The 288,358-nt window shown below is 41.9% G+C and overlaps 2 protein-coding genes across 12 annotated transcripts; one reads left to right on the top strand and one right to left on the bottom strand.

Moving 5' to 3' along the window:
* MCPH1 (microcephalin 1) lies at window positions 63,165-282,950 on the bottom strand. Of its 10 annotated transcripts, XM_021075801.1 has the most exons (16): window positions 282,504-282,913; window positions 280,884-280,975; window positions 276,953-277,071; window positions 260,978-261,028; window positions 260,422-260,513; window positions 255,696-255,783; window positions 254,156-254,270; window positions 252,088-252,231; window positions 250,574-250,663; window positions 247,307-248,422; window positions 239,952-240,061; window positions 218,604-218,641; window positions 216,173-216,335; window positions 195,825-195,902; window positions 85,319-85,556; window positions 66,540-67,020 (listed from the first exon to the last, which is right to left on the bottom strand). In XM_021075801.1, exons 6-16 carry the CDS (start codon window positions 255,759-255,761, stop codon window positions 66,968-66,970), a joined length of 2,211 nt encoding a protein of 736 aa, XP_020931460.1. In that variant the 5' UTR covers window positions 255,762-255,783; window positions 260,422-260,513; window positions 260,978-261,028; window positions 276,953-277,071; window positions 280,884-280,975; window positions 282,504-282,913; the 3' UTR covers window positions 66,540-66,967. The 10 variants fall into 10 exon arrangements, with proteins under 10 accessions (XP_020931458.1, XP_020931460.1, XP_020931463.1 ...); XM_021075804.1 differs by lacking the exon at window positions 280,884-280,975 and having other exon boundaries at window positions 282,504-282,589; XM_021075799.1 differs by lacking the exons at window positions 260,422-260,513; window positions 260,978-261,028 and having other exon boundaries at window positions 63,165-67,020; window positions 282,504-282,950.
* Window positions 137,211-193,959, top strand: ANGPT2 (angiopoietin 2). Of its 2 annotated transcripts, none has more exons than XM_005671650.3 (9): window positions 137,211-144,533; window positions 172,184-172,339; window positions 175,408-175,529; window positions 177,847-178,079; window positions 180,021-180,148; window positions 184,825-184,926; window positions 185,490-185,656; window positions 189,434-189,564; window positions 192,785-193,959. In XM_005671650.3, the coding sequence occupies exons 1-9, from the start codon at window positions 144,246-144,248 to the stop codon at window positions 192,943-192,945; spliced, it is 1,488 nt and encodes a 495-aa protein (XP_005671707.1). In that variant the 5' UTR covers window positions 137,211-144,245; the 3' UTR covers window positions 192,946-193,959.

Genomic DNA, 288,358 nt, shown 5'->3' with positions numbered 1-288,358 from the left:
GGATGGACCATGGGATCCTACTGTGTAGCACAGGGAAATGTGTGTGATTGTGTCAACTTGTTGTACAACAGAACTTGATGAAACATTGTAAATCAACTATAATAATAATATATTTAAAGTGTTGAAAGATAGCTATCAACTCAGAATTATATGTGTATCAGAAACATTGGAAATATAAACTATATCTTCAAATGAAAAAAGGTAAGAGAATTTGACACCATCACTTCTGCTCTAAAACAATTACCAGAGGAAATCCTCCAGGCTAAGGGAAACTTAAAACTTAAGGACTGAAGAAAAAAAACCAATTGTGATACAGCCATACAATAGAATTCAGTAATAAAATGAAGGAATTACTCAAATTTCCTGGTGGCTTAGTGGGTTGAGGGTTCTGCATTGTCAGTGCTGTGGCTGAGGTGGCTGTTGTGGTGCAGGTTTGATTCCTGGCCTGGGAACTTCTGCATGCCATGAATGCAGCCCCCACCACACTGCAAAAAAGAAGGAATTACTGATATGTAACAACTTGGAATAATCTGAGATGAATGATACCAAATGAAAGAATCCAGACTGAAAAGACTACATACTGCATGATTCCGTTTACATGATATTATAGAAGAGGAAAACAAGAGGGATGATGAAAAGATTGTCAGGGGTTAAGTTTTAGTGGAGAGATTGGGTACAAAGACTAGGGAATTTTGGTGGAGATGTGTGATACTTTTATGCATCTTGATTTAGGTAATGGTTACATGAATCTATGTATTTGTAAAACTTATACAGAACCATAAGAAGAATTGATATTCTTACATAAATTTAAAATTAAAAGAATCACAGTTTGCGGTAGGAACATATGATAGGAAACTTTGCTCATTGATATTTACCCTACATTTCCTAGTGCATTGTTCTATCAATAAATGTTTATTCAACTATTGTGTTGCTTTAGGGCTATTTTGTTTGCAAAATTCTGCTTAGCTATCTCAAGAGAAAAATGTGCTTATGAGGTCTATGGGATTGGTCCTGGGGCCTCACACAAACTAAGAACAAGAGCCAGTCACATCTCAGCAGAAGCCAGCAAGGATCTAGATGACACCCCTAGGATGACCATCTCTCCATTACTATGATGAGATAAGATGTCTTGGGAAGGAGGGGAAGTGGAGGGCAACCCCTTGAGAGGGAAGAAATATACCTGAGATCAAATTTGAATGTTGAATTGACTAGATCCTTTTCTGAAAACATTATTTAAAATCAAAAGTGGGGCACATCAAATTTTAGAGGACTATCATTACATATCTCATGGGAATTACAAGAATAATGAAGTGATGCAATGAAAAACTCTATGCTCACAAAGTTGATGTCTTATATGAAGTAGACTTATTCCTTGAGACAATCTACCCAAACTCACACAAGAAGAAGTAAGTCTATATCTATTAAAGAAATTGAATCTATGCTTAACAACCTTCCAGAATAACACCAGGCCTAGATGGGTTCACTGGTGAATTCTACCAAACAGTTAAGGAAGAAATTTTATGCCAGTTCTCTGTAGTTTCTTTCAGAGAATAGAAATGGAGGATACCTATTTACTAACTCATTCTCTGAAGCTAGCATTACTCTAATGCCAAAATCAGACAAAGACATTACAAGAACAAAACTACAGACCAATATCTTCAATGAACATAGATGCAAAAAACCTCAACAAAACATTAGAAAATCAATTTCAAGGAAGTATAAATAGAATTATATACTATGATCAAGAAAGATTTATACCAGCTGTGCAAGGCTGATTCAACAACATTAAAAAATCAGTGCAATCTATCACATTAATAGGCTAAAATAGAGAAGTCACATAACCATAGCATTATGTAGAAAAAACATTTGACAAAACCCAACACCAACTCATGGTAAAAACTCTAAGTAAACTCAGAAGGGAGACTTCCTAAGTTTGAGAAAGACTACCTACAAAGTGCCTAAGCTAGCATCACACCTAATGGTGAAAAATTCAAATCTTCCTCACTAAGAGCAGGAGCAAGGCAAGGTATCCCCTTTCACCACTCCTTTGCAATGTCACACTGGAAGTCCTTGCTAATGCAATATGGTAAGAAAAAAAATATTGGGAAGACAGACTTTGTTCACAGGTAATCATATACATAGAAAATCCAAAAATGTCCACAGCAACAACTTCCTAGAACTAATAAGCAATTATAGCATGGCTGAAGGACACAAGGTTAATATATAAAAATTGATTATTCCATAAACCAACAATGAAGAGGTGAAATTTGAGATTAAAAAACTGTTTGCATGAGCACCTCCCAAAATAAGATATTTAGGTGTAAATCTGACAAAATATAAGATCTACATGAGGAAAACTATAAAACTCTTAAAAAAAAGTAGTAAACAAATGAGATATTCCATGTTCATGAACACAGAATAAGGATACTCAATATTGTCAAGATGGTGGTTCTTCTCAGCTTGATCTATCGTTTCAATGCAATTCCCTTCATGGATATCAGCAAAGTGATTCTAAAGTTTATATGGAGATGCAAAAGACCCAGAAGAGCCAGTACAATACTGAACAAAGTTGGAGGTCTAATGCTACTCAACTTCAAAACTTGCTGTAGAGCTACAGTAATTGAGATAGTGTGGTGTAGTTCCCATTGTGGCTCAGTAGGTTAAGAACCCAACAAGCACCCATGAGGATGTGGGTTCAATCCCTGGCCTCACTTAGTGGGTTAAGGATACAGCATTGCTGTGAGCTGTGGTGAAGGTTGCAGACGCAACTTGGATCTGGGATCTGGCATTGCTGTGGCTGTGGCATAGGCTGGAAGCTGCAGCTCTGATTCAACCCCTAGCCTGGGAACTTCCATATGCTGCAGGAGCAGCCCTAAAAAGAAAAAAAAAGAAAGAAAAAAATATATAGTGTCTGTGTTGGCAAACAGATCGATAGAACACAGTAGGTAACCTGGAAACACACCTCCATTAATATAGTCAACTGATCTTTGACAACGGAGCAAACACAATACGATGGGACAAAGATAGTCTTTTCATCAAATGGTGAATATATACATATATATTACTACATTGTACACCTTAAATTTATACAATGTTATTCATCAATTATTTTGCAATAATACTGGAGAAAAAATGGTGCTGGAAAAACTAGACTTCCATTTACAATAATATAAACCCAGACCCAGAAATTACACCTGTCATAAAAATTAACTCAAAATGGATCACAGAACTAAATGTAAAACTATGAAAACTTCTAGAAGATAACAGGAGAAAACTTACATGATCTTGGCTATGGTGATACCTTTTTTTAAATTATTTTTGCTTTTTAGGGCCGCACCTGTGGCATATAGAGGTTCTCAGGCTAGGGGTCAAATTGGAGCTACAGATGTCAGCCTACACCACAGCTCACAGCTGCGCCACGATGGGAACTCCTGGTGATACCTTTTTAGATAGAACATCAAAGACACACTCTACGTGAAACATGAATAAACTGTGCTTCATTAAAATTTAAAACTTCTGCCTTGTGAGAGACAGTTATCAAGAGAACTAAGGACTAGCAACTGACTGAAAGAAAATATTTTCGAAAGACATATGATAAAGAACTGTTATCCACGATATGCAAGGAATTCTCAAAACTCAACAGGAAGAAAACCACACAACCCATTTTCAAAAAATGGAGCAAAGAGGGAGTCCCCCTTGTGGCTCATTGGTTAAGAACCTGACTAGTAACCATGAGGATGTGGGTTCAATCCCTGGCCTTGATCAGTGGGTTAAGGATCCAGCCCTGCCTTGAGCTGTGGTGTAGGTCACAGACTTGCCCCAGATCACACATTGCTATGGCTGGGGTGTAGGCTGGCAGCTGTAACTCCAATTTGACCCCTAGCCTGGGAAGTTCTATATGCCTCATGTGCCCCCTCTCCCCAAGAAAGACCAAAGTAACAGCACCTGACCAAAGAAGATGTACAGATGATAAATAAGACAAGATGCATCACAACATGTTATCAGCGAAATGAAAACTGAAACAAGGAGATACCACTACACACCTACTGGGACACCTCAAATCTTGGAACACTGACACCACCAAATGCTGGTGAGGATGTGGAGCAAGAAGAAAACTCATTCATTGCTGGTGGGACTGCAAAATGAAATAGTCACTTGGGAAGACAGTGGGAAGTTTCTCACTATACTGAACATACTCTTACCACATGACCCAGCAATTATGTTCCTCAATATTTACACAAAGGAGTTAAAATTTATGTTCATCCCAAAACCTGCACATGGATATTTACAGCAGTTTTACCTCATAACTACCAAAACTTGGAAGAAGCCAAAATGTACTTCAGTAGGTAAAAGGATAAACGAACAATGCTATGTCCAGGCAATGGAATATTATTCAGTTATAAAACGAAATGAGCTATCATGTCACAAAAAGACATGAGAGAACCTAACAGATATTGCAAAGTAAAAGAAACCAATCTGAAAAAGTTACATACTGTGTGATTCTAACTACATGACATCCTGGAAAATGCAAAACTATAGAGATGGTAAAAAAGTTTGGTGCTTGCCCAGGTTGGAGGGAGAAGGGCTGAATACATAGAGCACAGAGAATTTTAAGACAGCAGACTATTATTCTGAGTGATATTATACTGCTGGATACATGTCATTATGTCTATATGACTATATGGATATATGTCATTATGCATGTGTCCAAACCTAGAGGATGTATGAAAAGTGAACTCTAATGTGGCCTATGGACTTTAGTGCTCACATTGGCTCATCAGTTGTAGCAAAAGTACAACACTAATGCAGATGTTTAAAAATAGGGAAAAAATGGGAAGCACAGAGGGTCCAAACAAGCTGAACCCAAATAGACCCACACCAAGACATATTTTAATAAAAATGGCAAAATTTAATGATAAAGAGAGGATCCTAAAGGCAGCAAGAGAAAAGCAAAGTGTCAATTATAAGGGAACCCTCATAAGGCTATCAGCTGATTTCTCTACAGAAACTCTACAGGCCAGGAGGGAATGGTAAGAGATGTTTAAAGCACTGAAAGGAAAAAAAATATGCAAGCTAGAATACTCTATCCAGCAGGAGTATCACTTAAACTAGAAGGGGAAATAAAAATCTTTTCCAACAAAGATGAGCTAAAAGAATACAGCAATACAAAACCCATTCTAAAAGAAATATTGAAAGGGCTTCTCTAAATCAAAAAAAAAAAAAAAAAAAGAGGAAGAACTAGGAAGGAGAAAACCACAATCAGAGAGCAGTCACTCAAATAAGCCAGCGTACAGATCTAATCATGAAGATGTTTAAAACAAAATAAAATTAAAAAGCAAAAAAGAGACATCAAAATCATAAAATGTGGGCAAGGGAAGTAAGGAAATAGATTCTTTTTAAAAATTTTATTATTGTAATGAAGTGTTTGAACCTACAGGACCATCAGGTTAAAACACACAATTATAGGAAGGGCTTAACATACTTAAAAATCAGGGCAAGCACAAATCAAAACAAAACATTACATTCACAAAAAATGAAAAATACTCAAGCAGAAAATAACTGGAGACCATCCAACCAAAAAAAGGAAGAATGGAGAACCATAGAATTAACTGGAAAATGAGGTTTAAAATAGAAATAAATAATCATCTATCAATTATCACCTTAAACGTCAATGGACTACATGCTCCAATCAAAAGACAGAGTGGCTGAGTGGATAAAAAAGCTAAAACCTTCAATCTGCTGCCTACAAGAAACTCACCTTAGGACAAAGGACACATATAGATTGAAAGCGAAGGGGTGGGAAAAAATATTTTATGCCAATGGACATTACAGGAAAGCAGGAGTTGCAATACTCATATCAGACAAAATAGACTTTAAAACAACAGCCATAAAGAAGGACAAAGGACACTATTCAATGATTAAGGGATCCATTCAAGAAGAAGATATTACTGTCATCAACACATATGCCCCAAATATAGGAGCACCCAGATACATACAACAAATATTAACAGACTATAAAGGGAGAAATTGATGGGAATACAATCATAGTAGGAGACTTTAACACCCCACTCACATCAATGGACAGACCCTCTAGACAGAAAACCAATAAAGCAACAGAGATCCTAAAGGAAACAATAGAAAAGTTAGACTTAATTGACATCTTCAGGACACTACATCCAAAAAAAATCAGAACACACCTTCTTCTCAAGTGCGCATGGAACATTCTCAAGAATCGACCACATATTGGGACACAAAGCTAACCTCAACAAATTTAGGAGCATAGAAATTATTTCAAGTATCTTCTCTGATCACAATGGTATGAAACTAGAACTCAACCACAGGAAGAGAAATGAGAAAAAATCTACTACATGGAGACTAAACAACATGCTACTAAAAAAGCAATGGGTCAATGAGGAAATCAAGAAGGAAATTAAAAAAATATCTCAAAACAAACGATAATGAAGGCACATCCTCTCAAAATCTATGGAATGCCACAAAAGCAGTGCTCAGAGAGAAATTCATAGCAATACAGGCCTTCCTCAAAAAAGAAGAAAAATCTCAAATTGACAATTTAACCCACCACCTAAATGAATTAGAAAAAGAAGAACAAACAAAACCTAAAGTCAGCAGAAGGAAGGAAATCATAAAGATCAAAGAGGAAATCAATAAAATAGAGATTCAAAAAACAATAGAGAAAATTAATAAAACCAAGAGCTGATTCTTTGAAAAGGTAAACAAAATTGATATACCTCTGGCTAGAGGAGAGAAAGAATCCAAATAAACAAAATTAGAAATGGAAAAGGAGAAATCACAATGGATACTGCAGAAATACAAAAAACCATAAGAGAATACAATGAACAATTATATGGCAACAAATTTGACAATCTGGAAGAAATGGACAACTTTCTAGAATCTTACAGCCTGCCAAAACTGAATCAGAAAGAAATAGACCAACCGAACAGAATGATCACTAGAAATGAAATTGAATACGTCATAAAAACATTCCCTACAAATAAAGGCCCAGGACCAAATGGCTTCACAGGTGAATTCTACCAAACATACAAAGAGGATCTGGTGCCCATCCTCCTCAAAATTTTTCAAAAGATTGAGAAAGAAGGAACACTCCCAGAGATATTCTATGATTGCCACCATCACCTTAATTCCAAAACCAGACAAAGATACCACCAAAAAAGAAAACTATCAGCCAATATCTTTGATGAATATAGACACAAAAATTATCAACAAAATCTTAGCCAACTGAATCCAACAACATATCAAAAAAATCATACACTGTGACCAGGTAGGGTTCATCCCAGGTTCACAAGGATGGTTCAACATATGCAAATCAATCAACGTCACACACCACCTTAACAAAAGAAAAGTCAAAAACCATATGATCATCTCAATAGATGCAGAAAAAGCATTTTACAAAGTCCAACATCCATTTATGATCAAAACTCTTGCCAAAGTGGGTATAGAGGGAACATACCTTAACATAATAAAAGCCATTTATGACAAACTCGCAGCAAATATAATACTTATTGGAAAAAAATTGAAAGCCTTCCCACTAGAATCTGGAATAAGGCAGGGATGCCCACTCTCACCACTGCTCTTCAACATAGTTTTGGAAGTCCTAGCCACAGCAATTAGACAAACAAAAGAAATAAAAGGCATCCAAATAGGAAGAGAAGACATAAAACTGTCACTGTATGCAGACAACATGATACTATACATAGAACCCTAAGGACTCAACCCAAGAACTACTTGGACTGATCAACAAATTCAGCAAAGTAGCAGGATATAAGATTAACATTCAGAATTCCGTCGCATTTTTGTATACTAACAATGAAATATTAGAAAAGGAATACAAAAATACAATACCTTTTAAAATTGCACCTCAAAAAATCAAATACCTGGGAATACACCTGATCAAGGAGGTAAAGGTCTTATATGCTGAGAACTATAAAACATTAATCAAGGAAATTAAAGAGGATTCAAAGAAATGGAAAGATATTCCATGCTCCTGGATTGGAAAAATTAATATTGTAAAAATGGCCATACTACCCAAAGCAATCTACAGATTCAATGCAATCCCTATCAAATTACCCATGACATTTTTCACAGAACTAGAACAAACAATCCAAGAATGTATATGGAACCACAAAAGACCCAGAATTGCCAAAGCAATCCTGAGAAACAAAAACCAAGCAGGAGGCATAACTATTCCAGACTTCAGGAAATATTACAAAGCCACAGTCATCAAAACAGTGTGGTAATGATACCAAAACAGACATACAGACCAATGGAACAGAATAGAAAACCCAGAAATAAATCCTGACACCTATGGTAAATTAATCTTTGACAAAGGAGGCAAGAACATAAAATGGGAAAAAGAAAGTCTATTCAGCAAGAATTGCTGGGGAACTTGGAGAGCTGCATACAAATCAATGAAACTAGAACACATCCTCACACCAGGCACAAAAATAAACTCAAAATGGCTGAAAGACTTAAATAGAAGACACATTCAAACTCCTGGAAGAGAACATAGGCAAAACATTCTCTGACATCAACCTCATGAATATTTTCTCAGGTCATTCTCCTAAAGCAACAAAAATAAGAGCAAAAATAAACCAATGGGACCTCATCAAACTGACAAGCATTTGCACAACAAAGGAAACCAAAAGAAAACAAAAAGACAACTTACAAAATGGGAGAAAATAGTTTCAAATGATGCAATGGCCAAGAGCTTAATCTCTAGAATATACAAGCAACTTACACAACTCAACAGCAAAAAAGCCAACCACCCAATAGAAAAATGGGCAAAAGGCCTGAAGAGACATATCTCCAAGGAAGATATACAGAAGGCCAACAAGCACATGAAAAAATGCTCAATATCCCTGATTACTGGAGAAATTCAAATCAAAACTACCATGAGATACAACCTCACACCAGTCAGAATGGCCATCATTAATAATTCCACAAATAAGTGCTGGAGGGGTTGTGGAGAAAGAGAACCCTCCTGCACTGTTGGTGGGAATGTAAGCTGGTACAGCCACTATGGAGAACAGTATGGAGGTACCTTAGAAATCTATACATAGAACTTCCATATGACTCCGCAATCCCACTCTTGGGCATATATCTGGACAAAACTTTCCTTAAAAAAGACACATGCACCTGCATGTTCATTGCAGCACTATTCACAATAGCCAGGACATGGAAACAACCCAAATGTCCATCCACAGATGATTGGATTCAGAAGATGTGGTATATATACACAATGGAATACTACTCAGCCATAAAAAAGAACAAAATAATGCCAGAAACATGGATGGAATCAGAGACTCTTATCCTGAGTGAAGAAAGTCAGAAAGAGAAAGAAAAATACCATATGATATCGCTTATATCTGGAATCTAATATACGGTACAAATGAACATTTCCACAGAAAAGAAAATCAAGGACTTGGAGAATAGACTTGTGGCTTTCCAGGGGGAGAGGGAGGGAGTGGGAGGGATTGGGAGCTTGGGGTTAACAGATACAAACTATTGCTCTTGGAATGGATTTACAATGAGATCCTGCTCTGTAGCATTGAGAACTATGTCTAGATACTTATATAGCAACACAACAATGGGAGGAAAAATTACATATACATGTATGTGTAACTTGGTCCACATGCTGTACAGTGGAAAAAAATAAATAAAATAAAAACTACAAATAGGGGAAAATGGGTCGTGTGTGAGGGAGTATATGGGAACTTTGTACTTTTTGCTCAACAGTTTTTGTAAATTTAAAGCCCAAAATTGTCTATTCATTTTTATAAATCTCCAATTTATAGTTTTTTATAGCCTCTCATTTCCCTTCCCCCTTTTTTTCTTACCAAAATATAAAACAGAAACATCAGTTTTCCTAATAGTAGCTGGTTTTTTTTGTTTGTTTGTTTTGTTTTTGGTTTGTTTGTTTTTTATTGCTGTTCTTTCTTTAATTTCCCAGCCACTTAGAAGACTGGTGATTATTGCTTTCTCCCTAGTCAAAACTAACCACCAGCAGAGGTTGCTAGAACCCAGGCATCCCTCTCAGGAGTGATGAAACGCTGACCTGATTTTGCTCTGAGGGCCGCAGGCATGCACCATGGGAAAGCACTTAATGGCAGAGATTTTTCAAAGAATGTATAATCTCTGAGTGTGTGCTGCAGGGTGTCTTATAAATATTCTTGAAGCAAGAAGACAAATAGTCTGGACACCTGAATGGCTGAAATGAACTCGCATCTTTTTTTCTGGATGTGTAAAGAAAATTGAAAAAAAAAAATTATTTTTTTTTTTTCATTTTGCAGCCTCCACAGTTCCCAATCCAGCTAAGTTCTCAAGAGAGCTAGAATAAATTTCGCTGAAGTTAAATAGCAGCTGCAAGTGTGAGGGCTCCAGGTGTTGGCTTAATTTTTTTTTTTTTAAAGGAAATTCCCAGTAACAAGAACAAACAGATGAGGATGTTAAAAGCTTATTTTAAAAATACATTTCTCAGGACGATTTAATTAATTTATAGAATCATTTTATTTTCAGTTCTTTCAGTATCTGAGGAATGTTTCGAATTGCTAATAGGTTCATTAAGAATTGTGTTTAACTCTGTCAATAAAACTCTGAATGTGATTTTGCTTTATTCCCAGAGGTTATCCAAGAAAGGAAGTGGAGAATGTTCTTTTAGAAAGCATGAAGTGGGAAAATGTTTAAAACTATTTATAGCAGCACTTAGCTGTGGAAATCCCAGACTTTACCATCTATTTATAGTTATTCTTTGGGTTAAAAGGGTGAAGCCAGAAATCTTGAAAATGCTGCATGCTTTTATCTAGCAGTTAAAGCTAATAAGCTGTCTTTTTGTGGTTATGATAACCAGATACTTAGAAGAGTAATACTTGAAATGACAATAAATACATCTTGACTGGGGCAGGGGACTGTTTAAATCTAAAAGAGCAATGTTTTTCCTGATTAAGTAACTCTTACTTGGTTTTCTAGTTTACTGCAAATTAGATTCTGTCTGTAGTACGTGGGCTTATGTAATGAAACAGGAGAGTGGGTTTATGAAACTTTGCAGATGGGCTAATGAAGGAACTTTTAACACTGGTTATTAATCTAAAGAAAAAGAAGGCCAGGTAAAATTACCAAGCTTTGAACAGCAGATTTTAAATATTCCTCTGAGGAATCCCAGTTTCTGGAATTCCACCCGAGTGTAACAGCAAATTCTCCTCTGGCCTTTAATATGTGACACAGGCTTTGCACATATGTGGTGTGAACTGTATATTCTATTGACCCTTAGGAACTTGGCTGTTGTTTTCCTAATATGTGTTTCTGGAAGAGGAAGACCAGTTAGGAAGGTGTTGCAGTGGGATGCTCAGAGCTCGTGGGAGTGTGGCGGAGGGCGGAGGCCAGGGGCCTACAGGGAAGGGCCAGCTGTGGGTCTTTAGAGTCCTTGGCTTCACTGAGGTGTTAAAATGTTAAGAATGAACTTCCAACCAAAGGGAAAATTGGGCCTCAGAAAGAAGGCTGTGTGTAAAAACTTTAGAGATGATTTAGAAGGAATCAGGGCAGGGCTGGGTGACCCGTTTCTGACTTTCTTTGCACATGCTTTGTACAACATCCCACCTGGCTGGGCGTTACTCATCATCACTAAGCACACCTGTAAGCTGAATTTGTAGAACCCAACATGCTTTCGTGTTCATGGGTTTGGACAGAAAGTGCAGGTTTCCACACTGCAATCGTGTATGCACAATGCACAGAGGCACCAATCTCCTCTTCCTGAGTTTTACTAAGTGCTTTTCTGCTGCCTGGGGGCATGTACCGCTGTCACCTGTGAGTCTGATCTATACCTGTGAGCCAGCTGTGCTCATGCCTTTTAATCTAGAGGATAAACTTATCCAGTAACTCCTTTTCCATCCACCCACATCATTGATCTCATCTTGTCAATTCCCAAAGCAGTAGTTGCCAAAATCGTCCTTTTGTCACTTGACCCTGTGTTGTCACCTCTGGCTCTACTGTCCTTTCTGTCCCTGTTGAAGCTCCACTTAAACACCTATGGTTCCTGTGGCTGCTGCCACTCCTCACTGTCCTCCCCCTGCTCCTGAACACCAGCCTCGTTACCTCCTCCTGAGGGCTCGACTGATCTCCTTGGAAACCAGATGTACTGTTGTTACCAGAGGAAAACTGGGGGACAAGTCAGGGCCTTGGGGTCCTCACCTTATTTCTGCCATAAAATTCCAAGTGATTCTGGACAATCACTTTGCCTCTCTAAGTCTCTGTTTCCTCTGGTTTGAAATGAAAGATTGGGCCAGATAATCTCTAAAGTCACTCTGGCTCTCAAGGGCTTTGTTTCCTCCCCTCTTGGCAGGATTAAACTCTGAGGACCAGTCCATCACCTGACATCACTTCCCACAAGTCCTGTAGGAATATCAACAGTCCAACCTCAGCCCCAAACCTAAGTACCATAAGGGGGTCCAAGCAGGTTAATGAATCAGGATGGTCTTACCTCGAAGCTGTGGGGCCCTGAAGGGCCTGAGGCAGCAGCTCCCACAGTGGCACTGGCCTCCCTGTGCACAGAACCTAAGTCCTATTTCCATGTTTGGTTGAGAGATGGCTGCTTGGCCCAGAAGGGTCACAGAGCAGGCCCTTAGTAAATGGAGCTGTGATAATGACAATGTGGATGGCATGTGTCTGCCTTTCTGTGCCTTGTCTCTCAATCTTGGCCACTCACATCTGCTTGACTTTGCCGTATCCTGTGAGGACAGACAGGATGCCCATCTGCAGGGCTAGTCTTGTGCGGTTTTCCGTAATGGTGGGGTCTGAGTCCAGGTTGCTAATGGGTGGGATCAGTGCAGTGTGGAGGAGGCAGGAGGGGCAGTCAGGGCTGGATCTGGGGTCCTGGGAGCTGAGGTCAGAGGTCAACTTCCCTTTCCCCCTGGATCCCAGCCGTGCCCACTGGTGATGGCATGGGAGTCACAGTCCCTGCCATAAGGATTGGCCAGCCAAGTTCCCCAGGTGATCATTCTTTATTCATAGTGAGAGAACCTTGGGGAAAGAGAGGTAGAGACTTGGGGACCAAATGGACCTCTTGATGACAGTCAACCTCTCAGCACTCTCACACCCTCCCCCTAATCCACTATGGTGACTGCCTGGTCCCTTTGCCCAAGGTCAGGAGTGTACCTCCCAACTCTCCAATTTCAGGCCACCTGGTATTTTTGAGTAGATTTGGTAGTATCTTTTTGGTGGGGAGAGGGAGGGCAGGCTAATGTGCTTAAGTCATAGGAACTAAGGCCCAATCCCAATTCTAGATGCATAAATTTCCAGGGCAGTCTTGAGGCATATGACTTTGCTCTTAGAAGCATGTCCACAGCAGGCTCCCCACTCCCCCCAATCTGGACGTGCTCTGAGTGTCACATGTTTGCTGAGGGAAGGCACATTTTTGGTCATTTTCAATTTCTTCTGCAATGTCATCAGTTTTCATGTGTCATGAATCAAAGACACTGCAAGAAGGAATCATTTAAAAGTACACATGGGGGGCCCTTCTGAATCTCTGGGACTGGAGCCCAAGCAGGGAATTTTGGGGGGTGAAAAATAATCTCAGGTGACCCTAATCCATAGCCAGAGGTGAAATTCATAACACTAGAATTATGAAAAGAAGACAAATGATTCAGTACTCCATCCTCTGTCCTTGGCCTCATTCGTGTTTAATCTCCCAACAAATCTTGTTTCATGCTGGATTGATTTTTCATGTGTTCTATCCTGGTGGCTGCTTTGGCAAGATCTTTGATGGAATCACATTGTGGACCACATCTTAGATCAAAGTGATTTAATAGTCCAACCAAAGCAATAAGAAAAATACCCTGATTTAATATGGGAAATTCGATTATACATGGTGCTTAAATATTTGTGACACAAATTCTTTTGTGTGCTCTGATAAGAAAGCAGCTTTTTTTTTTTTTTTTGAGCCAACAAGCAGCTTAATACCGCTACATTGTCATTGGTAGTGTTGGGAGAAGACTGGTTTAGCATTGGAATTGAACACTGAGCTCAGATAGCAGAATGGTTTGCACAATGCATGGAATCTTTTTCTATTTAGGCATGTGACATACAGAGGAACACAGTCAGAGGCTCTGCAGCTGGAGGTCTTGAACTGGCTGGGGAGCTGCACATGGCCAGCATATAAGAATAGAGAAAGAATAAGTAAAATAAGATAACCTATCCACCATATTTTTTCATAGTATCGGAAAGGATTCTTTGCTGAGGAGTCAACATGTTTGAGCCTCTACCAGCAGATCAGTTGGAGCCAGCAGGGTAGTTTCTTTCTGGGGTTCTGGGGTTATTTATATTTCACCAATTCTGTCTACACTCCGCTGGAGTGAACTTAGAGGTTCAGCAGAGCCCTGGGGAAACTAAGGCTCAAATTAAAAACACAGCACAGCACCCATCTCTGGACTTCTCAGTTGGTCTTGGTGAATGGGCTTTGTGGTCTTTTAGTGTCTGTTTGCAGTGTTTAATGCTGAGTATTTGTGCCGTTGTTTGTGGTCCAGTCATGGAATTGCATGGATTAAGGTGCTCTTTGGAGGAATTCAATCATGTGAGGATACATCCAACTGGTCCTTAGGGATTTTCATCTGGAAATCCTACAGCCTCCTCAGATCTACCTAGTGTTTTATCTATATTTACAAATTCATATTTTTTCTTCTAAGCCTCGTTATCCTTCCATCCTCCCTATTTCATGGAAGTAAACTACCCTTCTATCCACTTAGAATCCCTATAATCTAAATCAGACAATTAGCAGGTAATATGGATCCTCCTTTAAAAAGACTCACTAGTCTTTCCCTTTGCCCCTGTTCTCCCCATCATGCCCTAGCTCAGAGGAGGTCCTCTCTCAACAGTTTCCTGCAGTCCTCTCTCAGGTAACTCCGGTCCAGCCCCACCCAAGCTGTCCAATATGCTGTCAAAATGACCTCCCTCAAACATAAAGTTGATCACACCATTCTTTTCCTGCTTTCAAATTCCTGGTAGCTTTCCAGTGCTTACTAAATTACAAATGGTTAGCATGAAATACCCAGGTTTTCACCAATTCTGTCTACTCTCCACTTCTGGCATCCTGATCATCCGCTCTGCATCTCAAACCGTACACTCTAGTCTATGAAGATGGCTAAATGGCTACTTCCTCTAAGTGCCTTAGAATTCCATCTACATGCCTGTATCAACACTGCTTCCTTCTCCTGGAATGGCCTCTACACCATCTTCCTTCTGTGCAGAAATCCCACTCAAGTTTTCCAAAGTTAATTCAAGTGCCATCTTCTTTGTCACTTTTCCTCCTCCTTCCTTCTGCATCCTGCGGCCAGTTTAATTCCTACTTTCACTGTCCTGGAAATACAACTCTATGTGATGGACTTCATTCTAGCTATTTATTTATCCTTGTTTATGAACTTCTCTGATTTAAGGATTTTATCTATTTTTAAAACTCCATGTCAAATAGGGGCTGAGTGTGTATTTGCTCAGATTGGGAAACTAGAGGAGCCCTTCATTCGCTGAGAAGTTTCGACTAAGTGCAACTTCAAATAGACCCCTGGGCTTACTTCCTCCTTTTGTCACTTGGAAGAGTTTATTCACAACTCATTGAATTCCTACCAGACACTTAGCAAACAAGCAACAAGCTGTTCTCCAGGGTTGTTACAAATCCAGCCCAATCTCAGACTTTCCACAGACACAGCATGGTGCAGTAATTCTGAGATTCTGGAATAAAGAATCTCTGGTGAGTACATTGCATTGCCTTTACTAGGACAAGAAAACAGAGAAAAAAAATTGAAAGATTTTCTGAAGGAAGGATTGAACTCAAAAAGGGCCTGCGGTTAACCATTTTAACCAGGGAATTCAGAGAACTATGACATTCCTGTCTCCAAATATCACTGTGAACTGAAGATTTATTAGATTTGAAAGCAGTAAATAATGGGACATTATTTCTAGCAGGCTGTAGAGTTACAACTGTGACTTACATGAGATTCTAAACTCCATTTCCTCCACCAAATCTCCAAGCATAGTTTGACTACTATCATAATTTAATTTAGATAGAGTCTTTAATTCTTAACGTGATTTTAACTTATCTATGGTTTGTTTTGTTTTGTTTTCCTGGCCTCTACTCATGATTTTGAGAATCTCATTTCATGAGAAGTATACAGCCATGATACTTAACTCATTCGTTGTCTGGTTGATTTATTTTTTTTAAGCCTCAAGGAATAATTTATTTGGCAAGGGTAGCATTATCATATTAGTTAATCCTAGATCACCTCAAAATTAGAATTTGGGTTTGAGAACATTCACATGGCAACAGCTAAATGTAACTGAATTGATTTTGAATTCTTCCACTGTCCCGCCTCCTTCAGAAGCATTGTTAGCCAGTAGGGTTTAATCGGCGCCCACAGGCAAAGCCATCACATGTAGGTCCTCCAAGAAGGAACTTGAATACCAGCCCTGCAGCAGCAACCACGTAGGTCCTGCACATTCATGATCTGCCAGTGTGATTTTCTTGCACCAACCCACATTTCCTCCCCCAGCAAGTCCTCTGGGACAGAGATCTCCCTGGGGTGCACGAGATTCCAATGTGGCTGCCACATGAGTCCCGTACACTGATTTCATGAGGAGGGAAAACAGGAGGCAAAACGCTGTGAACCTGAAGTAACTGGGACATGGGCAAACTTTTCTTCCCTTCAGAGAGTGTTCTTGATCATACGTGGTCTTTTGTTAATTGATTTGACAAGAACATAGGTTTGGGAATCGGGCTGGTGATCTCCCTTCTGCCACTGGGGAGTGAGCAACCAAGGCAAGTTAGCCTCAGCCTCAAGAACAGGCATTCCTTCACAACGTGGGTCCCTTTCACCTGGGATCTCTGTCTTTGAAGAAGCGGTTGGCTTTCCCCCCTCATTGTGAATTTTTTCACTCAGATCACTGATGAAGATGCAAGCGCTGATTTGGGAGTGGAAATATGGGCATTGAGGGCTGATCCAAGCAGGGTGGTAATTTCAGGCCTTACCAGGCTGCTCAGGAATGGTGGCAGTAGGGGGCGCCCAAAGAGGACCAGGCTGCAGAGGAAAAGGGATCCTGAGACTGCAGCTTTGGTTTGGGTTCAATAAATGCTGAAAATCTACAATCCCCATTCAGTCTGCTTTCCCCTCTCCAGATTGTTCTAGTCTTCTTGGTCTAAAGCTCCCCTCCAATGAAGGGAGGTAAGGAAAGAGAACCATGTCTTTCCTCAGGTCTTCAATATGCCTCCTCCCATCTCTCTGCATGCTGCTCTCCAGGGGACATAGGCACAGAGGACTTCCTGTCTCTCTAACATGTGCAGGCATGAAGCTGGGATCCAGGACCAAAAGCACCATGTGTGAAAAACATAGATGCTCACACGATAACCTTCTCTCATCATCTTACACCTTGAAAAGAAAAGACAACAGAGGCTTCACTGAGCTGAGGTGGAGCCTCTCAGCCCTTTAGACCTGATAGGCAATGACAGATGGGATGAAAATATCTGAACAGATCTGCTTTTATGCTTAGACCCTATACACAAAGAAATATGCAGAGAATAGCACCAAGGCCCAAACCATGATATTCAGAGCCCCCTCCCAGCTCTGTGACTGTAGGACTGACAGACCCCTCATACCTTTCTAGGCCTCTAGTAGCTGGAGACTCCTTTTCATTCTCTGATTCCCCCACCCACCTGGAGTGGGAACCCCTGGCAGTTCTAAAGCCCCTTTCCCAAATGGCAACTCAATAGTTGGGACAGGTACATGAGTTGAAGTTCTTGAAGTCAAGTTGACTGGTGGTGTCCCATGTGTGGTGGTTGCCCCAGAATTGGGGATTCCTAGAGGCCCTGGACCAGACAGTACCTCACTTCCCTTCCCAGGCCCATCACTGGTACCCCTCAGGGAACCATCTGTTGGCCTCAGATGCCCTGCTATTGGGAGTGGGTAGGGGAAGGCCCTGGCTGAGGCGGTCCTGCCATCTTGGCTGCCCTGGAAGTTGTGGAGCTTCTTGCTCACACTGCCCCCACTCCTCCTTCACAGCTACTCTGTTCCTTGGAACCCCCAGCCCAGGCACAATTCAAATGCAGATGAGTCTCATTTTGCCACTGCCAAGGTTGGAGAGGAGCAGGAAGAGAGTCTGGGTTACCCACAGTCCAGCCTGACAACCCTGTGAAGCTGTCCATCCTCACAAGTGTAGAGCTGACCTGCATCCCAAGGCCCCCACCTCTGCCCAGCTGACCATGCCTCCTCACCCATGGCCTCCTCGCTTCTTCCAAGGCACTGACTCTGAAAGGCTTTCCTTCCTGTGTGCCTTTCCTCTGCCCTCCCCTCTCCCCACAGCCACCAGGCCTGTTTCTTAATCCCCTCAAGCTGTGTCACCCCAGGGGTGCCCCAAACAGGAGTCTCCCTAACATATGATGTGTTTCAGCTAAAACTGAGCACTGTGGGAGGAGTCTGAACCCCGGAGGATGAGTGGTGAAGTGTTGGGTGGCTCCCAGTCTTGAGCTCCTTGGAGGTTCTGTGGGTGGTCCTGTGGGAATTGACATTCCTTCTTCCTGCTCCAGGAAGGGAGGGCCCTGGCCCCTGACAGCCGTCTTTGTCTGCCCACTGGCTGGCCGCCCAGCAGGCCACTGGGGCTCCCTTGCCTTTTCGTCTTCCTTTTCCACCCCCTTTAAAGGATGGGGGAGCACTCCATAGATAAGTGCCCCCTTCCTTGGGTGGAGACCATGGACCTTCCCCCCTGCTGTGAACAGGGCTCACCCCTTTTAGAGCAGGTCCTTCAGTTCCCACACCCCTTGGACCAGTGGTCAATTGAGACAGAATCAAAATTGCCTGGCCAAAAAAAAAAAAAAAAAAAAAAAAAAAAAAATGGAGGAGACAGCTTAAGACTATGATAATTGTCCAGTGTCCTATGAGCCGTGTCTGTATGGTAAGAGGTTTAAGAAAAAATGGATGCCCTACAGCATTATCTTCCATTTTAAATATGTAATACCTCAGTGATGCTACGGATAACTGTATAATGGTCAGACCAGGAAGCAAGTACCAACTAAGATGGTGTTTCTATAGAATTCTGAACATCTGACTCTCATACTCATCTAATGCATGGTGACTGTTGGTGTTTTGTTAACTAGTAAGATACAAATGCTAGTGATTTCTTCCAAATCACTTCTAGAAGGCATCTGGAGGCACTGTAAACAATGATAGTATCCAGCTGGTCCATATGATTTGAAGACTTATAACCACATTTTGTGGTTTTTCTCTAGAACTGATGAAATACGAACCTTGTGATAAAACTAGATGGTCCAGTAATTAAAAACAAACTGTCTTCCAAAATTACCATGAAAAACTGAAAAAGACAACAGATGATACAGTTTAAGTTTTGAAAAAAGATACAAAAGAACCAGCTTGATGAATGGGGAGAAAATAGTTAAGGAACGTTTTCATTGGAAGAGCTAATTGTGAGGGGGAGCCCCATGCTACCAGCAGAAGGCAGAGTTTTTGTGGCATCAGCTCCATTCAATTCCAATCACAAAACACATTTTCTCACTGTTAAAAGATGTGAGTCATCTCCCTGCAGCATCTGAGTGAGTGCCAGCGCCAGGCCATAGCAGCACCCTGTTCTCCAGCACAGGGAGGGACACCATCCATCATCCACAGCCATCAGGTCCTCCCCTGAGCATTGTTCAGACAGTTGGTGGGGAGGGCCAGGTGGTGTTGAGGGGAGGGAAGGGTGTAACCATCCAAAGTACATTTTCCCTGGAGTTCCCGGACCTCAGTGGTTATCGAATCTGACTAGGAACCATGAAGTTGCGGGTTCGATCCCTGGCCTTGCTCAGTGGGTTAAGGATCCGGCGTTGCTGTGAGCTGTGGTGTAGGTTGCAGGCAAGGCTCGGATCCCATGTTGCTGTGGCTGTGGCGTAGGCCAGCCGCTACAGCTCTGATTAGAAGCTCCTAGCCTGGGAACCTCCATATGCCACGGGAGCAGCCCAAGAAATAGAAAAAAGACAAAAACAAAACAAAACAAAGTACATTTTCCCTGCTAGAGATTTTAAACTGGGTGCAGATTTAAAAATTAACCTATTTGTTCAAAAAGAACATGCACCCCTATGTTCATTGTAGTGCTATTCACGATAGCCAGGACATGGAAAAAACCCAAATGTCCACTGACAGATGAATGGATTAAGAAGACGTGGTACGGGAGTTCCCGTCGTGGTGCAGTGGTTAACAAATTCGACTAAGAACCATGAGGTTGTGGGTTCGGTCCCTGGCCTTGCTCAGTGGGTTAAAGGATCCAGCGTTGCTGTGAGCTGTGGTGTAGGTTATAGACGCGGCTTGGATCCCCCGTTGCTGTGGCTCTGGTGTAGGCTGGTGGCTACAGCTCCGACTGGACCCCTAGCCTGGGAACCTCCATATGCCGCAGGAGTGGCCCAAGAAATGGCAAAAAGACAAAAAAAAAAAAGAAGATGTGGTACATACACACAATGGAATACTACTCAGTCATAAAAAAGAACCAAATAATGCCATTTGCAGCAACATTCATGGAACTAGAGATTCTCATACTAGGTGAGGTAAGTCAGACAGAGAAAGACAAGTACCAAATCACATTACTTATGTGTGGAATCTAAAATATGGCACAAATGATCCTATCTACAAAATAGGTCATGGACATGGAGAGCAGACCTTGTGTTTGCCACGCGGGGAGTGGGGAGAGAAAGGAATGGACAGAGAGTTTGGGGTTGGTAGATGCAAACTATTACATTTAGAACAGGTGGGTAGCAGGGTCCTACTGTACATCACAGGAACTGTGTATAGTCTCTCCGGTTAGGACATGATGAAAGATAGTATGAAAAAAGAAAAGAGAATGTGTGTGTGTGTGTGTATATACACACACACATATATATGCATGGCTAGGTCACTTCACTGTACAGCAGAAATTGAAGGAACACTGTAAATCAACTATACTTTAATAAAAATTTTTAAAAAGCACTGGAAGAGAGAACCAAGTCAAGAAAATAATTTTTAAAGTAATAAAAAATTCCAAGTTAAAGTAATAAAAATTAACCTAAAATAAAGAGAGAATGTGTCAAATGCTCACAAATGATAGCTCCAAGTAGGAAAGCATAAAGGATCATTCCTTTCTCTTTTTACCTGGGCCCATCAAAATGGCAGCCACATGCTTGTCCTGAATAATTTAATACTATCCTTGCCTCCTGTGGAAAATCTCAGGAATTGTTTATTCACTAACTCTAAACTCTCTGTCCTCAAAGCGATTTTCAGATTTAGCTGTTCATCTGCTTTTGCATTCTGTTTATTTCTCTTCACATATTTAGAGATGGATGTGCATTTCTATTCTAGTGGCTACCTTGGTAACATTTTATACATACTTAGCTGTCTGAAGCTGATGACTTTTACCATCTTCCAGAGTAATACAAGGATCTGAGGATGCTTTTGCTTCATTGACCTTATACTTTACACTCTATGGGGATAGCATATTTTGAATGTGAACATATTTGTTTTTAACCTGCCTGATTATGTTACTATTGTTATTAACTTAATGTGTGTTTAAGCTCATCCATAGGTTTATCATTTTGCTTACTTACCAGATATTTCACTTTAGACTTTCTTTCTGGGATTGCCTCATTCTTCCTGAAGGTACATCCTTTAGATGTTCTTTCACTGAGTTTTTGGGTGGTAAACATTCTCAGTTTCTGTCTGAGATTATCTTTATGTCACCTCATTTGTGGAAGTTCATTTCATTGGATTATAATTTTAGACCTATAATGACTTTCTGGTGCATTAAAAATATTCCACTTCCTTCTGGCTTTGATCGTGGCTATTAAGAAAACTGTTCTCAGGAGTTCCCGTTGTGGCTCAGTGGTTAATGAATCTGACTAGGAACCATGAGTTTGCAGGTTTGATCCCTGGCTTTACTCAGTGGGTTAAGGATCCAGCGTTGCCATGAGCTGTGGTGTAGGTTGCAGACACAGCTCAGATCCTGCGTTGCTATGGCTCTGGTGTAGGCTGGAGGCTACAGCTCCGATTAGACCCATAGCTTGGGAACCTCCATATACCTCGGGAGTGGCCCAAGAAATGGCAAAAAAGACAAAAAACAAACTGTCCTCAGCCTAACTGATATTCTTCTGTAGATAATTTATTTGGCTGCTTTTGTAATCTTGTGTTTGTCTTTAATGGTATATAGCATGACTAAGATGTGTATACATGAATTTATTTTTGTTTTGCTTTTATTTTTATAGCATGTCCTCAATTCTGGAAAGTACATAGCCATTATTTATAAGTAATATGTTAAATATTCTTTAAATATCTCTCCTCCCATCACTTTACCACTTTGTTTTGAAACTTGGAATGGACATATATTGGACTATCTCATTTTGTTTTTTCTTAACTTCATATTTTCTACACGTCCTTCTGTGATGCATTCTAACAGCCAACAGGTACATGAAAAGGTGCACAACATCACTAGTCATCAGGGAAGTGCAAATTAAAACCACAATGAAATCTCACTCCTGTCAGAATGGCTGTTGTGAAAAAGATAAGAAATAACAAGTATTGGTAAGGATATTGATAAGAATGTAAATTAGTGCAGCCACTGTGGAAGACAGCATGGAGACGCCTCAAAAAATTAAAAATAGAACTATCATATCTAGAAATTTGACTTCTGGGTATATACCCCCCAAAAAAGGAAATGTTATTTTGAAAAGATATATGCACCCCCTTGTTCATCGCGGCATTATTTACACCAGCCAAGATATGGGAATAACTTGTGTCCATCAGTGGATAAAAGGATAAAAAAGGTATGATGCATCCTGAGCAATTTCTTTGGTCATATTTTCCAGTTTGTTAATTCTTTCATGAACTATGTTTAACTTGTAGACCACGCTTCCTTTAATTATTTTTTCTTATCCTTGACAATTTAATTTTTTTCAATGTATCTTTTAAGTCTTTTAAAATATCTGTACGTTCATCGGCTATCCCCTTTTACTCCTCTATAATTTATCCACTTTCTTTTGAAGAACCCAATCACTAGAACTATACAGCTTCCCACCATGTGGATTTTGGTGACAGCAGACTCATGGTGCAATTCAGCATATTCCTCTATTCTCTGAATTTTGTGGATATTGGTAGCAGAAATCACTGACTGGATCTCTCAGGCGCGATGCTTTTGTTAAGTCAACTGGAAGAATAAAATACCTTGTTGTGTTTTGTTCATAATCCACTGAGCCACAATGGGAACTCCTTTTCTGTCATTTTTTTATGATGATAATACAGCTTATCCCAATTTATTTATTTATTTATCTTTTGTCTTTTTAGGGCCACATTAGTGGCATATGGAGGTTCCCAGGCTAGGGGTCATATTGGAGCTGTAGCTGCTGGCCTACACCACAGCCATAGAAATGAGGGATTTGAGCCACATCTATGACCTACACCACAGCTCACAGCAATGCCAGATCCTTAACCCACTGAGCAAGGCCAGGGATCAAACCCGTGTCATCATGGATGCTAGTTAGGTTTGTTAACCACTGAGCCATGACAGGAACTCCCTTTTCTCTCATTTTAAATATCATTAAGAATTCATGGATTTAGGAGTTTCCATTGTGGCTCAGAGGGTTAAGAATCTGAGTAGTATCCATGAGTATGTAGGTTTGATCCCTGACCTCACTCAATGGGTTAAGGATCTGGCATTTGCCATGAGCTGTGGCATAGGTTGCAGATATCACAGGTGAAGCTCAGATCTGGCATTGCTGTGTCTGTGGCACAGGCTGGCAGCTGCAGCTCTGATTTGATCTCCAACCTGGGAACTTCCATGTGCTACAGGTGCAGCCCTGAAAAAGATTAAAATATAATAATTCATGGATTTAAACACCCTTGAATGGTGTTAATCCATTGCGACTGTTATTATTAAAGCTCAAATTGTCACACTTCGTCCAATGGGAGCCTCTTCCAGTTGTCTTCTAGGTCATTTTGACATCACCTTAGTAGTCTTGGGTGGCTTCCTTGCAATTTGGCATGACAAGTTGTCCCACACTTATCTCATACTTTTCTTTTTTCAGACATGTAATCAGCCATTCGTCCAAGACTTGATTTCTTTCAGTGAGAAGTGATATTTCCAGACCACAGTTTTGTCCCTACAGGATGTTTGGTGAACAGAGATAGGAAGCATATACATATACTAAAAGCAAAATACTCCATGGGTCCAAATCAAACCAGAGTCTATAGAACTCAACCTCTTTCTCAATTATATCTGTCTCTTCTTTCATAGGAGAAAGACATAGGAGATGATAGGATAGCCCATAAACTCATTGGTTTTATGCCATATTATATACATAGTATACTCAGAATAATAATTCCAATACTATTATCAATATGATTCCAGAAAACATTTTTTTTTGGCATGTGTTCTCCCATTCTCCTTTCATTTTTTTCTCCCTCCTCCATTTTTGAAATGCTTGTACTATATCTACATTGTCAGAGCTTATAGTCATTAATACTATCTATTAACCTTCATTTGCTTGTGTGTGTGTATATAGTATATACACAAGTACTTAAGTCAGTATCTCTTTAGTCATTCTGGTTGTCTGAAACTTGATTTCTAATAGATTCCTCAAGAAATCTTCACAAATAAAAATTTCTGAGTTCTGGCATATTACTGATAACAGCCAGCCTTTTATACTTAAAAGTCAGTTTTGCTGGGTATAAAATTCTTATAGTCTTCCTTAAACTTATTTTCTTTTCAGAGAGCAAATCTGTCAAAAATTTTATCTAATTTTTTTCTTAATATTTACGTGCTTTTTTTTTTTGAGGGCCAGCAGATCTTTTCCTTTTTCGTTAAACTTTAGTACTTTACCATTTTAGGTCAATACTTTTTCAATATATGTCTTCAAATCTTGTTTTCTAATTTAGGAAATGTTCTTTAACTGTAGTTTTTAGTACTATTTCAGATTTTTTCTTTTTTTTTTCTTCAAGAGCTCCTGTGTCCAATCTTCTTTACCTATCTTTTAATATTTGTCACATTCTCTGACATCTTTTTAAAATATTTTCTTTATTTCTCCTTTTTCATTTTTAAATTTTTCTCATTTTAACTTTCTTATTATATGTTGTATTTGTCATTGTGTTCATTTTAGTTTAGCCTTTGCTTGTAAAATTATTTTTTTAATTTATAATTATCTCCTAAATTCTGTTGCCTTGTTGGTGAGTTTTTCTAATTCTCATTTAGGTGTTATTTTGAATATATATAAAGTCATAATAGTTTTTAATCTGTTTTGTTGTCATGTCTTTGTTCATGCTTTTATTGTATATGCAGGATTATTCTATTCCTTCTTTTTTTCTTATAATAACTTTGTATAGAGTTTGATAATTTCCTGATGGTTATTTTTTTGTGAGATTAGTTTGCCTGAACTTTTAGGATGAATCCTTGCTTAGGATGGGTTTCTAACTTCACCCTCTTCTACTATTTTTTGGTAGTCTTCCAAAATAAGGTGGCTTACTTTCTGAGCTTTTTTTTTTCTTTTAAATGTATTTAATTTTTGAGATATAATTGACATGTAACATTGTGCAAGTTTAAGATATACACATGTTGACTTGGTAAACTTATATGTTTCAACATAATTATCACTGTGTGTTAGCTAACACCCCAATCAAGTTACCTTGTTATCATTTCTTTTTGTGGTGAGAAAAATTAATATCCAGTTTTTTATGGCTTTGAAGTATATAATACAGTATTGTTCACTGTAATCACTATGCTTTTCCATAGATCTCTAGAATTAATTTATCTACAAGTTGCTAAGTTGGGCCCTTAAGCAGCATCTCCCCAATCCTCCATCTGATGTCTCCTGGTAACTATCATTTTACCTCTCTGCTTTTACAAGTTTGGCTTTTTTAGATTCCACATGTAAGTGACATCATACAGTATTTCTTTCTCTGACTTATTTCACTTAGCATAACACCCTCAAAGTCCATCAATGTTGTCACAAAAGGTAGGATTTCCTTCTTTCTTACAGCTTAATAATATTCCATTGTATACGTATACCACGTTTTTACCCATTCATTCATTGAGGGACATTTAGGCTGTTTCTGTATCTTGGCTGATGGTATGATAGGTCAATTTTTATTTTTATTTATTTTTTGCTCTTTGTTTTAAGGCCGCACTTGCAGCATATGGAGGTTCCCAGGCTAGGGGTCAAATCAGAGCCATAGCTGCTGGCCTACACCACAGTTTACAGCAATGCCGGATCCTTTACCCACTGAGTGAGGCCAGGGATAGAACCCACAACCTCATGGTTCCTAGTCAGATTTGTTTCTTCTGTGCCACAAGGGGAACCCCAATTTTTAATTTTTTGAGGAACTTCCATACTGTTTTTCCTAGTGGCTGCACCATTTTGCATTTCACAGTCTTACCTTTTCACCATGTCTTTGCCAATATTTTTAATCTTTTTCTTCTTTGATAAAAGCCTCTATCAGGTACGAGGGGCTATATCATTGTGGGTGTTTTGTTTTGTTTTTTTCTTCTTTTTAGGGCCGTACCTGTGGCATATGGAAGTTCCTAGGCTAGGGATCTAATTGAAGCTACAGCTTCCAGCCTACACCACAGCTGCAGCAATGCAAGATCTGGCATCTGCAGCCTACACCCCAGCTCGTGGCAATGCCTGATCCTAAACCCACTGAGAAAGGCCAGGGATTGAACTCACATCCTTCTGGATACTAGTCAGATACTTAACCCACTGAGCCACAATGGGAACTCCCCTCACTGTGGTTTTGATTTGCATTTTCTGATGACTAGTGATGTTGAACATCTGAACTTTCTTGCATCTTTTCCTCTACACTACATCAATTGATACTAGGGCTTAGAAAACTGAATCCTGCTCACCACCAGATTTTCTATGTCCTGTGACATGAGAAAGTTTTTCACACTTTTAAATGGTTGAAACAGGAGTTCTCATCATAGCACAGGGGTAATGAATGCAAATGGTATCCATTAGGGTGAGGGTTCAATCCCTGGCCTTGCTCAGTGGGTTAAGGATCCAGCATTGCCGTGAGCTGTAGAGTAGATCACAGACGTGGCTCATACCTGGCATTGCTGTGGCTGTGGTGGAGGCCAGCAGCTACAACTCTGATTCGACCCCTAGCCTGGGAACTTCCATATGCCACAAAAAAGAAAAAAGAAGTTGAAACAACAGTAATAACATGAAAACAAAACTAACATTTCAGGGAAGCTGTGTAAAATGTACATGAAATTCAGTGTAGTATTTTTTACAAGTTTTTTCTATGTCTAGAGTTATGTTAAAATAAAAAGTTAGAAAAAACAAACAAAAATCCTCCCCAAACAGGAGTTTCCTCGTGGCTCACCAGGTTAAGGATCTGGCATTGTCATTGCTTTGGCTCTGGTTTTAGCTGTGGCATGGGTTCAATCCCTGGCTGAGGAACTTCCACAGGTCGTGGATACAGCAAAAAAATTAAAAATTAAAAAACCCACAAAAACAAAAGAATGTTTTTGAGACATGCACATTATAGGAAGTGTGTATTTCTATGCCTGTAAATAGTTTTATTAGGACACAGCTACATCTCCTCATTTATATATCTTCTGTGGCTACTTTGGCCCTTATAACTGCAGAGCTGAATAGTTGAATCAGAGACTGTCTGGTCCACAAAGTCTAAAATAATTACTCTCTGGTCCTTAACAGGAGAAATTTGTGGAGTTCCTGTTGTGGCTAAGGAGGTTAAGGAACCAACATTGTCTATATGAGGGCACAGTTTGATCCCTGTCCCTGCTCAGTGGGTTAAGCATTGCCATGAGCTGTGGTATAGGCTGACAGCTGCAACTCCAATTCAACCCCTAGCCTGGGAACTTCCATATGCTGCAGGTGCAGCCCTAAAAAGAAAAAAAAACATTTTGTGGATCCCTGATCTTGACCTCTTTCTTTCGTCTCCATTGCGCCTCTCTTGATCAATTTTGATTCCATTCCCAGCAATTTCTCCTCAGTGTAGGACCCTAGCCTAGAAGGCCATGCAGACAGGTCAGTTTTGAGAGTTCATAGGGTATATACTGCTCCAGGACCCTTCAATCCTTCCTACTGTGGGCCCCTTGGGTTCACATGCTATTGAATTGGGCAAAAACCGGGTGCTGGTCTCAAACTGGCCCTGCTATGCTTTCTGGTAATAACTTAGCTATTTAGGGGTTCTTCTCAGATCATCAGCCACTTGTAGCCTCTTTCTTTTTCCTTCTATGTAGACACAGGTACCACACAGATCTTGTAACCAAGGGTGGTTTGCCTCCAAATGTTTGGGTATTAGAGTTCATGAAAATACCTTAGTTTAGTTTTGCTATCCAGGACATCTGTTTTTATGTGGAGATTCAGAAAGATTTAAACACTGTTAAATTTTTTTAAAAATTATCTTAAGTTGCTTTTTTTTCTTTCTTTTTTGGCTGCCCCAAAGCATATGGAATTTCTGGGCCAGGGATCAGATCCAAGCCACAGTTGCAACCTATGTTGTAGCTGCGGCAACAGTGCATCCTTAACCCACTGTGCCAGGCCAAGGATTGAACCTGCCTACGAGCATTCCTGAGATGCCACCAATACTGTTGTGCCACAGCAGGAACTCTGAAAAATTCTGTAAGTTCTATTTGGTTCTTTTTCAACTCTATCTTACCATTCTGTGGCATTTCTATCTCCTTACTCTTGATTTTATGTCCTTCCTTTTCTTTTCACATGTTGAACATCCTTATTTTATATTTTATGCCTGATGGTTCAGTATCTGAAATGTTGGTTGATCTGGTCCAACTGTTTGCTTTTCCCTACAAGACAGTTGTGATGGGTTTTTTTGAAGTGTGAGTACATTCAGATTTATGGTCACTTTTTTTTTTTTTTTTTTTTTTTTTTGTCTTTTTGCCATTTCTTGAGCCGCTCCCATGGCACATGGAGGTTCCCAGAATAGGGGTCAAATTGGAGCTATAGCCAACAGCCTACACCAGAGCCACAGCAATGCAGGATCTGAGCCACGTCTGCAACCTACACCACAGCTCACAGCAACACCAGATCTTTAACCATGGAGCAAGGCCAGGAATCAAACCCGCAACCTCATGGTTCCTAGTCGGATTCGTTAACCACTGAGCCATGATGGGAACTCCCAGATTTATGGTCACTTAAACTGTATTATCAGAAGCCCAGGTTAACGGACACTCTTCCTGGAAGGTACGTGTTGCTTCTTCCAGGTGTTGATGTTGCTGATGCAGACAAGACTCATTGTTGTTTACCTTTGTAGAGAAGTCATCTTCACTCTGCTTGGCACTTTTTCAGGAGCATAACACCCTTCCTGAGTACCTGCTTTATCAGAGGTATTGGCCATTCCAGTTTCCCCTTGCATACACACACACACACACACACACACACACACACACACACACACACACACTCCCCGTTCTGGATCAGTAGGGTCTTCCCAGTTTCAATGTTGACCTGCCTTTTCTCCTTTATTTACAGCCCTAGGGTTTGTGGGTTTATCCATCATTCAAAAGGAAATTCTCTATATTTCCTTTTACCATTTTGGTATCCATTGTAATGTTCATTGTCTTGCTGAAAATGGAAGTCACTCATTTACTTTTTTGGATGAAACAAATGGCTAGTTTAAGAAAACTGACAACTGCTTTTTGAATATCTAACAAGCTTAAGATAGAGTTCTGAAATAGACTTTTGCCTTTAATCTCCCCTCCCACATCTTTCTTTTTTCTTTTTTTTACTTAATGAATTTTATTACATTTATAGGTGTACAACAATCATCACAACAAATTTGACTGCATGTCTATCCCAAACCCTCAGTACATTCCCCCGCCCCCCAACCTGTCTCATTTGGAAACCATACGTTTTTCAAAGTCTGTGAGTTAGTATTTGTTCTGCAAAGAAGTTCATTGTGTCCTTTTTTTAGATTCCACATGTAAGTGGAATTTGATGTTGGTATCTCATTGTCTGACTGACTTCATTTAGCATGATAATTTCTAGGTCCATCAATGTTACTAAAAATGCTAGTATTTTGTTCCTTTTATTGGCTGAATAATAGTCCATTGTGTATATGTACCACATCTTTCTGACAAATGTCTTCACCTTCAAGAACTTGGTCTCCTTATTTCCATTTGACTGCATGCTCCATTTCTGGCTAAAGCACTCCAAGCCTTTTTTTTTTTTTTTTTTTCCATTAGCTGATAGAAACAATTCCACTTAAAATGGAGAACTTCCTGAGAGTTCTAACACTATGGATGCCTGAATAAAAAAACACTCATCCTCTTTCTTTTTTTTTTTTCCTGGGCTATTTTTATTTATTTATTTATTTATTTTGATGATTTTTTTTATTACTCAAATGAATTTATCACATCTGTAGTTAAATAATGATCATAATAATCTGATTTCACAGGATTTCCATCCCACAGCCCAAGCACATCCCCCCAACCCCCACACTGTCTCCTCCAGAGACCATAAGTTTTTCAATGTCTATGAGTCAGCATCTGTTCTGCAAAGAAGTTCCATCTGTCCTTTTCTCAGATTCCACATGTCAGTGAAAGCATTTGATGTTGGTGTCTCATTGTATGGCTGACTTCACTTAGCATGATAATTTCGAGGTCCATCCATGTTGCTAAAAATGCCGGTAGTTCGTTCCTTTTAATCGCTGAGTAATATTCCATTGTGTATATGTACCACATCTTCTGGATCCACTCCTCTGTCGATGGACATTTAGGTTGTTTCCATGTCTTGGCTATTGCAAAGAGTGCTGCAATGAACGTCGGAGTACATGTGTCTTTGCGAGTCGTGGTTTTCTCTGGATAGATGCCCAGGAGTGGGATTGCTGGATCAAATGGGAGTTCTATGTTTAGTTTTCTGAGGCATCTCCATCCTGCTTTCCACAGTGGTTGCACCCACTTACAATCCCACCAACAATGTACAAGGGTTCCTTTTTCTCCACACCCTCTCCAGCACTTCTTGTTTGTAGACTTTTGGATGATGGCCATTCTGGCCGGTGTAAGGTGGTACCTCATAGTGGTTTTGATTTGCATCTCTCTAACAATGAGTGATGTTGAACATCTTTTCATGTGTTTCTCAGCCATCTGTATGTCTTCTTTGGAGAACTGTCTGTTTAGATCTTCTGCCCATTTTTGGATGGGGTTGTTTGTCTTTTTGGTATGGAGCTGCAGAAGGTGTTTATAAATGTTGGAGATGAATCCCTTGTCAGTTGATTCACTTGCAAAGATGTTCTCCCATTCTGTGGGCTGTCTTTTCGTGTTGTTTAGGGTTGTCTTTGCTGTGCAGAAACTTTGAAGTTTGATTAGGTCCCATGTGTTTATTTTTGTTTTTATTGTCAATACTCTTAAGAGGTGGATCTGAGAAGATGTTGCTGTCGTTTATGTCCGAGAGTGTTTGGCCTATGGTTTCCTCTGAGAGTTTGATAGTGTCTGGTCTTCTATCTAGGTCTTGAATCCATTTGGAGTTTATGTTTGTGTATGGTGTTAGGGAGTGTTCTAATTTCATTCTTTTCCATGTGGCTGTCTAGTATTTCCCAGCACCACTTATTGAACGAGCTGTCCTTTCTCTATTGTATATTCTTGCCTCCTTTGTCATAGATGAGTTAGTTGTAGGTGCGTGGGTTGAATTCCGGGCTTTCTATCCTGTTCCACTGATCTATATTTCTGTCTTTGTGCCATTACCATACAGTTTTGATGATTGTTGCTTTGTAGTATAGTCTGAAGTCCGGGAGCCTGATTCCTCCAGCTCCATTTTTCTTTTTCAGCCAAATGTCTTTGGCTATTCTGGGTCTTTTGTGCTTCCAAACCGACTTTAAAATATTTTGTTTGAGTTCTGTGAAAAATGTCCTTGGTAATTTGATAGGGATTTCACTGAATCTGTATATTGCCTTAGGTATTATAGTCATTTTGATAGTATTAACTCTTCTAATCCACGAGCATGGTATATCTTTCCATCTATTTGTGTCATCTTTGATTTATTCATCAGCAGACACTGATCCTCATTCAACTCTGTCTTCTTATGCTGCATGGCAACTCAATCAGCAATTTCTGTTCATTCCATTTCCTGAATGGCTCTGTAGTCCATCTGGCCCCTTTTTATCTCCATGAGTGTTTAGTCCAGCACCCCATCCCCATCCTCTCTTGCCTGGAGAAGTACAGGAGCCTCTCACAAGCAGTGGGTGCTCACATCTGGCCAGTGGTCATCTGTCTATGGCCTTTCCTTTTTTTAAATTTTTTTTAATTACTCAAATGAATTTATCACATCTGTAGTTGTATAATGATCATAACATCTAATTTCACAGGATTTCCATCCTACAGTCTATGGCCTTTCCTGTCTCCCTTTCCACTCAACGCTCCAGAGCTCCTGAAACCCAGCAGGCTCCCCTTCACCGCCACACCTTCTTCTCTTCTGTGTCTTCTTGTCAGCAAGCACCTCAGCTGCCTTCAAAACCTATCTTGGATTTGGTTTCTCCTGGAAGCATTTTCTAAATGCTTCTTTTTTCTCCAAGTCTAATCACCTCTTTCTCAGCTTTGTCTCTTACTGTGGCCTCTGGTGAGCTTATCACACTACAGCACAGTTTGCTTTCCATACTGACACCCCACCCCCACACCCCTCCAAGTGTGTCGGCTCCGAGGGCGCCTGCTTTGTCACTGACTTCTGGTCACTAGAGCTGGGTGTACATCTATACCTGAGGTAGAACAGGTGCTCATAAAATATCTTGTGAATATGGGCTATTTTGGTTGGGCATGAATAACCTTTCCTCAAAGGTAAACATTGGCAGGTACCAAGAGCCCCGCCTGTGAATCCAAGGTGGCAGGAGCAGGTAAGCCTAGCCTTCGAGACACTGCAAAATTCCTGCCTGAACAACAATGTGGAAAAGATTCTCACGTCTTAAAACTATGATCCCTTTGCCTCTGGTGGTGTGTCCATCAAAGCCATGTCTCACTGGATCATTTTACCCCATTCGTGTGCCCCTTTGGTACAAGAAGGGAACTCTCAAGCCCTCGAGCATGAATATGTTTTGTGTTAAAGTCTAATGTGGTCTCAAAGGATATTACAAGGTGGGCCCTGAATCCAATAAATCATAAAATGGGGGGGTGGGGGTGGGAATTGCTCAAGCGAAGCAAAATGCTAAGGAGTTCAAAATAACCAAATTCCTATCTCCAGCCACCTTGGAGGGCTGCCTCCATTATGTTTTCTGGGATATGCAGCCACAAAGATGGGGTGACAGTCTTTCATCACCTCCTCTGCAATGATGTCTGTCTTAAGCCTCTGACCTCCTGCCATGCCCTTGGCCCCATCCCCACATACTGTCCCCAGTTCTGTTTTGGGAACAAACCCCAATGGCATTGTGAGTCACATCCCCCCTCCTGCCCTCTGCTGTCCACAGCTCTGCACACAGGGGACAGGCAACCTTTCTCTGACCGATCCCCCCAAACCTAATGATTGGGTTTCATATCACTGGGTGAGGACGTTAACTGGCTGATAGCTGGCTCTTTATGCTGAGCTTTGGGTCTGGCAGTGGCTTCCTCTCCCTCCCTCTCTGGGTCCCTGTGGTAGCTGAGAGCTGGTGGAACAGCCACTAATATGCCCCATTCCTGAGCTCATGCTGACAGACAGATGGATGGAAGGCGGGCCATCCCCAGCAAGGGCTCCTCTTAACAGTTCCTCTCTCCATAGGTTTGGCTGGGATTTCATCTGCCAATTTGCAAGAAGAGATATTAAGCTCTTTGAGTAAATCTTCCCTCCGAGGTAGTAAGGCAAGCAAACCATTTGTTCCCACAGATAAGCTGTGAATCCAAGCCTGTAAAAAATTGAAAACAGATTAATAACGGAGTGACAGGGGCCGGTCTCCTGGAGTTCTAGGTGGAGCTTAGGCTTTGGAAGGTCCCAAGGCTTTGGGAAAACATCAACGCCTAAACTGGGAACACATCCCAAACAAAATACTAGTGTAGCCTGAAGGATCTTTGTATGTGCTTGTTTAGTTTCAGTTCAATAATTTTAATTATTGTCTCAGTTAACAGAGCAAATATTGGAGGGATAAAAGTATACTGTTTTCCTGGCACAGAACATAGGCTTCAAAGTTTTAAAGTAAAAGATGAAGCAAAATTGACAACAGGGAACATAAAACTTTAATTACAACCACAGGTCACTTTTTGGGAGTTCCCTGGTACCCTAGTGGTTAAAGGATCTGGTGTTGTCACTGCTGTGGCTCAGATTGGATCCATGGCCCAGGAACTTCCACATGCCTCAGGTATGGCCAAAAGAAAAAGATACATTTCCATCTTACAGCATGATCAGGTGAGTTAAATAATTGCTAAACACACATAGTGGTTGTAAGCAAAGACATTTTCTGTTCTTTCTTCAACATTTCAGTTTGGAGGGATGCCTGTTTGCCAAGCATTTCTCAATCCATGCTGGGAATTCCTGTCCATCGTTGGTTTGACACAGGTGCTAAGGAAGGGCATAAGTCCCTGAATAAAGCAAACTGAGCTGCCTCTGCGCCCAGGCTGTTTCAGAAGCATTCGCTCTCTCCTGATGTTCTTCCTGGGCTCTGAGTTACCAAACAGGAGTTATTGTGATTGTTGACAAAAATTTTTTGCTTGGTCAAACTTCAGTCCATCTCCTGAACCTCCTCTAGGCCCATCTGTCACTTTATAAAATCCAGCTTTAGAAGAACCCTGCTAAGTCAGTTCAGTCAGAACCTCCACTCTTGATATCTGATATCCAGTCAGGTTCCTCATCTCCCAGGTGATTGACTGCCTGGTCTGCCTCAAGCAAGGATCCTGTGGGCTGATCTCCTTGGAACTCCCCACCCCATCACTGGCCCCATTCAGGTCCTTTGCTACCTCCACGTGCCCAGGATGCCTTTGGGGTTAAGCCCCATCTCTCTGACCCACTGCAAGACCCCACTCAGTGGTCCTCTCCCCCATCACGTGGCTCCCTGGAGTGAAGCCTGCCTGCCTGTGCTTTAGCAAGTGGTATAACTACTGCCAGTTGGAGGAACTGCAGCTTGGAGAAGACATGCCTTGGTCTGAGGTCCAGGGCTGAGTGCCACTGAGACGGGTGACTAGTAAGTATGTCATAGATTTAGTCTGAGGAACAAAAGGCAGTTTGTGAGGAGAAGAGTGGCCCCTGGCCCATGACCACATGACCTTACATGGCCAGTGGGACTAAAGTTGCAAATGGAGAGGTTGCCAATCAGCTGACTTTAAGTGGAGATTATAGATTATCCTGGATCTTCTAGGTGCACACAAGGTCGTGAATGTCCTCACAGGATCCTGAATCAGGGAAGAGGAGGCAGAATAGTCAGTGTCAGAGTGTCACTGCTGCCTTGCAGTGGAGGATGCATCCACCAGCCAAGGAAAGCAGGCACATCTGGGAGCTAGAAAAGGCAAGAACAGAAACGCCCCCTGGAGCCTCCAGAAAGGGCTGCAGCCTTGCCCATACCTTGATTTGCAGCCCAGGAAATCCATCAAGGACTTGCTGTATAGACCAGAAACTACCCAGTATTCCGTGATGGTCTGTATAGGAAAGGATTCTGCCAAAGAAGGGATGTATTTACATGTACAACTGAATCACTTTGTTGTATAGCAGAAAGACATTGTATCACAATGTATCGCAACATTGTAAATCAAATCTACTTCAATAAAACTTTTAAAAATGAAAAAAAAAATTCCTCTTCACTTCCGTAAAGGAAGGAAAAGACAAGGAGGTGGAAGAGGGGTAAACAAAATGGATTGAATGTAGAAAAGAAAACTGAAAACCAAAGAAGTGAAGCAGAAGAAGATGTGAGAGGTTGGTTGGGTCTTGATCTTTGGTTTGCAAAGAGGTTTATCATCTGAGAGACTTGACTCCCTTAAAGGGTTCTGGGCAGGTGTTAATACCCTCATTTTAGAGACAAGGAAATGCAGGCCCTGGTTGTTCAAGTAACTCAACCAAGGAAACTTGGGTGACAAGTACTCAAAGGAACAGGAGATGGTCAGAATCCACCGTGCAGCACCTATGTGCATAAGACTTGGAGAGCAGTTGCTTTCAAGTAGATAGGTGCCGGAATTTTTCTTCTCAAAATTATTAGTAACATTACTGAACATAGGAAAAGAAGAATCAAATAAAAATAACAATCCAGCTACCCCACTAGAATCCTGTTACTTTCTTATATTTTTATTACATGTACATAATTTTGCCAGGTTCTGATTGCAGTATAAAAATAATTTTGTATTTTTCACTTCTTCATAAACATTTTCTATATTGTATCAGCCTTCCTAATTATAATTTATAATGGCTACCTGACATTTCATCAGACTGATATATACTAACTTAATCATTTTCATATTGGACATTTGATCAGTTTCTTTTCAGTATAAATTATGCTGTAATGAGCATCTTTAGGTACCTATTATTTTCCTTTTTTGGAACATTTTCTTAAGATTAATAATGGAACTGAGAATATGGGTGAGATGGTTCCATGTTTACTGAAAAATTGGTTTTAAAAACCACTGTGTTAATTTATACTATACGGGCAGGAGTTTACTTTTTTCCCATTACACTTTTTTTGGAAGTTGTTGTTTGTCTTGGGAATCTCAGATTAGCCAGTATCCACTACTGATGAGCAAAGGGGTCAAAGACTCCACTCCCTGAGCTTTTATATTTAATTTGTTGTATTGTGTAATCTGTCTTCATTTGCATTTCAGAACAAGGGGTGATAATGAAAAACAATTCCATCCAAATCACCTATTAGCCTTAGAAACCACAGAGCAAAGAGGGTCCAACGACTCACTTTATCCCAGTTTAATAAGCTCTAACTATGGAGAGGGCCTGCCCATGAAATCACGTAGGAGAAAAATTAAAGACTAACTAACTCCAAGGACAGCCTTGGAGCGAACAAGTTCTTGGCTCAGCCCCATGTGGAGTTGTTTTCTAGGCTGCTCCATGAATCGTGAGGTGCCTGACATCTTTGCACTGTTCTCCTAGTGAGATGCACTCATGTCCTCCTTTGCCAGAGAGGCTGGGATGAGGACATCATTGCAATGCCTTTCACTCTCGCCTTACTATGCTGCCAAGTTTTTTAATTGACATAATTGACAAATAATAGTTTCAAGAATACAATCTAATGATTCAATGTTTGTACATACTGTGAAATGATCACCACCATAAAACTCATGAACATCCATCACCACAAATAGTTAAATTTTTCTTCTTATGATGAGAAATTTTAAGATCTACTCTCTCAGCAACTTTCAAATATGCAAAATGGTATTGTTAACTATAGTCACCATGCTGTAGGTTATATACCATGACTTTTTTTTTTTAAACTGTCAGTTTATACTTTTTGACTCATTTTGCTTCCTCCAACTTCCACTTGTAGCAACCTCCAACCCAATCCATCCTCTATATCTTTGAATTCAATTTGTTTTGTTTTTGGCCATGCCCATGGCATGTAGAAATTCCCAGGCCAGGGATCAAACACTGAGTCAATATGGCAGAATTTCCTTATGTTTTCAGGCCAAGTAATCCTCCATTGTATACATACACCACATTTTCTTTTTTTTTTTTTTTTTTTTTGTCTTTTGTCTTTTGTTGTTGTTGTTGCTATTTCTTGGGCCACTCCCACGGCATATGGAGGTTCCCAGGCTAGGGGTTGAATCGGAGCTGTAGCCACTGGCCTACGCCAGAGCCACAGCAACACGTGATCCGAGCCGCGTCTGCAACCTACACCACAGCTCACGGCAACGCCGGATCGTTAACCCACTGAGCAAGGGTAGGGACCGAACCCGCAACCTCATGGTTCCTAGTCGGATTCGTTAACCACTGCACCACGACGGGAACTCCACATTTTCTTTATCTATTCCTTCACTTATGAACTTATGATGTTGCTTCCATGTCTTGAAATTGTATATCACTCTGCAGTAAATATGGGGATGCATGTATCTCTTCAAGTTAGTGTTTTCATTTCCTTTGGGTAAACACCCAGAAGTGGTATTGCTGGATCAGAGGGTAGTTTTACTTATAATTTTTTGATAAACCTCTGTACTGTTTTCCATAGTGGCTATGCCAATTTACATTCCCACCAACACTTGTTATTTCTTGTCATTTTGATAAAAGCCCTCCTGACAGGCATGATGTGGTATCACATTGTTTTGAGTTGCATTTCCCTGATGATTAATGATGCATCTTTTCATGGACTTCTTGGTAATCTGTAGGCTCTTGTTACAAAAAAAGTTTATTCTGATCCTCCACCCATTTTTAAATCCAACCATTTGTTTTCTATTGAGTGATATAAGTTCATCACATATTTTAGATATTAATCTTTTAATCCTTTAACATAAACAAACATTTATGATTTATAAATATTTTCTTCCATTTGATAGGTTGCATTTTCATTGTTTCCCTTGTGAAGAAGCTTTTATTTTATATACTTGCTTTTTATTGAAGTATAGTTGATTTACAATGTTCTGCCAATTTCTGCTGAACAGGAAAAGAAGTTGTTTTTATTTTGATCTAGTCTCATTTGTTTATTTTTGCTTTTGTTGAAATTTCTTTTGGCATCAAATCCAAGAAAAAATCATCACCAAGACTGATGTCAAGTCAAAAAACAGAGCCCCTATGTTTTCCTCCAGGAGTTTATACTTTCAGGTCTTACAATAAAGTCTTTAGTCCATTTTGAGTTAATTTTTGTTTGTGGGGTAAGATATTGGTGCAGTTTCATTCTTTAATGAAAATTGCTGTCCGGTTTTCCCAGCACTATTTATTGAAAACGTTGTCCTTTCCCCATTGTATATTCTTGGCTCCTTTGTCACAAATTAATTGACCATATGTGTGTGGGTTTATTTCTGGGCTCTCTGTTCTGTTTCATTGATCTATGTGTCTGTTTTTATTCTAATACCATATTGTTTTGATTACTACTGCACTGTAACATAGTTTGAAACCAGGGAATGCGATGCCTCCTGCTTTGTTCTTCTTTCTCAAAATTTCTTTGGCTCTTCAGGGCCTTTTATGATTTATATAAATTTTAGAATTGTTTGTTCTATTTCTGAGAAATACAATTAAAATGTTGATAAGGATAGCATTGCTTTGGATAGTATGGACATGTTAACAATATTCTTCCAATCCACGAGCACGGAATATCTTTCCATTTATTTGTCTTTGGTTTCTTTCATCATTGTCTTACTGCTTTCAGTATAAAGGTCTTTCACCTCAATTAAATTTATTCCTAGACATTTTATTCTTTTTGATGCAACCAGATGGGATTGTTTTCTTATTTTATCTTTCTACAAGTTTGTTATTAGTGAATAGAAACACAACAGATTTCTGAATATAAATTTTGTATCCTGAAACTTTACTGACGTCATGTATTAATTCCAACACTTTTTGGTAGTGTCTTTTAAGTTTTTCTGAATATAATATCATGTCATCTGCAAAAAGTGACAATTTTAGTTTTTCCTTTCCAATTGGATGCCTACTATTCTTCCGGCCTTATTGCTGAGGCAAGGACTGCCAATATTATAATGAATAAGAGTGATGAGATGATGAGAGAGAGTTCCTAGTGGACTAGTGGCTAGGATTTGGCACTTTCACTGCTATGGCCTGGGTTCAGTCTGGTCTGGGAACTGAGGTCCCACATTAAGCTGTTGCATGAAGTGGCCAAAAAAAAAAGGGGGGGAGGGCAATGAGAGTAAGCATTCTTTATTTTTCTTGATCTTAGAGGAAGGGCTTTCAGATTGTCACTGTTGAGTATGACAGTTTGGTCTTAATTTTGTGATGGTACCTTCCCTCTATACCCACTTTGTTAGAGTTTTTATCATAAATGAATCTTGAAATTTGTCAAATGTTTTACTTCTGCATCTTTTGAGATGATCATGTGATTTTATCCTTAATTTTGTAATGTGGTGTATCATGTATTGATCTGCAGATGTTGAACTAGCTTCCTGGAATAAACCCTATTTGATCTATGTATGATTTTTTTTTTTTTTTGTCTTTTGTCTTTTTAGGGCCGCACTCGCAGCATATGGAGGTTCCCAGGTTAGGGGTCTAATTGGAGCTGTTGCTGCTGGGCCTACGCCAGAGCCACAGCAACACCACAGTCACAGCAATACCACATCCAAGCTGTGTCTGCAACCTATACCACAGCTCACAGCAACACCGGATCCTTAACCCACTGAGTGAGGCCAGGGATTGAACCCATCACCTCATGGTTCCTAGTTGGATTCATTTCTGCTGCACCAAGATGGGAACTACTGATCTGTGTATGATTTTTAAAATGTGATTTTAAATTTTGGTTTGTTAATTTTTTTCTTGAGGTCTCTGCATCTGTGTTTATCAGGGATATTGACCTGTAATTTTCTTTTCCTTTCATTTCTTTTTTGGCTTTTTGCCTTTTCTAGGGCAGCTCCTGTGGCACATGGAGTTTCCCAGGCTAGGGGTTGAATCAGAGCTGTAGCCACTGGCCTACACCAGAGCCACAGCAACAAGGCATCCGAGCCAAGTCTGTGACCTACACCACAGCTGACGGCAACGCCAGATCTTTAACCCACTGAGTGAGGCCAGGGATTGAACCCATCACCTCATGGTTCCTAGTCAGATTCGTTAACCACTGCGCCACGACGGGGACTTCAGCCTATAATTTTCTTATTCTTTTTCTGTGTGTGCTATCAGAGCAATGCTGACCCTGTAAAATTCGTTTGGAAGTATTCCTTCCTCTTCTATTACTTGGAAGAGTTTGAGAATTAATTCTTAAATATTTTGTAGAATTCATCATTAAAACCATCTGGTCCAGTGTTTATCTTTGTTGGGAGGTTGTTGATTACTGGTCCAGTCCCCTTACTGATAATAAATCTGTTCAGATTTTCTATTTCTTCAGGATTCAGTCTTGATAGATTGTATGCTTCTAGAAATTTAGCCAGTCTGCCTGGGTTGTCTAATTTATTGGCATGTCTTTTACAATCCTTCTATTTCTGTGGTATCAGTTGTAATGTGTCCTCTTTCATTTATGGTTTTCTTTGAACCCTCTTTTTGATTCTTGCTAAAACTTTGTGAGTTTTGCTTATCTTTTCAAATAACCAGCTTTTTGTTTCATTGATCATTTCTATAATTTTTTTCCTTATTTCTCTTCTACTCTTTGTTGTTTCCTTCCTTCTACTAACTTCGGGCTTAGTTTGCTGGTTTTTTTTTTGTTTTGTTTTGTTTTGTTTTTTCCCAGTTCCTTGTGGTTATTTTTTTGAGATCTTTCTTCTTTCTGAAAGCAGAATTTTATCACTGTAAACTGGCCTCTTAGGACTGTTTTTGCAGCATCCCATAAATCGTTATTTTTTCATTTTCCTTTGTCTTGTGTTATTTTTTAAAAAAATGGTTTTTGAGAAGCATGTTGTTTAATCTTTATGTATTTGTGAATTTTTCAGGTTTCTTTTTGTTATTGATCTGTTTTTATGCCATTGTGACCAGAAAAGATGCTTGATATGATTTCAGTTCTTAAATTTATTAAGACTTGTTTTGTGGCCTAATGCATATTCTATCCTGGATAATATTCCATATGCATTTGAGAAAATGTACATTGTGTTGCTTTTGGATGGAATGTTGTGTATGTCTATAAGTACATCTGGTATAATCTGCTATTTAAGGGCAATGTTTTTAATTGATTTTCTGTCCAAATGATCTGTCCATTGATGAAAATGGGGTTTTGAAGTTTCTTCCTGTAGGTCTTTTTTATTTGCTTAATGTATTCCACTGAATCTGTGTTGAGTGCTGAAATATTTACAAATATTATTTCTTCTTGTTGGGTTGACCCCTTAATCATGTAATGAATGCCTTTTTCCCTTATAAGCCTGTCTTAAGGTCTATTTTGTCTAAAATAATTATAGCCATTTCAGCTTTCTTTTGGTTTCCGTTTTCATGACATATATTTTTCTATCCCTTCTCTCTCAGTCTGTGTGTATTTTTACATCAGAGGTGAGTTGCTTATAGGCAGCACATTGATAGGTCTTTTTTAAAAACCCATTTAGCCAATCAATTTTTTTTTCTCATTATAGTTGCTTTGATTTGTTTCTGGTTACCACGAGGTAGTATTGACATTTTAATTTTTTTTTTAAACTCATGAACACCAGATATGTTTCCATTTATTCTTATCTTTTTCTGCTTCTTTTATCAGTGCCTCATTGTTTTCAGAGACATTTTACTGCTCTTTTAAGTTTATTCCTAAGTATTTTTTGTTATTCTACTGTAAATGGGATTATTTTCTTTATTTCTTTTTCGGGTAATTTTTGTTAATATATAGAAATGATACTTTTCTGGTTAATTCTATTTCCTATAATTTTATTGAATTTGTTAATTAAATACAACATTTTTTTTGGTGGCAGCTTTACAATTTACCTATATATAAAATCATGTCAACAACAGATAGACAGTTTTACTTCTTTCTTTCCAATTGTGATGCCTTTATTTCTTTTTTGCCTGATTGTTCTGGCAAGGACTATCAGTACTATTTTGAGTAGGAGTGGTGAGAGTGGGCATCCTTGTCTGGTTCTTTCAAGTTTTGCCAACATTTTACTATCGGGTATGATATATGCTGTAGGCTTATCATATATGCTTACTAGTATGTTAAGGGCATTCTTTCTACACATAATTAGTTGAATTTTTACCATGAACAGATGTTGAATTTTCTCAAATGCTTTTTCTGCATCTATTAAGATGATCATATGATTTTTAAAAGTCTAATAATGTGATGTATCACCTTGATAGATTTGTGTTACGTTGAATCATTCTTGCATCCCAGGTAGAATTACCATTTGATCATGGTGAATGATCCTTTTAATATGCTGATGAATTCAGTTTACTAGTATTTTATTGAGAATTTTTGCATCTATATTCATCAGGGATATTGGTCTGTAGTTTTCTGGTAGGTCTTTTTCTGGTTTTGGCATCAGGGTGATATTAGACATATAAAATGAATTTGAAAATGTTCACTCATCTTTGATTTGGGGAGTTTGAGAAGTATTGGCATTGATATTTCTATTAATATTGGTAAATTTTACCAGTGAAGCCATCTGTCCTGAGCTTTTCTATATTGAGAGACTAATTACCGATTCAATCTCCTTAGTAGTAACAGGTCTATTCAGACTTCCTCTTTCTTCCTAAATCAGTCTTGGTAGTTTGTATGTTTCTAAAACATATTTCAAATTTTAATAAGTTGTCCAGTTTGTTGGCTTTAGTTGTTCATTGTACCCTTTTGTGGTCCTCTGCATTTCTGTGATATTTTAATTTATAATTTTGTGGATTTTGATTCCCATTTTTCCCTTGGTTTGTCTAGTTAAATATTTGTCAATTTTGTTTGTCTTTTCAAAAAAAAAAAAACCAGTAGTTTGGTTAATCTTTTCTATCATTTTCCTATTGTTGATTTTATTTATTTCTGTTCTAATCTTTAATTTTTCCTTTATTCTGCTAACTTTGGTCTCAGTTTTTTCTTTTTCTAGTTCCTTAAGTCATAGAGTTATATTTTTTATTTGAGATTTTTAAACTTCTCAATGTAGGAGTTTATTTCTATAAACTTCCCTCTTTGAACTGGTTTTACTGCATCCCATAGGTTTTGGTATGTTGTGTTTCCTTTTCCATTTGTCTCAAGATACTTTCTAATTTCCCATTTAATTTCTTCTTTGATCCACTGGTTGTTCTGGGGAGTGTTGCTTAATTTCAATGTGTTTGTGAGTTTTTCTCTTATTACTGACTTCTAGTTTCAAACCAGTGTCAAAAAGATACTTGGTATGATTTCATTATTCTTGAATTTGCTAAGATTTGTTTTGTGACCTAACATATGGTCTAGCCTAGAAAATGTTTCATGTGCACTTGAGGAATGTGCATTCTGCTGTTGTTTGTTAGGATGTTTTGTATATATTTGTTTTTCATGTTGTTTAGAGAGTTGTTTAAATCCATGGTTTTCTTATTGATTACTTATCTGATCTCATACATTGTTGAGAGTGGGATATTAAATTCCCAACTATTATTGTATTGCTGTTTATTTCTCCTGTCAGCTCTGTTAGTTTTGTCTTATGTGTTTAGGCATTTTAATGGTGGCTGCATAAATATTTACAATGACTATATCTTTTCAATGTATTAATCCCTATACCATTACATAATGACCTTCATTGTGTCTTTCTCCATTTATATTTTAAAGAATTATCTGTCTGAGACACAAATATAGTTATCCCTGCTTATTACTGTTTACCGTTTGCTTCAAATATATTTTTCCATCCCTTCCCTCTCAGTTTGTGTGTCTTTAAGACCAACTTGAGTAGGCAGCATAGTTTTGGACTTGTTTTTCTGTCTTTTGATAATAGAATCTCTTTGTATTTAAATTAATTATTAATAAGTAAGGACTTTGGCCATTTTATTTTGTTACAGTTGTTTTGTAGCTCTGTTTTTCCTTGTTTCTTATCCTGCTATCTTTGTGTGTTTTAGTTTTTTATGGTATTGGTATGCTTTGACTTATTGACTTACCATGCTATTTTATGTAATTACCTCAGCATTTCACTTGTGATGACTGAAGCTTACATAAAATATCTTAAGATTATACCACCCTACTTTAAAGAAATAATAATTGAACTTCTATAGATTCCTAAGCTTACACTTTTATGTCTCCTTTTCCCCACATTTGGGTTATTGGTACTATAAGTTATAATGTGTTAAGTAATAGATTATCATAGTTGTTATTTTTGCTTCCCTTGTTTAACTTCCAGAGTTATAAGTGTATTATGCACCACCATTACCATATTACAGAATTTAACTTTGACTATATATTTACAATTGCCAGTATTTTTCCCACTACTTTCTTATGTTATTTATCATCCTTTCATATCTTCTTAAAGAATTTCCTTTAGCATTATTTGTAAGGTAGGTCTAATGGTGATGAATTCCTCAGTTTTTTTTTTTTTTTTTTTTGGTAAATCTTTATCCTTCTTCATTATTGAAAGGCAGATTTGCTGGGTATAGTACTCTTGGTTGACAGCTTTTTTCTTAAAAAATTTAAATATGTCATCCCATTCTCTTCTAACCATAAAGGTTTCTGTTGAGAAATTCTCTGATAGTCTTATATAGGTTCCTTTTTGTATAACTTCTCTTATTTCTCTTGATGCCTTTACAATTTGTCTTTGACTTTTCACAAATTAATTATAATGTGTCTCAATGTACCCTTTCAGGTTCAATCTACTTGGAGTCCTTTGGGCCTCTTGGACGTGGACATTAATTTCTCTCTTTGAAAATTTGGGACGTTTTCAGCCATTATTGTTTTAAATATATTTTCACTTTCTCATCTCCTTCTAGAATTTCCATAAAACAAATATGGCTTTGTTTTCATTATGTCCCATGAATTCTGAAGGACTTCTGTACTGTTTTTTCATTCTTTCTTTTTGCTTCTATGAATGGATAATTCTGAATGTTTTTCAGGTCACTGATTCTTTTTCCTCCTTGGTCAGTTCTCTTTTCAAGCTCTCTGTTAAATTCTTCAGTTCCATTATTGCATTTTTTTTTAGCCCTAGAATTTCTGGTATTTAAAATGTTTTCTATTTCTTTTTTTTTCATTCGTCTGATTTTTTTTTTTTCTTTTGCTTTTTTAGGGCTGCACCCACAGCATGTGGAGGTTCCCAGGCTAGGGGTCAAATCAGAGCTGCAGCTGCTGGTCTATACCATAGCCACAGCAAGATATGAGCTGCCTCTGTGACCTACTACAGCTCATGGCAATGCCGGATCCTTAACCCACTGAGTGAGGCCAGGGATCCAACCTGCATCCTCATGGATGCTACTCAGATTCATTAACCACTGAGCCACTATGGGAACTCCTGTTTTCTATTTCTTCTCATTTTGAGGAAATAGAACTTCTCATTTTGTTCATGCATTGTTCTCCCAATTTCATTTAGTGGTTTATGTGTTCTTGTAGTTCACTAAACTTCTTTAAAAAGATTGTTCTGAATTCTTCAACAGTTCATAGATCTCCATTCTTTTGGTTCATTTATTAGATCTCTGTTTCCTTTGGTGGTAATATATGTACCTGATTTTTAATGATCTTTAATTCCTTTCATTGGTATCTACACATTTAAGCAGGTGGTCTTCCCTGTCAGACTTTGTGAATTTGCTTTGGCAGAGGCACTTCTTCACAATTCAGCATACTCTGGGTTTCTGGACATGTCTGCTGGTAATGTCCTTGGGTGTGGGGCCTACCACTAAGATACTTAGGAGTGAGATCAAGGGTGGTCAGGTGTGCCCCTGGCTAAGAACATCTGGATAGGACTGCTTGCTTTGTTCCCTGCCCAAGTGAGGCTGTGATGGGCAATATGTGTACCTGATTTTATTTTTATAATTTCAATTCCTTTTCCCTAGAGATGGCCTGATGCCAGGCCTCTGGTTTTCATTACAGGGTGACCAGATGGCTGACAAGCTATTTCCCTGGGGTGAGTAGCAGAATGCTACTTGCATGCTAACAAGTTGTTTTCACTTGCTTCTTTTAAGATTTTCTATGTCTTTAATTTTTGACCATTTAATTAAAATGTCTTGGTGGAAGTCTCTTTAGATACATCTATTTGCAATTCTCTAGGCTTCCTGCATTTGAATGTTTTTCTTTCCCAGTTCAGAGAAGTTTTCAGCCACAGTCCCCCCAATCCTGAGGGAGCATCCTTGTGTAGGAAATGAATCTTACTATTCAATCCTACCTTAACATTTGGTTGTAACACAAAATTTTGTGATTTCTCAAGAAGCCTACTTCATTTTTAGTGGCTCCCAGAAGTCGAGTGTGTGTCAAGACCTGTCAGTATCCCTACTGAGGGTAGGATCTCAGTCAGCCCCAAGATTCTTGATGATTAGGAAGTCAGATCCTTAGGAAACAGTTTTTAAAGTGTGTGTGTGTATATGCATGTATGTGTTTATATATGTATACAGATATATATGTGTGTGTCTATATATATGTTGCATGTATATGTATATGTGCATGTGTATATATATATGTATAAGTGAATGTTCATATATGTGTGTATATATGTGTTTATGTATGTATGTGTATAGATGTGTATATGTGTGTATGGGTATGTGTGTATGTGTATGATGTGTATATATACATATGTATGTACATGTGTATGTGTAAATGTGTGTGTATCTGTGTGTATATGTGTACATGTATATGTTTGTGTATATGTGTATATACATATCTCTTCAAAGGGAAGACTGGGACATGGGTATCTCTCTCTGCTCCCTTTGCACTGAGCCCTGGGGTCATAGTTAATTAAGACCTGTTTCTTTGCTGCAGTCTCATTGCACCTGTGAATGTCACCTTACTGGCCACCAGAGCCAGGCTATCAAGGAATGTGTCCTTGGGGAACAGTCACAATAAATGGGCCACCAGAAGTACAACATCTGTTCTAGGCAACAGCAGCAGCCTGAAGTGAGGTAGAGGGACAGCAAACAGCAGGATGGTGCCCACTGGCCTCTGGTCTCTGGAGAAAGTTATGGTCGACTCTTCGATGTGTTTTTTATTAGAAGCCTTCCCCTGAAGCCACAGCTATAAATATAAGCTAATAGGCCTCTTCCATGGAATGACTGAGTGGCTTTCTGTCTGCTTATATTTACCCTGGGCCCTGGGGATGATGGTTGGTATAGAACTCTTTCTCCATTTGTTACAGTCCTATGCAACGAGAGAGTATAAGGCTCACTGTCCACCAGAGTCATATGATCAAGAGGTATCTCCTGGGTGGCCACAAAACTGGGGCACCAGACATGAAAACTGAGTGCTAGATGTATGTACCTTTACTTTGAGAGGAGCCAGTGACCTTGAACAAGGCAGAGGGTGGCACAAATGTAGCACCTGCCATCTCCAGATCTGAAGAGGTTGACAGCCTGCTCTAAAAGGGGTTTTTAGTTGGAAGCCTGCCCCTCCAGCCCCAGTTTGGGAGATAAGCTAAGAAAGGCTCATTTTCAGCCTGCTGCCACTCAGCAGTACCCTGGGCACAGCACCTTAGGAACTGTTCCTGCATCTGGAAACTGTGAATGTTGGCCTGCTGGCCACAGAGACAGGAGATCAAGGGCAACCCTGGGGCTGCAGCCGTAAAAACAGAGGCTCCTGATGGTGGCACAAGCTTCCTTCTGGAAGGTACCAGCCACCCAGAGTGAGGCTGAGGGAGGTCAGACATATGGTGCCTGAACCTCCATCCTGGTGGAATATTTCAGTATGACTCTAGGTGCATGTGAAATGAGAGGTCTTTCCTGCTGGCCAAAGCATCGTATAAACAGGTAGGCTTTTTCATAGGAGGACTGGACATTTTCTAGTTGCTGTCACTGCACTGGTTCCAGGGGTGGGTAAGACTTCTTGCATGAGCCTTTTTTATTTTTTAAAAAATTTTATTTTTTATTACAGTTGATTTACAATGTTCTGTCAAATTTTGCTGAACAGCAAGGTGACCCAGTCATATTCATATATGCGTGTGTATGTGTGTGTATATATATATATATATATGTTTGTGTGTGTATGTGTATATGTATATATGTGTGTGTGTGTATGTGTATATACAGTCTTTTTCTCACATTATCCTCCATCAGGTTCCATCACAAGTGACTAGATAGAGTTCCCTGTGTTTTACAGAGGATGTTATTGCTTATCCACTCCAAATGCAATAATTTGTATCTACTAACCCCAAACTCCCAGTCCCTCCCCCTTGGCAACCATAAGTCTGTTCTCCATGTTCATGAGTTTCTTTCATGTAGATAGATTAATTTGTGTCATATATAAGATTCCATAAGTAAATGATACCATATGGTATTTGTTTCTCTCTCTGATTTACTTCACTTAGTATGAGAGTCTCTAGTTCCATCCAAGGGCTTAATCTCTAAAATATACAAACAACTTATACAACTCAATAGCAAAAAACCCAACAACCCAATTGAAAAGTGAGCAGAAGAACTGAATAGACATTTCTCCAAAGAAGATATACAGATGGCCAAGAGACCCATGAAAAAAATGCTTGATATCATTAATTATTAGAGAAACGCAAATCAAAACACAATGAGGTTTCACCTCATACTGGTCAGAATGGTCACCATTAACAACGCAACAGATAAAAAATGCTGGAGAGGGTGTGTAGGAAAGGGAATTCTCCTGCACTGTTGGTAGGAATGTAAACTGGTACAACCACTATGGAAAACAGTATAGAGGTACCTCAGAAAACTAAATATAGAACAACCACATGACTTAGCAATCCCACTCCTGGGTATATATCCTGACAAAACTTTCATTGAAAAAAGATGCATACACCACTATGTTCACTATAGCACTATTCACAATAGCCATTGAAACAATCTAATTGTCCATCAACAGATGAAAGAATTAAGATGTGGTACATATACACAATGGAATACTACTCAGCCATAAAAAAGAACAAAATAATGCCATTTGAAGCAACGTGGATGGAACTAGAGACTCTCATACTAAGTGAAGCATAAGCCTTCTAAGAAGTATTTCTCAGACTTTAATAGCCCTGTGGTTCTCATGACAAAAGCCCCACTGGCTTTTAAAGCTGGGTGTTTTGTCTTTCAGGCTTAGGTGTTCAAAGTGGGGTTCTGACATGGGGTTCAAAGCTTTCATTCCTCAGGGAGAAAGGTTGTGAAGTCCCTCCAATTGTGCATCACTGCACAGGAGTAGGGTTTATGGGGGGACTGCATCTCAGCCTGTCCTCCTGATTCAATGTGGGTTGTTTTCTCACTCATCTGATGGGTAGCAGTCATTCAAGTAGCTTTGGGGTTCCTTTCAGTTGAAACTGTTTTGTGTGCCACAGTAGATTTGGTGTGTCTGTGGGAGGAAGTGCATTCTAGATCCTTCTATGTTATCTTAAACTGAAAATTTTACTATTTTTTAGGGGACTTTGGAATTCACTGCAAAATGGCAAGGAAGGTACAGAGATTTCCCATAAGTCTCTGTCCCCTGATGTACATACCCTCCCCCACTATCAACATTCCCCTTAAGAGTGGTACACTGGGGGAGTTCCCATTGCGGCGCAGTGGTTAACGAATCCGACTAGCCATGAGGTTGCGGGTTCGGTCCCTGCCCTTGCTCAGTGGGTTAATGATCCGGTGTTGCCGTGAGCTGTGGTGCAGGTTGCAGACACGGCTCGAATCCCACGTTGCTGTTGCTCTGGCATAGGCCAGTAGCTACAGCTCGATTAGACCCCTAGCCTGGGAACCTCCCATATGCCGCGGGAGTGGCCCAAGAAATGGCAAAAGGACAAAAAAAAAAAAAAAAGAGTGGTACATTGGTTATAAATGATTACCTATATTGACACATAATCACACAAAGGTGACTGTTTCCATTAGCTTTACTCTTGGTGTTTTATATTCTATAAGTTTGAACAAATGTATAGCAAAAAATACATTCATCAATATAGTATCATACAGGAGTTCCTGCTGTGGTGCAGTGGGATCAGTGGCATCTTGGGAGCTCTGGGACACAGGTTCAATCCTTGGCTTGGTGCAGTGGGTTAGGGATTTGGCATTGCTACTCACAGCTGCAGCTTAGGTTGCAAACATGGCTCATATCTGATCCCTGGCCTGGGAACTCCATGTGCCTCAGGGTAGTCAAAAAAGAAAAAAAACATGGTATCATACAGAGTAATTGCTCTAAAAATTCTCTGTGCCTCACCTATGAACACTTCCCTCCCCTCAACTCCTGGCAACCAATAATCTTTTTTTTAACCTTTTTAAAAATGTATATATTTTGGGGACCACTAATATTTTTACTTCCTCCAAGTTTTCCCTTTCCTAGAAGGTCATATACAGCTGACCCTTGAATGATGTGAGGCTTAGGGGCAACGGCCATTTATGCTGTTACAAAATCATGTATATCTTCATAGTTGGCTTTCTGTGTCCACAATTTCACACCTGCAGACTGTGTAGGACTGTCGTCTTGTATTTAGTCAAAAAAGATTTGTGTCTAAGTGGATGCCTGAAGCACAAACCCATGTTGTGCCAGGGTCTGCTGTATTGGAGTCATATAGAAGGTAGCCTTTCACTTAGTAACATGCATTTAATGTTCCCTCCATGTCTCATGTCTTTCCATGGTTTGATAGCTCATTTCTTTTCTTTCCTTCTTTTTTTGGTCTTTTTAGGGCCACACCCACAGCATATGGAGGTTCCCAGGCTAGGGGTTGAATCGGAGTTACAGCTGCCAGCCTACACCACAGCCATAGCAGGGTGGGATCTGAGCCGCATCTGCAAACTACATCACAGTTCACAGCAATGCTGGATCCTTAACCCACTGAGCAAGGCCTGGGATCAAACCTGCGTCCTCATGGATACTAGTTTGATTCATTTCCACTGAGCCACAATGGGAACTCTGCTCATTTCTTTTTAGTATTGAATAATATCGCATTGGCAGGATTCCCCATAGTTTATTTAGTCATTCACATAGTGAAGGCTATTCTAGTTGTTTCCATATTTTGGCAAATATGAATAAAGTTGCTATAAACATCTTTGTGCGGGTTTTTATGTGGACATACATTTTCAATTCCTTTAATTGCTGAGGCTGGTTCATGTCATAAGAATATGTGCAATTTTATGAGAAACTGCCAAATTGTTTTCCAAAGTGGCTATACTGGTTTGTGTTCCCACCAGCAGAGATGTTTGATGACTGAACCTGTCCTATTTTGCTCCTTAACTGTGTTGTCTTTCCTCCCTTAAAAGGGTTTTTCACCCCCCAAGTTGTAGGGAAATAAAGTGTATATCTGAGATGAAAATTGTGTGAATAACCAATGTACTGTTTTTTACTTTATCTTACTGATAGAGGTTAGTGTTGGATACACTTCTACTCTATTCTCCACTGTTATCGTACCTTTGATTCTGATTTTTTTTCTTTTCTGTCTTTTTAGGGCTGTACCCAAGGCATATGGAGATTCCCATACTAGGGGTCAAATTGGATCTGTAGGCACTGGCCTACACCACAGCCACAGCAACATCAGATCTGAGCCTCATCTACATTCTACACCATATCTCACAGCAATATCGCATCTTTAACCCGCTGAGTGAGGCCAGGGATTGAACCTGCATCCTCATGGTTACTAGACATTCATTTCTGCTGAGCCATGATGGCAACTCCTGATTCTGATTTTTGATGTCAGCCTGTTTCTGCTGAGTTATGTCTACTTATTTCTTTCTTCTTTCTTCCTTTTTTTTTTTTTTTTTTTTTTTTTTTTTTTTGCTTTTTTAGGGCCATACCTGCAGCGTATGGAAGTTCCCAGGCTAGGAATTGGAGCTACAACATCTGGCCTATGCCACAACCACAGCAATGCAGGATCTGAGCTGCATCTACAACCTGCTCCACATCTCACAGCAATGCAGGATCCCCAATTCACCGAGTGAGGCCAGGGATCGAACCAGCATTCTCATAGATACTAGTCGGGTTCATTAACTGCTGAGCCATGAAGGGAACTTCCTGTCTACTTATTTCTAATATCAAATCAACTTTCTTTGACTTTTCATCAGTTTATTATGAATTTCATATAAGTTTTTTTGTTTGTTTTGCTTTTAAGGGCTGCACTTGCATCATATGGAAGTTCCCAGGCCAGGGGTCGAATTGGAATTGCAGTTGCTGACCTATACCACAGCCACAGCAATGCCAGATCTGAGCCACATCTGTGACCTACATCACAGCTCAGGGCAATGCTGCATCCTTAACCAACCGAGTGAGGCCAGGGATCAAACCTCCATCCTCATGGATACCAGTTGGGTTCCTTACAGTTGAGCTATGACGGGACTCTTCATATAAGTTTTTAGAATACTTCAAAATTGAAAAAGTAGAGTTACGAATATGTAGTTATGTTTCCCTTTTCAAGTCTACTATTATTTTTGTTATTTTCTCTTTTTCCTTCTTGATTAAGCTTTCAGGAAATTACTTGTTTTAACAGCATTCTCAAAGATCATCTTTTGATGACTACACTGTTTCATTTCTTTAATTTTTTCCAGTTTTTTTGAGATATTGATATCATTATTGTAGAAATTTGATTTATAGCATAATGGTTTTACATATATATAGGTTGTGAAATGGTTACGGCAATGATTTAGCATCCATTATTTCTTTCAATATAATAGTGAAAAAAATTTGCTTGTGATGAGAAGTCTTAGGATTTACTCTGAACTTTCCTATATAACATATAGCAGTATTAATTATAGTCATAATATTATAGGTTATATTTGTAATCCTTATTTATCTCATAACTGAAAACTTACACCTTTTGACCACCTTCTTCTGGTCTCCTCCCCCAACCTCTAGTAACCACAAATTAGATCTTTTTCTATGTGTTTTACATGTGGAATCCAAAAAAAAAAAAAAAAAAAGGGACCATACAGTACCCATCTTCATCTGCCTGACTTATTCCACATAGAATAATGTTCTCAGGTTCCATCCATACTGTCACAAATGGAAGGATAGGAGTTCCCACTGTGGTCCAGTGTTAAGAATCTGACTGCAGCAGCTCAGGTTGCTGTGGAGGTGTGGGTTCAATCCCTGGGTCACTGCAGTGGGTTAAAGGATCCAGTGTTGCCACAGCTGTGGCTTGGATTCAATCCCTGGCCTGGGAACTTCCATATCTACTGGTATGGCCATAAAACTTTTTAAAAATTGGAAGGGTATACTAGTTTTTCACAGCTGAATAATATAGTCTGTTGTATATGCATGTATCATGTATTTTTTATCCATATATCAATCAAAGGACATTTAGGTTCTTTCCATATCTTGGCTCTGGATATATACCCAGAAGTGGGATTACTGGACCATTTAGAAATTTTATTTTTAATTTTTTGAGGATCATCCATGCAGTTGTCCACAGTGCTTGTACCAGTTTACAATCCCACCAACAAAGCAAAAGTGTTTGCTTCTCTCCATATCCTCATCTACATTTGTTTTGTCTTTATGGCAACCATTGTAACAGACATGAAGCGACATCCCATTGTGGTTTTGATTTGCATTTCCCTAATGACTAATGATGTTGAGCATCATTAGTTTCATATATACCTATCGACCATTTATATATCTTCTTTGTAAAAATGTCTATTCAAGTCATTGGCCCATTTTTAAACTGGGTTATTTGTCTTTTTGCTATTGAGCTGTATAAGTTCTTTATATACTTTTGATATTATCTTATCAAATATGTGGTGTGTAAGCATTTTTTCCCATTCTATAAATTATCTTTTCACCTTGTTGATTGTTTTTCATGCAGAAGCTTTTTAGTTCAATGTAATCCTATTTGCTTTTTATTTTGTGCTTGTGCTTTAGGTGTCATGTCTGAGAAATCATTGCCAAGACTCATATCAAAGAATTTTTTTCCTGTGTTTTTTCCAAGGAGTTTCATAGTTTCAAGTTTTATATGCATCTTTAATCCATTTAGAGTTAATTTTTGAATGGTGTGAGACAGAGGTTGAATTTCATTGTTTTACACGTGCATATACAATCATCCCAGTGTCATTTATTGGAGAAACTGTCTTTTCTTCATTGAGTATTCTTGGCTCTTTATCAAATACGAGTCGACCATATATATATGCTTGGGTTTATTTCTGGGCTCCTGATTGTTTCATTGACCTGTTTGTGTTTATACCAGTACCATACTCTTGATTACTGTAATTGTACAGCATAGCTTGAAATCAGAAAGTATGATGCCTCCCACTTTGTTCTTCTTTCACATGATTTGGCTATTTGGGGTCTTTTATGGTTTCATACAGCCTTTAGGATTGTTTTACTGCTTCTGTAAAAAATGCCATTGACATCTTGATAGAGATTGCATTGAATATATGGATGATTTTTAGCAGTACTGACATTTTAATAATATTCTTCCAATACATGAACCTTTCCACTTATTTGTCTTTTTTTTAAATCAATGGCTTGTAGTTTTCAGAGTAGAAATCTTTCAACTTCTTGGTTAAGTTTATTCTTAAGACTTTTGTTGTTTCGATGCCATTGTAAATGGGATCATTTTCTTGATTTTTTTCCCTAGATAATTCTTTGTTAGTGTATGGAAATACTGCTGATTTTTGCATGTTAATTTTGTATTCTCTAATTGTACTGAATTCGTTGATTAGATATAACAGGTTTTGGGTGGGGTCCTCAGGATTTTCCATATATAAAATTGTATCATCTGTAAATAGAGACTATTTTATCCTTCCTTTCCAATTCTGATGCCTTAATTTCTTTTCTTGCCTGATTGATCTGGTGAGGACTTCCAGAACTGCGAGAAATAAGAGTGGTGAGAGTGGGCACCTTGTCTTGTTTAGAGGAAAATCTTTCATCCTTTCACCATTGAGTGATATTAACTGTGGGTTTGTCATAAATGTTGTTTATTATGTTGAGGTATGTCCCTTCTGTACCTAATGGTTGGAGGGTTTTTTTTTTTTTAACATAAGCTGATGTTGATTTTGTCAAATGTTTTTTCCTGTCAATTGTGATGATCTTTTGTTGGAAACTATAATCTGCTTATATTTAAAATAACTATCAATACATAAGGACTTATTGCTGCCATTTTGTTAATTGTTTTCTGCTTGTTTTGTAGATCCATAACTCCTTGATTCCTATCCTGCTCTCTTTTGTCGTGTGGTATCAGTATGCTTACTCTTCTTTATTACATTCTTTTTGTAGTTACTATAGGTTTTCCCCTTATATTAACCATGAGGTTTACATAAAATACCTTAAAAAAATGGTAACACCCTATTTTACGCTAATAAGTTAACCTCAATAGAATTCTTATGCTTTACATTTTTAACTTCTTTCCACCTCATATTTTAGCTTATTGGTGGTAAAAGTTACATATTTTTTGTATTGTGAAACTAATAGCAGATTATTGTAGTTATGGTTATTTTTGCTATATTTTAAAATCTAAAATGGAGTTTTAAGCGAATTACACACCACCATTATCATATTACAGAATCTACCTTTGATTGTATAATATTACCAGTAAGGTTCACACTGCCGTCTTATGTTTTTATGATGTTAATTAGCTTAATTAGGCTTTTGGAAATTTACCTATTTTATCAGTGGTTTTCAAAGAATCATTTTTTGGTTAATGAATTCTTTCACTTTATTTTGTTAATTTACATTAGCTTTATTATTTCCTTCCTATCACTTTTAAAATTTACTTTATAGTTCTTTCCCAAATTCTGTTGTTGGATATTTACACAATTAGTTTCTTTACTGATATAAGCAATTAGAGCTATAGATTTTCCTCTAAATCTTGCTTTAGCTAAAGCCAGGAGGTTTTTCTTCAGTTCTAAATATTAGCTTATTTCCATTATGGTTTCTTTTATGTATCAATTGTTTTTAGGTATGTTTTCAAACTTAAAATAGCTTTTTTTTCTCCTTGATTGGAACTCCAAACCAGATGGTCTAGCTTCTTTGTCAACCAGTATAGAAGGTTTTCCTAGTCTCCTTCACCCAATATGTGCCTGTACAGAATTTTGGTTTTGTCTGGAGGGCCTCAGCTCCAGTACACTCACTTTTCACAGGCCCATGACTTCATCTACTGGCCCTTTTTGCCACTAAATACAAGCCCCTGGTTCCGAGAGCTCAGTTTCCCCAATTCCTGGGCAGCAGCATTCAGCCATAAGGCCTAGGTGGTTCTCAGGTTCTGGCTCTCTCTTACTTCTCTCCCCAGAGATTTCCTTTCTTTATTAGGAGCTCTGTAATTTATCAAGTTTTTAGTATTTTCTTTAGTTTTCTAGCTATGTTGCAGCAGAAGTGTTTTTAAGTTATTAAGCCTACTCTATTTCTTCCCCAATGTTTTGGAAGACAAAAACTTGACCATTATCTGTTTTCTTTGCATTCTTCCTAAATAAAGCCTATTCTCCTCAGTACTATTCCCTCTAAGTAACTAAAGGAAAGGTGATGTGTCAGGAAGTAATGACAAGAACACAGAAATATTTAGGATCAGTTTGTCACTGTGTTTGCAACTAAATCATTACTTATTATGTGAAATAAAATAGCAAATTGGGAGTTCCCGTCGTGGCGCAGTGGTTAACGAATCCGACTAGGAACCATGAGGTTGCGGGTTCGGTCCCTGCCCTTGCTCAGTGGGTTAACGATCCGGCGTTGCCGTGAGCTGTGGTGTAGGTTGCAGACGCGGCTCGGATCCCGAGTTGCTGTGGCTCTGGCGTAGGCCGGTGGCTACAGCTCCGATTCAACCCCTGGCCTGGGAACCTCCATATGCCGCGGGAGCGGCCCAAGAAATAGCAACAACAACAACAAAAAGACAAAAAAAAAAAGACAAAAAATAAAATAAAATAAAATAGAGTAAGTTAAGTTGTTTAAAAAAAAAAAAAAAAAAAAAAAAAAAAAAAAAATAGCAAATTGTTAATGGCTTTTAATATAAACAGAGGAGAAATAAGTGTGCTATTTATTTTTATATGTAGTTATCAATCTTCATTGATATTCTACACAATATAGAATGATACACTCTGTAAAATAGGGCTATTTCATGGAGAAGCACATATTAACACATTTTGCTTTCGCTTCATGCTTTGGATCTATTTTTTTTTTTTTTTTTTTTCTTTTTAGGACCATACCTGAGCATGTGGAGGTTCCCAGGCTAGGGGTCAGATCGGAGCTGCAGCTACTGGCCTACACCACAGCCACAGCAATGCCAGATCCAACCTAGGCTGCAATTGCAGCAATGCTGGATTCTTAAACCTCTGAGTGAGGCCAGAGCTCAAACCTGCATCCTCATGGATACTAGTCAGGTTCTTAACCCACTGAGCCACAGCAGGAACTCCTGCACGCCCTTTAAAGAGTATAGCTGATAGATTTCAAACTTTAAACAAGCCACTCCTCCAAGGGGTCCTGAGCTAGTCCTTCAGAGGTGGGCTTAGGAAAGGGCACTTCAGGCAATCCTGAGGGTCCCCGTCAATGCTCTGAGAAACTCTGCCAGTGGCTCAGACACCTCATCATTTTGTTCTGATTTTTGTTTCCTGATGATGAATGCAAACCAGCTCCTGCACTTGTTAGAACAAGAATAATAAATCATAGCTTACACTTTTTACAGTGCCTGATGGTTTATAAAGACCTTTGAGAAGTTCCTGTCGGGGCTCAGTAGTTAATGAATCTGACTAGAGTCCATGAGGATGTGGGTTTGATCCCAGGCCTTGCTCAGTGGGTTAAATGATCCAGAATTGCCATGATCTGTGATGAAGGTTGCAGACATGGCTCAGGTCTGGCAATGCTGTGGCTGTGGTGTAGGCTGATGGCTATAGCTCCCATTTGACCCCTAGCCTGGGAACTTCCATATGCTGCGGGTACAGACCTAAAAGGACAAAAAAAAAAAAAAAAAGAGCTTTGACACCTTCCTTTGATCCTTGTATTATTATAAGATCCTTGTATTATTATAAGTTGTGCAGTAAGTGCAGAAACATCAGTGTTTTCTCCATAAGAATCCTGGGAGTCGGAACGTGAAGTCAATCTGCCCTGGTTCTACCAAGTTGTAGCTAAACACCAGGACCCAGTTCTACCGAGAGGCTCCACCATCCTCTATGGAGTCTCTTTGGTCTGCTGAATCCTGTGCCTGATAGCTTCACCCAGGTTGAAGCATGGGTCTCAATGTTCATCCTGCTCCAGGAACCATTCCAGGTGGAGGGAGATGACAGACTGGGCTCTGCTCCCCCACCTGCCCCATCAATGTTTGACCTACCTGCCACGCTGCTCAACTCCAAAATCATCCATCACAATATGCCTCCATGTTTCCTTCCTTTAAAGACTTGAAGGGCTTGTCAGTCCCTCACAGATTCAAATCCAGATTCAGTAAGTATTTAATACCTACTTTATGCCACACACTGAGTGTATCAGTCAAGGTTCTCTAGAGAAACAGAATCAATAGGATTCTCTTATTGTAAGGAGTTGGCTCATGTGCTGTTGGAGGCTGGGCAGACTTGAGATCACAGTGGGCAGGCCGGAGGCCCAGGGGAGCTGATGGTGCAAGTTTGTTTGAGAGCTGACAGGCTTGAGATCTGAGACGAGATGATGTTTCAGTTGGAGTCCAAAGGCAGGAAAAGATGGATGTCTCAGTTGAAGGCAGTCAGGTAGGACTTAGTAAGGAGGTTCAGGACTTTTTGGTCTAGTCAGGCTTTCAACTGATTGGATGGGGCCCACCCACAGTGGGGAGGGCAACCTGCTTACTCAGCCCACCCATTCAAATGTTCCTCTCACCCAGAGACATCCTTACAGACACAACCAGGATAATGCTGGCCCAGATATCTGGCCATCACTTGACCGAGTCAGGTTAATACATGATCATCATACTAGGTTAGTGAATTTCACATGCATTTTTACCCTCTTCAAGGGATGAATAGTTAAACTTGGGACCTCCATGCCATGGAGCACTGCTCAACAATATAAAGGAACCAACTATTGATACACACAACATTGAAGAGTGATCAGAGAATTGCACTGAGTGATAAAAGCCAATGCCAAAAGTTAATATATTGTGTGATTCTTGAAAGGACAAAGTTATAGAAATGGAAAACAGATTAATGGCTCCAGGAGTTAAGGAAGTAGGGTAACCAGGTCTGGGTATGAAGGGGGATGTGGTCCTGAGGGATCATCGTGATAGAGATGTTCTCTTTTCTCTGGGGTCATTGGTACACAAATCCCTCTTGTGATAAAACTGTATAGAACTAAATGGACAACCCCCCACCCCTGCAACTATATGGGTGCCTAGACTAGTTAAGTGAGAATCCCTGGGGAACAGGCTGGTGTTTGTATTTTTTTTTTTTTTCGGGCCACACCTGCAACATGTGGAAGTTCCTGGTCTAGGGACTGAATTGGAGTTGCAGCTACAGCCTGTACCCAGCCACAGCAACACAAGATCTGAGCTGCATCTGCAAACTACACTGCAGCTCACAGCGATGCTGGATCCTTAATCAACTGAGCAGGGACAGGGATCAAACACGCATCCTCATGGTTACAAATTGGGTTTGTTACCCCTGATCCACAACAGGAACTTCTGTTGTTTGTATCTTTTTAAACCCCTTGGGTGATTCTAATGTCCTAACAGGGTTGAGTCACTACGCTAGGCCTTTTTAAAGAAATACCTTGACAGGAACTTTACAACATATTTATAACATATTGCTAGAAATAGTCATTTGGTTTAAAATATATTAAAATCTCCAAATCATTAATTCCTGCACAGAATTAAATAGTATGAAAATTTATAATAGCTAGGTATTCCAAATTTATAGTTTTCACAAATGCAGCATTTCAGGTCCTCCCCAGATCTACTGAATCAGGATCTACTTTTTAACAATATCCTCAGATGATTCAAATTCATGCTAAAAGTCCTGGTGTAAAACCTTCCTTAAATTCTCATGGTCAGAATTTTATCATACACTTTTCAGACATAATTATAAGATGGTATAATTGTAAATAACTGTTTAGAAATGAATCCTTTAAGTCCCTAAATGGCATTTCTAAAAACTTGAGATGATAATTGTATGTATATATGTATGTATTTATTTATTATCTTTTTAGGGCCACATTTGCAGCATATGGAATTTCCCAGACTAGGGGTTGAATTGGGGTTGCATCTGCCAGCCTATACCACAGCCACAGCAGCACAGGATCTGAGCAGTGTCTGTGAGCTACACCACAGCTCACAGCAACACCAGGTCCCCAACTCTCTGAGCAAGGCCAGGGATTGAACCTGCATCCTGAAGGATGCTAGTCAGATTCATTTCCACTGAGTCACAATGGGAACTCTAAATGTAACACACAGTGAAAAACGTTCTATTGAAAAATATGGCACTGGGGCTGGAGGGGTTGTGGAGAAAAGGGAACCCTCCTGCACTATTGGTGGGAATATAAACTGGTACAGCCACTATGGAGAACAGTTTGGAGATACCTTAGAAATCTATACATAGAACTTCCATATGACCCCACAATCCCACTCTTGGGCATATATCCGGACAAAACTCTACTTAAAAGAGACACATGCACCTGCATGTTCATTGCAGCCCTATTCACAATAGCCAGGACATGGAAACAACCCAAATGTCCATCGACAGATGATTGGATTCAGAAGAGGTGGTATATATACACAATGGAATACTACTCAGCCATAAAAAAGAATGCCATAATGCCATTTGCAGCAACATGGATGGAACTAGAGAATCTCATGCTGAGTGAAATGAGTCAGAATGACAAAGACAAATACCATATGATATCACTTATAACTGGAATCTAATATCCAGCACAAATGAACATCTCCTCAGAAAAGAAAATCATGGACTTGGAAAATAGACTTGAAGCTGCCTGATGGGAGAGAGAGGGAGTGGGAGGGATCAGGAGCTTGGGCTTATCAGACACAACTTAGAATAGATTTACAAGGAGATCCTGCTGAATAGCATTGAGAACTATGTCTAGATACTCATATTGCAACAGAACAAAGAGTGGGGGAAAAAATGTATACGTGTAAGGATAACTTGATCCCCTTGCTGTACAGTGGGGAAAAAAAAGAAAAATATGGCACTGGGTGTACAAAATATTGGGAGTTGCTTGCGTAACATGAAGCAGCTTTAATTGACGAAATCAATTGAAGTATCATTTGTGATTTGTCTTTTCAGTGTGTTGTGTTTGCCTTTCAAAGCAGTTTCTGAGCTTGATCAAAGGTATTATGCTGAGACAATTTTAGTTTGAGCCATCTTTGGTGCAAAGAGAGACCCCATTATGGGTGAGGAGTTCTGATTTTAGATTATTTTCACAGACTTACTGCTTATTAGTTGAGTGATGAAGGTGTCAGCTTGTCAGTGAAGTGGAAGATTGGGCCAGTTGAGTGGCTCTGAAACTAGCCCTGCATATCCACAGAGGCATCCAGCAGATGCCCTGTGGGAAGAAGGAAAGGGTATTGAAGCAGGACCTGGAGCACCCTCTCCCTCCCCAATCTTTAATCAGGGCATTTCTGCTGTCATCTGTTTTACCTGTTGCAACTTTGATACAACCTCACTTAAACAGAGGATTTTGCTATTTAACAAAGGCTGAAAACAACCATTAGTTAAGATTTCTTGGAAATACTTTGATTCTGAGTTTAAGGACCATGTGCTTATAGGAGGGTAGTGATCTGCATGCAGGTGGTGGGCACTCGGTAAACATTTAGAAAATAGTTATTTCCAGAACATGGGACCTTCTCAGAGCTGCACTGCTGAGCCTGATGAGCTTGCAGTGCCAAGTGGGGGCTGCATGAGTTCAAACCCCAGTTCTTCCATCAACAGATGTACTGACTCTGTATGAGCTACTTAATCTCCAAAAAGCGGTGTATCCACAGCTAAGAACACAAGCCCCATGGTCCCTAATCCAAAAGCACCAAAGTAGAGGTTTTTGTATATGAATTAGAGGTGAAACTTGACCTGAATATAAAGAAGAGTGGATAGTTTTACGAGCTCCATCATTGTGACACGTGCCATGGAAGAGACTTTAGGCTTCAGGTGCTGCCCCAGGTTGCTGGGGGTTGTGTGCTGTGCATGTCACTGTACCTGCTGCTGGTGGGTCCTGTGAGTAGGTGACACTGATGGGAGTTAAGAGAGAGCAGAGGTTTGTTGTGGGTAATAAGTGGGGAGAAACAGCAGCAGCACAGAGCCTTGGACACACCGCAGATGGGAACAGGAACTCTGGAGTCACAGCACCTGCTAGGGACGTCCTGCAGGAGCAGAATTGCCTGGTCCCTGATCCCTGCTGGCCTGGTCCTGGCCTGTGGTCTGACTGCCCAGGAAGAGCATGGCCTTGGCTTGGAAGCTGAGGTGGATCTTTAAGGCACTAACCGTTGGAGGCTGTCACCTAACTGGGTTCATTCCAGCTGATCAAAAAATTTTTTCGGAGTTCCTGTGTGTTGCAGTGGAAACGAATCTGACTAGGAACCAAGAGGTTGCAGGTTCGATCCCTGGCCTCGCTCAGTGGGTTAAGGATCCAGCATTGCTGTGGCTGTGGTGTAGGCCAGCAGCTATATCTCCAATTGGACTCCTAGCCTGAGAACCTCCATATGCCGCGGGTTCAACCCTAAAAAGCAAAAAAAAAATTTTTTTTTCTTAAAATGGGATCTGAGAGGTACAGCTCCAATGTTGCCACATAGCTTTTTTTTTTAAGCAGCTTTATTGATACATAATTTATGCACAAAATTTACTGTTCAATGATTTTAGTAAATGAATACAGTGGTACAACCAAAATCACAATTGAGTATTAGAATGATCCCATCATCCCAAAATGTTTGCTGTGTATTCCCACTCCTATCCCCAGTGACAGGAAACCATTGATGTATTTTCTGCCTTTATAGTTTTTGTCTTCTGTACAAATTTTTCATGAAATCATACAATATGTAGCCTTTTAGGTCTGGCTTCTTTGACTTATATGTCCTTGAGGATGATCACGTTTTTGCCTGTATCAGCAGTTTGCTTTTCTATCACCGAGTAGCAATCTGTGGTATGGATATAGCACATTTTGTTTATTTATCAGTTAATGGATTGCTTCTAGTTTTTGGCTGGTGTGAAAGATGTTGCTATGAACATTTATGTGCAAGTACCTGAGCAGATAGACACATGTTCATTTCTCTTGGGTATACAGGTAAGAGTGAAGTTGCTGGGTCACATGGTAAGTGTATGTTCAATTTTTAAACGAAACCTCAAAATAATACAGCCACACCAGCAATGCATGAGGGTTCTAAAGACAACATGCTGGTCAGTTCTTATTGTCAGAATTGTTGGTTATGGCCATTCCTGAGGGCACACAGGCATCTCATTGTGCTTTTACTTTGCGTTTTTCTAATGATTGATAATGTTAAGCATTGTTTCATGTGCTTATTAATCATTTCTATATGTTCTTGTGTAAAATATCTTTTGCCCATTCTTTGTTTATTATCCTGCTAATGAATAGAAGTTCTTTACAATACTGGACACAATTCCTTCCATATGTTTGGTTTACAAATATTTTTCCTAGTTTGTGGCTTTTCATTTTCTTAATGGTTTCTTTGGAACAGCAAAACTTTTTAAAACTTCCAAGTTCAACTTACTCTTTTATGAATTGTGCCTTTAATATCATATCTAAGAAATCTTTGCCTAAACTTTCAGAAGGATTTCCTGTTTTCTTCTAGATTTAGTTCTTATATTAGGTCATTGGTTCTCACCTGGGAACAGTTTTGCTCCCAGAGGACATCAGGGAATATGTGAAGACAGTCTGGATTGTCAAAACTGGGTGGGGTGTGCTAATGGGATCTAGTGGCTAAAGGCCAGTGATGGTGCTAAACATACCACAGTGCACAGGACAGCCCCCACAGCACAGAATTATTTGGTCCAAAATGCCAACAGTGCTGAGGTTGAGAAACTATGAGTTAGGTTTCTGGTCCATTTTGATTTTTGTGTATGGTGTAAGGTAGGAATCTACACATTTTTTTTTTCTTTTTGCAATGTGAAGTAGGGATATAAGTGCATTTAATTTTTTTTTCCCCGAGTGTATTAAAGAACATCCTGCTGCACTGAATTGCCTTGGCATCTTTGTTGAAACCCACTGACCATAAATGTGAGGCTTTCTATCTAGAGTCTCTATTTTCTTCCCTTGATCTACATTCTACCTTTAAGCCAGTTAAGTTTTCAAGTAAGGTAGTGTAAATCTCCAAACTTTGCTCTTTTTCTAAAAAACTGATTTTCCTACTAGAATTTCTTTGCATTTTCATATAAATTTTAGCATCAGTTTTTTTCAAATTCCCATTGTGGAGGAGTTCCCATTGTGGCTCAGCAGTAATGAACCTGGACTAGTTATCCATGAGGATGTGGGTTCGATCCTTGGCCTCGCTCAGTGGGTTAAAAGATCCAGCATCGCTGTGAGCTGTGATGTATGTTGCAGACTCTGCTCAGATCCCGTGTTGCTGTGGCTGTGGTGTTGGCCAGCAGCTGCAGTTCTGATTCGACCCCTAGCCTGGGAACTTCCATATGCCACAGGTGCAGTCCTAAAAATCAAGAAACAAACAAACCCATCTGGCATTTTGATGATTACAGTGAATCTCTAGATTAATTTGAGGAAAACAGCCGTCTTACCAATATTGAGTCTTCTTATCCATGAATTTGGTATATTTCTCCATTTATTTAGATCTTTAATCTCTCAGCAATGATTGGTAGATTTTAGTATACAGATCTTATAATTCTTTTGTTACATTTATTCCTATTTAATTTTTAGAGAATACTGTAAAAGAAACTGTTAATTCCATTTTGAATTTTTGTTCATAGTATATAAAAATAAAATCTAGTTAGATTTGTATATAGAATTTGTATTTTGTAATCTTGCTAAACATGCTTAATCTGTATTTTCTTTGATTCCCCATAATTTTCTACATATAGTACCATGTGATCTGAGACTAGTTTTACTTCTTCATTTCCATCTGTATACCTTTAATTCCTTTTCTGGCCTTTTCTTGGTAGAATCTCTAACACAATGTCAAATAGAAGTCATGAGAGCAACATACGTTTCAAAGTTAAAAGGAAAATCAGAATTCTGAGACACTTATGGCCCCTATGTGTTTTGGTAAGGGCTTGTAAACCTATAGTATCTAATTTACAATTATTGGGAGGGTAAATGAGGTACCATACAGAAAATGCTTAGTGTAAAGCCTGGCACAAATCCTTGTAAAATATTAGCTTTTAGAAAGAGAATCCTGACTGGCAGGCCAGCATCAGGAGTAAGGACTTGGCTCTGAGGATGCAGGCCTGGGGGCACACAGGGCCTAGGTGGCACTCTGTGGCCCATGTGGTCAGGCGATGGAAGTTCTTTGTGGCTTGTCCCCAGTGGGAGTCCACACAATTTATGTCAGCTGCCTTGGGAATTTTTGGTGTTAGGGAAGCTCTGCCAAAGTACCTGATCTTCAAAGTAGCCAAGCCCAGGAAGTAGCAAATATAAACAAGGTTCATAAGGTGGAAGGAATGACTCAGGCCTGGCGAGCTGTGCTGAGGCTCAACCACTATCAGGTATGAGTATTATGAGGGACTTTCTGGGGGATTCGCTACACTAACACAAAGGGAAAACCCTTCACTGTTTCCATGTGTGTTGTTACTGCTTTCCTAGAAGGTTTACTCCAAAAGTTGATCCCTTGTATTTGTGGAGGGACTTGTAATTTATTTGAGGTAGAAACAGCAGCTGTGTTGAGTAACAAAAAACAACACAAGAGGGGACAGTGTCACGAGAAAGTCTTAATGGCACCTTCAACCTTGCTGGAATTAGCATTTTTTGCCTCTGGAAGGTGATGAGCCAGTGTGTGTATGATTTGGCCCAAATGTCATTTCCTCCAGGGCATGGTGAACCCCAAGGTGGCCAACGGAGGCCCCAGTCACCTAGTGATGCTCTCCTCGCCAGAAACTAAGCTTGGAGAAGCAGGGCTACTTCAGTAGCACCGTCATCACTAACTGTGACTCCTCACCCTTGTCCCCATCAATTACTTTTAGAAGAATCTCAAGTACATAAAGAGTAACCCTGATAACTGTCCAATATCCTTCATATTTAATAGATGTTATAGCAATAAAGTTCTTATGGTCTAACAAAGAAATTTAGGGGGTTCTTTGTTCTCAGTAAAACAATATAATTTCTTTATTTAACAGTATGGCACTCCAATGACAAAGGTTCTAGGACCTCTTAATTACGATCATCACTAAGACACACAGACTGGCATAATACAGAAAAGGCCCAAAGGGGCTGGTCGGTGCCTCTCTGAGACACACAGTTGGGCATCAGAAAGCCACACAAAGGAGCATCTTCATATAAAAACCACAGCACACAAGGCAAACTTGACGACAGAAAAGGCATCCTTTCTGTGCCCACCTCTCTCCTCACAGCTGCCTTTCTTGCTGGACTGTCCAGGGACCGCTGGGCAGACTGTGTGCAGCAGCTGTGGTTGAGTGTTGACTCCATCACGCCAGCACGTAGTTCTCAGAGGCACAGACCTTGTGCTGAGTGACTGAATCTAGAGGAGGAGAGCAGCATTAGCACTGATAATGACCAGCACACAACCACCTTTTCACACGTGCACAGAATCGCATTTAAAATCTTAAATGATCCAGAGCTGCATTGGCCATAGGCCCACATGTCCATATAGCACACATGGCTACTTAAAGTGAAATAAAATAAAGAATTCAGTCTCTCAGTCATACCTGCCACATTTTAAATGCTCAACAGCCTATTAGATTAAGAGCGTGCCCCTCATGGTAGAATGTTCTAGAAAAGTGGAAAGTCAGCCAATCCATAACATGGGAGATCTGAATTCTAATTTCGGTTAACTTCAGTAGGTACTCTGGTATGAGGCATGGTACCAATAAACACATAAATAGGTTTCAGCTACGACACTATGCGTCCCAGCCGTGCCGCGCCATCTACCTGGCTATATTCTGTAAACGGAGTGGAGGGTTAGTGGGCACACTTCTTAAAACTTGGCTCTTCATATATCAGTTGAAGAAGATGGACTAACAAGCTTTAAAGTCCCGTCAGATTGAAACTCTATTATTTTATGAAAATCACAAGAAGTCATATGGTCCAGGATAAGCCACAGGTGCAGGGGAAGAGGCCAACCCAGGTGTGCACCACAGCTGGCTCAAGGCAGTCCCTTTATTCTTCATACTGCGCAGTTTACTGATCCCAACACTTCTTCTGCTATTAGAATGAAAGAGGAATGCAATGGATTGCCAGTGCTGATTGAATGAAAATTAAACTTGTTGATTACTATTACTATCCAGAGGATGAGCAACAATATCTGAAGGACCTTAAGAAGTCAGGGTGATGAACAACAGAACACAGAAGGCTGTGATGGTGTTGAGATATAAAGAAGAAAAAATAGGTTTATTCTATGAATAAAAGGAAGAAAAATTGGCTCATCTTTAGTTGTAGCTCAAGATAGAGTCCCAGAATTTAATAACAGCCTTTCCAATACAAAAGCACTTCAACACAGGAGTCTGGGCTAGGGAGGTGAATCTCAGGAGGAACATTAATGTTTGTTATATACATTATATAATTATAATTAATATATATATAATAGTTATTATTGATACCAATTCTACAACACAGTGTTGTTTTGATTCATATTTTAAGATTAGTCCTTTATTGGGAGTTCCTATTGTGGCTCAGCTGATTAAGAACCCAACTGTACCCATGAGGATTCAGGTTTGATATCTGGCCTCATTCAGTGGGTTAAGGATCTTGTGCTGCTGCAAGTTGCAGTGTATGTTACAGATGCAGCTCAGATCCTGTGTTGCTATGGCTGTAGTGTAGGCCTGCAGCTGAAGCTCTGATTCAACCCCTAGCCTGGGAACCTCCATATGCTGCAAGTGGGATCCTAAAAAGAAAAAAAAAATTACTCCTTTATTCACAATATGAATTGAATATATTTTCTCTCTGTTGCTTGCCTTTTCAAAAAAAAACATTGTTTATATATGTTGGTATACACATGCAAGAGTTTATTTAGGGTATATATGTAGGAGTTATAATTGCTGGTAACACACAAAATTTCTTCAATTTTACCAGACAATGAAAACCTAGTTCATAAATTGGTTGTCTTGATGTACAATACCATTAGCACATGGCTTCACATCAGCACTTGCCATTGCAACACTTTCATTGCTGCCAAATCAGTTGTATGTGAAATATCATCTCTCATTGTGTTTTTGTTTTTGTCTTTTTTTTTTTTTTTTTTTTTGCTATTTCTTTGGGCCGCTCCCACGGCATATGGAGGTTCCCAGGCTAGGGGTCCAATCGGAGCTGTAGCCGCCAGCCTACACCAGAGCCACAGCAACGCGGGATCTGAGCCGCGTCTGCGACCTACACCACAGCTCACGCTGGATCATTAACCCACTGAGCAAGGGCAGGGACCGAACCCGCAACCTCATGGTTCCTAGTCAGATTCGCTAACCACTGCGCCACGACGGGAACTCCTCTCATTGTGTTTTTAATTTACACAAACCCAAGGCCCTCATAAGATATGAAATCTAATGGGAGGATTTCTCCCCTGAGTGAAAACCCCACACTGAGATATCTTTTTTGCCTATTGCATTGTATAGTAAGTTACACAAATGGCTAGGTTAGACATTCTTGCTTTGGTGTGATGCAGCTGTGGCTTTTTTGTTTGGTTGGTTTGACTTGGTTTTTCTTAGATGCCTTTATCAGCTTGCAGTGGTTTCCTAGTATTCCTAAATTGAGCTGAATTTTTTATTATGAATGAGTGTCAGAATTTGTCAAATTCTTGCTTTGTATTTTTTGAAAGAATCATGTGATTTTTGTCCTTTAATGTATTAACACAGTCTGTTCTGTTAATTTTTACATATTAAAACAATCTTGCATTCCTGGGATTAATCCCAGTGTTTAATTCGTTTTATTTGTTAGTAGGTTTGACTTGCTAACATTTTGTTAAGGGTAATTACATCTATGTTCATAAAGCATATTGGCATTGGTTTAGAGTTTTTATTCTGTTTTTTCCTGTATTGTCTTCTGTTTTGTTACTAGTGCATGACTAGCCTCATAGAATGAGGTGAGAAATGTTCTCCTCCTCTACTTTGGGAGTGAGTCTGTAAAGGAATGGTGTTATTTCTTCAGGTATTTCCTAGAATTCACCACCGATGTCAAGTGGGACTAGGCTTTCTTTGTGGGAAAAACTGAAATTTCAATTTTTTAAGTCCATTCATATTTTCCATTTTTCTTGAGTCAGTTTCAACAATTTGCTTCTTTCTAGGAATTTTTCCATTTTATCTGAGATGTCTAATTTGTTGGCTTAAAATTGTTCATAATGTTCCCTTGTGATCCTTTTAATTTCAGCAGAGGGTGGTAGTAATGTTCCTTCTTTCATCTTTAATTTGGTATTTGTGGCTTCTTTTTTTGTTAGATGATTAATATGACCTACACCACAGCTCATGGCAACACTAGATCCTTAACCCACTGAGCAAGGCTGGGGATCAAACCCGCAGCCTCATGGATGCTAGTCGTGTTCATTAACTGCTGAGCCACGACAGGAACTCCCCTTTCATTTATTTCTTCTCTAATCATTACTCTTTCCTCCTTGGATTTTGTTATATTTTTAAGTTTCATTGGACTACAGTTGACTTACAGTGTCTATTAGTTTCACCAAAGTGAATCAGTTATATTCATTTTTTTTTCCCCCAGAGAGGTTATCTGAGTGGATTTCCCTGTGCTATCAGTAGGTCCTTGTTGGTTATCTATTTTATATACAGTTGTGTGTATATGTTAAACACATCCTCCTTATTTACCCTCCCCCCACAGTTTCCCCTCAGGTAATCATAAGTTTGGTTTTGAAATCTGTTTGTTTTATAAACAAGTTCTTTTGTATCACTTTTTAAATTAGACTGCACATATTTGTGTTTCTGTGTCTGACCTACTTCACTTAGTATGATAATTTTTAGGTCCATCCGCATTGCTGCAAATGGCATTATCCTTTTTTATGGCTGAGTAATATTCCATTGTATATACATACCACATCTTTATTCATTCCTCTGTTGATGGACATTTAGGTTGCTTCCATGCCTTGGTAAATTGTAAATGGTGCTGCAATGAATACTGGGGTGCATGTACCTTTTTGAATTACAGTTTTCTCTGGACTTATGCCCAGGAGTGGGAATGCTGGATCATATGGTAGTTCTATATTTAGTTTTTTAAGGAACCTTCATACTGTTTTCCATAATTGGTGGCTGCACCAATTTACATTCCTAAACAGTGTAGGAGTGTTCCCTTTTCTCCAAACCCTCTCTAGCATTTATTGTTTCTAGACTTTTTGATGATGGTCCTTTTTTTTTTTTTTAATGTTTAGAAGAGCTTTATTTATAATGCCAAAACTAGAAGCAACCAAGATGTCTCTTAATAGGTAAGTGAATAAACAAACAGTGGTAAACTATACAATGGAATATTATTCCAGGAACAATCAGAAAATCTCCCAATATACAAAAAGATACAGAAGAACTTCAAATACATATTGCTAAGTGAAATAAGTCAATCTGAAATGTAAAAACTATACAAATATGAAAATGATCAGTGGTTGCTAGGGGTTCAAGAAAATGGAGGGTGGAGGAAAGGGTGAATAAGTAAAGCACAGGAAACCTTTACATGCTGTTTATTTTTATTTATTGTTTTGGTTTTTTTAGTGCTGCACCCATGGAGGTTCCCAGGCTAGGGGTCAAATTTGAGCTGCAGTCACTGGCCTACGCCACAGCCTCAGCAACACAAGATCCAAGCTGCATCGTGACCTATGTTGCAGCTCATGGCAACACTGGATACTTAACCCACTGATTGAGGCCAGGGATCAAACCCGCATCCTCATGGACACTAGTTGGGTTCTTAACCAACTAGGCCACAACAGGAATGCCTACATGCTGTTTATAATGCTGAAATTATTTTGTATAATCCTGTGATGGTGGATATATAACGTGATGCATTTGCCAGAATCCAAAGAATAATCTAACACTAAGAGTGAGCTCTAATGTAAACAGTGGACTTCAGTTGCTAGTAGTGTATCAATGTTGTGCGTTGGAAGTTGTGGCGAAGCGAAACGAATCTGACTAGTATTCATGAGGATGTGGGTTCAATCCCTGGCCTCGCTCAGGGTTGGGGATCTGGCAGTGCCATGAGCTGTGGTATAAATTGCAGACAGGGCTCAGATCCTGTGTTGCTGTGGCTATGCCTTAGGCCAGCAGCTGCAGCTCTGATCTGACCCCCTAGCCTGGGAACTTCTATATGCTGAGGGTGTGGCCCTAAAAAAAAAAAAAAGTATCAATGTTAGTTCACAAGTTCAAAGATGTTAGTGAAGGGGAAACTGAACAGGGAGCAGGGATATGTGGGAACTCACTGTACTATCTGCTCAACTTTTCTGTAAACTTAAAAACTCCTCTGAAAAACCATCTGGTTTTTGTTTTTGTTTTTTGCTTTTTAGGGCCACACCCTCAGCATATAGAAGTTCACACCACAGCCATGGCAATGCAGAATCTGAGCTGAGTCTGCGACCTACACCACAGCTCATGGCAACGTCAGATCTTAACCCACTGAGCGAGGCCAGGGATCAAACCTGTATCCTCATGGATACCAGTTGGATTCATTTCCACTGTGCCACAATGGGGACTACTTATTAATTTTTTTAAGAGAAGATATAGTATACTTGTTATCCTCAGAAGACTTACAGTCTGGTTGAGAAAAATATCAGAGATCAGGAATGGCCATTCTGACTGGCATGAGGTGGTAACTTGTAGTTTTGATTTGCATTTCTCTAATAATTAATGATACTGAACATCTTTTCATGAACTTTTTGACCATCTGCCTGTCTTTGGAGAAATGTCTGTTTAGATCTTCTGACCATTTTTTGATTGGGATGTTTGTTTTTTTGATATAAAGCTCCATGAGATGTTTGTGTATTTTGGAGATTAATCCCTTGTTGGTCACTTCGTTTGCAAAGATTTTCTCCCATTCTGTGGTTTGTCTTTTCTTTTGTTTATGGTTTCCTTTGCTGTGCAAAAGCCTTTAGGTTTATTAAGGTCCCATTTGTTTATTTTTGTTCACATTTTCATTACTCTAGGAGGTGGATCAATAAAGATAGTGCTGCAATTGATTTATGTCAAAGAATGTGCTGCCCATGTTTTCTTCAAGAGTTTTATAGTATCCGACCTTACATTTATGTCTTTAATCCATTTTGAGTTTATTTTTGTGTATGGTGTTAGAATGTTCTAATTTCATTCTTTTACATGAAGCTGTCCAGTTTTCCCAGCATTGCTTATGAAGAGTCTGCTTTTTCTCTATTGTATATTCTTACCTCCTTTGTCATAGATTAATTGACTATAAGTATGTGGGTTTATCTCTGGGCTCTCTATCCTGTTCTACTGATCTATGTTTGTTTTTTGTGACAATACCATACTGCTTTTTTTGTTTTTTGGTTTTTTTTTTTTTTTTTGCTTTTTAGGGCCATACCCACAGCATATGGAGGTTTCTAAGCTAGGGGTCAAATCAGAGCTACAGCTCCTGGCCTATGCCACAGCAAAGCCAGATCTGAGCCACATCTGTGACCTACACCACAGCTCACGGAACCACCAGATCTTAACCCACTGAGTGAGTCCAGGGATCAAACCCGCAACCTCATGGTTCCTAATCAGATTCGTTTCAGCTACCCCCTGATGGGAACTCCATCATAATATTTTGATGACCGCTTTGTAGTATAGTCGGAAATCAGGAACCCTGATTCCTCCAGCTCTTTTGGCTTTTTGGGGTCTTTGCAGCAATATGGATGGACCTGGAGATTCTCATACTAAGTGAAGTAAGTCAGAGAAAGACAAATACTGTATAATATCACTTATATGTGGAATCTGAAAAAAGACACAAATGAACTAATTTACAAAATAGCAACAGACTCACAGACTTTGAAGACAAACTTACTGTTCAAAGGGGAAATGGTGGGGTGGGGGGATAAACTGGGATTGGGGGATTGATATATACACTGTATATAGGATAACCAACAGGGACCTACTGTATAGCTCAGGAAACTACTTAGTATGCTGAATAACCTATATGGGAAAATAATATGAAAGAAAATGCATACACGTATAACTGAATCATTTTGCTGTATACCCCAAACTAACACAATATTGTAAATCAACTATAACATAAACATAAAACACACAAAAAACTGACATGCTTATTCTGAAGTTAGTATGAAGGGGGAAAACACATGGGAAGACACTTGAAAAAAGGAACAATGAGAGAGAATTGAACATACTAGATACCAAAATGCACTATAAATTTATGGGTAACACAGTATATAATTAGCACAGAATCAATAAAAAGATCCATGGAAGAGAATAAACTTCAGAAACCCACCCATGCACATGTGGGCAGATAAGAGATGATTCCAGGGGGGCATTTAAAATAAGTGGAACATAGATAAGCTGTTAAAGAGATGGCATGATCCCTCATAATCCACAATAATATATTACAGATGGATTAATGCTCTTAACATCAAAAAACTGAAAATACTGAGAGATAGGAGAGTAGTTTTAAAGCTCAGGGGGTAGGGAAACCTTTGTAAGTGAAACTTCATTTTAGTGCTATGGAGGAACAGAGGTATTTATTTCCACCAGGTGTAATAATTAAAAATTAATACCCACAAAAAAACACAATAGGATTTTATATTTATCACAAAATATTAGACTCCATATTATACAAGTATTTCTGTAAAACAATGTGGAAAAGAGGAAAAGCCCAATGTAAAAACAGGTGAGGGATAAGAATGCACAGTTGATGAACTATAATATAGATCCCCTCTTGCATATGAGCAGCTCAGTAATTGGAGATCTACTTGTTTTAATTCATCAAATAACCAAATACTGAAAATATGGGTAACAGCTAGCAGTGGTGAGGGTGCAGAGAAATGGGAATATCCAGGTACTGTTAGTGAGTGTAAGCTGGTGCAGACGTGAGGATCAAGGTTTAAAGTCCACATGCCCTAGGGTTCTGTTATTCCCCTTCTGCCACTCTATTTTACAGAGATACACCTCCCTGCAATGGGGCTCAAGACAGTCTCTTAAAATTTGAATTAAAATCATTCCAATTAGAACACACACCCATTCTAACAGCAGAAATGGTGGAGATAACTTCAAATGTCTAATCATAAGAAGTATATAAATTAATCACAGCAACTCCAATGGTTAAAAAGAATGAAATAGCTATTTAAGCGTCAAAATGGAAGGACTTTCTAGAGACAGAGTTGGATTAAAAACTCATGAACAATATATGATCCTCCAATTATAGAAAAAATATCTTCAAGGTATATGTTTATATACATTTATTTCTATATAAATGTGTTAAAAAGTCTGAAACACAGTTCTATCTTTACTTGGTTACTTTAAGGAAGAGTAGTAAGATTTTGGGACTATGTATGTGTGTATTGTTTGAAATCTTTGACCATGACATCAAGCATCACTCTACATATCCATCTGTCTGTCCATCCATCCCTCGAGATGGGAAAAATGTTGACTGGAGAAGGATCCAGTCTTCATTTCAGATAAAACAGAAGCCACAACAAAGCCTGTGTGTGGCTGGTCTTTCACCTTCTATGATGTTGCTGTCTGAGGACTCAAGTACTGGGCCTCCGAGAAATGGACCAAGGTGCATAGTAGGTTGTGACCCTGCGTGGAGTTAGCAGGAGAGCCCCTGAATGATGAGTACTGGCTCAGAGCCAGGAAGGCAGTGTCCTGGGAGCCCCTCACAGCTTCAAGTTCCCAAATGTAAACACACACATGGAGAAGGATTTTTGTCCAAGTTCATTTGGCATCTGAAGATAGCCACAGCCCCAAATTCCAATGTCACGTCAGATGAGCGATTCTCAGACACCCCATAAAACGTGACCACAAGACAGATGTTAGAGCAATGCCAGTCCCAGACAGGGGAAAAGGGAAAAACAGTGCACGAGCAGCTCCCATGAAATTTAAATTGAAAAGAAAAAGAACAACAAACCCAGGGTTTTTTGTTTTTTTGTTTTTTCTAAAGTTATTCAGTAGATCTTGGCATACATTGTTATCTGCATGTGCTACCTGCACACGTTAATGTTCACTGGCCCTGCTTCTGTGTGGTCGGATGGTTGGGATGTGTTATCAACATGCTGCCAAGGCTTTTTTTTTTTAAGTAGTGGGATGGGCAAGTCACTTTATTGAACTAAGGCTCTAACTGCCAACATCCAGATGTGGCTAATGGTCCCAGTCCCTCGTGCAGAGTTCAGGGACCACAGGCCCTCCTGGGAGTTTTATCTTGGCTTATCAAAACGAGCTAAGAATTTGAGGGCTGGGAAACCTCGGTGGCCATGTAGCCAAATACCCATTCAACGATGGGGTGGTCTCTACAGTCCTGCAGAGAGCCGGGCCCCCAGGTGGCTTCACGTGGTCGCCAAGTCCTTTCTGATGCAGGGCCCGTACTTCTTTGGAACCACAAGGAGCAAGTCTTTCTTTCTCTTTTGCAGGTTTATTCCTCTTCTGAATCAACCAGTCCGTTCACAGCTTCTGCACAGACCTGATTTCCAGCATTTTCCTTTCCTCCCGGGTACTTGGAAGGAACACAAGTCTAGGTGCTTGTCCTTGACCCTTCTCTTTCCTAACACCGCACAACTCCAATCTGTCAGCAAGTGCCATCAGCTCCAGAATTTTCATTTAAAGTCTGACACTGTCACACCACCTCCATCCATACCACCCTGGTCCCTACCATCATTGTTTATCACCTGAACCGGCAAAAGAGCCAGAAATTTCTCTCTGCTTCCATTTAAAAACATGTCTCAGCTCATTCTTGTGACTTCCACATATTCCAAGAGCAGAACCCACACCTCTGACCACTGTCCCTGAGGCCTTGTGTCCAGGCTCCACTGCTTCCTCCCATCACTCTGTCCTCACTCCCTGGGTTTCAGCCACTCATGACCTGCTGCCTTTCCCCCTTGACTCTGATGGTTTCCTTAGCTCCATTCAGGCTCACCCTTCTGGTCACTGTTTGGAGCTCAGCTTTTAGGTAAAGGGATCTTATAGAGACCAATCTTGCTGAATTGGTTATAGCCATTTCTTGATTTGCTTAGATTTTTCTATGTGCACAACTATATGCAAATAAAATGATTTGTCCCTTCCGTTATAATTCTGATCCTCGGTTTGTATTTTTTTTTTTCTTTTTGGCTTTCTTCTTCTTCTTCTTCTTCTTTTTTTTTGCTTTTTAGGGTTGCATCTGAAGCATATGGAAGTTCCCAGGCTAGGGGTCGAATTGGAGCTGCAGCTGCTGGCCTACACCACAGCAACTGCAATACCAGATCCAAAGTGCGTTCAGCAATGCTGGATCCTTAACCCACTGAGGGAGGCCAGGGATCGAACCTACATCCTAATGAATACTAGTCGGATTAGCTTCCACTGAGCCACAGTGGGAACTGCCAGTTTGTGTTTCTCATTTCACCCCGGCTCCCAACTAGGAACTCTAGAACACTGTTGAAATAGAAGAGTAATAGCTGCCATGTATTTTGTTCCTGAGTTAAACCTTAAACTAAGATTTTCACTGTTGAATACATGCCGTAGGTTTTAATTTTTAAATTAAAAACATTTTAAAAAGTTTTATCAAAGTATAGTTGATTTACAGTGTTGCGATAATTTCTGCTGTACAGCAAAGTGATTCTGTTATACATGAACACATATCTATTTTCTCTCAGTATCTTTTCCCACATAAATTATCACAGAATATTATGTGGAGTTCCCTGTAGGTTTTCAAAAAACTGAAGTATAGTTGATTTACAATATTGGTAGTTTCTGGTGTACAGCAAAATGATTCAGATATATATATATTCTTTCATATCATTTCCCATTATGGTTTATTACAGGATATTGAATAGTTTCCTGTACTATACAGTACAACCTTGTTGCTTATCTATTTTATATACAGTAGTTTGTATCTGCTAACTCCAAACTCCTAATTTATCCCTCCCCTACCCCCTTGTCCCTTTGGTTCCCACAGATTTGTTGTCCATGTCTGTGGTCAGTTTCTGTTTTGTAAATAAGCTCATTCATCATATTTTAGATTCCACATATAAGTGATATCACATGATATTTGTTCTTCTCTTCCTGACTTACTTCACTTAGTATGAGAATCTCTAAGTCCATCCATGTTGCTACAAATGGCATTATTTCATTCTTGTTGTGGCTGTGTAGTATTCCATTGTATACATCTACCACATCTTCTGTATTCACTCCTCTGTTCGTGAACAGTGAGGTTGTTTCCCTGTCTTGGCTTCTGTACACATTGCTGTCGTGAACACTGGGGTGTATATACCTTTTCAAATTATAGTTTCATCTGGAGAGATGCCCAGGAGTAGGATTGCTGGATCATATGGTAGTTCTATTTTTAGTTTTTTTAAGGAATCTCCATACTGTTTTCTATAGTGGCTGCACCAATTCACATTCCCACCAACAGTATAGGAGTGTTTCCTTTATTCTGGTGCTGTAGGTGTTTTACAGATAGCTTTTATCATGTTATTAAGAAAGTTGCCTTATTCCCAGTTTATAATTTCTAAACATCCTCTGAGAAAAATCAGTGGATTAGAAAAAAAGATTTAAGGGAGTTCCCATCGTGGCTCAGTGGTAACAAACCCGACTAGTAACCATGAGGACTCGGGTTTGAGCCCTGACCTCACTCAGTGGGTTAAGGATTCGGTGTTGCCGTGAGCTGTGGTGTAGGTCACAGATGCGGCTCGGATCTGGTGTTGCTGTGGCTGTGGTGTAGGTTAGCAGCTAAAGCTCTGATTCGACCGCCAGCATGGGAACTTCCATATGCCGTGTGGGTGTGACCGTAAAAAAAAAAAGAAAAAAGATTTAATAATACTTATTTCTACATTCTTCAGTTAAACCCTACCTCATTATGTTTCTTAACACACTGTTAAATTTAAATTGCAAATATTTCATTTTTGGATTTCTATATCCATATTCACAAATGAGATCCTTGACTTCCATATGCTGTGGGTGAGGCCAAAAAAAAATAAATAAAATCATCTGCCTTTGTCACACTCTTCCCTGTTTAAAAAGAAAAAATTAAACAGAGAAAAATGTCTTTGCTTTTCTCTGCAGTAATGTGTAATATTTGGTAAAACTTATTGCTGAGACTATCTGGGGGAGGTGGGGGGTGTCTTTTTTTTTTTTTTTTTTTTTTTTAGGGCCACACCCGTGGCATATGGAGGTTTCCAGCCTAGGGGTCAAATTGGAGCTATGCCACAGCCACATGGAATCCAAGCCGTGTCTGTGACCTACACCACAGCTCATGGCAAAGCCGGGTCCTTAACCCACTGAGCGATGCCAGGGATCAAACCTGTGTAATCATAGATGCTAGTTGGGTTCACTAACTGCTGAGCCACAATGGGAACTCCCTGGAGGGGTGTCTTAAAAACAATTTTTTTGTGGTATGACAAATAAGCTACAGTTGACCATTTAAACCATTTGAAGTACACGATTCAATGGCATTAAGTATGATTACAATGCTGTAAACTGTTACCACTACACATTTCCTGACCTTTCTCATGTTCCCAAGCACAATCTCTGTACCCATTGAACATTAATTCTCCACTCCCATTCCCCTTCTTCCCAGATGCTGTTTACTTAGAATTCCTGTCTCTGTGAGGTTGGTCTACAGTATCTGTCCTTTTGCAACTGGCTTATTTCACCTAATGTGATGTTTTCAAGGTGCATTCTTATTGTGGCAGGTTTCAGAATAGCCTTCCTTTTCAGGGATGAATGATATTTTACTGTATGTAGAGATCACATTTTGTTATCCATTCATTTGACGATGATACTTGGTTGCTTCTAGTGCCTGTTGTGAGAAATGCTGCGGTGAACGTGGGTGTACAGATATTTGAGTCCCTGCTTTCAAATATTTTGGATATGTACCAGACTTGGAATTGCTAGATCACATGGTAGTTGTACTTTCTTATTTTTTGAGGAACTGCCATACTGTTTTGCACAGTGGTCGTACCATTTTACATTCCACCAGCTGTGTACAGGGTTCCAGCCTCTCCATGTCCTTTCCAACACCTGCTGTTTGTTTTGATAATAGCCATTACAATGGGTTTAAGTTGGTATCATTGTGTTTTTGATATGCATTTCTCTAATGATTAGTGATGATGAACATCTTTCCATATGCTTATATGTTGTCACTGGAGAAATGTCTAAGATCTTTTGCCTATTTTTTTTTTTTTTTTTGCTTTCTTTTTGGGGGGCCACACCCACAGCATATGGAAGTTCCAGGCCTAGGGGTCAAATTGGAGCTGCAGCTGCCGGCCTATGCCACAGCAACACAGACAGGATCCCCAACCCAATGACTGAGGCCATGGATTGAACCTACATCCTCATGGATACTAGTTGGATTCATTTCTGCTGCACCACAATGGGCATTCCCCTTTGCCTATTTTTTAATTATTTTTTAAAAAATTGTTGAGTTGTATGAGTTCTTTATATTTTTTGGATATTAACTGCTATTATTTGCAAGTATTTTTTTTTCCATTTCATAGGCTGCCTTTTCACTTGGTTGATTATATATCCTTTGATGAATGAAAGTTTTAAATTCTGCTGTAGTCCAATTAATCTATTTTTACTTTTGTTGCCTACCTTGTAGCTTTTAAGAGCAGTATGCACCTTTTTTCCCCTGGTAGATTTCATCATTTGGACAAGAACTCAAAACAAAAAAAATTCATCTTGTGGTCTGAAATTGCATTCTGCAGTCACTTTCTGAGCAGTTGCCAAGCTCTGGGTCTCCGAGGAGAGGAGTAGGCTGGAGGCAGACCTGCCTCCACTCTTCCCATCTTTTCTTTCTGTCCCCTCCTCTCTGGGACTGGTCCCTTACCTGCATGGTGGAAATGTGGCCCCAGAGATGACCCCAGGAGCCCTGCCATTATCTGCGTGGTCAGGAAACCCTAGTGTCCAAGGCCCCCAGGTGACCTCGCCATAACAAAATGCTGTGTACAGAGCATGCATTTTTCAGCCCTCAGCAGAAACAGCGACCCTAGCCAACATGTACCCGGCCCACACGCTATCAGTGATCTTTTTCCTGAAAACAGTGACAGGGGAGGCATTCAAATCAAAAGCTTTTTTTTAGAACAAGTTATAAGGATATCATGCCGAGGCTAGACTTTTTTTTTTTGGCAAGGCTGTTGAGACTGTTATATTATGTTCCCACAATAGCATAAAATATATGTTTTATCACTTGAATGTAACCCAGACAATAAAGGGGCACCTGAGACTGGGAATAAGTCTTATGAGAAAGTCCAAACCAACCTTTAGTGATAACACCAATAGGGGATAAAAAGAATGAAGAATGGTTCCAGCTCCAGTTGCGGACCCGAGTGAGTCACGCCATGGGCCTGGGGCTCCCACCCCACTCACAACCTCCAATGCCAGCAGGTTACTCAGACCCCGTTTTGCATATCTTAGTTTCTTGATATGCAAAATGGGAATTGTAGTCTGAGAGCATGCCGGGGAACAAAACTACTGGAAAATGCTTCAAAATACAATATGTATTATTAATATCAAGTAAAGGACCAATATCAAGTAAAGGTAGAATTTTGCTTCTTGGTGCCGGGAACTTGATGTTTGTTTTCCTGTTTATTTTCATACCTAGTCAAGTGCCCAGAAGTGTGTTCTCTCTCAAAAATCCCCATTCCTCCTTCTGGTTGAATGATTCATCAAGAATCTTGGCCTATTCTGCTGCTGTTTCAGGGAACATGGACTCTGGGGAATGGACTGGGAACAGCCGTGACCGCCCCAGTGGCCTCGGGGTAAGGCAGCTCTGCCTGTGTGAGCCTCTCCTCAGAGCACGTGGGTGAGTTGTGGCTTGAATTTCCCATGCGCAGCCTGGGGTAGGGGTTTTGTAGGTCCACACAGTTCTACATCAGCAATATCAGGCAGCAGCCAGGAGGCCAGATGGGTGAATGCTCAACAGTCACTCTCAAGAAAGGGCTTGGGGATTGGAGGAAATTCCTACAACTAGAGTGAGCATTGCACTGTTTTTTAAAAAATATTCTGAAACATTGGTTCATTGTTTTTAAGATAAAGTGACAGGATAAAGGGCTTATGTGACGAATTACAGTCCGAGGATGTTAGAGGTCCTGGGGAGAGTGTCTACCTTTCCCCAGCCAAGGGGGCTTTTCTTCCTTCCTTTTTTCTTTCCTTCCTTCCTGCCTCCCTTCCCCCCACCCCCCCCCTTCCTTCCTTTTTTTCTTTCTTTCTGCCATGGTGCACAGAGGCTTGATGTGGGATCTTGGTTTGTGGACCAGGGGTTGAACCTGGGTGAAAATAATTCAACAGTGAAAGTGCTGAGTCCTAACCACTAGACCACCAGGGAGTTCCCCAGGGGCAGTTTCTAATGGCCAAAAAATCTCCTGCTTGTACATCCTCCTGGGATGCTATAAGGTCTGCAGAAACAGAGACCCCATAAAATACAGGAATAAATATGAAGGGACTAAAAAAATCCCAGAACTTTTATCTTGGAAGGTAATTTACAGATCTGAAAGTAGGCCAACCAAGCTACTTTTAAGATTTTAAAAGTCATTTGTATAAAACAGTCAAGTCTAGGGGATTCTGCCTCACTTAGCAGCTGATAGTCCAACTGGGGCATGTTAGGTTGGTAAATTGAGTGCTGCTTTTCATGTTGATCACAAAATAACTTCTTCTATTAAACTGTTTTAATGTGGTTTTAATTTAAAAGTGGTTTTGTTGCTAATTTTAATTTCACAACATTTTGAGAATATTCTCTGAAAGTGTTTATGTTGGAAGTTGATGGGAAAGAGAAAAGTCTTCAAAAGAGAAAATGTTGCTTTGCTGAAGGGTCAGGAATGGCTTTTGTATGGGCTGGGGGTCCTTCCTGCTGCCCAGGCACCTTGGATGCCACCCGCTGCAGGAGATAGAGTTGTGCTCCCGCCTCCTCTGATCACCCTGTAGGGTAAGCGGGGCTACTGCTCTGTCCTGCACATGAAGTAAGTACCTCAGGTCCAGAAAGAACCAGGTGATTTGTGTGGGCAGGGAATAAGCTCGTGGCAGAAACACAACTCAGGAGATGGTCTGTTTGGTAGGTCCGTGCACAAGTGCAAGGCCATGAAAGTGAAATCTCCTTTGTCTGCACAAGGCTGGAGCTCCTGTATTGTAACTCAATTCAGAAGGGGATGCACATAAACTGATAGCCCAAGTATTTAACACTCACAGGCCGAGGCTGGGGAGGACAGGCTGGGGAGGACTCGGTGCTGACGGGGCCGTGGGTCTGATATTATGGGTGAGGATTTCACCACGCCAAAAGCCAAGGATTCCAGAACACACAATACCCGGATGTTGCCAAGGGCACACGCAGATGGTGTAATCAATGACAAATCAGAAACAGGACATGAATTATGGGAGAGGAAAGAAACAGAAAACTGAGTCCACAGTTCCAGCTCTGAAACTCAAAAGAATTCCAAAGGGTCCTGTGAAAATTAAACCCTGGGGTTCAAGCAGATAGACATTCACCTCCTGAAAAACCCACCAACAGGGGGGCTGAGTACAACACTCCCAGGGGAAGCAGGCAGGCAGCTGACTTATGAATGGTCTGTGCACAGAAGCACAGGAGCGCCACAAAAGGGCCGGCCGGGTTCCCCAACCTGGAAATAACAGGAGTGCAGAACCAGGCTGGGGCCCTCTGCACAGTCCATGATCTGCAGTCTTTGGAGAAGTTGGCTGTTGATGGGAACTGTTGCTATCAATCATGTGCATAGTTCCGTTAGTGGAATGAGACTCTTTTTAATGAACAGTTCTCGCCTCTAGTTGGTGTCATTTTGATACATGTACTTTTCTAAAAAACAAAACAAGAACCTCTGTTTGAGAACATAGGATGTTTTGAAGATGATATTCTTGGCATTTAGAAAAGAGTAAACAGCTTCTCTTGGCTTCTGGATGGTAGCTTCCACCATAGGAATTTCGAAATTTGTTTTTAGGCCAAAGATAAATTACTCTAAATGACAGGGTAAAAAATTACTTTTGATTGTCATACTTAAAAAATCTATCAAAGGATGACGATCAGTCATTTAAAAGGTATTCATAAAATGTCTGTGGTTATTACATATGAACATAACCTGGACAAACACTGTATCTGCTGATATCTGTTAAAGGATAATGTCTAGGAAGAGGTGAGAAAAGACAGATGTTTGGGATTTAGAGACAAGGGCAGACAAACGGGAGGAAGTAAGAGAAAGAAACCCAGGTAGGGAGGCAGACGAAGAGAACATACTTGAGAATAAACACAAGGATCTTGGCCAAAGGTACTGAAACAGGTCATTCATCGTTGTGGATTGAACTGTGTCCCCCAAAGTCCACAGGTTGAAGCCCCAACTCCCAGGACCTCCGAGTGGGGCTGTGTGTAGAAACAGGGCCTTTACAAAGGTAATTTAATTAGAGTGAGGTCATGAGGGTATGTCCTAATCCAATGACTGGTATCCTTAGAAGAGGAGATGGGGACAGGGGGAGAAGAGGACACTCCGCAGGCAGGGGAGGGGGGGCCTCTGAGAAACCAGCCCCGCCCATACTTTCAGTTCAGAAGTCCAGACTTCAGGACTGCAAATTCCCTCTGTCCAAGACCCCTGGTCTGGGGTACTTTGTTACAGCAGCCTAAAACAACCCATACATTTATCCAAACTCAGCAGAGGAAGAAGGCAGGTTTAACCCAAAGTGGAGCCTGGGTTAAACAAGTGCATCCCACCACATTTGGCTGTATCACCAATGCCGCCCCTCTCCACCTCCTCTGCATCCGCCCCCACGGAGCCCCCAGAGCTGGGGAAACAGATGAACCCCTTACCCCCCTGTTTTTCTTTTTTGGCTGCCCCCCAGGCATATTAGAGTTTCTAGGCTAGGGATCAGATCCGAACTTGCCACCTAAGCCGCAGCTGCCACCTAAGCCACAGCTGCCAAAATGCCAGATCCTTAAACCACTATGCTGGCTGGGGATCAAACTTGTATTCCAGGGCTCCAGAGATGCTGCTGATCTTTTTGGGCCACAAAAGAAACTCTAGACAAAGCCCCCTTGTCACCAGTGTCAGCCTCTAGCCTCCCAGTAATAAAACTCATCTTGCACCACTCCTCCCCTCCAGAACCAAGGGAGGCGTTTGGCACCACGTAAGCTGAACTGATGCTGAACACACACACCACCTTCACATCTTCTGCACTGAGTACCACTTTGAGCATGTGGACAGACACGTACAGGAGAGGTGCCCCCCAGAGGGAGGGACAAGGGTGGGTCCTGGCAGCTGGGCACTGGCCCTGACCCTGGGGGTGGGGTGGGGCGTAGACCCTGGGACCTGAGGGTGGACAGACCAGTGCTGCAGCCTCGTAGCTGGGTAGGTAGCCTGGGGTCCAATGGGTCTTTCACACAAGCTGGGACATGAAGGGACGAAAGTCTACTAGGACTTCCTTTGTCCCCGAGAACTACTCTTGGGCTGACAGTAAAAAGCAGGACTGTCTAGGTGGGTTTGCACCAGATGATAATCCCAGGACTCTGTTAAGGCAGATGGATGGATGCTGAGAGGTCCACTACAGCCCCCAGGCTGGTGGAAGGGGTGTGGGTATGATTCCCTCCGCCCCCAAGACACCTGTTCCAGTCACCAGGACCACAGAGGCCCTGAAAGGGATGCACAGCAGCTACTGCAATCACAAGGTGTCTCCCTATCCCCCCTGCCTCCCACTCCCAGACCCAGGGTCATCCTGGGTGTGAATTCCTACCTAAGATCCAGGTTTCTGACAGGTACTTGACTGTTGCCTTCTTCTTTCCTGAGGAGGGTCCGATGAAGATGCTTGCCTGGTGAGGGACTCGCGTGACCTGGCCCCCACATAGCAGGACCAGCTCCCACAGCTTGGTTCTGGGTGGGTTGCTGGCTGGGCTGATGAACATGGTCGGCTGCTCGGCAAACAGAGTTCCCTGGTACTGCCCAGTGGACGAGAGGCGCTCCTGGCGGCAGAGCTGTCGGGCAGAGACAGGAGGGTTACCAAGGCAGCGAACCACCTCCTTGCTCAGAAAAGGCTGACTGCAGGGTCTGTCCTTTTACAGAAAAAGGACTGAAGGTAAGGTTGCAGTTCTTCATGAACTCTGAGGGTTAGGGGAGATGACAGATAACAAGCTGATAACATTTTTTTTTTGGCTGTGCCCATAGCATATGGAAGTTCTCAGGCCAGGGATGGAACTAGTGCCACAGGGAGACCCAAACCGCTGCAGTGACAATGCCAGATCTTTAACCTGCTGTGCCACAGCAAACTCCCAGCTGACAACTTTTTTTGAGGTGATCTATAAGCAAAACTCTAAGCAAACAAACTTATAGGCCAAAAAAAAGAAAAAAAAGAAGAAGAAGAAGTAGTTTAGGCCTTTGAATTATTACAAATTCAAAACCAAATTATTGAAAAGTAATCAACTGTTCAACTGAGCAGAAGGGCCTCTGCATCCCGCAAAACTGACCGACCGAGTGATCCTAGGTGAATGTGGACGTGGAGGCAGAAGCCTTGCCAGACACATGCACCCACTGCCCGGGATGGGACGATGGTCTTGGTCCTGGGGATCTGGGCTTCTGGCAGCAAGTGACGTCGCAGGCTGAAATGCTCTAACCCAGCCCCTTGGGGTACATGGTGTACATGGTATACAGGTGAAGCACAAAGCAGAAGGTGAGTGGGGGAGGGGCGAGTCCTGATGGAATTGGCTGAGAGTGCAGACCCTGGAGACTGTGCAGAAACGGGCTTTCAACTGCCTTCCTCTCTGCTCTGATAAAGGCACGGCCCTCCGCCTGGTCTGAGAGACCATTCTAAAACACATTTCACCAACTACAAGCTAATGAAGACTGGATAGTGCAAATGCCCTCTGGGAGATGCTGCGGGTTATCTGTGGTCCACATTTTGAGTATTTCCCTGAGGACAGATCTGAACAGTTGAGGTCAGCGGCTCAGGGAAATTAAGTGTTTTGACGGGAGGTCTGTGGGAAAAGAGATGGAAGGGTGCTTCTCATGGGAGGGAGATGGGTGGGACGGGTGGAGGCAGGGTACCCATCCCCAGAGGATATTATTGTGAAAAAAGCCCCAACTTCAATGGAACTGACACAATAAACTTAGACAAGGCTGTTACCCCAGCTTTGAAATTTGCCATAAGCTTTAATGTAAATCATTACATTTCAGAGCTTCCCTTTGACTTGGGTACTAACAGGACAAATGACAGTTCTATCTGTGTGCTACCTTTGTTCATATGTCAGTTACTTGCAGCATCCCTGAGAAGCAGAGAATGCAAAGGGCTAGTCCTTTAATTTTGCAGATGCAGACAATGAGGCAGAGGAGATCTGCTTTGGTTAAATGTGAGCCTAGCTGGAAGAGAGAACTTAGGAGCCACAAACTCAGTGAATCACTGGGCCATGCTGCCCTGAAACAGGATCAAGAATCTTGCTAAAGTTATTCGATTTTTTGGGATGCAATTTTTTGTTCTTTCTCATTCATTACCCTTTATTATCTTATGCCTTTTTCTTTTCTTTTTTTATAATTTTTTTTAAAATTTTCCCACTGTACAGCAAGGGGGTCAGGTTATCTTTACATGTATACATTACAATTACATTTTTTCCCCCACCCTTTCTTCTGTTGCAACATGAGTATCTAGACAAAGTTCTCAATGCTATTCAGCAGGATCTCCTTGTAAATCTAAGTTGTGTCTGATAAGCCCAAGCTCCCGATCCCTCCCACTCCCTCCCCCTCCCATCAGGCAGCCACAAGTCTCTTCTCCAAGTCCATGATTTTCTTTTCTGAGGAGATGTTCATTTGTGCTGGATATTAGATTCCAGTTATAAGTGATATCATATGGTATATATCTTTGTCTTTCTGGCTCATTTCACTCAGTATGAGATTCTCTAGTTCCATCCATGTTGCTGCAAATGGCATTATGGCATTCTTTTTTATGGCTGAGTAGTATTCCATTGTGTATATATACCACCTCTTCCTAATCCAATCATCTGTCGATGGACATTTGGGTTGTTTCCATGTCCTGGCTATTGTGAATAGTGCTGCAATGAACATGCGGGTGCACGTGTCTCTTTTAAGTAGGGTTTTGTCCGGATAGATGCCCAAGAGTGGGATTGTGGGGTCATATGGAAGTTCTATGTATAGATTTCTAAGGTATCTCCAAACTGTTCTCCATAGTGGCTGTACCAGTTTACATTCCCACCAACAGTGCAGGAGGGTTCGCTTTTCTCCACAGCCCCTCCAGCACTTGTTATTTGTGGATTTATTAATGATGGCCATTCTGACTGGTGTGAGGTGATATCTCATGGTAGTTTTGATTTGCATTTCTCTTATAATCAGCGATGTTGAGCATTTTTTCATGTGTTTGTTGGCCATCTGGGATGCAATTTTAAAAGGTATTGTATTTTTGTATTCTTTTTCAAATATTTCATTGTTAGTATACAGAAATGAGACTGATTTCTGAATGTTAATCTTATATCCTGCTACTTTGCTGAATTTACTGATCAGTTCAAGTAGGTTTTAGGTTGAGTCCTTAGGGTTTTCTATAAATAGTATCATGTCATCTGCATACAGTGACAGTTTTACCTTTTCTCTTCCTATTTGGATGCCTTTTCTTTTGTCTGATTGCTATGGCTAGGACTTTCAGTACTATGTAGAATAACAGTGGTGAGAGTGGGCTTCCTTGTCTTGTTCCAGATTTTAGTGGGAAGGCTTTCAGCTTTTCTCCATTGAGTATTATATTTGCTGCAAGTTTGTTATAAATGGCTTTTATTATGTTAAGGTATGTTCCCTCTATACCCACTTTGGTAAGAGTTTTTATCATGAACGGATGTTGGACTGAATACACCTGATCAAGGAGGTAAAAAACTTATATGCCAAGAACCATAAAATATTAATCAAGGAAATTAAAGAAGACATAAAGAAATGGAAAGATATTCCATGCTCCTGGATTGGAAAAATTAATATTGTAAAAATGGCTGTACTACCCAAAGCAATCTACAGATGCAATGCAATTCCCATCAAATCACCCATGACATTTTTTGCAGAACTAGAACAAATAATCCAAAAATTTATATGGAACCACAAAAGACCCAGAATTGCCAAAGCAATCCTGAGAAACAAAAACCAAGCAGAAGGCATAACTCTCCTAGACTTCAATATCTGTGTAATATTACAAAGCCACAATAATCAAGACAGTGTGGTACTGGTACCAAAACAGACATACAGACCAATGGAACTGAATACAGAACCCAGAAATAAACCCTGACACCTATGGTCAATTAATCCTTGACAAAGGAGGCAAGAACATAAAATGGGAAAAAGATAGTCTTTTTAGCAAGTATTGCTGGGAAACCTGGACAGCTGCATGTAAATCAATGAAACTAGAACACACCCTCACACCATGCACAAAAATAAACTCAAATGACTTAAAGACTTAAATATAAGACAAGACACAATCAAACTCCTGGAAAAGAACATAGGCAAAACATTCTCTGACATCAACCTTACAAATGTTTTCTCACGTCAGTCTCCCAAAGCAGCAGAAATAAAAGCAACAATAAACCAATGAGACTTAATCAAACTGACAAGCTTTTGCACAGCAAAGGAAATCAAAAAGAAAACAAAAAGACGACTTATAGAATAGGAGAAAATAATTTCAAATGATGCAACTGACGAGGGCTTAATCTCTAAAATATACAAACAACTTATACAACTCAATAGCAAAAAACCCAACAACCCAATGGAAAAATGGGCAAAAGGCCTGAATAGACTGTTCTCCAAGGAAGATATACAGATGGCCAACAAGCACATGAAAAAATGCTCAACATCCCTGATTATTAGAAAAATGCAAATCAAAACTACCATGAGATACCACCTCACACCAGTCAGAATGGCCATCATTAATAAGTCCACAAATAACAAATGCTGGAGGGGGTGTGGAGAAAAGGGAACCCTCCTGCACTGTTGGTGGGAATGTAAGCTGCTACAGCCACTATGGAGAACAGTATGGAGGTACCTTAGAAATCTATACATAGAACTTCCATATGACCCCACAATCCCACTCTTGGGCATATATCTGGACAAAACTTTCCTTAAAAAAGACGCATGCACCCACATGTTCACTGCAGCACTATTCACAATAGCCAAGACATGGAAACAACACAAAAGTCCATTGACAGATGACTGGATTCGGAAGAGGTGGTATATATACACAATGGAATACTACTCAGCCATAAAAAAGAACAAAATAATGCCAGAAACATGGATGGAATCAGAGACTCTCATCCTGAGTGAAGAAAGTCAGAAAGAGAAAGAAAAATACCATATGATATCGCTTATATCTGGAATCTAATATATGGTACAAATGAACATTTCCACAGAAAAGAAAATCAAGGACTTGGAGAATAGACTTGTGTTGTGGTTGCCAAGGCAGAAGGGGAGGGAGTGGGATGGACTGGGAACTTGAGGTTAATAGAGGCAACCTATTGCTTTTGGAATGGATTTACAATGATATGCTGCTGTATAGTACTGGGAACTATGTCTAGTCAGTTATGATGGAGCATGATAATGTGAGAAAAAAGAACGTATACATGTATGTGCAACTGGGTCACCATGCTGTACAGGAGAAAAAAAAAACTGTATTGGGGAAATAACAATAAAAAAATTAAAAAAAGAATCTTGCTAAAGTTGGGTGTTGTAACACATTTAAAAGTAGTTATAGAAGAAGCTTACAACTGAAACAACACAGAAGGGCATTGAAGTGAAGTGAGTTTTCTTAGGTTAGAGACCACTGTTTATTACTAAAATTGCCTTCTGTCTTTTCCTTAACAGCAAAGCACAGTTGTTTTTCAGGTGCTAACCTCTGCAGGGCTGCATATTCAGGATGGGGGACCCCTTCCCAGCCTAAGGGGGAAGACTCGGGTTTGGTCCAAGCGAACTGCAGGGACCTCATTTCCCTTATGAAGGACTGGGTCAAGCAGAGACTGGACCTGATCCTGGCCAGTGGGACCTAAGAGGATGCTGGAGGCCGTTTTCCACACCAACTCATATGAGCTGATGTGTAAGCAGCTCTGTCTCATCAACACAGGACACATGCAATTCCTGAAGCCATCTGAAGGCCACAAGACTCTCTGAGAATGGCCATGTGGGAAGATGGAAATGTCTGGATCCTGGGTAACATTTCAAAGTCACTGAACCAACAGTTCAGTCCTCTTGTCCTTCTAAAGTCTGGAAAAAAAACCCTTAGTTTTGAAGCTATTTTTATTAAGATTTTTGTTTCCAGAAGGCCAAACTTTTGAATGCTGCAGTTCGCAAAACTCTGCCACTTAATAGAGGTAACCTCTGTTAAGAGTTTGCTGTGTATTTTTTTGAATTCAGTATACACACGCACACACACATATACAGAAGATATGGTTTTTCTTAAACTGTATCAAGGATCAAGGATATATCTTGGTATATGGATAAGTAGAAACAAGCCTATTCCTAATCCTGTAGAAAGGACATATGTGAGGTTGTCTCACATTTAGAATGTTACTTCAGATGCTAATTTGATTCTTCACTCTTCTCCTGATGACATTTTTTTTTTTAGGGCCTCAACTGGAGCATATACAATCTCCCAGGCTAGGGGTTGAAATGGAGCTGCAGCTGCTGGCCTAAACCACAGCCACAGCAATGCGGGATCCAAGCCACGTCTGTGACCTACACTACAGCTCACGGCAACAGTGGATCCCCGACCAACTGAGCAGGGCCAGGGATCAAACTCGTGTCCTCATGGATACTAGTCAGGTTTGTTACTGCTGAACCACAACAGGAACTCCCTCCCACATTTATTGAATGCTTGCTGTCTATCAGGCATGTGCAAGGTGCCAGGAAGCAAAGTTAATTAAGACACAGTTCCTGACCTCAGTTTAAAGCATGTAATGCAAAAATCAATAAGTGAAAATGTTTCCCTTTATTTATTTATTCAGCTTGAAATCAGAGGAAGCAAATAATTACAAGGATCTGATTCTTCACTCAAAATAAATGTGGCTGTGTGCATGCTGACTTTCCAATCCTAAGTAAAATAATTCCTGGGGAAGTTTAATCAAGATTTAGGTTACTTGAGATTAAAAATTAATTTGGGAATTTATCCTCCAGATATACTCCCTGATGTCCATAAGAATATGCATGTATAGTTCATTGCCATAGAGACGGAGATGATTGGCAAGTTTTATTTCTATTATAAATACAATAGGACACGTGATTCTGTTTATTGCTGAGCTCCAGTTAAACTCATTTCAGTAGGCGGAAGGTTTCAAGAATGTGCTACTTCCCCAGCAGTCCCATTGTTATTCCTCTGGGCCCCCAGCTCTCACTTCATGGGTTCTCAGGACTGGTGGGCCTAAGATGCACTCATGCAGCCTCACCTGGAGCCCACAGGTCATGAAACTGCTCTGCCACTGCCTGTGACATTGCCTTAAGGGCTCTGACTGAGGCAGTCAACTGTGTCTCCATGGGTACACTATAAACCAGGAGTTGAGCACTGTGAGGCTGCCAGCAGCACGGGAGATTAACAGAGCAGCTTAGAAGCTGTGCATGCCCTGACTGCGCCACCACCGGGCCTTACCTGGTAGGGTCTGCTTCTGCTTCAAGACATCCCTATGTTGGGGAGGTGACGATGCTGCAGACAGTATGGAGGGGTTTAGAGCAAAGACCTCAAGGAAAGGACTGCAGTAATTTCAGCAAGAAATGGAGTAGGGCAGACACGAGGAGTGGATTCAGGATGGAATGAGGGTGCAGTGTCACGCGTGTCCTATCCTGTCCTGTTCTGTACTCCCTGTTCTAAGGCAGGTTAATGGGGCCATGCATGGCCTTGTACGAAAGTGCCCAGGCCAGAGGCACCGAGTTTGCCTTGACTCCTCACACCTCCCACCTATCAGGAAAGCTTCAAATACATGCAGGCAGGACATTCTCAAGCTGTGCTCCCTGCTCTGAGTCAGGCCCACATCCCCTCACCTGGATTAACACTGTGGAACTGGTCTCCCTGCTTCTTTTTTTTTTTTTTTTTTTTTTTTATTTTCCCACTGTACAGCAAGGGGGTCAGGTCATCCTTAGATGTATACATTGCAGTTACAGTTTTTTCCCCCACCCTTTCTTCTGTTGCGACATGAGTATCTAGACATAGTTCTCAATGCTATTCAGCAGGATCTCCTTATAAATCTATTCTAGGTTGTGTCTGATAAGCCCAAGCTCTAATCAGACTCACTTATAGACTCTTCTCAACAGGTGAGAATTTTAAAAACACAGACCATGTCACTTATCTGCTCAAGACGCTGGCACCTCGTTTCACTCAGAATAAAAGCCCAAGCCCTTGGGATGGGCAAAAAGACAAATGCTTACCTGTTCCTCTTAGCATGTTTCTCCTAGCTCACTCTGTTCGCTGGTCTCCTTGCAGTTCCTGGACCCTACAGAAGTACTTCTGCCTTGGGGCCTTTGCACTAACTGTCCTTTCTGCCTGGATATTCTTCCTTCCAGCATCCACGTGGCTAATTCTCTCACCTCCTCCAAGACTTTACTCAGCCGTTACCATTTCAGTGAGGTTGACTGTTTGACTCTTAGCAATCCCTGCCCCTTCATCTAGTCTATTTTTCCTCTCACCACACATTTTATCATCTTTTAACAAAACATGTGATTTATTCTTTATCATTCATGTTTCTCATGTCAGGATCCAAGGGCAGGAATCATTTTTGTTCAATGATACATTCCTGGTACCCAGGACAGTACCTGGCACATTGTAGGTGACCCACTATATGTGTTGATCAGTGGATTTACCAAGTGATTAAAGAGTATTGTGCTTAGGAGCCTGAAAAGATGACAGAGTTTGATTTCAGCAAAGCATCTAGTCCAGTTAGGGAAGCCAGACTTACAGAGCAGCAGGGACAAGACAAGGATTCCAGAAAAAGGGCAGAGAGGAGGGTGGGTGGAGCCTGGGAGCAAGTCCCTGAGGGCAGCAGGCCTTGAGCCAGTCCTGAGGAGCAGGAAAGCACCGAGAGGAGACCGAGCATCTCAGGTCAGGGGAGGGGACCCAGTGGGAGCAGAGGCAAGACACTAGGACAGAGAGCAGGGGCTGCAGATTCTCACTCAGGGGTGGGGGAGAGTCTGGGAATCCAAAGTGGAAGTTGCAGAGGATGCGTCTGAAGGGAAAGTTCTGCTGCTGGACATGTGGGAGGGTGAGGGTGGGAGGAGGGAATATCTGAAAGCTGGACAAGCAGATCACAGAGGGAGTGGAGGAGGCAGTAACTCTGAAATAGGGAAGAACAAATCTGACTCCATATTAGATGTTCCTTTAACCTTTGTCCTCTGTCACTTGTGCTTAGTCATTCTGCCTCTGCACCTTTTGTAAAAGGATACTGCTATAGCCTGGAATATATAGGACAGCCTATTCTCAAGGCTATGACCCGTGTCCCCTTTCTTTTTTTGCTTTTTAGGGTTTACACCACAGCCACAGAAACGCAGGATCTGAGCTGCACCTGCGATCTATACCATAGCTTACAGCAACGCCGGATCCTTAACCCACTGAGGGGGGTCAGGGATGAAACCTACTGTCCTCATGGATACCAGTTGGTTTCATTACCACTGAGCCACAGCAAGACTCCCAGTGATTTTTTAAGAGTGCAGAACAGAGGATAACATGTATCTTGTTAGAGATTTACGAAACATCATGACCTGATCTGAGTGAACAGCTGCACGAACAAAGAATATATTTTTGCAACAAAGAGATTGCAGAAATATACAACCTCTCCCTGTCCCCTTTCTTGTATGAAAGAAGCTTGCATTTTGACTGAGGGGCAATGGATTTTGAGACTCTAGTCTGCCATCCTCTCAGTCTGCTGGTTTTTCGCCATTCCTACCCCAGCAACTCATCTCGTGATTTATTGGCTGATCACATGGTAACAGAATGATCTTGGACCTGGTAACAACTCAAAGGTAGATCTTAGGAGACAAGAACTCTGGATCCACAGCACGTAGAGGATGAGGAAAGGGAAGCTTCAGAATAATTCTCTAGTCGGGGGGCCTTAAGGATAGTGATTCCACTGGGAGATTCTGCTGGGTGGGGGGTGGGTTGCAGGTGCCGTTCCAGGCAAGTGGAATCTGATGGGGCAGCCTGCCACCATCAGGCAGTGTGGGGTTCTGGAGGGTGGGCTCATGGCTGGAGGCCAGGCCCAGGAGCCACCTGCAGCTAGGTGACAGCTAAAGCCACAAGGAGGAGGATTTGTTTCCTACTTTAGTCCAAAGTTCCAGGTTTGGACACTGTAATCTGAAACACTGCTACTGAAACGCTTTTTGAAGGAGCTAGAAAGGGGATCTTGTAAGAAAACCCCTGTCTCCTGTTCTTAGTTTTGGGGAAATGGGCTACGAGATACCTTAAATGACCTCAGGAATGTAAGAAATGGGTTCATCAACCCTGACCTGGGAGGCCCATGGGCTGTGGTGAAGCTGAGTGACAGTAAACTACAAAAATCCTTCTTGGAAGGCTGTGCTTTCTAGGCAAATGATATTACAGATTTTCATTGTGAGGAAAGAAGAAAGTCTTGAGCCAGGGAGCTATAAAGAAAGAAGGTAGAAGCTTTCCTTCCTCTGGGAATTCTGACATCACTGAGAGAAAGCTGACTTGACAAAGATGAATTATGGCTTTGACCAAAGGCTGTACTAGACTGTGAATCTTGACTGTGGACTCTGGGAGTGTTGGAACACAGAAGCAAAATTGATGGTAGGGGGTAAAAGGGTATTCTAGCCAGCAATGGAGAACATGGTCTGAAAGGGTTAAGAAAAAGTCCAAAATCATGAATAAAGACACACCAATTGTTCTGAACACTTTCTCTGTGGCTTGTGTTCCCCATGACCTCTCAGGGGCTCCGACAGCAGACCCCAAGGCAGCCCGTCAGAGTAAATTTCCTCTAAGGTCTCATATATCGCTATTCCACCCTGTCATATATCTGCCTGTTTTACCATTAATATGTTTTAAGTTACTTCTCAATAAGTAAACATAACAAACATGGGAACAGTGGGGCACACAGCTCGGTGTAGGAAGCACAGCTGTAGTCACACTGAAAAGTAGTCTTTTTAAAAAAGCTGCTCACGTTTATAATGAAATACTTCAGCACAACAAGGATGAGCCAAGCCTAGCTTTTGCATTTTACTGCTAAGCAGAGCAAGGTCTAGGAAGTTAGATACCCAAGGCCACACTCAAGTAAGACAAAGGGAATGGGACCCTGCATTCCCCAGTGCCTAGTGGGGTCAACGCTGGATGGATGGAGGAGGATGACGGTGATAAAACAAGGATGCTCCCTTGGTCACATCCTTCTCTGCCACTGTGGTGGAAGTGTTTGTGCTGATTGGGAGATTCCAGACTGGCTGGTGGGGGTGGGTGGTGGGTGGGATGGAGGCACCGGGCGGTGTACTTTGGGTGCTCAGAACAGTGTCTGGCAGAAGACTCTCACCCTGGCTGAATTCTCAGCAGCTAATGACACTGTTAACGATGTCCCCTCCCCTCTTTGAACATCATGTCCCCTTGGCCCTGGGACTTGTCATCTCTGATTCTTGCCTTCAACCCCTCTCTTCTGGGTTTGTCCTCCCTACAGGGCCACTAGACCCCAATGCTATCTCCCAGCCCTCTGTCCTCACGTGTGAGCTCACACCCCAGGCCCTTGGAGCCCTCCCAGCAACAGATGACCAACGAGTCACCTGTCTTTAGTGACTCCCCGAGCTCTGGGGCCACCCTACTAGCTGCCCATCCACCTGCCTCTCTTTTTGGATGCCTTACACTCAACATGTCTAAAACTTAGCTCTTCATTCCCAAGCCTGGTCCCACTGGGTAAGAGCTAACAGTTACCCAGAACCCACTGAGCATAGCCCTTCTAAGCACTGGATGGGAACGAACTAGTTGAATCCTTGCAACGACCATACAGAAGATACACTGTCACAATTTGGAGTTCACAGATAGAAATAAGGCAGAGAGGGTACAAGGCCACATAACTAGGAAGTGATAGCTCCTTAGATTCTAACCTAAGTAGGCAATGCTCTTGATAATTACATCATGCTGCTTTCAGAACCTCAGAACAGGAACCAGCCACCAATAAGGGACCATCCCCAACTTTGCATCCTTTCACCTTCGGCCTCCAGTTCATCACCGAGTCTTGTGGGTTCAGATGCCTCCCGAATACCATTCCCGGTCCATCAACTCGTCTTCAGTGCCACCAGCACATCCTGCCAAGCTGCAGTCATTTCTTTCCTGGGTGACTGAATGCCTCACCAAATGAGTTGGCCACACACCCTGTGTCGTCCTCATACTCACATTTTCCTTTTTTTAATTCGAAGTATTAAATGCATAAGTGCATAAAGTACATCTTATGTCACAGCCTGAGACTTTACACATGCATCCACCTGGGTAACCCCACCATCAAGGTGGTGCAAGTCTCCAGGACTCAGGAGGGCTTCCCCAAATGCCTGCCTCCAATATTACCCTGCTCTGAGCTGTCATCACTACTGCCTCCCGTTGGGTGACTCGACCACAACAACAGAGGCATGTGGCAAGACTCTTGTTTCTGGTTGCTTCTGCACACACATACTCTTAAAACCCTCCAACAGCTTCCCCTTACTGAGCAAAACCCCAAACTCCTAAGTACTTGACAAGACCTTCCATGGACAGGCACCTACTTTTACCTGCGGCCAAATCTGCATCCCCCCTCCCCCTCTGTGTTCTCCCACATCAGTCACACGCCAGCTGCCTCCTGCCACAGAGCCTTTCAACACCCTCGCTCCACTGAACGGTGAGTCAGCTCCTTCCCAGTCAGGACAACTTCTCCTTGTCGTCCAGATTTTGGCTCAGCTGTCCAGACTTCAAGGAAGCTCTCCTGTCCCCCAGCTCAGTCACACCCGCATCAGTTAGTAAGTACTGAGCGCCTGCCAGGTGCCAACCTCTGCTCTAAATGTTTTATAAATATTAACTTTAAGTCCCCCTAAAACTAGGAAGCAGGCCTATTATTATTCCTCCTTTTTTGATATGGGAAACTGAAGACATGGAGAGGAGGTAAGTTGCCTGAGGTCACGAAGCCAAGGGGTGCCTGGTTGGAGCATCCCCGTCCCTATCTGGGTTCACTGCCTCCCACCTGCTCCCACAAGACACTTGGACCAGCCACCAGGGGTGGCTCCAGGCTCAGAGGAAGCTCTTGTTAAACAGCTGCATGAATGGTGTCAGCTCTTATTTTTAGATGACACATCCCAAGTACCTTATAACTACATAGTGGCTATGCACATGTTTGTGCATATATACATGTGTAGGTATGTGTCTACATATTTGTTATGTTGCAAGGGTAATTTTTTTTTTTTTTTGTCACTTGGAAGCTGAATCTATAAAACTGGCCATGAGGTGAGAGCTCTGCTACTAACTCTGTTCTATCTGATTCATCCCCAGCCTCTGCAGGGAGGGTACAAGGACAATTAACGCATCTACAGTATCTGTCACCTTCTGTCTCTTCTTGTTTCTCTTATCACCTCAGTCCCTTCCTCTTGAAACTTCAGGAACACCTTGGTCTTTCTACCTTGCTGTTCTGTGCAGGCCCATTAGCCAAATTCTATAATGACCCCTGTTGTCACCACCCTGCAGTTCCTGTACCTGGAGGCTGAGGGCCATGCTGGAGCCAGTGCAGGCTGGGCACCAGGAGGAATCTGGGTTTAAGCATCATCTGTCACTGAGTCACCAAGTGGCCCCACATAAGCCCTCAAATCTCTGAAGTCTAAGCTTCTACGAGTGTAAATGATCATCATGTCTCCCTGGCAGAAATGCTGGGAGACAGTGAAAGGACATGCCAGCACCATGCCTGGCACCCTGGGAGCTTCCGGTGAATGAACCAGATGTGCCATTATCACCTTGGCTGATATCACTGCCTCCTCCCACGCACCAGGCCCCAGGGCTGTGGTCCCCAGGAGCAGGATTCCTTAGGTTTGGTGGGCATGACTGGCTGACCAGTGGTCTTATCCATTGAGATTAGGGAGGCGGCAGTCGTTAAAACTAACAATTAAGATTTAAATAATAATTAACATTTGCATATAGCACATTTGCTAAATAATTCCAGGTCTGTTCCATGAAACATCCTATTTTAATTGTTACAAAAAGCCTATAAGGCAGAGACCATCATTGTCCATGTTTCAGTTGGTAAACTGGAGTTCCAGGCAACGTGGCCAAAGAGCGGAATGGTATGTGGAAAGACAGGCATCAAGCCAGACAAATGGTAACATATCCAGGGCCCGTGTCCTTCACTGCAACACCTGCTGCCCTAAATGACCCAAGTGCACCACCCAGGGAGGACCAGCAGCCTCTGAAGCCCAGAGTGGAACCGTAGCTTTATACTCATTAGTCCCTGTAAGAGTAATTCTCTAAGGATACTCAGGTCTTCTAGAACCACATTTCCCTGTCGCATAGGTCTGAATTCATGAAATTCCCCCAGTCCAACCTGGAACTTGACTTCCTCGCTAATGTGGGGTCAGGGTTACAAAGACTGTACATGGAGTCCTGGCTCCTCTGTCCCGTGGCTATGTGACACCTGTCACCTTGCTCTTCCTGCCATCACACACAAGCCTAACCAGCACTGCTGAAGTGGTGACAATGCCTTGTTCCTGATGGGCCTGCACACAATGTGAGGGACGGCACAGGGCTGGATGAGGTGCCGTGAGGGAGGCAGGGATGATCAGGGCACAGAGCCTGCTCTTGGGGAGAACTGCAGCACCCCTGGGGAGTTAAAAAAAGATCCACGTCCTTTAAAAATCCTACAGAGCTCAATGTGAGCTGCCGATGAAGGAGAACGTAGTTGAGGGGGTACACAGCTGCCACCACATGCAACTGATTTCCAGGTCTGACTCTTGGGTTGGGGTGCCCACTGATGGGGTGACATCCCAGTGGCAGTGGCAAGTCACCCCAACATTTGTGTTGACTTAGGAGAAGGGGAAGCGGGTGGCTTTGCTATCTGATGAAGGGGACACCAGAGCTCGAACAAGCAGAAGACCTGTAAAAACAGTGCTAATAACTCCAGGAATCCATGTGGTTCTTGGCAGAAAGATCCTCAGGCCTAGAGTATGGTTTCTATAAATCTGTACTGGCTTTTAAAAATTTTAAATTATTTTCTATTCTTTTCTAGATTTATTGAGATATAATTGATATCCCCAGCTTTGGTTTTAAAACTACATTTTAAAAGATTTCAGAAGTGAAAGTTGAGAGAGATTTCAAAGAAATATATCCCCCCCCCACCAAAAGAGGTAAGAGTAGAGGAGGGACAGGGAAGGCAAACACAGAGTACCTCCTGATAATGAAATTCCCAGTAAGCATAAGACCTGACAGGATGAAAGGAAAGGCACGTCCGCTGTGAAGTGTCCACTTCCTTAATGCATTTTCCTCAAATTCTCATTTTATGCAGACAGTGAAATAAAGAACACAAGGAGAACAACCCCTTGCTTGGCTCCCCCCAAAGCTGTACACAAGTAGGCCTTTCTTTCTGCTCCTTACAAAAAACCATAGTTTAACAATGGCAGGATGCATTTTCCCCTTGCTTTTGCTGAATTAAGACGACCAAATTGCAGTTCGGCGTGTGCCAAACTTGGATTTTTTCAAAGCGTCATTTGAGTTTTAAAAGCTACATAAGTGATGGGAACATAATCGTCTAGGGAATCCACAAATAACTCTTTAAAAAGTCATAAATCTGGATTTCATGCCTCATAGTTTTCAACAACTGCAAGAAATAGGTCAAAGCTCTAACATGGTGGGTTCCCCCCGCCCCCGTGTCTAAGGGTTGCCTGCCTCGGGCCTTCTCCACACGCTTTAGTGGGAACCACGTCAGCTTTTGAATTGTACACGGTTCTGAATTGCTTTTCGTTGCTTCTAATGCTCATTTTTTCCCTCAAAAATCGTGATAAAATACACATGGAAATAACTTCCTGGTTTTATAGAACTTTTAAATCCGATCCTTTAAAAATCATCAGGTCGTTGGCAAAAAAATTGTGAACTTATAAAAACACTAGAGCAAGTCCGTAGTGTAATTTAAAGTTGGGGGTTCTGCGCAAAATTTTGGAAAGGGCTGAAAAAGCCAACCACGGGGGTCCATAGGTCTTGATTTTCCAGAATAGACTTACTCTGGCTATGAGGGCCTCCCCCTGCCCCCACTTGGCAAAGAGGTCAGAACACCTCGGGGGTGAAGGCCTTGGCCTTAGGAAGTTTTAAAGCTCCCAGGGTGATGCTGGTGGGCTGCCGTGCTGAGAAAGGATTATAACCCTGGGTCTTAAACTGGACTGCATCCTTCCCACTTGGGGAATTTTAAAAATACCAGTGCCTGGTCCCCATCCATACATCCTGATGTAATTAAAGGGGTATGGCCTGAGTACGGGAGTTAAAAATCAAGAATCTCCCAGGTGATTCTAGAGTGAGAACCACTGATGATAAACCAAGAGGCTCTAGGGATCAGGAGCGTCACCCTGGACAGGGCTGGAAAAGCACCTGCAGTGAGTGCTCAGCAAGGAGTATGAGCTGCCCTGCACTGACCTATCACCCCCAGGATGAAACACCGTCCATGGGAGAGGAGGAAGAGACATCATGACACTGAACCAGTTCCCCTAATGCAATTGCAATTCCATAGCAATTCCGCTTCCCTTTTCAGGGCTGTGTGCTCCAGCTCTGCCCGCAGGTCCAGGAGCTTAGCAGCATCAGGGCCTGTCCGGGCCCAGTCAGGCAGGAGTCCCACCCTGGCAGGTAGTGGCTCTGCTGGCCCTCGCTTCTGGGGGCTGCCTGGCCAGGGACAGTTTCCCACCTGGCTGGCCTCCCTTACCCAGAGCCTGGCCCAGCCCAGCCTCCCAAACTCCACCAGCTTCTCACGGGTGCCCTGGCTGCCCTCCTGCCAAGCACAGCCTGGACCCGACCCAGCTCTAGGACATGGGCCTCCTGCTTTCCCATGGTTGCCAACCCTTTTTGGGGTCTGTTTTGGCCTCCGCATCTTCTTATGTGCACTTTCCTCCATTGGCCTTAGCTCCATCTGTGCTACTGCTGGGTGTGTGGGAGGAAGAGGCCCTTCCCCTAAGCCCTGGGGCTGACAATCACAACCGTATGACTGAGGAGAGGCCCCCTAACTGGTGCACTGAGTGTGTATTCACAGAAAATGACCACGACACCTAACCCAGGTCAGGTGTTTTAATGAAGCTTTTACTCAGAGCCATGCTTTGGACTGAGGTTTATAAAACAACCTATGGCAAATTTTATTTTTAGATCAACTTATAGTCTATTATTCATTTCTAGGTCACTTTATAATCTTTTTTTTTTTTTTTTTTTTTTTTTTTTTTTTAAGGGGCATACCCAAGGTATATGGAAGTTCCCAGGCTAGGGGTCCAGAGCTGCAGCTGCCGGACTACACCACAGCCACAGAGCTGCGTCTGCAACCTATACCACAGCTCACAGCAACTCTGGATTGTTAACTTGCCAAGCAGGGACAGGGATCAAATTCGCATCCTCATGGATATTAGTCAGATTCATGTCCCGCTAAGCCACAACGGGAACTCCCTAATCCACTATTTTGAGTTTTCAGGTTTGAGCTGACACAGATTGCATTTGCTTTCTCAAAAGTTCCCCCATCCCATGTGCCCTGGCCTCTTCTTTGAAGGTGGCCAAATGTTTTACATATTTTATTCTGTAACCAGTAAATGAAACAACTTTATCATGTACAAGTTTCAAAAAGTTAATCTTTCATTATAGAATTGGGCATATTCTTCAAAGTCTGAGGAAAAAAGCATTCCCCAGAGTCCTGTTGTGCTTTTGGATTTAGCAGTTTGTGTGCTGCCTACAGGCACCATTGAACTTACCAAATGCTTAAAAAACTTATTTACAAATTTTTTTCTATTAAAATAAAACTTACAAATCTGGCTTTATTATTTTACAAAGCATATTAACTTTTTTTTTTAAAAAATGAAAACAGCTTCTTTAATTCCCAGTGCTTAAAAAATGAAACATGACTTCTCTTTAGCTATATGTTTGGAAGGCACAGGCCAGTGGCCACAGATCCTGTCCTTTCCAAGACTCAGCCGGGAGGGCCAATGTCTCCCTTCAGAGCCCAGCACATGTGGTCCAGCCACTCAAGGCACAAGAGGAATGTTTCAGAAGATCCCGGCAGTTTGCAGCGTGACGTCTGGCTTTAGGCATCGTTCACATCTATGATTTATTTGCTGCCCAGTCTTTGATCAGAAATGCAATCCTGGCAGTAACATTTTCCTGAAGATATGCCTTGTAGTAAGGTTTCTGGAGCAAGTCACAGTGAAAGCCAGGGACCCCCTTCTCCTGGTTCCAAAACAACCATCCCTGGGGAAAAGTTCCTCTTTGATGAATGAGAAGCCCTGAGGGAGCAGGGGCCGGGGATGGAGAAGGGGAACTGACAAACTCAGGAAGGACAGAAACCCCCTGGGTGTAAACAACTGGAAAAAGGATAAAAACTGTCCCCAACTTTCCCCCACATTTTAGGAGCCCTGGAAGAGTGGGGGGCTGGTCACAGTCACTGACACTTCACCTACCCCCACGCTCCTTAGAGGGGAGGTTTAAGCATGGAAAGGGGTGAACCGTTCTTCAGGAAACAACACAGGGGCTGCTGTTGATGTAACTTCTCCAGGCTGAGTTCCTACCTATAAGGACAGGACTGCATGGGATATCTTCCTAGTCCTCTTGCCCTGTGGACATTTTTTTTTTTTTTTTTTTTTTTTTTTGGCAGCTGCAACATATAGAAGTTCCCAGGCGAGGGGTCGAATTGGAGCTGTAGCTGCTGAACCACACCACAGCTTATGGCAATGCCAGATCCCTGACCCACTGAGCGAGGCCAGGGATTAAACTCACATCCTCAAGAATACTAGTTGGATTTGTTTCCACTGCGCCACAATGGGAACTCCTCCCTGTGGACATTTTTGATTCAATAGTTCCTGCTGACCGACTTCTCTGCTGCTCCCCCTTTGTACTTAGCCACTCAATTCCATCCCTACCTCTGCAGCTAATTTCAAAAGCTTCTACTTGCACTTACCATTTATAATTCTAAGAAGCTTTGTTCATATTACAAAAATATGCTGGGGAATTCAGATGTTCGTTGGAACATTCCACCGCATTTGACTCAAACACATCATCCTGGAAGTTTATTGGGGAATTTCTTTTTTTCCTTAAACTTATCATTAGGGTACTGGAGTCCTAACACAGACCAGATCTGCATGGCCCAGTTTCTAGTCCTCTTTCAATGGCTTTTCTTCTGGCTAAATCATGGCGGGCTAGCAGGTGAAAACGTCCGCTGGCCTTGAGGAAGAGCTGTCCCTGGCAAGGCAGAGCATAGCAGCCAGGCAACACCTGGAAAGCCACTTCTTGTGGCCCTGCAGCAGCAGGCAGTGAGGATGGTTGAGGCGAGGGAGGGCCAAGGACTAACTTGATCACTATGAAAAGCCCACTGACTTTAGTGGAGATGGAACATGAACATGAATACTTCCTAGACCTGCTTTTCAACGTAGTGTCAAGTCACCGCCTACAGAACATGGCCTCTATGTGAAGTTCAGGAACGAGAGTGACTAGCCATGCCTTCAGAGTTATTGACCTCTTCCTATAACCTTGCATGGACTACTTCCCATGTGTTTGTTTGATGCACAGGTCAGACCCCAAAAAAGGCTGGCAACCGTGGGAAAGCAGGAGGCCCATGTCCTAGAGCTGGGTCGGGTCCAGGCTGTGCTTGGCAGGAGGGCAGCCAGGGCACCCGTGAGAAGCTGGTGGAGTTTGGGAGGCTGGGCTGGGCCAGGCTCTGGGTAAGGGAGGCCAGCCAGGTGGGAAACTGTCCCTGGCCAGGCAGCCCCCAGAAGCGAGGGCCAGCAGAGCCACTACCTGCCAGGGTGGGACTCCTGCCTGACTGGGCCCGGACAGGCCCTGATGCTGCTAAGCTCCTGGACCTGCGGGCAGAGCTGGAGCACACAGCCCTGAAAAGGGAAGCGGAATTGCTATGGAATTGCAATTGCATTAGGGGAACTGGTTCAGTGTCATGATGTCTCTTCCTCCTCTCCCATGGACGGTGTTTCATCCTGGGGGTGATAGGTCAGTGCAGGGCAGCTCATACTCCTTGCTGAGCACTCACTGCAGGTGCTTTTCCAGCCCTGTCCAGGGTGACGCTCCTGATCCCTAGAGCCTCTTGGTTTATCATCAGTGGTTCTCACTCTAGAATCACCTGGGAGATTCTTGATTTTTAACTCCCGTACTCAGCCCATACCCCTTTAATTACATCAGGATGTATGGATGGGGACCAGGCCAGCTTTACAGATAAGTAGAGTCTATGCAACTCACCGAAGGTGGAAGGTGCTTCCATGCCCGACCCCCACCTCAGACCTGCTTGCCTGTATCTCTAACATCAGTTACATCTTATAATGCAAACGTCCCTGGGGGAGAGCATGCTCTGGCTCAAGTTCATGGAAACCCATAAACAACAGTCTCATTTTCTGGCAATGTGTATGTGCTTAATTTATTCTTTCGTGATTGACTTTTAAAAGGGACCACTGAGATATCATTTACCAACAATAAAATGTTCCTAGGAGATCCCGCTGTGGCCCAACAGGATCAGCATCATCTTGGGAGCTCTGGGATGTGGGTTTGATCCCTGGCCAGGCCCAATGAGTTAAGGATCCCACATTGCCACATCTGCTGCTTAGGTTGCAACTGTGGCTCAGATCTGATCCTTGACCGGAAACTCCTTATGCCACAGGGCAGCCAAAAAAGAAGAATAAGAAAAAAGAAAATGTTCCTGTTTTAAATGCACAAGGTTTGATAATTTTGACAAACATGATATGCTCCCAGGCAGCCACACCTTGATCAGATCAGGATCAGCATGTTTCCATCATCCCTCAAAGTGCCCTTGTGTCCCTTCTCGTTCAGTGCTGCCTTCACACCCCTCGCCCGCCATGGACCAGTGGGCTAGTGTAGCCTGTCCCTAAAGTTCACATCAAAGGAAGGACAGGGCAGACATGCTGTGTCTGCGGTTCAGCTATGCTGCTGTGTACAGGCAGTTTGTTCTTTTTTATGGCCGTATTTATTGTTGCCCTATTGGATGAGCATCCCAAGTTTCATCTGCTCACCTGCTGATGGACATTTGGGTTTTTCCAGCTGTTAGATATTCTGAATAAGGCTGCAATCTTTTTGTTGATGGATACTTTCCTCTCTCTCGGGTAAATACCTAGAAGTGGAATTCCTAGGTCATCTGGTAAATATACATTGAACTTTAGTAGGAAGTGGCCAATTCTCTATGTGTTTGTGTCGTTTTATACTCCTATTGGCAGAGTATGAGTTCTAGTTGCTCTTTACCTTTGCCATAACTTGGCATTTTAATTTTGGTGTTAATTTGGCCACAGAAGCTGAGTATAGCCATAGCTCACTGTGGTTTTAATCTGCATTTCCCAGATGACTAATAATGTTCAGCATCTTTTCATGTGCTTCTCTGTCATCAACATAACTTCTTGTGTGAGGTTCTGTTCTTACATCCTGTCCATTTTTAAGGAACTTGGATAGGGTTTAAGAATTCTTTATATATCCTGCATATAAGTTCCTTTTCACATACATGGAATATGGATATTTCTTCCCTGTCTGGGGTTTGCCTTTTCATTGTCTTAAGGGTGTCTTCAAAGAACAGAACTTCATGAAGTTCAACTTATCAATTTTCCTTTTATGTTTGGTGCTTGTTGCTTGGGTTCGTGTCCTAAGAAAATCTGCCCACCCCAAAGGTCATGAAGGTTTTCTCCCACAAGTGTTTTTAACCAGTATTTCTGGACAAAGTATAAGCGGTGGAAAGCTCACTAGAGACCAGGCACAGAATGGGGAAGAGGAGGGAAAATGAAGAAGGAAACGGCTGAGAAAATTGAAGATAACAGAGCTGGCCCTCTTGATAAGTGTACATATTAATGGGATCAGGAAAATAAGCCCAGTGCTATAAACCCCAAGACCTCACAGAATCAGATGTATCCTAAAGGAGAGGCAGACAATAGGCACTTATCACTTTCTGATTTGTCATCCTTTTTATTTTTATTTATTTATTTATTTATTTTGTCTTTTTGCCATTTCTTGGGCTGCTCCCACAGCATATGGAGGTTCCCAGGCTAGGGGTTTAATCCGAGCTGTAGCCACCGGTCTATGCCAGAGCCACAGCAATGTGGGATCCGAGCCATGTCTGCAACCTACACCACAGCTCACGGCAGCGTTGGATCCTTAACCCACTGAGCAAGGCCAGGGATCGAACCTGCAACCTCATGGTTCCTAGTCAGATTCGTTAAGCACTGAGCCATGACAGGAACTCCAGATTTTTCATCCTTTTTAAAAAAGAGCAATTGGATTCATTCCCAGGGAGGCTGGAAGAACTCAGGCTGCAGACTAATGCTTGGGGCTCATAACACTCACCACACACACACAAATATACATGCATGAAATCTATCATTTCTACTTCAAAACCGTACTTGCTGGGCCTTATTTAGTTTATGGCAGCTCTTAAAATAATCCAAATGGAATAAAATGCAAAAGCACAAACAAGTATCCTTCAGAGAGTGGTAGAGGTCAGGCCCAGGGGCAGGGTTTAAAAGAGTAAAATATGCAGAGTTGGGCCAAGAGGTGACTAAGAGGGAAGGAGATAAGATCTGTCTACAAATACCTGCAGGCTGTAAACAACAGGAGAGTGACAAACCAAACTAGCCCACAACAAAGGCTGACCAGGAATTTGCTGCATTCAGGAAAGGAAGTGGACAGGCAAGGAAGCCTTCCCACTGGCCTGCTGGCTGTGCTGGGCTTCCCTCCTCCTGCTCTGCCGGGTGCCCTGCCCGGCCCTGCAGGCTGCCTTGCCTCCCTGGGCTGGCCACTGTCTGGATCAGGGTTTTCGGACAAGACACGACACAGGGCTGGCAGGCCACCTCTGGTGGGGGCTCTAGATCTCACTTCATCTGCCTTTACATCACTGCTCAGAAATCCTCACAAAACTGGGAAACCATGCCCCTCTCTGGCCCCAAATGCTGCAGATAAAAGCATGACCTTGGTTTGGTTTTAAGGCCTCTACCATGTGGTCCCGTCCATTCTTCCCAGCAAGCACCTCTCCTGCATCTTTGTTCTCAAGGAAACTGGCCTCCCAGACCTTGACCTGTCTGGCACCTACTGCCTTGCCATCTCCTTCCAATTAGATTTAGTTCTAATCCAGATATTAGGTGTTAGCAGTGTCTTCAGTAGATGATGCAGGGATTAAAAAAAAAAAAAAAAAAAAAAGGAAAAGGAAAGGAGACTTTGCCTTCAAGAAGCTTATAATCTAGCGGAAGAGACATATAGAAACAATTACTTTTTTTTTTAATTTTTAATTTTTTGGCCGAATCTGCAGCATGTGGAAGTTCCCAGCCAGGGACTGAACCTGAGCTGCAGCTTTGACCTATGTCATGGCAATGCTGGATCCTTAACCCACTGTGCCACAGTGGGAACTCCCATAAACAATGAATTAAACTAAGTTATATGAATTATCTTTTTACACTATAGTATTTATACAGGTGATATGAAAACAATATTGTAGAACCATAACAGAGGATAAAACTTAATTTTTCCTGGAAGGTCTGGGGAGTGCTTTCCAGAAAAGCTTGTGCCCAGGATGATTAGGAAAAAGATGTGTGTGTGTGTGTGCGCGCCTGTGTACACGCTGGGTAATGGGGAGGTAGGGTGAATTGGGGATCACAATGATGAGGCCTGTCAGAGGAGACACTGACATGACAGCTTGGGGCAGGCTCGGTACGTAGTCCCGTGTAAACAGCTGGCATTAGGGGCAGGAAGGCAACGGAGCTGGTAGGCAGGTAGGTTGACAAAAAGTTGGGGGGAAGGTCTTGAATGCCTTGTTACAGGCTCTGAACTTGATCTTGCAAGCAAAAGGAAGTCACCAGAAATTTAACAGCAGATTGCAACATGATGAGATCTGTGTTTTCCAAAGACACACTTATAAGGAGAATTGAAAACAGTGACAGGGGAAGTGGAGAGAAGAAACATCTGGAAAACACAGCTGATGCGCACTACGGATGACAGTGGTGAGGGCTAAAATGATTTAGGGATTGCACTGCCTGCGGCTGCAAGGCTGGCGAAGCTTCTAGGAGCCTACGTCAGAAGTTCAGATGAAGCTCTACTCCCTCCTTCCTAGGGGCCTCAAACCCACATTTCCTCCTTCTTACTTCTCAACGGCCATTTTACCTGTGTCTGCATGGGCGTGCTCAGCATTTATCAACTGAACTCCCTGCTTTTTTCTCATGTTAAGATTTGCTCACCAAACTGTGTTACCAGGCATCATGTTACACTTTTTCCAGGAGATGTTTTGATTCAGCCAAGGTGGAGATGAAGTCTTATCAACCCCACCACCTCTAATTGGGGTTATCTGTAGCTGTAAAAGCCATCATAGGGTGGGGGCGGGGGCTTCCAGTCCTTCCTGCACTGCCTCATAGCATTTCTTGAACCATCTTGTGTATCTCTTACATTGTTTATCAATCCAAACAATGTTAAAAAAAATTCTGTATTTATACAAACTCACAGAAGTTCATTTCTTTCATTTCACAGTAATATTGTTTCATTCAGTGTTATTTAGTCAATGAAAAAAAAACACTAAATAAAATCTTTCAACAAAGAGCCATAATGTTTCTGCCTTGTCACATTTATTGTCTGGGATGAGTCTAAAACCTGGAGGTGTGATGCTGCAAGCGCAGACCTGCTAGATGGGGGTGTGCTGGAGGTCCTGCTCAGGGTTTGCACTGCCCGGGCCCACGAGTGAGCCAAGGTGGTCATGGTGGTGCGGGTCAACGGCTGGGGCAGCTCGGGGAGCAGGACTTGCCCCTCCGCTTTATGTTCACAACACCAGGGTATCATGCGTATGCTCAAAGTGGCAGCTTGCCAACTTCAAAAGGAGTACTGCCTGGATTAGAAAATGGGCCAAAAATCTCAACAGATACCTAATCAAAGATGGGCCACAGATGGCTAATGGGTGCATGAAAAGATGTCTCATACAGTATGTTATCAGAAAAATGCAAACTAAATCAACTGTGAGATACCACTGCACACCCATTTGAATGACCAAAATCCAGATGCTGACAAAACCAAATGCTGACAAGGATGTGGAGCAACAGGAACTCTCATTCACTGCTGGTGGGAATGTGAAATGGTGCAGCCACTGTGAAAGACAGTTTTTCTGGTTTCTTATAAAGCTAAACACACTGGTATCATACAGTCCAGCAATCACACCCCTTAGAATCAAAAACTTACATCCACACAAAAACATGCATATAAGTGCTTACAGCAGCTGTGTTCATAACTGCCAAGGCCTGGAAGCCATTGATATTCTTCAGTGGTGAATGGACAAATAAACTGGGGGACTTTCGGATAATGGAATATTATAGCACTAAAAATAAATAAGCTACTAAGCCATGAAAAGACATGGAAGAGCCTTAAATGCTTATTTCTATATGAAGGAAGCCAATCTGAAAAAGCTAGATAATATATGAGTACATCTCCGTGACATTCTAAAAAATCCAAAACTATGGGGACAGTGAAAAGATCAGTGGTTTCTAGGTGTCGTTAAGGGAATGAACAGGCAGAGCACAGAGGATTTTAGGGCAGGGAAACTATTCTGTATGATACTATAATGATGGATACACATCATGATACATGTGTCCAAACCCACAGAATGTTCAACACCAAGATTGAACACTAATGTAAACCATGGACTCTGGGTGATGGTAATGTGTCCATTCAGGTTCATTGGCTGTAACAAATGCACCATCTGGTGGGCCTCTTGATAGTGAGGGAGGCTGGGTATGCGTGGGGGCAGGGAGTAGAAGGGAAATCACTACACCTTCCCTCAATTTTGCTCTGAACCTAAAACTGCTCTTAAAGTTTTAGTTTAAAAAAAAAAAAAAAAAAAGAGGCACAGCTGCTTCTGGGAGGAACAGCATTTGGTTCGCACCTGCCGCCTCTTGAAAGCCTTCTGCCCTATTTTATCTGTGTCTTTCTGATGCGTCTTTGAATGGACAGCGCATTGGTAACTGTCCTAATCCAGCAAAGGGGTGAGGCCCAGGCACGAAAGTCAGAGGAGGATTGGGAATCCCTGGCAGGGACCCTGACTCCTTGCAAACTCCCTCAGAAGCAGCAATGGGCTTCTTAGTGCCCTGTGGAGCTTTCATAATGCTGAGCTCCTCCCAGGCTGGCTGCAGCTTTTCCATGTTTGAAAGCATCATCCCAGCCTAATTTTTCAGAAAAGGCTGGGGAATGAAACCTAAAGATTTCTGTGTCAACGCAAGCTCATCTCAAGTCATTCCTGTGAGCTTTTAATACTAGGAATCAAACTGTTAATATACCTTTTGCTATTAAACTTTTATTAAACAGCAAATAGAACATGAATCCACAATGCTTTTCTTCTTTATTAATCTTAAATCCATTTCTGTGACTGATGGTTGCTTTTGAAATAACAATAGCATTGAAGCAAATGATTGTTTCATTTTGTTTTCCCTTCTTTTATATATAGGAACTACAAAAAATTCATATGTACATATGTGTAAGGAGAGAATTTCCCTGTTTTATTCACTTAATCTTAATAGTGGATATTTTAAAAAAATGTACACAATCTCAAATTGAATCTATGCAATTTCCTATACCCATCCACTCCCACTGCTTAAAAAAAAACAACAACAAAAACCAAAATGAAGATAAAAAGTAAATCCAGGGGAAAACTACCAGGAGACTATTTCCAACAACAGATGACTCAACTAGCACCTGAGAATTTGTTGTACTTGTGTGTGCCGAGGTTTTGAACTTCCTGTTTCAATAAAATACCAAACAAGTTGTGTTTCCTTTACAAATAAGCTATTACATCAAGCGCTGTTCCTATAATTTCAGGTTTTTGTCTCCATTCCAACATTTTCTTTGGCAAATGTAGAAACATTCTAATTAAAGTGGAGAGGAAAACAAGCCTCATTCATCACGATAAGAATAATGCACAAAGAACATCCTCGTTTGTTCATTCTTTCTCGAAAGTATGCTCCACTTTAAACAGTTTGGGGACAGGCGTCATGCAGTCCCGGACTAGTTCCCAGGTAATGACTTAAAGCAAGCCTGAGTCACTGGAGAACAGAATTCCAAAGGTATCAATAATTCCTGTCACAAGCTTAACATTCTCTTAAAAATATCCTTCCGGGCCAAAGAGGAAGGCATTCCTTTAGGTAATCACGTAACAACATCAAGGTTTCTTTTTAAGACTCTGGGATTAGAAGAGCCTTTCCTATTTATAACCAGCCAAGCCTGAGTTGAAAGGAATATTCTCACTTCCTAGGAGTCTTTAAATGTTCACGTTTATCAAACCACATAGTTGCTCTAAGAAGTACCAGCCAAATAGGTGTAATGTTTTTCAAAACCCGTGGTTGAATCACAAGCAATCAGGATCTTGTCACTGCTTTCCAGCTCCTTCCCAGTTAAGTGGGATGTGTGTGTGTGTGAATACCTGTGTACACAGGTACACATGCACGAGTGTATTTTATGCAAATAAGAGCCAAAGCTCCTTTCTTTGTAATTTAAAAGCATTCTATTTTGGAAAGTCAAAATCTGAATCGCACCCAATAGAAAAGCTGCAGTTCCAACGTGACTGTGATAAGAAATGATCGGATCTGGAAGCTTTTCCAATCCTGCCTGTTGCCAACACTTTCCAGGTTCCAGTTTGCTGTTCTTTGGTTACAGAGGCAAAGGGAGCCCACCTACTCATCTGCACCTTCCTTCCCTAGGGATGCATCGTGGCAGCAACACACTAGATACAGGGCTCCCCGACTCTGCCTGCAGACACACAGCTCACACACGCGGAAGACGTGTGCGCTGTAGCCAGAACAGCAGCAGAGACAGGGTCCCGTGGGATAACTGGCACCAACCACCTTTTCAGAAAGCTTCTTGATCGTTAAGGAAGAACAGTCTGCTCTGAAGCAGTGGGAGCACCGACCTTTGCAGGCGGCATTTCTCAGGCACTGCTTTACCATTCTCCACTTTCTTTGCTTGGACACTTGCCTGACCAGCATGCACAGGAGGGGCCTGTCAACAGCGTTCACCAGGGACCTTCTCTAGGTGGGGAGCCTGCTGTCTTGCCTCTCTGTGCTCTTGGAGGCCACACTGTCTCCCGCATTGGGAGTTTCTGCTTTGCTCCCTCTGTCCCGACCCCTTTGTTCCCCACCTGAGCTCTGCGCCTGATGGGAGGTTCCCAAAGGCTAGCCCCTGCTTACAGATGAGGACAGACTCTGCAGCCTGCCCCCCTAGCCCAGTTTGGATGCTCATCACCTCTCTGGGTGCAGAGTCTCCTGGAAGGGACCCAGACCTTACCTCTGCGTCCCCTCCTCCCTGCCTCTCTGTGAGTTCTCTCCAGGGACAGACACTCTGGTTGTGTGGGACTTAGAGGCAAAACAGGCACACCCTGGAGACACTGAGGGTTCAGTTTCAGACCAGCTCAGGATAGAGCTACACGAGTATTTAGGTTTCCCAGTGCACATGAAAGTTATGTTCACACTACAATGTAGTTGAATGTGCAACAGCATTATGTCTTAAAAAACCAAACCAATGTATATACCTCAATTAAAAAATATTCTACTCAATATTCTGTAATAACATATGTGGGAAAATAGTCTGAAAAAGAATGGATATACATATAACTGAATCACTTTACTGTATACCTGAAACTAACACAGAATTGTAAATCACCTATACTCCAATAAAATTAAAAAAAAATTAAGGGTGGATGAAAAAATGCTTTATTGCTAATAACTAACTGAAAAGTAACTTTTACAGATTGTATAAAAAAATTCTTCAAATAAATAAATAAATAAATAAATAAATAAAAAGATTCCCCCCATTGGGAAAAAAATACTTTACTGCTAAAAAATGCTAACCATATCCGAGCCTTCAGCAAGTCGTAATCTTTTTGCAACTGTAACATCAAAGATCACTGATCACCATAAAAAATATAATGGAAAGTTTGCAATGCTGTGAGATGCACCAAAATGTGGCAGAGAGACTTTAAGTGAGCAAATACTGAGCCATGCAGGGTTGCCACAGACCAACTTGTAAGAAATGCTGTATCCAGAGTTCCTTTCATGACTCAGTGGTTAATGAACCTCACTACTATCCATGAGGATGTGGGTTTGATCCCTGGCCTTGCTCAGTGGGTTAAGGATCTGGCGTTGCCATGAGCTATGGTGTAGGTCGCAAACTCAACTCGGATCCCAAGTTGCGGTGGCTGTGGCTGTAGCTGGCAGCTGCAGCTCTGATTTGACCCCTAGTCCGGGAACCTCCATGTGGCCCTAAATAGATAAAAGACAAAAAAAAAAAAGAAATGCCATATTTGTGAAGGGCAATAAAACAAGGTTTGCCTGTATCCACGTGCAGACATGCTGAGTATGTGGGCTGGAAATGGTGGTAGCACCTGGAAATGTGGCTTTATTCAGGCTGCACTGCCCAGCATTTACTCCCTGTGAGGCTCTATGCATGCGCTCGAGGCAGGAAGACCAAAAGCAGGGAACCTGGCCTTCAGGAGCCTATGCTTCTGCTAAGGGAAGAGAGATGAAGGGTGAGCACCTGCCTAGGGAGTTGACGGGGGCTCCTAAAGGAGTGTGGTGCAGGTGGCCAAGCAGTGAGTTGGAAGGAGCAAGCAGAGGAGCAAGCAGAGGAGAGGGTGAGGTGAGGACACGAACTGTCCTGAAGGATGTGCAGTGGGAACAGATGAATGGGAAGAGCAGGGAGCTCCTCCTCCTTCACCACCACCATCCTGAAACCCAGGGAGACAGTTATCCCTGGGCTGAGGGGCACCTGCCACCAACACGCAAAGTCCATCTGACATGTCCAGTTTGTCATCTGTGAACAAAGCAACTGACCCCTGCTCTGGAGTTTATGTTCCAGACTGGACTTGAAGGTGGCTCCTTCTAGTGTGTGACATACCCCAAGGCCCAGGAGGATGCCTTGCCTGTGTCCTTCCCTCCATATCCTCTCCACGCTGACAGCAAGGATGTCAAGATGATTTTGCCACCCAGGACCAGTGTCAGCACAGCTGCTGGTCCCCTGAATTCTCAGCTAGGTGTGATCACTGACTCCCAGACGTGCAGGCAGTGACAAGAAGCACTGAGCCACCCAGGAACTAAGAGGGCTGTGTCCGGCCGTGTGGACCTACCCTGTGCTCCCTTCCTGCCCTCCAGGGGGGGTCCTCTGATGATCCAGCTTACCCATGGGACCATGGTGGCTAAATATCACCATGTCATTTACCTTCATTCTTTTTTTTTCGTCTTTTTGCTATTTCTTGGGCCGCTCCTGCGGCATATGGAGGTTCCCAGGCTAGGGGTCGAATCAGAGCTGTAGCTGCCAGCCTATGCCAGAGCCACAGCAACACGGGATCCGAGCTGCATCTGCAACCTACACCACAGCTCATGGCAACACTGGATCGTTAATCCACTGAGCAAGGACAAGGACAGAACCCGAAGCCTCATGGTTCCTAGTCAGATTCGTTAACCACTGCGCCACGATGGGACCGCCTACCTTCATTCTTTACTTACTCTCCCCCAGCTTTACTGAGGGGCAACTGACAGAAACTGGGCACGCTGAGCCTGAACAATGTGACGTTTTGATGCACGCATACAATGAGGGGAAGACCACTAGGAAGCTGACACTCCCATCTGCTCACACTGGGCCTTCGTGTGGGTGGTGGGAACAGTCTCGGCCTCCTGCTCACTCCTCACCTTCTGTCCTCCTACACTGCTGCAGGGGGCCTGGGCCGTTTTATGGCTGATACTGGTTATCCTCCATAGCCCTGTTTCCACCTTCCAGAGGATGATGGATTCCAGCCCCTGAGGGACATATTTCGCCTTCATTTGGTTGGGTCATTTCAGTTCTAGTTCATTGGCATCTACTGTGTTCCAGGCTCTGTGCTGGTCCCTAGGAACACATGTCAAAAGCCCCAATCCTATTTCCAGGGAATCCACCTGTGCAGCCCATCCACAGCAGGCATTCCTGTGCCCCTGCCCCTTGGGCTGGGCCCAAATGCCTGGCTCCTTACTTGCCCATCCTGTCATGTGTCACAACCGCTGTAAAGCCTGCACCTCCTTCTCTGTCACAAGCAACGGCACCAGCCATCCCAAACGTGGGGTTACTTCCCTTACCAGACAGATGCCTTCAGCCCCTTTACTGTTATATCATGGGAGGATGTGGTGAGGGGGCCCCTGAGGTTGTTCTGAGACCTGAGCTATAGCAGCAGAGGCCCTGCACCCTCTCTTCCACCTACCAGGTGCCTAAAAGGTGGTGAAGGACCTGGTCAAAGGCACAGTTCCAGTGAGGGGAGGGCTAAGGTCCAACTGCCATAAGACTACCAAATACGTCCCAATCTCCCCCTCATTTAGATGAAAATGTAAATTGTGGCTGACCGTCTACAGCATAACACCGCAGAAGTGGCACTCCACGAACATAGGCCAACAACATGTGAAAAATTGTCTTAAAGGACACAAAATTTTTTTTTTTGTAAAAAAGGAAAAAGAAACTTTCTAATTTGACCACTGTTTCAAAATCAAATAGGCATGGACAGTGGCTCTTGTTTCTTCATAATGCCCTAAGAGTTCCATGGAGGGGCCACAATCGAGTGGAAATTTGCATTATCTTTGGGAATGGGGTCCTCTCTTGGGGATGGATTGCAATGAAAGGGGGTAAAATTCTCTAACTGTGATGGCACCATAATAAGTTGTTCTGGGTAAAACGCTGGCCAGGTAGCATCATCAGGTTCTTAGCACTCTGATGATGCGCTTTGGTGAATTTTCTTAAAACAAACACTCCCTTAGGGTAAACCCTCTCCAGGATCCTGCTCAAGGAACGTGCCGGACTAGTCCTCCAAGAGCACTCGGCAGAGGGGCCGTGGGGGCAGGCAGGGCACTGGGCACGCCTGCATGTGGCCTCACCCCAGCCCTCCTCACCTCCTGCCCAGTTCAGCAGCCTCCTGGCCTGAATACTGCCTGTCATAGCACCTGTGAACTGGGATAAGAAGCCCCTAAGACGGCGGAGGCCTACCCCTCTTCTCTGCAAAGCAGCTGTTTGCCTGCAGACCAGCGGCAGAGCCCTCTAGGGCGCACAGGACCAGCAGCCACATTTCGCAGAGGAAGAAAGCAACACACAGAGTCTGTTTTATCAAATGACTTCAATCTTAGCAGAGAAAACCTTTCACAGGGGAAGGCGAGCTCTGCTGGAAAAGCACTGGGCAGCAATCCCACCGAGTTTCCCAGGCTCTGTAAACCTGTGCTGCTGGCACCTCCACCTGATTCATAAAGGTGCCTGGAACCTCCACTCAGTCTGGGCAAGGACGGAAACCCTCAATGAAAAACAGCCTGAACCACAGCCTAGAGGCAGCAATTTGAGAAGAACAGAGCTCTTACAGAGAGACAGAGAGAAACAAGGGTTCAGATCAGTTTAAAGATATATAAGCACAGCCTAAACATTAGACTGACTTCAATTTAAAAAGAGGAAAGAAAGAAACTGACTATTGCATGGAATCCGTTATGTGTGTGAGTTAAAATCAAACGCATTGATAGAGGATCTCTCCCTCCATGGTATGGAGCCCCGTGTAACTAAAGCAGGATTGGGGGGCTCAGTGTTGGGGTTCAGCTTCAGAGCCCAGAGAAGGAGTCACTGCCTGTCCTCCAATCCCCACACCAGCTCTGGGAGGTGGAGTTATTATACCTGTTTAACAGATGGAGAAACTGAGGCTCTGAAGAACCGTATTCATTTTCTAGGCAGTGCTGACATCTCTCCTCTATAGCTACACTGGACTCCAAGCCAGCACCCTTGCCCTGGTGCATGTAACCGCCTTGTTTGAAAAATCACAGAAAAATTACGTGATTACAGGCAAATTCAGGATTGCTATTACCTTGAGGGAGAGGGGAGAATGGAATGTGGGGGATATAAAGGGATACTTAACTTTGTAATATTCTGTAAAATTTGCAATACTTTATTTATGAAAAGCCAACCAAAAATGGAAGCAACAATGAGAAGACATTTAAGATTTGCTCAAGCTGAGTGGTGGGATGTTTATATTCTATTTTATTTCTATATGTTTGAAACATTTCATCAAATGTATATATAGGAAAAAATTATTAACAAAACTCTGATAGAGGCTCACAGAGTTTTCTGTTCTCAGTTTGCCTCACAGAATTTTTTTCCCCACTTCTGCCCCAAAGGCTTTGTCCGGCATTTTTTTTTTTTTTAATGAAAAATTTCAAACATCCAGGGAAGATGGAAGAATTTTACAGAGAACACAATTTACCCACTACCTAGATACATACATAAAATCAATTTCCTCTCTTTGTTTTGCATTTTAATAAACATAAGAGTTTGCCATGGATAAAAATGAGGAACTCTGTAGGTTTTAGACAAGTTGCCGTGGAATGTGAATATGCCCTTCTATTCAAACCCAAAGCAGAAGCTAAATCTCTTGGTATTACTTCTGAGAAAGTCAACCATCAAACTTTGCCAGTGATGCTGAAGCAGGAGGTGGCAGAATTATTAGCGTCTCAAAAGGCCGTGTGTCCTGGAATACAGTGTTTATAGCTTGTTGCCCAGCTGACAAAGCATGCTAGAAGAAGACCCCAAAGATACTTCTAAAGGGCTCTTAAAATATGGTTGTGTTTAAGGACATGTAAGAGTTGTTAAAGCCTAGAGGCTGGAAGGAAAAAAAACTTGTTGGTCTAACCATTCGTTGCCCACAGGGGTGATTTCAGTGGGGAATTTCCATTACTGATGCAAATACTGACTTCGTGGGCTAGGAGTGAGGAATCGCTGTTACCAGGGTCTAATACTCGACCTCTGATGATCTGTAAACACCACAGGAGATGAAGACTCTGGTGCCCAGCAGCCCAGAGCTCACTGCAGTGTGGCACAGCTAGCAAAGGCAGGCATTTGACAGTGGGTCACTGCACTGAGCCAGGTGGCCATGGGGTCAGAAGGCTCCAGCAGGTCTCCACTGCTGGGCAGGGTGGTAGTGATTGGATGCAGCCTCAGTTTCCTCCTCCACGAGTCGGAGATCATGCGAACACCCCTCATGGAAGTGCTGCAGGAGCTGAGTCAGTGAACACACGGTAATGAACTCTGAGAACATGGGCCTGCTCTTCGAAGCATACATTTTCATTTTTTCTTTTTAATTTTTGGCCATGCCTGAGGCATTCAGAAGTTCCTGGGCCAGGGATCAAACCCACACCATGGCAGTGACAATGTGGGATCCTTAACTGCTAGGCCACCAGGGAACTCCTGAAGCTTTCATTTTTAGCTTACAATTTTTAAGTTTTTTTCTTTTCCCAACAGTCTTTATTTATCTGAAGGATGAACGGGCAGCCTTTCACACAATGTATGTTGTGAGGGGCCTTTGTATCAGTGCCTCTAAGAGCTCATGGCCTGCTGGGTGGAATGCCAGCATCAAATCCTCTCCTCACGCGCCTTTGGTTCGCTTTGTCATGTTTCTGTGATAAGTTATTGCTTGTGACAACGTTTCGACACAGACTGGCATCCAACGTGCCACACTAGACAGGCTGGTTTGGGAACCACATTCCAGGTTAAGCCCCCTGTCAATCGACACCCAGAAACCACGAGACTCTCCGGTGGCCCAGGGCCGCTGCTGGAGCCTGAGGAAGAGCCAGGCTCTCTCATTGCCCACCCAGGGTGTCCTGCTCTTGGTGCTCAGGCTTTGTCACTACTACATTGGCTTATGAAACGTTTCAGAAGATGTAAACAGAATGTGCCCCGTCTGTTCCTGCTGAAGTGACTGCAGGCTGGTGCCTGTTTCAGACAATGTCACCTCCTCCCTTCCTTCCTCTGTCAGGCCTGCTTTACGTTTCATTTTTGCATCTGTGGAGAAGGATGACACCCTTGAAACCGTTAGTTTTTTCACTTTCTATTAGAACACACTCCCATGCTATTGAAAACCTTCTGCAAAGACAGTTTTTCAAATTCTGCATAATTTATAGACATTCTCCTGGTACTCAAAGCTTATTCCTTGCTGCCTGACTTTTTGTTCTCCTGAAGAACTTTCTAGTGCAGAAAGTTTTAAAATGAGGGTAGCATTTGAGATGTCATAGAACAAGATAATTCATGGGGACCAATGTGTCTTTTTTATGCATGTCTTTTAGGTATTTTAAAGTAAAACTCACGATGAATGGAAACTTAATCGAACTATCTTCATTTCAATAACTATATATCTATATATCTATATCTGTATGTATGCTGCATCATCACATCTTGGTTTTATGACAAGTAAGGTATAAAAGCATTCACACTTGGTACACTGACTTAAAAATTAGCAAATCCTTGATACGTTACACAACATTTTTTTTCAGTTTTTATAATGATTTTTATTTTTTCCATTATAACTGGTTTACAGTGTTGTCAATTTTCTACTGTACAGCAAGGTGACTCAATCACACATACATGTATACATTCTTTTTTCTCACATTATCATGCTCCATCTTAAGTGACTAGATATAGTTTTCCAGTGCTATACAGCTGGATCTCAAAGCTTATCCATTCCAAAGGCAATAGTCTGCATCTATTAACCCAAATTCCCAATCTATCCCACTCCCACCCGCTCAGCAACCACAAGTCTGTTCTCCAAGTCCATGAATTTCTTTTCTGTAGAAAGGTTCATTTGTGCTGTATATTAGATTCCAGATATAAGTGATATCATATGGTATTTGTCTTTCTTTTTCTGACTCACTTCACTTAGTATGAGAGTCTCTAGTTCTATCTATGCACAACATTTCTTTAGCTACCACAAGTACGACAGCAGCATTTGAAACATCACTGAGGAAAACTGGGTATGTTTTGCCTGGCTGGGATTTGATTTGTTCTCAGCACACCTTAGCAGAGCATCACAACCAGACGGCAGAAGTGCACTGCACACAGTATGTGCTCCATGAAGTTTCCTTTCCTTTCCCTCCCCCACAAACCTGTCTTCCTGAAAACAACACTTTGTTGTTCAGGATTTCATCATTTCCAGATGCCTGCTCTTCAAATGACACCCAGAGCAACACACACTGATGTCACAAAGCCTGGAATTTCTGGTGGGAAATCAGCAGTGAATGAGCTCACTGGACACGAAGATCCTGTTTCCATGTCAATATCCTTAGTAATAAAATATGAGGAAAGAGAGGAAGTGCAGCATATACATAAATGTTCCCCATTTACTACGCTAGCCTCAACTTATACTGAAAAAGAGTCCCAGAAATGGGGTGTCAGTTGCTCAAGAAGGAGAAAAAGGAAAAGAAATCCTTAACAAGTGAAAAAATCATCATTAAAGTCTCAGTTCTATACAACAAGTATATTTCCGTGTCACTAACATTTCTCGAATGTCCATCACTGTTGAACAAACCTGCCTTCCTGAGGAAGGCAGATGTTGGGGGAAAATTCTTGTAAATTTATCTAGGAAGTTTGATGAATTTTATACTCCAATCTTTGCGCACTGATTGCTTAAGAAAAATCTGTTTGTAAAAGCAAAGGTATATTTTCAATGATTACTCTTGCATTCTTTCAATGTTGTACCTTCTGTCCCTTTTACCATTTTGATCATTTTTTTTCCCTGATGTTCCATAATTAACAGCTCATTACAAACTATGTGACATCTCCCACTGGAGTCTCTTCCACTAGAGTTGGGATCCAGGACAGTACTGACAGGGTACAAGCTTGCCTCTGGACTGAAAATAGCTGGGGGAGGGGGAGGTGGCAGAAATAGTAATGATGAGGAGTTCCCCTTGTGACTCAGTGCATTAAGAACCTGACTAGTATCCATGAGGACATGGGTTTGATCCCTGGCCTCACTCAAGGATCCTCGCTTAAGGATCCAGCATTGCCGTGAGGTATGGTGTGGATTACAAATGCTGCTTAGATCCTGTGTTGCTGTGGCTATGGTGTAGGCTGGCAGCTGCAATTCTGAGTCAACCTGTAGCCTGGTAACTTCCATATGCTGCGAGTGCGGCCCTAAAAAGATACAAGCACACACAAAAATAAAGAAAGAAAGAAAGGGAGGAAGGGAGAAAGAAAGAAAAAAAGAAAAGAAATAGTAATGCTGAGCACAAGGCCCCAGAAAGGCCAGTACTCAGGAACATCTAGGGCACGTGCAGTAATGTGTGATTTTGCCCACATCTACATGGGGTGCAGATGAGGGTGGGGCTCAGTGTCTCTATTGCCCTAAGTGACCCAGGACTGGTCCAAACCAATGCTTCCCCCCCCACCCCTGGGGAGGGGGTGTCCTCCTGCTCACAAGGAGCTGGTAAGACGCCTCCTCCCAACCATGAGGCTGGTTTCGTTAGGGACAGTCTCGTGAAGGCAACTTTCTTTTCAGAGCTCCTTTTTAAACTCTTTTTCTTTTCTTTTGTAAAAAAAATATTTTAAGTGAATTCAGTTCTTGTTTCAATAAAGGCTGGTGCCCTTTATAGACCAACAGTGTCATGTTTGGCCCAAACGCCCTCCTGGCTCCTGGGTACAAGGCTGGCTTGAGAGCTGTGGCCACAGCCGCCTCTCAGACAATGATGAGCCACCCCTGATGGAAGTCAGTCTGCCCCAGGACGAGGCCTGAGCAGGGTCAGCACCCTCGCTTGCTGCCATGAATGACTCTTCTCCCTCTGTCCCCTCATCACCTCCCTTGGCAAAGTGAAAATTCTTCTCTCACCTCTGTTTCCCCAGAATGGCAAGATTTGGGAGAGCTTAAGACAGAATGGTTCCGAGATACCTCAGATGGCAGGAGGCCTGAACTCTGTCTGCATCTCTGTCCGCAGGGCTTGTCAGGTGGGCTTGACACACATCAATCAGAGGATACTCAGGCACTCAGAGCTCAAACTCAGCACAAAGCACATTGTCAGCTTAGGTGACAAGAGAAGTGTCCCTGCCACAGGCTTCTGGGAATGGCGAGTTCACGGCCCTCTGGCTTTTCTGTGTCTGAGCTCTCCGACAGGGTCTCCTTTCTCAATTCTTTCTTATTTACCAAAACTCCTTGCAAGTAAAAACACATTCTTACAAAGAAGCCCTGGGCTGTAGCTCTTTAACACCACAGTTTACCCCCCAAGTCCCAAGGCCGTCATTCTCCTGAGGAATGACTATGTGACATGTAGCCATAAACGTACGCCAAAACCTGTAACCAGGTTCCTAATAATCCAAACCTGGAAATGACTCAAAAGTCGCCAATCACCATATGGGAAACAAAACACTCTGTGTCCTGGGTATGGTGGTGCCAGCAGTACAACTGCTAAAGACACCCAGTGACATGGGTGGTGAGCCGTACAGAGTGGTGAACTGCATGGGGTGGTGAGCCCAGTATTGGGTGGTGAGCTATATAAGGTGGTGAGCTGTATGGGGTGGAAGTCATACCTCAATAAAGCCAGGAGAAAAAAAAAATCATGAGCTGAAACGAAAACAACCAAAATCTAAACCAGAGGAGCTCTTGTAATAGCAAAGTCTGAGGACCCCCAGCTGGAACTCGATGTGGACGTGTTAAGTCACTTGGAGGGCTCCTTATCTGCCAGGCTTCAGTGAGTCATTTTTCCTTTCAAATGATGTTTTATAAAAGAAAGAGGCATCGTACAGACTTCTGGTCTCTGAATCCGGCCACCAGAGATGCTCCAGCCTGCTCACCCAGATCCACACACATCACTGCAACTCAAGTCAGCAGGGACCTGCCCAGGTGTGAGGAGTGCTGACTGTGCAGTGGGGGCATTGCTGGTGCCCAGCCCCCACCCCAGAACACCCACATGGGGACTGTCTCCATCAGACAGGGTCACCACTGTGGATGTTGAGCCAGGGTGCCTGGGTTGTGGGAGGCTGTGGACAAGAGAGGTACATGTTGCAGGCAAAGGCAGCTGTAGGGCTCAGAGGGCTCACTCCCAACCTACCACTCCTCAGCCCATCCTGAACAGCACTGCCCGAAGACCTCCTGCTCATGGGTTTCCCATGGCCCCTGCTGCCCACAGCATGAACGGCTCTAACCATCCTTCTCTAGGCTTGCCACTATCCCTAGATGCATACTCATGGGTTCTCATCTCCACCTGGACTTTCCTTTCTGTGCACCTTTATTCTGTATTCTCTCCCAGAAAACCAAGTAAATTATGTGTGTACTTCTAGACCCATGACCGGCCTTGAGCAGACACTCAGTAACTGCTCAGAAACTGAAGGTATTTTTTTTTTTTTTTTAATTTGCCATCCAACACCCCCTGGCATAACTGGTCATAAAATAAAACAGAGACAGAAATTTTCAGCCACCAGGCTTCATTTCTGCAAAGGAGAAAACAACAGTGACCTGTAATTTCTCTCTCACGTGGACGTGTACACAGGAATCCATGTAGAATGATGGGGATGAAAATGACATCTAATGTCACAAATACATTTCAGTAAAAGAACAAAAAACATTTACAGTATTCTCTTGTTTTGTGACATTAAGAAAGGCAACCATGGGAGTTCCCATTGTGGCTTAGTGGTAAAGAACCCGACTAGTATCCACGAGGACTTGGGTTTAATCCCTGGCTTTACTCAGTGGGTTAAGGATCTGGCGTTGCCATGACTGGTGGTGTAGGTCACAGACACAGCTTGGATCCCATGTTGTTGTTACTGTGGCTGTGGCGGAGGTCAGCAGCTGCAGCTCCAATTCGACCCCTAGCCTGGGAGCTTCCATATGCCTCAGGTGTGGCCCTAAAAGAAAAGAAAGGCAACCCTGATGTGGAGGGAAGGGAGAGCTTCCAGAACTTTAGAACTGAGACATCCTGACCATGTGTCCTCCTTGCTGGAAGTAACACTGAGGTGGGAACAGGAGCAGATAGAGGCCCGAGCGCGGCCCCAATCGGATGGGCAATGTCGGAGGAAGGGCTCCAGGAGCTGTGGCTGCGCTACACTTTCAGCTGTGGGGACAGTGGTCAGATTAGACTTCCTGTAGCACTCACCCCAACTGTCTCACTCAAACAGGAAATTCGCAGGATAACTGCAGGCCACCCGGCTGAGGGTGGGCACAACCTCCCTCCAGGTCACTCATTCCTGCACCTGGCCCAGCGTCTGTGGTTAAGACCACACCCCTGCCCCCAGAGAGGCCCAGTCAGGGAGTAGACCCTTCACTAAGTCATTTATTTGCCACAGGAAAAATTCACAACACAGAGACATGGGTTGAAAATACTAGAAAAAGACAGTTTCGACCCTTCCTTCCATCCTCAAAACTGGACTGGAGGGCAGTTTATATTTATGAAATATCACTCTTTTGTGTTGCCAAGAACACTGGAAAAGGGGTGGAGTGAGGAGGGGTCATCTGCTGATTCATGTGGCCTGTTAATCAAATTTGCCAATTAGACTCAACAGGAAGCTTTCTATATTTTATTTGGGCTTTTAGACTGTTGGGCACTTCTGAGATAATCTCTCATTTCGCTATTTGTTAATCAATTGTGGGGTAACTGTGTCACTGGAGGGCAGAGTTTGACCTAACCTGCTCAGCAGGAGAACCGGGTCTGCCTGCAGGCGTTGCCTAAAATAGCCACATCTTGTGAGAATGTGACTGTATTTGGAAAATGCAAGAGAGATAGGACTGGTTTATTGTGAAGTCACTACAAACTGTTTTGGATATTGTCAAATTTTGGAAAAGATTAAGTGAAGCTCTTGTCAACACTGAGAAATGTTCATAAGATAACCTTTAAAGAAAACTTCCTCCCCCAGTTATAATGGTCAGAAAGAGTCAGGGCTAGAAAGAACTCTGTCCTAGACAGAAGTTTATTGTAGATTTGGATGGATCAGTACATGCAGGCCAAAAGGACTAGGACAGGCAGAGATTAAAATAAAAAGGAATTAGTCTGGTAAGAGTTCTTTTTAACAACAACCTCCATCTACTATGTGTCCTTTCAAATCAGTTGAAATATTTCTGTGGGTGACTTTGTTTGCACTAACTTCTAACTCTTTATGGTTCACTAAACCCTGGCTTGTGATAGGAACACAAACATTTAGGAAGGGGAGGAATTCACATCTCAGATCAGCTTGAAAGTTCCTTCCTCCCAGAGGTTCCAAATCTGCAGTATGATTTTATTTTATTTTATTTAATTTATTTATTTTTGGCATTTTTTTTTTTTTTTTTTTGCCTTTTCTAGGGCCGCTCCCTTGGCATATGGAGGTTCCCAGGCTAGGGGTCTAATCGGAGCTGTACCCGCCAGCCTACGCCACAGCCACAGCAACGCAGGATCTGAGCCGCATCTGCGACCTACACCACAGCTCACAGCAATGCTGGATCCTTAGCCCACTGAGCAAGGCCAGGGATCAAACCTGCAACCTCGTGGTTTCTAGTCAGATTCATTAACCACTGCACCACAACGGGAACTCCTGTAGTATGATTTTAAAGTGTGTATTGATTCTGAATTCAATTTGCAATTTTAATGACAAGTTCAACATACAGATCTGAGGGTTTCAATTATAGACAAGCCTTGGAAATGGCAAGAGAAGTGACCACAGCAGGAAGGTTGGAAGGGTTTGAAGGTGACAGTGCTCCAGGCAGCAAGTCATGTGGAATAAGCAGTGCATCCATAGGGCTGGTGAGAATTTCAAGGTAAAAATAAGTTTATGCAATGACCCCTGAGAGAGCCACAAAAACAAAGTGCACCCACCTCAAGGTAGTAAAAACTCAAAGTTGAGGCCAACAGGAAGTACATATAAAGTGCCAAAGAAAATGATGCTGAAAACAAGCAAACCATCCAACCCAACAACAACCTAGAGGAAACCCTCGTCAGTAAGGCTGCACACATGTCTCTGGAGTCAGGTCAGCCTCTTCTGAGGAAGAGCCTACCTAAGAACACTCTAAGACTGTTTACATGATGTAGGAATGACCAATGACTTCTTACCTTCTGACTTATCCCAAACTCCCCCCACCAGCTTTCTGTTTCCTCCCTCCTCCTTACAGGTCCTGTTCTGAAGACACCCCCCCACACACACCCAATGCCTCACTCTCCTCCATCACTCAGGTATCTCACCTGAGAGACCGTGGTGATCCCACAACACAAACCATCACCTCCCTCCATCATTTTCTTTCTTTCTTTCTTTCTTTCTTTCTTTCTTTCTTTCTTTCTTTCTTTCTTTCTTTCTTTCTTTCTTTCTTTCTTTCTTTCTTTCTTTCTTTCTTTCTTTCTTTTTTTGCCTTTTTAGGGCTATACCTACAGTATACGAAGGTTCCCAGGCTAGGGGTCTAATTGGAGCTGTAGCCGCCGGTCTACACCACAGCCACAGCAACACCAGTTCCCAGCTGTGTCTGCGATCTACACCACAGCTCACCGCAACGCCAGATCCCCAACCCACTGAGCGAGGCCAGGGATTGAACCCGCAACCTCATGGTTCCTAATTGGATTTGTTTCTGCTGCACCACAACGGGAACTCCCTCCATCATTTTCTATTCATTTCACAACCTTCCTTGCAAAGACTTGCTCCTCTGGTATGGATGTATATTTTATACGTTTATCTCCTCCTTGGCACCAGTGTAACATGACACCCTGGGATAGCACGGATTTTGTATTGTGTTCACCACTCTGGAGCCACTGCCCTGCTGGTACATGGACCGTGTTCAGTATATCTATGTGTTTGTGTGTCTGCAACACCTAAGGCCCCTTTCCCAGGACACACTGTCAGTCACCATCAGCCTCAATCCCTTCTCCTTGAATCCTGCTCAGCACAATCATCAGGCAGCTTATCTTCACCAAGCTGTGGTCACTTCTCTTGCCATTTCCCAGGTTTGTCTGTGAAGGGCGGGGTGTGCCTGGGTGAAAAGGAGCTTCTTCCAATTTAACTCCAGAATCTGACTGTCGTAAGCACAGGTGCCTGGCATATGCCAAGAGGTAACTGCCAAACTTCAGAGAAGGAGGTGATTTCTCTTCAAGGATTGCGGCCCCCTGGAGAAGCCTTCATGGAAGAAAAGTAGGGTCGCAAGGGATGGGAAGGCTTTGGAAGCAGGGAAGAAGCTCATGTGGGCCAAGACCCTGGAAGAAAGACCAGCAGGATAAAATGCCGGGGAGACGGGAGGGGGTGTGTTTTCTTGTAAACAGTGTTCGTGGTGGGAAGAAGTAGGGGAGTGAGCGGTGGGAAAGCTGCACTGAGGCAGGGCTGGATGTTCTTGATGTCCTGGGAGGGTGAAGGCAGGGCTCTGGGGAGCATGGAGCACAGGAACAGAGTTGGCCTCCATGCTGTGGTTCCTGTGCCCGGTGGCGAGTTCACAGTACTCACTACATTATTAAAAACAAACCCCAAACAATATGATTCAAAGATAAAAGAAGGCTGCATGTGGAGCAATGAGGTCAAGGACTATGAGCATTGGAGGTGAAATGAGCACATACAGGTTGGTTATTTGCTTTGGAGTCACACTTGGGTTTGAACTTGGCCATGGAGGGTCCCTTAACTTCGCTAAGCTTCCGTTTCCTCAGTGACAACATGGGGCTGCCCACCTTGCAGAGTTACTATGAGGATTGAGAGAGAGAATGGGAGTAAAGTGGCTGATAAACAACCACAGTTACAGCATCTCTGGGGCACTTTGTTACAAACAAGGCACCGCTCCAAGGGCTTGACTCAAGAAACCACAGCTGCCACCAATGTTCCATGGCATGCTGACATTAGATGTGACATTGACATGTCCAAACTCCACCCTTCCCTTCTGCTTGGACCCCTGTCCCAGCAACCACTTAGCTCAGGGTTGCAAGCTGCCCAGGGCAAGTGGGAATCAGAGCACAGCCAATGCCGACCAGTTCAGGAAAGTTCCAACACAATTTAAGATTTCTCCAGAACCATGGAGGATCAGGTACTGTACATTTAACCATATACCTTGAGGGCATTTTCTTCATAAACCTCCTGACTCCACTGTAAGAATGTCTCATAAGAACTCTCTGAAGACCTTGTTCTGTTCTCACATGAGATTCTGACGTTTGCTACATTCTAATGATCAAAAAGAAAACCAAGGGAAGAACAATAAAATTGCTTTTATCCCAAAATTGTGCTCTTCTTGGTTATATTAGTGTATTGATCTCACATGCCCTTTTTGATCCCACAGTAACAAACAGCACAGGGGTTAGATTTCGGGACTACAGGTACATACCAGCAGCCATTCCATCCCCTATTTTAAAATAATTGAGTTATTGACTTTGAGCAGATAACTATGTTTATACTCAAGGTACAACAGTATTATGTTCACAGCTGTCTACAGGCTCAGGACCAGAAGAGTGAGTTTGAGTGAATCGCTGAGTAGTGTCATGACTACTGGGAAGTCACTTTGCCTTCCTGCGTCATTGTTTTCTATCTGTACATGAGTCTCTCTTCAGCTCAGAGATTGTTTCAGTTTAATGTGATAAAGGGCCACAAGCTGAATCAAGAAAGTGCTAAAACCTAACACCCATTCATGTCTGAATTACAGTGCAGTTAAGGAAGTGAAGTCTTGGCAGATGTCACATAATTTCAGTCGGCTGGGGGGCTTGGGCTGTAGTTGGCTGGGATCTGAGCACCACTGTTTGCTGAGACGCCCCCAGTTCCCAGGTCTTGGTAGGACGCAGCTGTCTTCCCACCTGGAGTCTGAAAATGCCAGGTTCTCACTCTCCCAGTTCACCTGGCTGCTAGGGCCCAGGTGACCACACAGACCGAATCAGGACTGGAACCTGACACCAGTGGCCCAAATCCAGCAGGGATGAGGTGGCACTCTCGGTGAATGAGAGCAGAACAACCCAGCTCAGAGCTGGTGGTGCCAGCTGCAAATATGTGACTCCTGCTTGCTTGGTGGGATAGTGACTCCTTCCTAGACCAGTCTGGGTGAGAGGTAACTTGTTTCAGCTACACAGCCTCATTATTTTTATTTTTAGAACTACTCATTATCTTTCCAAAAAATTCCATTTTTACATAGATGAAAGCATCAGTTTCCCTCCCTTACAAATAAGAACCCCTACTATAACTGCAGGTGACATCTCTTTGGGGGACAGAGAGAGTTGTTGGGTGGCTATTGCTCTTTGTCTTACTTTGCTAAAACCACCTCATTATCTTATTTTTTCAGTCAGGATACTATGTAAACCCCTTGGCATTAAGCATTGAATTAAGAGGTTAATTTCATGCCTGTAAAAACAAGAAAAACATGAACAAAATGTCCAATGTCTACCCATTAATTATATGCACAGCACTTTTCAGGAAGAAACCCAGGAGGAACATTTTACTTACTGGTGGGCAGGACCTAAAGAGGGGGTGACAGTTCAGCTCCACCGACGTTGGGACAGAGGGCCTCGGCACTTAGAGTTAGACGCCCTGCCAGGCTGATGGCTGTCATTTCTCAAGGGGAGGGGTCTAAGGTGTCTCATTTGTTTTAGGGTGATCTTTCTTGGATAATTAGATGGGGGATGTACACAGCAGACACTGTGCCTGTGTCTGCCAAGTGCACTGAGTTCTACAGAGAACCTGCTGCTTATCCTTGGGTACAGAGGGAGAGGGTGGGGCCGAGGGCAGGCTGGGCTGAGATGCAAGAGGCTCTGAAGGAAACGCACGAGCTTCCCTCCTTGAAGGTGGCTCCGCTGGAGGCAGTCAGTCCCCAGTGTTCCAGCCAGGCCTGGGTATTTGGTTCCAGACCTGTTAGCCATGCCACATCCACTCTGGGGGTGCTGGCCCACTGCTGGAATTTCTGGGCCATTTCTGTACAAAACCCATGGACCCGGCCCTGTGAAGCAGCTCCAGGAATAATCCAGTCTACGGGCCAGAGAAGCCCAAGTCTACTCTCAACATCTGACTGATCTCAAAGGAGTCAGAATTAGAATTTGCACAGCATGAAGCATCACCTGCCTTTTCTGCTAATATGCCTGGTTTCCCATGATAGCCACATATCTGCTCAGGCCCTGAGATAAGCCCAAGTTTGTCACTGAGAACCTTTCTGACGGGGTCTGTTTACCCTGAGCTTTCCTCTCTGTGGATGACGGAGATTTTGGAATTACAAAGTGTCCTTGGGTTACAATGCCCAAGGTACATATCTTCCAGGCAGAGCTTTGATTGCAGACTGGATTAGTTTACTCTATTTCTCCTAACTATATTGGCATTTGGTAGTAATCAAATAGTTGCTTCTGAAAAAGAAGGGGAAACCCCCAATTAAATAGTGAGATTCATGTATGTATGACTATATTTATTTTTGGCTATGCCCATGGCATGCAGAAGTTCTCTGACTGAGAATTGAACCTGAGCCACTGAAATGACAACACCGGGTCCTTAACCTACTGAGCCACAAGGAAAGAACTAAATAGTGAGATTTAGATTGTTTATAAAGTAATCAAGAAGTAGTTTTTCTTTTAATCATTAAAGCACTTGGTGGAATCCAAAAAAAAAAAAAAAAAATCCCCACCCAAAAACGGGCCTAGAAAAGTTGGAAAATAGCTTTTATGTTCCAAAAACAGGAATATTTTAAGACCTAAACAAGCACATTATGGAAAGGGGTTTCCCAAAGTTTTAGGCTTGGAGCCTTATTGTTTTCTCACTTATTTTTTGCCAACTAAAATGTTGTTTAGAACTGATACTGGATAGTGAACAGCTGTAGGTTCTGGCTGAGTGTTTTCCTAGAAATACCAGTTTGGGAAAGAATTTCCCTCCTTTCCTTCTCCCATGAGCCTTCAGAGTGGCCCAAGCATATTCTTCTCCAGGATCACAGACCAAATGTTTATCAGGACAGTCAAGTGTCTGGGAAGAGACGCCGGCGGTATTTTTAGCTGTTGGTGAAAGGAGAGACCACTTCTGAGGCTCCTAGAAGCACTTCCCCAACATGGCAGGAAAGGCCTCCTTCCCAGCCCAGAAATACAGGAGATGCTTAGCTGACCCACAGGGGACTTCTCAAGCAAAGGACACCTTGGTCTCCATGACAACCAATCTTGGGCTGGGTTGACTTCTTTTTAGAGCTATTTGGCAGTAGGTGGAAGACAGATTCTGGATTAATTAGGCTCTGGATCACTTAGACCCTGTGAAGGGAACTGATAAGCATCATCTTAAACTCTTTCTAGATTCTAAGATTATTGAGAATTCCTTGATTTGCATTTCTTTTACAACCAACACAGTCTTTCACATCTGTTGAACTGAATAAAAGGAAACAACATTGAAAACCAATAGGGTTATAATAGCATTGCATTTAGTCACCTCCTAAACTGCAGTTTTATAGCAGCTGTCGAAAAGAAGCTCTAGAAATGTTTTGAACAAGAGCAGTAAGATTCAGTGTATAATAGTCTCAAAAATATTCCTGAAACACATTTTCTTTTAGATGCTAAGTTCTAGTATGTTTATTAGACACTCAGTCATGCTCTGTGCCTTCAGAATCTGTCAATTATCTGTACTGGGTTATGTGCATTTGATAATTGAACCATTTTGAAGCTGTATTCTTATATTTTTATTTATTTATTCACTTTTTTTTTTGCTTTTTTTTTTGCTATTTCTTGGGCCGCTCCTGCGGCATATGGAGGTTCCCAGGCTAGGGGTCGAATTGGAGCTGTAGCCACTGGCCTACACCAGAGCCACAGCAACACGGGATCCGAGCCGCGTCTACAACCTACACCACAGCTCACGGCAACGCCAGATCGTTAACCCACTGAGCAAGGGCAGGGACCGAACCCGCAACCTCATGGTTCCTAGTCGGATTCGTTAACCACTGCGCCACGACGGGAACTCCTGTATTCTTATATTTTTAGAGGCTTCATTCAAATGCAACGGGCTCCAGTAAGATACTGATCCCACGAAAACATTCCAGCAAGACCTCAGTTGAAAAGAACAGAAGGCTGCAAATAAGGGGGCCCTGGCAAGAGTGTACCAGGTAGTCTGAGGACTCACAGCCACCTCCCTGCACCTGGGCCATGTCCACAGCAGGAGAGCAAGGAGGCCAGGGTGGAAGGGGACAATTCTGCACCTCTTCCCAAGTGAGGCCACTGGGCTGGGTGGGGAAGGGGGCCCATCATAGCAGGCAGCTGAGACAGAGAGTCTGCGGGACAGGGGCTGTGCATCAGCATTGCTCAGGTTCCATCTTTGTAAGCCACTGTCTTGGAGCAGGTGTGACTGGGGTGAAGGCACATATGTCATTTCCAAACAGACAGTAGCGGCCATCTATGGAGGCGTGGCCTTAGGCTTTAATGAGTTCACGGGCAGTGGAGGGAATGAGCCACTCAGCACTGGGTCAAGGAGCTACAAGCCACACCAGCTGTGTGGCTGGGGGACATCTGTCATTCTTCCTCAGACAACACATGAGGGAGGCTTCCCAGAGGATGTGGCATTGAAGCTGGGCCTTCAGGGAAGTGGAGAGCCTTACACAGGAGGGGGACAATTAATGAGCCTTAAGAGTTCTAGGAAATGGGTATGCTGTTGCAGATGAAGCTTTGCATGGTTATCACCACATTAAAATATCTGGGCTGCCTGGATTACCGCCCCCACCCCAGATTAAATAATAAATGCAACCACTAAATGGTTGCAGTTTCTGCTGGAGGCTGCAAGGCAGTAACACATTTTAATTCCCTTTCAATATTTTTTTTTGGGAGGTAGGGCAGCTGTAACTAAGTACCACAAACAGAGTGGCTTAAACAACCAAAACCTATTCTGTCACTGTTCTGGAGGCAGGAAGTATAAGATCTAGGTGTCTGTAGGGCTGGTTCCCACTGGTGGCCATGATGCAAAGTTTGTTCCAGTCTCTCCCCATCTGCTGGTGGTGGCTGACAACCTGTGGGGGTCTTTGGTGTGCAGAAGCATTCCCCAGATTTCAGCTTCCTGTGGTTCTTCTCATGTAAATGTCTATCTCCAAATTTCCCCTTTTCATAAGGACACCAGTCCTATTTGGTCAGGGCTCACCCTGCTCCAGTACGAGACCTCATTTTACCTAATTACATTTCCAGTGACCCTATTTCCGCATGAGGCCAGACTGAGAGGTACCGGTAGTTATTAGAATTTCAATATATGAATTTTCAGGGGACACAATGCAATCATAATGAGGACTCTCAAAGAAATGACAGATTTACAAAAAGTTACCACTCTGATTACATCTTGCAGATTTATTTCATTTCAATCCTTTGCAACATCTCAGTGACATTATGAAGTACCTATTTTTTGTTTTTGTTTTTGTTTTTTCTTTGTTTGTTTTTTGTGTGTGTGCTTTTTAGGACCACATCGGTGGCATATGGAAGTTCCCAGGCCTACACCACAGACATAGCAATGCCAGATCCTTAACCCAATGAGTGAGGCCAGGGATCGAACTCGTGTCCTCATGGATACTAGTTGGATACATTTCTGCTGAGCCACAATGGGGACTCCTATAAAGTACCTTTTTACTGAACAGACTTTTCTTTATTTACTATTATTATCTATCTCTTCCAGAGCAGCAATCTAGGGAATAGGATATGCCAGAATCCACAGAACTGGCACCAGTGAATCTCCAAAGGTCAAAGTAGATGGAGGTACTCAGCTATTTAATTTTATTTAGAACAGCCTAGGCTGTTAAGATTTATGCAATTTACAAAGCTGCTCTTTTTCATTATTTTCATATACTACTTAATATGAGTTAAGACTATTTAATGAGGAGTTCCTGTCATGGTTTAGTGGTTAAAGAACCCGACTAGTATCCATGAGGATGCCGGTTTGATCCCTGACCTCGCTCAGTGGGTTGGGGGTCCGGTGTTGCCATGAGAATGGTGTAGGTTGCAGACATGGCTTGGATCCTGCATTGCTGTGGCTGTGGTATAGGCCAGTGGCTACAGCTCTGATTAGACCCCTATCCCGGGAACCTCCATATGCCATAGGTGCAGCCCACTTAAAACAACTAAAAGTGCTGGGTAAAGTAAGACACCTTCCAGTTCTGTGAGATAACACATTTCTGTTGCTTTAGGTTTCCCAGTTTGTGGGCTAATCAGCCCTCCACAGGTTCAACCAACCAGGGATCAAAAATACTCAGGCAACACAAAGTCAAGAAATTTCCCCAAACTTTAATTTGTTGTGTATTGGGAAGGGTTTGTGTAGCATTTACACTGTACTAGGTATTACAAGTAATCCAGAGATGATTTAAAGTATATGAGCAGCTGCACACAGGTTATATTCAAATACTATCTCATTTTATATGAGAGACTTGAGATCCAGAGATTTTGGTCTCTGCAGGGGGTCCTACAGCCAGTCTCTGGATACCAGGGGATGACTGGACTTTGTCACAGCAGCCCTCGGAAACAAAAAGAGTAATGACCATTATTTTATAACATAGTGGACAGCTTCCAATTAGGAAGCTCTTGCCTGTCTGTTATTCTTTCTGCTGAGATACTTTTTCATGTATGCTCACCTAGTCTGTGAGTTGCTCACTTATTCTGTGAGTTGCTCACTTACTCTGTGAGTTGTTCCCTTGGTCTGGTAGTTGCTCATTTTCCTTGGGAAATTATCTCTGAGAATTTGAGAACTACAATGAAGGCACATTCTTTCAGAAAGTGTTCACATTTGCCATGGAACCTGGGATGCAGAGGAGTTAATAGCACCAGCCTGGGACCACTTTAAAAAAAATTCACAAGAGCTGCAGGTTTTTTCCAACCACTTCATTTTCACAGTAAAACTGAAAGCGTGACCTCGTGGCTACAATCCACAATCTACAATCGTGGCCATGATCTACAATCATGGCTACAATCCAAAGTGGGCCGGTTCCCCCACTTTGTTCTGTTAAATGTCAGGCATGTTTTCTTGCATTCTTTGCACAGGTGGGATGGACAGCTTTACTTCTGCTTCCCCAGACACCGTGGCTGGAGTTCTCTGGGGCGTCACGTTCAGGGAAGGTCCCTCAGACTCTCCACCTTGGGGCCCTGGACTCTGGCTCCTCTCCCCACCTACTCAGGCCTTGAAGAGGGAGGCTCAGCTTTGCCAGATTCTCAAATGCTACATAATATCCCAATTGATGCACTTGGTTCCTGCTTCCACTTAAATTTAAGCCTGATATTTTCTTATTATCTTATCATTTTGTTTATGCTTTTAAAGTGACTTTGAAATTACTTTACCCAGCACTTTTAGTTGTTTTAAGTGGAAGAGTCAACCCCAATTCCAAACCATCCTGTTACTGGAATTCGCACAGCCTATCAATCTAGTCCTGTTGACTCTCCCTCTCAAACATTCTCAGCCCTGTGCTGATATTCTATTCTAGTTCAGGCACCCGAGTCACCTCAGGGTTTCTCCCAGGTCTCCCTCCCACATCCCTCCACACAGTGCTCCAGGGCCTTTCAATATCAGGTTAGCCTATCACCTGCAGAAGACACTCAGGGTAAAGTCCAAATGCCTAAGTGGATTCTTTAGAGCTTGTTCCTGTGGGGTCTTCAGGGTTCCAGCCTTTCCTGGATCTTTGCTGAACTACAGAGTTAATCACTCTTCAGTTCCACGCTTTCTTATTTACTGCACAAGCTTTCCCACTGTCTGGAATGTAATTTTCTTCACTTATAGTCTCTTTACTTTGAGGGAATGATGAGGAGGTTCTTTTTCCTTTTTTCTGGCCACACCTACAGCGTATGGAAGTTCACAGGCTTGGGGTCGAATTGGAGCTGCATCTGTGACCTACACCAGAGCCACAGCAACACCAGATCTGAGCTGCAGCAGAAACCTACATCATAGCTTGTGGTAATGCCAGATCCTTAACCCAACTGAGGCCAGGGATCGAACCTGCATCCTCCAAGACAACATTGGGTCCTTAACCCTCTGAGCCATAAGGGGAACTCCGAGAAGGTTCTTTTTAGATGAGTGAAGCATTTAGGTCTGGATCATCACTAAGGTATTTCTGGCTGTTCATTCCAGGCGCCTTCCCCACGTACTGCTCCTGCTGGGTGTCACCCAGCATCACCAGGGAGATGACACTGCACTGCCCTGCATGTTGGAAAGTGGGCCTACCTCATTAGATGCTAGGAACTCCCTAAGAGCAGGGTAAGTTCTCTACAATCACCCTTTTTGGACAGCACAGCACAGCCCTCTACTTTTGCTACTGTAGCAATAAGACAGCTTAACTTGTCTGGGTACAATCTGATCACCTGATGAAACAAAGAGCCTCTGGCTCTATGTATTAAACAAGTGCTTAAACATATTTTTCACTTGTGTGTGTATGGGAGCGCCTGCGTGCATGTGAGACAGAAGGAGTGTGCGCACCCAGTAGGTGTTCAATGTCTGAGGTGGTGTTCTTTTGCGCTAAAACTAGGAGGAGCACATTCTGGGTTGTGTGTTAGTCGCTACTGATTTATGCCCTAAATTGCATAATGACTAATGACTCTAAAAGACATGGGTAGTTTTGCCTGTTACCTGTTGAGGCCAGCAGAGGGAGCAGGTGAGTAGTTAAAGCAGATTTTGTTTTCATTCTCCTGTGGGTATCATCTTTAGCAGATTTTTAATTTTTATTGTAGTCAAACAAGACTTTTCACCTATAAATTTAAAAGGTCACTGAAATAGGTATCAGGATTTGGGGGAATGGCAAATAATATATTTTTCCTGTGAATATTCTACTAGAATAGTTTTAGGGCTTCAAAAACTATTGTTGGAATTTTTTTTTTTTTTTTTCTTGAGGGAAACAGATGCCAGGAACTAAGTATCTTAATATTGCTATAAATGTCCTCTCTTCACAGGCTTTGTACAGCTTACTTCCTTTCATTTTTTTCTTTTGTATCAGTCTCTCTTTGAATTTAGACCCTTTCCTTAAAATGAAACACTTTGGGAAGTAGAGTTCATTACTAATGGACTACCAAAGAAATTGTTCGAGATAGGGGTTAAGTGAAAAAGTGGAGCATATACATAGGAGATTATTAGGAAAGACTTAAAACATTGGTAGACACCATACTTAGATTCATGAAGGGACAAGAGGGGCAGGGGCTATTTTTAGACACTTGGATGCAAATAGCACTTTTATGCATAACCATTTATTATACTTATAATTCTTCCAAAACTACATATGATTATTTAAAAGTGACTTTTAGTGCATATGACTCCATAGCCAAGCCAAATTTCCCACAGGAAGATTTTTTTATATCATGTTGGTTAGACCAACAGGAATACCAAAAGTGGGTCATGTGCTTTTATTTTATTTTTTTTACATCCTGACATGAGCAATTTTATTTATGTTAACCTATAACCAAGAGAGATAATATATCTTAATGGAAATAACATGCATGACATTTTTATCTCTTATTTTAAAAGTTTTCTCAATAATTAAGATAAAAATTTTATAAATTTAGATTCAGCAAAGAGGAATCTAGATGGCCTAAGGCCATCTGGGAAGAATTTCGATGGTCCTCTAGTAGAATGGTTATGTCAAAGAACCTAGACACGTTTGTCACAAGCGACAGGATCTGAGTTCTCTACTACTGTGCTGATACGAGTTTAGGAACATATAATATAATATAATATAAGCCCACTTCAGAATCTCTAATGACTAACACAGCAGTGTTAGTCAAAGGAAAGCTCTTAATGATTTTTTCATTGGTCATGGGCAAAGCAGTAATCATTGACATCAATCTACCGAAAGAGAATGTTTAGCATTTTTTTTTCCTTTCTGTGTACGGGCAGAAAACAGGACACAGAATTACTGGCAAAAATATTATCAGGCAAATGCACTCATCTATTGTTTTAGAATTTCATCCACTGCCTTTTTAAAGTTATGATTTGTATTTTGGCCTTTTAGGCATTTTTTGATGGAAAGATAAAATATTTCATGAAAATACTGGAGGATGAAAATATTTAAAAATCAAACAGCATTTGAGATAACTTCATGTAACAAGAGAATTATATAAATGAAAATATTCGTAAAAATTCAGGGAATTCATGATGAAATATTAGAGAAAAATAGTTACTTGGCTATTGCCCAAGTTTCTAGTAAATAAAAAGCTTTTTCTTTTCAGAGTCCTTAAGGTTACATATTACATACAGTGTGGTTTTACAAAATAAACTTTCTTGAGCAGATGCTGTGCTGGTTTATGGCAGTACAAACTAAAAGATTCAGGAATCTTTTAAGTCTCCTTAAAAAAAAAAACTGTCCTCTGGAAATGTCTTTCAGACATAATGTCACAGTAAATAAGTTAGAATGAATGAGTATTTGGTACTTCTTAATTGAACTAACCTAAATAAGGGTGACAACCAATAATGTAAAGAAGAATGAAAAATAAAGATTTTCTGAGTATAACTCTGATGCTTCCCTCACTACTAACCCTCTAACAAATAGATCTCTACCGCTCCCTGTCAAACAGAAGTTACACAGCTGTGAGAAGGAAGATAACTGCCTCAGATAAGGCCGATGCAATCTAGGCTCTGCCCTTTAATGCCTGGCACTTACTCTATCTGCTCTGAGAATGAAAACACGGGGGCACTGCAGGGGAAATGGCTGTTTCCCAGGAAAGGAAATTGCCTGAAAACACATCTGGCAAAGGCTTTTTCTCCTCTGGCGAGCAGACACTCATTTTAACAAAATATATGTTTCCTCACCTTCTACAAAAGTGAATTCTATGGAGCCACTGCCCCATTCTAAGTGGATGAAGTTTTTCTGTAAATAGAATGGGCCCGCTATTTTATGACAAACATTATAATATATTTAATTGCAGCTAGGACAGGAAATTGGGCTAAACTAGGCATCAGACTTCATTTCAGAAACTGTATATTCTCAAGGAACATCATAGTCCTCAAGTCATCTACAGTGGATGAAATTAATGAAGCAAAGAAAGGAGAAAAAAAAATCATTAACCCTAGGAAATAAAGTTAGCAAAGATGGAAATAGAAAGTGTAACTGATGCCATCAGACAAGAGGCTGGATTTCTAGAGATGCCATCCTCAGTAAGTACAATTTCATTTTGAATCTGTCCTGATGTGTACACTTCTGAGCTCACTTTTTCCACCTACAGATGCCACTGGTCCACAATGCCACTGAAGCAGGCACTGGCAGCCTAGGGTGACTGGGCAGGCCTAAGACCAATTCCAGGGATCTGCTTGATGTAATGGAGAAAGACATCAGTGAATGCCGGGGACTGGCCATGGGGGAGGGGCACGGCTGGGGGGACAGGCCTCCAAGTGCACCTGAGGGGCTTCCGTGTGTTTTCTGATCAGCTTTGGGTTTCTCAAAGCGGGCATATGTCACATACGCTCACTGTTCAGGGAGTGGTCTCCCCTCCCAGGGTCAGCTGGTCCACTCTCATTCCTTCCTTTGTCCCACCATGTAACTGTCCCCTTACATACTGAGTATTAAGCTGGCTCCCTGGACAAGCTCAGAGGTCATGCAGGCCTCTCTGAAGTCCTGTTTGGCTGACCCCTGCTGGGAGCTACCCTGCTTTGCACTGATGTAAAGTTGGCTTCATGTTCTGGTTTCCAGCTCCAGAGACACTGTTCACACAGAGTGAGTATCTGAGAGCCACACAGGTTGCTCTGGGTGACCGGGGGCCTCTGGAGGTTGGGGTCAAGCAGATCCCATGATCCAGACAGCAGTAGGCCTTACACTGACGAGGACCTTTGTTTCTGGCAGGGCCAGGGAGCCACGGCCAACAGGAGATTCTTAGGCTTGCCCACACCTCAAGCCTTTTCTGCCCAATAGAACGCTGAAGCTGCCAGGCCTTCACCATGGTTCTTCGGGATGCGGGATGCTGACCTCTTCCTTTCAGGAAAACTAAGGACACGTCGTCTTTTTGGTGCATTAAATGAGGAATTACTTCAGAACATGAGATGGCTCTACAATGGATAAATGGGAGCCTCAGAAACTTCAGCTGATGACATATAGTATGGGGGAGAAAACAAACATTATTAAGAAAATAAATAGCACCATGCACAGCTGTTCAGCAGAGCTGGTAGGACAAACAAACAAACAAAAAAAAGTGGTTGGCCAGGAAGGCAGCTTTTGGGAAGGCTGTAATAATATTTCTCGTTTTATAGCTCCATCTGCCTTTAGCGACCCTGTCGGCAAGTTGTTGAAGGAACTCAAGATCCTCTTTGAAAAGGAACAGCTCTGAGAGCCCCCAGCCCGGGGGCTAGTTAACCTGGGGCAAGGCTAGTTAACCTGGGGCCCCCAGCCCGGGTGGGTAGAAGGAGCCGCTGCATTGTGGGTTGTTTACTAAACAAGAAACCACAGAGTGTGTGTTGTACCCAGGGGGAAGTCTTCCCGCCTTTTCCTTCATGCCCACCCCCCACCCCCAGCTCTGCCCCTTTCTTGGGTCTCCTGCTGGTTCTCCCCTGTTGGCCACAGGGGACTGGCACATCCTCTCTGCTTCCTCCGTGACCAGCCATTTGGGCCCAGCGTGCAGCCCTGACTACAGATGACGTGGGCTCCCATGGGGACCCGGCCCAAGGCTGGCCCTGCACGAGTGGGATGCTTCACGCCCACGGGGTCCGCTCCCTGGTGCACTGTCCTCATCTTGTATCTCATATCCAGTTTCAAAGGGCAGTTGCCTCTTGGCCAAATGTTCCTGTCCCTTTCCCAAGTCCCTTTTCCTTGGCCTGTCTCGCCTCCCAACTCTCTGAGAAGCCTAGTGGTACTCTGAGGCATGGAGATTTCCCTGTTTACACTGGCTGTGCTCTGAGAATGGCCTTGGAGACCACGTCACACCCCCTGGTGACTCCCCTCAGGTCAGCAGACTACAGCTCGTGGTCCCTTTGGAATGGCCAGTGAGCTAAGAGCAGTTTTCACATTTTCAAAAGGTTGAAAAAAATCCAGAGAATTTTTCATGTTGTGAAAATTATAATAAATGCAGATCTCAGTGTCCAGGAATAAAGCTCTGTGGGAACACGGTCACCTCCCATTGTTTGTGGGTTGTCAACGGCTGCTGTCATACTGGATGGCCAGGGGAGAAGTCGTGACAGAGACCACATGGCCCACAAACCTGAAACATTTACTATCCGACACTTGACAGGGCAGGTTTGCCAAGCCCAGCCTCACGAAAGCCTCTGCCACCCCTCCGGTAGTAATTCCCACTTAGGTGCCTACAGAGAGCGGCTCACTGTTCCTGCTGACCTTGTGTGGTTGTATAAGGAAGCCTCCACGCTGTCTGCCTGTGGGACCGGCCCCCTGGAACCGTCCTCCCTCTGCGTTCCCAGCCACGTCCTCTCCCCACTTCCCACTTGCCTAGGGGTCTCCCCACACCCTCTATTCGCTTCTTTACGTCTGACACCCTGTCCAGCTCCTGGGAGCCAGCTGGCGGGAAGGGCTTGTGGTACATGCACTTCCTGTGGCTTCTTTTTAAACCACCATATTTGGCTGGAAGGCAGAGGGGTGATTTTTAAAACCACACACGCAATATTAATACCTTATAATATGTGCTTTCAAACGAGGAAGAAACTTAGAAGAAATGTGACTGTCGTGTTCCTGCTTCACATTCACCCAGAGTACAACAGTTGTAACATCTGATGGTGCAAGAGCTAATTCCCATTTAATGGAAGTGCTGATAAAGGAAGTGATAGTCCTAAATAACATGCATTATTCCATATCATTTAAATTCTAAAAGTGCTACAGAGAAAGAGTCATCTCATTCCACAAGTAGGGAAACGCAGACTTAGAGAAGTTAAACATTTGCTTCAGACCTCAGTGAATCAGGGTTCTAACACTGGCCCTGTCTTCCCTCTATGGTCAGTGGTCCAAGTAAGGTGTATTTAATTTGCTCCTGTGGTGGAAAGCATGTACCAGAATTGAGATCTAGCTTTCCTTGAGCCATGGAGCCCTTCGATAGCCAGGGGAAGTCTATGAACCCTTTATCGGAAATGGGCTGTTTTATTCAGACATTAAATAACAGGATCTTGGGGGCAGATTACGTAAAAATGTAGTGCTGAGTGCAGTAACAGCTTGACTTATCATGACAAAAATATGTGATGCCTATTGGTGGCCAGAGATATTGACCAGGGTTGCTTGTGACCTACTCATAGCTAAAAGCAAGGCTATATTTTCAGTTAGACTTTGGTGAAAAAGACATCTTTTTCTGTCAAGGCTCACAGACCCCACGAATTCTGTCTGTGGACCTCAGACAGGTCCCTGCTCTGGGGGTAACCTGGGAGCCAGTCCTTGCATGAGAGGGACCTTTATAAAGGTTTAACTAGGTCTCTTGAAACAGAATTCCCTATACAAATCTCATAGTCATCCAAGAATGAAAACCCTAAAAATCTTCTGAAATCTGGCCTTGCATGATTGGACTGCCCGACACTGGCTTTACGGGTAGATGAGGTCTGTCAGGTCAGTGCTGGACGGGCCTGGAGGCAAATCTCAGGCAACGAGGTGTGAAAAGACCATGCCAGGCTCCATGTTCCCTTGTGCACTCTGGCTGGTGAGTGAGCCAACTGTCAGTCTCTGAAGTGCTAAGTTTTAGCTCCAGGAAGGAAGGAACACAGAGGGTTTACGGAGCCACAGAATTGAAACAGAAGAATCTTGGGAGTTAATGCAACCTCTGAATTTTACAGATGAGGATTTAGAGCTTAATTAAAAAGGAGTGATTTGCCTTCGACCCTAACTGTGGCTGATTTAATTGATCCTGGATAGTATGTTACAAAATGATGGGATTTGAGCAAACCCTGACCTAATAAAGGAGAAGCTTATGTATGCCTCTCTCACCCTCCTCTTATTTAAACTGTGATTTCTCTATGTATTATAATTTAGAGGGCCATTAATCAGTCCAGCATATTTTAAATTTACTTTGAATACTGAAGTGGATATTTTGTTTAAAAGATTAAATGTCAGAGCTCAAAAACTTGATTTTCCTAACCCAATTTAATAAAGTGAGATGTTTCTATCCAATTGTTTTAAGATGAAAATTCTGCATTCTTAAGCTAGTGGTTCAAAAATCAAGTAATACCAAGGAAACTATTTTCCCTATGAAAAAGGCAAAGAGTTTATAAGAGCAAGACTTCTTCCTTTTTGTTGGTAATAACAAAAATAAACCAAAGTCCTGACATATTTGTAGTATTTTTATTCCTAAAGGAAAAAACAGGAACTTTCATTGTACTTTAAAGTTATTGCCCCAGATATTTTACCAGCTCAGCCCTGTGAAATCAGTTTCAGACACAAGAGACCGCCAAGCTCTCTCTAGGAAATACTCAATTAGGGTGGTGCCTCTGAAATACCCAGGGGTCCTGTAACTGATGGGCTTTTCCCAGAGGGCTTCTACAGCCTATAGCCCTGCCTGGACAACACACACCACACTCGGATTTTTCCTGTTGCCTGCCTAGTGACCCCCTACAGGAAGATAACGGACAAGCCGGGAGGGGAGGGCGGGGCAGCCAGCTACACATGTCTGGCTCTCTTATCAACTTATCATATAAGGAAAGAAAGTGATTGATTCGGATCCTGACACCGCAGAATCTGGGGGAAGCAAGACAAAGGCGCATTAAGTCTGATCTGGAAGGCGAATGCAGCCTTCACAAGGGAGTAGGATTATTCTTCCGACTGCAGTCTGACAGTTTACTGGGGACCAGAGAGGAGAAAGCGGCATCAGAAACCAAAGTTGCTGCAGGGAAAGAGGGAAGCGGGAACTTTCATTGATGGACCCTGAGCCATGGCAGCAGAGCCCCGTGCCTGAGAGGGCAGCTTAGCACCCGGGAGCCTCCCGTGCCTTGCACTTTGCTAAACGGAGGTTGATTCCCACAGAGGAAAAGAATGTGGCAGCTTGTTTTCTTCACTCTGAGCTGTGATCTCGTCTTGGCTGCAGCCTATAACAACTTTCGGAAGAGCATGGACAGCACGGGGAAGAGGCAGTATCAGGTTCAGCACGGCCCCTGCAGCTACACGTTCCTGCTGCCTGAGACGGACAACTGCCGCTCCCCTTCCAGCTCCTACGTGTCCAACGCGGTGCAGAGGGACGCGCCGCTCGACTATGACGACTCTGTGCAGAGGCTGCAAGTGCTGGAGAATATCATGGAAAACAATACCCAGTGGCTAATGAAGGTAGGAGATCACCTTTCCTTGGTTCGGCTAAGACGGGCGGGAGAGGGCGGTGATCAGGCAGCAGAGGAGAGAGAGGCTGATACCTATGAATGAATTGCCACTTCTTTCATTCTTCCCTGCTGTGTAAAGCAGTCGTGGGTGGAAAGGGACAAGGATTACTGGGGGAGGACACCAGGATAGATGGAGAAAAGTCTCTAAAGTCAGGAATCATTAGAAACAGAGGAAGCACACTTCTCTGCACAAGTGTGGGCTGTTTTGTTTGTGTAAGTAGTTTATGCTCATAAAACCCATTACCAGGGATGTTATAAACCGGCCGCAGGCACAGGAGGGAAGCTGCAAGCAACAGCAGCGCCGGAGCCAGGAAAAACGTGACAATCATGCTAATTACTGATACATAACGGATGGAGTAAAGTGCTTTACCAATTTCCTGAATTTATTTACTAAAATAGACGGGGACTCTTGGTAAATGAGAGGAAATTAAATAAAGCAGGGCTTACGCTTCTCAGAACCTTGGGGGCTTTATCCCAAGGGTTTGCCATTTGCAAGTGGGGGTGAGTTTCCAGGCGTCTGAGGGGGTTCAGCGCTGCAGCTCCCTTCAAGCACCCTTCAGTTTCTTGATCAGTTTTGAAGGCAACCCCATGTGGGCGGGCGTGCAGGGTGCTTGGCTGCAAGAGGGTCATGTTCCTGGGGCTCAGGTGATTTCACTGTTTCAGACTTTTCAGAAAATTTAACTCAAATGTGATACTGAAAGCTCAGGTTTCCTTTCACAAGCCATCACTTTCACATGTAAGGCTATTTATATGAGACCCAGAATCACCCCGGAGTTTTTCTTGATAAGGACTACTTATATTCTAAAGGAGTTTTGAACAAATTGCATACATAGATTAGCCATTAACTATTGCAGTGACATCATAGCACAATGCTTACACAGCAGAGAACGTGACCATTGAAAGCAGAGCTGTTTTCCCCCATTCAAAACTTTGCCCCAGTCTTTCATTTCTCCGTAAACCTTCTCTTAGGACACCTTATCTTAATCTCAGAATAGATCTCGGCTCATAATCTGTGTTTCTCATTAGCTCTCTTACCTTCGGAGAGGAAATGACCAAGTTATTACTTTGGTCCTGAGCCGAGATGAATGAAAGCCCTCAGCACTGCATTCAGTGTAACAAGAGGGGTCGCTTCAAATCAAAGAACAGAAAACAACAAAAACGTATCAGAAAGACTTGCTCCAGAGTACAAAACTCATTAGTCCTATCTCTGTAAGCACAATCCCTTCTGGGCAAATTCTCCAGTAATTTTCTCTCCTTTCCTAAGAAGATCCCTGCAGTGCTCTTTAAATCTTCCAAAATTCATAGATGTGCAGATAACAGTGTTAAACTTAAAAAGCACACAGCAACACAGGCTCAAATATTTGAAAGACAGACTACATCCTAAACATCTGCTCATGCTGCCTTCCCATTTCTTTCTAAGTTGTCACGGCTCAGGTAGAATAGCTTCCCTTCCTCTCCCGTGGCATGGGTAACTCCAGGGCCAACAGTCACAGTGAGAGATGAAAGATGCGCCATTGTAGTAAACATTCTAATCTGCCGAACTGGTAAATCATCTCTTAAAATAAATAGTCAAGAAACAAAAAAGAATGTTTTGCCAAATGCAAGATCACTAAATTGTATTTGCATAATGAAGCCCACATTAGTTCTACCTGAAAGTCCATATTGCAAAGCTCATATTTCTTTCTTAGATAAACAACCCCCTTCTCTTCAATCTGTTTAAAGAAGAAAAAGGACAAGGAATTCTACATGAGGTGACCAACGTTTTTCCTTTTCCAGGTTCAGTTAGTAAATATTTGAACAGTAGCACAGTGGTATTTCTGAAATCTTTCTGTGGCTACCTAGCTAAATATCACCAAGAATGACTTAATGCTTATCTTCTCATTGGCTCAGCACCTGTGCTCTGGGTCGCTCTGGGTAACAAACACCTGAGAAAGTCAGTTTGCACCCTCCCTTGGTCTACTGGCTTCTGGTTTGGGAATGAAAGCAAAAAAAGCAAACATGAAATCTGCTTTAAGTGACTGAATGTAACCTCTCTGCTTATTTTTTATTTCTGTGTTTTGTCACCTGTGATAATAAACACCGCTTTTCTCATAAAGGAGAAAATAATATATAATGGAATGACAGATAAGCCACAACAAGCAACATCACAACCTAATCCCTACTGATAGATCATCACAGAAAGTACCATTCTGTGTTTTTCATTGTTTTGCACATTTCCTTTTCTTTAGGGCTGTTTTTTAATGATTCCATATTTCCTTTTTCTCCCTGATCAACCCTGAAAATGAGAGGAAAAATAACTTTTAAGGTTTTAAGAAAGCTTACTCAAGAAGGAAAATGAGGCCAAGCTTCTGGTTAATCTCAGAGCAGATGAATAGCATTCTGACTTCTGAGTAGTTAGCATCTAGTAAGGAGCCTAGGCTAAGAGGCTATTTTGCACATTATCAAAAGATGCCACATTGCCCCTTTAATCTGCCAGGCAAAGGAAGTGTCAGACTTCTGAATGAGAGCAGAGAAATATGAATGGAACAACACAGGGAAGGGTCATTTTTCTGGTTAGTGGTTAAACAAGGATAAGATAAATCATGATAGTTAGGACACCAAATACACCACGATGACCTAAAAAACACTCTATATGTCACTTTCCCTTTCTAATCCTGCAACTATTCCAAACCTCTAGTAAGCACACTTTATAAAAACTGACAAATAACTTTGCAAAATGGATTGTATCTTGCTAGAAGATCCAATGCATTTTTTTTTCTGATAAGAAGAAACAGGGAAAGGAAATAAAATTATTTCACATTGATGAATATTTTAAAGTTATAAACAACTGCAAAGTCTATTGTGCTTTAAAACAGAATGTTTTGAAAAATAAAGCTAATGCCCATTAAACTGATGTAAACATTTCCTTGTACTCTCTCTCCTTTTTTTAATGGCAGAAGCACAGGCTGGAAACTGTAAACCTGAGTTGAGATCCTTTTCTTTCTTTCAAATTAATGATACTATATCCTTTTAATAAAGTATGAGACCTGCTATTCATTAGCCAATGTATAGGAAACAAAATTTAGTTTTATTCCTAAAGACAAAATTGCTATCAATGGGAAAAATGGATGGAGAAAGGCTCAAATGAAATCAGACCACCAGCCTCTCCCTGACCCCTGCCAGGGACTGACTGTGAGAGAGAGAGAGAGAGACAGAGACAGAGACAGAGACAGAGAAAGAGAGTGTTTTATATCACGTATGGTTGCAAAGAACTCCTTAGCTAAATATACAAACAAACAAATCAGAGCTTGGTTCATTAAAGGAAAGGAAAAAGAAAAATCCCACCATATCCACAGCCAAACTTCTAGTGCAGTACTAAAGCAGAACCACCATCCCTGAACTACCTCTGTTGCATCTTGCATCATGAAACACAACTGTATTTAGTGTTAGAAGCAAATTTTGTGCATTCAGATAAGATGACCAGACCTTCTACTTAAGACTGCAAGAAAATGATCACTATTATTAGTTAATTATACATTGATGTCTTTAGAGTAAGGAATGAAGAGATGATTAAAGTTTCACTGTGACAGAGGAAGTACAACATATTTAAGGTTGGAAAATGTAAGTTTAATATGTTGTTTACTATATACTTTGTAAGATACATAGTATAATATATACTTACTACATATATTACATAAATGTTTGCTATATATAGTTATGTATGCTATTATATATTATTTATATTACATACAATTATATATTGTACATAGTATATATTCTATATATACCACATATAATTATGTATATATGGTGTATATGTATAATTAGAGAGAGAGTAGACATTCGCTATCTATTGCCCATGGTTGAGTAGCCTCTGGTTATCCAATGAGGCTGGTGATATACTGGATTAACTGTGTAGGTACCACACTGTGGGGAGCTGAGTACTTGCCTGCAGTCTCGAACTAGGAAATGGACTTGTACACACAATGTCTATGATATCTCACTTCCCGCTTAGTTATGACAGAATTCAGAGTCTCCACACTGGATTTTGAAAATTGGCTGATTTTTATCAGTATGGTTCTTTACAGTTTACCAATAGGTTGTAATCCAGAAGTTTATTTGTAAGTCAGTTACTATACTATATGGAACTTGACAAAGATACTGACCTTCTAGATGGTGATCAGATGCTCAAGCTGGCCAGTGGTGCTTATTTTAATCCATAAAATACCTGAAATTTTGTATATTTGTAATCCAAAAACAAAAGTTCCTATCAACCCTACCAGCATAAGGATAACTTAAAAATAGAACAAAAACAGGAGTTCCCGTCGTGGCGCAGTGGTTAACGAATCCGACTAGGAACCATGAGATTGCGGGTTCGGTCCCTGCCCTTGCTCAGTGGGTTAACGATCCGGCGTTGCCGTGAGCTGTGGTTTAGGTTGCAGACAAGGCTCGGATCCTGCGTTGCTGTGGCTCTGGTGTAGGCCGGTGGCTACAGCTCCGATTCAACCCCTAGCCTGGGAACCTCCATATGCCGCAGGAGCGGCCCAAGAAATAAAACAACAACAACAACAACAACAACAACAAAAAAAGACAAAAGACAAAAAAAAAAAAAATAGAACAAAAATAGAGAGTGATAGATAGACAACATTAAAGAGCCAAAACTTTAAACCAGTAGAAAACAGGAAGTAAATTCTCCTTCCTCTTAAACTTCAGTCCCTTTCTTCAAGATGAATACTTAGGGATGTATACTAGCCCTTTATGGTGACAAATTTAATATCAAAACGAATGAATTTCCTTCTTAAAACATGTACTGTGGCATTTTACAGCGATCAGAATTTTTTGGGGAAGCTCACATGTGACATAAAAGCAGTTGAAGTAAGAAATATTATTTAGGGGAAAAGAGCAAAATCTGGAAGACTGAGGTAAAGGCGAATATGGATTAAAGGGATGTGTGTATATATATGAAGAAAAAGCGGGGGGTGAGAAACTAGGTGTGATGGAATCTATCAACACAAAGGACCAGGCAGAACGCAGGACGACTAATCTGACAGAAAGGAGGTGGTTTATGTTGTTTCACATTCTGGACAGCTTTGAATCTCCTGGGTTGGGATCAAGGGGGTAAATGCAATGAATGATGAACATGTACAGGCTGTTTCCAGATCAGGTGCTCATAATTTGCAGACACCTATATTATTTACTGATAATAAGAACTCAACAAACTATTCTCTCTTACAATAAACATAGACATATAAGCTTATTATATTAATTAAATAAGTAATGAGTATACATACTTATAATAAGTGTATATAAAAAGCATATATTATATAACTTATATACATCTATGCTTACAAAATATAATTTATATTTTTCATTACAAGTGAGTCATGCACACACAAAAATAAATACTTGGATTGTGTAGCACTGTAGTAAGGACTTATTGAAAAAAATCTGAGTATTATTGGACCCAGGCAGTTCAAACCCATGTTGTTCAAGGATCTACTCTGTGTGTATTACATATACATATATATATTTTTTTCTCTTTTCATTATAACTTTCTTTGACCTGAAGGAACTTGACAATACAATTTTTCTCCTAAATTAGTCTAGAATTCTTCTAATATTAAGAGAGCTACTCAATTTTCCAGTGACACTTTTATCACTGGTGTAATAATAGTAATATAACAGGGGACAGCAATCAGGTGGCACTGAAAAGTTTTAAAGCACTTTCCACACCTTACCACATTTTGTCCCAAGAAGACCTCTAGGATACAGACATGGTGGCGATAGTCCCACCTATTTGTCATCACTCCTGAACAGGGCTCAGGGGAACATCCACCTGCCCTGCAGTGTGGGAGTCTTGGATGAACTACCTGCAGAGGAAAACCAAACACGGAAAAGCACGCATATCCCCTCCTCTGATAAAAGGCAGAATTGTACATGCAGCTGGAAAGACTGTAGAAAACTGTTGGGAGAAGTGTGGATGAATATGAACATAGTGTTATTTCTTAGCTCATTAACATAAGTGACTGAATATTGCTCTACTCCTCCCACCCCTTTGGGGCATTTCTGGTTCAGGGCAGGCGTCATTAAAGTTCACTTATTTGTTCAACAAATATTTATTGGAGGCCTACGTGTGTCCAGACAGTGCTCTTGGTGATTGGGGTGAGTCAGTGGGGCGAAGACTAGGGTCTGCCCCAGTGGGGAACATGCTGCATTGTACCACATTCTTGTGGGAACACGTGGGTCAGAAGGTCTAAGTGCTACACAGAATAACCGGTAGAGGAGATGGGGAGTGTTGGGGGAGGCAGGGGGGGAGCAGTGCTAGGCAGTGTGGTCACTCCATCGAAACCTCTTTTATAAAAGGAAAATCAGTCAAAACTACTTCTGAAGGGTCATTTGTCCTGATACCAAAGCAAGAGGTGGTGATTCTAGGAAACAACACATATACAAAGCATGCATAAGAATATCATGCATTACTATTTAGTACATATATATGCCTATATAAGGATGATTATTTTAAAAACATGCTGTGTATACTGTAATAGTATATATACCTATACCTATCTGATAGCTGCATCTTTTTAAAATGAAAGATAAAAAAGGAAATCGGTCCAAGAGGTTAAGTAACTTGGTTGATGTCCCAAGTCAGTGATAAAGGCAATTCCCACCACCTATGAGTCCTGTCTTAGGCCAAGCTCAGGTGTTCTGGGGCACACCTTGGCACTTCAATACCAGGGCACATCAGCAGTCCTGGAATATGATGCCCATTGTGTGGAAGCCTGGTTATTAGGTAACATACACAATTCTTCCTATGTGGGGATGGTGCTAAAGCTGCTAAGAAAAGCAACTGGAAATTGTGTGTAATTACATGAAATTCCACTCTGTAGTTCAAAAGAGTAAAAACAAATTGTATGATAACCAAGAGAAAGTATGAAAATTCTTACAAACTGTACCTATCATAACGACCCTTTTCTGGAAGTTGACTGAGGTTGCTAGCCTGATTTTCACGGTACCACTTGAAAGTCTAGGCAAGTAAAATCCAGGCCCAGGAAAGTAATGTGGGACCTGGCCTGTCCCCTACTTGACTTTATACATGAGGATATATTTCCCATCTAGCATTCTACAGATGGATATAACCAAAAACACCTTGACACCATATTAGTGTTTGTTTAAAGTGAGAAAATAATGTCAAGCTCAATGATTTCATGTAATCAAAAGCAGTTTTTTAAAAAAGTAATGTTTTTAGAATCAAAGTTACATTTATTTGGATTAAAGTGACTGATTTATATATAGTTTAGAAATAAAGGGGTGAGCTCTCCTCAGCCACCTGAACTGAGGTCAGGTGTGCTAGCTGTCTGTCTTTAATATTTTAATTAGATATTTCCCCATGAAATCATCTTTCTTTCTTACCCTAATCCTGGTATGCACCACTGACTAAAGACATGAAATCCACTAGAAATCTCTGAGAAGTGGGCCTAATCCTTTGACCACCATCACCCCCTCAACCAGCTAAAACCATTATCTCTACAATTCAACTAGAACCCAATTAAAACCTCTGTAGGACCCGCCTGGGGGCGCCTGGGCCAGTAATTACTTTCCTCCAAAATCAGTCTCAGTCCTTCCTTTGAGCAACCCTTTCACTGGTCTGAGAACTGCTTTCAGAATCTTTTTATCAACTTGACAACTTAACACTACCAAGTGTTCACTTCCAATGTTTAATACTGAAAGCAGCAATCAAGCAAACTAAGTATCCACATTAAGAATATAACCTGTCATCTTTTTAATATGTCATGTTATATTTTCTCATAGACAATGGTGATTTTTAAGGGAAGAGAGATTCAGATATAGAAGTCTTGAGAAATACATTACTTTATCCTGTTGACATGGCTTCCTAGCATTTTCCATTGTTTATATGTGCTGAATATTCACATTGGTCTTTTAGGTAGAGGATCTTAAGTCTTAGAAGAGAGTGAGCATTCAACCTCTCCATTTCTGGATTTTGTCTCATACTGTCTAGACCATATTAACCCTTGCTCACATATTAACAGTCTTTCTGATGGGCAAGGGGCTATTCCAGTGGGCTGGCTTAACTGGGTGATTAGCCTGCTGACAAAACCTATCACCTATGTCTGTCTGTCTTAAGATAAGTACTTAGTATGCCAAGACATGCATTACTTTCCTTATGAATGTTACAGCAAATTCCGGGTATGAAGGTTTAACTGAATTATAGGTCAGGCTCTGTATGTCACTAGTTAACATTTAGTAATAGGCTCTGTATGTCACTTCACATTGGAGATTTCCACTCTGGCCACCAAAAGCACAGCTTGGTGGTTGGATTCAAGAGCAAAAGAGGAAGAACCATGTCCCGAAGTTGTCTAATGTCATGAACCCACGCAAAGAGGCCATCCTCTTTGTACGACCTGCTGACATGTGTGGGGCTGGTTCTGCACTGTGAGCTGTCCACCGCGCTCTGAGGAGTCTCGGAGACCCTCAAGACCACCATCCTAAAGGAAAAGGGAGGAGGTGAAAAAACCAAGACCATTTCAGAGCTTTCATTTTTGGCCCCCACCAGCCCTAGGAATTGAGTGAAGTAGAGCAAAGAGAATTATGCGTTCCTATTCCCCCAAATTTGGAAAAAAGACATTCTATACCAAAGAAAGAGATATCTTGGACATGACTGGTCAGATTCAAAGAAATCTAAATATAAAATAAACCCTGTTTACATATGAAGTCAATGCTATTATCGTTAACAAGCATGCTCTGGGTGTACTTGTAATTTTCCTGCATTTTAGTGTCTGCATTAAATGTGCAGATGACTATATAACCAGTGAGAGCTGGCTAGGTTAACCATGCAAGGTTAACCATGCAATCTGCAGCTACAGAGTACAAGTTTTTTACTTCCTTTGTTCCTCCCTATATGTAGTAAATAACCCTTTCTAAAAAAGCGCTAATTCTTTAGAGCAGTTTTAGGTTCACAGCAAAACTAACGGAAGGTACAGAGGTTTTCCAGTGCTCCCTACTCTCCCCTCCAACACACGTGCCGTCTCCCTCAAGTTAACAACCCCCACCGGATGGTGCCTTCGTCACATCAGTGAACCTCCACAGACACATCACCACCACCCAGAGGCCATAGCTGACGTTAGGGTTCACTCTTGGTGTTGTACGTTCCATGGGTTTGGAAACGTTATGTTGATATGCATCCACTAATATAGTCTCATACAGAGCAGTTTCACTGCCCTGAAAACCCTCTGTGCTCTGCCCATTCATCACCACCTCCTTAACCACTCTCCCCCACAACCACTAATCATTTTATTGTCCATGGTTTTGTCTTTTCTGGAACATGACATAGGTGGAATCATACAGTTTACAGCTTTTTCAAATTGCCTTCTTTCACTTAGTAAATGCCTTTTCAAGCATGATTAACCATACATTTATTTAGTGATCCTTTACCTTGATTATTCAACTAAGTTAACTAGCTACAATTCCTGTGGTGTACCTTAGAAACATAAGGTTTTCTTACCTATAGCAGGGACCTCAGAGGATTATCATATGTTTCAAATAAGATGATGAATGCAAAGGTGAGCTGGAAATTGTAAGATGCACTTCAGGGGCCATCACTGCAATTAACTTTAATAATAATACCAGAAACACACATATCAAGGTCTGTACTATATCTCACTATAAAGATTATAATCCCACTCAGATTTACCAGGTTAAAAGATCTGACTTTGTATCTCAAGGCACATCTTCACTCTGTAAGATAATGAACTTTCAACATGGAGGAGCATAGTTTTAAGTGTGCTTGTGAAGCGCCCTGATTTCTATCAGATGGTTGAGGGCCTCTGCAGAAATACCACGCTCCAAACTTGTGTGTGACATCTTCCCCTAAACCATCCTACTTGTGCCCCATGCTTGTAGGTAACGCCATGGTCCCATGAAAACAGTCAGGCTTTATAGTTAAACTTTTTAAAATCACTTCAACTTTCAGGAAGCTATGAGCAGAGCTGCTCTTCTGTTTTTCTAGAAGACCAATGGCAGGAACTAAATGAATATTAAAGGGCAGGCTTTCCAGGGTTAACTTGTCCACTAGCACATCATGATAGAAAAGATTTGAAATTCCTAAGAGATATTGTTTCCTCTGGGCTCCTGAAAGCATTTTCTCTGCCATTAGATTTGTGGAATCAATAGATATTATCAACTCTTGGTTATCTGCTGGATAATTATAAATATTAGTATGAAGATAACTGAAGTATTGCTGTGAGTTTTATTAAATATTATCTAGTCTTTGGAATCTTGAAAAATTATTACAAACAGATGTAGCTTGAAGTTTCTCTAAGCAAAATGGTCTTTTTAATGGGAAATTCTGGTACAAAAATGTTGCTAGAGAGAAGATATTTTGCTGAATAACATAAAATAATCAAATTCAGACCACAAGCCAATTATCTATGTTTAACATTTGGTTTTTGTGTATGAAATTCCTTATTATTTTTAGCTACTAAGGAATAGATTCTTAAATTTCCTAAAAAAATGAAATAAACTCATCTAGTCTTAATTCAATAAAGTATTAATAACAGGAATTCCTGACTCCAGTTGATTTTAACTTAACTGCAAAAGTGCTCTTAAAAGCAGTGACGACTGGGCTAATTATGTCACAAATTAAAGAATTAAGACTAACAGAACACCATCCCCTCAGAAAACAATTATTCACTTTGTGATGTGTAATTAATTGTCCGTTCTGGGTTAGGACAAGCACGAGAATTCTGTATGTGCTTTTCTCTCTAACTGGACAATATTTAGTGTGTATCATTCATTTACTGCTGCGAGATGAGCCCACCATTGGCCACGCAGGCTTTACAGCTGCTGGGGGCAGAATGGGTGGAGAGTGCGCTTCTTCTCCTTTCCCTCCTGCATCCCAAGTACCACTGCCCTCGAAACAAACGGTCTCTGGATGGGGAAGAAAAGGTTGAAAACATCTGCTGAATAATCCATTCCCTCTACTTAATGGGGACACTTTCTCTATCAATTTCACTTTTAAGTGATTCCAAGTCCTAGGCAGGCAACGTGGGCCACCCACGACAGCCACACAATAGCCCAGCCTCACTCCCCATCTCCTCCCAAACACGGGGGCTTTCAGCTCTTTACTTTGAAGCCAGCATCCTTCGCTGGCTTACAAAATCTACAGAGGTCTTGCAAAAAATAAAAATAAGAAAATACTGTTCATGTGACAGCAGTAAGGAGAGGTCAAAAGAGAGAAAGGCTCTTTTTCCCCTTCGTTGCTGTATGGTTGTTACCGTAAAACGGTAGAGGCAGGAGGCTTCTGGTCATCAGGAGAGCAGCTGGCATTTACCAGGTGCACACAGCCTGGTGACGTTGGCTCATTTAATCTCAGACAGCCTACTGAGGATGGCTACTGTTCTTCCTTTAGTGAAGAAACTCAAGCTCAGGGTGGTATCAGATGGCACAGAGTTGGCAAAACTAGGATCGTTTATTTCAGAGCTTCTGAAAAGAACACATCTTTTTGAGGGAATCAGGAGGGCTAAAAGACTTAAGAGTGGTCCCCTAAACACATGCCATTCTGCTATGACACACGATGTCACACTCCAAGCATGTCCACCACCAGGAGTGAGCAAATATGGGAAATGTGGGCAACAGCAAGAAGACCAATTTGGGTAGGTATTATTATTTTTGATGCTGGGAAGTGTTGAGGTATTAAGTGACTTGCTAGGTTCTAAAGCTTATTGGGCTGCAGAGCAGGGCTTTAAATCCAGGTATGTCCTACGTCCAAGGCTTGCAATTAATGGCATTGTTCCACCTCCTCCCAGTTTTGCTTTCTCACTCTCAGGATTTGAACCTAGACTGAGAAGCAGGACAGTAAAACTTGGGTGATTTAAGCCTCCATATGACAGAGATGTTGTATAAGTATGAATGGCAGCTGCCACCCTTTGGCATCACAAGACTTACACGCATCTAACACCAAGATGTCAGCCAGTGAATCTGCAGACAATGGCACATACTTGGTATATTTTCAGATACAGGGAGGAATTCATGAATAAGCAAGTGAAGATGGTGAAATAGAAATACAACTCTTGCCAAGACAGCCCTCTAGGAATAAGGATGGGCAACACAACAAGTCTTAAAGAGCAGGACTTACTCCATTCACATGTGTACTCTGCTCCCCCAAACATTTGACCGGACCAGCTCAGCCCCCGCCATTTCACTTAGATGCTGGATTAGACATGCCTCAGACTTCAAGTTGTCTCTCTTTTATGGAACCTAGAACTTTTTTTGGCCACACCCACAGCATGCAGAAGTTCCCAGGCCAGGGATCGAACCCCCTAGCAGTAACCAGAGTGATAGCAGTGACAACACTGGATCCTTAACCCACTGAGCCAGGAGGGAACTCCTAGCACTTTTACTAAGTTCTGTACTTCACATAATTGGAATACAGTATATATTCTTTCTTGGCCTTTTTTATTATTTTTATTATTTCTGTGATTCATCTGTTTTGTGTTTTAAAATTTGCCCTCTTCCATTACTATGCAGTGTTTTGTCATATGAGCATGACACAAGTTATGTACCCACTGCACTAATGCAGGTGGGTACTTTTGTTCTTTTATGGAAGCCAATGCTTCTTAATTGGAAAAACCCACCTATTGTCTTTCTTGTGCTCTTATCTATGGAATCTATATGGTTAGACTGTTGTAAAGCTTCCTTGAATGATTCCCAAGACTAATCTACCTTCTAGTGAAAACCGTTCTTAAGAAAATATGTCACAGAGTGGTCTTATTCCTGAGGTGCCCAGAGAGAACTTTTGAGGAATGCTTTAAGTACTGGTCAAACATAACGTAATTCCATGAGGGTTACAATGAGAGGTTAACAAGGAGATAATATTATAAATTCAGCAGACAATTGAGGAAAGAAGGGGCTATATAAACATTCAATGGAAAGCTTGGACATGAAACATAGGCCTGACGGGTATGATCTGCCACTCTTTCTGGCCTTACCGTTTCTTCCCCTGACATTACCATTTTCCAGCATCAGAGAGACATGGTGCTGTACATAACAATTTCCAGATTGGAGTTTGCTTCTGGGAGAACCAGGATTTTCCCTTTACAAACCTTTCTAAATGGTGGTTCACTTCAGCATTATGAAAACCCAACAGGTGTACTTTCTGCATCACGAGTCATAACAATTCCCCTCTCAACATGGGAGGCCTGACTTTGCTTCCCGGGCAGTCACAGGGACCACTGAGACCACAGCAATGGGGCCATAAAATCCAAAGAGCAAAATCCAAGAGCTGAGGTCAGCTGGAGTATAGCTAGTGGCCACTGGGAAGAGGGATTAAGATGAGGCTTCACATCTCAGTTATGAGTGTACCACTGTCATTTTCAGGATATTTCTGAGAGTAGCACAGATTTTTCCTCCAAAGCCCCTCACACTCTAGGAGACTAACGATTTAGGGGTTCAGGAATCATTAAAAGGGGTCTACACCTGCCACCTGGAAGTGCTGGGATGCAGGACAGGCATTTTGGAAGAAAACTTCACTTATGTTCTAACTTTGGCCTCCTTAACCCCAAGTGCTCCTAAAGTCACTCCAGCAGAGGGCCAAGATTCCAGCAGAACCAACCGCTCATAATTGGATTTCCAAAGGGCAGCCAAAACTCCAGTGTAGGTCCTTCTGCCGAGGGGATTCAACAAAGACACCAAGCCACAAAGTTTAAGCTGGCATGTGGACCATGTTAATTTGAAGCCAGATGTCTACAGCTGAGGGAAGCTTTCAAGAATTCACTTCCACTGATAAAATTAAACTGGTTGCAGGATCAAGACCAAATCACAGCAGTGACCACAGTGATTTTTGGTTAAAAATGGGGGTAAGATGAATCATATTTTGATTGAAACAAACAAATGAACTCTAACAATGGGAAAACTTCTGCTGCAGTTGTCTACTTCTGAGTGACTCCATCCGCACTTCCTGTGTGCACCCTCACCCCTCATCCCCACTTCTTGTATGAGCCCTTACTCCCCCAACCACACTTCCTGTGTGAGCCCTCACCCCCACTTCCTGTATGAGCCTCACCCCACATTCCCACTTCCTGTGTCACCCTCACCCCACATCCCCACTTTCTATGTGCACCCTCACCCCTCATCCACACTTCCTATTACACCCTCACCCCTCATCCTCACTTCCTGTGTGTGCCTTCACCCCTCATCCCCACTTCCTGTGTGTCCCCTCATCCCTCATTCCCCACTTTCTGTGTGCCCTCCCCCTTTGCATGTGAGCTTGTTGTTCCCACCGAGTTGGTCAATTAGGACTTGGGCAAATGAGTGTCATGGGGCTCTGAAAAAAGCAAGGTGGTATACTGCACTGTCATGCACTGTCCCTCAAAAAGCACTTGTTGGTATAAATATCTAAGCTCCTAAAGATGAAGTAAAGTAAGTCAGCCCTTCTAAGGTGGCCCAAAGTAATGCTGTGGCCCCTCATCCCACTGATAACTCTTGAAGTTTTTCCTTCAAGATGTGAGTTAAGTTCAAGCACGCAGAAGAAAAAGTTAATTCTGAATGACATGCTTTTTATAACTCAATGCAGTGGAGTGAAAGGGAATAGGAATTTTCCACTAGCTTCCAGTGGAATAGACATGCATGCAAGGCAGTAGGGTTAGGGAGAGGGGGCAGACCTCCAGAACTGAAACTAATTATGGGAAAATGATTCAAGTCCCTTTTACCACAAGCATTTGGAGAATCACACTGAAGATTTATTTCCCAAATTGCTTTGGTGTTCAAATAAATTTGGCTTTTCTGTATGTTATAAAACTAGTTCAACTTTGAACAAGTGAGGATGGCAAGCATGCAAACTATAAATTACATGCAGAAATGGACCACATAACTTTCATGAAACTGGCACACATTCTATACTTCCACTACACCCCTACCAGAAACACATCAGCCTGGGGCAATCGTGCTGCCCCACAGACCACATGCATGTGTCTCTAAGAACGTTCTCCTCGAGCGCTCTGTGCCTATAAAAGTCGTTAGCCTAAGAGGAAATACCATGCCAAACAACGGGCTTGCAAGAAACATGACTGTTTTTCTTAATGGTTTCTGAAGTTGGGAAAATATTCAAGTATACATCTTAATGAAGAGTTCATATGATTTACTAGGTCTTTTTGATTTACTGGTTTTCCAATAAACATTATTAAATCACAGCGATAGCAATTAAAGACAGTACCTGGGTTGGAGTAAGGGAAGGAAGAGGGCAGACTGAGCTTACATACACTCCACTAAACGCAAGGTTCTATAATACTGTTCTAAAACTCAAGTAACCTGCTTGTTTACGGAATGTGTTTGCCAGCTAGGCACTGCCTGGCTTCTCCAACTTTGGAATCATATTTGATACCACCACTCCCCTTTTAAGTTTCATTCTGATTTCTGTACAGTACCTGCTTTTTATAATAGCAACCACCAAAACCCCAGCCTTGCCCAGTGGCACAATCTAATAGTGTTGAAACTGAGCTACTTTGAGGTACTAATTCTTCCAGTAACGGACAGATGTTGAGTATTATTGTCTTTCCCTTGAATATTTAAACTATCTCCAGTGCTCCTGGCAGTTTGCTGCACGGACCCAGGATGGCTCAGCACACAGTTTGGGAACCGTGCTTATTTGTTCCATTTAATTTTCAAACGAACATAGCACTATAGGCATTTATAGCCTTACTTTGCAGGGGAGAAATCTGAGATTTAAACAAGCTGACCCGGTCGCTAGTATGTGGCTGAGCTTGGATGCACATCCAGGTGAGCCCGAGTCCCAAAACCCACGCTGTACTGACAACCCCACAACAGCGTCAAAAATTACAAATCTAACTGCTTTCCCACATTAATCCAACACAAACGAAGCTACTTTATTCAGGTTTTTTATAATGCTGCTTGAAAGCAAGAGCTACTTGAATTGGAGTAACTCAAAATATGACTCAATTCAATAAACTATTCATTTATTTCGCTTTTCTCAGAGTAATTTGTACTCATTCCAATGGGCAATGGGTAGCACAACTATTCGAAGGATAAATCATTTTCTTCCTACACTTGAAGTCACTGAACTCCACCAAAATGCAACCCATGACTCAGACATTTATTTATTTATTATTTATTTTTAGACTAATGGGAACTGCATGAATTCTTTCTTGGTCTTCCAAGAGCAAATGCCTTTTATGCTTGATCCGGAAAGAATAGACTTTCGGAATGTTAAATTACTCATATACCTAGCTGAATACTTTGAACCTTCTTTGGACAGCTGGAACAGTTTAATCTCCAGCTCTCTGCAGACAGTCACTTTAAAACCACTTTTTCAAAGTTTATTTCTTTAGGTGATATTTTGGTACAACCAGAAGAAAGCTACAGACAGTGGTAAATAAAATCACTCATAGTAACTAGGGACATAGTGTCATGGCAAAATTTGTCAAATGTTTCATTTTTAATATCCTTTGCTTTAAAAATATTTTGATGGAGGTCTAAAACACAGGAAGCATATTAAAGTACTAGCCTTAAAGCTAGACAGCTTTGCGAACTTTTAAAATGGAGTTTACTCATGAACCTAGCACTGAGATCAGGACATAAAATATTTGTAGCCCCCAGAAGTCCTTCTATGTTCCTTCCTAATAGTAACCTCTTTTGCACCCTCCAAAACACCTCCCAACCAGAATCATTATGCTGACTTTTGTCACCATCAGTAGGTTTGGTCCATTTTTGAACTCCATATAAATAGGATCATGTGCTAAGTACTCTTTTGCTCTGTGGGATGCCGATGATAGCATTTAATTTTACCAGCGATTTGTTATTTAAAAAAAAACTGAGTGGCAGCACACTAACACATCAAACCAGTCCCCAAAGAGCAACATTTACAAGTCAAAATAATTCTATTATGAGGAAGAAACCAGTGAAAATAGCTCACCGAGGAATGCTATTTAGCAGTTTCAATTTGGTGTCATACACTTGGCTGCAAAATATTCCAAATCCCCAGGAAGTGGACAGCCCAACAGACTCCACATGCAGCAAGTTAGCATGTAAGAAAGGTTCATTTTACAGCAAGGGGTGACTCTACATGCCATATGGGTGTCTGTATTTAAATGGACTCCTTCTTAGAGTGAAATTTTCTTCAAAAACTACTTTAAGATGATAAGTAATCATATAAAAATATAATTATGTTCATTTACACTCCATCTGAAGCAGTGACATCTTCACTTTACTGGGTCAGATTTTGCATCTCTATTCTTACTCAACCACTGGAGAGAAAGTGACTCCCCTAGTACATGAATGGCATGCTCCTGAAACAAAAGATTAAAATAAACTCCCTCTAAAAATGAGTCAGAAACAACACCATCCCTGGAACTGGTATTTTGTAAAGAGAAGTTTGATACAACATATATTTTGTAGCAAGACACTCTCTTATTTAGGGTCTGGAGGTCTTAGAAGAAGTAATTAGAAGCTCCCTCATTTGTCCAAAGTCTTAATCACTATTTGCAGTCTCTGCTGGAGGCTGCTTTTCCGCAGAGACCAACTACAGCCGTCCCCTGTTTCTCTGGACCATGAGCCTCAAAGAGAAGGGGACATGAGTCAGGCTTCCCTGTGGTCTTCTAATGTGAATGGCTGGACTAGCAAAACATTTAAACGGTGAACAGTAAACACTTTGATATATACTTGATACACTTCTTATCAAATTTCAGATCAAAAAATAGTTATAATCAGATAAAGAAAACCCCATATAATTCTAATTGCTATATAACTTGGTAATTTAATATTGTTTTGCTTTTGTTGCATTGTTTTCAATTATAAAATTTTTTTTACTGTTGATAAGGTTTAAAATAAGTTGTTAAAATGCTTAAAATACATTATAACTTTACAGATTAATCTGCAAAACACAAACACAGCCTAATTAAACAAATAATTTGTATTTCTAATGTGAGTTTAGCAAAAAGATTGATCACTTTTAGGTTGCTCTGCTTCTGCAAAGCCCAGGCAAGTATATGATTCCTTAAAGCACATGCACATAGGCCACTGAATTAGGCAAATAAATACAAGAACATGAAAAAATTTATAGCTTTAAACCCTTGTGAGGACTGAACTAGAGGTCAAATTAGAGATAATTTAATACAGTAGAAGAGGTAGGCTTTCCCTCTTTATCGGTTCAGAGAAGTATGAACTTTAGCTGTTATACAATCATAAAATTAAAAAAGCCGCAGCTTTATGAATATGAAAAGCAAAATGAAAAGAACACACATGTCTAAATATTTCACAGCGTTGTTACTGCAGCAACTCTGGAGCATGATGATGAATGAAACTCACTCAGCTCCCCCACCACATATAAGCACCATAACACACTTGGCTTATAGAAATGTCAGCCAGTGGAGAGAGTACACAGACATACGCGATATCCATTTACTCAAATCCACCATCAAGTAGATGGGATAGTGTTCGGGCAAGAGAATATGAACAGTTCAGAAGAGAGCTATCAGTGTGTTGAGAAACTACCCTAAACACAGATTTTTGCTGATGGTGGGTCAGTAGTACATCATCATAGACAAGGCGTGGAAAATGTTATTGCTAAGTTTTCATGCAAATTAATCCAGTGGACTCTGGGCAACTTCCAATACTATCCGCAAAACGGTCTCTGCTGGAGTTCTCTCCACCTTCGGTTTGCCAGCAACAGAGATAAAGCAGCAGAAGGGCTTGGCTGGAAGTCTGCTCTTCTATGCTGCACTCAGCAGGGTGTGCAAGGCCCAGTTCTGAAATTTCTCAAGCATTCCCATCTCCATTCCCAACCCCTCCCTCCCCTTCTTTTCAAGAAACAACACAAGCTTCCTGCCTTCCTTATAAAGAACTATTTGTCTTGAAAGTATCTTCAAGACAAAAATCATTTCAATTCCTCTAGCCTCTTCCCTTCCATAGCCATCTAGGATAACTGTGACAGTATACGTTTATTTCATGTTAAAAAGGGGAAAAATGCCAGCTCCTAAGATGATCACACTGTTTTGGCCCTAGAAATCTACCCAGGATTTTTGCAAACCCACATAATACAGAAAGAATCAGCAGAAATAGGACAGAGAAAAGACAAATAGCCTTTGGGATCTGAATACCTCATCACAAAAGTAATTTTTTCAAAGTAACATGGTTAACACTTGGCAGTACTGTTTTAGCTGAGCACAGGTACATCAGTGCTGGACTGGCCATCGGGTTACCAGGGTTTTAATTTTCACTCTGTTACCAGCCAGCCCTGTGATCCAGGCCTTCAATCCTCATTCACATAATGAGAGAGTTCAACAACGTTACTGGTTTCCAAGGCCTTCCCCCACCCCTGTTTTTGAAGGTGTGCCACCCCACAGACGGGTGACAATGGATGGATATATCTCTGTTTATCTCCACACATGAAGATGTGTGTGTGTTTAAGAACATATACACGATGTTTCAAAGTTTCTGCCTGCCACAGAAAGACACTAAAATATTTACTTTTTTTTCCTTGATGCTTTGTAATTTCAGAGAGGCACTTTAGTTTCATTAAAAAAAACAAAAAAAAAAACCAAAAAACAAAAAAACAAACCTCCGTAGCTGAATGTCAAGATCTCCCGCTGTGATACTGACAACTTAGTTCTACTTAGAGAGGAGAGCACAGTTTGATGTTCCCTCTCTACCTCTGTAGGAGCATCACTTGCTTCTCTCGGGCCGAGAAGGGTGTATCCTGGGAACCAAGCCACTGTAGGAGACACAGAAGGTCTCGTGCAATTGGCCCTGTGGCGGGGTTGAGGGAAGGCTCCTCATGACTGGCTTGGCTTGTCAAGTGCATGTTCCACCTTCTTCTGCATGCAGTGACATGGCCTCGGTTTCGTCTCCAGCCTTAGCCTTTCTGTCTGTTAGAAACACCACCATGTTCAGAAGGGCAGCATCACCAAACTGCAGAGGTCAGGGCCTCAACCCCATGATGCCACTGACCAGGGTCCTAAGCCATTCCACCTGGGCCTCACCTCCCCTCACAGCAGAGATGGGTCCAGGGTGGGTGAGGTGCAAGAGCTCCACCTTGGGTTTCTGCTCTGTAAACCAGGCCTATGGCATCCCTGCTCCCTGGGAACACCTCTGGAGACCACATGCAATCTTCCCCCTCTTTCAGCCATCCCGGGAGGCAGTCAGGGGGCTTCAGGCCCCAGACTCCCACTTCCTGCCTGTGAGCACAGCCCGAGAGAGGAAAGCTGAGCTTGGCCACCCTACCCAGCCAGGGGGGAGCGCCCTCTTGCTTGCCCCAAGCAGGCAGTTCCAAAACTGTCACATGGAAGGTTCCGTGGATCTGTCACCAGTAGCCACAGTGTGGTCGGCAGAGTCCACGTGTTTGAACTGGCCTCCTCCTTCCTGCTCCCCTGGCCTGTCCTCCAGCTGCTCCCTGGAACCACTTCCTAAGTAAACTTCCTGCGTGTATGCCTTTGTCTCGGGCTCTGCTTTGGGGAAACCCAAGCTAAAGTAGTATGAGAATCAGATGAAGTTAAAGCACATACATATATAGAAAAACATTTGCAATTGTAAATTGCTGTAACTATTCTTGTTGTATATAAATGTATACATAACCCTACAGCTTCTGTGGCATTTTATTTGCTCCCTGACTTACAATTATATGTAGGGTCCTGTGAGCTGGAGTTCTAGCAGATATTTGGGTAAATATATATGCACCTTAAGAGCCCTTTTAAAAGCCGCATGTGTAGGTAAGATGTCACCCATTTTCCCATAGGAAATAACCAAACAACCTTATGTTGCTATACTAGCCTCATTATGCTTGCGTCTATTTTTAAAAGCTGCTATTGATGAAAAAGAGCTTTTTTTTTTTTTTTTTTAAATCAGTAGGAAATGACTGGAACACTTTGAGGGGAACAATTCATTTTCTTCTTAGGTTTTGGAATGACTGATGGTAAGGGTAACATACAAAGAAGCAAAAGAGAGGGAGTGTATGAGATAAAACTCTCCAATTAAATAACAGAAAAGAAAAGGTTGTTATGCTCACAAATAAAAGCAAAGACATATGGCTCACCGGAGCCCAGATATATTGGTAAACTTGAATGATTTACAATTTTATCTGTCACAGGAGGAAGGGGACAAGCCACCAATGTGAGGACAGCAGGAGCTGGTGACTCTAGCTCTACTCCTTATCACGTCTTCATGTTTATAGCCAGCACTAGCACACTTTTAGCTTCTTTATGCTAGTGAATACGGGAACAGGGTTATCTAGACACACTACCAGGCAACAGGATGGCACTCAAAAAGGATGAACAGAAAAAAGTGAAAAACAGTCAGAATAAATTAGTTTTGGGAAGTGGGGGTCCACGTTGTCACAGTGGACAGAGGCACATGTGCTTATTAACCACCCAGAAAAGCTGCGCTGTCAGGGTCACGCTTCCCAAGGTCTTATCTGAACCACACTGAACAGGACAAAAAGGGTCAAAGTCACAGAGTCAATGGAAACCAAGTGCTTTGACGTGGTCTTTTCTGGGGGCCATGAATTCAAGTACGGCATCAATACAGAGAGGAAACAGAGATGACCCCACTCACAAACACATAGGCGAGGCATGCCCTCCACCTGCCTGCCAGGTCTGAAACAGCACAGGTTGCCCCAGATGTGCATCTCCCGGCCTTTCCCCCTTTAACCTCGGCATCTCTCCTTAAACACTGCCGAGGACACAATTGCTCGGGCAATAAAACCTCTACATTAAAAAAACAAATGCTTATAAGGAAGGAGAGGAAAGCCCAGATTTGCTACTTTTCTGTCTGAGGACCTTGAAAATGTTTTTGTTTCCTCATGACAGGGAACCAAGAACATTAGGTCATAAGCCTTCCAAACAGAATATCCCTCCATTTAATATAATCTTGCATTCAACTTTTCAAACTAATTATAGGAACAAATGTTTTGCTCATTGTTACCAGGGCATGTGGCTGGAGAGTAGCAACAGGGTTTCTGGATCCCAAGCAAACAAGAACATAGACCTGTAGTGTTCGGAGATTTAAAAATCAATGCAACAGAAAAGAAATGTTTTTAATATCAAATCCTAACACACCAAGAGGCAGGGCTCGAGGAGGAGAGCGTGCAGGGGTGTGGGGTCTCACTGCAGAGGGGGAAAGGCCTCCTGGCAAAGGAGGTGCAGACTGAGGCTGGAGGGATGGAGCTACCTACCTGGCTTGGGACACACAGGAGGCAGGTGTGCACGAGTGCATGCTGCCCGCCAGACTACCTGTACCTCCTCCTGCAGGCACAGGTAGGATTTAAGATGTGGAGAGATCAAGCTGGCACTAAGCTCCCTAATGCATGGGTGGAATGAGGGCTGGTAGGGGCTGTGTGACAATCCAGGAGACAGAGGAGGGTAGAGCCTGGGGGATGGGGGTGGGGTGGGAGAAGGCATCAGATAAGGGGGATTCCTGAGTTAGGAAAAAACAGCCTTTTCTGGGGTATGAGAGTAGAGGAGAGAACAGTTACAATATCTCGTTGCCAAACTGAAAGGCTACAGAGTGCAATGTTCCCAGTGAAACCTCAGGTTATTTCTTGATTTCCCTGGGAAATTAGGTCATTCAGATGGATGAAAACAAATTAACTAAAAAGGCCTCAGATACGGAGGTGTATTTAAACAGAAGCCACCTCTCAGACTGACATTAAAATACTGAAGTTGGGGTGGGGGGTTTCGTGTACTATCTCTGTTTTCCTTCCTCCGGACAATTTCAAGATTACTTTCCTTTTGGTACAAAAATATCAATGATAATCTTGGGTAAGAAGGAAGATAGCCGGGGAAACATTTCAGTGTGTAATCAATCTGCCATTGTTGCTTCATTAGTAGACTTATTTCTGTCAAATTTGATCTTTTCAAATGTTGGGGAAGTAATAAAAAACTTAATTCCAAGTGAAAAACTTCAGGATATACTTTATGTACATATATATTGTGTTAAAACATTTTCTTCTGGTTATTTGAATTTCACTGTGTTGCCAACTCTTAAAGATGGTGTTTAGGGTTTAACTCTTTTTTTAGCAAATCAAAAGTAAATATCAAGCAAGAATCTATGCAACTATGGTCATAGCAATAGCCTTAAAATGTTAATTTAAGTTTGGATAATCCATCTGAGTCTGAAGGAAAGAAAAACAGTTCAAGGACCCACACTTGGAAGTGCGCTTGGACCGTTAATTAAGACGAGGACAAAATGACTATCCACCCAGTCCTTTCAAACTTGTGATGGGAACCTTTCCGAGGCACTTGGACTCACAAATCGGAATCACTGCCTAATCATCTTCAGACATGGGGGCAATGTCAAACATTTCTGCAAAATATGAGTCTGCAGAGCCACCCATGTGAAACGAGAAAGAACCATGTCCCTCCCTGGGGAGGTTCAAGTGTCTTGGAACTGTTTTGATAAGGGCGGCTAAGTGCAAACAGCAAGGACGGGAAACGTTTGCAGAAGGAGAGTGGGAGCAGGACGCTGCCAACGGAGGCAAGATCTTATTTGCCTCTGGCGTTCCTGTTGTGGCTCAGTGGTAACAAACCTGACTAGTATCCGTGAGGACTCAGGTTCGATCCCAGGCCTTGTTCAGTGGGTTAAGGATCTGGCATTGCCATGATCTGTGGTGTAGGTCACTAACACAGCTTGTATCCTGTGTTGCTGTGGCTGTGGTGTAGGTCAGCAGCTAGAGCTCTGATTCGACCCCTAGCCTGGGAATTTCCATATGCTGCGGGTATGGCCCTAAAAAGAAAAAAAGAGAGAGAGATCTTATTTGCCTCATATTCCTTCTTGTACTGACTTCCTTATCCTAGAATGAAATTTCATCAGGCAGATTTCTCTATTTTTGGGTTTCAGCCACAGAATAAATACAGGAGAAACTAAGCAGAAAGACATTCCAGAGCAAAGAACTAGAAATGAGCTAATTTGTTAGGGTTGAGAGGCCAGGGAAATTTTAGGATACCCCTATCTGCGTGGATCAGCCAAAGAGGCTTCGTTTCTGGATTTGGAATTTTGCTTCTACACATGCAGTGATCAAATAGGAAAAGGCTGCATCAAATAGGAAATTCTCACTTGGAAGTGTTCATTTTCAACAATGCAGACCAAATGAATGTCCGGAGTCTTTCTCTCTAAAAATTACTACTAGTCTTTGGAGGGAAAAAGATTTTTTGTCACGATGCTCCTAGGAGATGAGATAAACTCGGCGTTGGTGATCTTCAAATCGAGGCTTTTCTGTTGGTAAAAAAGACCCTTCCCCTTACTTAACTGTGTGGTAGGTGGTCTTTTTTTTAAGGCACTGAGGACTTTGGATGTTGGAAGGCACACTCACACCCATCTGGGGATGTACCACCTCTGGCATTAAAAGGCAGGAGGTGAGGTGTGGCCTCTGGGCTGAACCACCAGTCTGGTGCAGGCATGCCTGTGCAGAGGCACCTGCGCCCACACTCAATGAGGCACCAGGGTCCACAGGTAGAAATGAGCACACAGATGAGACATGGAAACAGCCGGCAAACATCAACTAGAGTAGCTATGGTTGTGACTGCCACTGCTGTTTCTGGGACCAAGTACATGCTTCCTTGTTCTTAAAGAACACTCATATCCATTTCTCTTAAAACCTTAATTTAATTTAGTTGCTTCAAGTGTGAAAGCACAAATCTTTACCTTTCTCTCCAAGATTTCAATTAGTTAATAATTGGGTCAGTATCATATAGAATTTTACTTAATATTTCATTGCATATATTGGATACAGAAATTATATATGTATATACTATATATGTGATAGCTATGTACATATATTAATTGTATACATAGATCTATAATTTGCTTTGCTGAAAGATTAACCTCCCCCTCAACACATCTTATACCTACTTTCACACACACACCTTCTACATATACTATGTCATCCTGAAAAGCTGTAAAATAGTGACTTAAAAATCATGTATATTCTATTGTTTTCAAGTTTAGAGAAAGATATGGCTATACATTTAGGAAATTTTATTTTTTAAAATTAGGTCTTTTATGTCTGTCAAATTTCCTGAGTCTAGTTTTAAATAGGAACTTAACTTTAAAATATCAAATTATAAACAATCCTCTCATGCCTCTTGATGGCTGTAACCACACTTGACTCAATAGTTCTCAAATTGAGGTGGGGGACGATTAAGGATTCATTTTTGCCTTTTAGGTATGTGATTTAGAGTGACAAAACATAGAATCATTATTTATTTATTTATGGTTGCACCCGTGGCATGTGGAAATTCCAACGGCCAGGGATCAGACCCATGCCATGGCAGTGACCCGAGCCACAGCAGTGACAACGCTGCTAAGCCACCAGGGGACTCCAGAATCATTTTCATTTAGCTCATATACTGAAATCAACAAGAAGATAAGATTTATACTAGTTTGTAAAGTATTACGACAGAGTGTGGACTTAAACCAAACTCCAGCTTGAGTATATCTTCAATAGTTCTAAACTTCCCAGAATAAGTCTTTCTAAATATTATCTTTGCTGGGTGTTAAGAGTAACTAAGACAACTCTTTTGGATGATTTACATAGCTTTAACTTTAACCTCAAAAATTCCATTACTCCCATGGTAGTGATGGGGGAAGCGGGTGGAGAGAAGAAGGAATGCAAACGTCGCTATGAGATGTTTTAAATCATGCATTTAAATTGTAAAAGTTTCAATTTTTAAAAGCGGGAAAAAAGGAAAAGGAAAGGGTGAATTAAAGAAGAAAGAACATAGTCACTTAAAAGCCTGAGCTGTTAGCATTAGCTAGTTAATAAAAGGTTATTGAGGGTATCCCACTTCAGATTTTATGAAGTCTATATTATACCTGTTTGTTGGACTGCCAAGTAATAGTTCCTGATTGTTTTTTTTTTTTAATGATCTAATCTATTTGGACTCATATAGAGAATAAAGGCTTCCACTATAAGATTTTACAAAGCATCAGAGCTCTAGTAATTGCTAGGTTCCATGCTCTATTTGATCTGTCCAAGCAAGGGAGAACCACAAGCGACAGTGAAGCATCACGACAACCAGCATGAGGGAGGAAGGCAGCACGTGGCATGGAGTCGATGCAGACGAGCAACAGAAACAGTGAATTTACAGCTCTCACACCAATTCTAGGACCTGGCACCAGCTCCCAAGACACAATTCAAAAATAGAACCAACCAAGAAGCCCTCGACCCCATGGGGGAAATCCCACCCTGCCCCTAACATTTTCTCACTCTCACAGGCAGAAGCACAGAATACTCAGTGATCAACATTTCAGGAGAAATTAAGTTTGATAACTGGCTCTATGAATGGTTTCTCTACAGAGAATGACAAGTTTCAAAGAAAGGCACTATAAGCAGATTTTTTTTAAAAAAATACGTATTCAACTTGAGTTAAAAAAATTTTTAATTATAACTTTGTACTTTAGGCCAATGAATGGAACTGTGGCTCCCATCATTGGAGCATCAAGAAAACTCAAGAAGAAAGGAAGTTAAAATTTAAGTACCCAAAGTTATACATGCACAATACCTTTAAAAGCATAGCTTAATGAATCCTTAAAATGTTCCTCTGACCAATCAGAGACTCTATTTTATATAAGGACACTGTGGCCCCCCAAAAATTGAGCAACTTACTTACAGTCCAAGGCAAATACGGGAGCAGATGTGCCTGGCCCAAAGCCCACGTCCTCTTCCCGTGCGGCTGGCCTGCACTTATATTTAATTATGTAGTTTTACTGCCAAAGACATAGGTGTCTGTACCTACAGCACTGGTGTCCTGTCACTTCCTGACATCCTTACATGAGAGTGTTAAAATGAGCTGGTGTGCCCACTGTTGACAGGAACACACAGGAGAAGAACCAGTCCTGACTGGCATGTGACCTGATTAATGGACTGGGGTAGAATTAAGTCTGCCTAATTTGGAAAATGATGAAACTTGAAAAATGCACACCTGTTAGGAGAAACTTAATAGGTCTAATGAGTGATGACCTATGTAAGAGGGAAGGCAGGTAGGGCACTGCAGACTGTGGCACTGAGTTACCCTTCCTCACGCTTTATCTCAGAGATTCTTCTAAAGTCTCTATTTTGAGGGAGATCTCTGGTGGCTCAGCAGCTAAGGATCTGACGTCACTGCTGTGGTATGGGTTTGATCCCTGGCCCCATAACTTCTGCAAGCCTCAGGCATGGCTAAAATAAATGAATAAATAAAGTCTGTATTTTGAGAAACCACATATCTAGAATGTGGGAGGAACAGCGATGTTTCTTTGTACTAGATTTTCATTTCTTGCATAACGTGGACAGGGCTACAGAATGGTCTTGACACAGTGAAATCCCCGATGCCCTTCCTACTAGACTGCAGAGCCACCGGCCTACCCCCCCATCTGCCACAGTGTGGACTTGCAGGGGCCTCAAGTTTGTCTCACACACACGCTGCTACTGAGCTGCCAGGTGCTGAGTCAACATAAAATCAGTCTTTTCTTGCTGGTGATCAAAGAACAGCAAGATTTCAAAATCAGAGCAAGGCACAAGTCTTTCAAGAAATATTTTACAAGACAGAGAAATGAATTAGTAATAAAGTCTTTGGTCATTGGACTAATGACTGTCTTTCTGATGCGTGTTTTTTTTTTTTTCTAGCTTGAGAGCTACATCCAGGACAACATGAAGAAAGAAATGGTGGAGATACAACAGAATGCGGTACAGAACCAGACTGCTGTGATGATAGAAATAGGAACCAACCTACTTAACCAAACGGCAGAGCAGACCCGGAAGTTAACTGACGTCGAAGCCCAAGTAAGTAGTGACACAGGAAACAGGATGCCCGCGAGCCAGATAGTAGCACACAGTCCTTACTTAACCAAACAATGGAAAGGCAAGGAAGGCTCAAGTATGGCAGAAAAAAGGATGGCTTGATAAGAAATTAAGAATTTGTATTAAGATAGGAATTTAAAAGAAGGAAATACATTTTCATTTTTAATACTGAGGTTAAATTACCTTTATCTTACTGAGGACATTCAAACCATTTTCGTATTATTCATCCTTGACTACAAGACAGACATTCCTCTGCTTTGCTGGTATTGGATTCTAGATAAACTTTTCTGAGCCCTTAAGTTTTTTGTGCATTTGAGACACGAAAAGCACTGAGGCAGAGTCCTGGAAACTTTGTTCTTAACTTGAACTTGGGAGCTAAGATGAAACCTAAATCTCACAGAACCACCAAAACAACCTGGGGTGTAAGTTAATGGAGAAAGAAGTAAAGAGAATAGTAAGAAGCAGCAGTGGCGGCACAGTCTGTGTTTGACCATCAGCCCAGAGCCTGGAGTTTCCCAAATCTTAATAAGGCACTACCTTTCCTGGGCCTCGGGGGCTGTAACTATGAAATGGGAGGGCTACCATTTTACCTTTTTTTAACCTCCCTTTTACCTTTAAGATTCTGTGAGCTACCAATTAATAGCAGTAGCAAAGAAGAATATGAAATATGAAGATGTTAGAAGAATAACAGTGAAACATTAAAACAAAGTTCATCCAGAGACACCCTGCATGACACACATGTGGCTGAACAAGAAGAGTGCAGATGGTAAAAATCCCCCTGTTGGAGGAATCATGGCAATGACGAGTTCAAGCCTCGTCACTGGGGGGCTGGCTTTCTGGTTCCTAAACCTGGTTTCTTTATAGGCTTATGAAGTTAGTATCTTCCTACTCTGAGTTATAAATAATGCTCCACAAAAAAGTAGATTTAATTGTGAATGATTTGCATGACATATTATTCTTAAGTGCTACTTAAGGAAAAGGACCAAGAAACGCCAAACATCAGCCAGGAGGCTGATGAGCTAAGAGAAAGCATTAGCCTGCCACCTGTAATGAGCCCCCAGGCAGTTTTTCATTGTCATGGAGAACTGTTGGATAAGACAGAGAAAACAGCATGGAGTGGTAGAATAAAAGGTTTTTATTTGAGCATAGAATAAGAGGTTATATGCTTACTACATCTTGCACAACATTGGAACAGTTTAGGAAAAATATTACTATCTTACACAATGGAAAACAAGGTACTGAAAATTGTAATCCCAAGAGGTAATAAAATCAAAAAAGGAAAAGACGACAAAACTCTAAAAGTAAATCTATCAATATATCCATTGTCAATTATTAAAATAAAATTATTGATGTTTAGGTCACATTTGCACCTTTTGATAGTAAAATTGAGAATAACAAGTTGTTACAAAAAATGTCCAAAAGTATTACATTTCTTATGTTTCAGATAAGAACGATAAAAAAAGTAAGATACAGAGAGCAATGATATAAACCCTTCCCATCCTATATAAGTCTGAGTTACTAGCATTTGATGTGATTTTTGTTGGGTCACATGACTAAAAACTCTATTGCAAAACTAGATATCACATGATCCAGGATAACAGGAAAATAGGAAGATGGCTGGAAAGAAAATAGCCCATAATGTCCAACTAAACACATCAAGATGGCTGAGCCTAAGCAAGGACATCAAGGGACTGAATTAGTACCAACTTACTCAAGGCACCTGCTGAGCAGTTACTGTGAAGAAACAGTTCAAATCCAAACATGAACATTTCTGATTAGAAGATTTTTCTAGCCTGTCAGGGTGACACACTATTGAACCTGACTAGAAAGGGCAGCTGGAGGCCTGAGAGCTTAGACACCACATGATCTGGATAATTAAGAGTCACCTGCAGCTGGAGCTCCTCAGAAAAGGGATGGAAAAGCACTGCAGTAGGTCCTGGGTTAGTCAGGACTCACAAGCCATTCTCTCCCCTCTCCCTGTTGTACTCATTTTACATCCCTTAGGAGCTAAAAAAGGACCAAGTTTCTGGCTCCTTTTATCAATAACCAACACAGAATGTTTGGGACCCAAGAAGAGGTAGAAGCCAAATCTCTATTCCAGGTGTTCATAGTAAGCCCCACCCTTAGGCTGGTGATGCCTTTATTCATTCACAGGCGTGTTCGTGGTAGGAAGGCACCCAGCTTTGAGGAAGGACTGTCCCTAAACCCTCCCAGTGGGGCCAGGCTGAGGCTTTCATGAATGACACAGACCCCGAGCAAACAATGGCTCTTTCAAGGACCCTTACTCCTGAGCAACAATCCTCCCTGACACAAGTGACATCACATCCCGAGTCACCGTGACACAGAGGATGTGAGTAATGGACTCTTCCTGCTAAAACGCAGCCTAAAGCATTCATTCTTTAAGTTTTTGAAGACAATGAAATGTTGATATGGCACATGGTACATGTCAGAAAGGCCCAGAAAGCAGAACCTAGCTCCCACTTGATATGGATGCTATGGTTTCCTGATGAGTTTACATGATTTTTAAATAGGAAAACGAGAAGTGGAAAAAAAAAAAAAAAAAAGACTAAACAAGTGAATGCCAATTAGAAAATGCTAGGCGAAAAATGAGCTACATTCTTATAGAATGGAAGTGTGTGACTTCTAAACACACTTTGTCTACTGACAAAAGGATGTGAGAACAGCAGAGGAAAAGGCTCTTCATTTATCAACAGATTCTGATATATGAAATAGGACCATTTATACTCCCATTTATCTCACTGTGTGAAAAGAAATGATAAAACATGGCAGAAGAAGAAAAAGAACACTATATTATTTGACACAAACACCATTGTCCAGAACTATTAAATCCTTTCCAAAATACATGATGAAAAAAATGTTTAATGTACTCTGATGTAATCCAGCACAATGAGACTTCCAAAAATGAAAAATATGCCCAAATAAGACACTTGGGCAAATAAGCAATGTTTACTTACGTTTTCCTATAATTTAGATAACTTTATATCTAGTTAAAAAAGTAATAAATAATAATTTTATTTCATTGCATTTAGGTATTAAATCAGACAACAAGACTTGAACTTCAGCTTCTGGAACATTCTCTTTCTACAAACAAATTGGAAAAACAGATTTTGGATCAGACCAGTGAAATAAACAAATTGCAAGATAAGAACAGGTAATAAAAATAGAAAAAAGTATAATCCAGAACTGTACACTTTCTAGATATGAAATTGTATTTCATGTGACTTTTAATTATAAGTATGGCTCCCATAATGCCAAATTCCATAATGTATAGTATAAGAATCAGGAACCTTGTGAGGGAGAGGGAGAGAGAGGGTTTCAAAAACACGGAGACAGCATCTCCTAAGGCATAGTAATTTGAATGCCTTTTTCATCTTATCACTATTTTCTGGTCTTTTAAAAACAAGTGATTAATTTAGAGGCTCCTTATGCAGGTTCAGTTAAATTGTGATTATTCCTGTATTGATTACTGTTATTAAAAAGTGCTATCATTGACACTGTCCCCTTCTGAAGAGAGGCAATAAAAACTCATAAAAGAAACATGACTCAGGCTTGGTATTTCTGCCAACAAGGATATTTTCCCACACTTCTCAAGGGAGAATGAATTACATTAATATAAAGTTCAGGCATACCTAAGTCCAACTTTTACAGTGATGATAAAATTGATCATCCTGAATCAGAAAATCAAACAAGACGCTAATGAGCAAACTGACAGGCAATGCAGGCATTCCCCACGCTGCCTCCACCCTCCCTCCCTCCACTACCACTCATGACTGGCCACGGCATCTGCTGCAACATGCAAAGTTCCTGTTATGAATTTACACTCTATCCTCATCGGTTTTATCCCATTTACTTAATTTCCTTTCACAAAAAATCAAGCTTATTGCTGTTCACCAAACTGATTGCACAAGCCAGAAACGGGTCCAGATGCTCATCTTGTAAAGCGTTCCTCTAAAATCTGATCTCTGAGACTACTTACAGTTTAAACACAATGTGATGCGGTGCTGGTCTGGGATGACCCAATGCTGGGCTTAACTCTTCAGTACTTGATTGTATTTAATCTTAAAATTAAACCTGAATCTAAAGATCAGGATGTGATTGCCCTCTGGATTATACTGGTAGAGGTTTGGGAGAAAGAAGCTACTGTTTTTTTTTTTAACATCCATCCCAGAGTATTCAAACTCTCATTCAACCTCTGTACTGTGCAATTGATCATCACATCTATCTTTTATGCCTCTTCATAGAACATTAAAGACAACAAAGCAAAAGACCGGTTGGATAACAAAGTTCAGCAACATCACTTTGAAGGCAGTATAGATTTGTGATTTAAAAGTGTCCCTACATTTTATGTAAGTGTCTAGGTCAAGCATTGCAGAAATGTTCCCAAAGCATATATCGCCTGCATGCTGACGATGGCACTAGGGATGATTTTAGCCAGAATACAAAAACTTTATGCATTTGCTTTTAGGTGACTTTCTGCTTATGGTTATCTCGGTTTTTAAATCAATGGCAGGGATATACAAGTTTAAAAAAATAAGTTAGGCAATATCAAGAAAAATATTAAGAAATAATAGTTGAAAATGGATATGGTAAAACTGATGAAAGCTGAAACCAAATGTCCGCACTGTGGGGACTGATTATTTCTTGGTACTTACTGTCACAGACTGGTTCATAATGATCATGGGACTGGGATAAATTTAAAAGTTGTAACTAAATTTCTAATAATAATTATTAATACTGATTGTTAATGCTTATAGGTAAGACCAGTAATGGGTAGTTTAGTCCCTTAGCTGAGCAAGTTGTTTCCAGGGCTAAAGATTCAGAAGATGTTACTGCTCCCCCACCCGGAAAGAATAATAGACTCAGATTATTTGAATCAGAAGGGGTCTTAGAGGTCATTATCTAATCTAATGCCTTCATTTTAGATATATTTATTTCTCTAGGTGGATTTTCACTCAGATCAATATATATATACATGATATACACCCAAGATCCAAGATCCAGAGAGAGGAGAGACTGCCTCAGGCAACACAGGGGTCATGGGTGGAGGCGAGGTTCTCAACCTAAGGCTCCCCCATTGACCCACAGATGCTCCCAACACATTACTGGTCACCATTTACTGTCCACATTCCTCTTTAGCAAAACCACGGTCTTCAAATGCATTGCATGGGGTAACTTCTAATTACCAATCTTCCATTTTCACCAGGGTATTTTCTCCTATGTCACACCCATGTCATCTATCTGATCTCCTCAGCAAGTCTGACAGCTTCTTCAGGGCTGTGACAACATTTTGGGATTTTATTACTCCCTTAACACTTAACAGAGTGCCTTGGAGAAGTAGAAATTCAATAAATAGAAATAGTTATAGCTTGTATAAGGATTATGAAACTGATTAGGTTATTTACAAAGCACTTGGTTTTGATGATAACCAGAAAACCCTTCAGTAACAAACAATTACTTCCCTTTACAAGTTTCCTGGAAAAGAAAGTTCTAGATATGGAAGACAAGCACATAGTTCAACTTCAGTCAATAAAAGAAGAGAAAGATCAGCTCCAGGTGTTAGTATCCAAGCAAAATTCCATCATTGAAGAACTAGAAAAACAACTGGTGACTGCCACGGTGAATAACTCAGTTCTCCAAAAGCAGCAACACGATCTGATGGAGACGGTTCATAATTTATTGACTATGATATCGACATCAAACTGTAAGTAAAGCTTATATATAAGTCCTTTTTTGGCTTTATTTGCCGTTGGAATTTCAAAATTCTAAAAAACTCTTATTCAAAAAGGGCACTATAAAAAAATAAATTTACTGAGTTCCCATTAAAAAAAAAAAGGGCACTATATCTATTACACATTTCATATAAATGCTTCATAGGGTCTCAATATGGAACTGACTAAAAAGAAAGAGGAAGAGAGAAAGGGGACTATATATTTATAGTAATTAATTATTATGAGGCAAACCACCCCAAACATATTTTTGACTCATGAGCTCAAAGAGCCTACTCTGTGTTAGTTCTATCACTAACTTGATGTAGGGGGCTGGGTAAGTTGCTAACATATAGTAGACATTTTTTATTTTTTAAGAAGGAAAAGCAGTAGTAGGACCACAGGGTTGTTGTGAAGATAAAATAAGACTTGCAATAACTGACATATACCTGGTATCCAAGAAATGCCAGTTTTCTTCTCTTACCACATCCTCATCTACAGCTTGCTTTCCCTGTTTCTGTTTTACCTTTTAACCTCTCTTAGACATTAGAGGGAAGATATTAATGCATCTTCAGGCTTTAATTAGAGACATGGTATATAACCTGTGTGGTATTTTTAAGTGTTTTCCTTAAGCAATGGGTCTAGTTCTTACCATGGTTTATTTCATAGTGTCTTTTCAACTGTATGCTTTTGACACAGATCCAAAAGCATACAGATTACATATGAATCACAGAGAGACACTTTTCTCTTCCACAAGAAATATGCTCTCACATTTTTCTTGAGTCATGTAATTCTCCCAACTTGAATAACAGAAACACACAAGGAAGCAAACAAAAACTGTGGTGCAACTTCGATGCTAAGTGGCAGGTTTTACCCCAGGTTGCTAGTTTGCAGTATGTGCCTTCTAGCTAGTTTCATCCTCTTATAACTTAGAAAAATCATATTTTTTTCACATCCATAGAAAAGGAAAAGACAATCATCTGGTGCCTAGTGGACTAAGACAGCATGAGGTGTTAACTTTGATGAGCCAAAATAGAGAAAAACCATGAAGCTCAGACTCCCGCAGGGGAAGAAAAAAAAAAAAAAAAAAAGCAAAGGAAAAGACCAGCATAGCCTTCATGGGCCCCAGGCGTCTCCAACAGGTGTGTGGACGGGCCACCCAGCTATGATGCCTGCCTGTACCACCTGGCTAGAGACCTAGGCTAGGTCAGTCTCTAGAATGAAGTATAAATAAATACCTGCAAGAATACACATACACAAACACTTTTTAAAAATGTGGCAAAAAAGGGGATTGGGAAGTCTAAATGCTGAGAGTAGAATTAAAATTGGAAAGAATTTCATAGTCCTAGACTTTACAGACATAAAAGGAAGAATTTCAAAGACACAGATGAATAAATGTTAGTTCCCTCTTTAACACAAGCTATTATGAGACAGTTGCTAAAAATCCAAAGAATATTAAATGTCTTCACCCAAGAGTCTAAAGAAAGGTGTAAAGATTTGGTCTCAGATTTACAAAAAGAAAGGAAAATAACCAATACTTTGGCTTAGACTGGGCAATGGATGCAGCCAGTGTAGAGCTAACAGTATTTCTAGGTACGTTCTTTCTCATTCTTCTGTAATAACTTTATCTGTGTCCACTCACGATGGAAGATTTTTTTAAAAGTAATAGTTTATTACAGCCGATTGGGAAGTACCTGCGTTACATAACCGTTGACGAGAAAAAAAGGAAGTATGGATTATTGGTCACAATCTTTGAGAATTAATATGAAACAGGCTGAAGGAGTAACTTTTTTTGAATGCTAAAAACTAGCCTCTCCCTTTTAGTTGTTATAAGAATTCAAATGGGATAAAACTCACCAAATGAGGCCATCTCGAAATGATAAAGTTTTACCTTTTTGTGAACTCCTTTTAAAAGCTTTCCTATTTTTGAAAAGCAGCTAAGCACTCCCTTGTTGCTAAGGAAGAACAAATCATCTTCAGAGACTGCGCAGAAGCATTCAAATCAGGACTAACAACCAGCGGCACCTACACGCTGACCTTTCCTAACTCCACTGAGGAGACCAAGGTAAGGGGTCAGTCAGCTTCATGTTTCCACCTCCTTGAGGCATGTCCTTTTATTTTTATTTTTGTTTTTTAGGGCCAAACCTGCAACATATGGAGGTTCCCAGGCTAGGGGTCAAATCGGAGCTACAGCTGCTGGCCTATGCCACAGGCACAGCAATGCAGGATCTGAGCCATGTCTGCGACCTACACCACAGCTCATGGCGATGCCAGATCCTTAACCTATTCAGTGACACCAGGAATCAAGTCCTCAAACTCATGGTTACCAGTCAGATTCGTTTCCACTGCACCACAACGGGAACTCCAGGTCCTTTTATTTTTATTTTTTAAATAATTTTTTGGCTATGCCTGTGGAAGTTCCTGGGCCAGGGATCGAACCTGCACTTCAGCAGTGACAATACTGGGCCCTTAACCCTCTGAGCCACCAGGGAACTCATAGTACCTCCTTTTAGAGGAACTGCACACTTCACACACCATGGATACTTTCCAGCTCCACTCAGAGCAAAGCAAGAAACACTGACTACATGTAAAGGCCTTGCCCAGAGCTCCGAGTCCAACCACTGGGCACAGAACACTGACCGTGCATGTTAACAGTGTAGAAATATCTTATTGTGCATCTATCTCATACATAAAATAATCTGCTTACTTTCTCCTGGCATTTGGCTTAGTCCTGCATACTGTCAGCTGTCTGCTTTCAAATGTTAGACTAGCTTCATTCATTTCAAAGAAAATATCTTCCAAATACCAGAGTTCGAATAACCATAGTTTATCTTTCATTCTTTATTTCAAGTAACAATGGTATTCCACCCGAAAAATGAAAAAAAAAAAAAAAAAGCTCATTCAGCTTGCAGCTACAACAATCACACACAAGTTTCCCCCCAGACAGCCATGGCACTTTGACGTGCAGAAGTGGTTTATACCCATTTCACCAAACAGGAAATAAAGACATGTACACTAGGGGTTTAATAAAACTGATCACTTTCGCTGCTTTGTCAGGGGCGGCCTGAGGTGAAGCTGGCTTTTCCCCAGTTGCAAGTGCGTGGCTGGGGGGCGCAGCGACTCCGGCACAGTTCACAGTTCACTCTGGCCACTCCCTTAGTTCATGCTTTGGTGCTGGCAATTTCACCCACTAGTGCTTTTGTGTCATCACCATAAAGGTGGTCACAGCATGATGAGTTGTAAGACAAATCACTTGCACAGAGAGCAGGTGGTTTTTGTCCCAATTACCCGGAGTTTACTCCAAGGGTAAGCTCCTAAGTGAACCACAACCAGAGCTTCCTGTCAGGAGAAGCCAGTGTACAGCTAACTTGGTTGTGCTCAGTCATTCTGGATTTCTCAGGGAGAAATTTCTCCTGAACTGGCTTTGGGGGATGTTAAGCTTTACATGAGGGAAAAAAAAAAAGTCACTTCCCCAGGAGATATTTCAATGTGGCTTCCCTTAGAGGTTTGATAAGGTAAAACATTATGTGAGAATCAGTGCGAAGCGTTATATAAATATTGGATGACTATAAATGTTAAATGCCTATAAATAAGTTTACCTCTAACTGTAAAAGCAGCAACACATTGAATGACCAGAAACACTTAAGAGAAGGCACTTGATGCTGTATGAAAATGGAAATTTTAGAGGCTCCTAAAAGTATGATTTCTTTGAACTTAGGATTATCCTCAGTATTTAACATGGTAATAAAGAAAAATACTTTAAAAATACAGACATTAAGGGTTTAAAGACATGGAATTTGAAACAGTAACATACACCTGCTTATGAATTTAAAAGATAAATATTGTGCTATTCGAGACAATACTTTCCAAAGAAATCTTTCTAATTCATTCATGCTGTTTTAAGTCAACCCTGCCAATCAGTTAACGTCCCCAGTGCCCCAGAAGAGCCGCATCGGGGGTGACAAAGACCCAAGTCTGCTGCAGAAGAAAAAGTAATGAACAGCCTCTATGCTAAGCCCTCAACCCCCTTTCCTCTCTGTTTTCGAGCCAACTCTCTGCAGGCCATTGACAGTCACCAGATGTTGGTCTCTCCTTGGTCTGGAGGCAAGAGGACAGGAGCCACAGGTAGAGGATTTGAGGAGACTACGATGGGGTTCCATCCACACAGACCCAGGGGGTGTAACCGTTTTCTGACTCTGTGCAGCATCCCTGCCCCCTTCCACTATAGCAACCCAGAGGCCCTGCTGTAGGGAGAGGAAAATATGCAGCTCTGGGACAACGCAAGTCCAGGCCATGGCTGGAAACATTATGATTTATGTGCCTTTTACACACACGCAGTAAAAACAACTCATTTACACAGCAGGGAACAACAATTTTTGAAACCTCAGTTTTTTCACCCCTAAAATATATGGTCCGGATTAAGTTACCTCTGGAGTCCCTTCCAGACTTCAGCCTCTGTAATTCATAACCTGAGCGAGTCAGATAGATGTGGATTTAAATTCCAACCCTGTCAATGTGTGCCTCTTAGCAAGTTGTTTACCCTGGGTGAGGCCTCAGCTTCCTAATGGGTGACGTGACGTGACACTCCTAGTTTTTAAGAGGGAACTACAGAGATGCAGCAGCCAGCACAGGGCATGGGGCTTACTCTCCATCAATGGCTGGGAGCTGTGACCATTCTGAGCTGCCCCTAAAGGCTGCGAGAAAAGCTCTCAGCACCCAGGCCTGCCCTGTTCCATCCAATTCCAGAAGAGAATGTTTACTAGATCAATCTTGGGGCAGATCTCTTCCAGAGAGGCCCAAATATTTCTACTTCTTTTCTGAAGAATTCCTCAGGTTTTTGTACAAGATAGTGCAAGATATCAGAAACTTCAGGGTGTGGTTTTGCTAGTTAGAGACATTATTGTTTCCTTCCCTAAACTGCAAAGGACACCTGACTCCTAATGTTTATCTGTTTGCTGTTTAATCACTCACTCACCAGGGTCTTAGAGCTGAAGCATAACATTTAAATCAAGCATTATCTGCTGAAAGACATCAAGCTCTAGAGCAAAATATGAGGTCCCTGAGCCAAGCCAGGGTGTGCTACTCAAAAACCCTAACTGCCCTCAGGGTTGCATTACTGGAGCACTGAGGTCTTGAGCATTATCTGAGGATTTATGCTCTTCCCACCCTGCTGTAATCTACTTCATTTTCATCAGTGCCTTGTGGCTACATGGATAACTCCATCCCAACACCATCTTTATCTATCTAACCATAATACTTCAGTTTTTATAAACGCTCTGCTCTTTTCCCACAATCTAGGCAAAGAAATTTTAAGAATCTGTTCTCCTGATCCTATCATTGCCTCTCAAAGGCTAGAGAACATTATGGCTGGACAATTCAAGCCTTAGTAGTTCATGCTGGGATCACTTTTAGCTCTGATTCTCTAGGATTTTAGCTCACAAATGCAGTATTGTCACATTTAAGACCACTTGGCCAACATGATCTCCATTATTCCCCCCAAAGACCAGGGAAGACAATAAAACAAGAATATTCCTAATTTGTTTTGAATCATATTTACTACCTTGTAGGCTATAGGGAAATTTATCTTAACTTTCTGGAAAACTTCTTCGATCTATTATAATCTCATTATTTAAAACTATTTGCATAATCTTATTTTTCAGGGGTTTTTAATTTCATAATAAAACTCCAGCTGAGTTGAAATTGAGCATGCATACTCTTAACCCAAGAAATAATTCCGTGTCCTGAAGAAGTTTAAACCCATCACGCCAGTTTAAAAGCAGAACTCAAAAGAGCTGAAAGGGAAATACCATGGGCAGTGAGCAAAGTGCAGAGAAGCCTGAAGGCAGGGCCTGTGGGCTGGGGCTACCAGGATGCCCTCAGGTCCCACATGTCACTCTGGGTACAGGAGAGCCTTCTGCCTCTTTTTTTTTCTTTTTCTTTTCTTTTTAGGGTCACACCCATGGCATACATATGGAGGTTCCCAGGCTAGGGGTCCAATCAGAGCTGCAGCTGCCGGCCTATACCACAGCCACAGCAATGCAGGATCCGAGCTTTGTCTGTGCCAACACCACAGCTCACAGCAACGCCAGATCCTTAACCCACCGAGCAAGGCCAGGGGTTGAACCTGCAACCTCATGGTTTCTAGCTGGATTCATTTCTGCTGTGCCACGACGGGAACTCCTAGGAGAGCCTTCTGCCTCTTGTTCTGAGGGATGAACCAGGCCACCCAACTCTGACCACACACGGAGGAAGCCTAACAGCCCCACAGCTTTGCAGGGTTTTGGAAACCCCACAATGCAAGTCTCCCTTTTACCCAACTCTCTGCAGAGGTGAAAAGGACTGGTTACCAACACAAAGGTTTTCATGGCTGAGAGCATGAGTCCATGGATTTCCACAGGGTAGAGATAAGAGGTTTGGGGCCAGCCTGCCAACATGTCCCCTTCACAACAAATCTCTAAGGAACAGTGATCTCTGGGTCAGCTGTCGGCAGGGGCGACAGATGATGATAAGGTCCTATTTTCATCAACACATCCTGTTACATGACTGTTTGTTTTGCATCCTCAATTTAAATTCATGGTTTTCAATTTCTTAAAAATCCTCTGCTGCTTGGAAGATTTACCCCAGAGAACCCCATCAGCCCTGGTCTTACTAAAAGTATCTCTGTCCATCTTGCTTCTGTTATTTAAGACAAGATCCAAGTCATGGAGCTCACCAGGCAGTAACCATGCATTCCTGTTGTAGGCTTACTGCGACATGGAAACGGGTGGAGGTGGATGGACAGTTATTCAGCGACGTGAAGATGGAAGTGTTGATTTTCAGAGGACTTGGAAAGAATATAAAATGGTATGAATATTCTTTAAACCATCTGAAAATAATTTCCTTTGTGAAAACTAACTTTGAGAATGTGCACAATCTTTGCCACAAATCCACAACTAACCAGTGACTTTCGACCATTTTTTTTTTTATTTTAACCGAAAGGTTCTTGGTGTTTCAGTCTCCCTGTTAAAGAAAAGTCCTGTAAATGCAATGTAAACTATATATCAAAACAAAGGCATGCAAATGAGAGGCTTATTTTTAACGGCAGGCTTAGCATTTTGGGGGTAAACTGCTTGTTTCATAGTGTTTCACACATCTAGAAACAGAGCTGTCTATGCTTATGTTTCCACTGGTGGGTGGTGCCCTGAGCTGCTCTAATTACCCTAGTTTTCTTCTAGTAACAACTTAGTTCCTTAAAACTGACCTTTAGAACATCTTTCTTATATGGAAGACCCCAAATATTCACAGTACAGGAAGGAATTCCTGCTGAATATCTGATGTTGTTCCGTGCTAAATTGATGGACTACTGCTTTCAAATATGTGAAGAGAAAAGTAAGTAAAGTCAGTGACTTTCCCAAATCGGATTCCAGGGCTTTGGGAGTCCCTCAGGCGAACACTGGCTGGGAAATGAGTTTGTGTCACAAGTGACCAATCAGAAACGCTACGTGCTTAAGATACACCTGAGAGACTGGGAAGGCAACGAGGCTTACTCACTGTATGAACACTTCTATCTCTCCAGTGAAGAATTCAATTACAGGTAAGGAAATTATACATTATTTAGAAAAGGTAAGGGAGGTGCTGGTGATCGTTCAGAAAGCGAGGGCCCCTCGGTATTAGTGAGAATCTAAACTGCACACAGGCTACCTGAAAGGGGAAAAACATCTCGTTTCTCAGAGTTCTTTGCTCTCTTTATGAAAGTTTCTCTGACTTGTTTTTTACAATATAAGGGAAGCTTCATGAGGACAGAATTTTGCCTGCTGTGTTTGCTCTGTACCCTCAGAGCACAGATGAACTCTGCCTTTAACAACTATTTGTAGACTAGGTAAACGTTGTGCCCTATTATAAAATGTTATGCCAATGTCACAACAGATGTATACCTGTGACTATACTGTATTTTTCCAGATCTTAAAAGTTAAATCTATCTTTTCAAAGTTTCAAAGCGTTATGCTCCATCCCCCAGTCAGGATAAGCCGCTGAGTCCCAAAGTGGCAGAAGGAGGTTGGACAGTCATGCAATCAGTGCCTTGGCTCTGCTCTAGAAACACCAGCCGATGCTCAGCTTTCCCAAAGTATCTGCCTCCTCCCACCCATCTGGAGGAGCTAATCTTGAATGTTCCAAGAAAAGCATGGGGAAGTTTTGACTGGGAGTTTACTCTTTGGCTCTAAAATGCAGTGAGAGTAGACACTGAGCAGGAAAGGGATCACGACGACATCCTGGGTGAGGCAAGGGTGGTAAAGGCACATCTGTGCATGCTGCTCTGTAGCAAGGGCTCAGATGCTCACGTCCATGGTAGGGCAGAGGAGAGGGGTGGGGTACACAACGCCTGGGCTCAGGCACCAACACAGCCCTGAAGGGGTCTAGTGAGCACAGACGGTAGCTTGTGGCGACTTTGGTGATCATGGAGTACACATTATGAAATACTCAGGTCAGAAATAAATAAGCCAAGTTCAAAGGGAACATTGCAGGAGACAGGCATTACCTGGCACCCAGTCTCATCTCAATCCCATTAATGCTCAACTCAGATCCTCTGCTCAGTAGAAATACAAAGATCTGAGTGATCTGGGAGACTGAGCCCACGATTTTGAAGCTGCTGAACTGGCTTCCTAGGGGAGGCTGACAACGGACAGCATGAAGACACAGCCAGCTTGCCGAACAGCTACCTGAGTACTGCACAATGTCAGTGTCCTGCGATATAAACAGTGGGCCAAAATTCAGAAGCATGTTTGGAAAACAGATAATGTGCGGCATGCACTGATATGACGTTTCTGTGAAGTCAGTGAAACAAAGCCCGTCAGTTCTCCTTACAGGAAGAGCAGGGCTGGCTAGTCAGATGAATGAAAAGATAGGTGTTTGGGCCTCTCTGTAGCCCCAAATTGACTCCAAAAAGATCTAAATGTCAATGAATTTTGAGACATGAGTGGTTGGTCATTGTTTTACCTCCAAGCTAAATATTTTTTTCAACTGGAAACAGGAATCTACAACAGAGGAATTAAAAAAAAAAACACAAAAATTAAGGATTAGACTGTTTATATAAGAAAATTTTACAAAATGGGTCATTACCCTTATATACTGCCATTATAAAAGCATTTTAAACTTGGAATGGTTTTTAACAGATACTTCCTTTAGAAACGCAATCAATGTTTGGATATGTGATTTTAAAAAGCACACGTTTGGATATGTGATTTTAAAAAGCACACATTTGTTTAAAGCTCAGTTTAATTTAAGACAGGTACTATGTTGAAAAAATTATTATCCTAATAAAACATGCCAATATGATAAGAAAACTCTGACCTGACTAAACTCATTAATAACCGCAGATGTTTCAGAATGCCAGTTGTATGTAGCAGCTAAGTTTTTTTTTTGTTTTTTTGTTTCTTTTTTTCCTAGAGGGATTTTCCCCAAATGTTGAAAAACTGAAAAATATATAAGGAATGGGTAAATACATCAATAAAATGATTCTTTTTACTAAAACTAAAATCTATTTTTCATGTAATAAACATAAAGAGCTGGTCACTTTTCACATACATTCTGGCAGTTCTGTATAAACACTGAAATTTAATTATTAAATGGTTGCATTACCTCTCACTTTACCCCACTGTGATATAAAAGCAACGGATTCTGATTTAAAGCAATTTCAAGAATGCGACTATTCTTAGTAACCAAATTTTCAAAGAAGGCAACTTTAAACCAGTGGGCCATACAATAGAAGGATCTCAAAAGATATAACCTTTCTGATAAAGACTTATAAAAAATAGCACTCTCCCTTACTTTGCTTTGGGGAAGTTTAATGAGTTCCACTAGGACTGCAATTGTTCAAAGCAGAGAGGAAAGTTAAAGGGAGTGAAGCAAGGGGAGTGGTTTATTGCAATCCTACCTAGGATTGTGAATAGTGAGAGGGGCCTGGTCAGAAAGGAAAGTTAGCAGAACTGACACAAATGTTTTGCAGCAGGTATACAGAGGCTGGGCCAGGGTCATTTTTGAAAAATGAGAGCAAACTTGAAATTCAGAAACCTGGTCAATGCCTTATGATGAGGTTTCCAGAGCTACAACAGTACCAACCATTAAAAATCTGAGTTATTAACACAAAAGTGAGGTGGGACCAAGGCTTTGTGGGACTCGTTTGACATGCTCCCTCCCCCTGCTACTTCCTTGATGGCCAAACAGCCCTGGAGGGTGTGCACTAGAATGGACATGACAGGGCAGTGGTGGCACCTGGTGCCAACCCCAGCTCTGCCATCAACACGATGATGTACCTTTGGCCGAGTACCCATCTGTGAACCTCAATGAATTTATATGTAAAAACAGAGGTAACGTCTGCCTCTGGTTCAGTGCACATGCCATGAAAGTGCCTGGTCCAGACAGTCCCCCAGGGAAACTTTCCACTTGTCTCCACCTTCTGTTCAGACATAAATTCCAGGAAATTATACGTCTTCCAAGATAGCTGCTAGCAAATGTGCACAGGTGTTCTCAAGGCGAGCAGTGTCTGCTGGGCTGCATGGATGCTTCTCCCTCCAGCGTTGCAGGGTTTGCTTTCAGGGTCCCCAGGACGAGAAGCCCCACACTCCACATGCCACACACACAGTGACCTCACCTTCTGCATGGCCATGAGCCATCACCAGAACCCTGCCCTGGGCTCTCTGTGCATCTGCCCTGGACCTCCCTGTGGCAGGGCTCACAGACCTGGCCCTTCCTTCCTCCCTTCCTCCTCGGCAGGCACACACCAGATTTTTGCAATATCCTAAAAGCATGAACTGTTATCTAGGGCCTAACTTAATAATACATGTATTCTTTTCTCAACATCTGGCAGGCTTACTCCGATACTATTCAGAAGCAGAGCATCTGTAAGCTACACAGTTGGTAGATTTCTATCCAAATTCAGTGGCCATGCTTTGCTATCTGGCCTCCCCACTCCCACTAGTCAGGGAGACTCATTTGCATGTGGCCGATGCCTGGACACTTGGAAAGAGGAGCCCCTTGCAATGCATTTTCCCTCCTCCTGTTTATCTGAAAGCAGCAGAAAAATAAATTATAGGGCCCCCGAAGTCCCTGCCGAGACTTGTGCAAGTGATATGCACTGAAGGTTTCATGAAAACATTCCCTTTGCCTAAGGATCTGATGATAAGTTGGTTCCTGTTTATACCAGTGCAAAAACACTTTGTCCAGAGTGTGCATTAGTGCACTCACCAGCACAGAAGGCATTCCTGTAGAATGAAATTCTTCATGGTAAAAAACTTTCCACTAGGATAAATCAGCCACCCAAGCAAATTATGTTCTGCTTTTTTTTTTTTTTTTTTTTCCTTTTGCATGCTCACAGGATTCACCTTAAAGGACTTACAGGGACAGCCGGCAAAATAAGCAGCATAAGCCAACCAGGAAATGATTTTAGCACAAAGGATGCAGACAACGACAAATGTATCTGCAAATGTTCACAGATGCTCACAGGAGGTGGGGTGAATTTTCTCTCTTCCTATTTGCATTGGCAGGGAAGGGGTTCACAGAGTGGATGGCTGGCTATTTGGACTTCAACCTGTGACTGGTGACAGTATCCAAATTCCATAAATAGACTTACTTGCTCAATACAGGGAGATTTGTTTTTCACTTTTTCAGACTGAGTTTTATGCATAAATGTGATACTGAGCTAGAATTGTCAGCAGGCCAACTGTGTCTCTTCAGGACCTGCCCCTGGCAGGAGAGGGGCCATGTGACTTGCAGCGAACTCGCTTGAGTTTGTGCTGAGTATCAGTTATTGTGTGATGGTTTAATTCCACTTTACTTTATTAAAAAGGTTAAAAAATTCAAAATGGCAGCCAAAACAGTGATATAAATTCATTACTATGGAAATGTTTCCAATTAATAATTTATTGTTCAAACAAGGACTTTTCAGTTGTCTTTTTTAAAAAATTTCATTACTATATAGAAAATATTTATGCAAAGAAACTGATTAACCAAACTCCTTTTCTGTGCATCAAATTAAAATGAATGATTGTCCAGCTGAAGTTAAGTGCTTTATTTCCAAGCCCTTCTTACCTCTACCTTTCATGTTAGACCTCTTTAAAGGAAAAAAAGAGAGATAGAGAGGGAGAGGGAAAGGGAGAGAGAGAAAGAAACCATACCCACAAGCAAATGTGATATAACAGTTACTTATGGCTAGATGAATATTCAGAAACACTTCAGGGTTCAGTGATGGGAACCAACTGTTAAAAAACTTATTCTTCCAATTCCCAAAGTTTAAACATGGAATAACCAGAACTAGCTAATTGTAATCTAGACAAGAAAAAAAGGCTGGCAAATAATTCCGTCAAGTTAGTTTTTTAAAACATTGAAAGATTTAAATCAGCAACGAAAGTTCCACCAACAGTGCAGACCAAATGTAGAAACAAACAGGAAATTGGCAGGGTTTAATTTGTAGAGACGATGAATTGGATCACCAGAAATTCATTCATTACTCACCCAGGAAAACCAAAGGAAAAAGTTGAGGTCAATATATCCTAAAAATAAATATAAGGTAACACTTAAACAAGTAAGAGATCTAAACTATCACGTGTTTGTACTGCAGTTAAGAATCATTTACAGACAAAAGGAAAAATTCATTTATGAAAATAACTGGAAATCCAATAATTTTCAAGTCTTTAAGATAATACTGAGAGAATTATTTTTCTCTGGTAAGAAAGCCATTCCTACGGCTCCTTAGAGAATAGATTTAATGTATAAAATACATGTTGGTGACACTGGTCTTCCTTATTAGCCATATACACTCCAGGAATGATTTCAACCAGAGAAAGCTATTAGCTGACTGTGTCAAAGCTGCCTTTCTTCCCCATTCTACCCTAGGAATCCTTTCCAAAGCCAACCCTGGGAGAGGGGTGGGGAGGGAGCAAGCATGAGGAACGCTGCTTCCCTGTCACTCCCACACTGAACCCAGTGTCCACTCAGAGGGCGGTGGTTTTCAGACCACCCGAATGTCGTGAGCTACTCAAGAGAGTATCAGTGCATTAATAACCAAGGAAACAACACATATATTTACTCACATCAAGATTTAGGGCTGAGAGTGGAAGTGGAAAAGAGATTGGCGAGAAGAAATGCAGCCCGAGAGACAGAAAGGAGCAGTTCCGACTGTAGAGGTCGGTGTCCAAGCCGTGGTCTGGACCTCGGATAAACCAGTCTAATGACCAGCTACATTTCGGCAGGGATAGTAAATTCTAGAGTTGAATCAGACCACTGGCTCCAGAAGGGAGAGATCTATTCATCTGTAGTATTCCCAAATATTTTGAAGAATTATGCATCACACACACAAACGTCTTATTAAATCAACATTAATCTGAATTAACTCAAATCGTGGAGCTGTCACCATCAGGAAAGAATGTAGGCACCTGGATGAAATAATTGGTGATCACAATCCAATGTGTAAATATCATAATAATTGTATCAGGACACTATTTAGAGAAAGAAAACATGCCTTATCAATCCCTGCCCTGATAATAGAACATTCACATTATTTATTTTTTTTACTAGGTATGGACACAGCAATAACAGTTGTTATTTTTGTTCTGTATTTTTATACTTTATATAAATGGCATCATCTGTATGTGTCCTTCCAACACAATGTTTTAATGATTTACGCAGATTAATGGTGTAGATCGAGGCCTCCTTCCCAGAACCATCCCGGGGCCTCTAGGGAAGCTGTTAAAATCCCAAGCCCATGCTTCAGGTGTGGATATGGAGGCCTCGCCTGAGGGGCCAGGCAGCGGGCCCCCTCTCCCACTTTACCTTAATGAGCACACCTCTATAGCTTTAAATTTCCTTCTTGTCTCTGGGACTTAAAGATCCTTTAAAGATCCTTTTTATCGAGCTCCACTGAGTACTTAAAATTTGGGGTTATGTTTTACACAAAAAGACTTTCTGGGAGTTCCTGTTGTGGGTCAGTGGGTTAAGAACCCAACTAGTACCCATGAGGACATGGGTTCAATCCCTGGCCCGGCTCAGTGAGTTAAGGATCCGGCACTGACATGAGCTGTGGGGTAGGTCACAGACAAGGCTCGGATCTGCTATAGCTGTGGCGTAGGCCAGTGACTGCAGCTCTGATTCAACCCCTGGCCTGGGAACTTTCACATGCTGCAGGTGAGGCCCAAGAAAGAAAGAAAGAAAGAAAGAGAAAAAAAGACTTTGTTAAGGGGTGGGGAGCTGAATGAGTCTGGTCCACTGTGCTGCTGGAGTTGGAAGAGGATCCCTGTCCAATGAGAGCCACCCAACAATTCATCAGGCCTGATGTGCCATACTTCCAACTGTTCTGTGGGTCTCCTAGTCATGGGTGTGTATGACTGGCCCTTCCACACAGCACAGGAGAGAAAGAAAGCTCCTAAAATCATGGCCATCAGGGGACCAGGATGGTTCAACCAGGGCAGACGTGGAAAAGCACACTGCCCACGTGTCAGGGAGAACATCTACATGTACCTGCTTAAGATGCTCAGAACATAAAACATGTTTCTGTGAATTATCTTCTATACCTACTTTCATGTTATATCAGCATTAAAAGGAACTTAAAGTTTGGTTCAGGTTAAAAAACAATGTGTGGAATGTAACTCTGGATTAGTCAGTATTTCTAAGTCCATGGGGAGATGGTTAGGGCTCCCTAGTTCCTAATTCCTTCTATGTGTTACTTTCACAGGCTGGTGGTTTGATGCCTGCGGTCCTTCCAACCTGAACGGAATGTACTACCCACAGAGGCAGAACACAAATAAATTCAATGGTATTAAGTGGTACTACTGGAAAGGGTCGGGCTACTCGCTCAAGGCCACCACCATGATGATCCGGCCAGCAGATTTCTAAATGCCTGCCCTCACCAGACAACTGTGTCTTGTTTTATACGCAAAGACGTAACCCCAAAGCTCTGAAAGACCAGCTGCCTGCTGCCTCCTCGTCCCTCTCAGACAGACAGCACGTTCCCAGTGCCGAAGAGACTCAGGAGCTCCAAATAAGAGCCCCGTCAACTGCATCACTTAAACCTGCGTCACTCAAGGAACCGAAGCACAGCCCCTAACAAGCAACAGCCTGGTGGGGTGACCTGGGAGAAAGCCTGTGGGAAGATAACTTCAGCTTGCAAATGAGACTGACAATTTACAGACTCTGTTGTCACAACCAAGAATGTCATGGGCGAGTTCATCAGTAAATAACTGGAAAACAGAACACTTAGGCCTGGAGTAAAGATAACCTTGGAACTGCATTCTTCTGAGCACTGTTTATATACTGTGTAAATATCCATATGTCCTGAATTCTGCATCACTATCATAATTAAAAAGAAGAAAAAATTCTTTAAGCTATAAAAAATATATTATATATTCAGGGATTTCTGTGAGAAGTGGTTATTAATAGTTTAATACTTGGAGAAGGAAAAACAGTTAATGCATTTTATTCTTCCTCTTAGGTGCTTTAAATTTTCATTTTGAAACAGTATATTTACATACGTGTTGACAGCTTAGTTTTAAGTTAATGCTCAAATATATATATTTCAAGTTTCCATGGTGAAAACTTGCAGGATTTCTGAAATTTTTAATAGAAACATATGTTCTTTTAGTATATATTAAGATTGTACTATTTTTCCTGCCTGGCTGTTAAATAAGAAGGTATTTTTAGTAATTAAATATAACTTATTAGGTGAGATGACTACATTTAACTTTTATGATAATATTTACACCATTGTAATTTGATTCTGAAACATCTAATTGTGCCCTGTGAAAAGGAAAATCTTGATTTTTTAATGATGAAGAAAATTATACATTTAATTTCCTGACAGAGGCGCCATCTTTTACTCATTTTTCTAATACAGGGGTCTTTTTCTTATCTACTAAGATGTATTTTATGCATGTAAGCCACAATTTAGTTTCTGGTTGAGGAAACTTCCATTTTAAAACACTTAACAAAGATCTACTTCTCAAGTTAGATTCACTCCAAAAGTTATTTAGGGAAAAAATTAATCTGCATTATTAAGATTAACTTAAATCTTTCTAAACTTAAACCATCAGCAAACAATAGAAAAATTGTTCTAAGTGCAAAAACACAATCTGATATTTATAGTATATTCAAATGTTTATAGAAAATTTTGAGAGCACGGATTTAAGCTCAGGACTGCAAAACCCTTAAACTGCTTGAGCTTAAATTCTCTTTGAAGTTTTCATAATACAATTAATACTAAGGAACATTTGTGTAGGGCTTTATAATTTGGAAGCAATTTTTCATATATTCACTTTTGAGTCAACTGCTAGGAAGCTTACAGCCAAATTTGCAGCCTGCATTTACATTGTGACATCTCTACCCAAAACTGTTTCACCACAATTTTTTTTTTTTATTCCATTTTTCTTATCTAATTTATTTTTCCCCACCCCTGCCTCCTGGCTTAGTTTTAGAATGCCCAAGTGTTGCTGCTGTTTTGAGTCTATTTACCGACTCTGAACGAGACAGGCATTCTACTTTTTCTTCCATGCTGCACTTTCCCAGCAAATATACATATATGATGACTAAATTACCTCCCATCTCAGAAAAGCTTCTCTTATTACACATAAGAAGGCTTCATAAATTTAGTGGAGGTTCAATTTATACACAGCTTGTATCAAGTTAAAAAACATCTGATAATAAGAAAATATCACTGCTTCAAAAGAAACAATAATTTTCTATGTATCACAATGACCACACAATAGACACTGTTCATCAATACGGGAAAAGTGGGCAACAACACAATTTATATTCACTTGCCCATGTAGGCAGATAAGGTCAATTTCAAACACAAACTTCACTATGTTCTTCAGAGTTATATATACTCTCTCATGTCAGAGAATGGGGGGAATTTGGGCTTTTACTTAACACTTCAATTCCTTAGCTGGTATTTCAAACAAAAAGTCTTGCTGAGAGGAATTTTTTTCTCCTCTTAAGAAAACATTTACAAAATCTAGAGCAAATCAATACAGTAATCTCAAAAATGAAAATGAAAACAACCAAACAGCTAGATAACCAGTGATTGGAGGGCAGAGTTCCACTTCTTGTTATGGGATGGACATACGGCACAAATAATTTAAAAACACAGAGATCAGTCACAGATTACAAATCACCATTTCTCTTTCAAATATTCATCTTTGAAAGAATAAAAAAGTCACAGGCCAGTTAATATTTGAAAACGGAAGTCAACTTCTGCACAATCCTGCTTCCAAGTAAACCAGAAATCACCTACTTATTAATCTTAAAAAAAAAAAAATAGAACTTGAAACTTTCCCATTAAGCATTTGAAATACTTGAAAATCAGTAAAGCTGAAGTTGAGTTTTAGAAAAAAACGTCAAAACAGAAAGACCATGTCATAATACTAGCGGACACAATTTTTATACCTATCAGTTCTATCTCTATTAATAGTAACAGCATTATTTTTTGAGGCAGTAAGCAAGACATCATACTACCTTCTCAAGAATCCATCTATTTTCATTTTCATTTTTATCTCCTGAAGACTTTTATAATTAAAATTTTTTGAGATTACTTTCCTCACAACTTTTTGAAGAATGTTCTCATGTTCTCACACCTTGTTCACAGAGACAGACAAAATGTGTTAAGTTATGGGCATAATTGCTCTTGATTTAATAAAAAACTCAAGCTTATATCTAAGCTACTAACAATTTCCTGAAAATACTAAACTGCATTTACCATCATAAAATAACATTTGACTTACAGGAGCTGCAGGGAAGTAGTTAGACAGTTCAAATGGTTCCTCAGAAATCCAATGACCCATTTCCAAAGACCAAAGTACCTATAAGTGACAGAAGGAACAGAACAGTTTTTAATAGATTTATCAGGCTCCCAGCAAAACCATAGATGCATTTATTTATTCAATAACCATTTTCTTTGGCTCACTATCCATTTGTCCATAAACAACTCATTGAGAACCTACCAGCTATGATAACTCCAGCTGGATCCTGGACACCCAGACCCAAGCCTAGAAGTGCTTACCCTCTTGTGAGAGGTGGGAGGACAAATCACAACTGTTGGTTTCTCCAAAGCAGTGCTGTGCAAACCCTCGGGTGGAAACAGACCAACTCAGGCTGGGGGAACTGAGAGGGAGTCCACTGAGAGGGCAGCCTTTTAAACTAAGTAAAAGCTCATCAGTCAGAGAAAGAGACAGTGGGAAAGGGAAGTGGGTATTACAGCACAGGGAGACTACCAAGTGCCAAGGCAGGAGCAAAGTAGGTTCTTTTTTTGGCTTCAGTAGAGGAGTCTTTGGAGGAATTGGTAAGAAAATAGGGTTGGCTGGAGTTCCTGTGGTGGCTCAGTGGTAAAGGAATCTGATGAGGAACCATGAGGTTGCGGTTCGATCCCTGACCTTGCTCAGTGGGTTAAGGATCTGGTGTTGCCGTGAGCTGTGGTGTAGGTCGCAGATGCGGCTCAGATCCTGCATTGCTGTGGCTCTGGCATAGGCTGGTGGCCACAGCTCCGATTAGACCCTTAGCCTGGGAACCTCCATATGCCACAGGAGCGACCCTAGAAAAGGCAAAAAAGACAAAAAAAAAAAAAAAAAAAAAAGAAAAACAGAAAATAAGGTTGGCTTCCCATGTGGTAGGGAAGGTGTGATAACACATCCTGCTTCTAACCCTGTATGCTCAGGACATTCATGCATAGCAGAGGAACTTCTGCGTGGAGAATCAGAAGACAATCCAGGATAGCCAGGAGACAGAGGCAGGGCTTGGGCTCAAGATGGTATAATGGGAATGGAGTACAGCGTGGGAAAATCTGTCTCCATTAGCGAGAAAGCAATGAGTTGGGTTCTCAGGGACCCTGGTCCATCTTCAGTTAAATCTGTGCATACACGAGCATTTTGTCATTGAAGTCTCTTTTTGCTTCCCCCTGATTTTTACTGCTAACCAATAAAACAAACAAACAAAAAGCCCTTAAATTCAAGGAAAGAAGGTATTAGAAAATTGGTAACTGGTAACTCTATACTGAAATGATGTTTGTACACAGCTCCTTATGGGTAGTTGAAATAATCCATTTAAATCACACAGTGTTTGCCTTACTCTTACTCAGTTAATGTATGTTATCATTTACAGAGACACGTTAGTTCCCTACAAACTCATATGATAAATGCAGGAAATAAAATACAGAAGGTTTCAAAATCAGGTTCATTTAAGACACAACACATGTGAAAGAACAGTACAGTGAGAAACACAATGTAGCAGTGAGAGAATCCAGGAAACCAGTCTTAAAAGTGCCTGTGGCATTTGAGTTCAAATGTAATCCACATTAAAATGTCAACTGAATTTAAACAATCTCTTGGAGAAAATTTATGTTCTCTCAATTTGTCCACTTCTAAATGTTATGAAAATAAAACAAGAAGGAATCTACAGTAGCATTTTGTTAAGTGAATTAATAAATTTAATTTATGTAGGAATCCCAGGAATGAATACTGTACAAAGATAGCAGAAAACACTAATTTGATTGTAACAAAATCTTCAAATTCAAAAGAGAGTACAAATTTTTTGCTTTAGTTCCTTCATGACCTAGACTTATCTTTACCTTAGTAGAGTGTTCAAACTAGGGAAAATCTACTCTGCAAGATTGCAGTTAAGGCTGCAACAGTACTTAAAAATAAAAGGTTAACCCAACATATTTCTCACAATGTATGTGATAGAATGAAAATAATTGAGAAGTTATATAAAGCCAAAAATGGGGTTGCATGAATACAGAGGATCAAACCCCATGTGTATAGTCCTTGAAAGCTGAGTTATTTTAGCATCCACTGCAAATGAATGTGGTATTTCTGACTTTAAAATTGTTACTCATGGAGTTCCCTAGTAGCCTAGCAGTTAAGGATCTGGTGCTATCACTGCTGTGGCTCAGGTCACTGTTGTGGCATGGGTTTGATACCTGGCTCTGGAATTTTTGCATGCTGCGGGCTTGGCCAAATAAACAAAATTTTCACTCATAAAACTTGAATCTGTTGATGAATTTAAATAAGATCCATTTTCTTGCCTTATTATTAGATTAATAGTAAATGATGAGACAGCTTTTCATAATGTAGGGCTGACTATGCAATTAATCCCACACCAGGCAAAATCCAAATGGTTTTCTCTTGGTTTATATCCATATACTCATTCTCTTTGAACAAGGTGTGGAGTGTAGCTACAGTGAACCAAGCCAGACAATGTCTCTGAGATTAAATGCACATTAAGAATAGCATCAAACACAAGGAAGGAAAACAAAGCCAACTATGGCTAAGTGTAGCAAAGTAAACATAACTCATCTTCATCATCTCCTAATACTCCACAAAAATATGGCACTCAGAGGAATGGGGAAAGAGGTCATGGCAGATCAAAGATGATGATATTCTGAAAGTTGCAAAGCAGAGGGATAAATGGTAATCATCTTAGAAGGGGAAAGAAAGCTTGAAAGTAAGTGTCTAGAGAGGGAGTCATAGGAAGCATCCAACTCCCTGCACACAGTCCCAGAAAGGCAGAGAAACTGGTGGTACTAGAAGCCTCTGACAACATGGCATAGGACAGAGTGAAAAGAAGAAATCTCCCACCTCCCCCGTCCCGCCCATCCTCCCGCCCACTGGAGCAAGACTAAAGTCAAGTCAGACAGCTGTTCTGGTAGCAGTGGTGAGGAGCAGCAGGGAAAACTCCAGGACAGCCCGCATACAGGACTCGAGCACAGAACCCCATGACAAGACACGGGCCCGTCTTTTCTGGGGACACATATCAGCCCAGGGAAGAAACACATACAGACTCAGATGCCTGGGCCTCCCTGTGTCAAACCAGATTACCCATACAGTCAGGCAAACAATTTCAACCAGCTTTCAGTCCCCATTATTAAACACAACTTTATACCCATTTGATAAAATCCTTTAGCATTAAATCAAAGACCAAATCAAACAAAAAGGGGACTCCTGGGATGACAGTGATAGGCAGCCCCAGGATAAGAGCTGCCCTGCAGACCCAGGGAGAACCAGTCTCACAGGGAGCAGAACAACAAAGCAGTCGTGGGCAGTGCCTCCAAGAAAAATCAATGGGACTGGAAGATTATCTGACATGTAGACAGTCTTGAAGAAGAATTACAATGCCTTTAGATATTTTTGCAGTGAGGTAGTGATAGGTACACAGAAAACTAAGCAATGGAAAAAACTGTCAATGATTAGCTCAGGAAAAGCAAACAAAAATGATCAGAAATAAATGAGAATCACAGCCCATCACAAGGCTCATTTCAAACAGCACACACTGTGTGTGTGTGTGTGTGTGTGTGTGGGTATGAATATGTAAGTGTTCATACACATATATAACATGTTAAACAAAAATCAGAACCATATTGGGTGGATGAAGAGGGGGTGTGTATGCAGTAGTGAAAGCTATACAATCATATTTTAACCTTCCATAGAATGAAACCCACAAGTAATGAAGTCCACTTTTATGTCTAAAAGTGAAAAAAAAAATCCAAAAGTAGCAGGAAAAGCATTTTATTTAGAAATATGTAAATAAAATATCAGAAGGATATTTTAGGAGTGAGACTCTGGGCTGGGAAACAACCCAGCAGGGAGTGCCATTTTCTATTAGAGGCCTCATAAATTATATTTGATTCTAAAAGCATTTCATTTGCAGTAATTTTACACTTAAAAAAGAGTTGCCAGGCAAAAAAAAAAAAAAAAAGAAAAAGAAAAAAGGAGTTCCCGTCATGGCTCAGCGGTTAATGAATCCGACTAGGAACAATGAGGTTTCAGGTTCCATCCCTGGCCTTGCTCAGAGGGTTAAGGATCTGGGCATTGCCACGAGCTGTGGTGTAGGTCACAGATGCGACTTGGATCCTGAGTTGCTGTGGCTCTGATGTAGGCCGGAGGCTACAGGTCTGATTAGACCCCTAGCCTGGAACCTCCATATGCCATGAGTGAAGCCCAAGAAAAGGCAAAAAGAAAAAAAAGAGTTGCCAAAACAGTACAGCATTCCTATTTTCACCCAGATTCCTCTATTGTGTGCCTCTCCAACTTAGTGCTTCTCTTTCAAAAGGGCTCTGCCCCTAGAACCAGCTCATCAATCTATAAAAACATCCTGCTGGACTTGCAACTGGAACTGAGCTGATTCTATAGATGAAAACGGGGAGAACTGGCAGCTTAAAAATATTGAGTTTCCCAATTTATGAACATATTATCTCTTTCCTTTTACTTAGGTCTTTTTAAGAGCTTGGTAGTTTTCAGCACACAGATTGTGCAAATATTTTGTCAGATTTAAAGTTAAATATTTCAACTTCTGGGGTTGCTAATATAAACAGCATTTTAAAAAATTATAATTTCAGATGTTCTCTGCTACTATTCAGTAATATAACCAAATTTTGTATATTGATCTTGTAACCTGTAACCTTGCTTAACTCAACTTACTAGCTGTAGGAGCTTTTCTGTAGACCTGTTGATATTTTCTACATAGATAATCATGTCTTATGTGAATAGACAGTTTTATTTTTTCCTTTCCCAATCTGTATGCCTATTTTTTTCTTACCTTATTGCACTGGCTAGAACTTCCAATACAATGCAGAAGAGGAACACTGAGAGCATTAAAGTTGCTCTCACAACTTTGTGAGACAGATTAATTTGGTTTATTATAATAGCATAAACCCAAATTGTTCTTGTATATAAATTAATGTATCTGTGGAAAGCATAAGGTTTTGTTTGCTTTAAGTAAAAAAGTATCCACTGTTATTTAGTATTGGTGCTGGCTAGTTGTCACAAGCTTTTATTAAGTGCTTCAACTTGCTATTCCCCAGAGAATAATTTGAAAATTCTAAAGGACCAAAAGAACTCTAGCCCAGGATTAGCAAATGCCACTTTCTGGACCAGAATCAATCAAATTAATTTTTTCATTAACATTCACCTTAATTTCTTAATGTTTTCTTAATTGCCTAAGAAATTTTCTTTAGCAGTCTTAAAAATTGATTCACAGCATATTTAATAAGCAAAAAACAGTAAACAAGGTACCCTTAATTTTTGACTTCTCAAAGAAAAAGTTAAAGAGAGGGAAAACAGGAGTTCTTGTCATGGCTCAGTGGAAATGAATCTGACTAGCATCCATGAGGACGAAGATTCGACCTCAGTGGGTTAAGGATCCAGCGTTGCCATTAGCTGTGGTGCTTGGTTCAGATCCTATGTTGCTGTGGCTGTGGTGTAGGCCGGCTGTAGTGTAGGCCAGTAGGCAACCCCTATCCTGGGAACCTCCATATGCTGCGAGTATGGCCCTAAAAAGATTTTTTGAAAAAGAGAGCGACAGAGAGGGAAAACAGCAGTTATTTCAGTGTGTAAGTGATGTCAGAAGGCTAGGATGAGAGGAAAAGCAAGGGACTGTAGGTTGCACTTGAAAAGCTGAATGACTCCAGATGATGATGATGATTCACTATCAGTATGAATAATTACAACTGGAAGAGGGAGCTCATTTAACTTACTTGAAAGCATTACTAATTGTGTTGAAAACATTAACATTCATAATGTCTTACTGTAATTGTGGTATTGCTCACTCCAAGTTTCTGAATAGCCAGGCTAATCAATCATTGTTTTTAACTTATCTATCGTATATAACTGTTAAATTCAACTTCAATTCCAGTCCTAAGAATACTAATGATAATATAGCAACTAAAGGAAACAAAGGGGAAAGGAGGGCTTCTTTGTGGGATAAGTCAACAGTATTCTTTGCATACAAAAGACTTCATATTGTATAAAACGCTAAACTGAGTAATTTAAATTCGAATCTGATGGTTAGAAGTTTGTGCCACAAAACTGTCATACAGAAATCTGGTTAATTCCAAACAGTTCAAAAGTACATGTTATTCTCTAATCACTGAAGAGAGACTGGGCTTGTCTTAATCACTCTGCCCTTCTGTCCTTCCTCACACCCACTTCAGTAAAAAACTTGGCTGTAAGATTCTGTGAAGGCATAGAAACATACACTCAGCATTTGCAAACGTCTTCTTCCCTATCCAAGAGTAACAAAAAATGGCCACCACTAATTTTTTTACTGTTTTAAGCTAACAATAAAATTATAAAAATAAAATTATATTTTTCTCATCAGATTTTATAGATTCTTTGCCTTAGTTATGACAGTAATTGATTTTCTCAAACAACAAAACCTTAACAGAAATTGCTACTAGGTACACTGCTTTGACTTCTTCTAGAATAACAATTTTTGTGTTTCTTCCACAATTGGGATACAGAACCTTAGGCAACTGGGTTAAACCAATGTCCATCTCTTTAGACAAGAAGTAAGTTAGTTAACCTCTTTGTCATATGAAAACATTATGTATCATTATAGATTATGAAAGTATTCATAGTTAATGAAATTGTGGCAATAAAGTTATTTCTAGGTTAAGTTTTAGAAGAGAAAATTGAGGCTATCAATAGCATAACTTGTAATAACCATATAATAGGATGCTTATGTCCTAAACACTTTGGAGCCAGAAAGCAGAGGAGGTCTGGTCTTCCAGAAAGACCAACTTGAACTGGCAAAATTTCAAGGCAACAATATTTGTTCCAAAGTAAGTATTTCCAACACATCTCAAACATCAAGAAATGCTTTCTATAATGCCATTAAGTCATTTAAAAAATACAAACCTATTCAGTAGTCTGCCTCAATGAGGTAATTTTCCATGTGATTTTAAAAACTTGAGGTGAAATTCACATAATACACAATTACGCATTTTAAAGTGTACATCTCAGTGGCGTTTAGTGTATTCACAATGTTATGCAACCACTGCCTCTTCCTACTTTTGAAACTTTTGAATCAGCCCAGGAATACACCCTGTACCCACGCAGTAATTATTCCTTGTTTTCCTCCCCACGCCACTCCTGGCAATACTGATCCACCTTCTGTGTGAGGATTTTCCTGTTCCAGATATAGCACGTGACCAGCAACCCTGCCATGTGTGACCTTTGGTCTCTTTCACTTGGCATTGTGTTTTCAAGGTTCACACAGGTTATGATTTGAATGAAGACTAGTGATAGGTGTCAAAAAAATGCCTGCTGGGAGTTCCCATTGTGGCGCAGTGGTTAACGAATCCGACTAGGAACCATGAGGTTGCGGGTTCGATCCTTGCCCTTGCTCAGTGGGTCAAGGTTCCGGCGTTGCCGTGAGCTGTGGTGTAGGTCGCAGACGCGGCTTGGATCCTGCGTTGCTGTGGCTCTGGCGTATGCTGGCGGCTACAGCTCCGATTAGACCCCTAACCCGGGAACCTCCATATGCCGCAGGAGCGGTTCAAGAGATGGCAAAAAGACAAAAACAAAACAAAAAAAAAACAAACAAAAACAAAACAAAACAAAATGCCTGCTTAATACTATCGGTGATTAATGTTTGCTGAGAGCTCACTGGTCACGCACCACCTTACCCGTCACGAAGCTCAGCAGTGGCAATGTTAGTGTTACAGTCCATGCTCTAATCCCTGAATCTTTTAAAAACACACAAGGGGGGGTGTGCAGTAACAGACCGAACATATCAATGTTTAAGGCAACAAAAGATAAAAGTATTCTTGAGGCTATTTCTGGAAGTAGATGCCAGAAAGTACATGGGCTAGAATGGAGGAAAGGCTGAATTCAACTCAACCTTCACCACTTTCAAGCACTGGGACTGGGAAAATTTATTAAAAGTGTTCCAGTCTCAGTTTCCACAAAGGACTATTACACTGACAAACTGAGTGCAGGTAAGTCTCCTGACAGGATAGCCCTACATCTTTTAACTTTCCTGTGTGACCAACATCCTCTGCAATCAGCACCACTTCTACCCTCAGACACATTTGTTGGGCATGGCCCCTCCCCGTGACCACCAGCCCACACATCACCTGGGAGTTGAGAGTGAATGAGGAAGCCTGAGACCCAGATACACGGAGTCAGAATCAGTACTTTAACAAGACCCCCAAGTGATTCATATGTTATTCAGGTTTAAAAAGCACTGCTCCAGCTGTCTCCAAAAAAGGGGGGAGGGGGCAGGAAACTAAAAACTTAACACAACCTATTTAACCAAGACAGAAAAAATAAGCAATAAAGTACTAAAAATAAGTAGTTAAGATTCTTTTCCCTTTTTAAGAGATATTAACTGACAGAGACTAAATACCAGATGGTAAGAGGAAAAAAGAAGCTACATGTTGATATGTACTTGAACATTCTGACAAAAAAGTTTGGCTGTATCATATGCAGGCATTCAAGTTAGATTTATTCTGCTTATATTTTACCCAATCTTTTCCAGGCTGCAAAAATGCAAATGGATTATTCTTGGATTTTCAAGCTTCACTGCACACGATTAGCTACTTTTTACATATTGCTAAGTAGAGACCAGGGTGACCCGGCCTTTCACCAGTGTACTTAAATGTGGAGTCCAAACATCTTTATAAATAACACAAGCTCTACTTTTCTTATCAAAATGAAAACAAAGAAATAAATATAACACATTCCAATGTAACTTAAATAAATAGCAGAAACATCACTTTGCTGTATGAAAACAAAGTAGAAATTATTATTACCATCATAGACAATAAACCAAATATTATGGCTACTAAGAGCAATCACTGTTTTTGTTCTTTCCATGAATTTGAGTTATAAAGATTTTTTCTTAAATGAGCATCAGGTCATCTTATTTTCATGAATTTTAACAAGAAACACATGAACTACATGGGTACTTTTGTAATTTATAATGATGTACAATATTTTTTCTTAAATGAGCATCAGGTCATCTTATTTTCATGAATTTTAACAAGAAACACATGAACTACATGGGTACTTTTGTAATTTATAATGATGTACAATATTTTTATATGACATTTTTATCTCATCAGAGGCAAGAAGAAATTCTGAGATTTTTAAAAGAAATGGCAGTATGTTTGGTCATCCATCTTCTCACTCATTCATTCAACTAGAAAGCGTTGTGTCTCATGGCCCACCCTGAGTCCTGGGCCACGTACTTATGTAAAGACAGGCGCAGCCTCTGCCCTTGGAGAGCCTGCAATCACTACATAATCAGTGTCTGCCAAGATGGTGCTGCTTTAATGTTTGAAACAGTTTCTGTACTGCTGAAGGCCCTTGTGCCAAGGATGGTATGGCTGTCTTGATACAAGTTTTACTACCAGAAGTATTGTTTGCAATTTGACAACTGAAATAGTTCTATTTCCAAAAGGTGTTCCCGGAATACCAGAAATGCCTAAAAGGAAAAAAGTCCTATGCATAAGATAAATGCTCAAGGACAAAGCACTTTGTCCTGCCCCACAGCCAGAGATGCTACAACCACTTTGTGTGTCAAGGCTAACATCTCTAGTCTGTGAACTCCATGAGCACCACCAGGGTTGACAAATCACTAGGTTATGCAGAGCTTTCATATTCAAGCCGAGGATATTTGCTCTTGCCAAAGAATAAGGACCAATTCAAAAAAACTAAGAAATAGGTCTACCACGCAGCTGAGGCAAGCTGTTATTTCAGTTGACAAGATCACTTTCAGTTACACATTTCTTACTCTCTGGTACACAGAGGTTTTTCTGTAGAGAACCTTTCAGAGCAATGAATTTTAGAAATGCATTGTGTGGCTCATACATACGAGTATCAGGTAGCAAAATGTTAATTATAGTTTGAAAAACAGTTTTTGAAACCCAGTATTTCTTATATCGGCTCTCTTCAAAAATCTAACATTCTCAATGAAGCACAATTCACAGAGTGCAACATGTGCAGAGATGAGCAGAGCTCAGGTACAATGTTCTGTGGCAACCTATTCTAACTCAGGAATAGAGCTTAGAAACCTAAAGAATGGACAGTCAGCAGTATCCCCAAGGTCACTGAAAGGTATCTTATTTTCAAAAAGCTCCAGAGAATGAAAATGCATGGTCGCATCTTCTGATGAGAACCTGAAGGTAAGATAACCTGTGCTTTTGTTGAAAGCGAGAACTGCTTCATTGAGATGCCAGAGACAGAGGTGAAAGTTAGGACTCAAGAGAAAGTTTCAAAGGTTAAATAATAAAGATGTACCCTAATGTACTTGAAATTTTTTCTAAAAATGAGCTTTATTTGTGAGTCAGTTCTGCATGGACTAAGCTGAAGTCTGAGATTCTTAAGCATAAATCGAGGAAGAGATAAGTTTAGCAAACTTAACAGCTGGCATTTCTATCAGTTGTCCCAAGTCAAACAGAACAAAACAGAAACTGAAACGCCTGAAGGCCGTATTTTGAAAAGGATGGGCAGCAACAAGCATCAAATAAGCAGAATCACTCAGACTCCTCGTTTGCAGCCTTGGGCATGTACAATGTTTGCCAAATACAGTAACTTCCCCTGATGAGCCAACAGGTTCAGGTGCTTCATCAGACTGCTCCCAACTCATGCTAACAAAACCAAACTCTAAGCCCCAGGAAAACCATCCTTCGACTTGCTGCCCTGTCCAGATACTGAGGGACGCAGACAGTTCTGCACTCACTGTTTCTACTTCCTTACCTACTATCAACTCTTCAACCCACCTCATCATTAAACTTGACACGCCAAAGGTCTCTGACCACATCCATCTGGTCAAACCCAACAGTCATTCCTCTGTCCTCATCTTGTTTACCTTTCACCGAAATTCAACCCAGCCAAACACACTCTCCTTCCAGAGGGAGGGTCCTCTGTGACTGAGCATCAACCCTCCAGGGCTCAGTCCTAAACTCCAGGACTTCTCCCTTCATTCTGCACTCACTCCCCAGGTACCAAGATCTGAACACCACCTACATGCTAATGGTTCCCCAAAGGAGATCTAACCTGTCTTAAGTTTTGCCCTGAATAAACAAATAAACAATGAATTATGGAAAATATAATTTGAAATGCACATTCTATATAACTTGATGTGATATGTTTATGTGGTTGTTTAATAGACACCCTGTATGTATAAACCAGAATTTTGTACCTGCAAACATCTCTCTCCCTCAATGTTCCCATCTCAGTCAGTACCTAGCACAGCCACCTCCTCTATAGAATTTTGACCATTTACAGGTGCTCAGGTGAAATAATTTAGGCAGGAGGCATCTCGACTGCTCTATCTGCACATACCACATTATCTAATCCTGTCAGCCCTTCCTAAAACGTGCACCAATCTGACCCTGGTCACGGCCCACTAGAACTTCTCACCCAGATGATCTGCCTCCTTCCAGACCCTCTGCTTCTGCTCTGCCTACTGCAATCCACTCCATGCTCCAGGGAAAGGTCCTGGTGGCTCCCCAAGCTCCTGTCCTCACGCCCCGGCTTCTTCACCCTGGGCTTTCTCTCCTGAAGCCTTAGCCCTGAGACCCCAGTGCTAGCTCTTCCATTCCAGGTGTGTTAAGCAGATTCTGTCTATGCACCCTTGACAGCTGAAGAACCAATTATTAATGTAAAGTGATGAATTCTAAAATGATGGTGAAACTTCATTCATAACCCCATCAATGGCTGCCTTCCAGGTGACTTCATGGCCTCCTCACTCTGAAAACAACTTTCAGTCCTTAAACTCCACCCCCAGTCACTCTGAGGTGGCAATTACAGTCCTGCTCATGCATCTTTTCCAATGTTCTCATGAAGAGCAAGGCTAAAGCCCTTATTTTCTAAGTGAACCGCTTTTTCCTATCTGTCCTCAGTCTTGAGATTATGGAGCTGGGAAAGCACCACCCCTGTCTGGCCAGGATGAGCAGAAGGACGGTGGGGGTGGAGGATACAGACTCACCCACTACTCCTGTGGCCCCCGGGGTCATCAGCTTCATGAGGGGTGGCAAAGAAGAAGCCTGGCAGTTCCAGGATCCATCTCCAGGAAGTGGAGCAGAGAAGACAGGCTCGCTCTGTCCACAAACAGAATCCATGACTCAAATAACACAAAACTTTCAACTAGGTGACACTTCACAGCCAGTGCCTCAGGATAATATCTTTATAGGGACTGTTTCCAACAGTCACATCCAAGTCAGATGAGCTTTAGCCTAGTGTCTCCACCACTAAACAGTACTGTTTCTTATCTCACAGGGCCCTTGAGATTGTAGATGTGAAAACATTTTCTAATATATAAGTACTTTATCGAAGTATAATCTGTGGCAGAGTAAAAATAACTTTAGAATCAAGCCAAAGAAGGTCCAAACACCCCAGCTGCAGATCTTGTGTCATCAACATTTAGCACATGGTTGCAGCCAGTGGATGTTTGCTAGACGACTTAACAGCTCAAAAATCCTGGTGACAAGTGTGGTATATAAAGTACATTCTGTCTAAAAATTATTCAAAGTTAATCTGTCAATCTAAGGCTTAAAAATAGAAGAGAGAAAGTGGTTTTGAGAAGATTCCCTTCAAATAGCTTCAGGGAGGCAGTGTGGGCTAGACCATCAGGGAGAGCCCGGGACTCCAGGCCGGCTCTGCCACTGGCCGCAAGTTCAGGAGAATGACTAAGCACTCTTCAGAGTGCCACGAGAGGCACGGGCAGCAGGGGCACTCTCAACTCAGAAATCTGATTCCCTGCTCATGCCCACAACACGCCTCTTATCAAACTCATTGCTTGCTGAGTTCCACATAGGAACACTGAGCCGAGCCACATGATTTCAAGACAGCTGGCCCACTGTGACATCATTTTTTGCTTTATGAAGCACTTGATTATAAAGTATTTTTCTGTTCCCCTGTTCAGAGTGAACTGCCTGGAAATGTGGCTAACTAACCAATTTAGCCTCTTTGCCCTGTATTTGCCTTTACAACCAATTTATTTTAAAACGCTATATCCAGCCTTTAAGCAAAAGTGGTCAGAGTCAATACTTTTTAACCTAAATACAGGCTGAGTCACTCCTCACCACTCTGCATGTCTCTGAAAGGGGGACAGAGCCACAGGGAGTGGGAGCCAGCAGGGAGAAGAGGTCATGGGCCATTCCATTCCCTGAGCAGAGGTGGGGTATAGGCAGAGCAGAATTGCAGGTGAGTCAGGAAGGGTATAGGAAACACTAAACACGTGCAAGTGAGAAGATGGGAAGAATTTTAGTGGCACCATCCTTAATAAAATGTAACAAGAAATCTTCAGTCTAAAGGGACATTTTGGTCGAATGGATTTCTCTGTTTTTCTGTTGTATTACTTCCCATCTCTGGTGAAGAGGACACAGTCCAAATTTCTATGTTTCTGACAGACAATTCGGTCACAGAGCAGGAAAAACACAAGTTTTTCTCTTTGATGAAAACAGCAGCATTAACGATGGAAGTAGGAACTGCTGCAAACAAGTAGAAACTAAAAACAAAGTTGTTTATTTTTTTTTTAAAGATTAAGTAAAAATTCAGTTTGAATTTTGTTATAAAATCACCATAATTTTTTGGATATGACTAACGGGGCCACATACAACCATCTAATTTTAAAGAGCTGCTAGAACTCTCCTTTACAAAAAATTTCCAAAGAATACCACACAAACCCTGAAATAAAAACATTCCCAGTGATGTTTTTCTTGGAGGCGAGTCCATGGTGCTCGCCAAAAGGAATATTTTAAGAATCCCCCAAATTGCACTGGGGACAAGGAAAAAGGAGGCGGGCCACAGAGAGAGCCATTCCTTCTTCACAAAGACAATGAGATCCTTCAAGTGTGTGTACGGACTCTGCAAACTTTAACCCCCAAAATGCAGCCTGCGAAGCTCCTGCCCAAAGTCATGTAACAAGATGTAGGTGAGCGTGTACTAAGCTTTAGAAATGATCTCGTGTAGCTTTTAAATGGCAGGGGAGGCTTTTGTCTCCCAAGAGTTGATCATGTTTGTCCGATTGAATTTCTTTAGAAAATTAAAGAAGGAGGCCATTCAAGAAGCAGCAGTTACCTCTGTCTTATTTAAGATGGAGCAGAACGAATTTCTATACTTATTTTTCTTAAGGCAAAAATCTATTAACATCGAGGAACATGTTAACACCCACAAAAGGCAACATTTGAGTCATCACAATTCCACAAACAGGCATTTTTCCTTAAGCCATAGTGTATTCTGTGCTTTTTGAGTTCCCAGGGGTTGGTGTGCTTTTAATGAAGAATGAAGTTGGGCACTGCTGGTAAGCTGTTTTCAGAAATATACAAATCCCAAAACTATTCTTAAAATCTGAGAAAGAGCACTTGGACTTAGAGTATTCTCATGGTTCTGGACATAGTGAAAATCTATGGAAATCAGTACCACAGTGGCTTTAGAAGTGGTGTTTCATGAGTTCTCATTGTGGCACAGCGGAAACAAATCCAACTAGTATCCATGAGGATGTGGGTTCCATCCCTGGCTTTGATCAGTGGGCAGGGGATCCAGTGTTGCCATGAGTTGTGGTGTAGGTCGCAGACACGACTCAGATCCCCCACTGCTGTGGCTCCAATTCGATCCCTAGCCTGGGAACTTCCATATACCTTGGGTGGGGCCCTAAAAAGCAAAAAAAAAAAAAAAAAGAAAGAAAGAAAAAAGAAAAAAAAGAAGTGGTGTTGTTTCAAATATATTGAAGTCCTCTAGGTAAAGAAAGAGCATCTTCTCAGGTCCCTTAAAGGAGGGATGTGGGCACCCACCCCTTCTGCTGTCCACCCCAATGTACCCCTTCCTCCCTGAAGGTCATGCAGACTCCACAGGGCCTCCTCCCCAGTGAGTGCTAACAATGCCGATGAGCTTTTGCAGGCATTCCCCAGGACTGCCGTGGACTGCATGCATCCATGCAGGGGTGTTCACTGGTCCAGAGCAAAAGTGTCTTTTCCATGTTAGGGTTAAGGCATAATTTCCGTATATAAAACGACGGGGCCAGGATGTAGGAATTGACTTTTATGGCTCTTGTGGGGCATTAATGAGTTATTTCTGTTGTAAGGCTAACATTCTAAGTTCTTACTTTTCTCCAGCCCTTGTTGGAAGCACTGTTTAACTCTTAGCTGTCACTTGATCCTCTGAAGGACATCCTGTCACTGGGTCCCTTTCACAAAGGAGAAGCTGCAGCTCAGTGAGGCAGAGGCTGCCTGGCTGGAATGTTCTCAGCAGCACCTAGGCAGCTCAGTGCAGTCTATTCCTGTTTATGTGGGGATAGAGGTCAACTTTAAATGCCCAAATCTGGGGGCAGCCATTCAATTATCCTTTACTAAATTATTTTTTCAATGTTTCACTTTATCATCTTATTGATAAAACACTGCAGGCCTGGGTATTGTTACAGTTTTATGGGTCTTCCTCTACTCCAAAATAATGTAAATGCACTCCCAATTCAGATGCTGTAAATGATGCTAATAATACAATGGGAATATATAGGAACCTCTAAACTGAGCAAGTGTATATGGATTTACATGTGTGTATGGAGGTGTGTTTTCAGTACAATCACTTAAATGCTTTTTCAATCCATCCTTTCTCTCTGAACAGCGAGCTGTTGATTCCTACCTTCTTAGTGGAAGGCCTGGGATGTGTGAGATACCAGACAAATAAATACATGAAGTTGTATCTTTCCGAAGCAGCTGTGCCATAACAAGGGCCAAATACATCAGAATTGGAGGTGGCTGCTTTACCACGATTTGAAATCACTACACTGTTCATAAAATGTGCTACTGTCTGGCTCGTGCACCAACAGCTCCACCTCAGTCCTGCTTCCTGCCCTGGGGTCTGCAGCTGCCCAACCCCACCCCTCGGGGCAGCCTCTCAGGGACAGCACTGTCCAGTGAGTGTGCATCAGGAAGGAACGTGAACAGATTCAGGACAGTGGGAGGCTCAGGGCCACCTACTCTGTTCTCTCTGTGAGCATTTCCTCTTAGCTTTTCCTCAATGTTCTCTGTTTCTGGATGGTCTTTCTTCTTGTTTAGTGACCAAAGTCTGTTCTGAAGACTAGATTAAGGCCTGGGCAGGGTTCCCCCTGGCGCTCCTTGGCTTGCAGACACAAGACTCCAAGCTTTGCCTCATCACAAGGGCTTCCACCCCCTCTGTCGTTCTAAGCTTTTTGAAAGCTGACCCTTGTAGAATTCAAATCAATTAAGTCATCAGCCGGGGCCACAAAAAACTGTGTCATATGGCCCTTATGGAATTAATGCATTTGAGCTTGTGGGACCAGGCAGAATAATGGCTCCCTAAGCTGTTCACAGGCAGGTACCCAGGATCTCTGTGCATGTTACCTTCCACTGTGACAGGGGCTTTACAGCTGCAATGAAGGACCTTGAGACAGGGAGATACCCTGACTATCCAGCCGGGTTCAATTCTCATTGAGGGTCCTAACCAGTGAAAGATAGGGGCAGTAAGTCAGAGACGTGACAGTAGGAGCAGATGTCAGAGTGACAAGACCAGTGGAAGGGGCTGCCAGCCAAGGGATGCAGGCAGCCTCTAGAAGCTGGAAAGGTCAGGAAACAAAATTTCTCCTAGAGGATCGGAAGGAACAGAGACTTGAAAAACACCTGGATGTGAGCATAGGGAGACCTATTCTGGACTAATGACCTCTGAAACTGTAAGAAAATAAACCTGTTGCTCTTAAGCCTCTAAATTTGTCATAACTTGTTACAGCGGTCAGAGGAAGCAAACATAGCACATGGACCCTGAAGCAGAAGCAATTATTCAAGGTGACACTACCTTGTGCCTCTTTAGGAAAACTGCCTCTGGCTGAGTGGGCTAACTACCTGGCCAGGGCCCCATGGGTGACAAGGGGGCACTTGGTGCTCAGCTGGTGGAGCCAGAGGGAACAGAGGCTGCTGTGTCAAAGGGCAGGACAGCTCACATCAGAGATGCATGCATGCACTTGGCTGCAAGTGCATGCTACCAACATGCATTTGGCCCTGTACCTAAGAACTCTCTGAACCAAGGTCATGAGGATGTTTACCCTCTGTTTACTTCTGTAAAATGGTAGTTTTATCATTTTACATTTTTGTCTGTGATCCATTGTGGGGGAAGTTCTGTGCACAGTGGGATGTTACAGGTTCATTTTTTTGCATAGAGATGTCCAGCTGCACCAGCACCATTTGTTGAAAAGACTGTCCTTTCTTCCTTGAATGGCCCTCGCACATTTGCCAGAACCCATAGCCTGCTGGCCTGGGTCTACTTCTGGAATGGCCCTTGCATGTTTGTTGGAATCTGTGGCCACAATGGCCTGGGTCTACTGGAGAGAACGTGATGGCAGCTGGCCGTCCACCCTCCTCCTAGGGTGCCCTGGCCTCTGTGGACCCTCTGCAGGATGCCTGGACAGGTCTGTGCTCTGGGGCCTGGTCCTTTGCTGGTCTTCTGCCTGTCCCTGTGCACCCAGGCCACTTCTCCCCATTTCTGACCTACAACAGGTGAGGATGGCAGAGCCCCACACGCACGGCTGGAGGGAGGCCCTGTGGCCAGTGGAGGAAGAGACATCCAAGGACAGTGCCACCTCTGCAGCTGGTGAGTGGACTCAGTCTGCCAACCCCTTTACCACAGTCCCACATCCGTCCAGCTTAGGCTGCAGAAGGGCAGGTTTAAGGACCTGCTCTCCCCTAAATCTCTCTGTTTCTCATAATTGGAGAAGAGCACCCAGCTCCCTGCACACCTCCTGCTCCCAAACAGGACAAACATCTTCCTACAGCCCCTGAAGTTGGTCACCATCAGGCCGGGAGCCTGGGCCAAGGCTGAACCACACAGGAAACTGGGTCAGTAGCTGAGAGTGGCAGGTTTGCACTGCCCGGGGCCCTAGATGGGTTGCATCCTGCCCGCACAGGATGAGCTGAGGCTCACTCCCCACTCTGGAAAGCGGAGTGGGGAAGAAAGAGCAGGGATGGCTGGAACCCATGGGGGCTGCCCCTGCTCTGCACGGGTAAGAGCGGGGTTGGCGAGGGTGGGGGGTGGGGGGAAGGCTCAGAGGGGAGTCCCAGTGTCCTCTTCCTTGAGGAGGACTTACTCAGGACCTCACCTGGAGGGGCCAGGAGAAGGAAAGGACGGGGCACGGGAAGGAGGTGTAGGAGACCCCTGGGCAGAGGACCAGTGGTGTTTCCTCTACTCCACTTCTCCCCACTGGCGCACAAAGAGCAGCCAACCCCTGGCAGGCAAAGCCTTCTCCTCTGTCTGGCCTGTCTCTAACCTGATCATGTTCTCTACCTGTCAGGCCAGGTAAACTGGGTACCCGTCTCAGAGGCTCCCTCACCCCCCTGCTCAGACCTCCCAGCCCCTGTTCCATCACCTTCCAGGTGAGGGAAGAAGCCCCCACCCAGGAGCCAGGGCTGAGGGTGAAGCCTCCAGCGCTGCACTTCTCTGTCAGCTACGCTGCTCCTTTTTCTCCATGCACACGTCTTGGACTCAGCTTGTCCATATTGTCAAAAGATTCTCCTGTGACCTTGAGTGGGACTGTGTTATTACTGATGATCTATCACCACTGTAGATCATTCTGAGAAAGAGTGATAGTTTAACGATATTTGTTTTCCAGTCCATGTACAGAGTATGTCTCTACTGTTTTAAATCAGTGTTTTGTGGTTTTCAGTACATGGATTCTGCCAGTGTAGGATACTTGCACATACTTTTATGTTAGATTTACATGTAAATGTGTCAATGTTGACCTATTACTGTATCCTTGTATCCTGACAATTTGCTGAGCTCATTATTAGTTCTGAGAGCTTTTTGGTACATTTCTTGCAATTGTCTACATAGGTGACCATGTTGTCTAAGAACAGAGGTAGTTTAACCTCTTCCCTTCTAACCCAAATGCCTTTTATTTTGTTTTCCTGCCTTATTACACTTACACTTAATCCATTCACTTATGTCACTGAGTGCAAGCCTCCTCCCTCAGGGCAGGGGAGTTCTGTGCGTGCACAAGTTCATTAAATAGCTTGCCTTACTTCCTGCCTTGCTCACAGACACTGGCTAATCCCACAGAGAGTGGTTCATTCCACATATGGCTTCCAGAACTTAAACTTGCGCTTGGTTCCATTTCCACATGTGGTTAGTGGGAGAACATTGGAAGTATGCAGAGCAGAAACACAGGGACATCCAGGCAGCGGTCTCACGTTGGCCTGGCAGCTGTAATGCCACCCTGATGTCTGACCTTGCTGTGGGCTCTACGTTCCAGAACAGGCAGGGTACAGAATCAAGTACAGCTATGTGTCCCCATGAAAGACAAAGGACCTCTTTTCATCTGATATCAGGGAGGGAAGAGGTGACTGATAGAGAGAAAGAGACCATGTGAACTGGAGAGAAAGCAAACCAGATCTTCGTTCACAGAAGCTGGAGTCATTCATGATGTTTCAAGCAAATAAATGTGGAGCAGTACTAATACATAATTAGGTCAGGTAACCCCCAATTGCCACCTATACAAAAGGACTTTTGGGGGTAATCTCACCTTTTTCCATTTCATGACTCTAAATACTAATGTCCTAAACCTCTTGTACCAGAGAGATGCAGGGTTAAACCATGACATAGAAAAAAGACCAATGCTGTTCTTAAAAATACATCTGTAGGCTTTTTTTTTTTTTTTTTGCATATTATAATTCTACCAGTTTACATTAACACAGTATTAATATAATACATGCTTGGGGGAAGTGGAGGGTGTATGGATACTTGGATGCAAAATAGTAATGCAAGTAACAAATGATGCTATCCTCCTCACAGCAATGCTTTGGAGTGACCACAGGTTGGGGGCCAAAGTAAAAATAGCAAGAGTAACAAACAATTTCAATTTCAAGTATAATGAAAACAATGATTTTTTAAAAATCCTACATATAATGCACAGAAATAAGGGCAAGTAATGTTACAGATAGATATGCATAAGATAAAACATATCCAAATGGGATTAAATGAACATGTTTCTTCCTAAGTAAATCCATCTGTAAAAACAATCACTGAATTCTTTTGGTTTTTTAAACCATCACTAACATAGGTCACATTATTTCTCGGTCAAAACACAGAAGAAAGTGCATTTGACTGTGAGAACACGCATTTGGTGTTTTCAGCCCAAGCTGCTCTGGTCTTATGTCTGGAAGGCTACCTGCCCGCCCTCCTGGGGACCATCGTGGCTGAAGGTGAGGAGCCCCAGAGACAGTGTGACTGACAAGGTTCAGCCCACGGATTAACACGGAACTAGGGCCAGCACTCGGCATGACCAAACCTGTCTAACTCCGTGTTTCAGGATGAGTAACCCGGATGTGTGTCTTGCTGCCACAGCTGCTTACCCACTCAAAGGAGAGGACCCAGCAGCCTCGCGCAATTCCCAGCAGCACGTTGAGGGTGCGCCGGGGCTTCCCCGCCAGCACATGCGTGGTGGTGCCACACACTTCTTGGGCCAAGGAGAAGCCCTTCAGTTTATTCATCACCTGGGTGACGATGTTCTGCTTTCTGTCAAAAAGGGGGGAAAAAAATCAATGCAATGGATGTGTTTCCTATGCATGAATACCAAGGTGATTACAGTGAATTAAAAAAAAAACAAAAAACTAGAAAACATTCTACATTGATTTTGGCTATGGGGCTGTTGTTTTCCTTGTAATCAATGACTTGAAATTCAGGGAAATGACAACTTTCAGATCTCACCTACAGCCGCTTATTCTAATGGCTGAGAAAACGTAGCCACCCCCACCGGCCAGGTGGGAACAGCCAGCATCCCACCTCAGACCTCCAACGTCGGCCAGTGCGCTCCTCACCCGGCAACCTTTTCACTTCCGAGTCTTGTTTGAACCAGTTTGTGCATGGTCAGGACCAAGCTTCTAACTTAATTAATTTTGAAAATACAACATTTGTTGAGAGGTCAAACACTTAAGTTTTCTACCAAGTGGGGGGACAAAGGTCCTTTTTATTAAATCATCAGATCAAATCTCAGGGCAAATTTCACAGAGGCTTCTTATTTTCACCAAGGTCACCCCTGTTTAATCTTCTGGTCTGTCATTCCTAATGCCTTAAATAGCCTTTTCTCTTTTTAAATATTCTTCCTCTCTAACAACCTTCCCAAGTAACTCTCCACTCTTCCCCTTTTCCCTCTACCAGCACCTTCCATGCCCTTAGTTCTGAGACACTGCTTTTCCCTTTCTCCTCCAGCACATTTTGAAATCCCTGATGAAATGCAAATAATATGGAGGCTTTCTGAGCCACAGGATGACGGACACAGTGAGTTAAGAGATCAGCTTCTCTCCTCTCCAAAAGTCCTATTCCACAGGGAAGGAGGCAGTTTTGCACATGCTTGTGCAGAGTCTCTGACAACCCCCACCCTGTCCCTTTCATGGCATGTCTTAGTTTCATCTCCAGTGATCTTCGGTTTGCCAGTCACAAGACCCATTTCTTCACTTGTGAAATGAAAGGCTTGACCTCGACCCTGGTGTGAAGTTCTCAGAGATCCCCAGGGTACAGAAGATAAATGGGTCAAGACCGGACCCCATCACCACTCAACCAGAGGATCTGTACTTATGGAGGTTGTGGAACATTAAACTTGGGGAACAAAAGGCAAAGCAAATGAAAGCAAAAAGAAGAGAAAACCTCTAATCCAGACGCTCTCCAGAACCCTCATTCCTGTCTATGATTTTCTGACTCCAAGTCTAGGAGCTGCCAGCTATTTGCGGGATGTGCTAATCCGTAGGAGGATCTTTTCAAGACGTGGCTAATCAACATGGCCTTAAGATATCTAGGTCCTGTTCTTAGCTTCACACAAGTAGTATGTGTGGGGCAGTAAAGAATGAAAAGAGAATACGGCCAAAGTGAAAAGTCTGAGTTTCAAACCTTTGACTGAGAACGTAACTAGTTATTAGTGGGTTTTTTTTGGCTTTTTTTCTTTTCTTTTCTTTTCTTTTAATTTGGGGCAAAAATATAGCCTTCTTAAAATATTATACCCATATTCAATATTCATTTTTGTGTTAGACGATTTAGGATGTCCAATATATTTCACAAGATATTAACAAAAGTCATGAGTGTGCTCTTTTTTCACTGGAAAACACAGGGTGTTTGAAGGATAAGTCCTTTTAGCTTCACGCCATGAGTGGACAGGGATCCTGAGACTGAAAGGGTTGGAAGCGTGCACCCTGTTTGTGGCCCATCCTTCACTGAGATGTCCCGATGTTGTGATGAATGTCTTAAAGCCCTAAAGCCTAGGACTGATAATAAAAAACACTTTTTCCCTTTAAACAAGAACTCAAAAATCTGTTGCAAAGACTGTGGCACTGTATTTTTGTTGGATGTGCTATACTGTGCTAACTGTTTAAGGAAGATGATAAGTCAACAAATGCTAATTCGGCCACAAAACGTGCAGAAGGGCGCTTGACTAGAGCTGGGGAAACTGTCCTATCAGATCTTTGAGGGAAATGCTTCCGCCAGGGAGCCTCCACTCCAGGGTATTCACATGGGTGGTGGTGGTGGACACACAGAGCCATCGAGTATGAAACAAGAAGGAAGAATAGCAACTTATCTACATTCGGTCTAAGCCACTCAATAGGTCTCCAGTGCTAAACTGTTCAGAGACTTTTAACCACCTTTTCTCTCCAGGGATCTTCTAATTACACTGAGTACCAGCGATACAGTACAGGTCTATGAGCTGCCTAGGAGCACAGCAGCACAGTAAGTATACAAGCCACAAGTCTAACATTCTATATTGAGTAGAAAGTTATCAAAACAATGAGTACTTACTCAGATGGCATGCTTGTCATGACTAATGTTCTTGTTGGCTGGAGATTTCAAAAGAGAAAGAACAAAAAACAGTCAAAAATATTAAAAAATATTTTTTTCCCACAGAAATAAACTTTAATACGTTTTCTGAAAAGTTATTTCACTTAAAAGTAAACATTTAAGCATATATCAAGGGAAAAAAAACTTTGCATCCCTGGGAAAAAAAAACAGCCCAGGAGACAGAAATTCAGATACTATTCCCAAACCAATGCAAAATCATTCAGGACATGAGGTAGAAGAGCAAAAAAAAAAAAGTTTTCCTCCAGGTGTCTATGCTCCCAGTTAGCTAGCAGACCTCCAAATGTGCCAAACTGTTAATAAACTTCCAAGGAAGGACAGGGTCAGAAAGGTACTTTTGGGGGGAAGGCTTCTAGGCAACCACACTCTTGTCTCAGACACAGGGACACAGTGATACCCAAGCTTCTGTTATAGGAGTCAAGCAAATTCTTAATTCCCTGCACCCAGAAAGACAGATAACGGGTCAGTTTATTTATGTGTTGTCATTTCTTATTAAGCGGAATTGTAAATTTTTTTAAATAAAAGTTTTAAAATACTTTTTACTTATGAAAGAAATGCATGGGGATGGCAAAAAAAGTAAATGCTTTAGAAATATATAATTAGACACATAAATTTCCCTGTAGTTTTACCAGCCAGAAATGACCATTATTTAATAATGTGGTCCATAGTGAACCAAATGTTCTCTTTATACAAAAAACAAATGTGAACACACATTATTCACAGCCTTCAGCTCATACAAGGTACTTCAAGCACAACCAGCTTCTTAGTGCAACCTCGAACCCAACATGGCACATGGACGGTCCTGTGAACAAATGAGGAGGAACCAAGGGTGTGCGGGGATCCCAAGGCATGTGGTGTGGTAAGGACTGAAGGCTGTACCGGGAAGGTGGACACGGTCCAGGGGCGTGCTCAGGAGAGGTGCTGAGCTGCTAACAGCCAACAGCCACCTTGTCCCCAGGGTTGTTAACCCTCCAGGGCCTCCTTTTTCAGCTCTCCTGTTTCAGATACAAATGGAACATCTTCAGCACAGCTCCCTGGGTGGAGTCTGGAGTAAAGCCCCTTCTGTCAGAGTCTTTCATCACTGAGGAAGATTCTGGCTGCAGTGTCACCCTCCAATGACAGTGGCACAGGGCCCAGGATGTAGCCAGGCCAAGTAAAAGCCAAGAGGAGGCCACTCCGAGCTCAGCACTTACTTTCTTCTGTAAGCCACCCTCTAGGAGCCTCTGTGGGCTCATCTGTGGAAAGAACTCATTTCTAGAATGGAAGGATGAAGGGAAGTGGGACAGAAAGTGCCCCTGACTTCCTCCCACTCCAGGCTTCTCCTCTGTGGCAGCACCCTGGGATGCCTCTCTTCTCTGCCTGCTCTCACTCCCCAGGTGATGCCCCCCCAACCCGCCACAGCCTCCTGGCTCCACAGACCAGCAACACACTGACAATTCCCAATTCCATCTCTCTAGCACAAGTCTACTTCCCAAGGCCCAGACTCAAGATTCTACACAACCTGACATCCCATCGGGAGGTCTAATACAGATCTAAAATGTGACATGTCCAAAACTAAGCTCCTGCTCTTATCAGGCAATGAAGCAAGAAAAGGAGGTAAAAGACACCCAGATTGGAAAGGAAGAAATAAAACTATCTCTATTCACAGATGAGAAGAACTTATAGTCAGAAAATCCTATAGAATCCTGAAAAACTGTTAGAACTAACAAATGAATTCAGCAAAGTTGCAGGATACAAAATAAATGTACCGGTTAGTTATATTTCTATATATTAGTAATGAGCAAAGAGAAAAGGAAACTAAGAAACCAATTCCAGAGTTCCCATTCATGGCACAGCGCAAATGAATCCAACTAGGAACTGTGAGGTTGTGGGTTTGATCCCTGGCCTCACTCAGTGGGTTAAGGATCCGACGTTGCCATGAGCTGTGGTGTAGGTCACAGACGTGTCCTGGATCTGGCGTTGCTGTGGCTGTGGTGTAGGCCAGCAGCTACAGCTCTGATTCTACCCCTAGCCTGGGAACCTCCATGTGCCCCAGGTGTGGCCCCAAAAGACAAAAACAAAACAAAACAAAACAAAAAAACAAAAAAACCAAAAACCAATTCCATTTATATAGCATCAAAAGAATAAAACACTTAGAAATAAATTTAATAAAGGAGATTATTATTTAATAAAGGAGATTATTATTATTTCAGTGTAAAATCTCCTTTCAAATGTTTTTTAATTGTTGAAAAAATTAAAGATGACCTAAATAAATGGAAAGACAGCCTGTGTTCACAAATTGAAAGACTTAATGTTATTAAGATGACAATACTTGCCAAAGTAGATTCAATATAATCCCTATCGAAATTCCAATTCCAACTTTTTTTTTGACCATGCCCATGGCATTTGGACGTTCCCAGGCCAGGGATCAAACATACATCAAAGCAGTAACCAGAGTCACAGCAGTGACAACACTGGGTCCTTAACCCACTGAGCCACCAGGAACTCCCAGTGGCAATTTTTATAGAAATGAAAAAAAAAAAAAATCCATCCTAAAATTCATATGGAATTCCAAGGAAACCCAAATAGCCAGAACAATTTTGAAAGAGAACCACAAAGATGGAGGTCTCACACTTCATGATTTTGAAGCTTACACAAAGCTGCAATCATCAAGCTGTATGGTTCTGGTATAAGGATACAGATTGGGAAGCCCAGAATAAACCCTCACATCTGTGGTCAGCTGGTTTTTGACAAGGATGCCAAGAGTGGGGGTAAAGAGCAGTGTCTGACAAATGATGGGAAAACTGGGTCTCCACATATAAAGGAAGAAACTCGGGTCTCTACCTTACACTATATCTAAAAACTAACTCAGAATGGAGCAAACTGTTGAGTGGAATAAAATTTCTAACACAAAGTCAAGATATCTCCCCTCATCTTAGAATGCTGTCACTGCTGGAAAATATCTTCCAACAGTCAATTATATTAAAGAACATATGAAGCGTAAAAAATACAGAGACCAGAATAAGACTGTACTTAAGGAAATCTTTTTACAGCTGACTTGTTAGTGATTTCATATTTGACAAGCCACTTGGCCTTTCCTTGTCTCATGTGTCTCATCTAAGAAATGAGGCAATGAATTACTCCTAGTGTGCTACGCAATTAATAATTCTGTTGAGAAAATATTAATCCTAGCAGTTTTATAAAATATTACCTTCACAGTATGTAATTTCATGAGAATACAAGCCATTGCTTTACTTAGTCATTTATCTATGTAACCTTTGCTACGTTATATTTCACCAAAGGTAATAAAATTGGGGAGAAATTTGGTCACTTTATTCTCTGTTAATAATGACAGTAACCTGACCCTCATCCACCCCCGCCAGGCAATCTATATGCAAGGTGACAGTTATAGTGGACAAATCTAGTAAGAGTCAGTAAATCTTGTTTAACGTTATTGGAAAAGACCAAAAAACACCAGCTGACATTTATTAGAACCAGTTGTATTCAGTTTTGAAAAAAGAAATAGCCCTTTACGATGGAGACCTGGATCTAGCCATCCTATAAGATGCATCCTCATTTTATTAAAGGTTGATTCTTTGTGACAAACTTGAACTTTATCTGAGCCCTGTGCCCCAGAACCTAGAACAATGAGAACTGTTCCCATCCATTCATGTTCTCAGAGAAGAACTGAAAGGCCCATACTTCTCTCTCCTGCTCCAAGATGGGACCACCAGCAGTCTCCTCAGTGACCCAGAAAGGACCACCTCATCCTCCTCACGATTCCTGTGAGACCTGCTGAGCACCCCCCTTGTTTACCTGCTTCTGGGGGGCCCTAGGCCCCTACCTTTTTTATGCAACGTTCCTCATTAATGAATATGCTTCCTATTCAACAGTGAGAAAAGATCGTCATTGCCTTGTGCACCTCCATGTTCACGGTTCTGGTGCTGTGACTTGGGGGCAAACTGGCTGTTTCACCTCCCAGGGCTTAAGGAATTCCCGTGTGCCTAACCTGAGTGCTGACTCAGGTCCCAGCATTCAGTCCAGATCCTGTCCTATGGTCCACACTCTGTCCATCAATACCATAGTGAGAAATTTATTTTGATTCTGAATATCGTTTGGTTTCAGGTACCAGCTTATTTTGGTTTCATGGTCTGACCATTTGGTAATCTATGTAAATGGGTCAGTGGTTTACAGAGATCTTGTCTTTGTTGCCTGGTAGATGATGGAGAGTCTGCCTTCTTAGTTTTTTTTCTGTTTATTTTTCTACTTTCAGCTCAAACTATTCAGAATTTCATGCCACCAGGGAGTAGATATCTGAACTGAGTTTCATACTTCTGTGTTTATGCCATGAGAGAAATTTTGAACCATGAGTGAAACTTTAAAACTGAAATGACAAGCTGTGTGTGCATGTATGTGTGTGTGTGTGTGTGTGTGTGTGTGTGTGTACCTATAATTCATAAAGGCCACTCTCTCTCATCGTGAAATAAGCATCCTGAGATGGTATCACCAATTGAGATCATTTAATCTCTTAAAGAAGCTCTTGGCTTAGAAATAAGTGGCCATAAACTGAATATTCCTAAAATCCCCCGATATGAAGGAAATTGAAATCCAAATATTTTAAACAGTGCTTTTGAATTTCCAGATGCACAGATGACTAAGGGAGGTCTCTTAGCAACAGGCCCAAGAACTGTAGGTTATGGTAGGGAACTCAGAAGAAAGGAATTCGCCCAGATTTATAGGCACTGCAGGTGAAATCTGACAGCAAGCTCTTGGCTTGGCTTCCTGGCCCCAGGGGGCTTTTAAATGTGCAATGATTCCTTATGAAAACTTCCTGCAAATCAAACCTAAGGCCTAGATGGTAAATTACCATTCTTGCTGCACCTATGAAAACACAGCTAATGACACTAGTCTTATTCTGTGACCATAAATAATCTTTCTTTGATTATTGGGGGAGGGACTATAGAAAAATCCTGTTTCTATGGGAACACTGCACTGTTTAAAGCACACCATTCAGATTTGAGCCATGTTCAGAGTTATTCCGCACTTCTTTATACACTGCAAGTAACTGATGGATGTGAAAACTCTACTTGGTAGAGATTTACTTGACTTCCTTTTCTTCTACGGAAAAACCAGTTTTCATGCCTATCTGCATACTGGCCCAGATCCTATAACTTTGCCCAAATCGTCAATCCTTACCAAATTTCCAATTCTTCTGGTTTCCTTCAATGACTACCACCTTTCAAACTAATGTGTCCAATTCTTCCCCACCTGTCTTGGCACCACCAGGAGCTAGAACCTAATGGCCCAGATCTCTGTCTGGACTCTAGTTACCAAGAAACTGGCCTTTCTCCTTAGGCTCTGAAGGAGCCCTGGGCACTAAAGCTCAACAGCATGATGGCAGGTGGGCAGGGTCCTCTCTGGACAGGCCATGGGCACATCTAGCACATGTCTTTGTGCAGGAGGTAACTACACCTGTGGAAAGCCTACTTCGAGGCTCTCAGGACCCTTGACAAAACCAACAGATGCTCCTCGAGCAACACTGAGACCCCTGGACTGGGCTTCTCAGGGCTCAGCTCCCAACTCTTCACTGTAATACATCTTCTACATCATTTCATTTTGCTCCTTTTCAGTTTTAGGAATCCCTCTTTGATGATGCCTTATCTCCTGGACAACAAGCTTTTGCCATCACCTCTCAACAGCTGGAACCAGCAGCAGCAAGAGTCCCCAAGAGATAATGAGGCTCAGCTTTGCCTCATGAGGAAGGTTTACGATCACTTCTGAGTTGTCTGGTGAGGAACAATATCCAATTTGAACAAAGAGAACGTGGAATTTGAGTCCTGTGCTCCTAGGAAACAGTGATGGTTAGAAATCCCCCATCCTTGTGTCTGAAGAAAACGCTAACCCCAAAAGACCACTCTGCTCTCCAAGACCTGCACCATCTTTCTTCCTCCACTGACTCAGAAAAGACCACCTTCATCCTTGTAAAGACTCCCTAATAACACCATTGTTTATTTACTCTGCTTTATGGAAGCCTAAGCCCTCGCTTTCCCTTGGGTTTTCCTCATTAGGCTCCATATTACAAGGTATGAATAAAACCGTCCCCCTAATTTCCAGTATATTCTGTCTTTCACATCTATTACACATGTTTTCAATGCCTGGGAACAGAGCTTTGAGAATGGCTAGGAATACACTAGAAGCAACTGTCTCATTAGATCTTCTACTGAAGTGTTTTAATTTCAGATGTCAAGTTTGTCATCTTTGGTCAGTTTTGAATATAAAATGATGAAAAAAAGAGGAGGAATGCCCGTCATGGCTCAGTGGAAAAGAATCTGACTAGGTTCGACCCCTGGCCCTGTTCAGCAGGTTAAGGGTCCTGTGTTGCTGTGAACTGTAGTGTAGGTCGCAGATGTGGCTTGGATCTGGCATTGCTGTGGCTGAGGTGTAGGCCAGAAGCTACAGCTCTGATTCAACCCCTGGCCTGAGAACCTCCATATGCTGTGGGTGTGGCCCTAAAAAGAAAAAAAAAAAAAAAGGAAATCCTTGAGTGATTAATAGGAATAGAATTATCCTATCCCTAAGAAAGCAGATAGACAGTAAATATTCATTTAGTCAGTAAATACTAAAGTAGCCAGAATAAATTATGAAGCACAAAACCAGACACTAGGGGTCCAAAGAACAATGATTCTTGCCCTCAAGAAGGTGACAAGTATTTTGATATAAAATTATAATCTGGTCAAATTATAGCTGTCATCAATATACATATAGTTGAGAGTACAAAGGAAAGAAAACTGTCCGCCTGAAGGGAGGAGGTGGTCAGGAAATCTTAAAGGAAAATGTGACCAAGCTAAGACTTGCAGGAGGAGGAGTTTGGCAGACAGGGTAGGACAGGATAACCGAGACAGGATGAATAAATACGCAAAGAAATGGTGTGAGAGAAAGTGGCTCCTTTGGGAATCTGAGAGTAGTTTGTATGGATTCACCAAGACATCACTTAGGAGACCAACATTCAGAAGCTTCCTTTATTCCAAAGAGAATAAATTTGGGGAAAATTGTGGCAAGACTGGAAGGGAGGTGAAATGATATTATAATAATAAACTACTACAGGAAAAGAAAAAAAAAAGCCTAGATGAGAAACAATGGAGGTGACCACCAAGGCTATGGCAACAAGACAAAAAGGAGGTGTTGGATTTAAGCTAACCAGGAGGCAGAGGAGGTGAACCGTGCTCCCAGGTCTCCACCTTGATGGGTTATGGAACACAGGAGAATGAGCGTGTGCACACAGTGAAGAGAAAGAGAACGGACATCTGGGAAGAAAGACTGAAGTTTAAGCTTTGAACATGTGGCATCTCCAAGAACCCCTTACTTTGGTAGAATGCCAAGGGTTACACAATTAGCAATGAACTCTTCCGTTTCTCTTCAACACAAGAGGTCCAGAAGCTGGCAGTTCACTTGTAAAAAGAGCTGTAATACTGTAGCCATCTCTTTTTAGTAAAGAAACTTTCAAAGAAAGGAAAAGACAAATCACTTGGGAATGGTATGAGTTCACAGAGGGAAGATATTTCTTAATTCTTAACAGGATGGTAGAAATGATATTCCTGATATGTCTTGTAGGAGGTACCACTGATTTCTCCTTATTTTTGAGATAACTCAAGAACTCCTTCATTATCTGCTATAGCTAATGATGGTGAGTTAACAAAGCAACATACAATTCAAGGCACGACCTCTGAGGTCCTCGTGCACTACCACTAGTGGGATGTGGCTTAGAGGTCCAGGAAATTCACTTATACTCATGGGTCATTTGTGGGTTTAATTGAATTCATCAGACAGGAGGAGAAACAGAAGCATAAACCATATATCTTAACATTTTAGTTATAAGCATGAAGAGCTCAGAAATGAAAAGAGTGCAATAAAATTGTATTATATGGACAACTTCAAGAAAAGTTGAAACCTTTATCTTATTTGCAATATATTAATATAAAATGTAATCTTCCTATCCTTATTCTGCCCATATCTACACATGGTTTCGGGTTTCTATCATAGAATATCTATTACGGAAAGAAGAAAAACAACCCTTTTATGTTTTTAACATTGTTGTTCATGAAAAAAGAAAACATAGCACTCTGTTCCTTAAAAGGAAAACACTTGTCCAAATACAGCTATTCAGACCAAAAGGTAATCAAAGCAAACACAGAAAGGTAATCATGCAAAATAATCCCCTAACCAGTAAGGGACAACACGCAAATATGAAACACTGTATTTAATTTAAGCAAAAGCATTTTCTGGAAGTCCTAAAGTGCTAAGTGGAGGGGGGTGGTGAGTATGAATATTTGGGAAATAGTCTAGTTGATTTTGTTTTAATGAGATCAAAGGGAGGTCAAATTAAACAAAGGTATTTGTTTTATTAGTGATAAAAACATGCTTTGAAATGCTTTGAGTTTAGATGTCATTTGATAAGTAAACAGTGAAAATGCTTTTCCTAAAAAAAAAAAAAGTGAAGAGATAATCCACACATTTTCCAGGATTATTGATTTGTTCACTACTTATATAAGCCCACCTAGACACATGGGCACTGACAGAATCAGATATTTGTATGAAATGTGACTACAGAGAAAACAAAAATCAAATAGGACAGAAGATAAATTCTGAAAAATGTCTTCAAATCACATCCCGAGGATATTCTATTATCTAGATCCTTGGCAGCTACATCATTTAAGTGTCTCCAGAAAGACACAGTCTCTGGATCCAAGAGACCCCAGGTTGAAAATAAGCAATACTTATGTGTGTCCTTCATATGGTGATGTTCCTCCCTTTTCACTTGATAAATTCTACGTTCGGAAGCTGGGTTCACTACAGAAAGTTGGGGCAGAAATCTTCAACTGTCCTATGTGAATTTTCTGTAACCTAATTGTCCTTCTTTATACCTTTTTTCCTTATGTGAAACTTGTTTTTCATTAGGAGAATTACAGAGACTCTTAATATTCAGGTTTTTTTTCCTAAGAAATACCTTTCCCAATGTTCTCAAACAATGCAACAGTGATGAGTAAAGCATTGCTATCTGTTCTGAGTATTTACATTTACAGCAAAAAAACAAGCATAGAGAAAATGCACACCTGAGTTATTCATCAATATTCAATTTGCTAAAACAAAAATAGACACATATCACTTCACTTATTAAGAAGCTTTATCTAGCAAACTCAACATCTAAAACTGAAACTCCCAGGGAACTCCCGTTGTGGCTCAGTGGGTTACAAACCCAACTAGCATCCATAAGGATGCGGGTTTGATCCCTGGCCTCGCTCAGTGGGTTAAGGATCCAGGGTTTCTGTGAGCTGTGGTGTAGGTCACAGACATGGCTGTGGTGCAGCTCTGATTCTACACTTAGCCTGGGAACTTCCATATGCTGCAGGTGCAGCCTTAAAAAAAGGCAAAGCTAAAAATAAATAAATAAATAAATTTAAATAAAACTGTAACTCCTGTGGGGGCTGTGTGCCCATCTCCTCACCAAGAATGAGCAGGGTTAGATGCAATGAAGCCCAGAGAGTGAGGAGTGCTGTTATGAACTGAATGTCCGTGGCCCCCAGATTCCTAGGGCAGAATCCTGACCTCTAGGTGATGGTATCAGGAGTTGGGGCCTTTGGAAGGTGACAAGGTCATGAGGGTGGATCCCTCATGAGTAGGATTCATGCCCTGATTATAAAGGCCCTAGAGAGCTCCCTCTTCCTTTCTATCATACGACGACCCAGCGTGAGGACAGACACGTATGAAACAGGAAGGTGGCCCTCACCAGACGCTGAACCTGTCGGGCCTCAATCTCAGACGTCAGCCTCAGGAACTCTTGTTCATGAGCCATGTAGCCTGTGGACTTCCATCACAGGAGCCTGAGCAGACCACGACCCCGAGGGCCACTTGTTTTTAATGTAATCCATCCTCCACTCAAGGGAACAGGGTCCCATGGACAAACGGGGCCGGGCAAGGCAAGGAAACACGAGCTCAGATCACCTTCAAATCTAGAAAAGAAGGAAATGCTCAGAGGGGAAAGGGCTGGACAGAGGACAGAGCAAAGGGCCGCTCAGAGGCTCATCCTGGGACCATCTGAGCATCCTCTTTCCAGAAGAGATGACAGCAGATGACGACCCACCAAAGGACAGAGGATCTGGGTTCACACTCGGGTGGTAGAGCAGGACCCACAGCATACCCGGGAACGGGGGCGCTGGGGGATGGCTGGCCCTTCACCCCTCGCAGCACTGAGCCTGTCACCATCACTGGCCGGCAGACATGGACCAGCTTCTGGGCTTGAACCCCGTGGTATGTGCTTCGGTTCTGGTGAGGGCAGAAGTTCTTTCACCATCCACTCCAAAGACACTCTAACTCAAAGCCCTTAGGAAACAGGTGAGGTGAATCTGGGGGAAAACACACAACTTCATGGGTGTCCAGGCTACAGCTTTTACTCTGAGACAAGGACACACTCCTCTCCCCTCCGGTCCTCCACCCCCAGGGCCTGCACCACAACCCCAGTCTCCTCCGGGTTCTGAATCCTATTCCTCCTCCTGCCTTTGTGTTAAAAACGTCACCTGAGGAGCTGGAACAACAAAGCAAAGAAAGAAAGAAAAAAGGTGCAATCTGATCCATGCTGAGAAAGACTTCAATGTCCTTTTTTAAATGAGCAGAATTAGATTATAACTAGTGAATTCATTCAGAAGTAAAAAGAAGCAGATATTTCTGCAGAAAAATAAAATAGCATAACTTCAAAAACCCACTGATAATGAAGACCAGAGGGAGAACTGTTCCAGACTAGGGTGCCCAGGTTCATGGCCATTGTATGGCACATTGACTCACCATCGATCTATTAACTAAATTCCAACTCATAGCCAAAAGCCACAAAAGCAAATGCCAAAATCTCTTTCAAATGCCTCCTATATCTTATTTAACAGTCTATAATAATGCCTCATTGATTATGAGTTGTGGTTTTATCTGTCATTCTTCTATTCGGCCCCTTTCTATATGAATAATGCTGTTTTTATTACTTTTTAACTACTAATATTCAATAATTCACATTCCTAAGTACTATTTGGAAAGCAGTAACTTTGAAACTGTGTAGAGAGCTGAACAGAGTTAAGAGGAGAAGTGATAAATGTCCAGTGACTGGATAGGATAGCCCTGCTCCTCCAGAGAAGATGTGAAAAACCTGCCTGGGAAAACCACCCACATTTACAGTGATACTGAGCTTTTTGGACGAATGTGTACAGCTGTGCTTCTCCATGTGTGTCTGTCCCGCCTTATCTGAGGAACATCACACTCAGCAATGTGTCCCTCATCCAAACCTCCCTCTGACGTTGATGGGAAGAAGCCGAGAAGCCTGCAGGCCTCCCTCCTGCTTCCTCTCCTGGGCGCACTCTTTGGCCTGGTCCTCAGACTACACGGTTAGTTCCAGGAGACACATCAGCCATAACAAAGCTCCGAGGAGCAGAAGGGCTTTTCTTCCCAGGGCTGTCTCAAGTGAGAGACTTTTTCTAGAAACCTCCCAGTAAGACTTCCCTTCGCATCTCACTGGGTAGAAGTGAGTCATATTCCCAAACTAATTACTGGTAAGAGAAACAGTGACCGTGGTTAGCCTAGACTGGCCATCTGAGAACAGAGTGGGTGCGCGTGGGGGTGTAATCAGCTCTTCGGCCCACACAGGTCCCTGGCGGGGCAGTGGCTGCTCAGTACAGACTGAGTGCTTACAGGGGAGGGTGGTGCTGGGGGGCTCACAGGACTGTGCGTCTTTTCCTTATCTTTGGTTCCTTTACTTCCAAGGAATCATTTTGTTGGATTTTTTACTTTTTAATTTTTAATTTTTTTCTTTTAGGACTGCATCCACGGCATATGGAGGTTTCCAGGCTAGGGGTCGAATCAGACCTGCAGCTGCTGGCCTACACCACAGGCACAACAATGTGGGATCTAAGCTGCATCTGTGTTCTACACCACAGCTCATGGCAACACCAGATCCTTAACCCACTGAGCGGGGCCAGTAATGGAACCCATGTCCTCATGGATACTAGTCAAGTTCATTACTGCCGAGCCATGATAGGAACTCCCTTTGTTGGGTTTTTTAAAGATTCAGCCTTGGTACTTTAGTAAGTTACTGTTTTGTTGAATTTTTGGATATTTTAAAGAGATTAATGTGAGACTTCTAAGCCAGGCTGCTATGGTTTACTTTCATTTGGCTGACATCCCCCAAATGTCATATTCAGCAAGCCAGACCCTAGAAACCAGCAGCTGTGACCATTTCCATTTAGAATGTACATGACGAACTTGCCCAGTGCACTGAATGCCCACCAGCAGATGGTAAGAGGGTTTCTTGGCATTTCCTCTCTCTGCCTGTTACCTCTCTGGGGGCGAGCAGGGGTTACCACCTTGGCCTCTACCTTTTTATTTGTTGTCTTTTGAGGGCCGCATTCAAGGCATATGGAGGTTCCAAGGCTGGGGTCAAATCTGAGCTGTAGCCGCCACAGCAACGCTGGATCCAAGCCATGTCTGCAACCTATACCCCAGCTCATGGCAATGCCTGATCCTTAACCCACTGAGCAACACCAGGGATTGAACCCGCGTCCTCATGGATACTAGTTGAGTTCGTTAACCACTGGGAGGTACAATGGGGACTCCACCTTGGCTTCTACCTTTATATGGCCCAAGATGACCACTAAGGCTCATGGGAATCGACCCAGTACTATCCCCAGTGGCCCCATAGCCACCACCTCCAGTACAAAACACATTTGAGAATTTCCAAAGCTCACTTTTTATAACTCATGCAACTACTGGTCACTGAACGCAGAAAAAACAGTAAAGAAAAGGTGGTGCTCTTTGAAGATTCTTTTCTAATGTTTTCTATATAATTTTTTTTCTGATATACAATAAGAAAAAAACAACACAGAGTCAAAAGTGTTGTTACGCCACTGAGAGGTAGTGGGTCTCCAGATGCCTTCACAAAGTCACATCTGTTGGTGGACTTGCCTCCTGTCATAACTAGCACACTCCCCCACTGCCAACTTTGAAAGCATTTTGCCAGAAATGGTTCATTGAAGCAATTACAGATCCTTTAAACACCTGTGTTAGAAGTCAAGGGCTCCCACAATCACTGTAAGCTCATCTCTCAAATTATCTGCACTCAAAGGCCCTAACAGGAGACAGGCCCTATCTTAACTGCACACAGCAGGTCTGAACAATGAGGAGTTATTTACACGGACATTTGTAGAGGGTGTCATCCTGCAGGAAGTGTGGCAATTCCCCTAAGTGAGTAATAACAACATATTCGTGCAGAATTGTCAAGAAACAAAATAAATATCACCTGTCATTTGGATGAGTCATGGCTATTTCAACTTGAAAGTAGTATAAAAACAAAACAACCCACAAGATTATATGCTTCCAGCCAAGCACACTATCTAATGGCAAACAGCCAAGGTCCTGGAATTGCTACAGACTGTAAAAGCACATTCATAAAATAGCAGCGTCTCCAGCAGAGCAGTGAAGCTCTCATCCAGGGCCTCTCAGGAGAGGAGATTCTGGGGGAAACAACCTGTTTTAAATGAAAAGTAGCTCGAGGAACCCTTTTCTCTGTTTAGAAGACTTCCGTCTCCCTCCAGGCTCTTCACCTGCCCCTGGATGGCCCAGCCTCTCATGTGCCCTCTCCTTGTAGCAGCCTCTCCCCTCCTATCTCCTTTCTGCTGCAAGGTTCCCTCTTCAGAGAAGCCAGCCCTGAACAAGTCATAATTCCAAGCCTACGACCTCCACGATAAAGGTGTGAATGGTTCTCCGAAGCATTCTTTATAGAGACCTGTGATGGTAGAACAGACAACTCCTCCTGAGAGCAGGTCTCGTTGCTCGAGAAGCAGGCTCCTGGTGGTGCCAATGGGCATGCTGTGGACACCTTCCACTGGGCTCCAGAGAGAGCGAGGGCATTTTCCACAGTCCTAAGGAAATTAGAGAAGAGGGAAGAAGCCACTGGAGCAGGGATCCCTGATCAGGAAACCCATGAGTCCTGGGTGAGGTGACTGGATGATCTGATGCTAGCTCAATGAGGCACCATCTAACCCTGGCAAAGAGCTGTCACTGGGGAGGGTGACCATCGTGTCAGAAACACAGGCGAGGTTTTCAGAACCCAGGCATGACTGTGGTCAATAAGTCCAGGAGAACACATAGTTTGAGCCATCCTGGAACTTGAAGGGCATTTCATTAATGACATGCGACAGCCTCTGGGGCAGGGAAGTGAGGCCGAGGGACCCACCTTGCCTGCCCCGAGTCCGCAGGTGGGCATAGCTTCCACCCATGCAGTACTGGAAATATAGCTTGCTTTTATTGAGGGCCTCTTTCTACCATCCATCTCCCTCAGCTCCTTGCAGCTTTAAACTCATCAGAGGGCATAAACCCTAATGATGATGAGATGAGCACCATCATCATGCCTGTTTAATATACAAGGAAACATGTCAGGTTCCATGATTAACGTGACGGATGTACCAGGTGGTGGCGTCTGGCACAGGAGACAAGCCTCGTAGCCACAATGCACTGCTATGGAAACTGTCCTTCTTTCAAGGATATGAAACCATTTAACACATTTGGGGAAAACAAGCAGAAAGAAATGAGGTATATTCTGATGATTAGGATCTCACTGCGTGACAGAAGCACCAGAAGTGGTGTGAGGTGTGCCCTCAAAGAGCAGGAGGGAAAGTGCAGCCAGACCCAATTCACCAGCAAATATTTACTAAACACCAATTTGCTGTGTCAGACTCTATTACTATGAGCATTAAATGATTAAAGCTTGTGTCCTGAAGGTCTCTTATCCTAGTAAAAATATGAGAACAAGCAATTATTGGAACATGTGTAAGCTATTATTCATCATTTGTTTTCTACTCTAAGAAACTTGCATAAATTCAACCACTTGACCTGGTATGTACTGTCTTCCCCCCTCACCCCACTGTTAAAATAAGTGTACTTGTATAATTGAAATATTTGGCCCTTCATTTCTCTCTAAGCTCCCAAGCTTATGAAAGCCAGCCACACATATTTCTGTGCTTGACCCAGAGCATGCCCTTCTCATGGACAACCCCGCTTGGCGGAGAGGCTCCAACACAAGATTTAAAAACAGTGCCACTTAGGAAAGCTGGGGTTTCCTGTCCAGTCAACGACTTACCTTAAAAGAAAAACTGGGGGGAGAAAAATAATTTTCTAAACAACAATAACAAAAATAACAGAAGTAGTTTCACTTTGGAGGAAAAAAAATCACATTTTCATATACCTTTACCAGATCACTAGCATTAATGTTATATTTGCCTTCTTCAGGTTCTGTGGCTGATAATACTAAACCAGCAACAAAGAAGACAGGCTAAGATTTGTCATAACAATTTATATTTCTCCCTCTGAAATGATGGCAGAAATACATTTCCTTGTCAATGACCCACATATTATTAGCTAAGATTATGATGCTAACAGCATTGCTCAACTGGAGTCTCAAAAAAGGTTCCAAAATTTATAAGCATGTATTTGAGGCAATAAGTCTAAAAAGTATAGTTTCCCACTGATGTACAAAGGGACTTCTTCCACTAAAAGTGGGTACTAAACCAAAACATCTCTAATGGAAATTAGAGCTCTGAGATGCCGAAATTCTTTATTATATCTGTTTTCACTCTTTAAGAGATGGTTACCATGTCTTTTGTAACCAAAGACTTGAAGGTTCATCTTAAAAATTCTGCTGACTTGGTCTCTTGTTTTTAACTCAGAGTATTTATCCCATCCCTAATTAGAGAAGAAAAAAATTTAATAGCCATTAAAATTCACCCATTATTTCCAGGAATGATAGACTAAATACTAGAGAACAACCTCCCCACTGTGAGCAATTAGTAAAGCTGGACAAGATACAAACCCACTTCATTAGAGACCCTGCAGAGCTGCTAAGACAGAATAATTGAAAGAGGGAAATCCTCAGGTGAGCCAGCATCTGGAGCCTTTGGGGACAGTTGGCCTCACAGAGGGAAGCCCAGACTCCAATCATCTCAATTCCTGGTAGGAAGAAATGTCAAAAATAACCAGGCCTATTAGAGGAACATACGAAGGAAAACTAACAGAAACAACAGACAATAAAGAAAAACTAAGGGAGCCAGAAAATGCATTTATCAGGTTTAGATTTCAAAATAAATAAGCTTATTATGCTCAAAGTCATAAAAGATAAAAGCAGTAATTTTGGAAGGAAACTGGATTTTTTAAATTTTTATTTATTTTATTTTATTTTATTATTTTTTTAGGGCCTGCACCTGCAGCATATGGAAGTTCCCATGCTAGGGGCTGAATCAGAGCTGCAGCTGCCAGCTGCACCACAGCCACAGCAACACCAGATCCAAGCCACATCTGAGACGTACAGCTCAGGGCAACACTGGACCTTAACCCACTGAGCGAGGCCAGGGATCAAACCCGAATCCTCATGGATACTAACTAGTCAGGCTCAATACCACTGAACCACAGTAGGAACTCCTGGAAAGCAGAAATTTTAAAAAATCCAAAAAGCATTACAAGAACTTAAAAATACAATAAATACAGTTTTAGAATGCAATATATAGGTTTATCCTAAGAACAGACCTATAAAGAGCGAAAGGTGAGAGTGAAATCAGTACCAATACCCAGAACAAAATAAGGAGATTAAAAAGGACAGAAAGAAAGATGCTGAGGTGTGGGATACAGAAGGCCCAGGTAACACATGCAACTGAATTCCCAGAAGTGGAGGAAAGAGAAATGAGAACTCTCTGAAGCAGATGAAAGACCCAAAGCCCTGTAACCCGCAGGGGCTGATGACCAAGACGATGCTCAGGCCCCGAGTCTCAGCAGAGCCACAGAAAACCGAGAAGAATCCACCTAGAACCTGCGGGGGCAGCCTTGGATGTTCTAGTGCCCTTCCCAAGCCACACCATCTATCCAGGCTGAGATTCCTGCCCACAGGCCCCCCGCTTTCCACACTGCACCATTTCCTGTACAGAATGCAGCATTCACAGCCTCACCAGGCCTACTCTATAGGGCTGCCCAGAAAGGACACTCTGCAGGTGCTGCTTCAAGTTTGAGATTAAAAAAGACAATTAGGGTCATGATGCACAGCCATTTCAAACCATTTTCCAAACTACATGAAATGGCATGGAAGCCAGCTCCAAGTGCAAATGTACTGTGTGCTTTCATAATTAGCTGATGAAAGATATTTCCTGTAAACTTGCTTTATTCAAAATTAAAATCCCATTATAATATATTTTTAGGAAGCGTCAACAATTGCTTGATGGAATCTAATCTCTTTAATACGCTCATATATAAAAATACGACTAGCGTAAAAAGTCTCAAATTTCAGTTTAACACAGGTTGTTTTGAAATCTAAGGAGGAACAAAAGCAAGTAGTAAGACCTCAGTTTGGGTGGACAGAAAATAGAGAGACTGGATACTATTGTAACGCTCAAGACTAATATTGTATTTCTAAGTTACAAATCAGAGACCTCTACTTAGTTCACTAGTACAATCCTGTGCGGTTCCTTAGCAGACTTTTAATAACCAGGCAACTAAATTTATGACTTGCTTTAACATAAGATACCAAAATAAGCTCTGGTCCCCACACCCATATTCAAAAAGATCTCAAACTGCTAAGAAGCTGTATTTTTAAGACCTAAAACTGAATTTTAAGGAGTGCCCGTTGTGGTTCAATGGATTAAGAAGCCGACATTGTCTCCCTGAGATGCTGGTTTGATCCTTGGCCTTGCTTCATGGGTTAAGGATCCAGTGTTGCTGTGAGCTATGGAGCAGGTCACAGATGTGATGTGGATCCCACATTGCTATGGCATAGACTGGCAGCTGGAGCTCTGATTTGACCTCTGGCCCGGGAACTTCCTTGTGCCACAGGTGCAGCCACTAAAAAATAAATTAATAAATTCATAAATAAAAAGTTAAATAGAATAAAACTATATTTTAAGAAATTTCCACTATCCTTTGTTTTACCCTGCACAGTAATAAACCATGTGCATTCATCTCCATATTACATCTAAATTTGCACTAGTGAAACACTTAGCCCATAAGCAAACACATCAGGATTTCAAGTTTTGTCTTTGTTTTTTAAAAGAATCTAAACAGTGAAATTAGTTTACATGAGAAGTGTTTAGAAACAAACAGAATTTCTTTCAGGATAAATTACTTGTTTGAACTACATTACACAATGTCCCTAAGGCACAAAAGTGGTTTCTGAACTTTGCTTCACATTAGAATCAGCTCAGGAATTTTTATAAATCTTAGTGCCCAAGATGCACCCCATAAAAATGGCACCAGGATGTCTAGGGTGTGAGCCAGGTGTCCCAACAAAATGCAGATCCCTGGGTGACATGGGACAAAGCAGGGAGCTACTGCCCTCAGTCATGGCAAGTTCTCCATTCATCAGAAAAAAGGCTGTGCACTGAACGGGGGTAAGAAATGGATTTGGAAGGTTATATCCAGGTTCTGTCCATTCTGCTCTAAGGGAAACATGATACCCAGGGTGAATTCTTGGCCCTGAGTTTCCTTCCTGTGAAGGAGAAGATTGTACTGGACAGGTGGCTTCCGCAGCTCATTGCTGTGACATAAATATCTCCTGGGAAATGACAGCTCAGAGGGTCTTAGGTAGGACCAGAGCATCTACACATTTAAAAAGTCCTTCAGGGGGCAGAAAACCTAAGCAGACCTTTCTCCAAAGACTACAGATTGCCAACAGGCACATGAAAAGATGCTCAACATCACTAATTATTAGAGAAATGCAAATCAAAACTAAAATGAGGTGCCACCTCACACTGTTTGGAATGGCCACCACCAAAAAGTCTACAAATAAATGCTGGAGAGGGTGTGGAGAAAAGGGAACCCCCCCAACATTGTTGGTGGGGGTGTAAATTGGTATAGCCACTATGGAAAACAGTATGGAGCTTCCTTAAAAAACTAAAAATAGAACCGCTATATATGATCAAGCAATCCCACTCCTAGGCATGTATCCAGTGAAAACTGTAATTCGAAAATGTACATGTACCCTAATGTTCAGAGCAACACTATTCACAACAGCCAAGGCATGGAAGCAACCTAACTCCCCATCAACAGATGAATGGATTAAAATGTGATACATATTGCAATGGAATATTACTCAGTCATAAAAAAGAACAAAATAATGCATTTGTAGCAACAGGGATGGACCTAGAGATTATCATGATAACTGAAGTACTCAAAGATGAATATCACATGATATCACTTGTGGAATCTAAAATATGACACAAATGAATTTGTTTACAAAACAGAAATGGACTCACTGACATAGAGAACTGCCTTGTGGTTGCCAAAGGGGAAGGTGGGGAGGGAGGAATAAATTAGTAGCTTGGGGTTGGGGAGAAGTCCTCCAGACAACTCTTTCACACAGAAGTAGTAGCAATCAATCCTTTTCAGCACTAATGTTCAATTATTCTAAATTACATGGGCAGAAAGTTTACTAATGTCTTTAAAAGGCTTTATAAACAAGAGTTAAAATAAATTTGAACAAGTTACACAATTTGCTCTATTAAACTATTTTTGTTCCTGTGCACATCCAGTGAAGGCAGATGTGTAGTATGCGTGTACATGCTATTCTGTATTTTTTGTTCCCTTTTGCCACTTCCATGAAATGAATATCCATGACAATGGGGCCACTGTGTACCACACATGGGTGCAGCATGAATGGCACTAGGAAGTGCATCAGATCGGTATGTTCTCCCAGCTCAGGAGTGCTCCAAGGTGAGATACTTTGTAGGAAGGGACAACGCCTGCCTCCAGGACGCGGTCCCCAATCCAGTGTTCCCCACAGACGCTGCTCAGCAGATGAAAGACAGGCCCACATCTGGCAGACAAGAAAGTGGAGCCCCGTATATGATCAGACAGGACATAGGATTTTATGGTAACAAGTGACTCAGTATCTCCTGGGCACTTTTTTTTGTTGCTGTTGTTGTTTTTGTTTGTTTTTGTTTTTTTTAAGGCAGGCATAACACCAAGGACTGGGACAGAGAGGCATAGGCAGGGTCTGGATGCAGGTAAACAGATGACAGAGCATGGATGTCTAAGCGGAGGCATGTGGACCGCCCTGGACAGTGTCAGGGGCAGGACAGAGATGGTATTGTATACTTATGAATGCCAGATGGGGTTTTTTCCCCTATTCTTCCCAAAGGAAAAAGTTGCGTAGCCATGCTGTAATGAGGAAGAAGACTGAACATAGAGAAACAAACCCTCAACAACAGGTCACTAGGGCTCTGCAACAGCAGGCCCAGGGAGGCCACTCAGGGCAGGTACAGAAAGCTCTACCAGGCTCACAGGAAGCCAAAGGCCACTTGCATATTCGGGGATCATGACAATTTCTTCCCCTGCAAATCTGTGGCTCTACCTGAAATGCGGTTCCTTTCCATTTTTTTGCTCCATTTTTTTTCTGAGACAAACGAGAAAAGAAATCTAAGTTCCTACCAACTTAGAAGAGACTTTCACGGGATCTGTGCAGGAACTTGTAACTGTGGCCAATGATGAGGAAGGCATGTTGTTTCTCCTCCCTGCCAGGGGCTGATGTCAGGGGCTGGGTGACCTAGGGAGACCCTCCGTGCCCCCAAGGCCTCCCTTTTCTATTATTCCCTGCTGACCACTGCAGCTGTTCTGTGTCTCAGAATTCGTGCTTCATTCTATTACATTTTCTTGGTCTCATAAAAATGAGGCACAGGATAATGAGAAGCAAATTTAAAAGATCAGCAGTGAGAGAAAATGCTGAAGAATCAATCAAGGTGACATGCTCCCTGCATTATCGGTGAGCCTGCAGTTCGACAAGTGCGGGACATCTTCAGAGGTAGAGCCAGGCTCTGGGGCTGCAGCCAGAGGACTGGGTGCCCAAGACTCAGCACAGAAACCTTTCCCTCCCATGGCTTCACATCAAACCCGTATTAGCCCACAAATGGAAGATGTTCAAGTTCTTCACCTCCTACCTACTCACTGTTCAGATTATAAGACAACAGTTGGCACGACCTACATTCTTGGCTTGAGGGAGCCTGGCAGCATTTGTACCAGCAATAAATGCACTAGCAAAGCAGCAATGGAAAGCTTGCTCTACCAGCAGTCACTCTGCCCTGAAGGTGACCAGTGCTCTCAGTTTTACTATTGGAGTTTCCCAACATCCACTGGTAATTAATTTTTAGAATCAAATACGAGCTGGGTAGAGGAGTTTATGTTTCATTAACCCGGAGCGGAACATCGTGACAGAGCAGCGCTGTAAAGTTTAAAACAATATTTTCACACACCAACCTCTTGCCCTTTCTCTTTTTTCTGTGATTTCTCAGGAGGTCTGACGAGGTCCTCGAAGGCTTCCCATGAGCTGTCCAAAACATCATGCCCTGTGAGTCCATTTTTAACGCCTAAAACCCAAGCAGATTGAAGATTAGTTAGAACTTTACACAGATTGAATACTAATGCAACTTAAGCCAAATAAAAATTTTTAAATTAATTTATTTAGGCATTCTGGTAATAGGAAAGTATAGCCTTTTAAAATAAACATTGCATACTTCTTGCTCTTTGAGGTCTACTTAGAACATTTAATTATTCCGCTCCAATATCCCAAGCAATGCACTTAACTCAAGGGTCAGAACAACCGTGCTTGTCACGTGGCAATATGCTAGTTCCATACTATCCCATTTGTCCATTTGATGAAGAGAGAAAATGGACATCTGCACCTTATACACTATTCAAACTCCAATTCTTAGGTTTTTACCTTGATCAAAACCCAGCTTTTCAGGGAAGTCAGTTTTATATTAGAGGAAATAAGTAAACTCAGCTTTGGGGTTAGTCTGAGTTACTCTAGACAACAGCTTTCAGTACAAAGTCTCAGGTTGCACCCTACAAATGATAGATGATTTTATTCCCCACAAACTTCCACCTGAGACCAATGTCTTGTCATGAAAACAGGCAAACCAGAAAGAAGATAGTCATCAAGTGAAATGTAGTTTCATCAGATGCTATATGGTGCAGGAGTCTGCACACTAAATGCAGTGTGACCTTTACTTGGAAGTGATTCACCTACTGCTACAACTTATTCTGCTCCTTATTCTCCTCTCCCCTGCCGCCCCCCGCCAAATAGTCCACCACCCTTAGGGAGCTTACACCCAATAAACAATGGAGACCTACAGAAACGAATATGATACATGGCAATAATTACAGTGCCATCAAAAATTAAAAATCACAAAACATGAGAATGGCTGCTCTGCAGATATTTCCAATAAGATAGGATGCTCTGATAAGATATGATTGGAAGTTCCCATCATGGCTCAACAGTAATAAACCCAACTAATATCCATGAAGATGTGGGTTTGATCCCTGGCCTCACTCTGGTGGGTTAAGGATCCAGGGTTGCTGTGAGCTGTGGTGTAGGTTGCAGACATGGCTCAGATCCCACATTGCTGTGGCTGTGCTGTAGACTAGTAGCTGAAGCTCTGATTGACTCCTAGCCTGGAATTTCCATATTCCACAGGAGTGGCCCGAAAAAGCCAAAAAAAAAAAAAAAAAAAAAAAAAAAAATTAGTTTGGAGGGTCTGCTTTAAAACTTTTAACTCCTCTTTCAAAAACAGAGTCTCAGGATTTTCCGTTGTGGCTCAGCAGGTTAAGAACCTAACTAGCATCTATGAGAATATGGGTTTGATCCCCATCCTCACTCAGTGGGTTAAGAATCCAGGTATGAGCTGTGGTATAGGTCACAGATACGGCTCAGATCCCACATTGCTGTGGCTGTAGTGTAGGCCGGTGGCTGCAGCTCTGATTCAAGCCCTAGCCTGGGAACTTCCATATGCTGTAGGAGTGGCCCTAAAAAGAAAACAACAAAAACAAAAATAGAGTTTCAACTCAGTGAAAACAAAATATAGAACAACAGGGTTAAATATTTCTTTGAATTCAAACTAGTTGTTATTTACCACTTGGGCCCTAAAAACGTTTTAAGGTCAGTCCTAACCCACCAATACACCCTAATACTGGATTCCCCTGGAGGCTCAAACCAGTTACAGGCCAAGCCCACTCTCTTCCCAGCAATCTTCTATTTCTTGCCTTGTGTTTTGCTTCTCTATTTCAGGTGACAGTTCTGGCCATGTCTTCAGCAGGCTACATAGAAATCTCACAGCGGATGGGACAGAAGGCTGTGTAAAAGGATATTCTGCACACGATAGTTTGTGCTAAGATCTGGCCGTGCTAAGTTTCCCACTTTTACTCATTTTGCCTTGGTTCTTACAAAACATGAAATTGCAGGGAGGTTTACTCAATGTTCTGTAATAAACTATGGCAGGTGGGGAGAATGGAGATATGTGCATCTATAACTGGTCCACTTGGCTGTAAACATGATGCTAATACAACATTATAAATCAACTACATCCCAATAAAAATTCTTTAAAAAACATATGAAATACTTTTAACTAATTCAGATGAAAATGGTTATCTCTTCTGGTGATTTCAATGAGATGTATCAAATAATACCTTCTATAGACAATTACTACAGCATTTTGCCCATAATTCTCCACTGACTAAATAAGTAATAATCCAAATAAACTTCCTAATGAACCATGTTACTCCTCTCCCTAAGCAGACACTACTATTCATGTCATTTTTTTCCTTCAGAGCCAAGACGAAATCTTGCAATCCTTCCCAACTCAGAGCTGCAAGCATTGACCACCCACCAAGGCACCAGTCCGCACAGGCCCTTGTGCCATTTCCATCACCAGAATTAATGCATTAAGACAGCCACATGGTGCTCTGAAGGCTGGGATGTGGTGAAAGCCGATTCAGCACAGATGGTATGACACATGTCCGTGTGCTGGTTCTGCTCTACCAGAAACACCACACTCAAGAGACAACTTCTATGAACCCTTCCACCCAACACAGGATGCTCTGTTAAGTGGCAAATGGATGAAAGAAAAGGGCTATAGCTGGTGACATCACCATTGTTGATCCGTCCTGAGTCCTAGGAGTGTTTCTCAGGTAATTCATGGATTGGCTGAAATATTTCAGGGTCCTCCCATGCCCATACCACTAGGGCATAATAAGCTAGCTGGTAGCGAGGGGTCACGTCTGAGACTTGGACCCTAAATGGCACTCTGAGAAACTGCAGGGCTGAAGGCCTTGTAGGGGCGATGCTGACCAGTCTTCAGAAACGCACCCCAAGAACACCATCTGGCTCTAATAAGCCTTTCAGATCACGTGCAGATGGTTCACTTAAAGGACAAGACCTTGGCATATAGGCCTGATTCTTGGACAGTTCCCCATCTGCTCGCTAGTTGTGTTTAATAAACATCTTTGGGTCTTGAGACTTGCTTTCAGTAAGGGCTAGTAGATAGCGCTTGGGGAAGGGTGCTAACCTCTATTAACCTCTTCTGGTGACTATTCCTGAAAAAGAACCTAATAACTGGGCATGGCCAGAGTGTTTAGATATGGGACCTATGTGTCTGTGTGACATGTAATTCCACCATCCACAGCAAACACAGCTTCCTTCAGACCAAGGGACAGGAATGAGGGTGCAGGTATGGGAAGGAATTACTTCTGCTCACTTCAGCCACCTCTGTTACTTAGAAACAAGCAGCGGCCATGCGAGGTGTTAATTCTGGATGATGAGCCCACTTAATCGACTCGGCAGTTAAAACCCACTTCATGTGCTGGTCTGCAGAGTTACGTTAGACAGTGCCACAGGCTCAGAAGGCCATTTCCATGAACAAGTACAGCGAGCAGTTTGACACTGCTGTCGTGTGGTGTCCAAAGTGGAAATAAGTGAGATCTCCATTTTCACATGAATTGAGGTGGAGATATACACACACACAGGCACACACACACATATATAACTTCCTCCGCTCAGCTGCAGTTCCAGCAGTGTTTTTCAGACCTTGATGCGAGAGCAAAAGGAATTTACTGAAAACCCACACCTGGCTGCACAAATGAGGAGCTTCCATCCACCCTGCACTGGAGATGCTTAGTCTGAGATGTAAGGACCTGCAAATGGCACAATCTGATAGAATCCACAGGTACTTCCTAGGCATGTGTGTGCTTGGTAAGAACCATGGCTTAGGGAATGGTTTCAGCATCTGGCAGTGCCTTGCTGTGTGAAACAGCACTTTCAAAGGTGAAATATGTAAAGTCTTATTATACGCCGGCTTTAATAAACATTTGCAATGAATTTTGATGACAAAATCACTCAATTTCAACCCCAATTAAGGTATTCCACCCCCCCAAAAGTACAACTATATTCTCATTAGACTTGTAGTATAAAAAATTGTAATCAACTTGGAGTTTAGTCAATAAAAACTTTATAAAAATGGCTTTTTCTTATAATACAAGTAACTCCTTTGCCTCCTAGCCCATAAAGCTGAAAATTTTACTGGCTTTCATTACGGAAAAATTTCACTACTCCTGAAATATATTAAAAAGCAAAGTACATCTATTGCTTTGCTGATAACCAATGTGAACATCCAACATATTTTTCAAAAAATCAAATTTTAAGGCAATAGGATAATATAATCCTATATGTGCAATAAAATCCCCTAAAACATCTCCTTGCACTTGTGCGTTTTTACACACACACACACTAAACACCTGGAAGGAAGCATGAGCGCTGGCAGTGACTACCTCTAGCAGACACCCAAACTACAGCCTGTTCTCCATAAAGCATCCAGGGTGACATCTAAAACATAAATCAGAACTGGTTGCTCCCTGTTTAAAACCCCCAAGTGGCTTCTCATCTCACTTGAAAACAAAACCAGACCACCCCAGGCTTGTCTGGGCCTGGCTGCCTCCCTCAGCCCAGAGAGTTCTCCCATAATGGTCTCAGTGCAGCTCCTACAAACATCTTCCACCTTAGGACATTTGCACTTGTTGCTTCCTCAGGCTGAAACATGACCCCCCCATGACAGAGGAAGGCTACTTCTTCTCCCTCGCCCAGGCCTGTGAGACAACATTACCTCCTCCGAGCAGCCTTCCCTAACCTCATCAGCGCACTTCTTTCTCATGGTGCTCACATTCATTTACTGTCTGCAGTCACTGGAACATAACCTCTGTGAGGTGAGCTGACTCCCTGGGAAAAGAAGAGAGCCTGGGCCACAACAGGGGCACAGAAACAGCTGTTAAATGAACTAATGAAAGGAGGTGAGGAGAGTGGGACAGGATGATTTTACCCTTTTTAGCAATTTCTCTTAAACATGTATTTGTGGTTTTTTTTTTTTTTATGAAATTAGAGAATGAAAGTTTAGAAAGAAAAAATTATTGGTTACTATGATTTCCTAAGTTAATAAAAACCAATCAAAATCTCTCCCTCCATTCCTGTTACGTTAAGGTTTATCACTGAATCTCTTTGTAACTTGTTCTCACAACCTTTACTGTATACCATCTATCTTAGATACAGACAAGGGCAATGAGTACAGTGAACAGAAAACAGGAATTGAGAAAATACTTTTATTTCACCATAAAAAGATTTAGAGAGGTACAGCCTGATGAACAGAGTGGGTTGTACTGCTGCATAATTTCAGCACCTTTGGAATGTCTAAGGGCCAAGGGCCGCAACTGGCAGTGGATCCCCAGGGAGAGATGCAACACCAGGTGGGCTGGCTGTGCACATCTAAACATTCAGTGGGTCTTGACTTGACTGCCATACAACAAGAGGGTTGAGGCTAGAAATAGCTAAGTCTTTTCCTGCCCTAAATTCAATGATTTTCTGTCTCTTGCAATGACATAAGGTGACCCTAGGCATCCTTACATTAGGGCACAGAGAATGTTAAGTTTCCATCTCTGAGCCAGACTTATTTATGTGGGCCCTGCCTGCACCCTGGTGTGATGGCCACACCTCCTGGCCCCAAACCTCATGGGGCCCAGCCCCGGACAGGGGTGGGGGGTGGGGAGGTGCCAGAGCAGGAGGATCCCGCTGTTCACAAAGCTGGTCTGTAGGGTGCACTACACCTTCTGAAAGCAGATTTTTTTTACTTGACTTATATTTGCAGTCATTAACATTATTCAAAATCTTAAAAAATACACAAGATAAAAATTGGGAAGAATGAGAATGCGAGCTTTAAGAATAGGATATTCTTAACTACCAAAACAATTCTGTACATCCACTGTTTTATATTAACTTTCAAGCTGACATGATTTTATTCGGGGTGGTTTTTTTTTTTTTTTTTTGGCCACACCCGCGGCATGTGGAAATTTCTGGGCCAGGGATCAAACCCACGCTGCAGTTGCAACCTGCGCCACAGCTATGGCAATGCTGGCTCCTTAACCTGCTGTGCCACAGAGGAACTTCCCTACAGGATTTTAAAACAAATATTTTGAAAACACATACTAACCCTAATAAGATATAGTCTCTTGTCAAATTTTATATTTTATAGATTTTTACATTTTATAAATATATAATAAGATTTTACATATTTTATATGAGAACACAGACATAAAAAGTAGGTTAAAAATATACAAACTAAATTATCTTTGTGAGATGATTTTGGGAGAGTTTATACCCAAGGAAAAGATATGCAGTACATCTGTGATTATTTCAATCCCTATAACTCTCCCATCTTGAAAAGGGTGGTTAAAAGGATTCAAAGAGTAGAGAAATGAAGAATAAACTTAGCCTTATTGAAACTGTAATCCGATATTAGGTTAGGATGGTTAAAGTTGAACATTTCTTCACTTTTGATTGCTGAAAACTGTTTGTGCTTATAATCAGAAAGGACAAAATGTTTGCTACTTTTGCTACAATTACATAGTTTGTTACTATAGGTACAATTAAATTACAGATAGGAATAAATCTATTTAAATGAAATGCTTAAAGCAAAATAAACAGAAGTCAAATAGGCCTGTTACAATGAGCCACTTAGTTAATATTAAAAAAAATTCTTCATAGCTAACATCTCCCAAAGTTTCTTCAAGAATAAATACTGATGAAGTTCCCATTATAGCTCAGCAGGTTAAGTACCCAACCAGTATCCATGAGAATGCGGGTTCGATCCCTGGTCTCTCTTAGTGGGTTAAGGATCCAGCATTGCCATGAGCTGTGGCATAGGTCACAGACAGACGTGGCTTGGATCCAGTGTTGCTATGGCTGTGGCATAGACCGGCAGCTGCAGCTCCAGTTCATCCCCTAGTCTGAGAATTTTCATATGCCACAGGTGCAGCCCCAAAAAGACCAAAAAAAAAAAATATTAACTTATTCCATGTTTACTTTTTCATATCTTTTCTGGAATGAATGGCTACTGCCTTAACTTCCCTTCTAAGATAAACAGCCTCACCATTAGATCTTATAAACCCTCCCTAGTGTAGTGTGCCTCTTTGCACAGCGATGTTAGAGAAGCCACAGGTAAAGCACTGGCTCTGGTCTGTTACTCACATGAGGCATCACTTACTTTGCACCTATAAGAAGGAAAGGGCTTAGACAACTGTGTTACTAACCTAGAAATTCCACAGGGCAGTAAGCCTTTTATTCCTAAAGAACTTAAAGAATTTATCACTGTTAATATCAAATATACATCCTTTAAAGTTTAAAAAGGGGGGAGGGAGAAATAATTTTCATTATGAAAAAACTGTGACAAATGTGGGAGATGGATGCACTGCCACATGTTCCTGTAACAGAGACTGGGTAAGGGAGATTCACATACTTTCCCTGAATCCTGGGGGCAAGGTTTCCCTTTCCTCTGCAGATGTTTCCACATCACAGTCGTCTACAGAGTTCAGTTTAGAATCACTTTGTGCTTGATCTTCAGAGGAATCCAGCACCTTAAGAGTACCTTCTCTCCGCACACTTTTTGGGTCAATCAATTCTTTCATTTCTTCGCTGCTTCCTTTCAAAGGAGTGAAATTGCCTCGGCATCCTTGCTGAGGAGTGAGCTCGCCCACAGGGTAAAAGTCACCCTCACCTGGGCAGGGGTCTCCTCCTCCCGGAGCCTCGGCCTGGGGACCGCAGCCTGGGGCCTCTTCAGTTGCAGGTATTTCCCCTAAAGTCATGCGAGTCAGCGCGGGCCTAGTTCTATGGAGCGCTGCCTTCTGCAGACCAGGTACCATGCAGGGGGCCCTGCCAATGCGCGACAAGTCGGCCATCTCCAAGACACTGGCTCGCTCTCTCCGGGAGAGGCTTCTCCTGCCTTGGAGGGGGGCAGGGTTGCGGACCAGCGGGTGCCCAGTGGGAAGACTCTCTGCACGCCTCTCCTCCAGATTATCTGGCGAGAAATAGTCATCATAAGCAGACTGCTCGCCATCCAGAGCCTTAACCGCAGAGCCGGTCACCAGCGGCTGGCTGTCCCCTGAGGCAAAGAGCTGCAGCCTAGGCCCAGCGGGCAGCCTCTTCTGCCTCCGTCCTGGAGGGGAGTGCAAGGCCCCTGATGTCCTCTTCCTTTTGGCCGAGGAACTTCCAGGTCCTGAAGAGCCCACGGGGGCACCTTCTGCTGGCAGTCTTGGAGGCAACAAACCAACCTTGTCATCTGGCACCTTCTGAACCTTGGTGTTGGGAGTGATCACAGCACCCACAGGGCCACCTTGCTGCTGGTGGACTCCCTCCTTGGGAAGGTTGCAGGGGAGATTCTGAGGAGTTAACTGATTGAGGGACCCTAGAGATGCTGAAGGATGGACAATGTGTGTTTTCAGCATGGGGGACACAACAGACACGTGGCTTTTAATTCCTTCAACAAAGTGTTCCACTTTCCTTTCCTGATCCCCACATGGAGTATTTCCACAAAAATCATCAATGGATGAGGGCAGATCACCAGCAAAGGAGTTTTCTGGAAAACATTAATAAGGAATTAACGTTTTAAGTGGTTTACGTTATTATCAAAGTAATTTGCAGTCAACCCATGAAGTGATACTTGCTAAGCGAAGCTCCTAGCTTGGAAGAGCCTGGCCCCAGCTCTTTTCCCATGTCAGGACCTTCCCGGAGGGACGTGGGCGACCCCATGTGGATTAGGGTCCGGGATGGATGGGGTAGGGTCAGGGAGGGAGTAGCACATCCTGGATATTCACACCTGGGGCGCCTCTCTACAGTAACAGCAGCCACACCCTGTCGCTAAACACTCCAAGAGGCCAGTGGCTGCAAAAGGTAAAGACCTCTGCCTTCAGGTCTGGTATCCACAAAGTGACTCACAATGAACTGTACCACCCCTACAGAGGATGGACCCCTGCTTCCACTGCAGTCTCCTCTGCATAGTTATACTCCAGGGAGTTTCTACACACCTGGCAGGATTCATAGTTCTGACTCGCTGCTGCCTATCTCCTGAAATCCGTGTTTATGTTTATACATCCCAGCCTTGCCCATGCACTACATGCAAGCATCAGTGAATAAACACTACCTTTCCTTCAAAATCCACCTTGGATGTTAGAATCTCTGCAAATCCTTCCACTGACCTCGCCAGGTCTAGCCACACGTGTCCTCCTCTATCACACAGAATTCCCCCTGATTCTCTAAGAGAATGTCCCCTGGTTCTGCCTCCCCCCCCACCCCACTAACCTAGAAACCCTGGCACAGATACTACTCTCTGGAATCTGGAGCTGCTGGCCCTGTGCTGGCCACCCTGATAGAGGCTCAATGTTGGGTGAACAAATGGAGGACCCTCACTTTACAGGAACTCCACACTGGAGGCAATGTCTTAACCTGACACCACTAAAGCTCTACTTTTCAAGAGGAAAAACAGAGCCCCCCATTCCCACAAGAGTAGATGGGGGCCCAGCAGGCCGGTGGTGTTGTGTCTCTAAGTCAGCAGCTGGAAACATAGGACATTTAATTTTAGCAGCTGAATAAGCTTAGCTCACTTTCAAAAGACTGACAATCTGCGTGACAGGGCATGAAGGGTGTTAATTCTGAAGTCAGCCTGCCTAGGTTTGAATCCTGGGTCAGTTGCTCACAAATTGCTTGACCTTGTACGAGCTGTGTGACCCCTGTCTGGCCTGGTGTGCTCACCGGCAAAGTGGGGACAACAGGGGCCACTCACAGGGCTAGTGGGAGATTAATCAATACACACAGGTGAGCAGTGCCCAACACAAGTGCCCAGACACAGCAACCATGAAAGCGAGTTATCGTTACTTGTTTCTAATTTACAAGAAATAAATACATCAAGTATGAAATAAAAAGATGAGAATTAAGATAAGTGGTCAAATAATTTCAACAAATGCCAAAGCGATAAAAGAATAAGCTATTCACAAAAACATTCAGCCTAAACTCCTAACACCGTGGTTTTGCTTTGTGACTTGTCACTGCTATGGCTTTCAGAAGAAAGGCCAGAACAGCTCAAGCACTTCAAACATAGTCCTGCTAGGGGTCACTGCTACTTATGTGGACTAAGGTGGGCTAGTGAGAAAATGGTAAGAAATGGGACAAAACCAGAAAAGGCTATGCCCACACAAAAAAATCATTCAGAGGGAAATAAGGGCTCCCACATTTACAAAATTATATGCAAAATTATAACTAATTTTATCGATTCTTTCTAATACTGCTTAGAATTAGAAATCCTTTTTTTAAATTATCGCCCAGAGTTTTTAAGGATGTACACATACTTAGCAACTTGTTCAAGAATTCATTACACACTGTGTGAAACAACTTTTCCTTGGCTCTTTCTGTTCTCAATACCATACAGTTTAAACTGCATGGAGATTGGTTCACATAAGATCGCAGGTTTTTTTTCCTTTTAAAATTGAGCGATCAATTCTATGTCACAAAGGCAAATGCCAAGGAGAAAACTAAACAAAACAAAACAAAGGGACCAAAAGGATGTTGAACTGACATAATTTTTCATTCCTTACTTTCAGTGTAATACCTAACTTCAGGGCAAAATTCATGAATTCTAATTCTTAACTAGCTGTTCTTCTCACTGAAAAAAATTCCAAATAAGAAAAGGCTAACATTCTCAAAGCTTAAAATTCATCACAGAAAATAATTTTACCTGAACACAAAGTATCATGGGAAATGTTCAGAGATGCTTCTTCACACAAAGAGTTAACGGTGTCACCAGAATTTTCAATCAACTGGGAAGCTGGAAACATAATCAAAACTCCTCATTAGAGACAACTCTGATTTGTGAGCAGGTCCCCTTATTCTACTCTGTGTGTGGACACAAGCATGTGCACACACGCACACATGCACACACATACAACTTATTCCTTGTACTTCATATTCTAGACAACACAAAACAACACAAAAACTAAGCCTTATTCAAATCCATTACAGATGACAGGAATCAATAAAATATAATTTACACAAATCATACCATGTAACAAAGCCCCAGGAAAATAAAACTTAGAAGGTATCTTGAGGAGTCAGTCAGCTGGCCTGGACCTAGGCAGAAGCTCAGCAGAGGTAAACAGATGGCGTTCAGTTGTCTCACTGCTCCATGATCAAGGCTTTTTTCTTGATGATCACGACAGCTGTCTTTTGAACCAGGGCAGTGGTTCTCAGCCAGGGGCAGCCCAAGTGTGAGCAGACACCCCTGGGCATCACATGTGGGATGGGCTGGAGTGTGAGCTATGTTGTGGCACCTACAGGCAGAGGCCAGGGATGCAGCTAACACTCTGCCACCCATAGGACAGCTGCCCAACAAAGAACTATCTGCCCCAAATGTCTGGAGTGGGGAAGTTGAAAAACCCCGGAGGTTTCACAGAAAACATCCAGGACATCAGTGATTTAACCACTAGGGTCACAGATGTTATCTTCAAAGGCTGTGCATGCAACAGACCAGAAACAAGAGATACTTTGGTTTCATAGTCAAAGACATGTTCTTTCTTTCTTTCTTTTTTTTTGGCCATACCCAAAGCGTGTGGAAGTCCCAGGGACTGGGATCGAACCCACACCATAGCAGTGACAATGCCCAATTCTTAACCCACTGAGCCACCGGGGAATTCCCAAAGGTAATTTTTGAAGAGACTTACAAGGATGCTTTCCTAAGGATACTTAAGCAAACAACTGCATAATGAGAATAAACCAAGATAAGGAAGGTAAGTACAGAGATAAAATTTTAAGTTGTTGAATTTTAATCTGTGCTGGAGGCAATTAACTAGGAGAATTAACACTGGAAATAATGGAATAAAGTTTAAGGCAAATCATTTTACATGCATATACAGGTATATACATAGACAATTTGGGTATTCACCTGCCCCATTGCTGGTCACTACCTCAATATCCACTCCTACCTCCCTCCTGACAACACAGCCCAGATTTTCTTAGTGCAGCCACATACCCTAGCCTACTTAAGACTACATTTCAGTCTTGCTTGCAGTCCCTTGTAGGCAACTTAAATTGTTTCCTATTTCCTAGGCTAACACTACCACAGTTCCCTTAGCTGTGCCATCCTGAATACCACTGGCTACAATGAACTGGTAGGTTAAACTCTGTGTATGAACACAAACACAAAGAAGTGTATTTTATTTCCTGGCTTATCTGGAGGACAGTGTAAGCACTTACAGGTGGGGGAGAGATTTTCCCGTTTCTCCTTCATCTCCTGCAATCTCTTCTCCATTGCACTGTGGTGGCCACTGAAGATTTTAACTGTGGGACTATACACCAAGGAGCCATTAGATTCAAATAAGAGAACAGGAACATCATCACCTGAAAATAAGCAAATTCCAGCTTTAAGCTCAAAAAAATGCCTTCCTCCTTCAACAATGATTCCTCCTAAGGACAGGCCTGCCCCTACCCCCAGAGTTTTCCTTTTTCTTTCTGACATTCAGACTTGCATATGAACTTGGCTGCATGAAGTGGGGGATCAGGGGACCCTTGAGCCATGAAATGATGGGCTCAATCACAGGGAAAACAGCTGTGCACTTCCTGGAATCCATACTTTGCAGATGATAAAAGAACTTTAGGACCCTGACCACCTGCCTCTCTACTCCTTAAAAGAAAAAAAAAAAAAAAAGACCACAGATCATTCAATATCCTCTCATTTGTAATTCTTGGGCCTGAACAACTTTTATTGTACCTCTGGTAACATACAAACATACAATAGTTGAATCTTTAATACCTTAAAGTTGAAGTTTTAAAAAGACAATTAAGATACAAATTTGGTTTAAAAAGAGAACTATTAAAAATCTATTATTGCTGGAATTCCTGTTGTGGCTCAGCAGAAATGAATCTGACTAGTATCCATGAAGATAGAGGTTCGATCCCTGGTTTCTCTCAGTGGGTCAAAGATCTGGCATTGCTGTGAGCTGTGGTGTAGGCCTGAAACTGTAGCTCCGATTCGACGCCTAGCCTGGGAACCTCCATATGCCGTGGGTGCAGCCCCAAAAAGACACACAAAAAAAATCTGTTATTGCCATTTTGTCAAATTCTTTTCAAATACACCATCACTGGTGCAGGAAAGATGGCCAAATGGCCAAAGTAAGAAGGCTGACAGCAGAGAGTTGCAGGGCTGTGAGGCTGCAGGCCAGGCGAGGCAGGATGTGGTTGGCTATAGGACATGGTAAGCATAGGATTTTATCCTAAACATCTATTCCTTGGGATGACACTGAGGAATTTTAAACCCTGGGTGGGGTGTCCATGTCAGCTCAGATTTACATGCTTCGACTGAAGCGTGGGAGGTGGAGGTGAGGACACAGTGGTTGGAGGGCCAGTGATGGAGCTCCCAGATGCTCACGTGGGGTGGCACAGAAGAAGAGAGCAGAGGAGTCAGGAAATCACTTCAGAGCAGGGTCTGGGGGCCTGGTGGGTGATGGTGTCAGAGCAGACAGACGCCAAGGAGTAGACAGACAGACATGTTTCTGCCTGGAGCAGACAGATAGACTAGACTGTGAGGTCTGGGACCAGCACAGCACCAAGAGAAAGAGACTTGATTCATTGGGCAATGGCAGGACTGGGCACAAAAAAAGATAAAGGCAATGTTCAGGGAAGTTATGGGGCAACACTTGCAAGCTAAAGGTTCTAGTTAGGTCTGCTACTTTATCAAGACAGACTTAAAGAAGGAAAAAAAAAAAAACTAGAGGATTGAGTGCTTTCTATGTTATGCATTATAGTTAACAAAATTGCTTATTTGTATCAATGACGTGTTAGGATTGGTCTGAAATACTGAGTTTAGAGAATAGTGAAAAGGCAAAAAAGAGAAATACTAAAAACACATAAAGTACTTTAAAGTTTGATGCTGTTTGAAAATATTTTTCTATATCATTGAGAGAATCCATCATCTAACATTTGCCTATTCTGGATAACAAAAAGACCAAGTACTAGTATTCAGTAAAAATACAAAGCTATACACACAATAAAGAAAGTAGAGGGATTTATTCTAACAGGGCTAATCTGTCAAAACTCCCTTTTCTCCTAGAATTATTCCTGCAAATACAAAGTTTCATCGATCCGATGAATGACTGGGACTTTGTGGTTGACTGGGTTCAACCATGGACCCTACAATGGCTGCAGTCAGGTCTCCTGAGGGTGACAGATTTGTTTTCGATCTGCTGGGCTAAAACTCCCACAGTCCTCTCAGCTACATCATGTACAAACACAGGTGCCAATGATGGCTCTACAATTCCCAGCTTACCCAGAGTTCTCTTCTGCTGCTGGAGCTCTTTAGCCATCTTCTCAAACCTCTTTTGCAGTCTTTTATCATTTTCTGGTGTTTTAGGAATAAAATCTTTAGGCTGCATACACTTGCGCTACACAAAAAGGACATAAAAATTAATAATACTGTATCGCAATTGTGTAAGACAGGAAAAGAACCCTTTCATATACATTCCTGATATCTTCTATAACATCAACAATAAACCTTCTTAAAGAGGTATTTCTTGCACTATATGTGAACTGGTAATATTTATTCTTTCTACAACTGTAAGAATATGGACAGGATTTTAAGGCTAAGTGGCTATGTTTTCTGAGGCATTTTCAGGATTCCAGCATTCTTAGTTTCCAAGAAGGTTCTTAAAACAAAATTAGTCTCTTTTTCCTTTTTATGTTTTTCTTCTTTTTTGGCCACCCCAAAGCATATGGAGCTCCCAGCCAGTCATCAGATCTGAGCCACAGTTGCAAACTATGCTGCAGCTACAGCAAAGCTGTATCCTTAACCCACTGTGCTGAGCCAGGGACCCAATCTACGTTCCAGGACTCCAGAGACGCTGCTGATCCCATTACAGTGGGAACTCCCCTTTTTCCTTCTTTATGCTACTCTAGTTTTGTTTTGTTTTTTTCAAACTGGAACTGCTTATTTTGAGGGAAGGGCAATTAAGAGATCTGCCTGATCTATGTTTACTTGATGTATTACAATGAAAATATACTCTTATTGTCAATATGTCTAGTATAAATACTTATTTTTAAAACAGTAAATAGAGCTACTGCTTGTCCATCTAGAGAGTCAGGAAATGTTCCCATTTCACTACGTCCAATGAGATGTAGACAGAGACAGCCAGACTGAGTTCTGGCTTCTCCGTGATGAAATGTAATGGACATGCAGGATTTACCATTTGCAGAAAACTTGGAGATGTTACGGAAATTCTCTCTAATCTACAGGGAATGTACAGCTCTCCTCTGCCTATTTCAGTTTGGAAAAAGTCTGAAAATCTTTTCTCCAGCACGGATTCTCATGTGATGACAAAGTGACCGATATTTTATAGTGAACTATACCCTCAAATACAGAAATCAATTAAAACTTTTAAATAATAAAAAATCAAAAGGGTTGTAGTTCAAATATAAATTAGCCCTCAAGTGAAAGCAGTAACTTCATATTGGTACAGATTTTCTGTAATAAATAACTTTACACACTTAGATACTCATGCTTCAGACTTTTGAGATTTTCAGCCCAAAGAGATGAAATGTATTTTACTCAGAAATGGATTCTGAGGTAGTTACCAGAGCACCTGAATCAGGGCTGGCCCCCTTACAACTCTGTTTCCTTTGGCCCAACAGTCTCTTCCATTTCTTACAAACTGACTCTAGTAACCCATTTAAAAATGCCATGTGAAAAGAATACCATCAACAGCAACATTTAAGACAACTCTTGACCATATTTCTAAAAGTTTTATTTTCTAGGAACAAAAAAAGATGAATACATCCTAAGTTCATGGTCCACACTGAGGTAGTGTACTTACCTTTTTTTGGATTATGCTTGGTAAGTGTTGGTTAGAGTTAGCTGCGGGAAACAGTGACTCATCCATGTGCACTCCAGCTGTCCTGCATCTGTGTAAGTAAAATGAGGCGTAATGAGCGTGTTCTGTTATAGTCACACGCCGTTAAATCTGCAACGTGTGTCAGTTAGCAAAGTAAGAAATCCCTGCACAGGCCATTTTAACAAATGGGTCTTTTAAAATAAGTACATTTATTACCAAACACAAAAGGCAATATAAATTCAACTTTCCAAATCTTCTCTGACCGGTGTTTTTAAGTATTAGAGTAGAAGAGAGAGGCAGGTACAGGAAATATAGTTCTTATACAAGCGTAGACTTGTAACACTTCAAAATGACCAGGGTGTGGCCCTCATAAAGGTTTAAGCACATGCAAGAGTACACAGGACATACAATGAATAATCCAGAGCTAGAAGGGTCCTAAAGAAATTAAGGCCAGAAAGCTCATCTTTTCCTCCCAAACTGAGTTCTCCTTGCTGTGTGCTTCTGTCCAGGCATCCTTACCCCGAAACTGGGTCTATGAGCCCAGCTCCTCTGGGCTCTGCCTCCTGTTCCCCTGGCCTGCCCACCTCGGGAATTCCTGGACTGTGCCCTCCTTCTAAGTATTCAGTGCTCAAATCTAAACAATCACAACAATGTTCTAAATCATCTCCTTCCCCACAGGTTTTCCTCCTCTGACTCATTCACGTAATACTGAAATATTAATCTTACAACATTTCATTCACCTCTCCACAACCCAGTTCAAACACTTTCAATCACTCCCGTGTTTATGCAATTATAACACCCATCTGTTGAGTCTTTGTAAAATAGGGCCCCTAAAGAGTTCCCTGGCGGCACAGCAGGTTAAGAATCTGGCATTGTCACTGCTGTGGCTCAGGTCATTGCTGTGGCACAGGTTCAGTCTCTGGCCTGGGAACTCCCACATGCCACAAAACAAAACAAACAAACAAAAACCAGCAACAAAAAAACAAAACAAACAGGACACCAACAAGGTGATGTCCTTATCACTAGATCTGTGAATTTCAGCGTGTGGTCAGCAGCCCTGGAGCCGGTCAGAACTACCGTAATCCCCACTCAAGCAGATAATAACAGGAGACCATCCAACCAAAAAAAAAAAAAAAAGAAGAATGGAGAACCATAGAATCAACTGGAACACGAGGATCAAATGGCAATAAATAATCATCTATCAATTATCACCTTAAATGTCAATGGACTGAATGCCCCAATCAAAAGACACAGAATGGCTGAGTGGATAAAAAGGCAAAAACCTTCAATATGCTGCCTACAAGAAACTCACCTTAGGACAAAAGATACATATAGATTGAAAGTGAAAGGCTGGGGAAAAGTATTTCATGCCAATAGACATGACAGAAAAGCAGGAGTTGCAACGCTCATATCAGACAAAATAGACAAAAAAAAAAAAAAAAAAAAAAAAAAGAACTACCGTAATCCTGCGAAAACTCCCTGTGGTTCCCACTCCTCACGTCAGGGCATGCGATGGCCCTGGTCCCACTCATGACATCGAGGCACACAGTGGAGCCGTTCCCACTGCTCAGGTCAGGGGATATAATGGCACCATGAGCCATCCCCACACATCCAACACAGAAGCAGACATGAGAACCAGACCATCTTGTCTTCACCCAGTGGTGAAAGTACTTTGCAAAAATGTAACAATCCAAAAATATGCTGAGGAAAAAGACAGAAGTGAGTAAAGTTCTAACCCCTGGTGGTGGTGGGGGGCGGGAGGCTGAAAGAACAGGTCTCAGTCTGGAAGCTCCCCCTCCTCACTAGACTCCAGCCACTGGAGTTTCTGGTACTGTCCTGCCTAAGGCAGTGAATGGCCTTCCCTCCCCAGAACACTGGTCCCCCAGGTCACCAACTCCAAGGGGCCTCCCCAAGCACTGTCCAGCCAGGGGGACAAACTCAGAGGGCCCTCTTACCCCCTTTGAGGACCTTACAAAACTTTTCTTCTTCATTAAAAGTATGTTCTGTGAAGGCAGAAACTATGCCTGTCTAGTTAGAGCTGTAACCTCAAAGTCTGGCAAAAAGTCTCAAAAATATTTTCTGAATAATGACTAAACTGTAGAAAGAAACACTTTTGACTTCTTTATACCATATGTGTATTCACACACCAAAAAACATATAGCTCAAAAGAGATCACAGAACTAAACACAAAAGCTAAAGTTTCTGAAAGAAAAATGCATGAAAAAACTCATGATTTTGAAGTAGGCAGAAACATTCAGATAGAATATCAAAAACAAAGCACAGAAGAAAATGAAAAACTGGACTTCAACAAAATGAAAAACTTGAATACTCTGAAAGACACAATAAAGAAAACTAAAGACAGATGGAGAGAAAATTATTGTAATATGTATATATATATATGTATATCCGATGAAAAAAATTAGTGTGCAACATACAAAAATCACACATAGCTTAATATTAAGACAAAAACCAAATTTTAAAAAATTTAAACCCAAGACAATACACAGTCACTAAGCACTTATCTTATGTATAGTACTAGTACTCAGGGAAATATAATGAAAACCAGATGGGATCCCTCATTATAGTTAACTGACTTTTGACCAGGGGCCCAAGACAAGTCACTGGGGAAAGAACAACAAAAGTCTTGTCAACAAATGATGCTGAGACAACATGAAAACAAATGACATGAGACCCCTACCTTATACCATACAAAAACTAACTCAAAATAGATCAAAGACCTCAATGTCAGAACTAAAACTACAAAAAAATCTTAGAAAAAAAAAATTAGAGTAAAACTGTGTGATCTTGGATTTGGCAAAAGCTTCTTAAATGACACCAAAAGCACAAGAAACAAAAATAAATAAACTGGACCTCCTCAAAATTAAGACCTTTTTGCTTCAAAGGAAAGTGTAAATAAAGAAAGTGTAAATACAATCTGCAGAATGGGAGAAAATATTTAAAAATTTTAGGTGTATGATATATCCACACAGTGGAATATCATTGGGTCACAAGAAGCAAAGAAATTCTGACACAGGCTACAACATGGATAGAGCCTGAAAACACTATGCTAAGAGAAGAAACCCAGCCCCAAAGGCCACCTATTGTATGACTCTACTGCATGAGACTCCAGAATAGGCAAATCCCTGGGGACAGAAAGCAGACCGGGCTACCTTGGGCAGAGGGCACAGCAGGATCAGTGATGTAAGGGTTTCGTTCTGAGGTGATGAAAATACTTTCAATAGATTGTGGTGGTGGCTGCACAACTCTGAATATATTAAAAACCACCAAACTGTACACTTTAAAGGGTGAATAATATCCCCCCAAATGTTACCTACAACAACAACACATGAATACCACTACATACTTACTAGAATGGCTAAAATTAAAGATTGACAAGTGCTGATGAAGATTCATGTCCTGCTGGGAAGAACGTATAAAGTGACACAACCACCTTGGCAAACAGTCTGGGTTAACGACCCAGGAGAAATGAAGATACACAAGGTCACAAATGTGACTGTCCATAGAACCTGAGTCATAACAACCAAAAACTGAAAACTACCCAAAAGTTCATTAACAGGTGAACAGATAAACAAACTCCTATATCCCTGCATTAGAATATTGACATGTATGACAACACAGATAAATCTCAAAACCATCATGATGAACAAAAGAGAAGCCAGGCTCAACATAATACACACTGGATGACTATTTATAAGAGATGCTAAAACAGGCAAAGCTAATCAACAGTGACAGACACCAGGTGAGTGGAAATTGGGGCCGGGGAGGGTGACCACAAAGGGACAAACAAGAACTGTCAGGGTGATGAAAATGCTCTGTATTTTGACTGTGGTGATGGTAACATCTGTATGTACATTTGTCAAAGTTCAATGAACTGTACACTTAAAATGGGGATATTTCATTTTACAGAAATTTTACTTTTTTATTTATTTGCTTTTAGCTGCGACTGCAGCATACAGAAGTTCTCAGGTCAGGGATCAAACCCACACCACAGCAGCAACAACAATGGATCCTTAACCATTAGGCCGCCAGGGAACTCCAGAAATTTTATTTTTAAAAAGTTGACTTTTAAAAGTACAACTAATTGCTGAAGCCGGTAAAAAGCCTACAGCTAAGGGCTGGGCAGCATAATGGATCTAATGAAAGAGATGAGGAATAGGCAGCGAGGACGGAGAGGACCAGGAAGGGTTTCTTGGGAATGTCTTTTTTGATGACCAGCTTCTTCTCAAGTGCAATGTCACCTATTTCCCACTGTTATAAGCACAAAATAGCCAAAAAGGGGAGGCTGGGAAGCACTGGGACAGAAGACTGGGATCATCTCTCATCACGTCCATGGCACCATCAGCAGGCTCAGCCCAGGGAAGTGCTGCTGTCTCCCCCACCACATAGCTGAGGAAACCAAGGCCACAGAAAATCCCTCTGCCCGCATCTACGAGACTATAAGCCCTCTGCCAGGCAGTGGTTTCAAAGGCTTGGTCCCGAGGGGGGAGGTGTGTGGACCCACCACACACCTACACACAACGGAGGCCTGCGCAGACATACTCCCTGAATCCACTTGGGTTTAAACACGGTCCCACGACTCAAACATCGAGTGCGCTCACATGCTGAGGGAAATTCTGAAGCCACCACATCAAAACCACGTTTATTAGTCACTCAGTCAAAATCTACTGAACAAATAGAAAAAGCTCACCAGCTGGATTTCTGCTTTTCTTCAGAAATGTGAAATGGTAACGTTATCCCCCCATCTAGTGGTTAAGAAGAGAAATGTTTCCAGAGATGCCCCTAAAAGCAAAAGAACCAACCTTTTATCTAGCTTTTCAGACTGCTGCCCTCAGAGCTCCTGGGAACAGGGCAGTGTGGGTTCCCTTCCCCTGAGAAGTCCTGCCTGGGATCCAGCCAAGAGCCCCCCTGGACCACCCACACCCAGCCCACCCTCAGGACCAGCCTACCCCAAGCCCAGGCAGTGAGTCATTCAGCCAGTGTCTAAATCCCTATGCTGGAGGCCAGGGCAGATAACAAACAGGCACTAAGTGGCTGACACTGTGAAGGCGCCAGACTCCAAGCACCCTATCCTGGCATAAGAAAGGTTCAGGTCGTACCCCGCCCCCTGGGAAGAAGGCAGAACATTACGGAAGTTCCAGTGACAGTGCTGTGAGTAGAGAGCAGAGGGGGGCAGGGGGGAGGGAAGCGGGGCTGTGGGTGAGCACCTACTGTGCGCAGCCTGGATCTGTGCTTTTTCAACATACCCGGCTACTTCCCGGGGAAGCAGTGAGAGAAGAGGTAGGATTTGAACAAGGCTGAAAGGAAAGAAAAGAGGTTCAATAACCGTATTTGAGGGAGGGACACATGAGGGAAACAAACAGCAAACAACAGAGGAATGCAGGGGGACCCCAGAGGCCTTCCCGTCCCCTCCCCTGGGTTTCATGCACACACTAGGGCAAGCACTGCCTGATGCATAAAGGCCCAGCCCACCTGGCCACTCCCCGTCCTGGAGGAGCATGTTATTATGTTCAGCCCTGTTAACTGATCTTTAAACCAGAGGATGGATGTGCCAGAGACACGGTACTTTCAAAACAGAAACCAGACAGGGAGAGACTTAAGGCAATAAATTTCCAACCCCCACCTTGCATAGATTCCTTCTGAAAACTGAGCTAGGCCCCTACTTCTCCCACCCACCTCCCTCACTCTGCCCAGGCCACACGGTCCCCAGCAGCTCCTCCACCACAAGCCCTGCAGCCACCTAGGACCTCTGGATTTGCCCATAAACAGCTAACTCCATCCCGAACTGTACTAGGGTACCTGCTGGGGAATAAAATCCTCTAGGACAATGAAAACAGGAAACATTTATGTTACTGGTTTGATGACCCCCCCCTTAATTAATCAAACCTAGTACACATGCCTTGGTCTATTACAATATTTCTGTCCAGGGTGAAATAAGGCTTTAAGCTCAAAGTACTCTGGACAGTGTTGAAGCTGACATACACTGTAGTGGGGGATGGGAACAACTCTGCCTTTTCTGCCTCCCAACCACTGTCAGATGTAGCACAGATCCAGGAGGACCCAGGAGAGCAAAGGAAGCCTCTGATGCTCAATTGGCCTCTCCCTCACATGTCTAAAAGAGCAAAACCACTTGGCAATCTCGATGCCCACTTGTAAGGTGTCATGAGCTGGCAGGAAAGGCATCTTTGGGCTGGAATTGCAGGTATCTGTTCACAGCAGATACATGTATCACTAACTGACCACAAGAGGGCGTGGGAGAGCAGCACGCACTCCTGTGGCAAGGAGCATGCCCACCACCCTGACTTTGGGTTCAAATACTACTTCCCACTGAAAGACACCAGGGCTCCTTGGAGAAAGGCTGAATCTAGGGCTGGGAAAGAGAAAGGACAAGCTGATCCTATATTAAGATATGCCAGAGGAGAAAAGAAGTGTTCCGGGTAAGATGGAGAAACAATAAAATAACACAAAAGTCACCATGAATAGGCTACCACTGGCCAATGAAGGACAATTCAAACCTCAAGAGGGACAACAACAATAATGGACTATAACCCAGTGGGTAAAGTACAGACACACACAGCGTGATGAGGGGCAGTTACTTATACAGTTTAAAAGAACCTCCCTCAAAAGCCACACACGTTAATTGCCAGGAGCACATTCACCCAGGGAAGAAGCCAGGGAGGCCCCACCAGGCACAGGAGGAGTCCATCATCATTCCCAGGTCAGAACACTTCACCAGGAAGCACCAGACAATCTTCACATGCCATGCATAGCCTTCAACACTGTCAAAGGCACAAGAGCCAAGGACAGGCCCAGCAAGGGTTCCAGAGCAAGAAATATGAGGAGACACAACTAGGCATGGGCTTCTGGGGTGGAGCTGATGGAACAGCTGTGACGCCAGCATGGATGGTGGTTATGCAAGGAAACGGCCTGTCTGTAGGAAACACTAAATGCAGGGTGAGCGACAGACTCTAACAGGCAAGACATCACTGGGAACTGGGCTCCCAGTTAATCTGTCATAGTGACTGTTTAAAAAAGCTAACTTCAGGAGTTCCTGTCATGTCTCAGCAGTAACGCACCAGACTAGTTTCCATGAGGACATGGGTTCAATCCCTGGCCTTGCTCAGTTGGTTAACGATCTGGTGTTGCCCTGAGTTGTGGTGTAGGTGGCAGACATGGCTAGGATGTTACGTTGCTGTGACTGTGGTGTAGGCTGGCAGCTACAGCTCTGATTCGACCCCTAGCCTATGAACCTGGGAACTTCCACATGCCAAGGGTATAGCCCCAAAAACAAACAAACAAACAAACAAACAAGCAACTTTGTGACTAACTTTCCTCAACAGAACTGGGAGGTGACAGCCAGGCTGACCTTCATTCTTCCACCTTTATTTCTTCTTCCTTCCAAAGGAAACCTCAGAATTTTATCAGCTGCAGTTACACAGCTGTCTGCTCTGTAAGGAACACACCCAAAAATAACAGAATGGGATTCTAGTGACACCTAGTGACCTTAGGTATTCCATGAAAGTTCACACTTTCAGGGGAAAACATGAGCCATGGAATGGACAGGCAGTTAAGAAAAGAAGAATGGACATGTGACATAGAAAATAAAGGTCAGGTTGGCAGTCATCTCTAAATTATATCAAAGGAAGTTCATGCTCACTAAAAATCAAGGAAATGCAAATGAAGTCAACTTTAACTTTTCGCCTACAAAGTAGGAAAGATTAAAAAGTCTGATAACTCACACAGCTAGAAAGAACAGAATTTAGCACATTTTTCTCCCAGAATGCAACTTGATAGTATCTATCATAAGTTTAAATATGTAAGCCATATGAATCCAAAAATCCATTTTTGGAATTTAAAGCTGTGTAAAGACTTATACCCCTACCAAGAAAGTAATGTATACAAAGGCTTGATGTTGTACTATTTCTGATTGGAAAGAAAAGAGAAAGAAATGGAAAACTTCATACTTATTAATAGGAGGTAGGTTACATAAATTACTGGGTATCTATTACAAAAGACTATATATGTGTTTTTTTTAAAATAAGATACATCTCTATGTAAAAACATGGAAAAATGTTCTCTAGTACACTCATAAATAAAAAAGCATATATATGTCCCATGGGAAAAAATCTATTGATTTACAAGGATGTGTATATACGTATACATCAATCAATGTAAATGCATTATGTATACTTCTTTTTATATGCTCAGTAAAAAATCTGAAACTATGTATCCTAAATTCTCAATGGTAGATTTCTCCCAACTGAGGGGAGTTCTGGAAGATAAGGCTTGAAGTGGATTAAGTGGGGATTTTTTACTTTAAAAATATGCACACATTTAAATACAAATACATTTAATTCAAAAGAAAGTTTGCTTTCAAAATAGCAAAAGGAAATCTAAAAATCACTAATTAACTTCATATAATTAAAATCTGACTGTATTACAACAAACAATAACAAACAAAGAAAAAATTTGTATTAAAAATGTGATTAAGTTCACTTTAAAAGGAGCTTAGAGACTGCCTTTGGGTAAAGTTATAATTATTATGGACTTGGAGTTTCCATGAACCTCTTGGGCTAAGCAGGGGCAGAGATAGAGAAAGGAGATAAGGAGGAAAGAAATTAGGAGAAAGACCAGCAAAGGAGCAGAACAGCAGGACGAAAACCATAAGTGAAAGTGCCACGTCAAGACAGCTGGAGGCCTTGCTTCAGTACAGGAAGGCCCAGCTGTCAGGTGACACTTTTGCCCCAGTTCTCCACTAAGTTCAAGCTTTTAGTAACGTGCCCGTATAACCTTTTACATGGAGCTCTGATACCTCCTCTGTTCATCAACTGTTGGGACAAATACTTCCTGAGCACCTACTATGTGTTAGATGCTTAGTGGAAACACAGCTACAGAGGACAATAAATACAGAGGCTGAACTTATGGGGTTTGCATCATAAGGAAAGACCTTGATACAAGGCTAGGTAGACAGACAGACAAATGAGCAATTAAGTTTTACCGCACAAAAAAGAAATAAGGAATTGAGAGAGGGAGTCACAAAGGGGACTCTACTGTAGATTAGGGGACAGAGAGAGCACTTCAGGGAAGCTGACCCTGAAACAGGACACACATGAAGGAGCTGAGTCCAGAAGAGGGTTAAGCAGCAGGAAAAGAAGGCAGAGTCCCAGGTAGCACACTCCCAAGAACTGGGTCCTCCATCTGAGGACACAGAAAGACCAGAGTGTCTAGAGGATACAAACAGGAGAGTGGGTCAGCCGAGGCTGGGATAGGCTGGAGATGAATCATGCAGAGCTCTGAACAGAGGTCAGCAAACCCTTCCTGTAAAACAGTGAATACTGCAGGCTTTGTGGGCCACACTGCTCAATTTTGCATGTGCAGTACAAAGGCAGGCAGTCACAATACACCATCAACTGTGCATGGATGTGTTGCAGTAAAACTTTATTGATGGACAGTAAGATTTGGATTTTATGCAATTTTCATGTGTCATGAAATATTCTTTTGATCCCCCCTCCCAAACTTTTAATATTGTGAAAACCACTGTTAACCCATGGGCCATCACAAATAGGGTGGTAGGCTACATTTGGCTCCTGGGCCACTTGTCAGCTATTCCCTGCTTGAGACCATTTAATTCTAAATAATTTAATCGCAGCAAGAGGATAAAAGTGATTTATGTGTTAAAAGTGTTATATCTGCTGATGTACAAGAAATGAAAGGAAAGAGGGGCAGGCAGGAATGAGGCAAGATGAGAGTTGTCTGGACTGAAGTGGCCGGTGGGCAGCAGCAGATGAAGAGCCATGGCAGGTCTGAGATAAAACCAATGGGCCATTTTAATGGATGGCCTAAGAGGTGAGGGAGAGTTCACCTCTTAGGTGAAGGACAGCTGCCTGATTCTGAATCTTCCCCCATACCCTCCCATGAAAAATCAATTAAGAAGGAACAAACATAAAGACACACATGACCTGTACTTTCATCAAAACTTCAAATGATATACAAGTAGAAAGATAATCCAGATTCCAGTACAGCCTCCAGTCCAGGGATGCAAAAAGCAGGGGAGAAGAGGCTATGACTCCATAGAGAGAGTGGAGGGGCCTGGAGGACTCAGGTGAAGCACATGAAAATCAGGCTGAAAAAGAGGAAGTCTGGGACGAAACGCCCAAATACAGAACACAGTGGTTCAGAGCACTTGTTAATAGGGAATGGGCAGGAATGTGAGCTGGCCCAGAACCAAGAGGCTCCAAAAAGCATTGATTCTGAGCAAGAACCAAATACATGGAAAAGTGGCAAGCCTCAGACAAATAGCAATGAAGGAAAAAAAGGAACTAAGGGGAAAACATTTAAGGGTCCTGGAGTATTAAAGGCAATCCCCCTTCCCAACATCAGCCACAAAAAGGACTATGCAAGAGAGCAGAACTAACACAGGAGGGTGCTATGAACTAACACAGAAGGAAGCCTTACCTATAAAATCAAATGCAGTAGCACAAAGGACATTGTATCCATAAAAAACTACTTGAAAAAGAAAATGTAGTCAAACCATTTCAGCTGATGAAAATCTTCCTTCCCCCAAATAAAAACATATATAAAGCTGAAGAATATAACACAACCCTCATACCTGAATCAAATACTGTCAAACAACCATTTGGGAAAATCCATCATCCAGTCAGCCATCATCCACCTATATGTGTGAGATATTTCTTGAATCATAAACATAAAAACAAAGAACAGCAGCAATTAAAAAAAAAAAACAACAGAAAGACAATAAACAAGAGCCGATTAAACTCAAAAAAGAAAAAGAAGACAAATCATGTCAGAGATGACAACTACATTATGATAGTGCCAAAAGAATAGACAGATACAAATTAAAATTTAATACAAAATACTGAGGAAAAGCAGGGAAGAAAATAAAAATAACACCAAGAAAGAAGTAAAAAGAAAGTCAAAATGGATGAAATAAAAAGCAGGTAAAGAAAGTTCAACATACATATAGTTGAAGTATTTGAAGAAAATCAAAGCAATAGAACAGAATAATATGCAAAACAATCATTCAAGAAAAATTTTTTTTTTTTTGTCTTTTTGCCCTTTTTAGGGCCTCTTCCCATGGCATACGGAGGTTCCCAGGCTAGGGGTCTAATCAGAGCTGTAGCCACCAGCCTACGCCACAGCGACAGCAACATGGGATCCAAGCCATGTCTGCAACCTACACCACAGCTCATGGTAACACTGGATCCTTAACACACTGAGCAAGGCCAGGGATCGAACCCGCAACCTCATGGTTCCTAGTCGGATTCGTTAACCACTGAGCCATGACGGGAACTCCAAGAAAATTTTTTAGAAGTAAGAATCTCTTGAATCTCTTGAAAAGAGATTGGAATAATGAAATGAATCAACTAGAGACACAGTAAGAAAAAAATCATTAAACTTTAAAGGGGTAAAAAAATCCTTAAGAATCCCCAGGCAGAAAAAATAATTTTACATGGAGAAAAAAATTAGACTGGCATAGATGCTTCAAAAAGAACACACTAAGTTCCACTGTGTTTAGTCCTAACAAACCAAATCTCCCACAATGAAATACACTATAAGCCACACATTCTAAAAATCAAGAAAAACAACAACAACAACAAAAAAAAAACCCCTCCAACTACCAGAAGGCTTTGGAAGCTAGGGAAATCAAAAACAAACAAACAAAAAACCAAAAACAGGCAAATTTTGAAAGGAAGCAAAAAAAATCTGGGGCTTTACCACAGTTTCTGGGGCTTTACCCTGAGGTAAAACATGGCAATCTCTACGGGAGTGTAGTGGTGGCAACTGCTGCCTTTCTGGCCAACTGGGATAAAGAACTCAGGCCCCCAAGGCCACCAGGGACTGATAAAAGGACCCTGGAAACAAAAAAAAAAAAAAAAAAAAAAAAAAAAGAAGGGGCACCTCACTTTCTGAGCATGAAAGTCCAAGTCTCTGGCTGACCCCTGACCTACATGTCCACCGGGCAAACAAATCAGCCTGCACCTACAGCTTGAAGATCTGAACGAACCCAAGCAAATGCCCACCACAGGCCTTAAAATGACTGTCCACAGTTTAAAGCTAAACAAATCAACTGCTTGATAAAACAAACTCATCAATACCCTTTGGAGTAACAGAAAAGAACCCAAAGTCTATATAATATTTACAGTGTCCAAAATATAATCCAAAGGGGAGTGTCTGTTGTGGCTCAGCGGGTTACAAACCTGACTAGTACCCATGAGGATGAAGGTTCAATCCCTGGCTTTGCTCAGTGGGTTAAAAAGTTCCGGCATTGTTGTGAGCTGTGGTGTAGGTCACAGACACTGCTCAGATCCTGCTGTGGCTGTGATGGTAGCCTGGCAGCTGCAGCTCTGATTCAACCCCGAGCCTGGGAATGTCCATACACTGTGGGTGTGGCCCTAAACAGCAAGAAAAAAAAAGAGAGTATCATCTATAATAGCATATTAAAGGCTCTGCTATGATGCAATAAGTTTGAGAAATTGGGAAATATCACTAATAAATTTGGGGAAAACATTCCACCCACAGCAACATAACAGATACACATTTTCCTAAAGTGTACATGCAACATTCTCCTGGCCAGACCCAATGTCAGGGCATAAAAAAGTCTCAACTATTACAACTTACAGAATGGGAGAAAATAGTTTCGAATGATGCAACCGACAAGGGCTTAATCTCTAGAATATATAAGTAACTTATACAACTCAACAGCAAAAAAGCCAATCAACCAATGGAAAAATAGGCAAAAGAGCTGAATAGACTGTTCTCCAAGGAAGATATACAGATGGCCAGCAAACACATGAAAAAATGTTCAACATCGCTGATTATAAGAGAAATGCAAATCAAAACTACCATGAGATACTACCTCACACCAGTCAGAAAGGCCATCATTAATAAATCCAAAAATAACAACTGCTGGAGGGGCTGTGGAGAAAAGCGAACCCTCCTGCACTGTTGGTGGGAATGTAAACTGGTACAACCACTATGGAGAACAGTTTGGAGATACCTTAGAAATCTAAACATAGAACTTCCATATGACCCCGCAAACCCACTCTTGGGCATATATCTGGACAAAACTCTACTTAAAAGAGACACGTGCACCCGCATGTTCATTGCAGCACTATTCACAATAGCCAGGACACGGAAACAACCTAAATGTCCATCTACAGATGATTGGATTTGGAAGATGTGGTATATATACACAATGGAATACTACTCATATTGCTACATAATGCCAATTGCAGCAACATGGATGGAACTAGATGTGGTATATATACACAATGGAATACCACTCATATTGTTACATAATGCCATTTGCAGCAACATGGATGGAACTAGAGACTCTTATACTAAGTGGAATGAGTCTGAAAGACAAAGGCAAATACCATATGATATCACTTATAACTGGAATCTTATATCCAGCACAAATGAACATCTCCACAGAAAAGAAAATCATGGACTTGGAGAACAGACTTGTGGCTGCCCGACAGGAGAGGGAGGGAGTGGGAGGGATGGGGAGCTTGGGGTTATCAGATACAACTTAGAATAGATTTACAAGGAGATCCTGCTGAGTAGCATTGAGAACTATGTCTAGATACTTATATTGCAACAGAACAAAGGGTGGGGGAAAAATGTATACATGTAAGAATAACTTGATCCCCATGCTGTACTGCAGGGAAAAAAAAATTATAAAAAAAAATTTAAAAAATTAAAAAAAAGAACTGAAATAATATAAAATATGTTCTCCACCCACAACAGAATGAAATGAGATACCAAAAAGAGGACAAATTTTGGAAGGCTCATAAATAAGTAGAAATTAAACAAGAAGCTCCAAAATAACCAATGAGTCAAAGAAGAAATCACAAGAGAAATGGTAACTACTTTGAAATAATTGAAAACAAAAATACAACATACCAAATTATATGAGATGCAGCCAAAGCACTGTTTAGAGGGAAATTTATAACTACAAATACTTATATTAAAAGTTTAAAAAGAAGAAATATTTAAAATGCATAATCTAATGTTCTACCTAAAGAAACAAAAGAAGGAAAACCTAAACCCAAAACAAGCAGAAAGAAGGAAACAATCATAGTGGAAATAAAAGAAGAGAAAAACAATGGAGATGAAACCAAGAGTTGGTTCTTTGAAAAGATCAATGAAATTGGCATGCTCTTTAGTTTAGACCTATCAAGAAGTGATTATTAAAATCAGGAATGAATTACTACTGATGTTATCAAAATAAAAAGGATTATCATAGAATTCATGAAGAACTAAGACCGAACTTACAAGTATCAAAAAAGAGAACACATTCCAACTCATTCTATGACACTATTGCCTGACACCAAAATAAAAAAAGAATCATCACAAGAAATGTACTGACCAATACCCCTTAGGAATAAAGATGCAAAAATAAAAATAAATGAAAATACTAGCAAATTGATGCAGCAATTAAAAAAAAATATATATAGGAGTTCCCTGGCAGCTCAGCAGGTTAAGGATCCAGTGTTGTCACTGCTGTGCCCCTGGTTGCAGCTGTGGTTAATGTTCGATCCCTGGCTCAAGAACTTCTGCATGCCATGGGTATGGGGAAAAAAATATATAACACAACCAAGCAGGATTTAATCCAGGATTTAACACCACATTAACAGAATGAAAGTCAAAAATCACATGAATAGCTCAATAGCAGCAAACAAAGCATTTGACAATATCCACACACTCCCCCCTCCCTTTTTTCTGGCCGCCCCTGCAGCATGCGGAAGTTCCTGGGCTAAGAAATGAACCCAAACCACAGCTGTACCCAGAGCCACAGCTGTGACAACTTTGGATCCTGAACCTGCTAATAAGCCAAGGGGAACTCTCAAATTCCTTTGATGATAGATAAACCCAAACAAACAAAAAACTAGGAACAAAAGGAAACTTCTTCAATCTGATAAAGGACATACATAAAAAAAGTCAAAGCTGACCTCACAGTTAATACAGAAACACTGAAAGCTTTTTCTCCTAAGATTGGAAACAAGACAAGGATGTCCACTCTCACCACTTCTATTCAATACTGTGCTAGAGGCTACAGTCAGGGCAATTAGAAAAGAAAAATAAAAGGCAACCAGATTAGAAAGGAAGAAGTAAAACCATCTCTATATACAGATTACACAACACTGTATACAGAAAATTCCAAAGAAATCACAAAAACAGCGCTAATAAAGTTCAGAAAACTTGCAGAACACAAGATCAATATACAAAAATCAGTTCTATTTCTATATTTTAACTGAACAATCTAAAAATGAAATTAAGAAAAAATCCATTTACAACAGCATCATAAAGAAAAAAATTAGGAATAAATGTAATCTAGTAAGATTCACACACTGAAAACTATAAGATACTACTGGAAGAAATTAGACAGTCAAAAAACCCATAAACACTTCTAATGGCCAATGGAACACCAATATTAAGATGGCAACATCTACCTAAAGACTGAACACAATCTCTAACAAATCAGCCACACTTTCCCCTCCCTACTGAAATTAACAAACTAATCCTAAAATTCATACAGAAATGAAAGGGTACTAGAAGAGGCAAATAGTCTTGACAATCAAAATTGGGAAGGCCACTCTTTGCAACTTCAAAAATCACTGAAAAGCTAAAAAGTAATCAAGACTGCACACAAGGTGCTGGCACAAAGATAAACACAGATTAATGACACAGAATTGAGAATCCAGAAACAAACCCAAGGACCTACAGTTAATTAATTTTCAACAAGGCTACCAAAGCAATTTAATGGGAAAAGAACAATCATTCAACAAATGGTGCTGAGATAAGTGACATGTAAAAGAGTGAATGTGAAGCCATACCTCACACCATGTGCAAAAATTAACTTAAGTAAACCACAGACCTAAATGTAACGGCAAAATTGTAAAACTCAGAAGAAAGCACAGGCGTAAATCTTCACACCCTGGGACTAGGCACGATTTCTTAGTGTGACAATTCTTAAATGTGACATTTAAAACACAAGCAACAAAATAAAAAATAGATACATTGGACTTAAGAAAAATTAAAAACGTTTGTGCTTCAAAGGATACCAACAAGTAAATGAGAAAGTCAACCCAAAGAGAGGGAGAAAATGTTTGCAAATAATGTATCTGACAAGGGCCTATATCCAGAATACATAAAGAATTCTTACAACTCAAGAAAAAGAACCCAATTTTTAAAAAATGGATAAAGTATTTGAAAAGACATTTTTCCAAATAGCCAATAAACTACAAAAAGCTGTTCAACATTACTGGTCATCAGGGAAATACAGACCAAAACTCCAGCGAGATGCCACTTCATGTTCACAGCAATGATATAAACATAAAGAGGAATAATAACCCTCATACATTACTGGTGGGGAATATAAAATGGTGCATCCGGTCTGAATAATAGTTTGACAGTTCCTCAAAAAGCTACGTAAATAGTTTCCATACAACTCAGCAATTTTATTCCTAGGTGTGTATATACCCAATTGGATTGAAAAGATATATACACAAAAACTTGTACACAAATGTTCATAGCAGCATTATTCATAACAGCCTAAAAATGCAAATAACCCAAATGTCCACCAACTGATGAAGATAAACAAAACACAGTACATCCTTATAACAGACTATTATGCAGCCACTCAAAGGAATAAAGTACTGAGACAAGCTACCACATGAATGAACCTCCAAAACATTATGCCAATATAAAAGGCCACAGAATGTAGGATGCCATTTATGTGAAATGTCCAGAATAAGAAAATTCAGAAAGAAAAAAAGTAGATTAGTGGTTACTGGGGGCTAGAGGCTAGGGGACAATGGCGAGTGACTGCTAATGGCTATGGAGCTTATTTTAGAGTGATAACAGGAAAAAAATAACAGGAAACTCAGATCCTCAGAAGGAAGAGCAAGAGAATATATGGATAAATATGAGACAGTATTTTTCCTCTTAATATACTTAAAATACAACTGTTTAACGCAAAAATGACAACAGTGGCTTGTGGGATTATAATGCATATAGATGTAACACATATGACAACCCTAACATAAATGATGGTGGGGCAGAATCAATGGACACATACAATTACCAGGGTTCTACACCTTATGTGAAAGGGGTACTATATTACATATTAAGTCTAAGTAGACTCTGAAGTTAAAGATCTACTGTAATCCCTAAAGCAATCACTAAAAATAAAAGAATGGGAACACTTTTAATTTTAAAACTAACAGATTAAAAAATCCAAAACAGGGAAGGAAAAGGGAAGAAAGGAACAAGACATATTTCCTGCCTTTGTTCAAAAGGCCAAGAAACAGTGACCTCCACAGCCATGAGCCCCCCAGCACCCACATCTAGTCTCCGATACTGTTCTCCACCTGGAGGACATGGTCTTCCGAGAGGCGCCTGGAGCAGAATAGGCACAAGGTGTCAGAAGGGGCATGAAGCAGCTCCCACTATCCAAATCTGAACAATCTGAGCACCAGTCACAAACTACTAGCCACTGCAAAATACAGAAACCTAGGAGTTGACGTTCGTCAGTCAATCAACGTGGGAGAAGGGAAGACTCTTTACTCCAGTTCACAGCCAGGCACACCTGAGCAAAGAGGGGAAAACAGTCATCCTGTTAAGATTCAGAGTTCAGGTTGGTTCAGGCAAGAATCACCACCAGACGCATCCCCTGGGGGGCAGGGGGAGCTTCTAAGAGGAGCAGGATGGCTACATGGTCTTCAAGTGCCTCCCCACAGGTGACTTCTCAGTTTCAAGGAAACAATAGGCATTACACAGGTGACCAACATCAGTATCACCCTAAGAGGCAGGGGAACAATTTGGGTCTCTTGGTAGGACACACCACACTCCCATGGGGCTTGCAGGCAGGAAACCATAACCTGAGTCTAATCACAGGGAAACACAACACATCCAAAATGAAGACCATCTTATTTTAAAACAGGGTGGAGAGTGAGGCTGGAGTCTTCAGAACTGCCCAAGCCACAGAAGATAAAGAAATGCTCCAGCCTAAGGAGACTAAAGAGACAAGGCCCACCCTGCACAATACCCTAGCCTGGACCTCCTACTAAAGGGAGAAAAACACGGTAAAACTGAAACAGCTAAAGCATGCTGTTGGGGTCATCTGACAAACTTACACTTTCAAGACAGATTTCCTAGAAGCATTTTCAGACGAAAATTTCAAGACAAAAGAAAATTTCATCTCCAAAGGCAATAGTTCTCTTGTAATTAGCTTCTGGTGATTGCTTTTCCCAAGACTAATGATACATGAGGACCACACCCACTATAAAGATCCATCCCCTAGAGCCACACAGTGGTAACACTCTATTATATACATACATACAAAGTAATACAAGCTTTAAATTTCTTTTTACATTCACATTTAAAAACACTCACACTTGTATCTTGTAATAATCAGGTTCTGTCCATGCCTGTCCCCATCCAACTGTCCAAAGGGAAATCTGATAGAGGCTACTTTAGGACTGTCTTGGGACAAAGATACATATGATAAGCACCTCTGGAGAAGAGAATGTTCCCCGAAATCCAGATGTATAGAGTCATACTGCTGCTTTTTTAGAAAACTAGAGTAAATTTATATCAAAGCAGTAATGGAAAATATAAGGCATAGACTTTGGCTGATGATATGCGAAACTGTTCCAAAGGAAAAAAGGCTATAAATTAAAAAAACAACAACAAAAAAAACAAAACAAAACAAAAAAAAACTTTAATAGTAAGGCATGGCCATTCAACCCTATGTGAGGAATCTGGACCTTTTAAAGTAAACCTCCCCTGGTGACAATGCACAACATAGCAGGGTCCTTGGAGCTGATCATTCCACCACTGCATCTAATTTGCCCCTCAGCTATAATATAAATCTTTTGAGGTGTCACAATCATTCTAGTTCTTCTGAGGCATCAAGTGTGCACTTGTTTGTTACTGCTGAGTCAAGAGCTGCCTCCAGGCTAACTGGCCCCATAAAGAAAGGGGTCCTGTGAGGAGAGAAGGCTCCATTTCTCCTCCATAACCTACACTTTACACAGCATACTCTCCAGCCAGCTCCTCCTATCCTTCCAAACATAACCTCTTACTGGACCCCAGAAAAATCTCAACCCAATCAAGACCAGTTAATCCATCAACCTCTCTCCTATCTTTTACTCCCTCCATGAGCATCGCCCCTCCCAAAACTGACCAAGCTTGACGTCCACAGTCCATCACCACCATTGCTACGCACACCTCTCCAAACCCCTGATGGTGGTGTCTGTGTAAATCCTCTGGCCTATAGGTTACCAGATAAACCACTGGCCTGTCCCTCAGCTTTGCCGTCCACTCACAAACACCACCCTCAAGTGCGCTGCTAGCCCTGCCCAGAAGGGGCACTCCCTCTAGGACATTCCCTGATCCACCCATTCTCCCATGTTCCTAGACAACTACTTCATGGGTTCTCCTCAAACCTCCAAAATCTTCCTCCTGCTCACTCTCAGATGACAAAAGAAAGTAGGGACAATCAGAAAAGAATTCCCACAGGGCTCACACCACATCTATTCACCTGGCAGTGACTGTCCCCAGACACTCTGCACTCCCTCCTGTCGATACAGAATAGAATGATGGTCCTTGACACCCCATAACCCGAAGATATACAAAGTAACCTATATATCCTGTCCAAATCTTCAACTGCTCCACCAGAGTCTATCCCTACAGCCCTCTTAAGCCACCTGCACAACAAAGTCCCCTCTTGCCTCTGCATCACCCACTCCTGTCCCTGCTGGATGGGCTCCATCAGCACACAGAGGTGTTGTCATTTCTCCCAGCGAACAGTCTCCTCCACTACACATGCCACCCAGGCACAGCCCCACCTCTCCACCCCACTGGACCTGTCTCCACTCATGCATGTTCCACCCTTCTCCCCTCCACTCCTATTCCAGTCTTTCCTGCCCCCTCTAATCCTCCAAAACTGCTTGTCCAGCTCTGCTAATGCAGTGGTGATCTCTTGGACCCACTTTTATCAACCTATCTGCCAGAGTTGATGACTATCCCTCCCTGAAGGCTTCACCTGACCTCTAGAATCAACCCCACTGGTTATTTTCCTCTAGCTCCAGCACTGAAGTGCTCAAACCTGGACCTCCTCTCCTCCTGTCTACACTCACGAAGGGATCACATCCACAGTTATCTGTACTCGGGTGACTCTCATTTTTATCTCCCAAGAGCTCCATGGTCATCTATCCAACTGCTGACCCCGACACCTTCTCCTGGGTCCCTAATAAACACCCCAAACTCAGCACGACCAAACCGAACTCCTGACTTCAGCCCCAGACCTGGTCCTTCCGAAGCCTTCCCAACCCCAGGAAATGGCAAACCCATCCTTCTGGTTCCTCAGGTCAAGAGTCATCCTTGACTCTTTCTCTTCTCTACACTCACACCTGAAGCTTCAGAAACTCCACTCTGGCACTTCCTTTAAAAATACACACTGGATCTGATGGCTCTGCACAGCTGCCAGCCTGGGGCCAACATACCAGCCAGGGTCATCCAAGAGCCTCCCACCCACCCTGCCTTTGCCCCCATTCCTGCCTCCACACACTTCTCTTCTGCATCACCTGACACCCCACCACCTCTGACCTCAACCTCGTCCTAGGCGTCCCCCTGACTGCTCCTGTCATGTGTGTCCCACCCCCCAAATTCACATGAAGTCTTAACCCCAGAATGTATTTGGAGATGGGGCTTTTTAAAGAGATTATTACAGTTAAATGAGGTCATTGGGGTGGTCCATGCAGACACAGAAACACTTAGAGACCTGGTGAAGAGACAGAAATGAGATAGCCATCACCAACCCAAGGAGAGAGGCCTCAGAAACCAAGCCTGTGGACACCTTCACCTTGGACTTCTAGCCTTCAGAACTGTGAAAAATAAATTTCTGTTGTTTAAGTCCACAGCCTATGGTATTCTGGCCACCCTAGCGGACTAACACAATCTGCCTCCTACAGTTTCCCAAACACACCACACATATGGCCTCAGGGTAGGCTAAGGGTTGTACCACACCTATCTTTCTACTTAGGAAACTGAGGATGTTGTATGACTTGCCTGAATAAGAGGCAGAGAAAAGATGCAAATCACACTTCACCTGGTTCTGTGATTATGCAAAATATCTCCACACTCTACCAATACTAAGTAACATAAGGTAAAAAATAAAACAAACGACTTACTTTTCAACCCAGAGCACTGAGACGAGCTTCACGCCTCTCTTCTGTGCTTTGTTCCACGTGCTCTGGTACCCGTCTTTGAACACAACATGGGTTACTTGTTTGTTAAAAGTTTTTGAAACCTGAAGACACAATGCAGACACAAGATAGTAAACTATTACTATCTGCACAGTTTCATAAGGACAAGACAGTATCACTCCTGTAGACATTTGCCAAAAAAAGCAATATAACTACCAAACTGTGTCAACCAATATACAAAAAGAATACATTCCCATCACTTGAGGTTATTCCAGGACTGCAAAGTTGGCTAACAACTAAAAGTCAAACATTATTATTCACTACCTTAACAAAGTAAAAGAAAAGAAATCACGATTATCTCAAAACATTTCAAAAGTACATTAAGGCGCTCTTCCTGTGGCGCAATGAGATCCACAACATCTTGGGAGCATTGGGACAGGGGTTTGATCCCTGGCCCAGCACAGTGGGTTAGGGATCCATTGTTAGCTCAAGGGTGGCTTGGGTTGCGACTGCGGCTTGGATCTGATCCCTGGCCCAGGAACTCCACATGCCACAGGGCAGCCAAAAATGAAAAAAAAAAAAAAAAAAGTGCATTAAAGTTAAAAAGTTTACTTATTTATGAGAAAAACTCTTAGTAAGTTAAGAACTGAAAGTTGGTATGAAACTGCATGATGGGAAATGTTAAAAGCTCTCCGTTGAGAAGAGGGTCAGATGAGGATGCCTGGTCTCTCCATTCAATTCAACTGGCCCCAGCCAGTGCAGTATGTCAAGAAAAAGAAATCAAAAGTGCTAGGAAGAATGTATATAAAGGTATGATTGGGTCACTTTGCTTTACAGCAGAAATTGGCACACCATCATAAATCAACTATACTTTAATAAAACTTTTAAAAATAATAATAAAAGAATTTTAAAATGTTAGGATTAGAAAAAAATAGAAATAAAATGGTCCCATGTATGTAAGATTCAATTGTGTACATTGTTAAAATCCCCCAAATTTCACAGAATTCATGAGTTTAATAAATTTTCCAGAGACAAGGTGGATATGCAAAAATTAACCACTTCTACATAACAGTGGCAATTAGAAAAAGAACTCAAAAGATACCATTTAATAATAGCATCAAAAATAACCAAAGAAAATTATAAAAATTATTGAAAAAAATTAAGGAAACCCAAATCAATAGTCTCAAATCTTGTTTATAGGTTAGAAGATTCAATTTTGTAAAAATGTCAGTTCTCAACATACTGTTGGTTGTTATCAATCCAATACCAATCAAATTCCCAAAGAAAAGCTTTATGTTATAAATTTAGAGACTGATTCTAAAACATACTTGGAAAGGCAAAAGGTTAAGAAGAACAAAGGGAAAGACTTATGAAGACTTTATTATAAAGAGTCTAAGGGAGTTCCCATTGTGGCTCAGCCAGTTACAAACCCAAATAGTATCCATGAAGATGCAGGTTCGATCCCTGGCCTTGCTCAATGGGTTAAGGATCTGAAGTTGCCTTGAACTGTGGTCACAGACACGGCTTAGATCCTACGTTGCTGTGACTGTGGTACAGGCCAGCAGCTAGCTCTGATTCCACCCCTAGCCTGGGAGCTTCCATATGCTGCAGGTAGAGTCCTAAAAAGCAAAACAAACAAAAAAGAGTATAAGGCAGGATGGTGTGTCATGAGAACAGACTATATGGACCCTGAAACATGGTTACTGGACTGATGACAAAGGAATTACTGTGCGGCCTAGACAGTCTTTTCAATAAATGGTCAATACTAAATAAAGGACGGTCTTTTCAATAAATCGTGTTGGGACAAATGACCATCCACATGTAAAAAAATGAAACTTTCACACCATATGCAAAAATCAATTCCAGATGCTCTGTAAATCTAAACATGAAAGGCAAAATGATAAAACTTCTGGAAAATAAGGAGAAAAATCTTCCTAATTTATGTAAAAACAGATTTTTTTTTAAAACAAGATACATACAAAAAGGCTCACCATAAGGAATGAACTACTTTACAATTATCATCAAAAGACATTATTAAGAAGGGGAAAAGGCAAGCCACAGAAATGACAGAAAATACTGCAATTCACATGGCCAACAAAGAGGTCAACTCAAAAATACAGCGAACACTTCAAATCAAGGAGAAAAAAAAAAAAAAACCCAATGGAAGTATGAGTTGGAGACTTGAACAAGGTCTTCAAAATAAATATAGGAAGACATGTAGAAAAATGTAAATTCAAACCCTGTTGACATAATACCAGAAACACACAGAATGAAGAAGGTAAAGGCAAACACAATCAAGCATATACACCAAAAGAGCGTCTATCCCCTGGCAGAATTATAGATTGATTCAACCACTGCAGAAAACTGTTAGGAAATCATTGATAGTTTTTGCACATGTGACAACAGTCTTTTGTCGCACAGGAAAACATCCTTGTTCTTAAAGATGCATACTAAATACATTTGGGGGCAAATTATGACATCTGCAGCTTACTTTCAAATAAATCAGGAAAAAAAATATTGTTTGAGAGATGGACACAAAGTTGGTACGTTAACTGTTGGATCCATGTTCACTGTACTAGTCTTTCAACTTTTCTATTTGGAAACTTTCTAAATAAAAAGCTAAAAAACAAACAAACAAACAAACAAAAAAACCAAAAAGATTCAAGAGATCTTAAGACCTTTACAATACTCTCAAAAGCCATTCTGTCAACTCCTATGTCCCATGGCTTTTTTCTCAACCACAAATCATTGTTCTCCAAGTATGTGGTTGGTGTCATCAGAGGGAAACTCTCCCAGATTCCTACCTTCCAACGGATCAGAAGCAAGGGTCTTCTCAGGCTCAAGAGCAAGCTGTGCCCCTATATTCTGCCTGTCCTCCAGCCTAGTCTGCTCTGGGCCCTCCATCAGGGCAGGGACTAGGGTGGGCCTCGAAATTCAGGAGCACACTCTGCCTGAAGGGGAATGCCTGCTTACAGTTAATTTTATGCCCCTGCCTCACCCTAATGCCTGCCCTGCCTTCAGTGACCTTCCCGCCCATGTTAATCTCCCTTCACCAGCCTACCTGCCATCCCCCCCAAACTCCAAAAGCACACATGCACAAATACTGTTCACAACTGAACTCCCTCAGAGAGCAGTCTACCTAAATCATCTCCGCCCCTTCCAAGCTCAGTGACTCCCGAACTAATCCCACCCCCTTTACTCAGCTCGCTGAAAAGTGCCACACTCAACACTGACCCTAGAGTTTTCAAATCTGAGGTATACTTCCCAGTCTTAACCTTTTTGAAAGATTTTGCAGTGGCTGAAAATTCCGCCTTTGACATTTGTCCCTCCTCAGATGTTCATGCTTGTTTTCCGAATTCTCCTGGCATCCTTCTCCACCTTGACTACGATTCCTATCACCAGCCCTAGAAATACTAAATATGCTGCACCTTCAACACTTTTTATCTCAACCCCCTGGGTCATCATCACAACAGTGGCTTCACCTGACCTCAGGGCCATGGCGTCCAAAACATTCTTTCTAGCCCGGACCATCTCAAAAGTTTCAGATGTGTACATCCAAATGCCTATCAGATATTTCCAATATACCCAATTTCAAAACTTTTCCCTTAAAAAATTGTTCCTTTGCCTGTACTCCACACTTTGATCCATAGCACCATGCATCCAAGAAGCCAATGGCAAGACCCATGCTTTCATCCTTCAGCTCTCCTCTCCCATCACCCACAAGGCCAACTGTTCTATAAATGCTACTGTTGTAAATTCTTCAGGCGCTGGGTCTTTTTTTACTTCTGCCGTTTACCCACTGTCCTCTTGTCCTTCATGCTCTAAGTAACAACTCCCAAAATAAGAAAATGCAAATATATCTCATAGTGTTTCAAAGGACTGTCATATGCAGCAATGGTAAGAATAAATTTCTTACCTTTGCCCCCATATCCACAAGTTGATTTGTAAATGTCTTTGAATAATTTTCTGTTCCATTGGCTGACCATACTTCAACATAAGCCACAACATCTGAAAATAAACAAGATATACTTGATATTCCAGTATCCCTCACCCAAGGATTTCAAAGGATTGTTTCTCTTGTTCTATTTACATTAAAAAATAAAATTTCTGGAGTTCCCGTCGTGGCGCAGTGGCTAACGAATCCGACTAGGAGCCATGAGGTTGCGGGTTCGGTCCCTGCCCTTGCTCAGTGGGTTAACGATCTGGCGTTGCCGTGAGCTGTGGTGTAGATTGCACATGTGGCTCAGATCCCGCGTTGCTGTGGCTCTGGTGTAGGCTGGCGGCTACAGCTCCGATTCGACCCCTAGCCTGGAAACCTCCATATGCCACGGGAGCGGCCCAAAGAAATGGCAAAAAGACAAAAAAAAAAAAAAAAAAAAAAAAAAAAGTAAAATTTCTTACGTTAAAAGCCTATTCAAAACAGCACTAGTGCTATTATGGTTTTTAAAATTTCAAGAGAACAACTTTACTCATACACATGTCACAGTTTACATCCTCAACACTGATGTTCTCAAATTTCTAAACCGGGTCTAGCTTTTTCTGGGCCTCAGAAATTTTAGGCTCTGAGGGGCCATACAACCACTCAACTTCACAGATGTAGCACAAAAGCAGCTAAAGACAATAGGCAAGCATGGACACGTTCCAACAAAACTTTATGGACAACGAAGTCTGAATCTGACACAATTTTCATTTGTCCTTCTGTTCTCTCGGGCCCAACCATTTAAAAAAGTAAGGAACGTTCTTTGCTTGCAGGTCCTACAAAACAGGACAGGATTGGGGGTGGGGGGCAGGGACACAGATTTTGGTCGCCTGCTCAAAGCCTGATGCTTCAAGAACTTCCATGTGTGCCTTTACGCAGTAATTCCCCACTGAGAGGTTGTAGCAACACTGATAGAGGCACAAGAAGAGGGGCTACTGCTTTTCCCAATTTCACTACTGCCCTCTCCCCTCAAATCCACCAGGCTATACAAAGACGCGAGAACCCAGAAAAAGCTGAAAATCAAACACAGCCATTCCTTCCACCTCTGCCATCTGTCTGCACCGCCCGCCTCACCGAGCCCTGTGGGGTGGTCCTGGCCTGGGCTCAGGGACCGACCCCACCCCACATGGCAGGTCACGGTGCTGGCCTCTGGAACTGCCCCTTAATCCACTGGGCGGTCCGGGTGCTAAACCGGAGAAAGAAGAGCGCCCAGCCCCCACCCCACGGGGGCGGTCCCGGCCCTGGCCTCGGGGGCTATACTGGGCTCGGGGATAGCCCCCCAGCCCCCACCCCACGGGGGCGATCCGGGTGCTTGCCTTGGGGACTGTACTAGGCTCGGGGACAGCCCCCCACCCCCCATCCCATGGGGGCGGTCCCGGTGCTGGCCTCGCAGGCTGTACTGGGCTGGTGACAGAACCCACCTCCCAGGTGGCTGGGCTGACTTCCGGGAGGGCCGGGCTGCCACCCCGAGCGCCCCGCGAGCCGCGTCCACGCGTCCGTCGCCACCTGGGTGCCCGTCCTAAGCCCGCCCGCCACCGGGTGGGCCCACCGGCTCACCTTTCAGGATGGGGTCCCCTTGCGTCCCGGGAGCCGCCATGAGGGGCGGCGGGACGCGAACCGCCGTGAAGCCGCGAGCCGCAAGAGCCTGACGGAGAGGCAGCACTGAGCATGCGCAGGGCGGGCGCGCGCCGCTCCACTCCCGCTCCGCGGAAGTCCGCTATTCCGCGTTTTCTAAACCGCCAAAGGGGGCGACTAAGACACTCCCACGCGAGAAGAGGACACCAGTTTTTCTGGCCCAGGTTCGGACTCACTTCCGGTTGACACTACACTACACCTCCAGCTGAGGGACCCCGGTCCCGGCTGCGCCCTTTAGCTGTGCTGCCCAAAAATCCCGGAGCGGAAGAATCTTGATGGGAGCTGACGAGCTGGGCGCTCCGGAGTAGCTCAGCTCGCAGGCAGCTCAGCTCGCAGGCAGCTCAGCGTCTAGCTTTCAAAGCTCCCGCCCGCGGAGCCCCGCCCACACCTTGCAGGCACCTCCCCGAGGGCTGCGCGCATGCGTCCGGAGGGGACCCGGTCCCAGTCTTTCCTGTGGGTGACACTTAGGGAGGGGAAGGACTGGCCACTCTGTTGATAAGAGCCCTCTGTTTAATCTCTCTGAAACACTGAATCAGCTAAAGGACCCATGCTGTCTGTATTAAAGAATGAACCACCAAATGTGTGAAAACTTTAATTTTCAGTAATTTGAATACCATCTCTGTGTTCTATCAGGTAGGACATTGTATACCAAGCTTGATGAAAAACAGTCTTAAAGGGGCTCTCTTATAACCTAGTGGTTCCAAGTACAGGCTGCATTTTGGAATTAGATTTGGAGTATGGAGGCTAATACGAACTAGCTAAATCTGTAAGCTTCATTTTCTCATAAAAAGGTCTTAATAGTAGACACAATAGCTAACATTTATCAAGCAGTTATCATGTAGTCATGTAAAATTGTATAATATTGCTTAATTTCTACCTAAAGGGGCTTGGCATAAGCAACACTGGATTCTTTAACACACTGTGCTGGGGCCAGGAATCGAACCCAAGCCACTGCAGCAAGTGGCGTTGGATTGCACAAATTCTTAACCCACTGCCTCACAGTGGGAACTCCTCTAGCCTTAAACTTTTTAAAGAGATTTTTTTAATCTCACTCATAATTAGAGATATGCAATGCAAGCTACACCTGCCCTAGGTATTTTCCTGTCAACTTGTCAAAAATGAAAATTCTGGACAGTACATTCCGTTGGAAACACCGTGGGTAAATAGTGTTATATGGTGCTGATAGAAATAAATTTTTTCCACCCTTTTAAAGGGGAATTTGGTGATATCTAACAAAAATGTACATAAATTACTTTCTGACCCAATAATCCCACTTCTAGGAGTTCAATCTATAGATAACTCTTTAGCAACATGAGAATACATATTCATAAGTCTTTTCATTGCAGGTTTGCTTATAACTACAGAATACAACTGCAAAATATTGCAACGGGTCACTAATCTAACAAGATGGTGTCCTTAGAAAAAGGGAAAATTTAGATAGACACACACAGGGAGAATACCATGTGAAGGTCTATTTTTAGAACCAACTACCATATGCTCAAAACCTAAATCAAAAAATGAACAAAGATGGAGTAGAAAGCTCAAAATATGCAAACACATTTCAAATGAATAACATAATGACCCTGAAATGGAAAAAAAAAAGTAAATTTAGACAGAGTGGTAAAAAATAATAACTCTAAATAAATATCAAACTCCAGTTAATGGTTTTGTCTTTCGTGTGGGTAAAGTTTAGCATTTTTGAAACTATGTTTTTTTGTTTTGTTTTGTTTTGTTTTGTCTTTTTGCCATTTCTTGGGCCGCTCCCGCGGCATATGGAGGTTCCCAGGCTAGGGGTCGAATCAGAGCTGTAGCCACCGGCCTACGCCAGAGCCACAGCAACGTGGGATCTGAGCTGTGTCTGCAACCTACACCACAGCTCACGGCAACGCCGGATCGTTAACCCACTGAGCAAGGGCAGGGACCGAACCCGCAGCCTCATGGTTCCCAGTCGGATTCGTTAACCACTGCGCCACGACGGGAACTCCGAAACTATGTTTTATGTGTATTTAGAATTGTGCAAATAGATAAATATACTGTGAATGATGAGAACCAGGCTACTCAGTGTCAGAAAGGGGAGTAACAAGTATGGAAAGGAGTGGGGGCTGGAATGAACTGGTGGTGTTGGTTGGGGATAGGTTTTTGGTTTTTCACAGATACATAGAAATAGAGGAATAGGACCACATGTTACAGGATAGGTATAGGTGTAGACCAGGGCGTGGATTTGTGCTAGTGTATGTGAATTTTCTCTCTGTCCACTGAGAGCCTACCATATTCTAGTAACAAATAGCACACCTGAGGCCCAGACTTGGTTTCTAAATACCACTTGCCACTAACAAAATAAAGATTCCTTGAAGAAATGGCTAATTTCATGGCTGAGGCAGGGAAATTACAACACAAGTCTGGAGCATTGTTTTGTTCCAGGAAGGCAGAAAGTGCTCCAAGTCAAAGACATGTTGAAAGGGCAGGACACTCGCTTGAAGGGCTCCCTCTGGCAAACTACAGGACAGTTTTAGCATCAAAATAAAGAATGATATTAGCAGATTATAACCCATACAAAAAAATTAGGAAATTATGAATCAATATAGACTTAATACAAATGAGTAATGAATGAATCCAGATAGGAAACTCGTCATTGCAGTAGTAGTCTAAGAAATACATTTTATTTTATTTATTTATTTATTTATTTATTTATTTATTTATTGTCTTTTTGCCTTTTCTAGGGCTGCTCCCCGTGGCATATGGAGGTTCCCAGGCTAGGGGTTGAATCAGAGCTGCAGCTGCCGGCCTATGCCAGAGCCACAGCAATGTAGGATCCAAGCCGCGTCTGCAACCTACACCACAGCTCACGGGAATACCAGATCCTTAACCCACTGAGCAAGGGCAGGAACCGAACCCACAACCTCATGGTTCCTAGTCAGATTCGTTAACCACTGAGCCACGACGGGAACTCCCAGAAATACATTTTAAAGAATGATGAAACTAGAATATCACCAATTGAAAACCACAATTAATTGTTTTAGATGATGATCATCGATGAATGTACAAAATTGTTAATGAGAATATAATGAGCAACAGGATATTTTCACACTCTCAAAGTATGTCCTCATCAGATTCATGTTAATTAATTACAAAGAAAAAAATGTAATTACAGGAGAGACACATAGCAGGCACCACCTGTGAAAAGTGATCAAAATCACCAGTAAAGGACAGACACCCTGTCCCTTGTGATATGATGCATTGAAAAAGACACAATATCACTTCCAGGGATTCCTGCCAATAACGCAAAACTTCAGTCTGATTCTGAGGAAACATCAAGCAAATCCCCACCGAGGGGTATTCTGCAGAAGAACCAACCTCTCTGTGTCAAAAACATCAAGGGTGTGAAAAGCAAAGAAATTTAAGTAACTGAACCAGATTAAAGGAAACTAAAGAGACATTTAGCAACTAAATACAGTGTGATTTTGGATTAAATCATGAACCAGGAGTTCCCGTTGTGGTGCAGCAGAAACAAATCCGACTAGGAACCATGAAGGTTGCGGGTTCAGTCCCTGGCCTGGCTCAGTGGGTTAAGGATCCGGCATTGCCATGAGCTATGGTGTAGGTCGTGGACGCGGCTCGGATCTGGCATTGCTGTGGCTCTGGAGTAGGCCGGCAGCAATAGCTCCAATTAGACCCCTAGCCTGGGAACCTCCATATGCTGCAGGTGCCACCCTAAAAAGACAAAAAACATGAACCAAAAAAAAATTCAAAGAAATTTTCATTTAACAACTAAGTACAGTATAATATTAGATTAAAGCATAGACCAAAAAAAATTTTTGTTAATGTTTTCTATGAATAATAATACCATTGGGAACATTTGGTGAAATGTAGAAAAGGCCCTTGTATGAAATAAGAGAATTATATAAATGCCATTTTCTTCTTTTTGATCATTGTACTTGTGTGATTTAAGATAATTTATTGGAGTTCCCTGGTGGCCTAGTGGTTAAGGATCCGGCAGGCATTGGCACTGCTGTGGTAAGGGTTCCAACCATGGTTGGGAAATGTTTGTAGGGATGGCCAAAAAAAAAAGATAATTTATTAATGTAGGGAAATACACACCGAAAGATTTAGGAATGAAGGAACATCATGTCTGCAACTTCCTCTCAAATATTTCATGTCTGCAACTTCCTCTCAAATATGCATACATACATCCATTCATGTATGTAGAGAGAAAATATGTAAAAACAAATGTGATAAATTGCTAACTTTTAGGGAATCTGGGTGAATGGCTTATGGGAATTCTTTGTACTATTTCTGTTCTTTTTTGTAAACCTGAAATTCTTTCAAAATAAAAAGATAATAAAGGAGTTCCCCTCTGGCTTAGCGGTTAACAAATCCGATTAGAATGAGGATGGGTGTTTGATCTCTGACCTTGATCAGTGGGTTAAGGATCTGGTGTTGCTGTGAGCTGTGGTGTAGGTCACAGATGCAGCCCGGATCCCGCGTTACTATGGCTATAGCTCCGATTGGACCCCGAGCCCAGGAACCTCCAAATGCCTCAGGTGCAGCCCTAAAAGGACAGAAAAAAAAAAAGAAAAAGAAAAAGAAATGATGACAGGAAAATAGCTGGCTGGGCTGGACCGTGACTTGTCATGATGGCCCTAATACCTCAGTGGAGAAGGGATGCTGGTGGCTGGTAAGTCATGGCCTCTCTGAGCCCAGAGAGGCTCCAGCCAGCCTGAGTGTTCTTGCTTAAGCACCTGGTAACAGAGAACCAGGGGCCCAAGAACAGCAAGAAATCAAGGCAACTATTTAATATTCAATATAGTAGTTCCTGCTATATAAATTAAAATAACTTCTAATAAGGATAGGAGGATTTAGTACAGAATTTGAGTATCTAGGAAAATAGTGATATAAAGCACTATATTTAAAAAATGTATTATTTCTGGTATAAACTGGAGAGATATTTACTCCACCCAGGGATGGAACCCAGGCCACGGCAGTGAAAGCACCAAATCCTAACCACTAGACCACCAGGGAACTCACAGTGAAGTTGTTTTGATTTAGTGCTGTTCAAAGGGCAGTTTCAGAGCTGTAATAAAAACATTTTTTAAAAAAGGAAAAAAAGAAAACGCTTGACCGAGAAACAGCGTGTTGAAAAAGATCTATCCCTGACATAAGAAAAAACTATATTTGAATGATGTTAGCATCCAACCCAACATTTGTTTTACAGATTAGAGAAATAAGGCTAACAACCCCAAATCACAGACCACTTAAATTAGCATCAGTCCCAGACCTCCCGTCTCTGACATCAGGTCCAGCTTGTTCATTTTTTTTTTTTTAAATCCTAAATCCTTCCATAGATGTTTATCAAGGACTTTCTAACATCCCAGAAACTGTATGTAACCACGTAAGGCTGTGAAAATTGGGCAGGGAGCCTCCTCTCATTTGAGTGACCACATTTTCACATCAGGAGACTATCACCTAAGCTAAAGACTGTGCACTATTAAGAACAAAGTTAATTAAACTAACAGGTTCAAAGAAAAGTATCTTTGCAAGATATGCTCAGTTTTATTTTTGTCGCTGCATTTCTGTTTGGGGTTTTCAACAAAATAATCTAATCTGGAGTTCCCATTGTCATTCAGTGTGTTAAGAGCCTGACATAGGGTCTGTGAGGATGTAGGTTCGACTCTTGGCCTCAGTCAGTGGGTTAAGGATCTGGCGTTGCCGCAAGCTATGGTGAAGGTCACAGATGTGACTCTGATCCGGGGTTGCTGTGGCTGTGGTGTAGGCTGTGG

Source organism: Sus scrofa, chromosome 15 (assembly GCF_000003025.6).
Source record: "Sus scrofa isolate TJ Tabasco breed Duroc chromosome 15, Sscrofa11.1, whole genome shotgun sequence".
NCBI lineage: Eukaryota > Metazoa > Chordata > Mammalia > Artiodactyla > Suidae > Sus > Sus scrofa.
Note: the sequence above shows the minus strand (reverse complement) of the source record. Positions and strands in the feature narration are given on the sequence as shown.

Excerpts from the sequence above, each read along its gene's own strand:
- MCPH1 (XM_021075799.1), bottom strand. The coding sequence starts at position 282,543 with ATGGCGGCTCCCGGGACGCAAGGGGACCCCATCCTGAAAG. Across the intron at positions 240,062-247,306 it reads GCCCCCAGGATTCAGGGAAA|GCGTTAAAAATGGACTCACA; the intron begins GTATGTGAATCT and ends CTTGGGTTTTAG. Across the intron at positions 216,336-218,603 it reads ATGACAAGCATGCCATCTGA|AAAGCAGAACATCGTCACCC; the intron begins GTAAGTACTCAT and ends CCTTTTTGACAG.
- ANGPT2 (XM_005671650.3), top strand. The coding sequence starts at position 144,246 with ATGTGGCAGCTTGTTTTCTTCACTCTGAGCTGTGATCTCGTCTTGGCT. Across the intron at positions 175,530-177,846 it reads AAATTGCAAGATAAGAACAG|TTTCCTGGAAAAGAAAGTTC; the intron begins GTAATAAAAATA and ends TCCCTTTACAAG. Across the intron at positions 184,927-185,489 it reads CTTGGAAAGAATATAAAATG|GGCTTTGGGAGTCCCTCAGG; the intron begins GTATGAATATTC and ends ATCGGATTCCAG.